Source organism: Alligator mississippiensis, chromosome 3 (genome assembly GCF_030867095.1).
Source record: "Alligator mississippiensis isolate rAllMis1 chromosome 3, rAllMis1, whole genome shotgun sequence".
Classification (NCBI taxonomy): domain Eukaryota; kingdom Metazoa; phylum Chordata; order Crocodylia; family Alligatoridae; genus Alligator; species Alligator mississippiensis.
The window spans coordinates 124,288,547-124,532,950 of NC_081826.1; the positions used below are offsets into that span (position 1 = coordinate 124,288,547).

General features: G+C 44.9%; 1 protein-coding gene and 3 long non-coding RNA genes across 7 annotated transcripts; all 4 read left to right on the forward strand.

Moving 5' to 3' along the window:
* The first annotated feature begins 38,945 nt into the window (after window positions 1-38,945).
* LOC132249374 (uncharacterized) lies at window positions 38,946-51,653 on the forward strand. Its single transcript, XR_009460844.1, has 2 exons — window positions 38,946-39,963; window positions 41,858-51,653. It is a non-coding gene; the product is annotated as an uncharacterized LOC132249374 (long non-coding RNA).
* A 37,079-nt stretch (window positions 51,654-88,732) lies between these two features.
* LOC109283889 (uncharacterized) lies at window positions 88,733-92,980 on the forward strand. The gene is made up of 3 exons (XR_009460845.1): window positions 88,733-89,772; window positions 90,509-90,544; window positions 90,648-92,980. It is a non-coding gene; the product is annotated as an uncharacterized LOC109283889 (long non-coding RNA).
* A 22,874-nt stretch (window positions 92,981-115,854) lies between these two features.
* On the forward strand, window positions 115,855-218,949 carry LOC109283888 (uncharacterized). 4 transcript variants are annotated; one of them, XR_009460846.1, is made up of 8 exons: window positions 115,855-122,634; window positions 165,151-165,353; window positions 197,411-197,464; window positions 209,126-209,273; window positions 216,787-217,092; window positions 217,716-217,825; window positions 218,477-218,535; window positions 218,739-218,949. It is a non-coding gene; the product is annotated as an uncharacterized LOC109283888 (long non-coding RNA). The 4 variants fall into 4 exon arrangements; XR_009460847.1 differs by lacking the exon at window positions 209,126-209,273 and having other exon boundaries at window positions 115,884-122,634; XR_002091204.2 differs by lacking the exons at window positions 115,855-122,634; window positions 165,151-165,353 and adding an exon at window positions 191,108-192,439.
* Window positions 134,748-140,147, forward strand: MC4R (melanocortin 4 receptor). The gene has a single exon (XM_019490602.2). It carries the CDS (start codon window positions 138,802-138,804, stop codon window positions 139,795-139,797), a length of 996 nt encoding a protein of 331 aa, XP_019346147.1. The 5' UTR covers window positions 134,748-138,801; the 3' UTR covers window positions 139,798-140,147.
* Window positions 218,950-244,404: the final 25,455 nt, after the last annotated feature.

Consider the following 244,404-nt stretch of genomic DNA (forward strand, 5'->3'; position numbering starts at 1 on the left):
CCATGGCCCGCCTCCACCACCTCTACATCGGTCAGCATCACCTGCCATTGCTGCGTGGCTGCCACATTGTTCCATCGGGCCTCTCGGACCACGCCTTGGTCTTCTGTGAGCTGAGCCTGCCTGGCAGAGCATGCACGCAGGCCCCTTACTGGTGCCTCAACGTCAGCCTACTGCAGGACACCCGCTTCAGGGACTGCTTCGCCCACCTCTGGAGGAGCTGGGAGGCGGCACGAGCAGACTACCCCTCCTGGCGCCTGTGGTGGGACGTGGGGAAGGTCCAGATCCGGGCGTTCTGCCAGCAGTACAGCCAGCTGGCGGCGAGCGAGCTCCGCTGCCGCACCCAGGAGCTGGAGGAGGACGTGGCGGAGCTCGAGGTGGCCCTGCTCAGTGCGGGCAACGATGCGGTACTCCTCGAGAGCCTCCGCTCCCGCAAGAAATGCCTGCGAGAGCTGGTGGAGGGCGCGGCCCGCGGCGTGCGGGTCCGGGCCCGCTGCCAGGAGCTGGCAGAAGCTGACGCCCTGACCGGCTTCTTCTTTGGCCTGGAGAGTTGGCGGGCCACGGCCAAGACGCCGGACCACCTCAAGACCCCGGAGGGCCGGCTGCTCACGGACCCGGGTGAAGTGCGGGGGCATGCCGTCGCCTTCTACCGGGACTTGTTTGCGGCTGATCCCGTCTGTCCGCGGGCTGCCCAGGAGCTGCATCGGGACCTGCCACGCCTGGGCGCTTCGCAGGCCAAGGCCCTGGAGCGCGAACTCTCCCTGGCGGAGCTGGAGGCCACGGTGGGGGGGCTCGCCTCGGGCAGGGGCCCGGGCCTGGATGGCCTGCCCGTGGAATTTTACAGAGCCTTCTGGCCCGTCCTTGGGCCCAGCCTCCTCTGCGTCTTCTGCGAGAGCCTCGCTGACGGGACCCTGCTGACCAGCTGCCGCCAGGCCGTGCTCACCCTGCTGCCCAAGAAGGGGGACCTTGGCTGCCTGAAGAACTGGCAGCCCGTCTCCCTCCTGTGCGCCGACTACAAGATCCTGGCCAAGGTGCTGGTGAACTGTCTCCACACCGTCATGGCCTCCGTCATCGGGCCTGAGCAGAGCTACTGCGTGGGCAGGACCATCCAGGACAACTTGTTCCTGCTGCGTGACCTGCTTATGGCCGCGGAGCTTTTTGGCCTGGACGTTGGCGTGCTCTCCCTGGACCAGGAGAAGGCCTTCGACCGCGTCGACCACCGGTACCTGCTCGGCACCCTCGAGGCCTTTGGCTCCAGGTCCTGTACCACGACGCCTCCGGCCTGCTCAAGGTGAACGGCGTGCTGTGCTCCCTGTTCCCCGTGCATCGCGGCATACACCAGGGCTGCCCCCTATCAGGCATGCTGTACGCCCTGGCTGTCGAACCGCTGCTGCACGCTCTGCAACGTCGCCTGACCGGCCTCGCCCTGCCACCAGCGCCAGGCCCCGCCACCGGCCCCCCGCTCCGGCTGACGGCGTATGTGGACGATGTGACCGTCTTCCTGGGCAGCCAGGAGGACATGCGGGCCCTGGTGGACTGCCAACGCACCTATGAGCTCCCCGCCTCGGCCCGCATCAACTGGGGCAAGAGCGATGCCTTCCTGCTGGGGACATGGGCTGGCACGCCGCCTCCGGACCTGCCGGGAGGCCTCACCTGGCGCCGGGAAGGCCTCAAAGCCCTGGGCGTGTTCCTGGGGCCGCCGGCCTTTGCGGCCTGCAACTGGGAGGACCTGGCGGAGGGAGCGGAGGCCCGCCTGCAGCGCTGGCACCTGCCCGCCCTCTCTTACCGCGGCTGGGTCCTCGTCGCCAACAACCTGGCGGCGGCCACCGTATGGCACCGCTGCGCGGTGCTGGACCCTCCGCCGGAGCTCCTGGAGAGAGTGCAGCGGCTCCTGGTCGACTTCCTGTGGGACGGACGCCACTGGCTGCCCCGAGCTGCTCTCTACCTGCCCATCGGGGAAGGGGGCCAAGGCCTGATCGACCTGGCCAGCCAGGTGGCCGCCTACTGACTGCAGGCCCTCCAGCAGCTCCTGTACGCCGATGGCCACCTCCCGTGGTGGCAGCTGGCGTGCCGGTTCCTGCAGCGAGTAGGGGGCCTCAGCTTTGACCGGGAGCTGTTTCTGCTGGACCTCACTTTCCTGAACGGGGCGGTTCTTCCCCCGTTCTACCGCAGCATGGTGCGGGCCTGGCGGACGGCCTTCCATCTCTGCCCCCAGGCCAGGTGCCTGTGGTTCCTGCACCTGCTTTGGGAGCCCCTGGTCTACAACCCGGCCCTGCAGCGTGTCGCGCCGAGCCTGGCTTCCGCCAGCCTCGTGGCAGCCTTCGTCGAGGTGCGCACCACCCACCTGGAGCACCTCCTGGACCCTGCTCGGTCAGCGTGGCTGTCCCCCGAAGCCCTGGCTGCCCGGTTGGCGCTGCGCTTTGTCCGCACCGCAGGCCGGCTTCTGCGGACCGTCAGGGGCACCCTCCCGACGGAAGCAGCGACCGCCCTGGAAGTCCATCTCCAGGCTCGCCGGACCCTCCCCGCTGTGGCCGCCATGCACGACGCCTTCCCACCACTGCCCGTCATCCCAGCGGTACCCGGCGAGCTGGCCGAGCGGCCCAACACGCTGCTCAGGCTCCCGGTGCCCCCCAGCAGCGATACGGGCACCCTGCCCCGCAAGGGCCTCTACATGTGGGTGGTGCGCACCCGGCACGCCCAGGTGCTGGCCGGCCGCCCTGACACCACGTGGCGGCAGTGCCTGGTGCGGCCCGGGACCCCAGCATGGCGCACGCTGTATAAGGCACCCACCGCCAAGAAGACCGGCGACCTGCAGTGGCGGCTTGTGCGCGGCATCCTGGCCACCGGCACCTTTGTTCGCCACCTGGACCCGGCGGCCTCGGCGGCCTGCCCCTTCTGCCCGGGGGTGCTGGACGAGGACATTTTCCACGCGTTCCTCGACTGCCCTCGGCTGCAGCTGCTCTTTGCCACCCTGGGCGCGCTGCTTCGGGTGCTGGGCCGGGACTTCTCTGAGGACGTCTACGTCCACTCCTTCCCCTACCGGGCAGCGGAGAGGGTCATGGTCAGCCTGGCCAACTTCCTGGTGGGCCAGGCCAAGATGGCCACCCTGAAGAGCTGGCGAAACCAGCTCGCCAGGACTGGGATGGTCGATGCCCTGCAGCTCTTCCACCTGCTGGTGCGGGCCCACCTCTTGCTCGAGTTTGAGCACGCGGTCCTGCGGCGGACGGTGCCCACCTTCGAGGAACACTGGGCTCTCGAGGGGGCGCTCTGCCGAGTCGAGGCGGGGCGCCTGCTTCTCGCCCTGTAACACCCACGGCTACTCAAGCTGCGGCGATACGTCCAGCGGGCCGAGGCCTTGGACTTTGCTTCACGCAGGTCGAGCCCTGAGGCCCCCCATGGGTGTCCCCGCTGGCAGAAATGTAAATATGTAAATAGACCTTTGGCTCTCTATGGTTTTTTAGTCTAGAGTGTACGGGCAGCCCTTGCAGGCCGTGAGCCCAGGACCATGTCCGTGACGCCCGGTGTTTGGGCCAACCTGTACATGTTCTTTACTGGCCCCGATTTGTCACCCTCCCTGGAATAAATGCCTCTTAAAAGTCTTTCTGGAATAAATGCCTCTTAAAAGTCAAAGTCTTTTTTTCTTTCTAACACATTAGTTTAAAATATTCTGAAAGCCAACCAAGAAATAATTTTGACTCTCCTGTTGTCCAGGAATCTTTCTCTACTTTTTGTTCCCCCTGTTGATACAGTGCCAAAATTAGACCATTGGGTTAGACTGCGTGGGCCTCCTTTGGCTCCACTTACGTTCTGTCTAATGGACTGAACAGGGCCAGGGTTCAAGTTACCTGGAGTTAGATCCAGAGGCAGAGTAAAATGTTTTGGGGCCCTGGACAAGAAGAAGATTGGAGGGGGCTTCTCCCTGCCCTGCTCCACCCCCCAGGAGCTGGGCTCTAGCAGGGAAAGGAACCTCTTCTCGTCTTGGTTGTGCTGCTGCTGTGGAGGTGTGCAACCCTCAGTTGCTAACTGCATGTTATCATGCATCCACAGATGCATTGCGAGCAGGTCCAAGGAGGTGATCCTCCCCCTCTGTGTGACATTGGTCAGGCCACAGTTGGAGTACTGCGTCTAGTTCTGGGCGCCGCACTTCAGGAGGGATGTGGACAGCACTGAGAGGGTCCAGAGGAGGGTCACTCACATGGTCGGGGGTAGCAGGGCAGGTCCTACAAGGAGAGGCTACGGGACCTGAACGTGTTCAGCCTCCACAAGAGAAGGCTGAGTGGGGATCTGGTGGCTGTTTATAAACATTCCCATTCCCTGCAGGTCCCCCCTGGTGAGTCCCTATTCCCCTGAGCACTACCAGGAGTCACTAGGAATAACGGCCACAAGTTGACTGAGAGTAGGTTCAGGGTGGACATCAGGAAGCACTACTTCACAGTCAGGGTGGCTAGGATCTGGAACCAACTTCTGAGGGGAAGTGGTGCTCACTCCTACCCTGGGGGTCTTCAAAAGGAGTCTAGATAATCACCTAGCTGGGGTCACTTGACCCCAGCATTCTTTCCCGCCATGGCAGGGGGTCAGACTTGATTATCTGCTCAGGTCCCTCCCGACGCTATGAACTATGAAACTATGAAATCTGGTTCTCACTCACTTGTTGGTGAGTTACAGTGCGCAATGTGGAGTAAGTGAAGGGAGGACTTATTTACGCATTTATTTTGTGCATTCCAAGTGTATGCAAATGGATGTTCTTGTTTGATTTGTATTGCTCACCATGGCTGGCTAGTGAGTGAATAAAAACTGGGTCAAAATTGAAGAATATAATTGTATATTTGGTAAAACCATCCCCGCCCTGGGCATCGGGGGGTGGGGGGATGACACTGGACCCAGGCCCAGCTGGCCTGTGCATTAATTCACCTATGGTTAGATCCAATTCCTCCTCAGGACATAAGTGGACTTGAGTGGGATGGAATAGAATTACATTTGTGCACCGAAGTTCCTGGAAATCCACAAATGCATCTACTTCAGTAACACACTATCTGTGACCTGGTCTTATAGGTCAGATCATAAAAAAAAACAACCCCAAAAAAACAAGAAAGAAAGAAAAAACCCAAAACACCTCAGAAAAGAAGAGGAGGACTCTTCTTCTTGAAGTGAGGAGCACTCACTTCATGAATTAATGGTTCTTCAGAGACTGGAGGTGGGTGTAATAGAATCAGACCATTGATGCTTTTATGTTCTCTATCATGACAGGGGTTCCACTCCTTTTTAAGAGCATATACCTGTTGTAACCATCTTACACTTTAAAGGGCCATACATTTCTTCAAGTATGCCTCAAGTGACAAACTCACTTTAGAGATGTCCAAAACTACTTAAATGTCAAGAATTGGAACATGTGGGTAGAGAAAAGGTCTATATCCCATCAAACATTACAGGACAGAAAGCCTGGCTCTTGAAGCTTGGAAAGGACTATGGCCCATTTTTCTGAGCCAATGAGACGTGATCCTCTATCACATTTTAAATTGGAGAACGTACATTTGAATGAGCTCATCTGCATGTTTTCCTGACCCTTCTCTCTACCATGCCATGGTCTATAGAGCTATACATTGCATTGTATTGAAAATAGAATGCCAGTCAAAAAGGTTATATTCATCAAGCCCTTTAGTGTTCTTCTCTTGCTCCAAAAAAAGTTTATGCATATGTATTAATTCTGAACTATGAATAATAAAAAAAAAAAAATCCTATTTCTATACTATCCCTTATGCATGCACTCTAAAACTAGTAGAGACCCACTTGGTATTTTATGCCTTATCCCTATTCCAATTTCCCTTTATTATATCTGTTCATGAAAATAATGTTTTTTTTTTTCTTTAGCCTTCTCTATCTTATTGAAAAACACAAACCAACCCCCACCCTCATAGAGTTTACAAGGATACATTTCCTTCCTCTGTGTTCGTTGTTCTCAATTTATTAAACCCCTACTGATTTATTACAGTAATAAGAAACATCAGAATCTAATGGTTGTTAATGGTTCAAAGGGCAAAGATTTAAAAAACTGCAGTCATTTTCCCTTCTTTTTATGTGTTTAGCTGTTTCCTGAAAAAAACACATTGTAAAAGACCAGATATTCTTGGGTATTCTCTCTCTTTTCTACAGGTTCAGAATAAGATTATTAATCAACAGGTCAAATAAATAAAACTGATGTTTAAAACACAATTTGGTAACCTTTTAAAAATAGTGCATATAGGACCAGATTCTGTTCCACCTAAGAGAGATTTTAATCTACTCCACCCTCTTCATTAATGAGTGTGCTTTGTAACACACCATCTGAATCACAAACAAGCAGAGAAGAAAAGGAAAGCATGCCCACCTCTTACATTAACTGCTTCTTCAGGGACTCAAGTAGGGTGTAAACAGAGTACACTTAGGCTGTAAACAAGCATCTCATTTGTCTTGGGGAAATGTCCTGATGCTTGACCCAGATCAGAACAGAGTAGCACTTTATCGTTGGATGCAAACAAGTATTCATCGCACTCAGTCTTACTTTAAGCCACCTACATCTAGACTGGGAGCAGGCCGGTGCACAAGTTTGTCCTTCCTGTGAGTGGCATGTATGTGCTTTCAACACTTCCAGGAGCCATGTAGGGAAACTAATACAAGTAACCTGGAGTGGTGTGGGGAACTTGGTGGGATTGGGGAGTGGTGGCAGGTCCATGGCGAGTTAAAAATAGTCCAGTCAGTGTTGAGGGGTGGGGGGTTGGGAATAGTGCAGCCCCAGGTGTGGGGTGAGTGGTTGAGCCAGAGCTGCACTGAAAATGTGTATAGGCATTTATGAGATTGGGTTAATCTTTTCCTAGACCAGATTAAATTGATCTCAGTGTAAATTAGTACGCCTACTTGGGTGAACTAATTTAGGCTGTGTATACACATTCAAATCTCTCAGAGAGAATTCTCCCAGGCATTGACGATGCATAGGGGGTGCACGTGCACCCCCTGCAATAGGCCACTGTGGGTGGTCGCTGCTCACCACTATTTCCTGCCCTACCTGCCCCTTGCTGTTGACACCGCCAGTAGCGTCTGCAGGTGGTCGTCAACTGCTGGGCAGTGCTCGCCACCTGCTCCCACCACCACCACAATGGCTGCCTGTGGGAGCTCACCGCTGCCATGCCCCCACCACCAATGCTGCTTGCGTGCGGTCACCATGCCCACCCCCCCCCAGCTTTTGGGGGCACATGCTCTCAGGTTTGTTTTCCTGGTAGGAAAATTTTACTTGGAGCCATCTATATAGACACTTGAATGCTGAGGTCCTGAAGAGTGGAGAGCTTGCAGTACTAGAGAGGGACTCTGCACATACCTTGGCATGCTTTGCAGGCTCCCTTAGTCTGTCTGGTGACAAATGGCAGCAGTGCATAGAGCAGCCTTGATAGGCTGACCCAGACGGTCCATGGTCAGCCTGCGTTTCCCTGCAGCATGAGTTTGGAGGTGTGAAGGGGACGTGTTCTGCTCCTTGCTGGAGTCGGAGTTCACTGAGTAACGCTGTCTCCCTGGAGGATGTTGGGAGGGGAGACAGCACTATGTTTAAGAGAGACCACAGCATGTACAGATATTCACTGTCCCAAGAGAAACTCTCTTGGGGGTGTTTTAACCATGGTTGATCTTGGGTTATTTTTCTTCTTGAACAGCTATTTTTACTCTAAGAAGCCTGAAAATTTTATTCTAACAGGTCTGCTCCATTGGGCTTTAAACTAAACCCGCCAGCGGATGGGGGGACTACCGCCATTGCTGGCCCACTGAGCAACCCTTGTAAAGCCAGCAGGCCAAGGCACAGGAGGGAGCCCACCACTGCCACAGCCCTGGAGTGAGCTGTAGGCAAGGCAAGATCCCCCAAAGGGGCTCTTGCCTTGCCTGTACACAAATGCCAGGAGCTTGAGGAATAAACAGAAGGAACTTGTCCTCCTACTTAACACAAATAAATATGATGTCATAGGGAGAACAGAGACCTGGTGGGACTCCACCCATGACTGGACCACAGGAATAGATGGCTATACCCTGTACAGGAGGGATTGAGTGGACAAAAGGGACGGGGGTGGAACTCTCTATGTCAAGAAAAGCTACATGTCCCTGCAAGCTGACATTGGAGCCCAGGGTGGATGGCTGGAGACCCTCTGGGTCAAAATCTATGGGGAACATGGCATAGGGGACACAATGGTGGGAGTCTACTACAGACCTCCCACCCAGGATCAAGAGCTTGACCAGGAGTTCACCAGGGAATTGGTGAGGCTGCATGCTCCTGGTGCATGGTTGTCATGGGAGACTTCAGCTACCCTGACATCTCATGAGAAGCGTGCTCAGCCAAATCTGAGTGGTCACAAAGCTTTTTCTCATGCGTGGACAAGCTCTATCTGACGCAGGAAGTCTACGGGCCAACGAGAAGTAAAGCGCTGCTCGACCTGGTTCTGGCAATGGGGAACGACCTAATAGGTGACCTAATGATAGAAGGGAAGCTGGGTGACAGTAACCACAAACTGATCACCTTTACCATCTGCTGTAAAGCTGGCAAGTCAGTCAGCAATATAGAAGTCCTCAATTTCAGGAAATCTGACTTTGACAAGCTCAGGAGGCTCGTCATTGAGGCCCTAAAGGGCCACAACCCAAAGGGGAGGGGAGTTCAGAGTGAGTGGTTGCTCCTCAAAGGAGTGATCATGGATGCACAAGTAAAGACTATTTCATCTTGGAGGAAAGGCAGCAAAAGGGCACAGCAGCCCCCTTGACTCTCCAGGGAACTAGCAGACCTCCTGTGTCAAAAAGAAAGACCTACAAAGGATGGAGGACTGGATTTACCTCCAGGGAGGAATACTTTACACTGGTCCGGATCTGCTGGGAGCAAACAAGGAAAGCCAAGGCTGCGACGGAACTCCAACTAGCTACAAATATCAAGGACAATAAAAAGTCCTTTTTTAGATATGTGGGGAGCTGGAGGAAAAGCAAGGGCAACATGGGACTCCTGCTAAATCAGATGGGACAACTGACAACCAATGCCCAGGAAAAAGCCAACTTGCTAAATGGGTACTTTTTCGTCAGCCTTTCACCATTCCCATGGGATGCCCCTGCCCATTACGGGAAAGGGAGGCCCAGGTGAGGGAGATTCCTTACCCTCCATCAATGCTGACCTCATGAAGGTATCCAGCCTGTCAAGGTGTTCCTTCAAGTCAGCCGGCCTGACAGTTTATACCCCAGGGTACTCAAGGAGCTGGCAAGCAGCATAGCTCAGCCCCCTGGCACAGATCTTTGAGAACTCCTGGTGCTCTGGTGAAGTGCCCAAAGATTGGAAGAAGGCCAATGTGGTACCTATCTTCGAGAAAGGGAGGAAAGGGAATCCAGCAAACTACAGGCCCATCAGCCTGACCTCTATCCCAGGGAAGGTCTTAGAAAAGATTATCAAAGAGGCCATTCTTAATGGACTGACTGATGGCAACATCCTGAAGGATATGCAGCACAGGTTTGTTGCGGGTAGGTCTTGCTTGACCAATCTTAGTTCCTTTTATGACCAGGTAACCTATTACCTGGACAAGGGAGAGGAGATTGATGTTGTATATCTTGACTTTGATCTGGTATTGCATGATCACCTCTTGGCAAAACTGGCCAACTGCGGCCTTGGGTCCACCACAATCCACTGGCTGGGGAACTGGCTCCATGGTTGGACCCAGAGGGTGGTAGTTGATGGAAGTTAATCATCGTGGTGCCCTGTGACCAGTGGGGCCCCTCAAGGCTCTGTCCTTGGGCCTATACTCTTCAACATCTTCATTAATGATGTGGACATTGGTATCAGAAGCAGACCAGCCAAGTTTGCCGACAACACCAAACTTTGGGTTAAGGTGTGCACACCTGAGGACAGGACGGTGATCAAGGCTGACCTGGACAGGCTCAGGAAATTGGCAGACAAGAATCTCATGGTGTTTAACACCAAAAAATGCAAGGTTCTCCACCTTGGGAAGAAAAACCCACAGCATGTTTATAGGCTTGGCAGTGCTACGCTGGCTAGTGCTATGGATGAAAGGGACTTGGGGGTCATGATTGAACATGAGCCTTCAATGTGATGCTGCAGCTCGTAAAGCAAGCAAAATGCTGGCTTGCATCCATAGATGCTTCTCAAGCAAATCCCAGGACCTCAGTTTCCCATTGTACTTGGCTTTGAGGCCACAGCTGGAGTACTGCGTCCAGTTATGGGCTCTGCAATTCAAAAAGTATGTGGAGAAGCTTGAGAGAGTCCAGAGGAGAGCCATGTGTGTGATCAAAGGTCAGGAAAACAGACCTTACGAATAGAGTCTGAGAGCCATGGGACTCTTCAGCCTGGAGAAGCACAGTCTTGGGGGTGATCTGGTGGCTGCCTGTAAGTTTTTATAAAGGGTACTCACCAGGATCTGGGGGAATGTCTGTTCACCAGAGTGCCCCAAGGGATGACAAAGTCAAACTGTCACAAACTCCTTCAGGATCATTTCAGCCTGGACATAAGGAAGAACTTCTTTACTGTCTGAGCCCCCAAGGTTTGGAATAGACTGCCGTCAGAGGTGGTTCAAGCACCTACTTTGAATGCCTTCAAGAGAAATTTGGATGTTTATCTTGGTGGGATCCTATGACCCCTGCTGGTTTGTTTGTTTGTTTGTTTGTTTTTTTCCTTCCTGTCCCTGGGACAGGTGGCTGGACTCGATTATCTTCCACGGTCCCTTCCAGTCCTAATGTCTATGAAATCTATATTTGGTATGTAGCTGGGGTGCTTAACCCTCAGCCCATGGCCTAGATCTGGTGTGCAGAGCCATGTCATCTGGCCTGGGAGGTTCCCCACAGGTGTAGTAATTTGGTAGAGAAGCAGTGGCAGCAATTGCCAAAATTTCTGACCTGTGGGGAGCCCCATGGGCCAGATAACATGGCTGTGTTGGGTGCACAGGGTCTGGCAGAGGCACTACTGGGCTTTTGATACAGTATATCATTCTGTTTTGTAAATAAACTGACAGGCTGTGATGGAGATGATTACATGGTCAGGTGGGTGGTGAATTGGCTTAGGGGTTGCACCTAGAGAGTGGTGGTGGATGGGTTAATATCGACCTGGAAAAATGTGGGCAAGGCTCGGTCCTTGGACCGATGCTATTCAAGGTATTCATCAGTGCCTTGGATGAGGGTGTGGAGAGCACCCTGTCCAAGTTTGCAGATAGTACCAAATTATGGGGCAAAGTTAACATACCAGAGGGTAGGGAATGGATCCAGGCAGATCTGGACAGGTTGGAAAAATGAACAGAATGAAATAGGATGCAGTTCAACAAAGACATGTGCAGAGTGCTGCACCTGGGCAAAAAGATCCACCAACACACTTACAGGCTGAGGGATGACCTTCTCCGCAGCAGAAAGGGATCTTGGAGTCATAGCTGACTCCAAGATGAACATGAGTCGTCAATGTGACGAAGTGATCAACAAGGCTAACTGCACTTTATCATACTACCAGATGCATGATGAACAGGTCCAGGGAGGTGATGCTTCCCCTCTGAGAGGCATTGGTCAGGCCACAGTTGGAGTACTGAATCCAGTTTTGGGTGCTGTACTTCAAGAGGGATGTGGAGAATCTTGAGAGGGTTCAGAGGAGGCCACTTGTATGGTCAGAGGCCTGCAGGCAAGGCCCTACGAGGAGAGACTGAGGGACCTAAATCTCTTCAGCCTTCACAGGAGAAGGCCGAGAGGTGATCTTGTGGCTGCCTATAAATTCATCAGGGGAGGGCAGCAAGGAATAGGAGATGCTGTATTTACTAGGGAACCCCCTGGAGTACCTAGGAACAATGGCTGCAAATTGATGGACAGCAGATTTAGGTTGGACATTGGAAAACTTCTTCACGGTAAGCATTGCCAGAATCTTGAATGGGCTTCCAATGGTGCTCTCCTCTACCTTTGGGGGTCTTCAAGAGGACATAGAGGACAAGCACCTAGTTGGGGTTGTCTGAACCCAGTGCTCTTTCCTGCCCAGGGCAGGGGGTCAGACTCAGTGACCTACTGAGGTCCCTTCTGACCCTAACATCTATGAATCTATTCAACTAAAAAGAGAGAGAGATCACTTCAAGCTTAGTGTTGTTCTCAGCTAAAAATGGAATGCTTTATTTCTGAACTTTTAAAAACATGCTATTTTTTAATTAAAAAAATAAATTTTGAACCAAAATATTTTATTATTGAAAAACTGAAACATTTTGTTTTGAAAGTGTGGAACCTAAAGGTTTTGGATTTTTGGAATTGCTTCTAATGCTTTAATTTCAACCTACTATTTATCAATGACTTGGAAGATTTATCAGTGACCAGGAAGAGGGGATAGAGTGCACCCTCAGCAAGTTTTACAGATGACACCACGCTGTGGGGGGTAGTAAATATGCAGGAGAGTAGGGTTAGGATTCAGAGAGACCTTGACGAATTGGGGGATTGGGCCAAAAGAAATCTCATGAGGTTCAATAAGACAGCTGCTAAGTCCTGCACTTATGGTGGAACAATCCCATGTACCACTCTAGGCAGAGGACTGACTAGCTAAGCAGCAGCTCTGCAGAAAAGGACCTGGAGGTTATAGTGGACAAGGAGTTGAGTGAGCCAACAGTGTACCCTTGATGCCAAGAAAGCTAACAGCATACGGGGCTGCATTGCCAGCAGATCCAGGGTCATGATTCTTCCCCTCTATTTGGCACTGGTGAGGCAACAGCTAGAGTACTGTGTCCCGTTTTGGGCTCCAAGCTACAGAAAGGGTATGAACAAACTGGAGAGAGTTCAGCAGAGGGCAAGGAAAATGGTGAGGGGGCTGGGGAACATGACTTATGAGGAGAGGCTGAGGGAACTGGCCTTATTTAGTCTGGAGAAGAGAAGACTGAGGTGGGATCTGACAGCAGCCTTCAACTACCTGAAGGGTAGTTCCAAAGAGGATGGACCTAGACTGTTCTCAGTGGTGGCAAATGACAGAACAAGGAACAATGGCCTCAAGTTGCAGAAGGGGAAGTTTAGGTTAGGTATTAGGAAAAAGCTTTCTTAGTAGGAGGGTAGTAAAGCACTGGAACAGGTTACCCAGAGAGGTGGTAGAGTCTCTGCTCTCGGAGCTTTTTGAGACCCAGCTAGATAAATCCTTGACTGCAATGATTTAGTTGGGGATGGTCCTCATTTGAGCAGGGTGTTGGATTAGATGATCTGCAGAGATCCCTTCCAATCCTAACTTTCTATGATTCTACTTTTCCTTAGAAAATAATGCATTTATTTCCTTATTTTCTCCTAAATAGAAAGACTTCAGGTATTGATTGGGCATATGGTCATCTAAACTAACTGTTCTTATAATCAGAAGAGTTAGAATGGTCTGGAACTTACTGTATTGAATAATAAAAAAACACCCCATGCTGACCTTCCTCTTGTGGCTGAGGCCTATGGCTAGGCCTAAGGATTGTTTTTATATTGAGACTTATGCTCTATTCAGTTAATTTTACAAGTCATTTGGAGGATCTCTCTCTTCCAGATTTAGTATTCATAGCACTGGTTTTTTTGGGGGGAGGGAGGAAAATGTAGACAACTTCTCTAAGATGGCCCTTTCTCCCAAAACTAGCATTTAATTTCTTAAATAACAAGGGCTTCTGGACAGGGCTGAAATTATAAGGGGGGGGGCACTGAGCCCCCCCCCCATAAGAGATGAGAGCCCCCCTGTAAGATTTGAAAATCATAACCTGAGGAGGGGGGGAGGTCTCTGATTTTTATTAGGGCATTGTGATGGGCGGCTCAGTTTTTTTGCAGACCGCCAAAAGAGTCAAAGTATAAGTCGAACCCTGCTGCTAGATCACTTGTACCTTTGTTGTGTCCCTTCATGTTCCAGCTTGAAGACCAGGTGACCCTGACTACAGTTGTTTACCAATTCAGTTTTCTTTCTTTCACAACCACTCTTTTCATTCTCATGTAAGGATGGAGGATATTGAAAATCTGTGGTTATTGAACCTACCTCAAATAGCTTTTACTGGTTGATGAGTGGAGAATTTTTGTGAAAACTACTCTTGCAGGTTATCTCCCAGGTGAGGAACTCTAGAAACTTTAGAGAAGGGAAAACCATGTACTTGCAATCCTGATTGTTGCAACATATCCTCTGTCAGATCCACTTGTTGGCTACAAATGTCCAACTTGGGATCCTTAAAATTCTGGTTTATTAGGCAGATTGAAGCACTATAATGAAGTTACATCATAAACCTTGGGGCTGGTCCACACACACGCGCGTGCGCTACAAGAGTCAGATATACCTGTCCCACAGGCACTGGAGTCTGTTGTCGAGGCTTCTTTCAGCGTGGTGTTATCTTCCAGAAGGGGGTCGCCGGCTGGTCCTTCTGGCTGGACAGGTCGGGTGCTGGTTGAGTTGGAGATCAAGAGGGCGCCACTGAGGGTCACTTTTCACTGCTTTTTATCTGGCCTTGGCAGACTTTGGTGACTCCCCAGTTTTCAGGTTTTCCCAATCCAGGGGTCATTGACCCTCATGGGACTTCCCCCCTCGGTGGCTGCTGGATGGCATCTGTCAGCCCCAGGGGTCGTCCGCATGTACGTGCAGGTTTGGGAGTCCGTTGATGAATTTTGAATAGGGCTCTGAGAGCGGTCGATTTGGAGATATTCAGCCCCAAAATTGGTCCCCGGCGATGATTAACTCAGGCCAGGGCTTCTAGCCCTTGATCGGTGATGTTTAGAGATTTCCCGGTTGTTACATTGTCTTCTATTGAGTTCTTCCATTGGTTGATCTGTGGTTTCCTTAGGTGTTAATTGCTGTCTGCTGCTACAGTGTTACACATTCAATCACTGATTCACTCGCTCTTTCAGGGGCCAGCCTGATACAGGGAAGTGGCAGTTTGACTCCTGCCCTTGTTAACATTGTTACTAAACACATTTATAGTTGAAAGGTGAGGAGTATAAAATATAAGCTACAAAAGTAATGCCATGGCACACAAATAGATAAAAATACCAACATACACAGGGAGATGCAAAATGCACACATACAAATTTTAAAACACAAGTCCTTATCTTAAAGTGAAAGAAAGAGGAAGGAAGAAAAGGTAGAAGAGGAAAAACATATTTAAAGAGGGGAGAGCAAATGCAAGCAAGAGGAAAAGGGGGCTTTCTGCTACACACTCATTCAGCTTTTCCTTTTTACAGCTGGAAAAACTGAGGGTGTTTATACACATGCTCCAGGAGGCAGGGCAGGTGAGGCTTTAATTAGAGGTGGTCCGAGAGCTGCTCTGCTTAAAGCACCTGGAGTGTAATGTGTATCAGTGTCCCCATGCTGAAAATTGGCAGGGGAGCCATTTTAACTAAAGCTAGTCGAACAAGCTTTCAAGTGTCCCCACTGTCATTTTTCAGCATGAGGACGCTGAACACGTCATGCTGTAGTTTGCTGGAGCATAGTGATTACCACACTAACAGACTCGATTAATTGAGTCTGCTCTGATGCTCTGTAATTGCAGTGCATCGGAGCAGCCTCAATGCATGTGTGTAGGTGCTCTGATAGATTGTTTTACAATCCCCTTCCTCCCCTCACCCCCAAAAATATTTTTAATGCATTTTTAAAGTAAATAAATAAAAGATATGACTAATGAATTGGAATGATATTCTTTTGGCTGGGAAAGCAACAAGAACAGTGAAGAGACAAGAAAAGCAATTCCAGATAGTACAATGAATGAGCATTTACAAACTATAATAATGGATCCCATACTTGGATCCATCTCATTGCTCCAATTTCTTCCAGTTAAAAGAAACTTTCTGAACTCCGTAACAGTGATACACAAGAATACTGACTGAATCAAACTGTAGATTCCATCTTGTTGTGAGAGCTCCATATCCTTTTGCATCTTTTTTGTGTGTGTTGACTGCCAATTTTGTATTATGGAATGGAGGGTCATGACAGCAGTGATATAGATCTGATGGCCTTTCTCAGAAAGGGTGTTGTATTTCACTGGGGAAACATTCAAGGAGAGGCATAAATAAAAAAAATGTGATCGTGTCCTAGCTAGTTCACAAGAACAATGAACTCCCCCCACACAAGCTTGGTTCAGGGAAGGTTCTGAAGTTCCTTGGCCCGTGATGGCATCAGATGATGTGTTTAGGGAGGAATTGTCCTTGAGAGAGTGAGAGGCAGGGGGTGGTCCTCTAGTTCAAGAAGTGTAGAGTGGAGGGACTGGGTTGGAGGTAAAATGACAGGAAAGCTCTACTCTGCCTGAAATCCTGATCATGCTTCAGCTTTACAGAAGGGGTGATATCAGAGGTAGGGGGGGTACCTCTCAGGTTGTCTGTTAGTTTTCAAAAATACACAAGTCCCTAGTTCCTGAAAGTGGTTGTGGCTAAAAAGTTCCTTTCCTAAGCTTGTATTTTTTGCCTTCTTGCCATGCTGCCCCTCAAAGTGTTATTTGAGAAGCTCGGAGTACTTGCAGCAAGGGAGAACTCAAAGGTAATGCATATAAGCAACTGAGGGATTGGTAGGTCTCAATGCTGATAGGGTTTGGTGGTTAAGGCAGCTGGGTGGTGGAGTTCAATGTCCTAAAGCGGGATAGGAGGCATGAGTTCTGTATCTGAGAGCATGACTTAGAGATGCAGAGTGAAAAATGGTGACTGTGCCCAGACCTCATCAGCTTAGGAGCATGGGAGGTCCAGTAGCTAGGTCAACTCGCAACAGGTTTGTGTTGATCCAGAGCTGAGGAGCTGGGTTAGGTTTTGACAATAATTAAGACATTTCTTAAATCTTGAAGCACCCTAGTTATCCCATTTTATGGGCATTCTTGGCTGCAAGTGGTTTCTGGAAGCTAATGGCCTCTAGTCCCTAGAAGAGGAGGAAGGAATATTAGAGAAAAATCCGGAAGTGATGGAGATATTGGCAATAAGTAGTGACACATCAATGACCAAACAGTGTGAATAGAGGGGTTTCTTTGTGGTGTATTGTTCCAGTAGTACACTGCAGAGTAGGATCTTAATCAAATATTTATCAGGATCAATGACTGAGTGCATCTGATTTCTGAATCAGATTCACTTTTCATGCAATGTAGCATATTAAGAATATAGCATAACTGAGAATAACTAACTGAATATGACCATATCTCTCAATTAATAAGACTCATTCTCATTACCTTTTTCTGGAGAATCTGATATATGCTGGAGGAGATGACTTGTTTTGGGGTGCATATAGATTTTATTCAAACCTGTTCCTTTTCCAGAGTTTGGGGGGGGGGCTCATTGGCTAGTCAGAAAATAGCTTGGGATAGCCTAAATATGTGGTCTGTACACATACATGATTATTCCATGCAGAATTATCAATAGTCTAAGAGAAGCAGTTTTTTCCTGTTATATCTTTCACTGAATCATCCATGTAATTGGGGGAGATGTTAGAAAAGCGTTTGGGAACTGTCACAACCCAAAGTTGTGATTTTTGTGTTTTGTGTGTGCTTCGGCACTGCTAAATTATTTTCCCGCTAAAATGCAGTTTCTTTGCACGGTGGAGTTTTCTGCTGCAGAGGAGAACCCCGGTGGAAGGGAGAATTCCCGCCAACTTGTAGCTTTCTTTGCAGGGTGCATTTCTTTTTGCATCTAGGAAATGCTCGGTGCAAAGAGTTCCCACCATTTGTATTGAAATTCGAGCCACATTATTGGTTCACATTAAATTATGCATACGTGGCGGCTAGCGATTGGCTTGCTGGCCGTATAAAGAGCTTGGGTGGTTTCCGCCCAAGTCGGAGTTCAGAGTTAGAGAGAGAGAGAGAAAACCTTCGCCTTGCGTGAAGATCTCTAAGCGCTGCGGATCCTTACGGACCCAACGCATTTCTTAAAAGGCAACAGGTGCCTGACCAGCCTCTGGCCTCTCCCCGTCGCCGATAGATTCCTAGACGTATCCCTTTCTGCGCGCAAAAGAGACGGACCCACGGAGCTTCAACAACTCTGTGGGAGAGAGCGAACTTGTCGTAGTCCTCAAACGAGGATTTAATCGGAGCTGTGCCTGGAAAACTGTCCAGCCTACACCACGACCATCTTTGGTGTAAGTAAACAATCTTTAAATCAACCATTAAGCGTCCGTAACTAATTCTAGCTCGCCACTGGTTTTCTCCGACCCCGCGTGCCTGGGCTGCTGGCCACAGCCTGTGTGCGCAAATGGGCCGCGGATCGCTCCCGGCCCGCACATGGCGACGAGGATGGGATCAGGAGAGGATACGTTAGAGCTAGAATTGGTTAAGAACTGCCCTTGGCGCGATAACCAACGCCAAGTGAAAAGCTTTGAAGAACTGGAGGCGCATATCGCTTACCACCAGGTGGGCAGAACGGGTGAGAGATTTGTCAGCGGACGCCTGTTGCTGAAGGGAGAAGAGGGAGTCTCCGAAGACGGAGCCCCGAGAGAGAGGGAAGTGTATTTGCTCCCCGCGGTGTTCGGGTGTATAATGAGGGACGAGCGGGTCCTGTTCAGGCCCCTCGATACTGTGTCCCTCGCCAGAGTCAATCCGGCGGGCGAAGCGAACCCGACCCTCACCCGGGAATGTGCCCGATGCCTACGATATGCTTGGGAGAGTGAAGAGCCGGTGCCGATCTGCCGGTTCCCTCCCCTCATGGCGTCTAGGTTAAGGGGTCGCGAGCTTCCATCCGAGCTCCGCGAAGACCTGGAAACGGAGGAACGAGCCGCAGATGAGAGGGTGGCCCCGCGGTACGACAAGGGGGGAGAATTAAGTGCAACTTTTTGTACGATTGCTAATTTAATGCACCAGAATTTAAGTTTAAAAACCCAGCTGCAGATGGCTATTCAAGCGGTCAAAGAAGCGGCTAAGAGAAGGGAGCCTGAAATGCCAGCCCAAGATGGTGCCGAGCAAGAGGGAGACCGTGTGGAAGAACCGGAAGAGAAGGGTGGAGCTTTGGAGGAACCCGCGAAAGTTTGGTCAGCGACTGCCCATCGACGCAGCGTCGTCTCTGGCAACCCCGCCTAGCGACATGGCGACGCCTCTACCGACCACGCCTTCCTGCCAACGAAAGAGAGAGTCAAGCGGAGGAGTGCATCCGCCCCTCCTGCCTGAAGCAATAACAGCAGCAGTAACTCCCGCGGCAGCAGTTCAGCCTATAACAACATCAACTCCCGAAAGAGCAGCTTGCCCTACAGCCACGGTCAACCAAGCAACTCATGAGCGAGATGTTGTCACCAGTCGCATTTGTGCTTGGACAGAATTACAACAGCTATACAAAGAATCTGAAATGGAGTCTGACAAAGCTATAGTCTCATAGCTAGAACTCATGGCCATGGAGTTTAAACATGACTAACTATAATCTCCTTCGTCAGTTGTCACGACTGCGTATCCTGATGGAGCCAAGATTATCTCTTGATTGGGACCGTCGACACCCGACCGAACTTCAAGGCACCAGACATCGTGAATCCGATCTTCCATCACTGCCACCGAGAACCCCAGAAGAGCGATACGTGTTTGGATTTCTCCTACAGCGTTCTGGACTCAATAAGCGGCAGCTACGGATTTTAGGGGACGCAGGTCAATGGCAATTGGCCTATGAGTTAGGTTTCCGTTACTTAGAGGAACCAGATGATGGCTCCTCAACGATTTCATCCAATTGAGAATATAAAGAGAAGATGGTTTAGAGAACTAGTAAAGTTCCATGAAAATTTTGTAAGTTTGTTGAAGATGCGTTAATCTATTTTTTTTTGAGAGTTTTGTTTACAGATCCGGAATTCAGAGTGCGTGGCGAAAAGAAGCCCTGAGAGGGATAACATCATCGGAAGAAGTGAGGGCTTGACGTACGACTTCGCCATAACGCCCACTGAAGCCCTGATCGTGTAGTTTTGTTATGAATCTGATTATGTGTTTGTGTTGATTATTGTTTGTTGATTATTATGTAACCCAATCCCAGGACAGCGAATTTTACATTTGTTTATTTGTTTGTTTGCTTATCTGTTCGTTTGATGACTCACGACAAAGCTCTAGATCACTAGAATGATAAGTGTATAGCATAATTTAGCTATGCCTTCAGCAAGGGGGGATGTCACAACCCAAAGTTGTGATTTTTGTGTTTTGTGTGTGCTTCGGCACTGCTAAATTATTTTCCCGCTAAATTGCAGCTTCTTTGCACGGTGGAGTTTTCTGCTGCAGAGGAGAACCCCGGTGCAAGGGAGAATTCCCGCCAACTTGTAGCTTTCTTTGCAGGGTGCATTTCTTTTTGCATCTAGGAAATGCTCGGTGCAAAGAGTTCCTGCCATTTGTATTGAAATTTGAGCCACATTATTGGTTCACATTAAATTATGTGTACGTGGCGGCTAGCGATTGGCTTGCTAGCCATATAAAGAGCTTGGGTGGTTTCCGCCCAAGTTGGAGTTCAGAGTTAGAGAGAGAGAGAGAAAACCTTCGCCTTGCGTGAAGATCTCTAAGCGCTGCGGATCCTTACGGACCCAACGCATTTCTTAAAAGGCAACAGGGGCCTGATCAGCCTCTGGCCTCTCCCCGTCGCCAATAGATTCCTAGATGTATCCCTTCCTGTGCGCAAAAGAGATGGACCCATGGAGCTTCAACAACTGGGAGAGAGCGAACTTGTCGTAGTCCTCAAACGAGGATTTAATCGGAGCTGTGCCTGGAAAACTGTCCAGCCTACACCATGACCATCTTTGGTGTAAGTAAACAATCTTTAAATCAACCATTAAGCATCCGTAACTAATTCTAGCTCGCCACTGGTTTTCTCCGACCCCGCGTGCCTGGGCTGCTGGCCACAGCCTGTGTGCGCAAATGGGCCGCGGATCGCTCCCGGCCCACACAGGAACAAACTGCTCTTCAGGGCTGGATCTAAAAGTTTAAACGTCATCATTTGAAGTAGTTTAAAATAAAAACAAAACTTTATTTTAATCAATCTAAAATTGAATTTCTCAAATTTAAGCCTTGAGAGTTTCAAAATTCTCTTTCTGTTCCAGTTTAGAAAAATCAGTTTCTTTAAAATTCCTCTTAAGCAGGATTTCCTGTCTTTGCACATTTCCTATTGGGTCACAGTGTACTGTTTTTAAATTGTTTTACTTGTTAGTAACTATTAGTTCCTTGGAAACAGCTGTATATCATCAGAAAGATCAATGATTGCATAATGAGATTAGATACAGAATTAAAAATTATAATATGTGATCATTTTTTCCAGTGAAAGATGGCTGACATTTCTCCTCTGCCCAAAAAACTATTCTATTTGTGCTACAAATTAAAATACAGGAAAAGGAAGGTACATTTTAAAGTTGTAATTTCCTGAATACTTAATATAAATATCCTTTGCATAAATATTTTTGTTAATATTCTAACCAATTGGCAATTCACCATGGCTTTCCATTGAAAGCCTGAGCTTTATTGTATAGGAAAAGCACACATTTGTGCCTTATTAGCATGGGCGACTGGTGCCTCCCGAGTCTGGGGGGGGGCAGCAGATTGCCAACGGGGGGTTCCCCAGCAGCCAATCACTGACTGGGGGGGCCGGGGTCCCCCAGCAGCTAATCGCTGAGCCAGCAGCAAAACCGGAAGTGCACTTCCACTAGCACGTCTGGTTTCTCAGCTGGTGCTTCCAGGGGGTGCATGGCTGATCTCAGGGGGTGCATGTGCACCTGCATGCACCCCCTATGCATTGCCCAAGCTTATTAGGAAGCTGCTTATTCATTCAGTATGAAGAAAATTCAGTGCCTTTTACCACACCTCAAGTATACCAGCAATGAGGGGAGGGGGGTAGAAGCCCCATGTCTTACATTTGCATACAAAGAAACTTCACTAAATACATTGTCTATCTTTGGACTGCTGCTAAAAGCAGCTTGTATGTGTTCAGTAATGGAAACCAACTATGAAGTTGATTAAATGCAGCCAATGCTGAACATGACTATAAAACACATGGCCCATATTGGCCCATGCCAATAGGAACCCTTTTGTGTGTGTACATCCCTGGGGGTGGGGGGGAAGGGTAGTTGATTCCCCCCCCCCCCGAGGGAATGAACACCAAGCATGGAGGTACTACAATACCAGGCCATCAGAGAGACCAGAGCAAGCACCAAGACCCTCCCCTGGTGCCAAAAATGCTGATGGGAACCTTTTTTTAAAAGACAAAAAAAAAAAAAATGGGTGGGCATTCCCTCCCCTGGAAATTGGCATAGGACCTGGAGGTCCTACAATACCAGGGCAGTGCCAGGAGGGCCATAGCTAGCCCTGATGCTTTCTCTTTAGTGCCAAAAATACGTTCTCATTGCCAAAAGGCCAAGATGCTGATGGGAACCTACCACAAGGATAGGTTAGTGTAGCTGATCTGAATAAGATATATAGTAGTACTGATTCCCTGCAGTCCACCTCAGCACCTGGTCTTCAAGTCCATAGTGAGCCACTACACTACATACATTTGAACTTCCTCTTCACTCCCATAGCTGAGTTATACCTTTTTTTCCCATTTCTAATGATTCTTCTTTCTTCACCACCCCTAAATGTCTGGAAAACATCAGAAAATGGGGACCCAAACAGTTCACTCAGAATCCCTCTGTTGGCCCCTCTCCCAGCTTGTCACATATGATTAGTGTGACTCTGTGCTTCATGAGGTGGAGCTGGACCAGGTTGCCCTGCCCTTCATCTACATATACATTTTTGGGGAATCCCAGGACACATGACTAGAACCCTGGGTTTCAGTCATGGGGCAGCAGGTGGTGGTGGGGTGCTAATTAGCACATGGATCCTTATGTGTATGTAATGCAGAACCACAGTTAATCTGTAGAGTCACCATGGCTTGAAATGCTGTTGACCCTGTTGGGGCCAGCCCAATGAACCAAATGGTAAATGATGAGTCTTTGGGATTTGGGCTAATATTGCTCATAGTTTGTTCTATATCAAGGTAGATGGCAAAGTGCCTTAAGATATGTGTGTTTATGCAGTACCTGTGCTAAAACTTACAGCAGTTTCAAAAAATGTAAAATGTATCAGTTCTGGATAAACTAAGTTTATGGGTTCACATGCAAATTACTACAGCTATGTTTATTTTAAGCTCAGCCTCTTTGTATTCACTCCTCACTTCTATGTGCTCAGGGGACATTTACACACGTGCTTGGTGGGAGGGAAGGGGTTTAATTAGAATGGCTCTGAGAGCTATTCTAATTAAAGTGTTCAGAGCGTCTTGTGTATCAAAGTTCCTGTGCTGAAAAATGGCGGTTGGGGGCACTTTAACTAAAGCTCATGGAACAACCTTTAGTTAAAGTGCCCCTGCCATCATTTTTCAGCACAGGGACGCTGATACATGAGATGCTGGAGTGGGTCTGCTGGAGTGCAGTAATTACAAGCTCCAGCAGACTCGATTTAATTGAGTCTGCTCTGACATGGTGTAATTACAGAGTGTTGGAGCAGCCCTGATGCTCATGTATAAGCACCCAGGGAGAATAGGGTTGGACAGTAAGCAAGGGTGAGGGAAGGAGCTGCAGGCAAAGAAATGAGGGAGGGCAGAGGACAAAGGGTCTACCTGACCTCTCAGATTTATTTTATTTTCCCTTGAGTAGTAGTGGGAGGGGGACAAATTCAAGACAGACCTGCAATAATTAGATTATATACCTTGAAAATTATATCAAATTTATAATTTTTCCATATACTGTATCTAATTATTGGGATTTCATCTTATAGTAAGGGCAATCTTTATATTTGTGTAAATATAATAACATTAAACAAGGTGAAAAAGACACTAGTTATTCAAAAACAAAATAAGCTTCTAAAGAGAATAAGACTAAAATTAACCACTATACAGTGCAGTAAAGAAAAACAAAAGAGAGCATTTTGTGCAGCTAAGCAATACACTACCGAAATATAATACTCAAATGCTGTTTGAAATTCAAAAGGACCATTCATTTCTATGGTGGCCCCACTCCTATTTTATTTTCTGTCATGAACACTTGCTTGAATGGGTTTTCATTTGTATTGATGCTTGTGGAGTTCCTAATCTTCATAAGAGAAAAGGAGAAATTTAATCATTTTCTTTTCCTTTTTTATAAATAAAAATGCTTTTTTAAAACAAGTTGAAATATTTCACTTTAGGAAAAATGTTGTGTGTGTTTATCATGTTCAAAAGAAATATTTCTGTATTTTTTTTTTCTTTAAATCTTTTGCCACCCTCCCCACCCCGCTCCATTTTGTTTAGTCCGAAGCAATGTATAGAATTTGATCTGAATTCACAAAGTTTTGGTCTGTCAAACTGCATTTTCAACAAATTTTGCTGTTTACTTAGTTGCACCCAGATTGAGTATTTAGAATTATGTCACGTCTTCTCTTCAAAGTCCAACTCCCAAGGACTGCAGTAGGAACTGTGAGGGTTCAGTTCTTGTGAATATTGGATCAGAGGCTATTAATTTAGACATCCACAAAACGAGGAAGACATGGTGAATGACAATCTGTCAGAAACTTGGTTCAAGGGACTGGCCTACAAAAATAAAAGAATACTTCAGTTCTCTGGGGAGGCATTCTGCTTCCTGAACTACAAGACACATCTTCATTTTTCTTCCTGAAATCACCTGTTCTATTCATTTCACAGATTAACTACTGTAGCAAATGAAGCATGGGAAATACAGGCAACTCCTTTCACCATGCAGATCTGCTTAGTGCTTGATCAGGTCCACTCTGCGAACTTGAATTCTGGGTTTAAGATCAAGTGTAATCACACAATTAAAATGGTACCAGGATATGAACACAAATTAAAGTCCTCTGTAACATAGGGCTGTTTCTGTGTTGTGTTGTGTTTTTGTTTTGTACATGTCTAAACAGCTTCTTTATAGTTTCAAATATAACTTTCTAAATGTGATCAGCTCCTTTTCTGGCTTGTTTACATTACAGAGCTTCTACCACTATACCTTGCTAGTATAATTATGTCCCCCCCACAACCATCCCCACTGTTTTCCCTTCTCTAAAGTTTCTAGAGTTACTCACCTGGGAGATAAACTGCAAGAGTAGTTTTTATAAAAAATCTCCAGTCATCAACCAATAAAAGCTATTTGAGGTAGGTTCAATAACCACAGATTTCCAGAATCCAGGTCCTTTTCTGCAGATCTGCTGCTTAGCTAGTCAGTCCCCAGCCTAGAGTGGTACATGGGATTGAACCTCATGAGATTTCTTTTGGCCCAATTTGTCAAGGTCTCTCTGAATCCTAACCCTACTCTTCTGCATATTTACTACTCCCCCAGTGTGGTGTCATCTGTAAAACTTGCTGAGGGTGCACTCTATCCCCTCTTCCTGGTCACTGATAAATCTTCCAAGTCATTGATAAATAGTAGGTTGAAATTAAAGCATTAGAAGCAATTCGAAAAATCCAAAACTTTTAGGTTCCTCACTTTCAAAACAAAATGTTTCAGTTTTTCAATAATAAAATATTTTGGTTCAAAATTTATTTTTTTTAATTAAAAAATAGCATGTTTTAAAAAGTTCAGAAATAAAGCATTCCATTTTGAGCTGAGTCCCCCCTGAGCCTTCTCTCTTCCAGACTGAAGAGTCCTAAATCCATTAGCCTCTCCTTGCCTGGTCTGCTCTCCAGGCCTTGGATCATACGAGTAGCTCTCCTCTGGACTCTCTCAAGCTTTTCCACATCCCTCCTGAAGTGGGGGGCCCAGAACTAGATGCAGTACTCTAGCTGCACCCTCACCAAGGCTGAGTAAAGTGGGAGGATGACATCCCTGTTTTTGCTTGCAATGCATCGGTAGGTACACAACAGAGTTTGGTTTGGTTTGCCAGCTACAGCATTGCATTGGCGATTCATATTCATTTTGTGGTCAATCAGGACCCCCAAGTCTTTCAGTCATGGTGCTAGCGAGCATAGCACTGCTGAGCTTATAAGTGTGTTTGACCGTTCTTCCTACCGAGGTGCAGCACCTTACACTTCTCAACATTTGAAGGCCATGTGGTTTTGGTCAGCCCACCTTGAGAGCGTGTCTAAGTCAGCCTGTCTTCCCAGCCTGTCCTGTGGTGTGACCGCCCTCCCCCATAGTTTGGTGTCATCTGTGAACTTTGCCAGTTTTCATCTGACTCCCAACTCCAGATAGTTAATGAAGATGTTAAACAGTACTGGCCCAAATATTGAGCCCTGTTGGACTCCACTGGTCACCCTGTGCCACGTTGATTTGCTCCTGTCAACTAGTACTCTTTGTGTCTGACCCTGTAGCTAGTTACCTAGCCATTGGACCATAAGATGATCAAGGCCACAGTTCCTCAGCTTAGCTATGAGGACATCGTGGGGAACTAAGTCAAATAATATGTCAACTAGGTCAAACAATGTTTGAATGTTTCCTGGAATATTTTTATTCCACATCTCTTGGTGGAGGAAAGCACTGATTGCACCAAGGCTAGGGACAGACATTTAAAAAGCCTGAATTTATTCAGTCTTTGCAGATTAGTCTGACTTGGCTAGGCTAAATCACTTTGTAACTGAACATCCCAGACATGAAGGCATATGCCTGCAGTGGCTCAGGCGAGAAGCCGGGGAGCGGGGAGGACACTAAAGCAGCCCTCCCTTCTCGTGCACAGTACTGAGCTGACGGGGGCATGGCCAGGCCCTGGCAAGATGCTTTGATTAGCAAGGGGTTCTTCCACTCCCCGCCCCTTCTGATAGTCCAGCAGGGAATTGATAACAGTGTTTATCACCTCATTAAGAAAACTACAAAGGGACATTACAAGCTACCTGTTGATTCTGCCTTTGTCCTGTCTGCCATAGCACAGACCGTAGCCAGCATGTGGTCTGCTACCTAATGCTGAGAGGCGTCTGTAAGGTAGAGGGGACAGGACGGGGGTGCCTGGGAGCAGAGGGGAGGTGCCAGCCATGCTGTGGACCCCTGCCCATCCCAAAGAGCATGCTAGGATGCTGGAGGTGTCTGATTAAACCGGGAAGGGGTCTGGGAGAGACATTGCATAACTTGTTTGACCCAATTCAGTTAAGTTTGATTCAACTACATTCAATCAGGTTTATCTCAAACTGTTTTCAGTCATTGTTAAACTGGTTTATGTGCACTAAACATCTATTCTGTTACAAGTTTAAACCAGTTTCTGATCACTTAAACCAGTTTGAGTGTAATGTCTGTCCCTGGCCCAAGACTCTAAATACTCTGGAGGCACCTATTTCTGCTCTCAGAATTTGAGCAAACTTCTTTGCTTCACTTTTAAAGGTTTTTAATAATTTAAATGACAGTGTCTGAGGCCTGGCCCACATGACAAAGCCCACTCATTCTGGCAGGGCAGTGTCAGCTCTTGAATAACAGGAGACTTCTGCTGCCCCAGGAAAGCCAGAGGTCTACACAATTTTTCTGCTGTTTGGCATGACCCCTTTAACAGCTGCTGACTCTGAGGGGGTGTACTATGCTTTCTGCTGGCAAAGCTGCTGTACTGGAACCATGTGGAGATGACAGAACATGAACACTTTCTAGTAGCTTCTTTGTGGTGGCTGCTATATGCTGGCAGAAGGCTTGTATTTTAGAGCTCTGGTGGTGAACCTAGTTTCTACTGGGTAAAAAAAGGGCACCTACATTATTTTTACTTTGAATATTTTAGCTGGTATATTTGCTTTAGTAATTATGAGTTTTTGTTGGCTATTGACTTTTGAAGGTTGAGGTTTCCTAATCAAATGTATTCAGGTAGAGAGCAGTATCTCTCACCAGGATCAGTCTATTGAGTCTATTCCTACTGAACTGTTTTGACTTTCACAGAGTTTAATGGAGCTGAAGTAGTCATTGAACGGTCAGGGTTAGTCAGGTGATTTGATCAAATGTTACAAGAAATACTTGCTGAATATGTTGCTTGGCAGCTCTCTTCATTGCTCACAACAGTTTTCTCTTCTAATTTATGCACTAGTGTAACATTAGTTGAATATTCTAAACATGAATTGAAACACATTAATCAACTGGTAAAGTAGCTGACCAGTTGGACAAGGTCTTTGACATTAAACAAACATCAGTTTTAAACACTGTTATTTATTTTTTAAAGTCTTAATATTCTCTGCAGCACTATGTGTAATTTTTCTTCATGAGATGTAGAATATGGGATTTTTATTTATTTATTTTAAAGCACAGCTGGCCGGTTTTAGAATTGCCAACTCTGAATACCCAAATTTCTTTAATGCATGAGTTCATACAGCATCTAGTACAACAGAGATCTGCTGCTACAGAAATTCAGAAATCAAACAAATATGAATAATGAGTTTCCCAAGGAGTATATAAATACTAGCCCAGGTCACGTAAATCTATTCAGCACATTAACCAAATAGCTTTGGTTCAGTGTGTTTACTGTTGAAACCTCACAACAACTTAGCATAGTTTGTAAGCCCCATAAACTGACTAACTGGTTCAAAAAAGTAATGATTTCTGCATCACTTCCAGGTTTGTTTTTCTCAAAGCAAGAGGTTAGTTCTTTGCTCCACAATTGTCCTCTATCTTATTTTCCATTGAGAAGTTTCATAGATGTTAGGGGTTGCAAGGGACCTCACAAGATTGTCAAGTCCAGCCCCCTGCACTCGGGCAGGAAAGACTGCTGGAGTCAGATTTATTTATAATACAGTTATGGTATTCTATCAAATGAAAGTAACGCTACAGTGTTTAGTGTTGGGGATTACTTAGAGAAGCTGGATGCTTGGAGGGTGCCTCTGCACCATGCAGAGTCCTTGGTCCCCCAGCTGCAGGCTCCCTTAGCACCTCCTACAAGCCATGCCACCCCCTGACTCCCCAGGGCAGGAAGCAGAAGCAGCAGGAGGAATGAGGTGCCTGGTGACTAGCAGCAGCATCAGGAGAGCAATCAAGGGTGCAGTGCCCAGACTGGGAGCCTATGGACCACAGTTTAACCCCTCTGGGGTGGCTGCTTCCCACAGGCGTCCGTTTGGACAGACCTGTAGTAAGACAAGCAACTGTACTTGGCCCTGTAAGGGTGAGATTATGATTTAAATGGTCACACATTAAGGTTCATTAACAAGTGCTAAGTGCCCTCTTGGCATTTTAAAGTTATGCCACTTAGACAAGGATTATCTTTGAACTGTTTTACATAGCTTGATTTAAATTAACTCCTGGACATTCACTAAATTACATTGAAAAGAAGCAGCAACTTTTTTTTTTTAAAGACATTTTGAAGATGGGGACGCTGATATACAAGATGCTCTAGGGCCTCTAGGCGCTTTAATTAGAGCAGCTCTTGGAGCCACTCTAATTAAAGCCCCCTTCTCCCCCCCACCACACACTCTTGGAGGACATGTAAAAACACCCTTTGTATTTGTTGTGGGGGAAGATTATATTTGCTGTAAAGGGAAAGAAAAAACAAATCTGTGGGCCGTATTTCCCACATGGCTTTCCCTTTGGATGTTTGCAATGGCAGAGTCCTGACCCATTGGTAATGGCAGAAGCAGATGCAAGGGGGTGCAGTAGTGCTGTCACCCCCCATTCAATTGCTCTTCTGTTCTTCTTGTCTGCAGGGACCACAGCTTAACTCGCAGGGGCCAGATGTATCCCCCAGGCCTCCATTTAGACAGGCCTGTATTAGGGTATACAACTCTACTTAACCCTGTGAGGGTGAGATTGTAGCCATTAATTGAAATACATAATCCTGCTAGAGCCAGGCTGCTCAGCCCCTCTTCCTGAGCTGGATGAGCAGCCAGCATTACCTACCGAGTCAGACGGGGTCCAATTATGCCCCTCTTCCTGAGTTTCCAGTCAGCAAGTTTATCTGATCCCACCGGAGCTGTAGAAATCCAGCCTCAGTCTGCCAACCCTGGGGGCCAAACCTGACCACACCCCTTTTCAAAATCCTATATGTGCTCTCAGGCACTGGGTGTTGGGAGGCAGCATCAAATGGAGCTGTAGCCCGTTTCTTGTAGCCGTCAAGAAATCTTGTGAAAACAGGCTCTTTGTTTCACAAGATGGTTCAGCTAATCTCATTCTTTGATGGATACTATTTCCAGCATTATGGTCTGGGTTGTAGAGGCCTATTCTTCTTAATGGGAATCATGTGAAAGAATTCAGGTAACTGCAGAACTCCCTACCTCCCAGGATTTGAACATTTATGTAGTGCTAGAAATCAGTGTTGAAATTAATATTAGCCATTGTACATACACATCTGATCTCTGATGACCTTAAAATCTAAACTGACAAGGCAGTTTGAGGGTAGAAGAAAGGAGGTAGTATTCCTGACAGTACTTTCTCTTCATGCCTCCATTTCTGGACTTAAAAGTGACTTCAAAGTTACGCAGTAAAACTGTAAAAGAGCAGGAAATGGAACCCTATTCTCCTGAGTTCAACACTGCTGCATTGACCACAACGTAGTGCATGATACACCAGAAATTTAAGTCACCTACAATCTACTTGGCTCAACACATTTCCTTGCTTAATAGCAAAAGAAAGAAAAGAACATAATCAATGAACATTTTGGAGTTCTTTGTTTAGGTGAAGTAAATGCTTTAAGAAATATGTGCCTATGCCTTAACCGATAATGACTTGATTATCAATCGGGATTGAAGGCATCCTGACAAATAGTAAGGATTTTACAACTCATTTGAAGGTAATTATCCAGTAGTGAGGAAGAAAAGCATTATTTAATGAGGTAAACGAGCAACTTCCTTATTTCTACTGACTCCCTTGGGCTTTTGCTTTTCATTATGTAATTTAAAGCTAAATTTCACTGTAGTGGATTATTACATAAGATAAAATGCATCTTTTTGGCTGAAGCAATTGTGTGGTTAGAAATTAAGGTGATATGATTTCCTGGGAATCCAGATTTGATCTGTAATTTGTACCTTACAATAATACTGAAATAATGATGAGTCCAGAGCAATCAAGAATCTGTGAAAGGCTGGTGGGGGGGGGGGGGGAGCGGGAGGGAAGGCTTAGAAGTTCATGTGAGGTCAGAAAGAATAGAAGGCTACTTTTTGTACTTGCACATTATCCATGCTGAAACCTACATCTCTGCAATTAGGCTCCCCTCTCCTCCACCTCAAGACTGCATTCTGACTCCACCACAATAAGTAAGCAATGTTACTTAGGTTCAGTATTTAGCTAGGGAAAAAATGTCAGGGACTACAGATTTTGCGGAGTAAGTAGGCAACTCTTAGATCTGATGAATAAGCTTGAATGATCATGTTATAAAGCTCAAAAATTGTTAGCTCCCTCCTAACCAAAGAGTAGGTGTCTTGGCCCACCGCTCAACATGATATTTGATAAGAGAATGGGGAAGAATCTTTACCTTGATGTATTTTATCATGTTTCCTGTTAAGTTCCCTTATGAAGGGCTTAGCCATTATTTCAGTTATGGGCTTCATGGCCTCTTTAAGAAAATCCTTCCTGATTGGATGTACTGTTACCTGCATCAGCCCCATGAGCCTGTTTGTCTTACAGGGCATGTAATCAGTGAAGAGTCCACAACTCCCCTCCATTGAGAAATGTTGTAACATTTTGGCCTACACTGTCATGAATTTACAAGCTTTTACCTCCAAACTGTATGCAGTCCCTCTGAGTGCCTTAACGATCGGGCTGAGCATATTCTATTCTTTTACAGAGTTATAACGATGTGGCCAAGATCCAGGGGGCAGCTGCCACCATTGGTGATGTGTAGGGAGTGAACACTGGTGCACGTGCACCCCCTGAGCTTGGCAGTGCATCCCCTGTAAAAAGTGCCACTGACACTGCTGGCAGTGCCTGTGGGCGGCCATTGCTCACCACCCCCTCCCTCCCCCCCCCGCTGACACTGCTGCAGTTGCCTGTAGGAGCGGCACTTGCCACTGCCGACGCCACCGTCGCTGCCTGCGGGTGGTTGCCATGCCCCACCCCAGCCTCTGGGGGCACGTGGCATTCATGGCTGCCACACATGGGCAGAAGCAACTTCTAGTTGCTATATCTGCCGGTGATGCGATTATGTGGCTTTAGCATCAACCACTTTTTTTTTTTCTGTCCTGCCCCAAATTGCAGACTGAGGCAGATGCACTGCTTTGGTTATGCTACTGGTCCTTCATCACTGAATGATAGAGAAGTAGGGCTGGAAGAGACCTCTAGAAGTCATGTAGTCCCACCACCCTGCTTGAGGGAGCAACCCCCATAAGCTCCTTCAACTTCAAGATAGCCTTTGGGGTAGAAAGAAGCATGCATCCAGAATCCTGAGGCAAATATGGACAGGGCACACTTTGAAGCAGTGTTTTATATCCATCATGCCAAGTTCCCTTGTAATCTTTATAATAATTATGATTGGATTTGTGTCGGAATGGCAGGAGGTTTTGAGTGGAGTTCTACAGGAGGCTGTCCTGGGCCCTGTGCTGCTCAATCTATTTATTAATGAGTTGGATGCTGGCATTGAGACCTTGAGCAAGCTAGCAGGTAACATGAACTGGGAAGGATGGTGAACACATAGGAGGATGGGAGTGCAGTTCAGAAGGATCTCAACAGATTGGAAAGCTGGGGTGGAGCTAACAGGGTGAAGTCCAACGATGAGAAATGTAAGGTGATACACTTCAAGAAGAAGAATCACAAATCCAAACACAAATTGGTGATGCTCAGCTGAAAGGCAGTTTCACAAAAGGCAAATGCAGTTTTGGGATGCATCAACAGCCATCATAGCTCAGCCACTGGCACAGATCTTTGAGAACTTGTGGCACTCAGGTGAAGTGCTCAAAGATTGGAAGAAGGGCAATGTGGTGCCCATCTTCAAGAAAGGGAGGAAAGTAGATCTGGGGAACTACAGGCCTATCAGCTTGACCTCTATCCTGGGGAAGATCTTGGAAAAAATTATCAGAGAGACCATTTTTGACAAACTGGCTGATGTTTTGACAAACATCCTGAGGGATAGCCAAGATGGGTTTGTTGTGGGTAGGTCTTGCCTGACCAATCTCATCTCCCTCTATGACCAGGTGACATATCACCAGGACAAGGGAGAAGAGATTGATGTCATATATCTTGATTTTAAAAAATAGCCTTCAATCTGGTGTCCCATGATCATCTCATGGAAAAATTGGCCCACTGCAGCCTCAGCTACATCACAGTCTGATGGCTGGGAAATGGGCTCTGAGGTTGGACCCAGGGAGTGGTAACAGATGGAAGTAAATCATCGTGGTGCACCGTGACCAGTGGTGTCCCCCAAGGCTCTGTCCTTGGGCCTATACTCTTTAACATCTTTATTAATGATGTGGACATTGGTATCAGAAGTGGACTGGCCACGTTCGCTGATGACACCAAATTTTGGGGTAAAGCATCCACACCTAAGGACAGGATGATGATCCAGGCTGACCTAGACAGGCTCCGAAAATGGGCGGATGAAAACCTGATGGCATTCAACACCGAAAAATGCAAGGTACTTCACCTTGGGTGAGAAAAAAATTCCGCAGCACGCTATAGGCTCAGCAGTGCTATGCTTGCTAGCACCATGGCCGAAAGGGACTTGGGGGTCATGATTGACCACAAGATGAATATGAGCCACCAATGCGATGTTGCAGCTGGTAAAGCGAGCAACACTCTGGCTGGCATCCATAGATGCTTCTCAAGCAAATCCTAAGATGACCTCCTCTTGCTGTACTCAGCCTTGGTGAGGCTGCAGCTGGAGTACTGCGTCCAATTCTGGGCTCCACAATTTGAAAAGGATGTGGAGAAGCTTGAGAAAGTCCAGAAGAGAGCCATGCCTATGATTAGAGGGCAGGAGAACAGGCCTTATAATGAGAGATTGAGAGCCGTGGGACTTCAGCCTGGAAAAGCGCAGGCTCAGGGGGGACCTCGTGGTTGCCTATAAGTATATAAGGACTGTACATCAGGATCTGGGGGAACACCTGTTGACCAGAGTGCTGCAAGGGATGACAGGGTCATATGGTCACAAACTCCTCCAAGACCATTTCAGGCTGGACATAAGGAAGAACTGCTTTACTGTCTGAGCCCCCAAGGCCTGGAACAGACTGCCTCCAGAGGTGATGCACGCACCTACTCTGGACTCCTTTAAGAGACATTTGGATATTTATCTTGCTGGGATTCTTTGACCCCAGCTGACTTCCTGCCCCTGGGGCAGGGGGCTGGACTCGCTGATCTTCCGAGGTCCCTTCCAGCCCTAATGTCTATGAAATCTATGAACAGATGCATTAAGTGCAAGACACGGGAGCTGATAGCATCTCTCTACTGGCACTAGTTAGGCCTCATCTAGAGTATTGCATGCAGTTTTGGACTTCACATTTTGAAAAGGACCTGGAGAAGTTAGACAGGATCCAGAAGTGTGTGACAAAAATGATCAAGGGCATGGAAGGCAAGTCATATGAGGAGAGGCTGAAGGAGCTAGGCATGTTTAGCTTGTGGCAAAGGTGTTTAAGAAGGGTCATGAGAGCAGTCTTCAAATATGTGCAGGACTGCCATGAAGAGGGAAAGATACTTTTTCTCTGAAGAAAGTAAGACAGGGACCAATGAATGGTTTAAAGTTGCAGCAAAGTAGATCTAGATTAGATATCAGGAAAACTTTTTCACTGTTAGAAGAGTGAAGCAGTGGAATCTACTGCCTAGGGAAATTGTGGAATCTCTGTCATTGGAGGTGTTCAAGAAGAGATTGGACACATATTGGTCAGGGATGATCTAGAGGTAACTATGCCTACATTCTACTCTGGGTATTTCCCATGCTTCTGGGCTTTGCTGGTTGCTGCATGGGGCTGGAAGGGAATTCCCTCACCTCCCTTTCTGCTATATGTTAGGTTGTGGTTGCAGCCAGGGTTGTAGATTTTGACTGGAGTGTGCCAGTGCTCCTGCCAGGACTTAAACCCAGAGGTTACTGGCTAGAGGGTTTTACCCCTCTGCTCAGGGTCAGACCAATTGCCATATTTGGGGTCAGGAAGGAATTTTACCCCATGGTCAGATTGGTAAAGACTGGGAGGAGGAGTTGCCTTCCTGTGTAGCAGGGGATGTGGCCCTCTACCAGGTATTTCTTGATCATATATTAACAACCTCTTACAGAAGCAGGATTTTGACTGCTGTAGTCCCTCTGCTTTATGTTTGGCAGGTTAGGGTGTTAGGTTTTGTGTTGCATCAGGACCCATTTATAGGCATTATGTTTTTCTAGGTTTATTCTGAACTATAGCTATCACTACATACACATGGACATCTATAGTCCAAATTAGAATTGGCTCCAGTCTGAATTACCTAATCCTCATTGAATGAGGATTAAAATTAAAGCAGACTAGGGCAGTCCGAATTAGGCAATTTAAACTGTATTAGTAAACATGTATATATGGTTGCTATATAGCCAGTGCCCCCTGCCATGTTGGTCAATGACTGTATATTAACCCTTAATTCAAACTGAAATTTGATTCAAACTGTGTGATGAGAATCAGTTAACATGGGATAGAAAATGCTGAGCACATCTACAAATGGCCAGAGTTGATGGTAATTTTATTGAGAGGTTAGATTAGATTTGTATAGGATGGTTTCTATGATTTTTACTTTGGTAGAACAAATATTAACAAACAAGAACTGTACCGCAGAGGAGAACTATATTCTGAGAATAAGAGTTAACTTCAAGAAATCTGTCATGGAACTCTCTTTTAAATATAAAAGGCTTAGCAAGGCTACCAGTCCCTTCCAATCCCTACTTCATGTTTAGCTCTAAGCACGAGGTAGAGTTGTTAGCTACTATTTACCTATACAAATTAAGCTCCTGATATGAAACTAACTCCCAGAAAAAAATATAGATAGAATTCATGTATAAATAAGCAGATAGGACAGAATGATTGACATCAGCCCTTGAATTATAGATGTATGAAGAACATCCTAGAAACACCTCAAGGGTGAAAAAGCTTAATTCCAAAGGGTGAACTGAGGACTCTATTCAAGCTTTGGACTTAAAGGCAAGGGAAGATTATGAAGCTGTTTTTGGTCACCCTCAATGAGAATTTTACCACAAGGAAGTCAGGTTTGAACCCAGGGTAGATTTTCAATAATACCTTCATAGCTCAGGAGCCAATGTTGCTATGAAATTCAATGGGACTTAGACTCTTAGGCTGCCTATACACATGCTTGTTTGTGTTCTAATTAGACTGCATCAATTAATCAAGTCTGCTCTGTGTTCTAAATGGAATGCTCCAGCATGGCCTCACCATCACATGTATAAGCCCTCACATGTTTTAAAATGGCTGCAGGGGAGCTTTATCTAAACCTTGTCAAATGAGGTTTAGATAAAGCACCCCATGGCCATTTTTAAATGTGTGGGGACTTAATGCACACAATGGTAAAGTGTTTTAATTAGATTGGCTTTCTAGGAACCGCTCCAATTAAAATGCTCCTTGCTCCCCCCCGCCCCCCGCCCCTTGATCACGTGTATAGACCGACCTTAAAGGCCAGAGTTTAAAGGCATCTAAAGATGTACATAGGTACCAATGAGATTTTCAGAAGTACTCAGTGGGAATTGGGCACATAACTGTTGGAGAAAAATGCACTATATGCTTATGTGACTTTTGAAAATTGGACTTGGGATCCTAAATCACAAAGGTGTATTTGAGTTTTACTTTAGGACTTCCTAAAAGTCCTATTGAAGGAAGCAGGTTTGAGAGATGCTAAATAATTTAGTAAATATTTAGTCCTAGACTTGCTTAACATGTTGAAGCTCTTTCCTTGGCCATTCCCTCAATCTCTATTACCAAGTATATTCACTGCTGTGAGGGTTCTGCTGGGACATAGGTGGCTGGGCCTGTGGATAGGCCCTGGGGGAACAACTAGGAAGTTAGCAGGGTGGGGGTCCAGGTTACTGGAGTTGAGAAGGGAGATCCAAGAGATGCAGTTCAAGATATAAGCCAAGGTCAGGAGCCAGGGGTCCGAGGACTGGTGCTGAGTTCCAGGGAAGATCCAATATCAGGGTCAAGGAAGCAAAGCTGAGTCAGGATACTAGGAAAACCAGAGAGAATGGAATTGGTGCCGAGTTTCAGGGAGACCAAGAACAGGTTCCAAAAAAGCCAAAGCCAGGTCAGAATTCAGAAGTAGGGAGAGCCATGAATGGGAGGCTTGCCCAAAAAGACTGAGGCTGTGTGAAGGCATGCCTGTAGCCTGAGGTTGTAGGTGCATTTAAAAGGGGTGAATGGCAATTTCAGCAGCTGATCTCATTACAGAGAACTGGGCCAGCCACATTAGCTATGGATCAAGGGCATGTGTGGTAACTGATGTGCTTGGCCAGGCAGGACTGCTTGATATGAGTCCTCAAACTGCCAGGTTTGCAATACCTTTATGCTCAAAATGAGTAGTCACATGTATCTGAGGCAGTTCCTATGTGTTTGCAATGCTTCTTGCTGGCTAAAATTTGATTAAATCCCATCTCTGTACTATCTGTAACAAGTTGGAGAGTCATTGTATAATGACTAGGCAGTGATTCTCAACCAGGATGCCTGCGATGCTGCAACATAATCCTCTGAAGGGTACTGTGAGGTGCCTCTTAATATTAGGATTGTTAGGTGTGCAGACAAAAATTTAAAATAAGAATCCATGGTGTCAAAACCACTCTGCCCTGTTGAGGTCTTTCTAAGCTCTTTGCAACAGAAGAATCACTCTATTTTCCCATATTCAAAAACTAAGCAAAAGCTAAGAGTTGGCACTTTCCAAGGGGTGTCTTGACTTTGAGGGGAGGGGTGCCTTGAGTTTAAAGAGGTTGGGAAGTGACTGAAGTAGGGTATTGTTCATTTATGAATTCAATTTCACAATAGATTTTGAACATGTAAAATTCTATTTAAGATTTAAATGTTAATATATTATCTTGCATTCTTTTTTGTCACCAAATCCTGATTCCATTGAAAGCAACAAAACACCTGTTATCTTCAGAAGGACCAAGATTTAGTCCAGATAAATGTGGAGTTTTTAAAACATTTTTTTTTTTATTTGAGACTTGGATTATAACTTGCTTGGTTTTCAAGACCTAATTGCAGCCTGGATCAACAACAAAGAAACATTTAATCATCCAAATATATTTATATATTACAGTATTATATGTTACAAACTCAAGGCTAATCAGTAAGGCAGCTAAATAAATGAGTGGAGAAATGGAAATGAATTTTATAAAAGCCAAAATTAGGAGCTGGTATGGAAATGAAAAGCTGAATTCTTCTCTCTTCCTATAACTAACCCTATGGGAAGAATAACAACAGTAAATTTCATGCAGTTAAAGACTGAGGTGTTCCACAACACCTCTTGTTAAGTATATTTCATCACTTGCATCTCACTGCTCTCTATCCTGCTGTTTAATTCAACTTTGTTTTGAAACAATCATTACCAATTTATCAGGGACCCCCGTGACTCAAAATAATGAGTTTAATAAGCTATTTTTTTTTTTAATCAACAGGCTATTTTGATCAACAGGCCTGGCTAATTGTTGTCTGGACTGGTATATTTCAGTTAAGTGGGACTCTTTAGCCTAGAAAAGCACACGCTCAGGGGTGACCTGGTGTCTCCTGTAAGTACATAAGGGGTGTGCATCAGGATCTGTGGAAATGTCTGTTCACCAGAGCACCCCGTGGGATAATGAGGACCAATGGTCATAAACTCCTCCATGACCGTTTTAGACTGGACGTAAGGAAAAACTTCTTTACTGTCCAAGCCCCCAAGGCCTGGAATAGACTCCCTCCAGAGGTGGTGCAAGCACCTACTCTGGACTCATTCAAGAAATGTTTGGATGCTTATCTTGCTGGGATCCCTTGACCCTAGCTGACTTCCTGCCCCTGGGGCAGGGGCCTGGACTTGAAGATCTCTTGAGGTCCCTTCCAGCCCTAATGTCTATGAAATCTATGAAGTGCTTGACAAAATACAATTGAGAACCTTTAGCTAATTCCTGTTGGTAAAGCCCCTTGAAGTCTTGACAGCTCTGCCAGGTTTCCAGCCTCCATTCTAACCCTGCTGTTCCTAATTAATTACAGCAGTACTTGAGGGCCAAATGAAGGGGTTCTAGGCCACTGTGCTAGGCATTGTACAAACGCAGAATAGTACAAGGCTTTGTCCCAAAGAGTTGACAATGTAAAGTATAGTCTAAGCCAATGGTTTTCAAAATGTGTTCTATAGAGCTGTTCCACAATAGATCATCAGAAGCTCTGCAAAGAAATTGAGGGCAATAACAAAGCAGGCTGGGAAGCCATGTGCAACCATTGCCAGGCTGTGTCACCTTGGCCCCATGTCAGCTTGCACAGCCGGAAGAGCCCAGGCATATGGGTTCCACAGCAGAAGTGATATTAAAGGGTTCTGTTGTTGCCCTGTGGGGTCAGGCCAACTCTCAGGATCTCAATATTGCACGGTTAGACAGGAGGGCGTGGTGTACAATTGCACATGCACACACTAAAAAATCAATTAGGTGCACACACATACTCTAGATGCATGTACCCCCACCAGATATACACACACACACACTACCAATTCAGGCACATACACATCCAAAATTACCAGCCTAGGCACATGTACACCTATCACCAAGTCAAGCACCTACACACACTATACAGACCAAAAGACATTAGACCAGGATCAATTACCAATACCTGCACATCCAGTACACATACATGGATCACTAATTTGTATATCATGCACACAATGGCATACATGTATATTGGTTCACATACATACCACTCACCTACACACATACACACACACAGGTGAGTTCCTAACTTGGGTGTTGTGGTGTATATGTATGTGTACTTGGGATACCTGGGGGAAGGTTAAAGTAAGAGAGAGAGAGTGAAAGTGTAGGGGGTGAAAGTTGCTGGGACTGGGATTAGAACTGGTAGACTAGAAAGAGACATGGGCTGACAAGCTGAGGCTTGGGGTTACTTTAGGTTACTGCTGGTGGAAACTGAGATGAAAGTTGCCAGTGCTGGGATTAGAACCAGCAGACTGGAGGGAAGTTGGGGTAACTTAAGGTTAATTGGTGTTAATTGAAAGCAGAAAGCTGGCAGAGCGAAGGAGCAATGATGGGGAGAAGCCCGGAGGCTGGAGCTGGAGCAAGGAGGCTACAGGGGAGCCAAGAGGTATGTGGGGAGAGGAAAACTGGGAGAGGGGCTGCAGGGGAGGGGAGGTAAGGGGGGAGGCTGGAGAACACAGAGAGAGAGTGAAAGAGAAGGCAGAGAGAGATAGGGATTGGGAAGAGGTGGCAAGAGGCAAAAAGTGGTGGGAGCAAGGCTGAGAGCCTGCAGAAAGCAACAGGGCTGAGAGCCTGCAGAAAAGGGACAGAGAGGAGACAAAAGGTGGTGAGAACAGGGCTGAGAGAGAGACAGAGACCAGAATTTAAGATAGGGAAGGGACTGGGACTCAGTAAAACACAACCCAACTCGGGGTTACAAATGACAGTGGTTTTATTGAACAGGGGAGATGGTGACATGATATTTTATTGGTTCCTTTGTGTATGTGCGTGCGCATGTCGTCCCTGCCCCACACACACACAGACAAAGGCAGCAGGGGTTAAAGAGGCTTGGTGCAGGGGCTGAAGTCTTGGAGCAGAGAGAGAGAGTCCAAATTGGAGGAGGAAATATGCCGGTGATATCTACCCATCCCAGGCTGAAAGTGGGTCCTTGATGGCCAGTTGGGGTCTCCTTCAGCTCGGTGTTGTCCAGAGGGGGTCGCCGGCAGGGCCTCTGGGGTGGATAAGTGGTGTGATGTGGAGCTTGTCTGGTCCAGATGGAAATGGTGTTCCCAAGGAGTCAGTCTTCACTACCCCTTTTATGGGGCAGACTACCTCTGATCTCCTATGGGGAGGGCCTGTCCAGGCAAGGTTACTCCTGTTCCAGGTGTTCATACTGAGCATGTGCAGTCTTGGCACAATGGTGGGTTGCCTCATCTTTTGTTTCTTGAATGCTGAGGGTGGTTCCAAGGGCTGGATAGTTGGTCCAGGTATTGGTGTTGATGGTTTGGTCATTCAGAGGGAGCTATTTTTAGACCTACTGCCATTGTCTCTCAAGCACCCTCATTCATCCCCATTCATTGAGAAACCAAGTTACATAGGAGGGGTAGTATAAGTCGTAGGTTACACAACTAGGCATGAGGATAAGATGGAGGCTTGACATTACAAGATGGAAACTTGACATGACTTATGCTAACTTGCACATATAGGCCTAAAACAGTAATCACACAATATAAAAGCAGTAAAAAAATCGATACAAACATAATACTTATCCCTTATAAAACAGTGGATATCTATATCAAAATAGCAGGGCACTTATTTGCAGAGGGGAGAGAAATAAAACTTACTACCTAAAATAAAATGTTAAAGCTTATCCTACACCTTAGCTTACTTATACTTGTCTCTCCCTCTCTATTCCCTATAGATAAAATCAGAAATAGTTGGGGAAGGGGAGAGAATGCATTTCAAAAGAAAAAAAAAAAGAAAAACTGGAGGTTTTGCTACACTATGACTTTAGGAAGTTTGAAAATCCCTGATTTAAGTGGAAATGGGGACCGGTGTGGAGGAAGAAATGACACAGTGCACAAGCTCAGTGAACAATATAAGGAGAATGTTCATTCCATGCTTTTCTCAGAGAAGAATTTAGTTCAGCAGCCATAAGCTAAGTGGAAAAAATAGGGAAACAAAGAATGAAAGTAACTTCTTTCATCCTCTTCCCCTCCTGTCAGTGTGGAGTGAAGCAGAGGCTAAATTGATAGGGGATGGAGCAGGCGGGAGAAGCTACTAACATGCTTGGTATGAAGCTAGCAATATAATTTAGAAAATGTTTGCCAGTATAGTTTGTGTTTGTTCAGAGAACAAAATAATCTACTCTAGCCAAAGCATTTATTTGCTTAACACTGCAACTTTTACTGACAGACAAAAGTTCCCCCCCCTCTAATGCTATACCAGATGAAATATATTGTGTAGACTTGGCTTTAGGGAAGGTTTCCATTTCAACGTTTTCCCTCTTATACTTTCCACAGGTGGTGTGATGTGGAATGATAGTCCAGCTGAGACATAAATGAGGAACCTAAAGGTGTATGGAAAGGCGGGCAAGCAAGATGGTTAATGTTTCTGCCAATGCTGTAAATTAATGACACTGTCATGGTTTTTGGACTGTGAGTTTTGTAGCATTTGAGAATCTTGTCATTTAAGAAGAAAAAGGTTCACTGCCAGTTCATAGATCAGTTGTGTTTAATTTAGACACTATATATTTTTTCTGACGCATTCTAATTAGACACATTCTAATTGGCACTCCAATTAAAGTGTTCCACAAGCCTCACTGTCTTGTGTATTCAGTGTCCCATTGCCATTTTAAAGTGCAGGACACTGAATACATGTGATGCTGCGGTGTTTTAATTAGAGCAGCTCTCCAGTGAGCTGTCAGTGGGCTGAGTGCCTCCTGAGTTGTGAGGGGGTCTTGATCCTTCCCTCTGTGGCAATGGTGCCCCCTGGGGCTTCCTGGGTGGGAAGCTAGTTTCCCAGGGTCTTCCCTAGCTTTGCAGGAATCATCTGGCCAGATCTAACACTTCCCCAAGCCCACCAGGGCCTCCAGCACCCTGTGCACTGTCTCTGCAACTTTTCTGCTGCCTGGAACCATGCAGGAACAGGCTGGCTTGCTCCTGGGGCAATGTGGGGAGGTGGCAGGAGGACAGGTGTGTGTGCTGGCAGCAGGGACAGTGCATGGGGCATTGGAAACCTGGGCAGGCTCAGAGAAACTTGGGCTTGGTGGGCTTCCAGCACCCTGTACACCATCCCTGCTGCCTCCTCCAGCCACCAGCACACCCAGCCACCCTCCTGCCACTTCCCTGTGCTGCCTCAAGGGCAAGCCAGCCCATTCCCAGGCAGTCCCAGGCAGCGGAAAGATGGCAGGGACAGTGCACAGGGCTCTGGAAGCCCTGGTAGGCTCAGGTAGGAGTTGGATCTGCTGGGTGCTGCCTCCAAGCTGCAACAGTTCCAGTCTACTAGCAGCCCCATTCAGGTGGCCCTGGGGGGTGCCACTGCCATGGAGGGAAGGACTGGGGCCTCCTGCAGCTCAGGAGCTGCTCGACCGGCCAGCAGATCTCCCCTGGACTATGGGAGAGGCAGGCAGGCTCTGCCAGGAAGAAAAGAAAAAGGATTGGGCCCCTTAGCAGTTCTATAGCGAGGGGCCTGATCCTTTTTTCTGTGGAGCCTGCCTACCTCTCCTGCAGCTGGAGGGGGGAGGGGGTGGGCATGAACTGACAGCTGCATTATTGCAATTTGCAACATTGCAAATGAAACTACATCCAGATGTAGTTTAGTTTGCAACAATGCAAAGTCATTTAAAACCACCAGAACTGGCACACTATATTGAGTGATGCCATTCAAGCCAGATAAATTATATTTTCATCATGTGCACATTGTGATGACCATCACATGTACAAGCGTCCAGAGATAATAAAAATCAGCAAACGCTTAGTAGATGCCAGCAAGAGAAGTTGGTGAATTTTGTCTTTGTTGCTATAGCAACATAGTTAACACTAAAATCAATGTGCTGAAAGAGAGCTGCATTAAATTGTTTTTCCCTTTCTCCCCTGGTTCATGCTTACAAAGCAATATACTATCTGCCAAGGTGTAAAGAAACCAATTTTTATTTCTTGTTTATTACCTCACAAGTTGAGAATTTGTTTGGAAAAGGTTGAGGCCAAAAATGTCACTTAGTAGGCAGCAACTAAAATAAATTTCAGTGTGCTACCCAAAGAGTGGCAGTGAGAATTGGAAAAGGATTGAGAGAGTTTATGTATTTAACTATCTGAATCAGGTTTTAAAGACCTAATACAAAATTGAAAAATGCTATAAGAGAATATAGTAAAAATGTATACCCAGATTTAAATGACTTTACACAAAACAGATTGGGTTTTGATTGCTGCAGGACTATTTGGTTTTATATGTTGTGTTATTTCCACTGATGCAGCTCTGTGGGTTTCTTTCACCTTGATTTATTCTATTCTCTGTTGGTTCTGTTTCTGGTGAAATAACTTGAAAACAGACTGAAAACTAGTTTTCATAAATTCAACCATTTTCATTACTAACAGCTTTCTCCAGTTAAGAATACATCTGTAGTTCTAGTACATTTGTAAGTAACCAAGTGACATCACAGATATGGCCAAAGGTGTTTGCCACTCAGAATTGTGAATTTTTATTTCTGTTTTCCACTCTAGAGATTTTTTTCCCTAGAAATGTATTTTACTTTGGCTTGAAGTTACCTTATGTAGTTTAGCCACAACATAAGAATGATAACTGAGACAAAGTACTAGGTAGGAGATGGAGAAATGGAATACAATTTAGGCATGAGTGGGGAGGGCCATTTCTGTTTATAGATTTTCAAGATGGAAAATAAGATTCTTTTTTTCTTAGCGTCCCATTAAAAAAAATACTACTGAGGAGATTTTCTCCTGAGTGTCCACAGCAGCTTCATCACCCATCTGTCAGGAGGCAAATCGCAACTGTGTGCTGCTTCTATACTCCAACATCACAAACCCAGTCAGCCTCAGGTCCTCAGGAGAAGGCGTGGGCAGGTCAATGCAATACATGCAAGCATCTTCTAGAACAATGTCACGTGGTCAGAAACCCCTTAAAATAATGCCCATGTAGCTAGGATTAGAATCCTATAAGATGGTAGCCTTGTCTACCTCCGGCTCCAGCCTTTAGGGCTGTATAAGGAGGGGGCAGAGAGGGAAGGCAGTGACAAATCTGGCCTGCAGCTTGGGGATTGCTTCCGGGCTAGGGAGACCAGTGGAACACAAGAGGTAGGTCTGCCAGAGGGGACCACATGGCATGTGAAAGCCACCACAAGCCTCAGTCAATCTAGGGAATTCAAGACCACATATGACTTCATCAGTAAAGTCATCATCAAGGATAAAGTGTGTCCAACTTGACCTGCATTTGACCCTTCATGTCATACCCTGATTATGAGTTATGTTAGCAACCAGAGAATGATGCTGCTCACCAGAAATCCCTTCCAGAGACATTAGAGGCAGCAGAGGTAAGCAGGGCAATACTGATGCCATGTTATGCTGACCACTTTTCTCTAACGGGTCTGTCATGCATGTGAAACCTTCAGCAATACACCATAGTTCATAATTGTGTGTTTGTGTACAACTTAATCTACACATTGTCAAGCATGTAAAAGAACAAGGAGTTTGGTACAACAATCCATAGCAACAACAAAATGCATTACCTTATTGTTTAAAAGAGAAAACAGAATTAAAATGTGGGCTAAAAACCCTACAATGTAGGAAGCAGCATAACTCTGATTAAATCATAATCATTCTTCTAATTATTTTGTGGGGTGTTAAGCTAAAGCTAGAGTGTTCTGTAAAATTTAAGATGCCATGCAAGTGAGCGAGAATATAAAAACCACCAGTCTCCTGTCTAACCTAGATTAATAGCATACATGATAGTAACCCTTAATTTGAATACCTGTATTGCTAACTGTGAAGTGAAAACAAACAAGCCTCTTTTACAGCACTTACTTGCCTGTTTCATACTGTATAATAGTATTACACTACATGCTATTCTAACTTATAATAATGCTATACCAAGAACAAGTATAGCAATCTACATTGAGTTATGCAGCTTTGGTTTACAATCTAAAACCTTAATTATATATGAGGGAATTTACCATAATGTAAGACTTTTAACTTTAAGACTTAAGACTTTTGATACTGTCTCACTGCAGTCTTATATTTTAAGCTAAGGCAATAGCTTCAGCTAGACTGTGTATTGAGGTAGTTGAATTATTGATGGTTTCCTGAATGTCTGTCCAAAGTTCAGTACTGTTTGATATCTACGTTCATGATGTGGGTGATAGGATGATGTGGGTGATGTGTACCTCTGGATAAATCTACGGACAGCACCAGGTTGGATGGGGTAGCAGAAACTTTAAAGGATAGGGTTAGGATTCAAAAGGACCTTATTAAAGTGGAACAGCTGTCTGAAATAGATGGGATGAAATTCAGTAAGGACAAGGGCAACATTGACACTTAAGCAAGGGATTAGCTTAGTTGAAAGGGACCTGGGGGGTTATAGTGAATCACAAGCTGAATATGAATCACCGACGTAATGCTGTTTGAGGAGAGAAGGCGGGGGAGAGGAAAAAACTGAAGAGAGTCCTAGGATATATTAACAAGAGGGTTGTATGCAAGTTGAGGGAAGTGACTCTTCCACGCTTTAGCATAGGTAAGGCCTCTCCAGGAGTATTACATTCAGTTTTGGGCACCACAGTTCAAGAAGTATGTGGGTAAATGGGAGAGTCAAGAAGAGAGCAAAACAGTGGCGTAACTGAGGTGGGAACAACTGGGGCAGCAGCCCTGGGCAAAATCTGTGGAGGGGGAGAATAGCTGCTGTGCAGCTAGTGCCCATGACACTTTTGACAGCACAACAGCTGGCGTGTCTCCTTGTGCCACTGCTGTCCGGGGTGTGGAGCTGCCTTGTCACAGCTCTGGCAATAAGAATGATTAGAAGTGTAGGAAAAATGACATATGAAGAAAAGATGAAAGAAGTGGAATTATGTAATCTACAGAAAAGACTAATGAGGATTTGAACACAGCCTTCAAAATCTAAAATAGTTTTTATAAAAAGGATGGCAATCACTTGTTCTCTGTTTCCCACAATGAACAGGGCAGGAAGTAATGGGTTTAAATTACAACAATGGAGATACAGATTAGAAATGAAGAAGAAACTTGCAACTCTGAGGAAGGATAAGCATTATTGTAACATCTCCTTGGGTAAAATCTGTCACTAGAATTTTTTAGGTACAGATTGGATGAACGTTTGTCTGGGAGTGGTGGACTAGGTGACTTTGACATCTTTTCCAGCTCAAGTTTTCAATGCCTCTGTGTTGCCAAGCATAAAGCATAAGTGTATATGTGCACATTCACCTCTGTGCTAAAGTGTGTGTGTATTTTAGGAAGTTCTAAAAAAATAATTAAAACAATTATGAAGAAAAGCTGGTAAAAATAACTCTTTTGAAACAGAGGCTTCAGCAAAGCAGAAGGCATATATGATCCTCAGTTAAAACTTTTCAGTTAAAGGGGAAATTTGCAAGTTCACAATACAATATTCCCAGGCACATCAGAAATATTTAATAGCCATGAAAAATATAGAAAAAACTCCAGAAGAATATTATTTTCAAAGTATAAAAATTCTTTGACGTGCTTCTTGACTTGTTAATCAGCTTCTGTAGTATACCGACATATTCTTCCCTGAAATCCAGATACAATCCATGTCTGTAGCTGTACCCTGATGTAACCCTTCAGTTAATTGGAAGAACTTAAGCAAAAATGTAAGGCATTCCATGTCCTTAGCCCTGTAGGAGGGAACATTTATTGTGGTTAATTTTAACACTGCAACATTTTGTCCTGTATCACAACTGCTTTGAGATGTATGTTTTAAAGCTGCTTTACTATACAGGAAGGACAGTAGGTAGAAAGAGCTTGAATGCCTACTATTCAGCTTTTGAAAAATCATCTAGGGAGTGTTCATGCTTAACTTCTTTCCTTTCTTTAGATTCCCATTCAACCTTGTGTATTTTTATTTGACTGAAATGTTGTATTCTGAGCTCAAAAGAATTACTGTTTGAGGAGCCACATGGGTACTTATAGCATTTACTAAGTGTATTGTCTCTGTTATAGTGCCTGAAAATCCATATTGCATTAACCTTTTTTACCACACCAACATCTGTCTCTTAAAACTGAAATGCAAAAAACCTGTGATTAGGAGGAAGATGACCTATAAAACTTGCATTTAGTATTTTTCAGGGAGTTGAGCATGGTGGAATTTAGATCACAACTGAGCACTTAAGTCTAGTTATGTGTCTAATAGGTGCATTAGAAACTGACCCTATATCTCTTTCATTCTCTCCTCATAAATTAATTACTTTTGTCTCTTCATTGGCTATTGTTGCTGCACTCTGGACTCCTTCCAGTTTCAAAGAAATCACAGAGAAGTAAGGGTGGAAGGGGCCTCCAGAGATCATCTGGTCAAACCTCCTGTTGGAGTCAAGATCATCCCTATCCAAATCATCCTCCGCAAATCCAAAACCTAATCTCTTAGTAAAACTATGGTCAACCTTGATACACCACAAGACATAACACCCTAACCTGCTACAGGTGAAGCAAGGGGAACCTGGCAACCAACATCTCACTTCTGGAAAAGGTTGTTAATATATGCTCAAGAGATGCCAAGTAGAGAGCCATGCCCCCCACTACAGAGGAGGGCAAAAATACCCACAGTCTATAAAAATTTGACCATGGGGTAAAATTTCTTCCTGAGCCCAAATATGGTGATTGGTCTGACCATGAATGGATGGGCAGGGAACCTCCAGCTTTAAGTCCCAGGAGGAGCATTAGCACACCTGAGTCAGAATTTGCAGCCTTGACTGCAGCCAACATCCAGTGCCTCTGAGGAAAGCTTAACTCCCCACGCCCATAAAACCTCCAAACTCCTACATACTCACCAGACGCATATAGCAGAAAAGGGGGAAAAAAAAGGGCGGGGGGGCAGGGGGATTCCTTCTCAGCCCCATGCAGCAACCAGCAAAGCCCAGAAGCATGGGAAATAATCAGAGTAGAATATTGACATAGCTATTATGGTTGGAAGGGATCTTAGGAGGTCAGATAATCTACTTCCTGCTCAAAGTAAGACTGTCCCTAACTAGATCATCCCAGCCAAGGCTTTGTCTAGCTGGGTATTAAAAATCTGCAAGGATGGAGAGTCCACTACCTCTCTGGGTAGCCTCTTCCGGTGTTTTTCTAGTGAGAATTTTTCTTAATGTCTAATCTAAACTTCCCTTGTGGCAGGGAAGATCTGCATCTGCATCAGCAGTGGCAATTTATGTCATCTCCCACCACTGAGAACAGTGTAGCTCCATCTGCATTGGAAGCCTCCTTCAGGAAGTGGAAGGCTGCTGTTAAATCCTCTCTTAGTTTCCTCTTCTCCAGACTAAATAATCCCTGTTCCCTCAGCCTCTCCTCCAGAAGTCTTTTGCCCCAGCCCCCTAATAATTCCTATTGCCCTCCCCTGGACTTGTTCCAATTTGTCTGCATCCTTTCTGTATCTGGGGGCCCAAAACTGAACACAGTACTCCAGATGTGGCCTCATCAGTGCTGAATAGAGGGGAAGGATCACTTCCCTTGATCTGCTGGCAATGTTCTTACTAATGCAGCCCAGCATGCTGTTAGCCTTCTTGGCAACAAGGGCACACTCTCTTGGCTCATATTCAGCTTATTCTCCACTGTACCCTCCAGGTCTTTCTCTTCAGAGCTGCTGCTTAGCGAGTTAGCCCCCAGCCGATACTGGTGCATGGGATTGTTTCATCCTTAGTGTAGGATTTGGAACTTGTCCTTATTGAACCTCATGCGACTTCTTTTGGTCCAATCCTCCAATTTGTCTAGGTCTCTCTGAATCCTAGCCCCACCCTACTACTTCCCCCATCTTGGTGTCATATGCAAACTTGCTGAGGGTGCCATGCCATTTTCCAGGTCACTGATGAAACCAGCCCCAGGAACGATCCCATGAGCACTCCACTTCATAACAGCTGCCAACTAGATACTGAGCCATTGACTACTACCCTTTGAGCCTGATGATCCAGTCAATTTTCTATTCACTTTACAGTCCATTCATCCAACCTAGACTTCCTTAGCTTGCTTGTAAGAAGGTTGTCAGAGACTATATCAATAGCGTTGCTAATGTCAAGGTAGATCACATCCACTGCTCTTCTTGTGTCAAATCCTCCAATTTGTTGAGATCTCTGTGAATCTTAGCCCTACCGTCCAGCTTACCTACTACCCTCACAGCTTGTTGTCATCTGCAAACTTGCTGAGTGTACACTCCATCCCATCTCCCAGATTGAAGACAATAAACAAAACTGGCCCCAGGACCAGCCATCTAACCATTGACTACTGCCCTCTGAGCCTGTAGATCCTGCCAGTCTTCTATCCCCCTTACAGGCCGTATATCCAACCCAGACTTCCTTAGGTAGTTTGCAAGAATGTTGTGGGAGACTCTATCAAAAGCCTTACTCAATTCAAGGTATATCAAGCCCATTGCTCTCTCCACGTGCACAGAGCCAGTCTTCTTGTCAAGAAGGCAATCAGGTTGGTCAGGCATGACTTGCCCTTGGTGAATCAATGCTGACTGTTCCTTATTACCTTCTTCTCCAAGTGCTTAGAAATGGATTCCTTGAGGACCTGCTCCATGCTTTTTCCAGGGACTGAGGTGAGGCGGACCAGTTTGTAGTTCCGTGGATCCTCCTCCTTCCCTGTCTTAAAGATGGGCACTTTATTTGCCCTTTTCGAGTCATCAGGGGCCTCTCCCAATCATCATGAGTTTTCACATCAGCCAGCTTCTTCAGCACCCTCAGGTGCATCCTGTCCAGCTTGATGGCCTTGTACATGCCCAGCTTTTCTAAATAGTCTCTTAACTGCTTTTTTGCCACTGTTCACTGCACACCTTCTCCCCAAATTGTTCTTGGAATTGTCCTGCCTGTGAAGACTTAAGTAAGTTGTGGGGGACTGACAGTGTCTGGGGGCAGTTGCCGACCCCTGGTTGGTGTTTGCCACTGGCCCCCCTCCCCCCGCCCCACCTCCTGCCCGCCACTGACAGCACCAGTGGTGTCTGCAGGAGCTCCTGCTTACCGCTGCTGTGCTCCCATCACCGCTGTGCCCCCCCTAGCTGCTGGAGGCATGCATCGTTCATGCCTTAGACTCCCTGTCAAAGGGAGGGGTGTGGCAAGCTGACTGATGAACTGCTTGCAAACTGCCCTATTTGCTGTCCCTTTTCTCTCGCTCCCTGTTCACTTGGGGAGTCTCCTTTTATACCCTCCTGGGCCTGGACTGACTCCATCCCCTTGTTAGGGCTTTTGTCAGGCACAGACAGCAGTCACACAGCAGTGACCCAGTTAGCATTACTCCTAGATGCTCAAAACACAGGCCTAAACACACAGCCCACCACAAAAATGCTCAGTAAGCCATGTATATAGACAGCCCTGGCTTACTTACCTTCCCAGAGCAGGATCTGATGCCTGGCACCTCTTCCATTTATTCTTCTTGCTCCCAGTGAACTGCCTTAATTTCATCCTGTTAGCTCCAGCCCACCTTTCCAATCTGTCAAGATCATTCTGAATTGTCCTGTCTTCCAGTTGTTCACCATCCTTCCCAGTTTTGTGTTGCCTGAAAACTTGCTTGAAAAGCTTTCTATGCTAGCATCCAAATAATTAATAAACAGATTGAACAGCACTGGACCCAGGACAGTCCCCATGTGGGACTCCACACAAAACATCCTGCCATTCTTGCATGGATCCATTTATAATTACCCTTTGCTTGTGGCTATTGAACCAGTTGTCTATTCACCCTATAGTACTGTCCAGCCATTTTTTCAATAACTACTTCAGTGCAAGCAGATAATGCTAACATTCAGAATTCAAATTCAGTCATATATGAGTCAAAGATAGAGCCAATTTTACACTTCTATTTATGCTTTTACATGTATGCTTTGGACTTTTTGTGCAGCCATGTTGCATTACAATGTTATGTTTGATTTGTTGTCCATGTCTTTCTCTGCCAGTATTACTGCTTTCCAAGTTTTTTTACATGGTAGATATTTGTAGCAGATAATATCTTTATACATAAATATAGATTACTGTATTTACTCAAGTGCAAGATGAGGGTTTTTTCTCCAGTGGGGAAAAAAACAACCCTTGTCTTATAATTGTATATGAGGAATCCTCATTAAATACATGGTCTATCATTAAACTGCTGCCAGAAGAAGCATTTACTTTGTAATGAAAACAGACTATGAAATTGATTAGGTGTAGCCAACACTGAGCATGACTAAAACACATGGTTCATAGGAGACAAACATTTATGGGAACTTTTTAATTAAAAAAAACAAGCAAACAAACAAAAAAAAAAAGTGTGGGTATTTCCTCCACACAGAACTAGCACTGGGCCTGGAGGTACTACAATACCAGACTAGCACCAGGAGGGCCAGAGGCAGCCCTGACAACCTCTCTTTGATGCCAAAATTGATATGCTGATGGGAACCTACCACCAGCATAAGTCAGTGAAGCCTATCTAAATAAAATATGTGGTAGTGCCCATTGCACACAGTCCCCCTCAGCACTGACTCTTTTTCAAGTCTTGGTCATCCACTACATTTAATACATTTTTACTTCCTTTTCATGCTGGCAACTGAGCTGCACCTTTCTTTCCCATTTCCAGTGATTCCTGTTTCTTCACTATCCTTAACTGTTTGGCAAACGTCATCAAACAGGGCCCCCAAAAGTTCTTCCAGAGTCCCTCCTGTCACCCACTTTCTCAGCCTGTCATATATTAGCGTGGCCCCGAGGTGGAGCTAGACCAGATTACCCTGCGTCTCATCTGCATATACAGGTTTCCCGTGATTTTATACAGGTTCTTTATATGTGAATTCGCTCTTATGTGATGAGCGTATTTAAACCCATAATTCATTATATGCAAGGTAAATTCACTCTTATGTGATCAGTATAGATGCTCCTCCCCCCCAACCAAGCAGGTGAGTCTGTGGGGAAAGGGCTGTGGCCCCACTCACCCCAGCCATGGCTGCAGCAACCCTGGGAGCGGTCAGTGCCAGCTGCCTGCAGCCACTGGACTGCACCGTGCTCTGCCTGTCCCCCCACACTTGGGCTCACCCCAATTCCTGGGCTGTGCCGTGGTGTGCTGCAGGCAGCTGGTGTTGGCTGCTCCTGGGGCTGTTCCAGCATGGGCTGGGGTGACTGTGGACAAGCAAAGCCCTGGAAGGTGCAGGGCGCAGCACTCACCCCAGCCCTGGCTGCAGCGGCCCCAGGAACAGCTGACAAGAGCTGCCTGAACCAGGGCATGGCGCAGCTCAGGAGCAGAGGTGAGTGAAGATAGGCAGAGCATGGTGCAGCCCAGCAGCTGCAGGCAGCTGATGCTGGCCACTCCCAGGGCTGCTGCAGCCAGGGCTGGGGTGAGTGCCATGCTGTTCTCTCTGCTTTGCTGCCTTGTGCAGCCCTGGGAGTGGCACCCCTCCCCCTGCTCCTTCCCTGATCCCAGCCTCACTCCCACCTTCCCTCCCTCACTGCCATGGGAACCTATCACTATTTGTTACATTGTAAAGTGGATTTGCTTTATGCAAATTCGATTTATGTGCCATTCTCTGGGAATACATGTACAGCATAAATTAAAGGAAACCTGTACATTTTCAGAATATTCCAGGACTTGATGAGTACTCGAATCCAGTCTCAAGTGGGGGTGCTAATTAGCACATTGATTGTTAGTGAGGGGTATCTGGAGTGCATACACATTCGGAGCAGTGCTGAGCTATGTTATAGCCAGGGCTTGCAATGCTGCTGACTCTAGCTCCTCCCAGTGAACAGTATGGTAAATCATGAGCCTTTTGGGTTTGGACTAATATCATGCACAGTTTGTACTATATATAAGAAAGTACAAAAGTAGTACTTAAATGTGTTTTATGAAGTACCTGTACTAAAACTTGCAGCAGTTTCAAAAAAAGGCCAACTGCATCAATTCTGGATGAACTAAGTCTATGGGTACCTGTAGTAATTTGCCTATAGGGTAAATTACATTTATTTACCCTATAGTGTTTTCAGATTTGCTCCTTGCTTCCATGTGCTCACAGAGAGCAGGGTCTGGAGGGAAGGAAGGAAGGGACTATAGGAGGAAGAAGGTGGGGGTGAGGGGCGAAAGGGAAGGAGACTATCTGGCCCCCCAGATTTATTTTCCCTGTAGTAGCAGTGGGAGGGGGACAAATTCAAGGCAAACATCCAATAATTAGATTCCATAGCTGGAAAATTATAACAAATTTATAAATTTTCCATATATAGAATCTAAATATTGGGCTGTAGTCTTATATTTGAATAAATGTGGTAATTACACTGTACATGTTTCTAATCACTTATGGTTCATTTGCTTTGTGTATTTCTCACTCTGAACTTCTTGTGCAGATAGTTAATTCAGATATCAAAAAAGACTGGAGTTTAGACATGGAGCTCAAACTCTGACTCCAAATTTGAGCCCAGGTCATAGCCAGAGTCCAAGAGTCACCTGCTCTCCCCTTCCTACCTCCACTCCACCCCTGATGTCTAATCCAAGACAAAGGGCTTTCTCCCCATGTTCAGTGGGGAAAACCCCCCCCTTCTTGGATTCAAGGCTATATGGTAATAATAATTGAATCTTATGCAAGTTATTTTGACATTAATACTTGCAACCAGACCACTTAATTTATATTTCTGAAGGCAGCTGGTGTTTGTTAGCACAAACATGTACAAACCCTTGAGCACTCAACGTGAAAACTGATCAAATTGCCAAATAAAGAGCTTTATTGATTTAACCTCTCAGTTGTCTTTCGTGGAGATGTAACTTCATTATTTAACATTGTGAAATGTCAACTTTATGCTTGGAGCATGCCTCAAGTAATTTTTTAACATTATTTGTTGAGAGAAAAAAAGAAGACATGGAAACTGACTATTTGACCTTATGAAAGAGGCAGCACTAGTGAGAAATGGAAGAGTCATCAGACAGTTACCTCATACTTTCTTTAGAATATATAGAAATGTTTTAGTGTAGAAAAAGAAAACTAAACTATTGAAAGAAAAAATACTGGAAGTGGATGATTCAGGAAATTTGAAATGTGCTGCTGGGGCTTTCAGCAATAGATCATTGGTTCTAATTCAGACCAGTACAGTATTGATTAAAAGTCATCACCTTTTGAAAACTTCTTTGGGTCACGATGACATGAATTAATGATCTCAGTCCTGAGTAACATGGAAAAGTACACATCACAAAAATTAAATTTGCTCAGTGAAAATGGAAAGCTCAGGATACCCAATAAAATCAATTATTTCAGTGGGTGAGAGAAATTCACAATGGATGTGATGTGTTTATTAGCTTTATAAGGAAATTGTGTCTCTCTCTTAGTTTCTGTTGATCAAAGGAATTCTGTTGATTAAATTTCTGATTCTGTTCCACCTATGAGATTTCTTAAGTAGACTTACGTTTCTAGCCACAATTCTATTACACCCTGTTCGAGTACTTGAATGAATCTTCTTTTGTAACACACCCTCATCTGACCCTTATGACTGAGTCACAGAAAAGCAGGTATGTTGAGAAGGATCCACCTACATTTTGCCTTAGCAGATTGTCAGGGAGTAAGCTTGTACTCAGGCACCCAAATCCACTCACACAACAAAGACATGGAATGGAGTTTGATCCTATGGTCCTAAGTGTGCTGAGACTTTAATTTTCACAGTGGGTTTTTTTTTCGGGGGGTCAATGTGGTAGGGAGTCTTGCCCACACATGGCACCATAGAGCTAACAAGCAAATTTGGAGGGTGATAATCTCATTCAATATAGCTCGGTGTTGGACTTGAGTGAGCATTTGGAGCTGAAAGGCCCTGTAGCTCTCATAGATCTTCTTTCCTAGCCCTACTTTAACCATCTAATCCCTCCTTCTTTACTTCCTTTCTGGTGTCCTTGTGACAAGGTATTTAGCAGAATTTGCAGATTCATTAGACTCTGACATGGCCGTGCTGTGAGTGCTTCTGCTATGGCCTCAAACCTTCAGCCTCTGGGCTTCCAGTCACTCACCCCAGTGTCCATATGATCAAAGTGGGGTCCTTGTTTGCTAAAATTCCATTGCTTTTTCATCAAAAACCTGCTATTCAGAAAGGCAGTCAGACTTTAACTACTAGTTTAATGACTATAGTCAATTTACATTTCACTTGCCCTCTGCTTGGCAAAGTCTTGATGACATGAGTTGATGATCTCAGTCTAGCACAAACTAGAAAAGTTAACTTTACTGATTTTTTTGTTTTTTTTGTTTTTTTTGTTTGTTTGTTTTTTTTCAGTGACCTGAGTGAAAATTTCCCTACCCCACTCTTCCACACACATCACAATAAGTCAGGGTAAAATAGGCCAATTAACAGTGCAACTGTGAGGTAACTCAGCTTCAGAAGACAATGTGTTTTGTAGGCCAGCTGATATGCATGTAATAGCTATTTTTACAAAGCAAGAAAGAAAAGGAAATAAAACTATCTTTGGACATCTCATTCGAGAAACTGACATATTTTGTGTGATGGATAACACCACCATCACATCAAACAGAAAACAGCTGGCAAAGGAATAATGATATAATCAGTCCCTTACCTGGACTATAATAACACTTTATTTCAAAAGTTAGAATTATACAGAGTTTGCTTGCTCAGTTCACACACATGTCTTCTAGCAAGACAGGGCAGATTCCTTCCTGATTAACCTGGGAGAGGCAGATACAAGTAGGCTCTTAGAGAGTCACAAAATAAGCTATTGATAGACTCTGCAACTGAAGATGCTGCAAGTTAAAAAGGATTTTGCTCCAGATTCCTGTAAAGAGTTCCCTGCCCTGCAGGTACAGATGCCCAAAACAGGATGTTTTAGGAAGTTGTTAATATGATGGTATGGAATTGGGGTTGTACTGTTTTCTGTTAAGTGACAGTGTCGGGGAAGGGGGACAAGAAATATGTTTAATTGGCTTTCTGTCCCTTTAAAAATAGACTATGGTTTGCTACAAATTTTAGGATGAACACTTCATAGAAATAAATTCTGATGTCTGTATCCAAAGTAGATGTTATGCATCCAATAAAAGGTACATTTTACTACTCTATACTTTGCTCTTTTATTGTAAGCCAGAAATGTTACAACCTGACAGCATGTCATGCTGTTTTTGTATATGTTTTTCAGTGGCATGAGACAGACCCTCAGGAGACTAAATTGAAGCCATTCATGACAAAAACATCAATTTAAAAATAAACTCTAAACCATGAGAGGTTTGTTTTGAAGCCCTGTGTCTGACCTGCTCAGTTCCCATTTGTCTTAATGGAAGCAGTACCACTTACAGCGGTGTGTATCAAGTCCTTAGTAAAGTCCTCAACATTGTAAAACCAAGCTTCCATGAGACATTATCCTGTTAATGCACTGATGTAAGTATCATTAACTTTCATTTAAACATGCCAGCCAGTGCTGTATTTCATTTCAACATTTGTGCTTTCTCCCCAGGCTTATGTTGTGTGCAGGAGTTTCGATGGTATTAAGACTTAGCCTTGAACTTTTTCTTTCCTCCCACATTCTCTTTGCCTTCAACTTCACCTCTGTAACAGTGCCAGGATCTGTTCTGCAGCTGACTATGCCCATCTTATTCAGAACTATGTTGCACAGGGCCCTAGTCTTTGATTAAAAAAAAAATAGTTGTAAACTTAGTTTTACAGCAGGCTGCCAAGCCCTCGCTTTAAGAATGCTCAATAACAGCAATTTTTGTTTGTATTCCTAGAATTTAGCAGAGGGAAATGCATGTCCTGAGATGGGACAAAGGTGGGCAAGGGGAGGTGGAACAGGTGGAAATCTTTCTATTAAATCTGCCCATTTTAGAACAAGACATTTTTATGTTTGAGTTGTCTTGAGGTGTCTGAACTGACCCCTTTCTATTCTCAGACTAGGCAGTGGTGACTTGTGAAGTCACTTATTACGCTGAGAATAGAAAGGGGTCAATTCAGACATCTGGGAAGTTTAAAAAGCTGATACTCTACCCACTGTAGTCAGTGACAAAATTTCTTTTGCTTTCCCTGAGATTGAACATTAGATCAGGGCATCTGGACTCATTTTCAGTCAAACAAATCCTACAATTTGAGCTAAAAAGTTGTCACTGGAGAGCTTGAGCAAGACTTATGAAGCTTGATGTAGTTGTTCTAAACAGGCTGTGCATACTTAGAATGTTATTTTGACTTTAAAGCAGGATGGAAATGCTTATGCTGACCCACCCACCATTTTGATCCTTAACAACTTTTTTCAAAGCTTTTTCCCCTTCTCTAGCATTCTTGGCTGCCAATACACCTGCTTGGGGGTGACGGGAAGAATGTTTTAATTAGACCAGTTCCCTGAGAGCCGCTCCAATTAAAATGTCTCATTGTGTCTGTTAAGCCCCCACATGTTTAAAAATGGCCATGGGACACTTTAAAGAACCTCTGCGCCCACTTTAAAACACATGGAAGCTTAATGGATGTGACACTCCAGTGTTGCCTCATTGTTTTTTAATTAGAGCATGGAGCAGACTCGATTAATTGGGTGTGCATCAATGCAGTTAATTAAAACATGAACAAGCACATGGATAGGTAGCCCTTGTGTTTGTTTCTGCAGCAAGGACAAAAAGAATGTTTTTGCAAGTTCTAGTTGCAACTTTGTATTAGGTGTGGTAAATTTGGACCTATTTTAGAGTCTCATTTCGGAAATTTTGACTGCCTTCTAAAAGTGAAAAGCAGACATTAGCCTGCCATTTTATTTCCTGTTTTGGGCAAAGGTGTGCTAGTTTGTTTTGTTTTTTAAAATACCATTAGGGTATAAACAGACACTTGTCCTGCAATAAACCATCTTATTCTGAGGCAAAGTGCAGTTGTTCCAACATCCATCTCCATTGTCACAGTTAAATCCTAACAAAAGTTCACAGGATAAAAAATCCCAGAACATTTTGAAGCATCTTTGAATGGCTGTTCCCAAATCACATCGTCACATCAATGGCAGAAAAGCAGCAGTGCATTCAGCCACTTAGTTGCACTCCGATTGGAAGGATGATGTTTGTACGCACTGGTCCTGGGACATTTCTATTCTGGGACAGATATAGGCACAATTTATCCCAAGACAAATGTAACATCTGTTCCTAGCCTCAGAAAGCAGTTCACTGTTTTTTCCTTGTACATTTTCCCAATGGAGGGTTTTCTCTAACAATTGCCCCATTCTGTTTAATATGAATGCAGCAGATTTTATTCCAGGGATGGTTAAAAACCAGCTCCAGGGATTTGGGATTCCATCAGCTGGCAAGCTAGAGCTATCCTGAGAACTCAGAGAATGCTAGAGCTGTCTGGAGAGCTCAGAACTATTACTGTTAGGTGTTCTTCAGAAGAGATCCACAGGGTAGCAGAAGGTGCATATCAATTGGTTGGTATAAGGCACAGTTGCTGTGACATGAGTGTTGAGGTTCTAGAATACAATATGCTCTGAATCCCATTGATTGTGATTGAATCTCATTGATGGTGATCTTTAAATAGTCTTTAAATTTGGCTCCTTACAGTTTCTTGATGCATCAGGGGAGGATGTGGGTATGTTGCTGCTTTGAAACTTTCCACTCCATCTTGAGCACTTCTTACTGTGTCTCTTTCTTCTGGTTCTTTGGTTTGTAAAACTTGCACTAACCTCGTGCTCCTGCCATATCAGTCAGCATTTGGCTACTTTGCCATCTATATCAGAAGTTCAAAAATATTATTAGTGATTAATATATGAAAGAGCTGGTTTGCAGTGACCAAATCTTAAATCTATCCCAATGGCAGAGTAACAACTGATGTGGGAGAGTTGGGAAGGGGGGAAAAATTGGCAGGTGTTGTGTCAAGGAGATATCACAGTTATTCAGCCAAGGGCAGTGTGCATCAGGGTAGACAATACAGAACAACAATAAAAATAATAAATGACTTCAGCTTGTGTAGCACAACTGCCTTCCCAAAGAAAACCATTGACTCTCCGCTAACATAGTAGGCATTCTAATGGCTCACAATAAGGCATGTTTGTATGTATTTCATGAATGTAATGGCTGCCTTAACTTCACATGCTTGATAATCTGGAATCTCAGATCTGAAGTGACAGCCCAGGTTGGCAAGGAATCATGAGCTTAATTAGGCTTACAGGAGAGAACACGTTCTGCGGCTAAATCCATGGCAACAGAATCATGGCAACTTCAGGGCCCTGCTACTTACTAGCAGTGATAGGGTAGTTCTGTATAATGTACTCTCAAGCAAAAGCTGACCTGACCTTGCCCTCATTAGGTAAACCTTCTTGACTACATGAAGTCCTGCTGTTAGTACCTCCTTACATCAACATTGGAAATAAGCATTGAAAGAGTTATCTGAAGTCTGTAAGTGAAATACAGGCTATTTTCTTTCAAAGACAACCTAGTGAAACTTGCCAACAAGTTATACATCTTTGTTTCCACCACAATTCACAAGACAATAGCTTAAAAACTAGAATCTAAGAAGCAAAAGCCAGCTGGAAAATAGGCCTTAAGCTTCATTAAGAAAATGGCAAGATTCACATTTATTTTGAAAGATGCATTGCTTTCCATAGAAGCGGGGGGAAGAGTTATTTTCTTTATTGTTCAAAAAATATCAGCATCTTGTCCTGGTTGTTGTAAAGGCTGTCACAAACAATACAGAGTTAATAAATGTATTACAGAAATGATGCAGTCCTTAGAGAGCTTTGTGAAACTGCCGTTTCTTTAAAAAAAAGAAAAATCAACTTATGTTGCTTTACCAGCCAGTATAACTCTGCAGAATCATGAGTGACATCCTGCCAGACAAGTCTGAAGATGAAACATTTGAACTCTAACACAGGGGTCATTTATTATCACAGAGACCACCTGTAAGCAACAGGGCTGTGCAAAGCTTTAGTTGCTGATTTGATTCGGTAGAGATTCAGCCTGATTCGGCGGCCAAATCTGCATCAAATCAGGAGACCCTTTAATCTCTTTGAATCGAATCGGAACCCTCTGAATCGATTAAGAGAGATTTGATGATTCAGACGTAGACACAGCTTTAAATGTTTTTTCTACATACCTCAAGGTACCAGGAGGCTCGTGAATGCTGAGATGATGAGACAGATGGAGCATCCTATGGGAGTGCAGGGGGCTCCCCAGTGCACTCAGCAATGGACCTGGAAGTGGACCAGAAGCATTTCCGGTTTTTGGGGTCTGCTGGGGAGTGTGTGGGGGACCGCCCTCTGGGTCAGTGACTTGTGCCTCCTAGGTCTGGAGGGGGGGACACTTGGGGTCTCTCCACGGCTGATTGCAGAGCTGGCTTGTGTGTGTGTGTGGGGGGGGGGGGGAGGTCCCTCGCATGCTCAGTGGCAGACCTGGAAGTGGACCAGAAGTACTTCTGGTCCACTTCCAGGTTCACCGCCGAGCATGTGGGGGGCCCCCCTGCCCTACACTCCTGTGGGACACTCCATCTGCCCTACCATTGCAGTGGTCATGAGTCATGCCAGGTACCTCTAGGTATATAGAAAAAAACATTTAAAGCTGTGTCTATGGCCAAACTGCTGATTCTCTGGATCAGCATTGAATATTCAGATTTGGATTCAGCTGAATTGAATCGGATCACTGTCCCCGATTCAGGCCAAATCTGAATTGAATACAGCCTGTTTTGCACACTCCTAGTAAACAATCTTGTCTGTCTGTGTCCTGGCTTTGGATGCAGTGGGATCAGGATGTGTGGACACTCGTCCCCTAGTTGGCGAATAGGACAGAGCTATGAGGGTCTTGGCTTTGAACTGGAGACCAAGAGACAGATTCTATTCTGCCTATTCGGTGCCTTGGTCCACTTCCACATCTAAGGATGTTTCTATTCCACCCTGCTTCAGTCCTTGGAAACCAGTTAATACACGAATTTGAAGAGGGCAGAGGGGGAGGAGGGGGTTATCATCAGTCTTTGTCTTCTTCCTCCTTTTCTATGCTTTTTTGTGATTCCATATTAAGGATCAGATAATTAAGTAATACAAAAGTAGATGCAGAATTTGCATTTTCAGGACAGGAGGAATAAAATAGAATCACATTTAGGCACCCAAGTCCAATTAGTTACCTATGAGTTGGAATAGAATCTGCCCTGAGTACAGCAGTGACAGGTTCTAGGACTGATTTCCAGGCCTACTTTGGCAAAGTCATGACATGCAACTGTTCAGGTAAAAGGGAAAGCTGAATGCTGAAATGCGTTCTATCTGTAGAATCTATAATGATATTTTTAGCTGGAACTTACCATCTGTTCAATATTTACCCATACTTCTCAGCACAAAAAATTCCTTTAAAATCATGGAAGTTGTGCGATTTGAATTCTATTTAGATCTGGATTTATTCTTAGTGGTGAATTTAGACTGTTGTGACCTGCTCCTGTTCCTATTGAAGTTACTGAGAAAACTACCAATTGCTTCACAGGCAGCAGTATTATGCCCTTAAAAACAAGTTGCAGCTAGTTATAATAAAGTTTTCAATTAGTAGCTACAAAAATATAGAACAGGCAGTGTGTCATTCTTATTTAAATTACTTTCTTAGAGGGCAACCTTGTTCTCTAGCATATTTGAGTAATGATTTTTAAAGTAACCTGAATTAGAACTCAGACACAGCAGTGCAAGATCACCATGTAAGCGTGAAGTGATTTCTCCTCATAACGCCTTTGGAAGATAGGGTAAGCACTGTAAGCGACATTTTACTGTTAGGGAAATGGAGTCATAGAATCATAGAAAATTAGGGTGAAAGGGACCTCAGAAAGTCATCTAGTTTAATCCCCTGCTCAAAGCAGGACCATCCCCAACTAATTCCTTCCAGCCAAGGCTTTGTCTAGCTAGGTCTTAACCTCCAAGATGGAGAGTCCATTACCTCTCTGGGTAACCTGTTTCAGAATTTTTCTACCCTCCTAGTGAGAAAGTTCTTTCTAATATCTAACCTAAGTTTCCTTTGCTACAACTTAAGACCATTGCTTTTTGGTCTGTCACCTGCTACCACTAAGAACAGTCTAGCTCCATCCTCTTTGTAACCACCCTTCAGGTAGTTAAAAGCTGCTATTAAATTCTCCCTCAGTCTTCTCTTTTGCAAACAAAATAATCCAAATTCCCTCAGCCTTTTCTCAGGAGCCATGTGCACCAGCCCTTTAACCATTTTTGTTGCTCCCCTTTCTGTAGTGGGGGGCCCATAACTGGACACAGTGCTCCAGATGTGGCCTCAACAGTGAAGAAGAGAGGAAAAGAATCACTGCCCTCAATCTGCCGGCAATGCTCCTACTAATGCAGCCCAGTATGCTGTTAGCCTTCTTGGTGTCAAGGACACACTGTTGGCTCCTATTCAGCTTATTGTAGAAAGGTAGGAAGGGTTTATTGACTTAACAAAAACATGACTATGCATAGTATACTAAGACAGATAATGACAGACGATAATAATTTGCGTTGGCAATTTATCGGCAGTCCCCTCTGATGCCTGATGTATGACAAGTTTCTCTTTCCACAAAGCTCAGAGAATCTAGGTGTCCCTGATAAACACTGTCCAAGAGGTACCAGGAAGGACCCTGGTATTTAGTCTTTGGGCTTCTTGAGATCCACGGGCCCACTGAATCCAGGCCAGCAGCTAATCTGTAATTCCTTTCACAGAGCTGTATCTTCCTTCTAAATGATTTCTGGATGTGCCAGCCTATTTATAACTTCTGAGCTATGCTGATAACCTACAGCCATTCAGATTCTCTTTACTTCAACTGTCCTTAGACTGACCAATAGCAGTAAAAGCCTTGAATTCTTCTGATAAGGTTAATTTTAACTGTGCCACAGGGCCTACCATTTCTTCTATAAGGCTTTGCTAAATTTACTATGCTTTACTTCATACAAGGCCTTACTACATCTTAGACTTTAATTAGGCTCTTAGCATCAACATATAGTTTAATATCTGAACAAATGACAGAAAAACACTTGGTCTAATCTGCATAGAGCCTTCAGCAAGCACCTTTATTACACAGACATAATTTTCAGCTGTCACACCTATCAAGAACCTTCCTGAAGTCAAGGTGCATCATATCCACTTTTCTTCCTCTATCCACAGAACCAGTCATCTCATTACAGGAGGCAATCAGGTTGGCAAAGCATGACTTGCCCTTGGTGAATCCATGCTGACTTCCTTATCACCACCTTCTCCTCCAAGTGCTTAGAAATTAATTTCTTGAGGACCTGGCGCCATGAGTTTTCCAGGGACTTAGTTGAGGTTGACTGCTCTGTAGTTCCTTGTATCCTCCTCCTTCCCCATCTTAAAGATGGATACTTTATTTGCCCTTTTCCAATCATCCAGGACCTTTCCTGATCACTACGAGTTTTCAAAGATGGTGGCCAGTGGCTCTTCAGTAACACTGGCCAATTCCCTCAGCGCCCTCAGGTGCACCGTGTCCAGCCTGATGGACTTGTACATGCCCAGCTTTTCTAAATAGTCCCTAACCTTTTACCTCCTCCCCAAATATGCTGCCAGGTACAGTAGTCTGGGATCTGAACTTGCCTGTGAAGACTGAGATAAAAAAGGCATTGAGTACTTCAGCCTTTTCTGCATCCTCTCTCATTCGGTTCCCTCCCGCATTTAGTAAAGGACCCACACTTTCCCTGATTTTTATCTTGTTGCTGACATGCTTGTAGAAACCCTTCTTGTTTTCCTTCATGTTCCTTGCTAGCTGCAACTCCAGTTGTGCTTTGGCCTTCCTGATTTCAGCCCTGCATGCCTGAGCAATGTTCTTATACTCCTCTTTAGTTTTTTGCCCAAGTTGCCATGTTTTAGCTTCCATTTTGTGTTTTTGGTCACTGAGGAGTTCCCTGGTAAGCCAAGCTGGTCTTCTGCCGTAGTAGCTAGTCTTCCTGCATATCAGGATATTTTGCTCTTACACCCTCAGTAAAGTTCCTTTAAAGTACAAGCTCTCCTGGACTCCCTTCCCCTCTCAGACTGACTTCCCAGGGGATCCTACCTATTAGTTCCCTGAGTGAGTTGAAGTCTGCTTTTCTGAAGTCCAGGCTCTGTATTCTGCTGCTCTTCTGCCTTCCTTTCCTCAGGATCCTGAACTCAGTCATCTCATGGTTGCTGCTGCCCAAGTTGTCATCCACTACTACATTCCCTACCAATTCTTCCCTGTTTTTGAGCAGGAAGGTCAAAAAAGTAAAGCAAGTTCTTTGAGGCCCCATTGTCATACCAGGTCATGGGCAGCCAGGTCTGAGAGTCATTCCTTTTCTGAAGGAGAAACCAGGGTCAGAAGGAGAGTGCAGAATCTGAGTGTTGGGGAAGTCAGAAAGCCAGAAGGTCAATTTGAAGAGTTACGTCAGAGAGCCAGAGTCAGGCAGAGCACAGACTTGGAAGGCGAGCTGAGTTGGGTATCCAGGAGATCAAGCTCAGAGTTGGGTTAGGCAGAACATGGAGTCTGAGGGCAAACTGTGTTGGATAGCTGAGGGATCAGTCAGAGAGCCAGTAGAGGCACGAGCCAAGAACAAACCAGCCTGGGTATGGGTTGAACCTTCCTGCCCAGACACTTCATGTTCCTGTACAGGGGTTTAGGTGGAGGTCAGTGCTGACCCCAACTGACCACTTGGGTGGCAGGGAGTGGGTGGATGGCAAGGCTCTGATGGACGCTCCTGGCCACCCGTGTCCAGCCTGACTGGTTAGCTGAGGAGGTGGCAGACTGGCATGACTGATCAGTCCAGAAAGGGCAAGGTCCTGGTTTTAAGACCATTGCCTAACATGCATTGAGAATCAATGGCAGATCTAAGACTAGAGTTCAGGAGCTCTCTCCTGCAATTTGTCTAGAGCACATAGCCTTACGAGGACTGTGGCATGTTCAGGGTTAATTAACTCACTTGCTCAGTTTTTTGCTGTTTGTTTACACCCTTTTCACCATCTTTATTCTTCTGGGGCACATAATCTCCCAGCATGGCATAATAAAAATAAGCACTTCACTGTAAATAACTAGTCAGTTCACTCCCATAATATCCACAGTCTCTTGACACTCAGTCTCTCCATGTTCCATGATTGCCTTCACAATCACAGGCTGACTCTTGGGATAACAGCACTCCAGGTGTGGTCCCTGGACTTCACCATGAGCTGACCCACCAGTGCTCTTGCTCATCAGGGTTTCCACTGTCTGACTGCTTCTAGCTCCTCACCATAGGAGCTTAGCCCTCCTCCTCTGAGTTCTCTGTGGAAGTTTCTCTCCTTGGCTTTACTTCCTGTGAACCTTTTAGTTTCCTGCCAGCTAATTATCTCTCTTCACTGGCCCCATTCTCTAGTCTGTTCACAGTCACCCCTTACATCCACCTGCTAGGCTGTAACCCTTGCAAGCCTGTAGACTATCCCCAGGCTCCTTGAGCTCCCACACTGCTACAAGGACACTGATGGAGCAGAGTCTCATTAAGAGTTGCATCTTCTAATTGAGGTTCTTTTATTTAGCACCAATTAAAAATAAATGAATTATAGACTAAATATTGTTTCTGCTTCTCTGATCAGAGCTACTCAAATAATAACAATGGCAATGAAATGTAAATCATTTATTTAATGGTAGTGTTTTTCCTTAATTGGGAAATTAATACTTAATTTGTTTTCAGTGCATAATTTGACTAGTTCTTGATATGATTTCTTCCCTTGTGGCTGCTGTAATCCTTGATTAGTCTGTTGAATTAAATCGATCTAAAAGATTTTTGGAGATTTTAAGGGAATAAAACTTTCTCTGCAAATGTGAGCAAGAAGCAAGAAAAAAAAGTCTGTTTTGTGAGGTACTGTTTTGTCAAGGGAAGGCAAGATATGGAAAGCCAAGATTCCCTGTGAGTTTCCTCTATAATTGCAAGCTTGTGCTATCAAAGGAGGGATGGCTTATTAGAAAGAAATGTGTTCATATCAGAAATAATTGGTTGCCTTATAGAAGGAAGAATATGAGGGTTTTTATTTTTATTCTTTCCTCTTAATTCAGGCAGAGAAAACAAAAAAATAGATAGGGAGCTTTATAGCCTACAAAGAACTTGGAGGACTGAAAGGTAAGAATCCCGGCCCTCCCACCTCCCATTCCAGGGTCCCCCTCTCTGCCCCTGCCTACTTGTAGTTACCTGGTTCTCTATCCCAGGGAAGCAGGCAGGTAAGAATTAACCTGCCTGCCCAGTCACCGCTGCCAGGCTGCTGCTCTTCTCTGAGCTGAACCTGCCCAGAGAACAGCAGTGGTGGGCAGGCAGACAGGTTAACCTTTCCCCACCTGCTCCCACAGGATAGTCTATGTGGACAGCTACAAGCAGGTGGGGGGGAGGAGGGAGAACAGGGGAGTGGAAAGAGTCAGTGAATGGAGATCTGGAGGTCAGGGGGACAATGAGCCTGATCTAGGCCAGCAGGGGATGGGAGTCGGGTGGAGTATTTACACTAAGGCTAAACACTAAGGCTAGAGTGGCTAAACTATTTCTCAAAATCAACCCTGGTCCAATTAATGAAAAATAGAAGTAAAAGAATGAGTGTTTGGCTTTATTTGTCAGTTGTAAGATCTGAGATGACTTGGAAGGATTACTGAGACTCATCTGGTCCTCTGACTACTACCCCATGCTGCTCATTCATGTGGGCACAAATGATACTGCCAGGGAAGACCCGGAGCAGATCAAAAATGACTATAGGGCTCTGGGTTCAAGGGTGAGGGGGCTGGGGGCTCAGGTGTTGTTGTCACTGAGTACTCTCATTATTGATTGTGTAGCTGGCCAGTGACTGTGATCCTTCCCTGAGGTCTCTTCCAATCCCAGTACTCTGGGGGTGGGATGGAAAAACTGCACAAAAGGCAGTATTGTTTGAACTGCCCTGCTTTCTGCCTTGGGGTCAGTTACTGAGCTGTATGTTCCAGTGTTGCCTGTCAGCAACTAGAGGTGCAGGGCCCCAGAACCCCTGCATCTATCTGCTTGACAGCTGGCAGGCTCTGTGGCTGCACCAGGGCCTAGGAGGCCTGCAGTTTTCACCTCCCTGTGCCCTAAGTCGGACACAGTCAGTTGCACAAGCACCTATGTCATGAGTTTTGCCTATCAACAGCCAGAGGTGCAGGGCCCCAGAACCCAGAAGCCCCTGCACCTATCTCCTTGACAGCTGGCATGCTTCATGACCTCAGCAGGGGCTACCATCTCTGCATTTTTCACCCTGCTGTGCCTTAACACACACATAATGTCACCCATGTCACGAGTTTTGCTTGTCTGCAGCTTGAGGTGGAGTTTCCCTGAAACCCCTACACGTATCTCCTTGAAACTTGGCAGGCTTCATGCCCTTAGAAGGGGCTATCATTTCTGCAAGTTTCAGCCAAATCAGCCTAGAAATGACAAAGTTATAGAGTGTTTCAAGCTTCCCCCATTATAGCCTATGGGCGAAACATCGAAACAGCGTGAAAACAGTGAAACTATCGACGAAATGAAACGGAACAGCGGTTTCAAATCAAAATGAAATGCTGGTCCATCAAAACACAATTCAAAATGGAACGGTGCCATTTTGCATAGCCTTGCTAGTGAGTATGGCAGAAGACCAGCTTGGTTTAGCAGGGAACTCCTCAGTGATCTATAACACAGAATGAAAGCTTATAAAAATGGGAAACTTGGATAAACAACTAGGGAGGAGTATAAGAATATTGCTTAGGTATGCAGGGATGAAATCAGGAAGACCAAAGCACAACTGGAGTTGTAGCTAGTAAAGGACATGAAGAGTAACATGAAGTGTTTCTACAAGTATGTCAGCAACCAGATGAAAATCAAGGGAAGTGTGGGTCCTTTATTAAACAGGGGAGGGAACCGAGTGAGAGTGGATGCAGAAAAGGCTGAAGTATTCAATGCCTTTTTCACCTCAGTCTTCACAGGCAAGTTCAGATCCCAGACTACTGCACCTGGCAGCTTAGTTTGCAGAGGAGGTGAGCAGCCAATAGTGATGAAAGAACAGGTGAGGTATTATTTACAAGTCCCTTGGGCTGGACAGGATGATTCCGGGTGTTGAGTGAGTTGGTCAATGTGGCTGTCGAGCTGCTGGCCATCGTTGAAAACTCCTGGTGATTGGGAGAGGCCCCAAATTATTGGAAAAGGGCAAATAAAGTGTCTATCCTTAAGAAAGGGAACAAGGAGGATCCAGGGAACTACAAAACAGTCAGCCTCAACTAAGTCCCTAGAAAACTTATGGAGCTGGACCTTAAGGAATTGATTTCTAAGCACTTGGAAGACAAGGTGATAAGGAACAATCAGCATGGATTCACCAACGACAAGTCATGCTTAACCAACCTGATTGTTTACTGTGACGAGATGACTGACTCTGTGGATGCAAGGAGAACAGTGAATGTGATATACCTTGACTTTAGCTAGGGTATTGATATGGTCTCTGACAACCTTCTCGCAAGCAAGCTAAGGTAGTCTGGATTGGATGAATGGATTGTAAGGTGGATAGAAAACTGGCTGGATCATTGGACTTTGAGTGTAATAGTCAATGGCTCAATATGTAGTTGGCAACTGGTATCAAGTGGAGTGTCCAAGGGGTCACTTCTGGGCTGGTTTTGTTCAATATTTTCATCAATGACCTGGAAGATGGCAAGGAGTGCACCCTCAGCAAGTGTGCAGATGACACCAAGATGAGGGAAGTAGTAGGGTGGGGCTAGGATTCAGAGAGACCTAGACAAATTGGAGGATTGGACCAAAAGAAATCATATGAGGTTCAATAAAGACAAGTGCTAAGTCCTGCACTAAAAGTTGGAACAATCCCATGCACTGGTACAGGCTTGGGGCTGACTGGCTAAGCAGCAGCTCTGCAGAGAAGGACTTGGGGGTTACAGTAGAGAATAAGCTGAATGTGAGCCAAGAGAGTGTGCCCTTGTTGTCAAGAAGACTATCAGCATGCCGGGCTGCATTAGTAGGAGTGTTGTCAGCAGATCGAAGGAAGTGATCCTTCTCTTCTATTTGGCACTGGTGAGGCTGCATCTGGAGTGCTGTGTCCAGGTTTGGGCCCCCAGCTACAGAAAGGATGTGGACAAATTGGAAAGAGTTCAGGGAAGGGCAATGAAAACTGGTAGGGGGCTGGGGCAAAAGACTTCTGGAGGAGAGGCTGAGGGAACTGGTATTATTCAGTCTGGAGAAGAGGAGACTAAGAGGGGATTTAACAACAGCCTTCAACTACCTGAAGTGGGGTTCCAAAGAGGGTGGTGCTAGACTGTTCTTAGTGGTGGCAGATGACAGAACAAGGAGCAATGGACTGAAGTTGTAACTAGGGAAGTTTAGGTTAGATATTTGAAAGAGGGAATTTTCTCACTAGGAAGGTGGTAAAACACTAGAACAGGTTACCCAGAGGGGTGGTGGAATCTTCATCCTTGGACGTTTTTAAGACCTGGCTAGACAAGGCATTGGCTGTGATGATCTGGTTGGAGGTGGTCTTGCTTTTAGTGAGGTGTTGGACTAGCTGACCTCTTGAGGTCCCTTCCAGCTCTCATTTTCTATGATTGTATGGTTTGGAAAACAGACAGCTGGTAGTCCATGAGGTTCAAGCACAAACAGAAATATGCCTTTCTGTTTTGTTTGTTTCTCCAGGTACCCAAAAGGGATTGCTCCTTTTTTAGTAGATATTGTACCAAAAAGATGAGAAGAGAAATTTGAGTGCAGTACAACTGTTAGATCTTACCAATTTGCCTTGTAAGGATGGCTCCACAGTACATGGAAAAGTCCTGCAGTGATACCCAATCTAATTGAATGAGCTACTGGGAGCAATATACTTACAGTAGTTCTGCTCTACACTGGGCTAGTGTACTTAGTTGATTTTGTTTAGAGCTAACTCTGGTGTCTCTGCATGATACTCCATTTTTTCACATGACTAGGGCTGCTTGTACATGTGACGGGGGTTTAGTTCTGTCTAATGGTGGATTTGTAATTGTTGGGATTTTAATTGTGTTGATTAAAAACCCATTTTAATTTAGGGACTTCTGTCACTGTGATGGAACAGTGACAGCCCACTGACAGCTTGCCCCCACTTCCCCCACAGTCATGGGCAGGCTCTGCCATAAAAAAAAAAAAAAAAAAAAAAGGTGTGTGTGTGGGGGGATTTAGGGGCCTGATTTTTTTTTCTTTTTTTTTTTTCCTTCTCCCCCTGGAGCCTTCCAATCTCTCCCACAGCTGGGGGGTGAGCTGCTGGCAGACCCTGAGCTGCGGGGTGGGGCCCTGGTACTTCCCTTTATGGCAGCGGTGCCCCACAGGTGGCACGTTTCTGCTAGCACCCTGCCTGGGCAGTGCCAGGGGGCACCACTGCTGCAGAGGGAAGGACCAGGCCTCCCTGCAGCTCAGGGGATGTGTGACCCATCAGCAGCTTGCACAGTCAGGCTCCACTGAGGGGGGGAGGGAACCCAAAAAACCCAGTGAGGGGTCTGATCCTTTTTTTCCCTCTCTCTTGGAGCCTGCCTTAGTCTCCCACAGCTCAGGGGCAAGCTGCCAGCAGGCCGAGTGGTCCCTGAGCTGCAGGGAACCATGATGCTTTCCTCTGTGGTGGCAGTGCCCCTTGGGAACACCTGGGATGGCTGCTAGTGGGTGGGTGCTGCCCGTGGGGTGCCACCATGGTGGAGGGAAGCTCAGGCACTTTTTTTCAGCCACTGGCAGCTCACCCACTGGGCACAGGAGAGGTGGGCAGGCTCTGTTGGAAAAAGTGCTAGTGGGCAAGTGCCGCCCCAGCTCGCAGACAGCACCTGGCCGGATCCAATGGTGCATGGGGCACTGGAAACCAGGGGAGCTTGGGCTTGGTGGGCTTCCAACACCCTTTGCATCATTTCTACCACCTGGGACCACCCAGGAATAGGCTGGCTTGCCCAGGGCAGTGCGGGAAGACATCGGGAGGGTAGTTGGTTGTGCTGGAGAAGGTGGTAGGGACAATGCACGGGGTGCTGGAAGCTCACCAAGCCTGAGGTTCCCTGAGCATGCCTGGGCTTCCAGTGCCCCATGCACTGTCCCTGCTGCCTTTTCTGTATGTATCACTGCAATTTGTTATGCAGCAAATTAAAATACATCAAGTGTGTTTTACTTCGCTATGTAACGAAGTCATTTAAAGCGAAATATGCTGCTGCATGTGTACAGTGTTATGAAATTAAAATGAAATACGTCACTGCAGGTGTAAACAGTGATGCCATTAAAGCAATGCAAAAGGGCAATTAAGGCACTTTAAAGACCAATTTCATCATGTCTGTAAGCGCCCTAGGATTTTATGTTTTTATGCTTCAAATGCTTAGTTGGGAGGAAGTATCAAATGGGGTTCCCCAGTATCATTTTATATCTTCATAATAATTTGGATGATGGGACTGAGTTCACACTTAGCAAATTTGTGGATGACACCAAGTTGGGTGGGATGGCAGATACTCCGGGGGGCAGGGCTATGATCCAGAATGACCTGGATAGACTGGAGAAATGGTCCACAATCCATGAGATGAAAGTCCTGCACTTGGGACAGAATAACTGCATACACAAATACAGTTTGGGGAATGACTGCCTAAGCTGCAGTACTACAAAGAAGGATCATGGGGTTATGGTGGACCATAAGCTAAATATGGGCCAACAGTGTGCGCTTGTTGCAAAAAATGCCAATAGCATCCTGAGTTGTATTAATTTTCAAATCCAGAGAAGTGATTTTACCAGTCTGTTCAGCACTGGTGAGGCCTCCCCACTGGAGTACTGTGTTCAGTTTTGGGCCCCACACTTCAAGATGGATATGGACAGTTTGGAAATAGTCCGGCACAGAGCAACAAAAATGATCACAGACCTGGGAGACTAGACTTAGGAGGAACGGCTGAAAGAACTAGGGTTATTTAGCTGGAAGAAGAGAAGACTAAGGGGAATTTGGTACGTCTTCAAATACCTGAAGGGTGATTATGAAAAGGATAGTGATGGATTTTTTCTCTCTGGCTGTTGGGGACAGAATTAGGAGCAGTGGCTTCAAGCTGCAGGAGAAAATTTAGGTTGGAGATTTGGCAGAAATCTCTGCCAATGAAGGATGGTCAAGCAGAACAGGCTACCTAGAGACGTTGTGGAATCTCTATCTTTGGAAACTTTCAGAAGCAGGTTAGACAGACACTTGGTTGAGTTGGTTTAGTCAGGGATGATCCTGCCTTGAGCAGGGGGCTGCACTAGATGACCTTGAGAGGTCCTTTCCAGCTCTACTTTCCTATGATCTTAACTACGTTTCCTGCCTTCATAAATTTCAACTTGGCATGAAACCTTTCCTCTCTAGAAACATACTTTTTTAATTTCACCTTTGAAAGTACCTGTTGTTAAAGGGCTCTATCACATGCAGGTCAGGTTTCTTTCTTTCTTTCTGTTTTTTTTTTTAACATTGCTATATGTAGCTTTGGGTTATTTAGATACTATGTAACACAGTTCCACAGATTTTTTTTAACTGATCACTTTTATGTATTTCTGTTTATCTAAGTGAGCAATCACAGAAAGTTCAGGAGACTCATTTTGATCCTTAACTTTCTCTTGAAATTCAGAACTAGGACTCCAGTCCTCTTACTCATATGGCATGCAATGTATGTACAATGTGCTACTGTTGGTCATTGCCTCTGGAGGGCCAGCAGTCATTGACTGTCTTCATTTAAGAATCTTAAAAGGAATAGAAGGGATATTTTATTTTCTGGCTACAATCTTTCTTTCATTGTCTTTCTGTTAACTTGACAAAATGTCTGTGTGTGAAGTTTATATGGTTTATATCACCATGAAAACATTGGTACTATCTACATAACTTAAAGATGTGGCCAAATTGTGTCAAATGGGTAAATGAACTTCAGCCCAGGAAAGCTTGTGCTGTCTCTAAATGTCTTTAATTAGTAAGTCTATAAAGGTACGTATTTACCTTACCTTTAACATGGTTAACTAGCTGTCTCTGCAAATTGATAAATAGCTAGTGTAAATTTGTGACAGGAAATATGTAGGGGCCTAAAAAATTAAGGTACAACTTGAAATCTTTAAAAGCAGTTGTGTTTAAATAGATTTATCCACCACACTTTATGAAAAATCAGCCTCCTTTGAGATGCCTCAGGATGGGTACCCAAACTTACTAATCATTTTGGAAAATGGAGTTTAACTCTCTTCTCAGACCAGCTCTTTAGCCAATTTATATAGCTAATTAGCCACTGCCTGGCACTTTGTGTAGATGATTCTGCTTTTGCAAGTAGATGTAAAATGCTGTAGTAAACAACAGCAGGGAGTTTCATTTTCCAAAACAAGATTAATTTTGTAGTTCAAACTGCACAAGAGGTGCAGCAGCACAGAGAACATTTCCAGACAGTCAATGAATAATGGATAAGCTTGCTCCCTCTTCAAATTATTTTTGTTTAATATTGCATTGCACTAACTCTTTGGGCTCTTCACCACTGCCCAAAAAGAAATAAGACACTTATTAAAGCCATTGCTCAGTATTTATTAAAGAAACTATGATGCATAGAAGTTAGGGGAATAAAAACACTCTATATTAAGAAAAATTACTCTTCCCAGCTAAATCCAAGAGTTGAAATAAAGAATCATGAAGTGAGAAAGGGATGTAATGCACTGGTTAGACAAAAGACATTTAAAAGATCTATGGTTTGGACATTAAACCCTAGTCGTGTAATTGGGATCCTACCAGTGGATCCTTTGCCTGTAAGGAATCTTACTAGTTTCCAAGGAATTTAGCGTACACTTAAGGGTCCCACTAGCAGATCTTGTTGCGTGATTATGGCTTTAATGCTCATGTTTTCCCCTCCTTTGAGGTGTATAACATTCTTCATGCGTGGCCCTTGGGCTCTCTTGAAACAAAACCTGAAAGAAGTGATTGGGCACATACTTAGGACAGTCCCAAACCACACTCGTGGCTTGGTTTGGGCATGTGGGACAGAAGTGATCGCAAGAGGGGGTGGGGAACTTATTTCATCCACTAGGCAGTGAAGCTGTATAGATCAGGACTTTAAATGTTTGGATGTATCAGTGGCTTATGGAACAGGACACCTACTGAGCAGCCCAGAAAAGCCCTTCCCAGCTTGCCTACCTGGGTTTCAAACTGGAAAGACAGTGAGGTCAGGCTAGGCATAGCTGGGCAGCACAGCATGCAGCAACCATGAGACAGTCATGAGGGATAGGTGGAACTCCTGGGTTGGCAGGGCCGGACACAGCACATTTGAAGCTGCTGGAGGCAGTGCGCAGGCAGGGAAATACCGGTAAGCTCAAGAGGATTGGAGCCATGATGGAAATCTCCTTCCTCGCCGGACAGCAGATGCAGCAGATGGCAGGCAGCAAGTAGCTGGGTCTTAGGGGTGTGAGTAGCTGGGCTAGCCCAGTTGGGCAGCACCTAGGGAATGGAAGAGGGACTGAGAGTGGGGCTAGAGGATCCAGGAGCCTGGAGAGGGGCTGAAAGTAGGACCAGAGGCTCTGTGAACCCCAAGACTAGTCCATCAGTGGGACTGACTCACCAAGTGGGCAAGACAAGCCCAGGTTTTATTTATCTGTTTGGAGTGGTGATCCTGAAAGGGGCAACACCTCGGAATGGGGTTTGGCACTCCTTAAAGGTACAGCACTAGAAGAAAGTCTCTTTGGTTCTTCTTCTATTTTGAAAGAGAAGCTGTCAACATCCACAGTGGAACACCTCATTTGGAGAGGTGTGGGAGGGGTGTAGTGGAGAAGGACACCCACAAAGACATCTGGCAGGACTCCTTAAAACTTGTGACAAACTATCGTGAAGACCTGGAACATCCCATTCTATCACTTAAGACTAAAGCATGGTGGACAAACCTAGGGGTGATGGGAATGGAGAGCAGGGCCATCAGTTAATATCTTTGCCACCAGAGGGCTCTAGCCTTCACCCCTGCCACACTGGGAAACTGACAGAACACAACTGTGGGGGACAACAAATATTGGACTGTGTAAAAACAGGCTTTCAAGCAGTGCCAGGTGAATTAGAACTGGCTGGAACTCTAAGCCTTGAGAAATTTGCAATTAAAAGGGAATAATTAAGATGTGGTTGATGAGGCTGTGGTCCAAAATAGCTTCCAGCAAAATAAAACAGCAATGGAAATCAGTGTGTTCCAATGGGAGGATAATGAGCAAAATCAGAGAAAACGTCAGGCTTTTAAATAAGGGGCAGCCTTTTTTCTACCTTGTATTCTATCACTGTAATGTCTCCCGTTAGCCTTTTTCCCCCTGCTTTCTTCCCCCTCCCCACTCCACTTTACCTTTTGTCTGTTTTATTTCTACCTATTTACATTCTCACTGACATCCTGCCACACTTTTAGCTTCTCTCATTCCTTGGAATCTCAGAACAGCAGAGACTCCCTATGCCTGAAGAAGGGTGACTGCTCCTGAAGCTTGCCAAGAACTTTTTCCCAACTACTCAGTTGGTCAAATAAAAGACATCACGTCTACTCAAAGAACCTTGCCAGTTTTCAAGTAAGGCACAGGGACATGCCCTCAAAATTGTCTAATGAATCCTTGCCCTGCAGGTATCAGTTCCTTAAGTTTCTGCAAAAAAGACACTTGTTCTTACAGGACTGTTTGTAATCAAGTAAAGCGCTGAGACTGGAGCCTCCTCAATTTAGGCTCTGTATATACATCTAAACAGACTTAGCTTTTGCCCCCAAAAATGTGCAACTTATACAAAGGTATGATGAGGGAGTGGTACTATACATATAAGGGAACATGAGGCCTGGGCAGAGTAAGCAATTTAGCTGGGGTCACACAGGAAAAGCATAGCAGAGTTGGGAGCTAAGAACTATATTATAAGCTGCCTATTAGGTGCATAAGAAGACACAGATGCCTTGAATGCGGTTCTATTCCACCCTGCTTGAGTCCCTGAAAAACCCAAACAGTCAATGGGTCTTCCATCTCCTTACAGACTTTGTGTGGCTTAGTCTTCAGGGTGAGCTGATGGTGTGTTACAAAAGTAGATGCATTAATGGATTTTTAGGGACTGGAACAGGATGAAATAGAACCATACTTAGGTACCCAAGTTCACTTAGATGGCCAATAGATGGAACAGAATTTGGCCCTAAGTTGACTTCCACCTGGTATGAGTTTGATACTTTTGTCACAACAATTTTCTCTCTGTTTGATCATTTTGTTCACTTTCCTGTCAGTAATGCTTGACTACAGTAATTGCCCAGCACAGGATGAACTTTACTTACATTCTGTGGCCTGTGGGTTGAAATTCTTGATTGCAGATCAAATGCTATTGTGTTTCCCCCTCCCCGCCAAGTTGGATGAATGTCACTCCTACAACGAGGTTTCAAGTTTTCGTGCTCATAGAAAATCCATTTAAAACTTGCGTTCTGTATGGGGAAGCATTTATGCTTTCAAAACTCATTACTACATGTATGGAAGAGAAGAAGACAAGTAGAGAATGAACACTACCAACACAAACTTGATTTTTAAAAATGTGACTATGGCAGTAGGGGGGAGGGTGAGCGGAAGGGTGACTGGCTTCATTGTTACCTTTGCAGCTTTGGTGTGTATGAGGTGTGAGCAGGTGGGTTGAGTATACTTTAGAACAGCAGTTCTCAACCTTTTTTCTACCAGAACCTGTTTGCAAAGGTTCATGGCTTGTCCTGACCCGCACCCCCCTGATCCTGCTGGTGCGTGATCCATGGGCCCTGGCCCCTGCTTGGGCCATGCTGGTGTCCCTCACTCCTGACCTGCAGCCCCTGCCCCCCCATCCCCCCCCAGCTTTGTTGGAGGGGCACCCAGCTGCCACCCTCCTGCTCGGGCTGGAGTGCGGTGGCTGCAGCAGCTCTGGCTCGTGGGCGGCAGTGGAGCAAGTCCAGTCTCAGCATAGGCTGGAGGGCAGACGAGGGGAGGCCTGTGGCAGCCCTCGCCCTGGGCTGAGGCTGCTGTGTTATGCCAGGCAGCCTGAGCACAGCTCCTTCCACCCCCAGAGCAGCAACTCCCTCTATCCCACCCCCGCAAGCCCCAGCCCAACCTCGCATCTCTCCCTTGCTCCCTTCCCCCACTGGAAGGGGCAGGTGCTTCCCGCTACCACTCTGCTCTGCTGCAGTCTAGGTGCTTTCCCGGGAACAGCATTTCTCCAACCTGTGGCTCGCAACCCTCTGAAATTTTCTTGCAACCCACTTTACAGTCGCAAGCCATGGGTTGAGAAACACTGCTTTAGAACACCCTTCCCAGAAATGTGGGGATGTAGCATAGTTATTCAAAATGCCAAGAAGTGTTTTCCTGTAGTTCAATTGATTACTAAGAGAGACTCATTGCTTCATTTAATGTATCACCACCTATTCAATAGATTAATTAAGAAAGTAGCCATTAAACTTTTGTAATGAAGTTAAAAAAACACAAAATTTTGCGTTCAAGGAAACTCAATAGGTAAAAATTTATTGCAGGAGGTGCAAGACTGTGTCATATATGTTACACAGCAAAATAATGTTTCCAGTTACTTTCCAACAGCGGTGATGCATTTCTGTGCTCATGCTTAGGTAATTAGAGTAACAACATCACATTTCGTGAAGTCTTCTGTCTTCCCGTTGCTTTTTTCCCCCGCTAAAAACCACGTAAATCACCAAGTGCAGCCTTTCTCTGATACAAGTGAATGCCATCCTATTTTTCCTTTTCTGATTTAACTTTCTGCTCTCTCTTTTGTGGAAGATATTTGATCTCTTCTTGGCATTTGTGTTTCCTCATCTATCACAGTTTTGGCTTTCCTTATTAATGGATCAAGGCATCTTTTGTATAAATGATTCATCTTTGCTGTGCATCACCAGGAGAAGAAAAGGAGATGTACCACATGCCATACTTGTGTGAGGGAAAAAAAGTTGTGAACATATTTTATGGCCCCTAAAGCTTTAAAACTCAGTTTACTTAGGGTGAAAAAGCATTTGTTTAACTTCATTCTAGGATTTCTGTGAAATGGAGATCCAGTAAATTGGTCTTAGTATGTTTATTTCAGTGTTAACAGTGTTAATGAGTTTTCTAACTAATAATGTTTATCTAAACTAGAAATATAGATAGTATGTTCCTAATACATATGTAAAACACCTGTAACACTCTCTGTAGATGAAAGCAGTCATGTTTAAAATCATGACAGCTGTTTATGTTGGACCCTCATGTTAATCATGCTGGCTGACAAGATTTTTTACATGAACATCTTATGTACAGAGTCCTGAAACCAGATTTGATCTCGTGCTAGTCAACTCTTAACACAGTTTCCCAGGACAGACAAGCATGTGGTACTTTATAAAATTTTACGTAACAATAGCCAGTATAATGAATATGTAATGCTAACTTAATCTATTGAAATAATCCATTCTGCAAAGCTCCATCTGAGAGACTGTCCTAAATCCAACCACTTAACCCATGCCTTTTTTTTGAATACCAGTTCGAGTGTCTTGTACACGTGCTCAAATTATATATGTATATGTATGTATGTATGTGTGTGTGTATACGTATGTGTGTGTGTGCATGTATAGCATACATAGAATAAAATATATTATAAAAGGTGTTAAGAATACCTTCTCTCACGTTAGCCAGCAATGGGCTGACAAAAAAATCTAACCTTTCCCAGCTCAATATATAAAAGGCCCCTTCTACTCCAACTGCATAATGCAATGCCATTTGCATTCACAGGATATAGGATGCTTGACAGATGGAGTATAATGCAGAAGACAGTTGCATCAGAAGACTGATGCCCTAACTTACTTGGAAAAAGGGGCAGGAGTGGCTTTAGATGATGGTATAAGGAAAAGTCTTACAAACACTTGGCAGAAAAGGAATTGTGCTGGAGAAAGGTTGGTTAGCAGTGCAGAAAACACAGGAGCCCTCAAGGAGCGTATAAGTCATGGACAGAGCTTAAGCTACAGACCTGATTTTATTGTGTTTTCCCCTCACATAAAAACTCCACCAGAACTCAAGAGGATAGAATGCTGTGGGCGACTCAAAGAAGCCGAGAGAGCTTTAGAGGTTTATTCATTTAGAAGAATACAATAGATCCTCGCACAATGATAGCTGGTGTGTAGTACATCTATAAAATATACATAGCAATATGAGAATGTTTTAAAAAGACATCTAAGAACAACATCCATATATTTCTCTGAAGCATTATTGTAATTTTCATAATAGCATATTCGAGTTAAGAAAGGAACTTTGGCTATGCATTAGAAAAAACTCCTCCGTCGGATATGATGTACTGTCCCAAAGTTTTCCTGGAAAATCTGTCTCTTCCTCTGTCCCTTTTTCAACTCCCCTCCTCACCCATTGCTATTTCAAGACTGGTTCTTCATTTTTCTTTGATCCAATGGCAGATAAATTGGCATGTCTCCATGCTGCCTCCTGCTTGTGAAAATCAAAGCTATTTATGCACCATTGCAATTTGAATGTATCCATGATGTAAATATCTAAGTAAAGTGAACTTCATCTGGAATTATAGTGATGGGAATTTAGACCCGCAATGCTATCATAACCTGTTGAAAGTTAGCTACATCTTCAATGAGTTTCTTTTACAATTTTTAACTATGTTACCTTTTGAAAGTGTTGAGGACCCAAGAGCAGAAGTTTAAGTGACCTGATCAAGGGCACAAAGGGAGTCTGGTAGAATGAGGGATAGAATTTCTACCCTGTAGCTGAGACCTGTCCTTCAGATTTTTTAAATAATTAATCTCCCTATTTTTAATAAACGCTAACTATGGTGGGTAGTGGGAAGGTAGCCAGGTGATGCCTTCTTTCTAAGTGTGAATCTGATTACCATGGTAATCAGATGCCACCACTAAAAACAGATGTATGGGTTGACTTCATTTTATCCTAATTACCTTTCTGAGTTTTCTTTGAACCTGTCATCCAATCTTACCCTTTCCCTGACATCAGCACCAATGGAGAATGTTGTTTTTTCTGACACCCCTTAAATGTACAAACACAGGGAATGTGCAGTCACATGTCTGGCTTTTCAGGTAATTGATCTTTATTCAATGGCTGTACCATGGAGACCAGCAGTAAATGGCTACCTGGTTATGCAGTCTGGGGGAGTCAAAAGCAGCCCGTCCAGTGTAAGCCGAGAAGAGGCATCATGTTACTTTGACCTGGCTCATCCAATGTCTCTATAGATTGGGTGCTTCAGTGGGGCTTTCTTGGTGCTTTTATCTAGTAGCCAATTGAATAAGTTTTTAGGTAAAGCAACAAAAAGCCCAGCTGAAGCACCTGATCTATACAGACACTATGGAGCCAGGCCAAACTAATGTGCTGCCTCTTCTGTTAAAGTGCTTTTTTTTAATGTCTATCAGCAGTGATCCAGGTTAACTTTAAACTACCATATTTACTCAAATGCAAGATGAGGTTTTTCACCCATATTGGAATGGGGGGGGGGGGGGAAGCCCCTTTGTCTTATAATCGTGTACAAAGAAACCTCATTAAAAGCATTCATAGATTCATAGATGTTAGGGTCAGAAGGGACCTCAGTAGATCATCGAGTCCGACCCCCTGCATAGGCAGGAAAGAGTGCTGGGTCTAGATGACCCCAGCTAGATACTCATCTAACCTCCTCTTGAAGACCCCCAGGGTAGGGGAGAGCACCACCTCCCTTGGGAGCCCGTTCCAGACCTTGGCCACTCTAACTGTGAAGAAGTTCTCCCTAATGTCCAGTCTAAACCTGCTCTCTGCTAGCTTGTGGCCATTATTTCTTGTAACCCCCGGGGGTGCCTTGGTGAATAAAAACTCACCAATTCCCTTCTGTGACCCCGTGATGAACTTATAGGCAGCCACAAGGTCGCCTCTCAACCTTCTCTTGCGGAGGCTGAAAAGGTCCAGGTTCTCTAGTTTCTCCTCGTAGGGCTTGGACATGCTGCTTTCCCTTCCCCCTCTGTAACTGCTTTACACAAAACGATTGGTAGTAGCACCACCTTAACTGATGCCACTTTTCCAGCAAAGGATGGTGTCCTTCCTGTCTACAACCATAATACTTGTCATACCCTTGCTGTCACATTTTCTCACACTTTATTTCTTTCCCTTTTGTCTTGCTTGGGATGCCTAAAACTTTGATCTCTCCCTCCACTATGTGTAGTCTAGCCTTCTCTAGGTCCCTCTAGTTTCTCTCCCATTATAGTGCATTTCATTTTGTTTAATTTAGCCCCATTTGCTTCACCATACTCCACTGTATGCTTTAGTACCCTTTCAATTGATAATTTGTCTCTAATTACTACACTGATATTGTCCATAAAGAGTGCATGTTACCTCTCCCTCTCCTGGTATCATTACCCCATTTATGATTGTATCTTTCCTTATTATTTCTGCCAGTCGCTCCATTGCACATATGAACAATATTGATGACAATGGGCATCCTTGTCTTACCCCTGTTTGGATTTTAAATGCTCTGCTCAGATGTCCATCTATTAGCACTTGGCTTTCCACTTCTCTATAGAACAGTCTTATCCATCCTATCAATTTCTCTGGGAAATTTGTTTTTCTTAACACTTCATGATCCACTCCATCATATGCATTCTCCAGAACCAAATTTGCTACTTCCTCTTCTGGAAGTGTCTGAGGCACAGTGTATGCCTTATCAGCCCAATTGAGTCAGAAATCCTCCTGCCTGGGACTGCGCAGGTTTGATCCTCACACACTACTTTTTTCTGATTTTTCTGTATTTTCAAAGCCACCATCTTTGCCAAAAACTTGTAGTCTGTATTTAGCAGGGTAATTGGTCATGAGGTCTTCAGAAGCTTTTTCTCCCCTTTCTTGAATTATAAAATTACTATTTTGCTTGTAAAGTCCTTTCCTGCCTTTCCTTTTTCCACTATTTTTTGAAAACCTCTGCTATTTCCCTCCATGCCCATAGCCAGAATTTCTCATAAAATTCAATGAGCAGTTCATCTGCTCCTGGAGATTTTGCCTTTTTTACAAGTTTTTAAGCAGTCCTCCACTTCCTTTAAACTTATCTTTTCTTCCATCTTCTGTATCTCCTCTCCTCTACTTTTTCTTTAATCTCTTCCAGAAAATTCTTCATTTTCTTTCTATTTCTTTCTTCTGGAATAGTTCTTCATAGACTCTCCTCATTGCTTCCAGCACCACCTCCTGCTTTTCTATTCAGGCCCTCCTTCTGTCTGTACTACTTTTAGCTCTCTTTTCTCCTTCTTCACTATGGTTGAAAAGTATCGGGACCATTCTTCCACCTACAATGTTTGTGTTAAAAATATTTATCTTTTGTCTTGCTGGAAAGATGGTTTAATGGCTCATGTTTTGTCTATTCCAGTTCCTCTCCTACCTGTTTTCCTTTGGCAGCTCCTGCATCTTTCTTTGCAGCTGTCAGTTCTTCAGTTCTTCTCCCTGTGTTTCTTTGGCCTGCTTTCTTAAAAAAATTCTCTTGTTCTCTTCTTTACTATCATCCACCATTCTTTGGTACTCTTAAAATATTTCTTCAGTGTTATCCAGCCCTCATACTGTTTTGTGTATGCTTGACACACCTCTGCATCTTGTAATAGTTGTACATTTAACTTCCCCACTCCCTTGCCTTTTACAGGCTCTTACCAAGATTCATTTCTGCCTTTAGCATCCAGAGATCACTAAATGCCATGCTTAAGGTTTCTTTTTTTCTTATCTCTATTTCATTGGATACCAACACAAAGTCAGTTCTTGATTGCTCCTTTCCACTTAGGTTTGCTCTAGTGAAGGCTTTCTCCTCTGCCCACGTGTCTATTAGCGCCTTTTTTATTATTTGTGTTAACAACCTGGATGAACTGCCTCCTCCTTCATTTTTCTGTCACCTGCTTCTGTTATACAACTGAAATTCCCTGCTGTTATCTGCGGTCTCCCTTTGACTGTGTATACTGCTAGTTTTCTGAGCAAAGCCTCCCTCCTCTCTCGTTCTGGTGGTGGGTATACATTGAAAATTTCTAATTCTGTTCTCCCAAGTGACAATATAATTCACTGTAGTCTGCCACTGATGATATCTTTCATCTGCTTCCCTCTCAGCTCTGAGTTTTTGCCAAGTATTTCTACACCTGCTGTTTCGTTATCATTTGTCACTGACCACCAAGACGTTCCCTATCTCCACCTTTTCTCATAGCATGTATACTTCCTCTCACCTGGTATACCACATTCTTCTAGGCAAATTGTTTGCCTTTACTTGCTTTAACACTGGTTCAATTTTTTTCCATTTTTTCTTTATTAAGACACTCCTGATATTAATCAATACTATTATCACTGCTATTATGCTTGAGTGTGCCTGTCCCTTTAAGGCTCATCAGTGCTGCTGCTCCCCATAGTCAACTCTGCCCCCTTCCCCACTGGCATGCTGGTTGCTTTTGCAAGCCACTTAATTGCTTTTGCATTCAGGAAGCCTTCCACTTTCCTAACTCGCTGGCATTTCCCATCTCCCACTTTCTACTCTGGGCTGGAGCCCAGGGGCTTTAATAGCAGGAAACTGCTCTCTGGCTCTGACTTCAGCTCTCCTCCTTCTTTATTGAGTGTCTTTTTCCAAATTTTCAACCACTGCTTTTTCTTCTTCCTCACCCTGGCCCCCGGGCTTTTTACTTGCTCCACCTCCATTTCTTCTGCTTGTTTGGTTTCTTCTTTCTCCCCACTCCCCCACCTCCATGTTTGGACTATCTGTGGTTCTCCCCTCCCCTTCTCCTGTTTCTTCTTGTGTTGTCTCTCTCCCCTCCTTCTCCACTTCTCCCTCCTGCAGGGTCTCTTTCACAATTTCTATCCCACTTTCACCCTCCTCTACTTTCCTGCTGTCTTTTTCTGATTGTTCCTCAGGTATCTGACTGTACTTGCACAGGCATTGGGACACCTGTGATATCAGTGACCCGTCCTACCACAGTTAGTGCATTTTAGGGACTTCTGGCACTCTGCTGCTCTACGCCCCTTCCCTTCATACCTGAAGCACACTATGTGGGGGCAGTGTGCAGACAGGTGCCCCTGTTTTCCTAACTTGTTGCACTGTTTCAGTTGTTCATGGTACATTATAAATCCTCAATGTGTCCCTAGCTGGATCACAGGTGGGAGGTACTGCACCCCACCTGGGCTCCACTCATTCACTTTTAACACGACTTGTACCTGCCATGCCCCTGTCCAGATACCATATTTATCCTGCACTTTTTCTACCCATGTTACTCTTTGAACGTACCATTCCATCCACCTTTCTATGTCTTCTGCCTCTAATAAATTTGTATATATTCATACTACAATCACTCTCTCACTTGAGTTTTCTCTTGCTATGAATTTTAGCTTTTTTAAGTCTTCCCTCCCACTTTCCTTTGGATAGCTCTTCCAGAAATTTTCATACCCTTCTGTATTCCAGTAGGTGAACTTCCAGGTCACTTGGTTTTGGAACACAATCAAGCTGGTTAGGTGCTCCACCTGCACCTCCAATATCTCAAATAGCATCTCTTTCAAAAGAGATTCATTATCATTCCTGTCTCCATCCCAGCACCAACTAATATTGCCTTTATCTGCAGTCTCTGATCCTCTCTGCCATCTCTCATTTCATTTCATTTCATTTTACTTGCCTTCTTGCTGTGTCACTTCTGGTGGGCCAGCATGTCATTGTGCCTCTGCCATTCTCTGCTGCTTGCCTGACATCCCTTTTCCTGCTGCCTCTGCTCTGTCTCCCACTCTCCTCTGCTCCTGTCTTCCTTCTTTTGTTGTCACTCCTGTGGCTGCTCTGGTTATCACTGCTTCCACTGTCACTCTTGCTTTCCCTTTCACCAATGTCTGTCCGCATTTCTCTATATTTGTCCACTCTCCATCTGTCTCTGGCTCTTCTTTCCAGCTTTTCATTTCTCTTTCCACCTCATACTTACACTTACTTGCCACCACTGCCATTGTTTTGAGCTTCAGGTCTCCCTTCTCCACTCCTTACATCCCAATGCTCTGTTGATCTGTTTTGACTTCCTTTTCTCCCACAGCTGAGCTGTACCTTTTTTCCATATTCAGTGATTCTTGCTTCTTTACCAGTCTGAAATGCCTGGCAAACTTCACAAAATGGGGCCCCCAAAAATTCACCCATAATCCCTCTGTTGCCACCTCATGATTAGTGTGGCCCTGCCTTCCATGAGGTGGAGCCGAGCAGGTTGCACTGTGCGTCATCCATCTGCAGATACATTTTTGGGAGGATCCAAGGACTCGTGACATGAAAATTTAGTTCCAGTCATGAGTAGGGGGCTAATTTGCACATGGATCCTTTGTGTTGGGGGTGGGGTGAGGGAATCAGGAGTACACATATGTACTAAGCTGTGCTGAATGGTGGAGTCACTGTTGGCTCCGTTGGTGTTCAGCCCAGTGAACTATATAGTAAACTAGCAAATTGCTGGTCATGAATGACGGGGTGTGGGGCATGGTGCCACTGCTCCGCCTCCAGCTCTGTGCACCACACAGCGCCCCCCCCGCATCTGGCCCCATGCGCCCCCCCCCCCAGGTGTTTATGGAGTACCTGTGCTAACATTTGTAGCAATTTCACAAAAAAGTAATATACATCAATTCTAAATGAACTAAGTGTAGGGTACTGTATCCAAATTGCTAGCGCCAATTTCAAGTTCATTTGTTTTTAAATTTGCTCTTCACTTTGGTGTGCTCAGGGAAAGCAGGATCTGAGCGTAAGGGAAGGGCGAAGCGGCTGCCAGGGGAAAAAGTTGGGGGAAACAGAGAGCAAAGTGGATACCTGGCACTCCCAGATTTTATTTTCCCTGCTGTATAAGTGGGGGGAGGACAAATTCAAAGCAAACCTCCAATAATTAGATTCTATATCTGGAAAATTATAACACATTTTATACATTTTCCTGATATAAAATCTAATTATTGGGTGGGGAGGAGGGGTTCGTCTCAATCAGGGTCATCTTCTATTCAAGTAAGTATGGTAGATATATTGGATATGACTAGCAATCTAGCTAAGGAGGCCTGGAATTCAACAAAGGCTAAAACATGCCCCCACCAATATATGGGTATAGATGAGAACAGGTAGCATGGATTGAGCTCTGTGCTACTGCAGCCATTCTGCTCATTGCACTGAATTTGGTTCAGGTATATAAGCACCCACATGCCATTAGCCCCATTAGAAAAAATAACAGTGTAACTTAGGCTCATAGGCAGAGGCATAACTAAGTAGTACCATACCTTGGGTGGTGGCAATACATGCTGCATGAGCAGCCTTCCAGCTGCTGGGGGAGATATGACCTCCTTTTTTGGTGCTGACATGCATGTTGAGGGGCCAAAAAACTACTGGGGTTTGGTAGCAAAAGAAGGGGCAACATAGTCCCCATTCCTTCATCCCCAGAGCAGTGAACCACCAACTGCTGCTCATATACTAATCCACCACCACTTCTCTGTTCTCCCTGTTGCCAGAACCACTACAAGGAAGGTGCAAAGTATCAGTGGGGACAGGGGGCTGGGAATGGGAGGGTGAAATACCCTCCTAGCTCCATTCTGGCACCCCTTCCACCAGGCAAGTCCAGGGCTTGTGCCCCAGTCACACCCCCATTGTTATGCTACCGCTGTTGGGCGTAGTTATACTGTGTACTGAGCATGTCTGGGAAGGGGGGGCTCTCCAGAACACCCCTGCAGTCACTCTCACAGCCTCTTTCTCTCTGGAACACCAGAGTGGGGCCATTGTGATGCCCTGAAGGGAGCTTGACTGTCACATTTCTGGGTTTGCTGGGCGCACTGGAAAGCTTGAGAGCATCCCTCCCCAGGGACAGGGTGCAGACATACCTGAAATCACCCGAGTACTTTTGAAAATCTTGTCTCTGCTCTGTCTGCCTCTGTGCTTTGGCTTGGATTGGTTTATCTTGAAGCTCGCTGCATCACATCTTATATTATGGTTCAGCAACATGCTTCAGATAGAGCTGTCTAACTTCACAAGTGCTTATTTTAAGAAGTGAAAGCTTAACAGCTCATTAAAATCTTTCCCTGCTGCCATTCACTGGGCTGTCTTTCAGGATCTGAAGTGCAAATGACCTGGGCTCGTTTCTTCTTATCACTCTGCTCAGCTTGCAGTGACTTGAGCAGGAATCCAGGACTGGAACCTTGGAGAAACAGCCATTAAATTAACACTGGAGGTTTTGTATGGCTCTTCCCTTCCCATTTCTGCCCTTCATTTGCCCTCATTATAGTAGGTCCACATGAGTTTGGGAGGCCCTCAGCACTAGGGATGTTTTTTTAAGGGCTGTTTCTATGCAGAACACAGCATAAAGGAGATAATATGCCAATTTTCCTGAGACTTTTAGGTTGTGACTGCCTCTGTGCAGGGACTGCTTAGTAGCATCTTTAAATGTTATAAAGGCAACTTGTCCATCTTCAGAGATCTTGTGACTGGAAGAAAAAAAATAGTATTAGCTATTTGTGTGCCTAAATTTACTTGTGTGTAAGTGTGTGCAGGGTCAAGCCTGTGCATTTTACATAAAGTTTGCAGTCTGAGTTAATTTCCATCTCACCAAACTGTTTGTAGAAGTTCTGTTTGACATGAACAGGTACGTTATTAGAGTGTATAGATCCTGAGCCACAGCCCACTGACACCAGGGGACCTCTTCCATGAACTATAACAGGCTGCAATTTAGGGTCCAAACTCTCGCAAGAAACATTGAAAGTAAAGAAACTCAGTGACAAGAACAAAAATAGAAGAGACAAAACTTTTTTTCTTCTTGTTTTGTTCGATCTTTGATCTTTAATAAACAACTCATTTTACCATTCTGAAACCTACTTAATGATGCATTTCTGAAAGTGATTTAAATAATGAAGACAGATTTTACTAATTCACACCTTGCAGTTTTGATTAGTCTCCTGTTAAATTGCTAGTCAAAGCTGATTCCTACATGTGTGAAATACAGCACAAGAGCGCACACTCTCTCTCAAACAAAATGTCCAACACCATCTCCTGTTTAATCCTTAGGTAATTTGGCAACTATTGATCCTTCTGGATCATGGTGTATGCACGAGAGGTCACCCAGACCTTCGATACATATGCCTAGGCAGGAGTTTTTTGGAGGCTGCCAAACCTTCCATCCCCCTTTTAGACCACTGAAACAGAATAAAAGGCCAGACAGGCTGTATTTGTATAAGCATCTGAGAACTGAATGCAGGTTTCCTGTGTGGCAGACCAGGATTCTAGCACTTAACCACAGGGGACTCCTCCCTTTTAATCCACCCATGAAAAAACACACTACAGTGGGCTGGGGGAGCCCGCTGGTCACAGTCTTGTTAAAACATCACCTGTAAAATTGTACAAAAGGTTCTTTTTGCACTGTCTTCGGCAGAATCTCCTCCCTGGATGCTGTTGCATCGTCCCTACCACAAATGACTTACCCTTGCATATACAAGTCTCCTGAAGAGCAAAGACTTTGAATTGCACTAGATGGGATAATTTTAAAAGATTTAATGAAAGAATATAGCTGCATGTTGCCTCGCAGTACAAATGCACACATGCATACACACAGAGGAATGCACACATTTAAAAAAAAAAGAAAAATTGAACCGAGTGAGTGCTATGTTAGCATACACTGTGTGCTTATTGGGAAATATAAATACACCCAGCAGCACAAGGTATTTCAGGCTAGAGGCATAGCATGGAAAAAATTAACCCTGGGCAGCCTTTTCTCACACTTCCCTTCACTCCCTGTCCTCCTACCAGGGAGTCTCATAGAGCGAAAGACATTTTGAGAATCATAGTTTTCTAGACTGGCAGTGCACCTTACTGCTGCTGGGGAGAAACCTTCACCCTGTTTTTTTGCTGCCAAAGCTTTTGTCCAGAGGGCAAAAAGACATGCTGAGTTGGGACACCTTTGACTTGTAAGTGTATTCACATACTTTTGATTGATCATAGTCATCTTCCACGGATCCCTTGGACATAGTCTGTGGACCCCAGATTGAAAACCACTGCCTTAGACAGTGCCCAGGGTATGTACCTCACTCATCCACCCTACATTATGCTATTGTTTCAGTCAATATTTAATTGTACTTAACTATACATGAGAATACACTTTCATTGACTTCAGCAGTTGTGTCAGTGGCTCCAGGATCAGAGCCTAAATTACTTGGTCATATGCTAGAGACCATTGTTGTTAAAATGAGGGGAGAGAAATTCTGCAGTCCCTCGTTCTGAGTTTATGACTTTTGTTTGGCAGGTGGTCTCAGAGTACAGAGTCCTTCTTTTCTTTTCTTTTCTTTTTAAGGATCCCTTCACCTGACTAAGGGTTGGCAGACCTGGACTTTTGACTTCTATGTTAATTTGCAGAAGGGGAAGTAAAAGCAAAAGGGTCACAGCTTCCAAATGTAGATGAATAAAAATGTGATGAGTACAGCCACATTAAAGGCCCATATTCTTCACTCACCATCAGGTAAGTAGTCCTCATTTATGGAGAATGATTGCTAGCAAGACAGGTCAGTTTGCTAGCTGAGAAGCAATGCATAGCCTTTCCCCCTCTCCAGGTTATTCTTCTGCAAGTTGCTTGTTCTATGCAGGATACTGTGCTTGCAAGGAAGCTATAGTGTATAATATGTTCAGTAGGGCACAGAGGCAAGTGCCTTGGGGACAGAGTGAGTGTGCATCTCAGTTCATAAACAAGTATCTTGGGGAACGCCTCCACTATGTCAGACCATGCTCTGAGACACTGTCCCAAGAATCTGTCCCGTCCTACTGCTTCAAATCCTCGTGAGTCAGCTGCTGAAAAAAGTCATGTAGCTGTTTTTTGGCACATTCTTAAAGCCTACCTGTTACCACAGGGGTGGTGGTACGTTTTTTCCACATTTGGTATATATAAAGGAGGAGTCAGTAGATAAGCTGTGTTTTCATAGCAGCTCTCTTGACTAGTGCTGTGCAGAAAGTGCCCTCAGTTTTATCCAGTCTTTGAATTTAACCATTCCAAACTATTGTCTGACCATGCTGGGGGAATTGTACAACAGAAGCGTGGGAAGTTCAGGCTTTCTGCTCTGGTGTCTGTTGTGTTCCTGATATCCCATATTTAAGAAGAACCCCATTTCCCTCAAGGAAAGAAAGGACATTATGAATATATTTGAAAAGTGTCCCTGGTCTAAAAATGTATTGTGAGCTATTAAAATTCTGTTGTTCTGCAGGGACAGACCTGGAGCTTCTTTGGAGCACCATGCTAGGTAAATTATAAAGCTCCCAGAGTCATGTCAAAAATGGTGGTTATGTTTATAATGTCATTATAATGTGTGTGTTTCATTTCTTGTTTGCTTGTTTTTAATGTAGATACATGGAGAACTGACCTGGAAGATACAGAAAAACCCCTAACATACATGCACAGAGAACAGAACTTTTTGTTTTTAAGAAGTTATTTTCAGAATAGTTTGTCTGGTTCTCTTAGAAATGAATGCGACTTAGCCATGATTCTCAGTTGCTTTCAGAAGTGGCAGCAGCCATTCTCTAGTAGATTATAGAAAACAAAAAAGGCTATTTGTTGATTGCTTTCCATCTGCATGCATATGGCCCTTGAAAATCTTATTTTTAGGCTGGAATGGCTTGAATGATCCAGCTGTGCGACTGATTTGTCTCTGATTCACTCTCACTTCCTGATGATGAAACTTGAGCTGACCTAGAATACAACCCTGAAACTAGCAGTTGCATAATGGCTAGCCATCAGCCCAAATACCTTGGTTTAACTGGGGACAATGGGACAGTTGGAATTCTGGGTACTTCTGTGTACACCACACATGAAAGACATCCACATCCAAGCATGTCTCTTTCCTGAATGAGAAGGTAGGAGGGTTGCTCATATCCCTTCACTTCCTATAGATTTTTTTCTGAACCCTGGGAGAGGATGTGGGTTAGGAGGGGAGTGGATAGGATGGGTCAGGTGATCAGACTTCAGCCTTGTTCTCTTTCTTTGACTCTAGTGTGATGTATGATATAATTAGGTATTACTGCACCCCATAACTAATGCTAATGCTTCAGAGTCCTTTCATTGTCTCAGGATTATTGGAGATAATCACTTTGACACATTTTGTCATCAATTATCTTAACTCTGTGGGGGAGACTTGCAGATTATGAAGGAGACTTTCATCCTTTTGTCACATGGCAAAAAACTGGGAATGCTATAACTAGGGATCTGCCTAACTTGAGGAGGTGGCTGGCCAATTTTGCAGGGAGATTGCAGGGCTGGCTGTCATATTCACAAGCTGATCGTGGTGGTACCCTCCTTCCCCCATGCTGCTGATTAGCTATGAGGGCTGTCTGCCATGCAGCTCCATCTCTCACCACTGATTGGTGGAGGGGTGGGGCCACATGATGGGAAGCCCTCTCAGCCAATCAGTGGTGAGGGGTGGGGCTGGCATTCATCTTGGGCTGCCTTTTGTGCAGGCAGTAGGGCTGTGCAAAATTTCGCCAGGTATTTTGTTTCGCAGTTGTCTTAACGCGTTTCAAGCTTGAAACAGTGATGTCAAAATGAAACAAAAGCCTTTGAAACAGCTTTGAAATGAAATGAGGGCACTCAAAACATTTCGAAAGTTTCAAAATGTTTCGAGTTTACAAGCCAGGCTTACTTGGCTTCAGCAACAGTCCCAGCTGGCAGTAGCAGCCTGCTGTCATCCCTCATGCAGCTCCAGGGGCCGTGCCCCCAGGAGGAGTCTGGCACAGTCCCACAGTCCTCCCAAGGGTGCGGGCCCCTGGATCTGTGCTGGATGATGGGAGTCTGTCACTGCCACCTGGGACCGGTGCCGGCTGCACCCTGTGCCCAACACCAGGAAGATCGCTGCTGCTGCTGTGCTCCAAGCAGCTCCACCACTGGCTCTCTACTGCCTCCTGTTGCCAGACTTGGCTCCGTGGGACTGCAGAGCCTCCAGCTGTCATGCTGTGCTCACCAGGGCTGCGCTCCAAGCTGCTCCTCCAGGCCCATGGAGCTCAGCCGGCGGCGGGAGATGACAGAGACAGTGGCAGAGCCACTTCAAGTACAGCCCTTGGTCTGAGTGCAGTCCTGGTCAGTGGCTTTCCCCCACCTCCTGCTGCTGGGCTCAGCTCTGGGCTGTGGAGCCACTAGGAGCGCAGCCCTGGTGGGAACTGTCTGATGGCTAGAGGCTCCGCAGCCCCATGGAGTTGAGTTTGGTGGTGGAAGGTGGCAGAGAGCCAGTGGCAGAGTTGTTTGGAGCACAGCCCTGGCTCCGAGCACAGCCCTGGCCAGTGGCTCTCTCCCACCTCCCACTACTGGGCTCAGCTCTGTGGGGCTGGCAGAGCTGCTTGGAGTGCAGCTCAGTGGCAGGAGAGCTAGGGCTGTGCTCCGAGAAGCTCTGCTAGCTCCATGGAGCTCAGTCGAGTGGCGAGAGATGGGGGAGCGCCATTGGCCAGGACTGCACTCAGAGTCAGGGCTGCGCATGGAGCAGCTCCACCACTGGCTCTCCCCCATCTCCCGCTGCTGGGCTGAGCTCCGTTGTGCTGGCAGAGCACAGCCCTGGCTCTCCCCTGCCTCCCGCCACCAGGCTGTACTCCGAGCATCTCCGCCAACCTCACAGAGATCAGCCCCACAGCCCTCCCAGGAGTGCAGGCCCCTAGATCTGCACTCAGGATGACAGGAGGCTGCTGCTGCTGCCTGCAACCAGGGGCAGAAGCTGTCTTCCCAGTGCTGGGTGCAGGCTGAGCCCAGTGCTGGTCCCAGGCAGCAGCGGCAGCCTCCTGTCATCCTGAGTGCAGATCCGGGGGCCCGCACCCTGGAGGGAGTCTGGCACAGTCCCACAAGCCTCCTGGAGCTGAGGGCCCCCAGATCTGTGCATGGGATGACAGGAAGCTGCCACTGCTGGCAAGTGACACGAGTTTAGCTTGCCAGCAGCTTGAGGTACAGGTTCCCAGAAACCGCTGCACCTATCTCCCTGAAACTTGGCAACCTTTGTGCCCTCAGAAGGGGCTACCACCCATGCTATTTTCATCTGAGTCAGGCAAGAAATGACAACATTATAGGCATTTTTATGATTCCCCAGTATAGCCTATGGTCGAAACAGTGTTTGAAACAGTGAAACAGTTTCAGTGAAATGAAACGGAACAGTTTTTTGAAATAAAACAAAATGATGAAACAAAACACTGTCCCTTCGAAATGCTGAAACAGAAGTTGAAATGAAATGGTGCCATTTCACACAGCCCTTGCAGGCAGCCCCTCTTCTTCGCTCCCCCCTGGTGGGCTGTGCAGCCAGGCCATAGCACCATGTGGACTGCTGGCTCCCTCTGGGGAGCCAGCATTTTAATTTCAGTAAGTTTTCTGGGGGTTTTGTTGTGGGTAATGCTGGATTTCATTATTTCCACAAAATCTGTGAAATCACAATTTCAGTAGGTCACTAGTAATAACCAAAGTCTGTCCTCAGAATAGTGTACTGTCATGCACCACTGCTATATACTTTTGGTTCTGTAAACTGCTTTTTCAAGAATCGCTGTGTGCCCAACCATGCTTATTTCTCAATGATTTGAGTCTACTCAGTTATTAATTTTTTTCCTAATTTACATTCCTATACCCTCATCCCAGGATTTGGGTGTTAAATTGGATTATTCTCTCTTATATAGCATCCTGAAAATAGAGTTTAGTCTGCATCTTAAGTACAGAACAGGAGCTGATCTGCTCAATATAAGGTGGCATTTTTTCGAAGCACCTCTTCCAAGTAGATCTGCATTTCAAGGGGGAGAACAAAAGGAAGAGAAGCTGTAAAATATTTTTGATGGCATTGCTTAATAGCATCCTTAGTACAAAGCTGGAATGGAAAGAACTTGCTCAGAAATAATAATACATTGCCCATCATCAGCACACAATCTTAGAAAAGCTAGCCTAGTAGAATCAGTGAGGTACTTATCTTCTTTCATGTCTAATAATCTGAACTTTACAAAAAGGAAGGGTTCATCTTTTAAAATTCATATCTGTTTTAAATGGATGCGTCTCTGACCTTTCTACTGGTTATTTGTTTTCTACTTTCAGTGTTGTGTGATTCATCGTAGGAGTCTGTCAGAACTAAAACCTAAGCACTGCCAAATGCTCTGTGACGGTGGGGGGGGGGAGGGGTGGAGGAAGAAGGCGGGGGAAGGTACAATCTGAACCACAGCATCGTGGACAATATAACTCTTCAGCTACCTTCTGCTTGCATCAGTCCTTCCCTCAAATTGTATGGTCATTTGATCAAAGCCAATTATTTGCTACTATCATGAGTTATATCAAGGTGTTTAATAGAGCCATTGGCATCTGCATCAGAGAAAGTTGATTCAGGATCTTGCTTGTCAATGCCTTTTACTTCCAATCCTGATGAAATGGATTAGTTCATGAGTGAAATTAGGAGCACTCGATGTTTGCTTGTAGGAATTCATGATGTAACCTGGGTAAATTAATCCTTACAACAATAGGAAGGAGCCAGGTATGAATGAAGAGAGAGGGCGCAGGTGTGTGTGGTCATTTAAAACTCACTCCAGCTGGTACCTTGGAGGCCTAACCACAAATGCCATCATACTTTTCCCGGGATGCCTGGTGGAAGTCCTCCCCACAAAGTTTATAAATACTCCAAGTAATCCCCTTAAGTCTGTTAAAAGATTACAATAAAATCTGAGAGTCATGCTAAGCTGAGGTTTATTCACAACAAGTAAAATACAAAACGCTGATGCTGACTTCACAGTGCAAGCATAGCTAGGACATCTGAGAAGATCGCTTCCAGTATATTCATAATAATTTCAAGCTGGCTCCTAGATGTCTGGTTACTCCTTAAAACTTAACATTTTTCCTGGTTGTTAATGAGTTTCTTGAGATGTTCCAAACCAAATAGCTCCTTGTCACTGAAAAAGGTAATTCATTTAAATTGAAACTGTTTATATAACAGGATTTTCTCTGTCAATTATGGCTTGGGACCCTTTTGATTTACACAATTAAAAGAATGCTTTGAAGAGGCTAAACTAAGGGTATAAGAAAGCTGTAAAGCAGCAAACAGTGTGCCTCAAGAGAGAAATTTCTTTGACACCATCCACTGTTGTTTTCAAAAAGCTGGGATTGTGTTGGGAACTTTGCTTGTCAATAAACCACCTGAGTGCCTTGGAACGGTGAGATCCCAGCTCTCACTCTCTCTCTTTCTCTCTCTTTTTCTCTCTAGGCATAGCTTTCCAAACCTAAATTGTATTACTTAACCTTGAATTAGGTTTCCCCAAATACTCAGTTAAACCAAGGTAATATTGTAATTGTTTTGTCTATTTCCTTGCATGTCTATTATTACTAGTACCATTATACATTTCATATACTTAGCAATAAATAACTTTTATAGTCAAACCGGTGGTAACTGGATGTACTTTTCCTTCTCTACTTCTCCTTCCCCACTTGCCCTGCAGCAACGCTTCTTTTACCTAAGCCAAAGATGCCTGTGGAGTCCAGAAATACTATGGGGCCTGCTCATCAGGACGCTACCACTACTAAGACAGTTAGAGCAAAAGATTGGGATGTGCTGAGTTTGAGACTCATAAGGGGATCAGCTTGTATAGGCTGATAGACCCAGTTTGCCTCAGATGTACCCTAATGAACTGAATGCTGGCCCATGAGGGTGTCAGCTGGACACCCAGCCGGATTCAGGGGCATTCTGTTCACCTGTGTGCATTTTATTGTTACCTTAATAAACTGATTCCTGGCATATGGGATGTCAGCCTGTACATGCTGATCAATCCAGCCAGGTCAAGTGTGTCACATTAATCTGTGTGTGTTATCTGACTGATTTGGTGGCTGGTGGAAACCAGCCCCGCTGAAACTGAGTCCTGCAAGATAGCTCCATTGGGAGTGAGGACTTGCAGAAGGGAGAGAGACAGCTCCATATAGAAACACAAGTAGCACAAGCAGCATATTGATAGAATTACAAAGACCCTAGAAACGTATCCCTAATAAATGAGCACACCCCAACGTGATGGGCAAATCTAGCAACACTGTCTGTTAAATGATTTTAGCGTTTTGTGGGCAGGGGCCACATTTTTTTCCAATTGGCTGTGGAGTCCACCACAATGGGATACTTTCTCTGACTGGGTCCTTTGGGATCTGCAGGATTGTTGACTTTTGAATGCCCATCAGGCTCATGTAGTTAGGTGGCAGCAGCTGAATGCCCACCCAGGCTAGTGTCATTGGCCAACAGCACACAAGGGAGTGGTGCAATTAGCATCACATCCATCGGCCCCCCTTGACTCCTCCGTGTGAATGACATGATGTCCATTTACAGCTGGATCACAAGAGAGCAGCCTCCATCACGAGTGCAGAGTGAGACTCAAACTCATCCCTTTGGAGTCCTGACTACAGGCTTTAATCACTCTGCTACCTCATTCCAGCCTCTGAGTAACTGTGAAGTCCAAATATAGAAGTAGCAGGAACTCTGTATGAAAATATTTCCCTCTGAGATTTTTTCAAAGCAAGTCTGTTGATTTCATTAAAAGTCACTTTTTGCAATTGACTTACATATACATTGCTCACCCCCCAAAAGAGAAGCATGTTCAAGCCAAGAGACAACATGGTTTGTAGTAGCTGTTTACAATCAAAATGAATGCTGGAAAAAAACAGTTATGACCCTGAAGGAAGTCTGACTGAATCTTGTGCTTTGCTTATTCTAGTTTTCCCTAAGAGACTGGATTCTTTTAACATATTTCAAACGTTTCAAGGGAGAGAACACTTCGCTGCCTTGTCTTCATTAATAATGTTTATAGGTTAAATCTTTGTCAGGGTACAGAAGAGCCTTAATTCAGGTGAGATACAAAATAAAGCTGCTTTGTAATCAGGATGGGTATTATGAACAGATGTATCCTTGGTGTGTTTTCGCTTGCTTGTTTGTTTTTAAGATTGCAAGCCATTGCAAGGCATGCCGAGTAGTTAATTATTTGTATGTATTTACGGTATGTGTTGGCGTGCATGTATAATATACATGCATAAATAATCCTAAATATTTTAATACAGGGAACTGTATTCAGCATGGCCAGCCAGGTCTTTAATATTTGTGCCCTTCTAAATTATAAAGTTAAGATATTGTGTGCAAGTCATATGAGTGTTCCAAGTCTGTATTATCATAAATAGAGAAAAGGTCAACAGTATTTAAAGAAACCCAGGATTTCACCCTGGGGGCACAGAGAGGATTTTAACTTGCAAATCAATAGTCCTGTTTTATACAGACTTATATTTTTCCAATAGTCCATTTAGTGTTTGAAATGGAAATGGAGGACATGCACTATCTATTTTTCCTACACCAGCAGGTATACCCAACTTCAGTATGGCTACGTTAACCAGTTATTTCTGTGTCACTGCAGTGGCAGGGCCTTCGTCTCCTCTGCATCTGCTGATGATATACTGTAGGGTGTTTTGGTGTTTTTAGTTTTGTACCTTGTAGCAACATGTGAGAGGTTGATGTGTTGATTTCAGGTTAATACTGATAGTTGCCTGTCAACCAGGAAACTGGATTTGTTGGCCTAAAAAGTTTTTTTTTTTTCCTGTCCTATTTCTATGAAACTAGAGTGAGGTGGTCTGAGTGAATGATTTCTAGGAGGGGAAATTACTCTGCCCCAACTCTGGAGTGGTAGTTTGCTGCCTCCTTTCCAGTACTGGCACATGTAAGTGGGAGCTGGTGCTTGAGAGCTGTATTTCCCAGGAGCCACTAGGGAAACACTGTAGACCACTGGCGCGCAACCTCCAGCCCACAGGCCAAATCCAGCTTGTGGGGTCATGTCATTTGGCCTCTGGGACTCCCAATAGGCCTGAAAATTTGGCAGTGGGGGATCCATGGCAGCATTAATTGCTGCAGCTTTCAGAGCCCTGTGTGCCGCATTGGTCCAGTATGCAGGGTTGCTCTGCAGCCAGATCCGGCACATGGGGTGGTCTGCGTCCAGGTCTGGTGCATGGGACTGGGCCAGTGCAGGTCTTACTCTAATTGGTTCATCTGGGTCTGGCATTGGCCCTCTTGGCGTTAAGCCCCTCTCTGGCTCAGGCATCCACTCTCTCGGCCTCAGCACCCTTTTTTGGCTCTGCCCTCTGGGCCCCTGGCCCATGCAGGGCTCAAACAAATATTGCTCCTCAGGCACCTTTCTGTGGCCTCCACACCACCCGTACAGCCACAACCGGTCCTCCAGTTACTTAAACACAAATGCAATATACAGACCTAAACCCTTCTATATGTAATGCACACTTGCACCCTCACCTCAGATCTCTGTGCTGCACACTCCTGACTATACTGCAAGCTTCCCTCCATGCAGGAGCTCTTCTGCGTCTGAGGAGTAGCACCTAATAGCCTGCCCTGGCTCAGGGATGAGCTTTTATCCCCTTGAGCTCCTACCCTTTCTGGTCACATGGTCCTCTTAGCTTCTTTATTGAGCTTTCACAGTCTTCCCCTTGGTTCAATGAGCTGCCTGCTCCTCTCTGCTGCAGTTTTACAGAGCAGAGCTGCTTACTCACTAGCTGACCCAAATGCAGCTGTCCTCATCCTAGTGCAGCTCTAGCCTGCTCCTCTCCCCTCTTAAAGTAGCGGGGGCCTTGGCTACCTGTTACACTTATCATGTACTCAAGTGATTGGCCCTGACATTTGTCTTTAAAAAGGTTTGAAGATATGAGCAGACTTTCTCTGTTTTTATTCCATGTTCTTCTTGTGAGCTGCTGTTCAGTAAGGTCACCCACTGGCTAAAATAGTAACAAATTTAAGTGTCTGGTTCCCTTTCCAACTTCTACATTACTCCTGAAAATACCTTACATGGAGTTCAAGGCTTTAAACCTATTTTGACTGGTTTAAATTAAAAACCAACCCAAACCAAACCAGATTTTGTATCTGAAGAAATATTCTCAAGAGGAAAAGAAACTCGTTTAGAGCAGAATAAGTACTGTTGAGATGCCTCCTAAAATCTAGAATGCTACAAGAAATTAAAATTAATAGAAAACATCTCTAAGATTAACAGTACGTGAGAGGCTTGGTTATTATGTCAGAGGGGATCTTTAGCATGATTACAAATATATTTAATTCTCCATTTTTGCAATGTAAACAAGTAGTGTAGTGTTCCTTTATATAGTTTGAGATGTCTGGTGATGCTCACTGAATTCTGTATTTTAGAACCCAGTAAAAGATTGTTTAGATCGGCAGTATGTGTTGTATTACAACTCTGGCATATTTGTATATAGTTAGAAAATGTGAGTCTTAATTTGACCTAATTTGACTGATACAATTTTTTCAAGTGTCAGTGATCTTACTGCAACAGAAGTCAAACAGAGTCAAAATGCAACAGAAACACTAAACTTTTTTTGTGAAATACCAAAAGGTGATTCTTGTTCAGGTTGTTTTGTCTGCTTCCATGGTGAAGCCTATTATACTACTTTACATTTCTATACTCTTTTCAGAAAGTGGGTATTAACAAAGTGTTTTTTTCATGAATTATGTCTCTAAGAAATGCAAGTGGTAGCTTCATAGAGCTGAATGCTTGATTCAGAGCATTAATCTTGCACTTAGCTAAGATGATACATATTCAAGATAGCCAAAATTATTTTTCAAGTGTGATGAAGCTAAAACCCTCCTCCCATGCAGATGGTTTCTAAAATAAAGATGGAACAGGCACTGAAGATTTATCTCTTCAGTTTCCATCTTAATGATTGCTTGGTATTTTTAACATTCTTTATAATTCATAGTAATTGTATAGGCTATAATCAAGCAGCATGATTTTCTGACTAGTTTCAAGTATTTTTCTTTAATACATTTTTTACTTTGTTATTAATATCATGTGGCTTGTTTTATCCAGCAAGGTTATTTTGTAGTCTTCTATCTTCAAAGGTTCTGGATTTCTTTTTTTTTAAGCGTGATGGTTTTGCTTATGGTGTTTGGACCTTAGTAACATTATCCAGCTATTTAGTTGGATTTATTTTGAAACTGTAATGAAATTTAAGAATAAATCTTTCTGAGGATATTGCTATTTTTTACCTCATTTCACTTTTAAAATTCCTGGATCCCAACGAGGGTTCTGCAGATAAATATATATTTTTCCAAATGCTAATTTTAGATGCAAAATTCCTACCTTTTGCTGATATTAGAGAACATGATTAAAAAGTTGTCCTGGTGCACAGGATACACACACACATTTTTAAGGCATAGGAAGATCAAGGATTGAACTATCATCAAGTGTTTATTGCCAGTTAAGTTTCTTCATACTGCAAGTAAGGTGTAAGGAGTAACTTCACTTTCTAGAGGTGTAGCAGAAAGCCCCCTTTGTACATTTCCCTTCTGGACACTGATATAACAGAAGCCCCTTCTTGCCTGCACCCCTGCCCCATTTTGTGCATTTCTTTTCCTTCTAAGTATTGGCAGAGACCTAATACGCTCATTACATTGGTGTGGCAAGACTCAGAGCCAGCCAGAAAGCTGAAGTGGCTTTCTGTAGGAGAAACCTAGGAACTACATCTACATATCAGTTAAGCTCAGTGTCGCTAAAGAAAACAAAAGAACTAAAATATCCACTGCAAAGACTGTAAATATATCCTGTGCTAACCTAACTCACTCACTGTCCCCAGTAGCCTTTGATCCTCACTACTTCACATTGCATTTTTATATATTTCTCACAGTGCATTTTCATATTTCATCTGTCTCATCTTTACCATGGCATTTTGCATTTTATATTTTATACTCTTAAGGAATGCACTCCCTGTAGAATGAAGTAACACCCTGGACCATTGTTAAAACTGCATTGAAACTGTAACTGTAAAGTGATAAAATCTGTTGAGTGAATGTGAGTGAATGATGATCATAAGTAGACAGTAGCCTAACCAAAGGAACTCCATTTTAAGCTAATCAAGCTAAAGAACTGATTCTTGGTGTGCGGGCCGAGAGCGATCCGGGCCCTTTTGCGCACGTGGGCCGTAGCCAGCAGCCCGGGCACGCGGGGTCGGAGAAGACCGGGGGCGAGCTAGAATTAGTCACGGACGCGTAGTGGTTGATTTAAAGATCGTTTACTTACACCAAAGGTGGTCGTGGTGTAGGCTGGAAAGTTTTCCAGGCACAGCTCCACTTAAATCCTTGTTTGAGGATTACGACAAGTTCACTCTCTCCCACGGAGTTGTTGAAGCTCTGTGGGTCCGTCTCTTTTGTGCGTAGGAAGGGATACGTCTAGGAATTTATCGGCGACGGGGAGAGGCCAGAGGCTGGTCAGGCCCCTGTTGCCTTTTAAGAAATGCGTTGGGTCTGTAAGGATCCGCAGCACTTAGAGATCTTCACACAGCATGAAGTCTCCTCCTCCTGGTGTTCATGGAGTCCTGCCTTGCGGGGGTCTCCTCGGAGTTCTCCAACTTGGGCGGAAACCACTCAAGCTTTTTATACGGCTAGCAAGCCAATTGCTAGCCGCCACGTGTGCATAATTTCATGTGAACCAATAATGTGGCTCGAATTTCAATACAAATGGCGGGAACTCTTTGCACCGAGCATTTCTGAGATGCAAAAAGAAATGCACCATGCAAAGAAAGCTACAAATTGGCGGGAAAGTCTCTGTTGCACCGGGGTTCTCTTCTGCAGCAGAAAACTCCACCATGCAAAGAAGCTGCAATTTAGCGGGAAAAATAATTTAGCAGTGCCAAAGCACACACAAAACAAAAAATCACAATTTTGGGTTGTGACACTTGGAACTGAGCACTTACCCTTTGCACAATTCCTGTAACCCATGACAATACAACCATTAAGTCAATAAGTCAAAACTCCTAAAACTTCAGGTACGAGCAGGCAGATACCCCTGTGACTAACAGCTATTGGGTACTACTCAAGACCCACATAGAACAGCAACTGCTGGATTGGGTAGCCAAGATGATGCTGGGAGACCACACAAGTTTGCCAAAAAGGGATATATGGCACTGAAGCGTGACCCTCAGTGGTGCCATCTCATCCAGCACCTGATCTACCGAGAGAGAAGGACAAGCAGGCGACCCCCTTCTGGTGAAGACATTACCTTAAAGGAAGCTGACCACTGATAGCAGACTCCAGGGCCTTGGCTGGGTAGGTATACTGACACCAATGCTCTCACAATCATTACAGCAGCTACTAGACACTATACTATGTGGGTTTGAATGAGTCAGTGCATGTGTGTGTGCGTGTATGTGCTAAGGTGACCAGTACCACCCATAACTCAAAGTTTGCGTTTATGATTTTATTGGTAACTTCACATCCTGTCCAATAAACTAGAATTTATTATGATCCCATGAGCTGGTCCTTTGTAGCCAACAGAGGCATTCTGGTACTATACATAATCATGTATGAAAGTGTAACAACCTTCATTTGTGTGGTTGCTTATTGCAAGTAAGAAAAGCAGAAACTGGCCCCGTAGTCAAGGTGTTCATACAGCAAAGTTAGGATGAAGTTACATGTTAGACTTACACCATATTAAGGACACTTAAAATGCGAGCACCCACATTTTAAAACTCGTTAACTTGTGTTAAGAGTCATCTGAGCATCTCTGAGTTATGACACTTGAGGCAAAGGTTAAATCTGGGCTGTCCTACCTAGGTTGCATGTGGGTAGCTTGCAGTCCTCCAGCCATGAGTGACTGGTGCCTCCTGAATCTTGGGGGGACACCCACAGAAGCTGACACCAGCCACGGCCCTGTCGGGGGGGCACCAGCCCTGCCAACAGTGTCAGCTGTCGGGGGGCACCAGCCCCATCAGGGGGGGCATGTGCATCCCCTACCAGTCACCTATGCCTCCAGCATGCCAGAATGCACTGCTTCTAGCCCTTCTGCCCCACCTAGAGTAGGAACAGAGTTCAGGTGTCCTAGCTACAACCCTGCTTGCACAGAGATGTGCAAGGAAGAAACTGTATTAACCCTTAACAGGCAACTGCTCACAGATGATGTTTCACACAGCAAGTTGGCTACATAGGCCTGCCCCATAGGTTCTTAATGAGGGGAATTGCCACTGAAGATCCTCTGTATTACACAAATACATTAATGTTTTTGTTGGTTGAGAATTTCAAAGATGTCCAGTGGGTTTAGCCATACAGCTCTCCATTAAATTTGATAAGGCCTGTGATGCTAAAGTGCATATTGGGCTTGAAAATTGCAGCCATAGATCTTGAAACTAGACAAAAATATGTTCTTCATCTAATCTGATCTTCTGTATAATACTGGTCAAAGAATTTCACCCAGGAATTCCTCCGAGTACAATAACTGGTATATCAACTTGAGCATTTAAAGACATCCAAAACTGACATAAAGATACTGAAATGTAGAGAATTTACCACATCCTTTGGTAAATTATCCTAACAAGAAATTATCCTTAGGGGCAACACACTGCTCCTATAGATATCAAGGGCAACTATACACATGCCAGACGTCTGCTCCAATGTGTACTAATTACTACGTATTGAAGCAGACGTGATTATTGAGTCTGAGCATGCTAATTAGCGCGCGCCAGCAGCCTCTGTGTCGCATCTATTCAGTATCTTCTTACTTTAACTGAAGCTCACTCAACGAGCTTTAGGTAAAGTGCCCCTGCCACCATTTTGAAGTGTGGGATGCTGAATACATTTGATGCTATGGATGCCTTTTATGGATGCTATGGCTCTTGGAGCTACTCTAATTAAAATGCTCCCCTCCACCCCAGAGCATGTATGCAGATACCCATGAGCCCAATCCTATTTCAGCTTATGCACTCAAGTGAAGGATGGACAGAGAGCAGAGGGGGAAGTTTCTGACCCATTAGGAAGATAAGGCCTAGATCAGAACCCAAGGGCCCATCCCTTCTAGAGCAGCATCTGTCTTACTGAGCCACACACCCTCTGGCTTATTCTCTTTCTCTTGGCCCCACATAAATCCCTCTCTTGACTGTGAGGAGGCCAGCTTTAAGAGGAGGTCCGGAGATAAATAATCTGTGGCCTGGTTTGGAGCAGTGCTGGGAAGCAGGAGACTTAGGTTCAAATCAAATACCCCATTAGGCAAAGGATTCCTAGAGCCTGGGTCTCCTGCTTCTTGGGCAGGTGCCATAATCACTCTGCTATTGGGCTAAAATTGGGGGGGAGGGAGAGGCACCTTCTTTTTCCTCCTCCGTCTGCTACTCATGGGTATTTGCCTGGCTACAATTTTGGGGTTATGCTCACTCAGCTACAAGTGTATAGAGCCGAGTACTTCCTGGCCAGTGCATAGTTTGCTGAGGTTTGTCAGGGACTGCATGGAATCTTGCACATCCACACTGCTTGCTGAATAAGATAACAAACTGTGCTAAATGCCAAAACCATCAGTTCTGCAGCTGGGTACATGCCATTTGAGTGTGTAAAGTAAAATTGTATTCTGCCCTAAGTTGCATTGTCACCTTTCCTGATATAGGGCAAATAATTTAAGGTCCTTTAGGCTATGTCTTTATGACATGGGTCAGTTGAGACATCCAAGTGCCATGTGGAGGGAGACATGCCTAACCTGCTTCACTCACACTAGCTCCCAAAATACAAGTAGAACAGCCATGTTAGTGAGGTGCTGCATAGGCCAGTGAGCTCCTCAGGACTCTATTTGTACTTCTACTCTACTTCTGGCTTCACAGCTACTGCACGTGGCTTTTTCTCAGTATGGGGCTGCTGTGTAATGTATGAACATACTCTGTGCATCTCATGGCAAGGCATGTTTTCCAGACCTTGAATCATACTTGTAGTTCTAGTCTGTTCCCCTACAATTTTTCAACATTTTATCAAGCATCAGCATTAGAACTGGCTGTTGCATTCTGATTGCCCCTGCAGAATGCAAAGTTAATGTTGTTCCTTGTTCCTACTGTCACAGAGACACTAATGTCAGCCTATGCTGTAATGAACCAGGAATAAGAGAATAGCACCTTCTGCACATTTCATGGGGTACATTGTGTGTGTATTCAGAAGTGCTTTCCGCACTTTAATTAGTGCTTCTGGGTGAACAATACAATGTCCTTGAAGAGGAAACCCAAATTTAGTATGATACGTGCTGTGAAATGTATGAATATTGAAGATGCACGTTTTCAATTCCTTTTTTATTCCCAAAGAACGATCATGGAGAAATGTAATGAGAACATGCATACAGTATTTCTGCTTTACACGATTTAAATTAGACTGAGATTAGAACACAAGAAAGAGGTTTGCTTAAAAGCAGCCCAGGGGCTTGATACAAAGAAGCACGACAGCATTTTGCATATATTTCATTTGGTGAACAGCTAGAATTTCCAACATGGAAACACTTAGTCTGAAATTTCCAATATGCACTTCGAGGAAAAAGTCATAATCACTTAGTTCCAAATTAAAAAACAGACTTAGCAGCCAAATCCAATACTGTAACCCTTGTGTCTCCAATTCAGCTGCTGTCTAATGCTGGAGGCAGCTGAACATCTTGATCATTTCATTTTTTGACCTTAAATTTCTCCAGGTGCCTAGATTTGTCTTTTTGGGAATGTGCAGAAACCCATCAGTCATGACAGGGTGAAGTTTCTCATAACTACACTGCAATGCATGCCATGAGCTAACATGTCTGTTTTTTTCTGAAGGTCTCACTCTCATGGACCTTCTTTAAAGCATGCATAAGAGGTAAAGCTCCTTGCAAACTGTCAAGGAAACTGTAGCTATCTCCTGACTACTACCTAGTAAATCAGTGGTTAGAGCACTCGGGTACGGAGACCTGAGTTTTAGTTTTACCTCAGTCTTGGGAGAGGGGAAGGAGAGGGGGATGGAAATGGGTTAGTTAACCTCACCTTCCCAGGAGTGTCTTTACCACATGGTCATACACAAGGGATTCTCAACCAGGGTCTATTGAATTCTTTAAGGGTGTCTTAGTGTGCCACATAATATTACCATTGTTAGATATGCAGACACCTACCTACAAATGATTCACAAGATAAACCCAGACATTTCGAATAGGAATCCATAGTGTCAAAAACATTCTGACCTGCTGTGATTTTTGTTGTGGTCTTTTGAGTTTTTTGCAACAGAAAAATTGCTCCATTAGTTTCTGTTCCTAGAAAAACCTAACCAAAACAAAACAAAAAACAAGTGAAAGCTAAGAGCTGGCATTGTCTGAGGGGTAGTTTGTCTAACAAGGGGCGCTTTTAGTCTAATGAGGTTGAGAATCACTGCTCTCCACCTTGGCAAGGGTGATTCAGAGGCCTTTCAGTCTCTTTTGTTGGAACTTTTCCACTTCGTATAACAGAATTAAAGATACATTGGGGCAGAGAGAACTCATGCATGACCTCACAGCTTAATAGTTAGGGTGTTCATCTGGAGGAGGGAAATCCTGTGCTCTACTTTTGTTCCAATAACATGAAGCAGTCATTGGATAATATGCATAAATAATCTTAGAAGGTGGGAGTGAAAGCTGGCATTTCCCTCTCCTAGGTGAGTGCCCAGATTACTATCTTACTGAGTCATTTTTTCTCTCTCTTACTCATTCACACTCTATCTAAGCCCATGAATCCATAATTCAGATATATTCAACCTAAGCTGGTGAATTTGCAGGAATAGAATATGGAGAGAAATAGGAGAGTATACTCTTTTAACGGACATCTTGGCTAAATACAGTCAAAAAGTCTGAGGCTGAATCAATTTAGTCTTTGCAAGTTTCTCTAAACTGTGTAGATTGAACTGATAATGAAGTGAACTGATGTTCACTTTTGAATCTGGCAAGGCAGCCAGATGCCTGCAGTGGCCCAGACCAGAAGCTGAAGGATACTAAAGTACGCTTCCCAGCGTGCTGGCCACTGCTGAGGGCACCTGAATGCAGCCAAACAGGGACCATCCCTGACGGGCTGCTCATGATATGACCCCCAAGCCCCTGCTGTCCCCCCACATGGGGGGGGGGAGGGGAAACTGTCCCTCAAACCTGGGGCCCAACCAGCATCTGGCATCAGCCGACATGAGGAGATCCCTGCACCTCAGTAGGGGTTCCTCTGCCCCAGTAAGGGTCCCCTGAGCCCTGCCACCAATGCAGAGGGAGAATTCCCCCCCCTCCCATCCCTCACTGCGGTTTGGTGCTGGGTTGGCCCTGAGCTGGAGGGACTGTTTCCTCTTCCTGCCCCTTCATCTGTGGGGGCAGAGCTAAGCTGGTGCTGGACCATGCTGAAGGGTAGAAGGGGTAATTCCTCTTCTGCATTGGTGGCATGGCTTGGGGGCCCCTGCCCAGCATGGTAGAACCCACGCTGAGGCACAGGGATCTGGGTTGGCGCTGGACTGGAGATACTGCTCACCTCCTCCTGCTTGCATGTCAGTGACTCGTGCAGGCCTGGGGGGAGAAACCTCGCACACTAGGGATCAGGGCTGGGGTTGGGGAGGGGGGCTCTGCTCTCCCACCTACCCCCCTGCTGCACCCCACTGGGTTGACAGATGCAGGCAGGACCAGGGCTGCAGCACAGAGGCTTTGCTGTCTCAGCTCTGTGACAGCCTGGGGGTGGTGCTGGTCCTGCTCAGCTGGAGCAGACTGCATGGGCCAAGACTAGCCCACCCTATGGTGGGTGACGGAAGGGGTGGGGGAGGTGCAAAGCATCCTGGGTTGGTGTAGGGCTGTGAGCTAATTTGACTTGGGAGGGGATCTGGGACAGAAGTTCAGTAGACCAGTTTAACCTAAATCCATTAAGTATGATACTACATTCATCTAGGTCTATCTTAAAACAGTTTTGGCCATTTTGAAACCAGTTTATGTGCACTGAACTTCTGTTCTGTTACATGTTTAAACTGGTTTCCAGTCACTTAAACCCACTTATATGTAATGTCTGTCCCTAGTCCTCTGGACTAATAATGCTTTATTGCAGTGATTCCCGACCAAGGTGCCATGAGATCCTTTTAAGGATGCTGTGGGGTACCACACAGTATTAACAGTGTTAGGTATGCAAAAACTGTTGTATGATTCACATGATAAACTCCACACTATGAATATCTGTTTGAAATCTCTGAGTCAAAAAAATTCTGACCTGTTGTGGTCTTTGAGTTCTGTGCAACAGATTAATTCCTCTATTATTTTTCTGCAGTGATGAAATGGGCATGTAATGGAGCCAGAGGCTCCTGTTACTTTCTGGGAAAAGTGCAGCAGCCCAACTTTGCTGTGTGCAGTGAACAAAAACTACCTGTACTGCAATAAGCTTGCTGGGTGGGGCAGATTTCCAGGCAGCCTGAGAATAAAGGCTGCAAGCTGCTGAGTTAAACTGCAACAGGGAAGGGCAGGTTGGCCATTAAGCAAAAGGGAAAACCCTTGTGTGTGGTTAGGGCACCATATCTGACTGGAAAGGGCAGTGCTTCAGGGTATATAAGCCCAGTGACTAAAACAAAGCAGGCAGTACATTATAGGAAGAGGAGCTCCTGGGATAACAGAGAAGAGGCTGGGACTGAGGAGCCAGGCCAGAGAAAGCGAGCCTAGTCTTAAGAGTCCATAGCTATGGTAACCAGTGGGCCAAAGCCAAGAGGGCTGAGGCCTGTATAGACTGGTGTATGGCTCAAGAGTAATATCTGTGAGCCACAAGGGATAGGGGAGGATGGAGGCCATGCATGCAGCCTGCAAGGCAACTGAGACTCACTTTGGGACCCTAGAGGCAGCCTCCCTATATATCATAGGTTGGGACCCACTGAAAACGGGGTGGCTGCCTCCTGATTTTGTGGTCTGTGTGTCACCATTTTCATTGCAGAGCATGGCGGGTGCCCCCATGCCTCTGAATGAAGGACCCTGGAAGTCCTGTTCCTCCCCGGAGATTGGCAGCTGTCAGTTCCCGGGGAGGGGCAGGACTTCTGGGGGCCCTTGGCCAATCAAAGGCATGGGGGGAGACACTATGTTCCACCATGAAAATCTTCCTCCTCTCCCCCTTCTTCCTACCTCTGTGCTTCAGGGTGCCAGACTTTCCTGGTGTTTTCTGTTTGCAGCTCCCTTCCCCAACCCTCCTTTGCTAGCTGATGATTTAACACTTTTTCACAGTCCCTGTACTTTTTTGCAATCACTGTGCTTTTTCATAGGGGGCCTACCAATTTGGCAGTTTCCATGAAAATTGTGAAATCATGATTTTGGTGGTCCCTAATCATAGGGAACATCAAGGCATGGCAGACAAGGTAAAAAGGGAGGGTACCCTGAGGAGCTGGAGTCAGGCAGGAGGCGCATGGCTACCAGGGGGCATTGTGGCCACCCCTGGAGGCCATGTCCTGCAACAGAGTGATGAAAGTTGGCATTCTCTGAGGGGTGTCTTGAGTCTAAAAAAGTTAAGAAATACTGTTTTAATGCTTTTGGAATACTTACCCCAGATTTTCTATCCATGTAAGTATTGCTGATCCACTGTGCATTAATTGTTTACTAGCTTTTTTTTATCATCAGAGTGGCTTATCATTACTCATTTCAGGTAGAGCAAAATCAGAAGATATAACTATTTTTTCAGTGGCTAGCATAAGGAGAGAGGAGAAGAGGGACTTCTGGTACACATCTGAGGTACCTAGCAGCTACAGTTACACAAATAATAAATTAAAGTGCCCTGGAAAAATACCTCATTTCTTTTCGTTCTTTCTCCTTTTGACAGAACAGCTTTGTAACTTTGAATTACCAAACAAATAAAAGGAAAGAAAGGATTTGCACAGCTTGGCTCAGGTCTGATATTACTACTTCTCTGCACAAAAAGGCATTCACAGGAAAAGCAAAATTTTTACTACTGTGGTGTGCTCTTACACATCAATGGATCTAATTTGGCTCCTTTGGGGTAATCATCTTTCAAAAAGATTAAACCATTCGACTAAGACACCAGCTTTCACTTGCTGATGCTCTCTAAGTCATTATACTGGTCATAAAATCTCAGAAAGTATCTAAGCATAACATTAGACTGGAAAAAATAATCATGGACTTACAAAGCAGAGACAGAAGTTGATCACCCATGTTGTATTGGTCTGATACTGAATGACAAGATGATTGAGGTGAACATACTGCAGTAATGTAAACTGATTTTTATTTCAGACTCCTGAAAAATAGCATGAGGTACACAGTTGCTTGCAGTGTGACCCATTTGATCGTATACTAGGCTGGGAGCACATCCTCACTGCAATAAGGATCAAATGTAACTCATGTGGGCATAATCCAAGCTACCTGCAGACTGGCGAGTGTGGGTTCTTTTAGCATCGTGGAGCTCAACGTGGGCTAACATGCCGGCTTTTACCTAGCTTCGTAGGTGTTCTTGTAGCTGTACTGAACTCCGTGGTACACAACTGCAGGGGTTGCTGGGTAGATGTACCTGGAGAGTGGGGGACTTGGATTTTGTTGCTAGCTGCCACTGAGCTGCAGCATGTGAGCTTCGAGGAGCCACTTCAGTGTTCTGTGCCTCTGTTTCCCCTCTTGCCTTCTTATCTACTTGGCTATTAATTTTTTTTTTTTTTTTTTTTTGGTGTAGGGGCTCACTCCAGCTATTGTGTAGTGCATAGGAGAATGTGGTACTGATTTCAGCCAAGACTCTACGATACTGAGATACAAGCCCTAACAAAATGGCTTTAAGAATTTATGACATCTAGGTACTCCTAGAACAAAACTGTGCTCTTGCTGGCACTGTAAATCTGGAGTGACTCTATTCTCGTTGCTGTGAGTGGGTGATGGGATTTGTTAGCCTAGTGACTTGTGGCTAGCTCATTGCATTTGTTAGCCCAGTGACTTGTGGCTGCTAAGTCAAGCCCGCAGAATATCTGTTGGATAGACACACAGCAGTGATTTAACTTGGATGCTATTGGATACCAAGTATGGGGAACATATATCTTTAACAACACTCACTTCTCATTTTCCCTGGTTTGATCATAAAGAATTTTTAAAATCGGCATTTTTATTCCCTCTTTGATGTGCATAGGTTCCCCCCACCCCTTGCCTTCTCTTCTAGAAATGCTCTTGAAATGCATGGAAAAAAATAAGCCATTTTAATTCATGGAGGGCACTGAACAGGTCTAATTAATTCGGTTTCAGTGGACCTGAATATTGCTTTAAGTAAGAATGAACTTCAGCATTCAATACAGTTCTACTTGGTTTCAAGTCAAGAACCTGGGTAATTGCTTGTAGGTGTGGTGCCATTTGAACATATAAATCAGACCCCCAACTTGTGGGGTAGGAGGTAGTTCATCTTGTTTTCTTGGACCTAAGCCCAAATGTGTGGAAGCTACTTTGCAGTGATCACAAACTTTGGCAAACCTTTCAGTGAGCCAGGGCAAAGCATGAAATCAAGTAAGTGTAAGGTGGTATCTGTCCAGTTAGGTTAAATTGGATGGATTAGAGATAAAGCAAATTGCATTTATTAGCTGTGTGAACATTTATTTTCCTGCCTATTCAGGTGTCTGGAAACATCTGATTCTTACTGAGCATGCTTAGAGATTTCCCAAAGGGGAAAACTGTCACTCCAAGGCTTACATTTATTTCAAATATAACAGCATAAGAATTAGGCAACTAATTACTTCATATTTATAATCTGAGTAGATTAAGGCTGCATGTCACCACCAAGTCATGTTATGAATGATGGAGATTACAGTACAAGAGGTTGTTAACAACAGTCACAATAACCCTTGGAAACTTTGACTTAAAAAAAAAAAAGATTAATTGTGGAATCGTATGCTTCTGTGTGCTATAGAAATACTCCAGGCATATATAACATGATTATTCAAACAATGATAAAGAATATTATTCTGTGTGGAAAAATAATACCCATACACACATCCTCCCCAAGTCAAAGGATTAATCCTGCTTCCACTACCAAAATTGCTATTCACTTTGCTTGCAAGAGAACAATGCTCACAATTATTTTCACCTAGAACACTTCTACATATGCTTTTCTGTGTAATTATCACATCATACATGAGCTGTCCATGTATTTGTAACCCAGATGGCACACAGAAGGCACCCCCCCTCCACTTGAAGGGAGTGTGGCTGCCTAGATGCAGGACAGTTCACCTTCTTTTCCTACAGAGCTGTTCAGGGGCCAAGGACTTCCAGTGATATTTCACTATTTACAGGTTTAATGATACAACATGATATCAAATGTACAACCATGAACTAATTTAATTCATCTAGCTATCTAGCTATCTTTGTGTGTGTATACACACAAATGTTATTTACAGCTTTAGGTTTACATAGCCAATAATCCTTTGTTTTTAACCTCAAACTCAAGCACAGGCCTAATTCTCTATGGACTTCTGATTTAGTCTACAGCCTTGCGCCCTTAACAGGGCCCTCCCAGCAGCAGGTGGAGGAGCACTTGGTGATAAAGCATGGGTTAGTCTACAAGTCAATGACAGGAATCTCTGGCAGTGATGGGACAATAATTAAACATACACTGTAAGGTTACACCAGATGAAATACACATATATACAGAGAACTCATACAATGAGTTCAGATATGAAAACAGCTTACAGTCCTTTACAATACACAATAAGAACTCAGGGTTACAACACAAATCCCAAGAGCATAAGGAACCAGACCACCACAATGGCACAGCAGCTGTGCCCAAAGAAGAAATGGCAACCCAGGGAAAGATCCCGTTACCTAGTAAAACATCATTACCCTCTCCCAGGTCACTCAACTTGGAGGGGCCCATAACCATGACACCACACTTAACAAGCAGGGGCCCTAGACTCCCCTCTGTCCCCGGGGGCAAATCGTCCCCTCTCCTCAGGGGCTTCTCCTTAATCACCTGCAGTGAGGAAGGCCTCTCCTCCCCTGTGGGAATCCCCTCTCCCTGGGTAACTCATGACTCCTAGCGTCCTCCCTTGCAGGGGTGGTCGACCTGTCCGGTTGCTGCTCATGGCAGGAAAGCCCCAGCTGCCTTGTGCAGCCACCAGGGCCTATTAGCCCTCTCTCAGCCCATTGTGCACCACCCTGTGCTACCTCGAGCAGCTGTAGTGTCCTGTCAGCTCTATGGCCCTGTGCACCGATCTGTGCACCGATGGCCTATCTCCTGCTTCATGCAACACTGGGGACCCGTACTGCCTCGTGCAGCTGCTGCAGTCCATTTCAGCTTGCCACCAGCCCTGTGCACCATCCTATGCACTGAGGAGGCTGGGCTCCTGCCTCATGCAGGGTTGGGAACCTGTGCTGCCTTGTGAAGCCACCATGAGAGCTGGGTGATGTTGACCCAGAGTAGGGGCAGACTTTTAGTTTGGAAGTGGATCAATTGGAGTGGACCAATTGGGAAGCTTGAGGGGTTAGTTCCCTTTCAGGCCCTTCTTTTCCTCTCTGTCCCTGGATCAGGGCGGGGCAAGGTTGCTCCTGCTTTCCCCTGATTGGTGGGGAAGGAAAACTGTCTCTGCCAATGGAGCTCAAGCCCTTTGCGCTCAAGCTAACAGTTTGGGGCTGCTGGTGAGCCCACTGGCCAGCCTGCCACATACTAAATATAAATGTTATAAGAATTCTGCTAAAAAAGTCTCTCTCTTCCCTGCAGCACATCAACAATCAGGAAAGCAAAAAGCAGTGTGGCATAATTCCCCTTAATAAACTAGTTTCTTTCTCAAATTCTTTAAGCAAACTGAGTCAGGGATACAAAGAAAACAGAGTAGAAAGTTATGGCCCTGCGCTTACTGGGGTAGAGCACATGACCACTGGGTGTCAATCAGCCTGGGGCTGCCCTGTGTGCAGGCTAATCACGTAAATATTTCCTGAACAATAAAAAAGAGCAGAAGATCTTAGAATTCCTCAACCTAGTCAAAGGACTTCTGTGTTCACCACTTGTAGGAAATTATTAGCAAAGTATACACAGATTTCTCAACCACCAAGTTGTGTGAGTACTGGTTGATGGTTGAGTCATGTCCAAAAGAAGATGTATACCTTCTTTTTCCACCCCTCTCCTAACAATAGCAAGTAGAAGCTGCCCCCAGGACCTGACAGGAGGTTGACTTTTCTCTCCCCATCCCTGTTTCCTTTTGTTGCTCATTATTTTTTCCCCTGCCTTTATTTTCATTGCACTGAACTTTGGGGAAGCATTGCTTCCCCAGGCTTGTGGCCTGTTGGCAGTCAGATTAAATGAGATTGCTCTGTAGTGCTGTCTATAGTGTAAGCAGAGGAGAGGCAAAAGAAGCCACAGCATTGATTCCCTCATCCAACAGAAGCCCAGTGGTACTCTCACTCTGCAGCACTGTCCTTCTTCTCTTTCGGAGCTGCGTTCCTAAAGCGCATGTTTATACCTCATCCATAGTGCTCTTTGGAAGGAATGCTCTCAGACATACTGCTCCCACCTGCTCCTGCTTACGTGTCCCAAACCTGGAAAGGCAGCAGCAAAGCAGTAGCCTCACCTCATTTCTAGGCTTGGGGCTTGCCAGCAGAAGCAGGAAGGGGAGGGGTGATTAAAAACATTCCAGATAGACAATGCCAGGGGCATGGTGTGAGCATACCCACATCTATACATCCAGTATCAAAAAGAAACCATCATGCCTATGTGGCAGGAAGGTAAATTCATGTTGGAAGCAGGACCACCCCCAACAATATCATCCCAGCCAAGGCTTTGTCTAGCTGGGTGTTAAAAAAATCTCGGATGGAGATTCCACAACTTCTTTGACTCACCTGTTCCAGTGCTTTACTACCCTCCTAGTGAGAGAGTTTTTCTCAATATCTAACCTGAGCTTCCCTTATTGAAACTTGAGACTATTCCTCTTGTTCTGTCATCTGCCACCATTAAGAACAGTCTAGCTCCATCCTCTTTGGAGCCACCTTCAGGTAGTTAAAGGCTGCTATTAAATCCCCTCTCAGTCTTCTCTTCTCCAGACTAAATAAGCCCAGTTCCCTCAGCCTCTCCTCCAGAAGCCTTTTGCCCCAGCCACCTAACCATTTTCATTGTACTCCCTGTAACTCTTTCCAATTTGTCCACATCCTTTCTGTAGCTGGGGGTCCCAAACTGGACACAGGACTCCAGATATGGCCTCACCAGTGCCGAATAGAGGGGAAGAATCACTTCTCTTGATCTATTGTCAATGCTTCTACTAATGCAGCCCAGAATGCTGTTAACATTCTTTGCAACAAAGGCACACTGCTGGCTCATATTCAGCTTATTGTCCAATGCAACCCTGAGATCCTTTTCCGCAGAGCTGCTGCTTAGCCAGTTGGTCCCTAATCTATACCAGTGTATGGGATTGTTCCATCCTAAGTGCAGGACTTTGCACTTGTCCTTATTGAACCTCATGAGATTTCTTTTGGTCCAATCCTCCAATTTGTCTATGTCCTTCTGAATCCTAATCCTATGCTCCAGCATATCTGCTATGCCCCCTATCTTGGTGTCAGCTTCAAACTTGCCAAGTGTGTGCTCCATCCCATTTTCAGTTTGTTGATAAAGATATTGAACAAAACTGGACTGATCCCTGGGGCACTCCACTTGGTACTGGCTGCCAGCTAGATATTGAGCCATTGACTACTACCCTTTGAGGCCAGTTTTCTTTTCACCTTACAGTCCATTCATTCATCCCATACTTCCTTGGCTTGCTTGTGAGACTGTTCTGGGAGATCATATCAAAAGCTTTGCTAAACTCAAGGTACATCACATCCATTGCTCTTCCCACATCCATAGAGCCAGTCATCTCATCAGAGAAGGCAATCAGGTTGGTCAGGCATGACGTGCCCTTGGTGAATACATGCTGACTGTTCCTAATCACCTTCTTCTCCTCCAAGTGCTCAGAAATGGATTCCTTGAGGACCTGCCACATGATCTTGCCAGGGACTGAGGTGAGGCTGACTAGACTGTAGTTCTCTGGATCCTTCTTCTTCCCCTTCTTAAAGATGGGCACTATATTTGGCCTTTTCCAGTCCTTCAGGACCTCTCCCAATCATCATGCATTTTCAAACATGGTGGCCAGAGGCTGTGCAACACATCAGCTGACTCACTCCACACACTTGGGTGCATCCCATCCAGCCCCATGGACATGGTTCAGCTTTTCTAAATGGTCCCTAACCTATTCTTTTGCTACTGACTGCCTCACTTGCTCCCCAAACTATGCTGCCAGGTGCAGTAGTCTGGGAGCTGACCTTGCCTGTGAAGACTGAGATGAAAAAGGCACTGAGCATGTCAGCCTTTTCCTCATCATCTGCCACTAGGTTGCCTCCCCTATTTAGTAAGGGGAGAATGTGAGCAGTTTTCCTGATCGTCCTCTTGTTTCTGACACTTGTAGAACCCCTTTTTGTTACCTTTCATGTCCCTTGCTAGTTGCAACTTCAGTTGTGGTTTGACCTTTCTGATTTCATCCCGGCATTCCTGAACAATACTCTTCTATGCTTCCCTAGTCATTTGTCCAGTTTCCACTTCTTGTAAGCTTCCTTTTTATATTTTAGCTCACTGAACAGTTTCCTGCCAAGCCAAGGGGGTCTTCTACCATGCTTGCTAATCTTCACCATTACAAGGGGCATGGCCATTATGGGCTAGTCCAATATGTAGTAGCACCACTCTACACAAGACCCTTATCCTTACTAGCCACCTTCCTACCACATATACTACCTATACTTCAAGAAATACATCTGCATTACCGTGTTTATCATTCCTTGTTCTAATTTTATAAATTAAAAGCATTGTGGGTAGCAAGGACTGTGAGCTGTAAAGAATGTGGGAGACAACAACAGATCACTACTGGAGATGCAACATAAATCAAGAAATCATAATGGCATTGAATAATTTCAGAAGTTAGATCAGTTTCAAACTAAGAAAATATCAGGGCTTGCTCCTATACTCAGGGGAAATCTTGCTTCTGTAAAAAGTCTCTACCCTGGTCTGTATCCAATAAAATAACCAGCTATGCATTTTTTGTATGACTCAGCCATAGCAGAGGCATATTTGGTCCCAAAGCATAGAATACAGTTGTAACAATATCAAATTTTAATTTCCCAACATAAAAGAACTTGGCCTGCCAAATGGATTGGACTTGACTGCACACAAGTTACTCCTTTCCTGAGGTTAAAATTAACTGCTGTGCCTTTGAAAAATTCTCGCAACATTGCTCTCCTGTGCTATCAATCATTGCTCTTGTGAGACTTGGTAAGAAAGGTCACAGATGATATGAAGATAGGTATTTTGTTCCTTTCTGCATACAAGAATAAATTATGCATTAACAGAACTAAGTGAGAAAAAGGTGGAGTTGAGGAAAGTTCCAACTTGCCTGTGTTTCTCAAACAAAAGTGCAGAAGGCAAATAATTATCTGTTTTTGCAAATTAGTGAGTGTTGCAGATGGAAAAAGGGCCATGTAACTGCTGTTTCTTGATTAGTTGTCTGCTTATTGATTGAGTGTTGATGAGTAACAGCATCTTATGAAAACTGTAGAAGATATTCAGTTCATGATACTGGAAATTTATCATTAAAAAAAGAACAGAGGATGGTGTGGCTAAATGTCCTGTACTGCCTGGAATAACTCATCTGTAGTGTTCAAGTATTAGTGAAATGGGGCCTTGAGAATGAGGCTGGTGTAAATCCATGGTAATTACATTAACCATATTGACTTCAGTAGACAGACTCTCCATACACACTGCTAATCTCAAGGAGAGTTTGGGCCACAGCTTGTCATCACATTTTACATTAGACTTTCAAAATGTACATATACTATGAAATAAGCAAAGCAAAGCCAAAGCTGCTAGCTATGCAACACTACCAAGAACTTTGAAAGTGCAGCTTCCCTCTCCTCCAAAAAACTAGCTGTAGGAGTTATTTCAAGGGAAGGTAATACAGTTCTTATCTCTTTGAACATAAGAAGGCAACATCACACCTGCTCCATCCATCCAGCCCCAATACTAAAATGTATATTTTTGTTGTATAACGATGGAAACCTGGGTCATCCTGTACTTTTCAGGCAGTACATACTGTTAAAACAGAAGACTATTCACCCTGAAACAGGTAAAAATCATTTACTTGGCTATTATCAGAAAGCACTCATTTCCCTGCCCCCCTATCCCCCCAAGCTTTGTTGAGCTCCTTGTCCTTGCTCACTGGAATGTGTTTTTCATCTTTGGTCATCTCCATGGAGACCAGAAAGTAGATTTTATAGTTCCAGTAAATTATGAATTCATACATAGTTCTACCAATTAAGCCTTTGTACACTGTCATGGTCATCAGGCTAGCATGAACAGTTTATAGTGTTTAACAACCTAGCCCTCAATCTTCTAAGGCACAAATTGGTGACCAGCGTTCTCATAACCTAAGTTTCAGTTAAGCACTGCTTGTTAGCTGGCATGCAGGCCAAGTCCTGTATAGCTGAAACTGAAATAGTAGGTCAGCGGAGAAGAAAAGATCTTCACTGACTCCAAACACAGCTGAATTGCTATGTGGCCTGAGCCATGATTGTGCTTACACCAGAGATGCACCAAAGGGAGAGGCAGTGTTTTTGAAATTAGAGTCTGATGCGGTAAAAAAACCCAAAACAAAGCATCAAGCCCATTCTTTTGGGGTTTATACAATCCATTCAAATAGACTAGATGAGTCTCTTAAGGCTGCAAGAGAATGGTAAAGCCTGGAACTGGTCTGAATTTATAATGTGGTGTTAAATCCTTTCACTGAAAAATGGCTCTCAGTGGAAGTTGGCAGGGAAAGAGAAAATCTCCTTTTATTTCAAATCATTAAGTCAAGTAGTGGGGGAGAGAGAGGAAAGATTCTAGACTGAATCATACAAAAATGGGGCTGGAAGGGACCTCAGTAGGTCTAGCCCAGCCCTAGGCTCAAGGCAGAATCATCCTTGTCTAAGACATCCTATACAAGTGTTTGTCTAACTTATTCTTAAAACTATAAAAGCAACCCTGTCACATAGCCACCAGGCCTATTAACCCAAAACACCAAGAACACTCTAATCTGCCACAGAGAAAGCAGGGGGTAAGGGTGCTGTCCAATATGTCCTGCCACTGCAAGGGCGGGAAACTTTACCATAAAGAGAAGGAGAAGCATAAAGGGTAATGTAGTAGTACAGTGGAACAACTGTGCTGGATCAGAACACCAAATCCATCCAGTCCTGAATCTTTCCACTGACAACCACCAGGTATTTCAGAGGAAGGTATCAGAAGCACTGCATTTGTTCCATGATGCAATACTTTGCCTACTGATTAGAACAGTAGAAAAAAAATCTTCCTTATCAAGCCTCAATTTTTTAACTTTATTTATTAATGAATCCAAGTTATGAAATAACAGATCCAACATTCAATGACACATCCAGTCCCGCAAAAACAGATACATACAACATATACACACACAGAATGATACCAATCACTTACCAACAGTGCTAGTATAACACAAAGCAATACCCACAGAAGTCTTGTGCTCCTTTCCCTTCCCACTCAGTCCCTGACAGCTCCCCAACACCTCCATCAATGTTAAACTTTTGTATTGCTTAATCTCTCTATAATAATTCACCCACTCCTCCCCGCCAGAACTCCACACAATGCAAATCCCACTACCTTCCACTCATCTCTACTCTCGAATCTCAGATTCATTCCCAAGTGTTAGCTTGTAGCACTTGCACTTCAATATTCATAAAAGTTTCTCAAATTTTTTGGCTTGGAGGCAGGAAAAAGATTTTTTTTTTTAAAGCAACTGTCAAAAATATTCACCAGATTTCCAAGTGAGCATCTTTTTGCCTTCTCCCCTGTAGTACACTCACTTGACAGGACAACACTTCCATTACTAAAACTTCCCAAACATTTTTAAGCCAGTCAGTGACTGTAGAGGGTCACTTCTCTTTAAGGCTTTTGTGGCTGTAATTCTTGCAGTTACTGTAAGTAATCAATTCCCTATGGCACTTATTTAAGAGTTCTCATGAAGATTTGATAGGAACAGTAATGGGTTATCTGGTAGTTGGCACCCTCTTATTTCCCTTACCGTATCTCCAACCCTCTACCAGGACAGTTTAATTCTGGGACACATCTACCAAATCCTCCCAACTGACTGCATTCCTTCTAACATTTGCCTGTTCTGATATCATACATGCATTTAAGTAGGCAAGATACCATTGATATAGGGTTTTAAAATAATCTTATTATCATGCAGATGGATGGACGAAGACTATTGTTGCCGATGATCTCCCATTCTTCAGCACCAATTTCTGACCCAACGTCATTAGCCCACTTTATCATAAATGGTGTTTTGTCCTTTATATCGATATTTATTGCTTTATATAATATAGGTAACAAGCCTGTGCGCTTCCTAGCTGTGACCAATATTTTCTCATATTCTGTCAGTTTTCTACTGAGGTTTACATTTCTTTGGGGATGTTGAAAAGTATCTCAATCTCAGGTACTGGAAACATGAGATTTTAACGTCACCTGAGGTATGTTGCAATTTGTTCAAAAGATCTAAATATATTTTCTTTGAATAATTGCCTAAAGTGATGAAGTTTTAAATTTGGCGGTACAAAAAAATGGAAAGACTCCCCTGGTCCTGGATGATATCAACCTTCAAGTAGCTTTAGTTGGAAAGTAGTTGCTTTCCAACTAAAGCTAAGCAAAAGATGATTCTTCTGTCCCCTCCTCACCTCCCCCCCCAATATCTACAGCAGATGACAGTTAAATATCCTGAATAACTAGTAAGTAGATTAAGCTACATTTTAAAAAATATATTATTAATATTAATATTATTATATTATTGTCAGTCTAGGCCTCTCTTGGCCTGGTATCTAGTACCATGTAAACCAGTATAGCCTGTTCCATGATCAGATTGTTGGCGACTAAACTGGTGCCCCCATTTGGGCTACCCTGGGTGAGGAGGTGTGTGGACACCCAGCAGGACTAAAAACAAGACCTGTCAAAAGGCAGATGAGCTCTCTGGGAGCCAATGACCATGCATACCTGAAGAGGAGATGGGTGCTGCCAGGTCACACTGGCTAAAGAATCACCAATGATGCAAAGCAACTCAACTACTCGGAGGGTTGTTACAGCATCTAAAAGACCCCTGCAGTTGCAGGGGCCATGGGACTAACTTGACTAGATTCTTATATGTGTATTACTTTTGTGAAAGAAACAGGCTTCACTTTATTGTTTGGTTATGAAGTTGTCAGAGACTTTTATTATACAAGCAGCTGCAGGGGAGAGCACTGAACAGACAGAGCTTTTTCTTATTAGTGTTGCATGCCCCCCCAACAGACAATTGAAGCAAGCTTCTTATGTGTTTCAATTCAGGTCACATGACACAAGATATAACAAGTCAAAGAAAAACTGGTTTGAACCAGAAAGTTGCAAGAGGGCATAGACTGTGGTTTGACCTATTGACCTCATAGGCCTACTCAGCTCAACAAGGGAAAAGGGTGGGAGAAAGAGCTGATTCCAAAATAGATGGGGGAAAAAGCAATCATTAGCAAATAGTGCACTAACTCAAAGAAGTCAGCAGAAATTAAGGCCTGGGGTTTTCTTCTTCCACACTTTCATGACATTATAATTAAAAACTAAGAGACCAGTGTGCTTCTTTTATTTAAACTCATTTGAACGGGTTTTTTGAGACCTCTGAAATAGTGTGGATTTGAATTGATGCTGTAACAGAGAATCAGGAGTTTTCCAGCAAGTTTCATAGTAGGGGAGAACTGAGTTTAAAAAATATAAATGGAGGCTAAGGATAAGGGTTGGATAAACTAGATATAACCAGACAAAATATTTTTTGGAGGATTTGAGCCTTCAAAAGGCAGCGTAACTGGCCAGTACTGTACCCTGTGCGGTGGCAGTGCACAGTGCAGGGGCAGTGGCCAGAGGTTCACTGTAATGGAAGAGGATGTCACTTTCTTTTTTGACCAACAGCATGTGTTGAGCACCCAAAAAACCCACCAATTTTCAGCAGCAAAAAAGGAGTTTGTTTCCTTCCACAGCAGCAAGCTTCTGGCTACTGCTCCTGCATCATTCACCATCACTTCTGATCTGCCCTCCATGCTGCCAGAGCCAGAGCTGAGGCCTCTTTAGGGAAGGTGCAGAGTGCTTGGGTGGGATGGGATAGGGACCGGGGCAGGTGTCATTCTAGCTCCATTCCAGTACCCATGTCACTCATTCTTACACTATTGTGATTCATTATCATTAAAGAATCATTATTGTAGACTGTATAGCAGGAACTGTTCCTCCATCTTACTGAGCTATTCAAAATATTCAGATCAAGTATGTTACACAAGCTATTTCTTTTATTTTAAGCCAATTGTCTTTTACATATCTTCAATCTTGTGTATTAACAAACATCTTTTGTGGGGATTTCAGGCAGTATATTCAGAGGAGAGTAAAATACTTCAGCTTCTGAGGAGACATCCAGAAACTAAAAAAGGATGCCAAGAGCCTAAACCATGCTCACAGCCTGTCTTCTTCAGTTGAGGTGCTGCAGAAAGCTATGGCAGATACCTGCAGGTAGAAGAGTCAAAGAACCAAGAAGCAAATGTGAGTTGATTTTGAGGAAAAGAGGGTAACAGATGCTCTCTGTGATTCTTTACCACTGCCACTACGGTAACAGGGACATTGCTTCAACAACAGCCAGTTCTGCTTGATGGAGAAGAGGGGATACTGTGCCTCTTTTGGGACACTAGTTGTGCCCAGCTTTTACACAGAGGAAGAAAAGTCCATGTGTCCTCCTCACTTTTTGACATAGCATCTGACATGTAGATTACAATCTGGCCCGTAAAAATTGTGCTCTGTGTCATAACCCAGTGGTTTTGGTGCCTCGGCACGGTGGAATTTTCCCGCCACATGAGAGCCTCTTGCAAAAGTAAAGGCTTTCTGTTGCAGAAAACCCCCGGTGCAAGAGAGTTCCCGCTATTCGGATGTAAATTTGTGTCCCGCTATTGGCCAGTTCTAAATTATGCACACGTGGCAGCTAGTAATTGGCTTGCCGGCCGTTTAAAAATTAGCGCGACTTCCGCCCAAGTCGGAGAACTTTGAGCACGCTGCAGAGTGCTTCTGAAGAGATCTGACTTGTGGCTGAGCTAATCGATAGCCTGATCACCTATCGATTCGTCTCCCTGTCGCTGAGCGCAATCCCAGACGTATCCCTTTCCCTGCCGGCCCGATTTGTAGACGGACGTGCTGGCCTGAGCCCTGCCAGCTGGAACAACTAACGTAGTTGTTCAGACGACCAGACCGTTTTCCGTTGCCACAGTGAGCGACGTAAGTAAAGTTTTACAACCATAAAGCTTTCTCGGCCTCTCTATTCAACAGCCCGCCCCGACGAACGAGTAATTATTGAATCACCTCGAGTCAGCTTTGGCCGTCCGAGACGCTCTGTTTTTATTCAATATCACCGTGTGATCAGGTTATTTATTAGACTTTCACATAGTGTGTATGTGAGCATTGCTATTGCAGGTGACGGTATCTACCAGAAAGGTGAGATGCATGCACCCTGATATAACTTGATTGACTTCACTGCATTCATGCTATGCATTAATTTTTTCATTGTGTTGAGTTGCAGGTTTTTCCTTAATCTGTCCTTGCAGTTCAATACAAGACTTGTGAATTTAGAAAAAGAAACTCAGATCTGGAAACACATTAAATGTGTGGATTTATACCTTGAGCTTTGTGTGGTATCGGCTGGTTGCTGCCTGCACTTCTCCTTGACAAGCTCAGTGCAACTGATGATTTAAGTCCTCCTTGATTAAAGCCTGCTGTCATTGACTGGTGAAGTGCGGACTGTCACAGATTAGTTTCCATCTTTTCCAAAATGCAATTCGGTCATAGCTTGCATAAGCTACTAGAAATACTTCTGCATAGCCAAGGTACCTCTGGATAGATGAGTTTTATCTGTTCTCCTCAGGGAAGGATTTGGGCTGCGCATTTCGTACTCTTTCTGTTAAAGAAAAAATCCAAGACCATGCCTGGCCTTACCATATCATAAATATATTGCTAGCAAACAGATGATCAAATATGAGTAACAGACATGTGCTCTGGTCTCTTACCCAGTTCAGATGCCATTGAAGTCTATAGAAAGACTCCTATTGTCCCAGATGAGAGTTGTACCAGGCCTCCAGTAGTAAACTCTGCTTCCCAAATAAAGCTGAGCAAGATATTCTTCTTCCCCTCCTCCATGATATTTTCTGGGAGGGCAAAACAGCAGTCGACATTTAAGCATTCTGAATAACAAGTAAGCAGGTGAAGTTACATTTTTAAAGAATATATTATTATGTAATACACTTATGTGTATTAAGTACATTTATTACATTTCAATGTACTATAAATAGTTGGAAATGAAGAGGCTATTGTACTCTCTTATTTAAGCACATTGGAAAAGGCTTTTCAACACTTCTGAAACATGGTGGAATTGAAATGATATTTCAAAATATGAATGGAGTCCAATGCATTTTTACTTGCAAAACTTCGGAGAGGTTGGAAGAGCCATCTCTATCAGACAAGAAGACCATAAGTTAATGTTGACAAGAGTTGGATTCCTTCCGTGTGAGTGTATCTACACAAGACACTATGTCGTTGTAGCAATGCGCTACCATGACATAGTGTTGGTGGGCACAAACCATGATGCCATAGCTATGTTGCCATAGCGATGTGCTCCCTCACTATAGTGCATCACTACAGTAGTGCACTGGCTAAAAATAACTGTGCGTTGCCAGCATGGCACAGTAATGGCTGTTACTGCTCTGCCATTTTGTACTTTCTAAAGGAAGTACTAAGTGACAGTGCAGTAACAATGGCACTATGGAGGCATGTGTAGATGCTCCCACTAGGTATTAACTTTAGAAGTGAATGAGAAAGTCTTTACATAGATGAGTCAATGGAAGAATGAGAAACACTGACACCTGAATTCAACCATAACCTAAGAGGCTTGCTTTCTGCAATCAATTAATTCTGAGATAGGTAATGGATGCATTTTGGGAGAGGGAGGGGCTGGGGGGCACAGCAGGGCAAAGACAAAGTGTGCTTTCTGTTTGGCACCAAATGACAGGTCTATAAACCTTCACTGTAATTCAGGAAGCTTGGAACACATTACCAAAAAACAGGCACACTCTTGAGACCAGACAGCCCAAATGAAGGATTAACACAACACTCACAGCAATTCCTTCCGCTATTCAGCAGTGCTCTACAGAAGGTCACTAGGAGACTTTAAAGTCTTGTATTACCATTGTCAAGACTGATGTTATTCCATTTCTGGCTTATTTTGTGCTAGTTCTATTAAACTCTGGTTGAACTGGAAAGCCTATTTCTGAAGAGGTAATGTAACGCATCTGAGATCAAAAGAGATTGTATGGGGTTTAATTTTCATGTAAGACTGCACTTTCTTTAATTGGTCTGCCTCAAACAACATTTTAGCAGCTTGCTCATGTAGGCCTGCTTCAGCAAAGCACTTAGGTATGTATTTAATTTAAAGAATAGGAATATTTCTGTTAATTCAAAGTGCTCCCTTGGAGTAAGGCCCAAGTGAATTTTTCATTGAGAAGAAAATGAGAGGTTAAAGAGACCGCTTGCTGTGTAGCTGCTTAAGTAAGAAAGAATTAAAATCTTCCTTTAATTACCAGATGGTCCTCAGGCAGGGACTGATAAACACTCTGGGACCATGCCTGGAAGAACTGGGCTATATTCTTGGTCATCCCAGAGGAATTATCATTATAAATAGGATTAATAAAACCATTGCTCATGGCAAAATCACTTTGTCTTTTCATAAACTGCTTATGGATTGTTTGCCATAAATTAAGTAGAACTCTCATTCACAGACAATGAAATCCCCTCTGCTACTAATAAGCTTTAAAGATACTCTATAATCATTAGAAAATATTCAGTGTATTGCTTTGGGTATGATCAACTTCTGTTTCATATTACTTACTGAAAAGGGAGAGAAATGAATGGAAAATAGAATCTCTCTGCAACAAGAAAATAAGCTGTAATTACTGAACAATTGCTATGAAACTAAACTGAAATATTGGAAGGTGTCAATTATCAAACTTTTTTTTCCCTTAGAATTAATGGTTACTTTTTTACATTATTTCTTTCATTTTAGGCACTGAGGAAATTTGTATATGACAAAGCATGGGATCACAGCATTATTTATTATATTTTACTATGAGAAACAAATTTGCTATTCACCTGTATGATATATATATATTTATCCTTTGAATGATTTGGAATAAAATCACAATATCACTCAATACTCCAGTTCCTGAGTAAATCATCACTTTTTTGCCCATAGTTTCCTAAACCACACTTACAGAAAAACAGTTTTATTGGCTTTTGACGACTTCCTTGTTGCCAGTTTAGCAAACCTTTCACTAGATAAGGCATAGAAAAAGTTAATGCCTTTCAGGGGCAGCTATGTATACCTCAATCCAGAGAATCCTACTCGGCCTACCTTTTATACACATGAACCAGAACCTTATCAGGACAGGTATTTAACTAGGTAATAGAAGTGTCCTGGGATTTCTCAGAGGATAATAGGAAGCATTTTTGTCTATCTGAGTTTAGAGAGACAGCTCAGTATCTCAGCTCCCATTCTGGATACAAGGACTGAAGGTTCTAAGACTCAAACATTCTTCTTCATGTTAAAGAGTGGTGTGTACTTCTCTTAGGCTAAGTACAGATGGTTAAAAATCCCAAGACTGAACTGGTTCAATCTTTGCAGGTTAGCCTAAGCTATGTAGATTGAACCGATAAACAAGCGAACAGATGTTCACTTTTGATTCCAGCACAGTAGCAACATGCCTGCAGTGGCCCAGGCCAGAAGCCAGGGGGTGCTAGATCATACCTACCTGTTCCATTGGAGCAGACAGCTTAGGTCAAAGCTAGCCCACCCACCCTGTGAGGGGGTGTTTGTGGGGGAGGTACAAAGCATCCTGGGATGCTGGGGGAATGTAAGTTAACTTGAATCTGAAGGGGATCTGGGCCAGATGTTCAATAAACCAATTTAACCTAAATCAGTTAAATCTGATACTCCATTCATCCAGGTTTATCTTAAATCAGTTTCAGCCATTTTGGAAGTGGTTTATGTACACTGAACTTCTGTTGTGTTACAGATGTGAACTGGTTTCCAATCACTTATACTGGTTTATATATAATTTCTGTCCCTAACTCATTTCCAAGAACACTATACAGACAGAACATGTGGAGAACCTGAGGGAAGACAGCCCTATACTTGCTGGAGACTAGATTTTCCTTTCCTTTCTAAAATATCCCCTAGTCAGTTTGCTGGGGTTTTTAATTTGATATTTTGTTAACCCTCAAGAATGCATCATGTTGTCAGAATGAGCACTCGGTGGGATACTGAAATAAGGTAGTCCATGCATATTCCTTGTTTTTTTTCCCCCCAGAGGTAAGAAAATAGCAGCAATTTAAATTGGCTTCTTTTCCCTGGCAGGCTAATTTTACAGTCTTCTAGCTTTTCCACTCATCAACATGCAAAGGTTTGAACATTCAAAAAAATCTCATCTCCATTGTTTGTCTGGCATTTCATTTTTTTATTTTGTATTTCTTCCTCTCTTTTTGGGATGAAAGTCGTTTTTGTACAGAAGGAACAGCATTCAATTCATTCATTTTTTTCTGATAGATACAGCTTTTGCAGTCTCTCTGCACAAGTCATCCTAAATGCACAAGTGTGTATGTGTAGTGTATGTGCCAACAGGAAGAATTTCATGATCAAACTTTAATATAGTAAGAGGATGTATGAATTAGTGTTATGGTTTTCTAGGGATAGAAATCATCTCAGACCAGCCCCACTTTGAAACCCAACTTAAGCCCAGAACTATAGTCAAACTAGCTGTAGTTTGAATTTGTCTTTTTCAGTCCCGGTCCCAAATATGACACTTCAGTCATTGTAGCAGCCTGAATTTTGGTCTCATAGAATGTGTCCATTCCAGCCTTGGCATAACACCCCATTGCTTGGCAGCAGCCCTCACTAGGTTGTGCTGTTAATACTTCCATGCCATTACGCACAATCTTTTTCTTTGTATGTAACTGTTTGGTCTGGGGATGACATTCTGTGCTATTGTTTTTTTTTATTTTATTCACAATCTGGTAAAGGAGAAGGAGCTGTGTAAATAGCAGAAGAATTTCCTCTCTGGTTCAGGCTCTGTTTGTATTCATTCCTAAAGGTTGAGTTGCTCCCTGGAACGCTGTTTAATAAACCCTGAACCAAATAGGAAGGGGTTAAAGGTCAACTATGGACTCAAGAAGGCATGTCAAACCGGAAGATGGGCATTAGAAAGCAGCGAGTCCAGCTCAGTTAGGTTAGGTTTTGGAGGAAAACATTGTTTGCAGCTTCATCTCCTAGACAGGAGAACAGTTGAGGCTAGACTGGGGCTATGCCTCCTGATTGGAAAAATGTGTTAGACTCTGACCACTAAGGGTCAGACCAATTACCATATTTGGGGTCAGGAAGGAATTTTACCCCATGGTCAAATAGGTATAGACTGTGGGGGTTTTTGCCTTCCTCTTTAGCAGGGACATAGCCTTCTACCTAGGATCTTTTGTGCATATATTAACAACATTTCATAGAAGCAGGATGTTGGGTGCTGTGGTCCCAATTCTTTACCTGTGGCAGGTTAGGGTATATTGCTTTTATGTTGCATCAAGGTTTATGGTAGTTGTACTGAGAGGTTAGATTATGGATTTGTATAGGATGGTGTGGATAGGGATGATCCTGCCTCAGGCAGGGGGTTGGACTAGATGACCTTTGGAATACTATTTCTCTGTGATTCTATCTGATTTAGAACTCCTAGGAATGACCAGGGATGATGAATACCTAGGTGATGAGGACAGGAGGTTGTGAAACTGCAGGGCCTTGCATGCCACATGCACCCAAGCAGGTGTCCTGGGAGACAATGCCCCTGAAATTTGGGCTTTGGCTCTAGGCTGAGATTTCTGAAAGTTTTCTTTTGAAAGTCATTGAGAGTAGGGAGCATTGGTGCTTTTGAAAACCTTATCCATCCTGCTTTTGGATACTATCTGCAGTCCTAGGGAAGAACATTTTCAGAATGGCCAGCATGCTGTTTGACCACCAGTATTCCAGTACAGCTGTCAACTTGTATAGAAAACAAGCTAATACTTAATATACCTAGAATCTGTATCGCTCTAGAACAGTGGTTGGCATCATTTTACTGCAATAGACCAGTCTTAGGTCCTGGGCCAGCTGGCACTAGGACTCAGCTACCACTGCTGTTGCTTCTCCTTGTCACCTGTCTGCAATGTGGCATGGGAAAGCTCCCCATTGCCCAGCTGCCTTGCTGTAGTGTGTTGCAGTGAGATGCTAAACGTTGCTGAAGCCACAGCTGTATGGGCTAGATCGGGGTGGGTAAAGGCCATCCTGTGGGTCAGATCCGGCTGGCAGCCAGAGTCCATTTCCCAGCAGCCCCTGCCTGCACAGCTGGGGCCAGTCTCCATGGAGACTCCAGCTGCTATGCCATGATAGCTGAAGGATGGGGTTGCCATAGAGACCAGCCTCAGCCATGCTGGCAGGGCAGGGGGCTGCTCTGGAGCTGCTAGGAACTTGCGGTGGGGGCAGCTTAGTCCAGGGTCAGGGGAGAGCTGTGATTTGCTGCCTGTACACTCTGAGCAGGGACGCACAGGCAGTGGATTGTGGCTCTGCCCTGGCTCAGGACCAGGCTGTCACTGCTGCAAGGATGAAGATTGCAGCTTTGCCCTGGTCCTGGACCAAACTGTCCCTGTCGCAAGACCCCAGCGGTTCCAGAGCAGCCCCTTGCTCTGCCCTGCCATGTGCCCTGTCAGTGCAGCTGGGGCCTGTCTCCATGGCAACCCCAGCCTTGTGCTATCCCATCGCAGCTATGGCTAGGGTCTCCAAGGAGACTGGCCCTAACCATGTGGGCAGGGGCTGCTGGGAAATGAAGTCCGGCTGTTGGCTGGATTTGCCATTGTGCCCACCCCTGGGCTAGATCCGGTGGCTCTGCAGATAAGATCTGGCCTATAGGCCATAGGTTGCCAACCCCTGCTCTAGAAGGTAACCAAAGCTATTAGCTCAAGGGGCCTGGGATAGTATAATCCCCAGGACCTGTTACTAATTCAAAGAGAAGCTCTGGCTAATAGTTTGGATTTTGTTTACACTACCAAGATGGTTATTCTTACAGTGTGACTGAGAAATATCTTACAAGGGAGGCAGGAAGGTCATCTAGGGATTGAGAAACCACAAGGAAAGGTGAGAGGTGTTTTATATTGGTTTCAAATAAATGAATGGTGACACTGAGGAAGCTGTTAAGCTTGTCACACACCCCAAACATTATGGGGCAAGCTGAGCAAAGGAGTTCATATTGGTGGCATGGAGGATATCTGGTCCAAAAAATACAGTAGGCATCACTTTAAGGTGGCTTGTAAAAATAATGGGCAGTTGTAGAAGATTTGTGTCTTTTTGCATGGAGGAAGGGTGCTTTGCTCCTCTAAACTATAAATGGCCTAAGGCACATACTATCTTCTGCATTAGGTTTGCATGCTCCTCAGCTAGTCTTATGGGGTTGGAGTACTGATGTAGGCTTCTGGTGCTGTCTTATAGGGCTGCATGAAATTCTGCTGGCTGTTTTGTTTCAACACTGTTTCAACTTGTTTTGAGCTTGAAGCAGTGAAATCAAAACAAAACTAAAGGCTTTGAAACAGCTTCAAAACAAAAGGAGGGCAGTTGAAATATTTTGAGTTTCAGAACATTTCAAGTTTTGAAGCTGAAGATGGGCTTGCCTGCAGAGAAACAGAAAGTAAGGAGAGGGAGGGGGAACAGGGGGGGAAGGACTGCTCTCATATTGACTGTGTAGCTGGCCAATGACTGTGATCCTTCCCCGAGGTCCCTTCCAATCCCAGTGCTCTGGGGGAGGGATGGAAAAACAGCATAAAAAGCAGAATTGTTTTGTTTCAACTTCCATTTCACTGTTTCAATGGGACAGTATTTTGTTTTGGGTTTTGTTCCATTTCAAAGCACTGTTTTGTTTCATTTTGTTGAAACTGTTTCAATGTTTCACCCACAAGCTATAATGGAGAAGCACGAAACTGTTTATAACTTCATCTTTTTTTTGGCAGATTTGGATGAAAACAGGAGGCATGGTAGCCCCTTCTGAGAGCATGAAGCCTGCCAAGTTTCAACGAGATCGGTGCAGGGTTTTCTGGGAAACTGCACCTTAAGCTGCTGACAAGCAAAACTCATGTCACATGTGTGTGTTAAGGCACAGCAGGGTGAAAACTGCAGGCATGGTAGCCCCTTCTGAGGCCATGAAGCCTACCAGCTTTCAAAGAGATAGGTGAAGGGGTTTCCAGGAACCTGTACTTCAAGCTACCATGGTAGTGTGCCCCAAAGATGTCTCCTCCTCCCCTATAGCCTCATCCTGGTCCACCACTTTAAATGACAATAGGTAATAACTTACTAAGCAGCACAGTAGCACCAGCAGCATCTCAGGCAGCCAAACTGTCACAGAGCCTTTCTTTCCTTTCCTGCAGGCACTTCTTCTCCAGCAGCTGCCAGAGAACTCTCCCTGCCAGCCCCAGCCCTGGGGCTTAGATGTGCCCAGGGCCCTGTGTCCTTCTGATCAACTGACCAGGGACAGGTGCTAGGGGTGTTGGTCTAAGGATGTGTCACTGTCAGACAAGGTTCTTTGGGTCAATCTAATCTGGTATCTTTTAGTAGACCAACTGAATAGTTAGAGAAATATATCTCAGCAAGGTTTTGGGTTGAAAAACCCTTTGTCAGGCAAAGGAAGCACCTGCAGCTGGTGTGTGTGCTGTTCCTGGATGGAAGCAATAGTAAAGAAGCCAGAGTCTAGCATACAATGCAGGCAAGAAAGCCAGTTAGTGAAAATGGAAATGAAGGCATCGGGGGTGAGGACAAGGCTGGGGTGGGAGGGGTGGGGGAAGGGGGATGTAGCAGCACAGGTAAAAGTGGAGAGGTACCTGGGGGGGCAAATGTTCAGCAAGTTGTAGTGTGTATTGTCTTAGTCTTGACCTAAGGGTGCCTTCCCTAGCAGTTTTTGTCCATTTCAACTCTATCTGTGCATATCCCTCCTGATTACTGGTTTAGAGCGATGCACATTCTGGGTGTACTGAGTCTAAACTTATTTTCTATACAGGTAACACTTCAGTCCTAGAATACTAACAAATGGGGATTGCAAATAATGCCCAGTAATAGGATCCTTAGTACATTTATGATGTGTTTTTAGCAATTGGTTGTACAGTTCTTTGAGCCAAAAAGGTAGTCACTAGAAACAAAGCAAAGAAGCAGAAATCAAACTGTTTATTGACCCTTCACTTGGCATTATCTGCACACTGCCCCCTCACAGAAAAATGAGTGACATGAACTAGGGTATGGAGCTATCACAATGCAGCTGGGCACCCGTAGCTGCAGACTAGGGGGGCAGCAGGAACTTCCAGCGGGTTTTTCTGGCCCTTCTTCCCCAATGTGTTACCTGGGGTGGCTACCCTCCTTGCCCTATGCTAATTTTGTTACTGCTAGGGTAGCATGTAGCATAATCCAAATCTTGTTTTCTTTGTGCCAAAAAGCAGCCTTGGGCTGTATATAACTTTTCCTACTTTGTTCATTAGCTCTTGTTGGACTAAAAGAAAATGTGCCATTGTTCAAGCTGTATTGTTTGACAGACAACTAGATCAGAACTTTCATTAGCTAGAGCCGCAGTTGCATTTTACTCTGACATAGTGGAAATCCATAATGTCAGTGTATTATGCTAGAATAAACAAAAATAAAAGCAAAGTCATTCTGAAAATCAGAAGTAAAAAGTCTTAATAAACTGGTGGGAAAGAAAGAAAGAACAACAAGCACAGTATTCAGGTATGTGGTGACGGAAGACTGTATATACTTGCATGCTGAAAAGTATTTTCTATTGATTATTTTTTATATGAATAAGACAAAAGGTGAAATTAATAGCTCTGGGCATGTTCCCAGAGACACAGATTCAAGGCTTTTGCTTTTTAGCTGGCAGACCTGGAAAAATCTGCAGCCCCCTGCAACACTGAATATTTTTTGTGGGGTGTCTCCCATTCAAATCAAAGGCATTTCTGGACTCTCTGGCATTAAATGTTTCAGAACTTTTTGTTAATAGTTCAGCATATGACTCTACTGATGATTTGATAAAAACAGACCTTATTTTTTTTTTAAACTGCTGATGGTTTGGTTGTTCAGAAACTCTAAAAATTGAGCCGCATATTTACTTGCCTTAGGAATCAATGGGCACATCTACACATGCGTTAAAGTGCTTTTCCTAACGCACATTAAATTTAGTACCTCCAATGTGAGGTACTAAACAAATGTGCATTAGGCTGTGAATGTCCATGGTTTTTAAGTGACGCTTAATGAGCAGTAGCCTATTTTACTGCACAGTAGCGTAATTGCACAGGTTTTTTATGTGAGGTTTTAATGGGCAGTAAAATAGGCTACTGTACATTAAAGCACATATGTGGATATATGCCCAGTGACACCTAAACAAGTGGCCTGCATTTTATAGATGCTGAGCAGCTACAATAGCAATTCCCTCCAGAGAAAATCAGAAACATGCTTGAAGTTTGAGAATGCTGCCTTTTCATGCTTTTTTTTTTTCTTTTGAAGACAGAGCAATCAATACATGCTGGTAGCAACTCCATGTAGCTGCAAAATGTATCCTGCATTCAGAGACTGTGGGTGTTTGTGCCTTTCTCCTGGCTTGTCTAACAAAGACATTAATGTATCTGCTGTTGCTCTGAGCTAACTGACTAGATGCTTTTCATCAGGTGATAGAAGCCTATGTTCCTACCATGGAAAATCCTGGTTTGAAATCTTGCTGTTAGCAAAAATCTCAGGGTTATAAGGAAACAGCCTGAAAAGAACAGCTGGATGGAAATATTGTGACCTTACAGACATCTGTCTTGCCACATGATCAGTGGTCCTCAGAATTGTGAGGTTGTGAAAGGTGTATGTGATCTTGTCTGATGCGAGAAGCTAAATTGGAAAGGATTTTGTAGTTTGACCTACATCATTTGAAGAATGTAGGCCTGCAGTTTATCACCAACAGGTTGATTCTCAATTGTTTTTAAGCAGCCTGTTTATTGCATTACCATCTCTGAACAAGAAATTGCTGCCTCCTTGTAGTTACATAAACAGGCCCCCATTGAGAAATAATGCAAAAAATCATTTTATGTGCTGAATGAAAAGCAAAGAGCAATTAACAACACCCTAGAGACTTTTACAACAGAAGAAGGAATAGCTTATACCTGTGTGGAATGATTTCATGATTTTAAAGATGTGTGGTTTTTACTTGATCCAAAGATAAAATACTACTAGTTCTCTTCTGTATTCTTATGTTGCTTTTGCTGTTGGCATGAGACAGTTTTGCAGTAATAAAGTCCCAATTGAAGGCATTGTTAGGGCCTTGTTATACCTTATGCTGTGTGCACAAAGGCTAAGTAGAGATGTTCAAAAAGCCAGAGGAGGAATCAATTTAAGTTACATGGGTTTCTGTAAGTGACCTAGGTTATATTAGTAGCAAACAGACCACATATTGCTCTTTGCTGGGGGGGGGGGGGGGGGGTGGGGGGCATGCAGGCTGCCTGCACTGGCCAAGGCCAGCAGGTTGGGAGTGCTCAGGCACACCTCCAGCAGGCTCTTTGGGCTCCTTGAGCTTCTGGAGACACCTGAGTACAGCCAAGCACCTAGGCCACCCAAGATTGGCTGCTGGGCATGAGCAAGCACATGCCCAAACCCCTGCCACATGAGCCCATGCTCCACCTGCTCCTGAAGTTTCCAGGGGCATCCGCCTGCTTGCCCTGGCTTGGATGGTCATTTCCTTTCTCCCCTACCCCCACCACTAGTACTCCAGGACCCAGTAACTGTGGGACAAAAAGGCCTTGCAGCACCCCAGATGCTCCTGGTCTGGGTACCTGTGTGTAATGGCTGAACCACGGAGGTCACAGAGTTGCCTCTGTGCAGGCACAGCCCCAGTGCTCTGCCCCCTGCCCCTGGAAACAGAAGAGATGAGCTGCAGTGAGCAGGGGGTGCTGGGAAGGATAGAGGGGGCAATGGGCCCAATCTGGGTCATCAGGGGAGGGAGTGGATGGAGTGTTTACACTAGGTATAGCCTAGAGTGGCCAAACCTTGGTAAGCTGGATAACACAAATCAGAGATAATTCTGCCCTGGAGTGGTATAACTTTGAGCCACTTAAGTGCTTAAAACCAGTTTCAGGTGTTAATGTGCAGACAATTCAGGTGTTAAAAGCTCCAGGAGCTGCCCAAAATTACCATGTAACAAGGCCGTTAGGCAGTTTACACACATGTTCTTCTAACAAATCTAATGACGATCTTAAACATACACACATATCCACCATGATGAACCTCGTATATTAATTTACTGGGGATAAAATTCATAAGAAAAAATGCTTGGGATGATTCTGTTTTGAGGACCTTTATTTTCAGAACTGTAAATGCCATTTGGAGTTTACCCAGGCTGCATTAACCTATTGTAGGAGACATTCAGCAGACTACAATATTGGAGACCTTTCCAAACTCTCTAGCTTTTCTTGTCTCCTAAAAACATTTTTAATTGTACTAAAGGCTTTTTATTTCAGGAATGTCTTTTTCAGTACATTGATAAACTTACTTTGCACAGATTTAAATGATGTCTTTTTTCAATGATACGTAGACTTCTGTGTTCTTTGTAAAGTATCAGCACACATTATTTACAAGCTGCTAGGACTACTGACTAATAATAGAATATTTAGCCTTTTTCTGTAACATGCATTTTAGCTCCATTCACAACCACTGGAACTGTGTGGGTGCTTAAGTCTGCCTCTTACTGCCACAGTTATGGCATGGACAGATGACACATTTATACTAGTGTGATTTACACCTGTTTATTGCTGCAATATAAATTAATTTGGAATTCAAAGCGGACAGGTGAACAGCTATCCTTGGCTACCTGCAGGCAGGAGCTGGCTACTATATAACCTCACCACTAGATGGCAGGGGACCATATAATATCTTGCCTTCAGCAAATGGGTTATGTGGAATTAGCCATGGACAGATGACATCTATGCTTATGAAACTTGTACTGTTGTAACTTTTCCCCTTTTTTTCAGCAGAAAAGTCTACAATGGATTGGGAAAATTACCTTGGCGTAAGGGTCTATTTCATCTGTCTGCTTCTCTTTTATATTGATGCCACGGCTGATCACACTAGTGTAATGTGTCTTCTCCTCATGTCCTGACTTTAAAGGATGAACATGTGGATCAACTAAATCTCCTGGCACTAAAATTTTCTCATTTCTTCCATAGCACTCATGTGCTTCCCATTCCCTGCCTCACATTTTTCTTCAGGCCACTTCACTTCACTTCTTATTTTAAAATGGGAATTGTTTAGATGTCATCAGACTCTTAAGGAACTGTGTGGAGAGTTTTCTTCTATTTTTCAAAGAGGAGTATTGAGGCATATGATTCAGCTTTCCAAAATGTAGGAAACAAAACATCAGATATGGCTAGTTTCAGTTTGGTTCAGTGTTTTGGGAAGAAGCTTGTGAAGGAAGCCCAATGAGATTTTTCACCAGTCAAAAAGAAAAAAACCCACATTTTTGTAATTCATCGCTATGTCCGAGGGATAGGCTGTTATTGCATCTTTGTCATTTCATTTCTCTTATGGACTCCATTAATGATAACTTGGGTTCTGTGTTCTTCTTGGTTTTAGAGTTGCTAAAAGGTCTGTCAGTTTTAATTTACTAGAAATCATGGGTATGCCACTTGTCAAAACTTCAAAGTTAGAGTATATTATTTCTATTCTCCAGCTTGTCATCATACTAAAATGATAGCATATTCAGAGCTAGGCTCTTTCAAACTATTGTTAAAAGCCCATGAAAGAGATTTTGAGAAGTGAAAATGGAAGTCTGTCTTGAAGCTAAAGATGCAAACCCTGTATTTGTAGAGTGGCCAGCATAAAGGGCTTTGGGAAAGAACTCTAATAACCATGTCTAAAAATCTAAACAACTAAAACCGGGAGAGGAAAGAGAGAAAAAGATTATAGTTTTTGTCTTGCCACATACACACTCACAAAAGGGTCTTAGAAAAGACCCAAAGACTTAAAAACATGTAAATACACAATATTATCCCTAATTTCTCTTACTTACTAGTTTATTGCCTGCTGATTTTGCATTTTTCTAGGTTCTTCATATTATAATGTCCTAAGACCAATAGCTGCTTCATTGTTTCTTCCTTTCATTTGAAAAGCAGTTAAATTTTTTCCTAGTATTTTTTTTGGCAGAACTGACTCAAGCCCTGTGATGAATCTTATGAGGGGTGTTGATAGGCACTAATTAAGGATTGATTGCTCTTTGCCAGCGTGTATTTATTGCCTGCCTCTGAGACATCCTTTTCTCAAGCCGTAACTTTGTTTCCCATCTGCACTGAACTTTGGACAGCTGCCTTTTGATGACATTTTCTGTCTCTTCCTAACACCTGGCTGTTATAGGGCTGTTGCACTGCATACTGCCAACTCCTATTTTCTGGCAGTGACCAGATTATCTAAAAAATTGTTTTCATGATTACAGCGGACCCTGAAGGGTCCCTCATTACTTCCAGGGCAGTTATGGGAGCCTCTTGTGATTTCATTTTGTTGCTCCATTTTGGTGCTTATGCGGCTCCCATTAACACAAGGGTTGAACCTTTCTCATCTATATATCCATGCAACAGCTATAAAGAATCTTTGTCACCTGTGAAAGCGTATGCCTCTCTGAACTAGTCTCTCAGGTGCTACGAGTTTTCCTTCTTTTAAACATGGAGAAGCAAGGCACAGAGATTAAATGACTTTGTCCATGTTCCACAGGCCAATTGTGGCAGATCTGGAAGGAAATCTGAGTTGAATTTTTCTGTAGTCCAGTGTCCATTTGCCTGTATAGAATACAGCAACTTCTGTAAGGCAGTTACAGACTTTGTAAGGCTGTTAAAGAAATGTTGATGATGCAGAAAATCCATGGAAGGGAGATTAAAGAAAAAACAAACTCTCTCTAAAAGTTAGAGAAGGAAAACAAATCCCTTAGATGCTAGTACATTTCCTGTTGGGAGCTGTGCTGCATCTAAATCCATGTTGCCCTGCGAGGTGAAGTTCTGAAATGTAATCAGCATCTTCTTTCTCAGTGCTGTAGCCTGATTGGCCAAGAGGCAAAGCAGAGGCGGATTATGCTTCTGACTGCTCGTCCCCTCTACACACCATAAAGCAGACAGCCGGCATGCACTACTGTCAGTGAAAGCAGAGCTTGTAATTTGAAAGTAGCTTCCATTCAGAAGCAGCCACTTGAACATTTTACTCTTCTCCCTTTTAATGGAAGACAAGGAAAAAAACCTGATTGCATCAGTGTAAAACAGTCTCATTAGGGAAGAAACACCCTGAACAGTTATAGCTTGCAGCTGAGACTGGATATCATGGAAGTTGATACCCAAGCTAACAGCAAGGATTACCAGAAACTGCATCTGAGCGAGGCTGAAATCCGGGTGTGTGATATCACGCTGGTGTTTTGAACTGCTTTCTCCCCAGGGGGTCTTTGTACTGTCTTTTTGTAATTGAGAAGCCAAAGGAGGATCAGAAGGGGAGCAAAAGAAAGGGGCTTGAAATTTAACAGGCAGTGAGCTGGAACAATCCCACGTCTGACTGGATCGGCATTTCATAAGATGAACTTCACACGCCACCGGGGGGTGTCTCAGCCACTACACTTCTGGAACCACAGCTATGGATTGCAAGGTGGTGCCAACGAGACGAGCAGAAAGGGTTACTCTTCAGGAGGCTGTTATGAGCAACTTTTTGTCTCTCCTGAGGTGTTTGTGACTCTGGGCATTGTAAGCTTATTGGAGAATGTTTTGGTCATTGTGGCAATAGCTAAGAACAAGAACCTGCATTCACCTATGTATTTTTTCATCTGTAGCTTGGCGGTGGCTGATATGCTAGTGAGCTTATCTAATGGATCAGAAACGATCGTAATCACACTGTTAAACAACACGGACACGGATGCCCAAAGCTTCACCATAAATATTGACAACGTCATTGACTCAGTGATTTGCAGTTCTTTGCTTGCTTCCATTTGCAGCTTACTTTCAATAGCCGTGGACAGGTATTTTACCATCTTTTATGCTCTCCAGTACCACAACATCATGACAGTGAAACGAGTAGGGGTCATCATAACATGCATCTGGGCAGCTTGCACAGTTTCAGGCATTTTGTTCATCATTTATTCAGATAGCAGTGTGGTCATCATCTGCCTTATCAGCATGTTCTTCACCATGCTTGTTCTCATGGCTTCCCTCTATGTGCACATGTTCATGCTGGCCCGACTTCATATCAAAAAGATTGCTGTTCTTCCAGGCACTGGAGCTATTCGTCAAGGTGCCAACATGAAAGGGGCCATTACTTTGACCATCTTAATTGGGGTGTTTGTTGTATGCTGGGCCCCATTTTTCCTCCATTTGATCTTCTATATCTCCTGCCCCTACAACCCATATTGCGTGTGTTTCATGTCCCACTTTAACTTTTACCTCATCCTCATCATGTGCAATTCCATCATTGATCCACTTATTTATGCGTTCCGAAGTCAAGAGCTTAGGAAAACTTTCAAGGAGATCATATGCTGCTACACACTGAGAGGGCTCTGTGATTTGTCTGGCAAGTATTAAATGGACACAGCTAAGTTACTGTGCACACGCACCAGAGCCTTTAAACCTTTAAGTACTTTCTCAGCAGGACCTGGGCTGCATCTTTAATAACAACCATCTCTCTGCTATAGTTATAAGCCTAATTTATGTATAATTTATATTGCTGTACTGTAGCTGTACAAGCTACAGCTGTGCCTATTTAGCTGTGTGTTTGTGTAGGGGAAATCACCTTACTAGTCTGTAAGTAAAAGAAGATGTAATGATGCTTTCCAGACTGTGAAATGCTAATAAACATCATCATTTATAGGTTCTGAAGGCTGGAAAAAATTATTGCCACACTTAAAAGATACACATTGATCAACATTTGTGCCTAATCCTACTGAAATGAGAGAAGCAGGTAGTTAATTCCATTCATGTATTAAAAGTATGCACAAGAAATGGGGCCAGTGATTAGCATTTATATATTATTGGTTTGAATTACAAAAGGACGTTTTCCCTAAAGATATTACAATCCAGTAACCAGCTTCATCATAAAAAAATCAGTCACGTGGAGCTCCTTGTCTTCCGTTTATGCAAGAGCAAAGTTTCTGGCCTTTGGCTACAAGTATTGGAAACAGAAAGATTTTTCACACACGTGTCACACGGAAATATTTTACAATGCAGCAAGTATTACAAGACTGAGGTTGACTTTAGGAAATCATTTCCTAAAGTGATGTCCAGCTCTGGATAAAATTCCCCAGACTGGTATCACTGAAGGCTAGCTTCATCTACTTGCCACAGAGCAGATGTAATATGGATGCTGACATGGTAAGCTGAAACACACAAGCTCACCTTTGTATCTGTGTATCTTTAGGTTTCAGAAGGTACTTTTGGCTGGGCAGTTCCTGTTCTTTCCCTTTTTAAGACTTCCACTTAACAGCACTGTTGCCTGATCCTCTGGTCTCTTCTTGCTGCCCTGTCTGTTCTCTTGTGCCATGCATGCCATGGATTGGACATCCCTACTCTAAGTACTTGGCTACTGTATTTTTGGATGGCATCTCTCTGTGTTCTTTAAAACACAAAACAAAACTGAAAAAAACCCTAGATGTTATCTGAATGTGGAACAGGCAACCCGTTTCCATCCTCATTTTACTTTGTTCCTACATTTCTGGAGAATTTCAGATGAAGCCAGCTGCTTCTAACATGGGATGTATTTGGAAGGTGGCAGACTCTGTGACACCTTGCCAGATCCTGAGCCTGTTGGCCACCCTATGTATTGTTCAAAGTTTTATTCAGTTACTGGTTGTAATTTTTATCATAAGAAGCACCTCTTCCTGTCTTTGATTGCTAACTAATTCCAGGCACATGATACACTAAAATGTATTATCCAAGTCTCAGAATGCACATTGGTAACTGGGGATGAAAAACATTTAATGAGGGGTGGTATCATTATTCCAGAACCAAGCATTCTAAATTCAGAGGGCAGGCTAATCTTAATGACAGACAAATGTGGCAGGGGCAGATGCAGGGGGCATGTGGAGGTGCAGTTGTACCTTTCTTCCTGCTGAACCTGGCAACCCACACAGACTCTGTCTACAACAGGAGCCCCCTGGACAGTGAGGGACACCAGGGGGCTGGGCAAGGAGCAGGCACAGGAAGCCCATTTCTGCTACTCCCCCTGGCATCAGGGAAGGCCCAGAGCCACTCCTGCCTTGCTCCAGCTATGGGCTGAGGTTGCACAGGGTGCCAGCTTCTGCCAGGGACAGAAGCAGCAGTGGGTAGGTTTTTTTTTCCTGCACCTTCTCCCTGCCCTCCCTGGCTCCCACTGCCTGGGAGCAGGGACAGGAAGAGGAAACCCTTCCATCATTACCATTGCTGTTCATGGCTGATGCAGGCATGGTGGGAGCCCTACAGTCACTCCTGTCCTGCTCCACTCATGGCCTGCAGAATGTAGCTACCTTGTGTGCTAGGCTCAGCTGAGGACAGTGGTAGTGGTGGGAAGGACGGGGTGGGGGAGGGAACAGGTTCCTCCTTTGGTACTTGGTGCCAGCCAGGAGGGGACTCTGGGGTGGGGCAGTGGGGAGGAGAGGAAGGAAGGAGAGCAGTAAGGAAAAACTTGCCCTTTGCTGTTGCTGTCCCTGGCTGAGCCTGGCACCCTGCACAGCTGCTACTTGCAGTGATCCTTGTTGCCCTTGAGGTCAAAAAAGGTAAGAGGAGCTTCTGTGGGGCTATCCTACATGCCCATGTCAACTGGGGGCAGGTCCCTCCTTCCTGCACCTTTTCCCTGTCCTGCCCCCTGTCCTGTCCCCTAGCGTTCCCCACTTGCCTCCAACGGCACCTTGCCTCCATCCCTCACCCTGGCTTGTGTGGTGGTGTGCTGCACCCCATCTTTACCGTGTTTTAGGGGCTGGTGTAGGATTTAGTAAAGTAAGAAAAGGAGCAGTCAAGACGCCCAAATATTGACTCTGTTGTGCACTTACATCTGGCAAAAAATACCTATATATGATTGAATAAGTATGTTAGAGAATGTCCCTAGATTAGATTAAACTGATTTATAGTCATGTTCAATGCTTTTTCCCAAATGGGGTAGATGCATGTGAGAAGTACTTTCCCTGAGTGAGAAGTTGGCAAGGACAAAAAAGGAAATCACATAGTCACAAGTCCTTGATGAAGTGATTTTTATGCTGACTTAACATTTTGGGCAATTAAAGTATGAAAATTCTAGTTACCATTAAAAAAAATGATGAATCTACACCAGGTTAAAAATCACATAGTCGAAAGTGCTTTTTCAAAATAACTTTTCACTCTAGGGTAAAGCAATTAATATTAAACAGACATTTGGTAATTATCATGCTATTACCTTATAAAGGCAAAGCAATGTTTCTGTATTACGAAGAGCAACTATTCTGCATTATCTTAATTTTTTTCTGAGCTCCCAAAGATTATAAAATAGTACTTTGCAAAACCATAATGTATAGTGTAAAAAGGTAATAAAAACAATTACTTATTACTTGAATCCAAGATAAGGTTTTTCCCTCCATTGAACGTGGGGGGAAAAGCCCCTCATCTTGGATCAGAGTATGAGGCAGTGTGAATCAGGCAGCTGCTGCAGCTTTAGCTCCAGCTCTGGCCCTGACCATCTCTGTCTTCTCTCCTCTCCCTACTTCAGCCTCTACTTTCTCCCTACTTGCAGCCTTGGAGCCAGGGCTGGAGCTGCCATGCTGCTGTTGCGGCTGCCAGACTGGGCTGGGGCCTTGCTCCATGTCCTAGGCGGGAGTGAGGCTAGAGCCAGCTGGAGCAGAGCAAGTATAAGCAGCAAGGGAGGGCAGAAATGAGGGGGGAAGGTATAGGAGTGGGCAAGAGGCAGAGGCCAAACTGATTGACTCGCCCCACTGCCTACCCCCACTTCTCCCCATATGGCTTCCCTTGCTACCTGCCCCCTTTCACTGCTTTTCCTGATGCAGCAATGTATGTGTGTGTGTGGGGGGGGGAATATAAGATGACCCTCCAATAATTAGATTCTATATATGTAAAAGTGTAATGAATTTATACATGTTCCATGTATAGAATGTAATTCTTGGAGTGATTGTCTTAAATTTGGGGTTATCTTGGATTCAGGCAAATACGATATCTGCCTGTCATGGTATCTCCAACTCCAAGGTGAGTTTCATAAGCCTAAATGTTTTCAAATGGCTTTGTTTTTTATGCTGTACCTAAGAGACTTTTAAGTGGTCTGGATTTTCCACTTAGCTCTTCTGAAAATTGTAGACCTAATACTTTTGGGGTTGTTATGCATGTGGCATATTGCAGAATAATTTCGATTTAAATGTTCCTTAGCAGGGAACTATTTTAAAATAATAAGTTTAAAATTATTTATGTGCTAAGAGTTTCCATGCTTTGGCTGTTTTAGACAGTCCAGTACACATTGCTCCTGAAAAATTACATATCTTGCGTTGATAGTATCAGTCTGCACAGTATCTAAGGCAACAACATTTTGGTTGTTCAGTATTTTGTTTGTTTATCCTCAGTAAGTAAAGAAAATCTGTCAGTAAATGATAAAAGAGGCAGAAAGATAGTGTGATTTAAGGCATCAAAATGCAAGTATGAAAGGGAATTTTAGCTCCAGCACTTGCTTAACTTCAATATCATCTGTAGTCCATTGATTTTCATGTAGATACTTCAGGAAGTTAGGCTGAGCACTTAAGCACTGTCTGCAGGTTCCAGACCTTCAAATGTTTGCTAATTGCCATACGTTAAAAGCTCAATGCTTCCTGCCCCAGGAAACCACAGTAAGAAGCTCCTTTTTCAGTGGTAGTTGAGGATTCCCAGAACCTTACAGGCTTGGACCCAGTCTGTCAATGATAATTGAGGCTGATCCGCCTCAATTACAATAACTAGCTCTTGTCATCAGTAGACTTCAGAGCAGTTTACAAAGGAGGTCAATATTGCTAACTAAGGCACAGAGAAACTAGGGTTATTCAGTGGCTAAGTAGCAAAGCAGGAAAATGGGTCAGGTCTCTTGATTACATGACCCAGTGCCGTAATCGCTCTAGTACTAATGTTGTAACCCTCTTATTTTCCTGTAATTTCAGTGAAAGGCACTGGGGTATTGGGTATCACACTGACTGCTGAGGGGCAAATGTTGAAACTTTATTATTGACTTTATCAACTGTGTTACCAATAACCTTTGTCTTTTCTTTTAAAAGAAACCAGGAAGGATGAAAATGATATAACCATGTCTGACTTGCTCTAAGTAGGAAATGTAATGAATTTACACATGCTCTAAAGAGAAAGGATTAAAATGTAGAAAACAAATTAATAGGACACATTTTGCAGTCCTCCAAAATAGCCTCAGAAATCTATTTCATTTGGGCAAAGCCTTTTTCATCTTCAAGATGTCATGAGTGAATACAAATGCTAGATAGGCAGACTCATGCTGCAAAGTTTGGTGATTTTTTTCAGGTAGGTATATTATGCTTGAGAAAAATCCCACTTGAACATTCTTTAAATTACTTCATGAACTAACCATTTGGGTCTCAGAGTTAGTACTTTAGCTTATATTTTACAGCCTAGGCTGAAATGAAATAGATACTTAATTTTCACAGTGTGTTGGTTACCTCATGCGTAAATTTTTTTCTCAGTAATATTCTTGTAGCTTGTAGAGATGTACATCTTTTCTGGCCTTACCATGAAAGGCTAACCAAGTGGGTCACAATACTATTAAGTTTAACATAAATCTCCTTTCAAAAACTTGTTTATTCTGGAGTTTCATTAGCTTTAACTTTTTAGAGGCTATTCTGAATGAACCTCTGGGAGGTTTGTCAGATATTAATTTTGGATGGTCTTACATGGGTTTTCTTTTTATTAAAATTATCCTTTTATGGTATTGTCTTTTGAATAATATAATCCATCATAATCGCTATCAAATTTCCTAGGTCCGTTTTTGTGCGCATCCCTAATTATCCTCTTCATTCTGGGTAGCTGATTCAGCTTTGAATCACCCCGTGTTTCATAGTTTGCCAGTAGAAAATCATGGAAGTTAGAAATGGACGTGTTTTATAAGTTTGTCTAGTGTCTAAACATAAAAACATGCCAGAGACTGAGGTATTGACAGTGGCCATTGGAGGACACCCTTAGGCAGCCTCATGGATGTATTTCCATGTTTGGAGCATCCTGTGGAGCGTTGGGGCGTGGATGGGCAGGATTGTAGGTGGATCCAGGATTTTGAAAAGGGGATGCAGGAGCAGTGACCAGTGTTGCAGTGGTGAGTGCACACTTCCACTTCTACCTGTTTCTCTCTCCCCTCCAACTGGGGTGGTCAGACTTTACCACGTGAGCAGCAGCTGGGGACTTCTTTTAAGTCCCTGAATCAGGTAAGAATTTCTTGCCATGGATAGGTCTAGAATTTTGTAAATGGGGTGCAGAATCAGTGACCAGCACTGCAGGGGTGGCTGCACCCCTGCTCCCAACTTTTCCCCACCCTGACTAAGAAGGGGAGGCTATACCACAGAAGCAGCAGCCAGGGACTTTTTAAAGTCCCTAAATCAAGTAAGAATCCAGCCTCCCTGCTCTTGATTCCCTCCTCCTTCCCCTCTGTGCCGAGTCACATCTTTCATTCTCCCCTCCCCAACCTGCTGCTCCCACTGTCCACACTCCAAAGGTTGGGGGAGCTCCAGAGCCACCCCAGCCCTGCTCCTGCTGGACTGCATAGGGGTGGGCTCAGGCAAGGACACTGGCAGCAGCAGTGGTGGGCAGGTTTTCCCTCCCTGACCCAGCTGCCCAGGCTGGCAGGGAATACCCCAGGGGACCAGACAGGTAGGGGAAACCCACCGGCTTCCACCATCACTGCTGCTGTCCATAAGTGGGTCCCACTGACACTCCACCATGCCCCTACTGCCCTTTATTGTCTTACTGCACCTGCCATCTCAAATGCTTCCTGGCTTCACTCTGTTGTCCTACATATCTCTATAGTCTTTCAGGATATTTAAATGGGTTGAAATTCTTGTTTCATTAAATGTGATGGAAAAAAATGATAGATTTCTATGGAGCCAAGATTTCACCTGGCTCTTTAAATGGCTAACGGAAGAGTTAAAGTCTTGAGATGGCTAAAGGAGGAGTTAAAACCTAATTGATATTTGCATGTAAATTAGAAAAGAGTTATATACCTCATCACTGGATGATTATTATATAGCTAGACACTTCAAGGTAAATTTTTAATAACAATGTTCTGAATAGATTTTTAATTTTGCCTGTCTGAATATTTGGGTATCACACTTGAAATACCAAGGGCAGAATCCTATTTCACTTTATGAACCCAAATGACACTTAATTGGCCACATAGCTGCCATTTTTGGCACTTATGATCAGCTAGCCACCCTGTTCCATATACAGTGTTGATGTACAAGTGTCCATACCACCAAAAATGCTCTCAAGCACTTGAAAATTCCTTCCATTTAAGCTCTGCATGCTTGAAAAAAATGGGTCGACTGACTGCTTAGGATTGGAATTTTCTAGCTGCTTTAAATCCCCTGACTTTATTGTATGTGGGTGCATAAAATCAATTTTATGGATACTAACAAGAGGATTAAAGTATTTTAGTTGCCTAGAATAATTACTGTAACAACTTGACTTATCTGTGGGTGTGAAATTGCTGAAGTGATATGGATTCTGCCTTATTAAATTAATTTTAATGGATATATTTTTTAAACAAATGAACTCCATACTGACTTCTGAAAAATGTCTTGTTCCTCCAGCAGAAAATGATTAGTAGTGGCTGGCTAGGGGGCTGGGGTGGCATGGGCATGAAAGCACATGGTTGGTAGCCCAGAGGTTGATAAGTTAGAAGCACTTATGGTGCAGCCCTGTCAGATTCCAATGAGTCTGTGAATTCTGCTAAATACCTTGTCACAAGGACAGGAAAAAGGGAAGGAAGTGGTGGAATGGCAACAATATGTGTGTATACCCTTGTTGTATATTCTTTGGGTTGAGTATCTGCTGGAGATTAATATTTAAATCTATGGCATAAATACCACATCCTCTCTTAACTTTCCCTTGAGATGATGAGAATGGTGAATTGAGCCTTATCGCTTAACGCTTCCATCAGTTAATTATAGCATTGCCACCCTTGTAATTGATGTTGAATTTTGAATATTACCTTTGGTTTAATTTTTTTCCCTAACCTTCATGGACATGGATAAGACTGTGAAATGTCTACTTCAAGGGCTGAATTCTCTATGCACTCATGGCCAGGCATGCCACAAGTAAAGCCCTGACCCTCCCAAAGTGCCACTCTGATCTGTACCTCCAGAGGTGTGCTTGCTAGGGCTTGCCCCTGAAGTGCCAGAATGGAGGGAGGGAGGCTCAAACCTCTGGTCACCTGGAGAAGAGTAGAGACAAGCGACTGTTACAAGAAGTATCACTGACAAGAACCAGCTAAACACTTCTCTGGCCCTGCAGCCACCTCAGTTTTACGTGGAGAGTGAGGTTCAGTGGTGGCTGCAGAGCCAGGGAAGGGTTAACCTGACTCCTGGAGGTAGCATCTGCCACCTCCTGAGAGCAGTGTCTTCTACTCCAGTCCACACAGTTGGAGGGTTGAGTCCCCAAGCCTCCATTTTGGCACCTCTTTTTACTGAGTGCCTGAGGCTCACATGCCACACTCAGCAGCTGCCCATGCAACTTGAGACACGTGTTCCATGATTTGGTCAGCCCTGAACTAGTGGAGGATTGACTGCAGACATGACATAGGGGATTCTCTTTCACATTATTTGCCCAAATAACTGTTTTCTAGCCATGTACATGGCATTTTTTGCTGCTTTCACTCAGTTTGTGACTACCACCTGTGCTGTGTGGACACACCTGGCAAAAATCTATGGCTAGTGGATATTAGAAGCCAAGCTCGAACACTAAATCATTCCCAGTGGCACTGTGAAGTATGATAAGGCATTGACCATTTCAGGCAAACTCGCCTCACTGCAGAGACACAAAGGTGAGAGAGACAAAAGGAAATTGCTGTGATCCAAAATCACCAGGATCTGCTTTGCCCTTCTGTTATGTCTGCAGTTGAACATGAAGATCTCAGATTGGCTTGTTCAGTCATCTCTGGACTCAGACATGGCTGCCCTATCTACTGGAAGATTTTCATCTGTGTATTGAGGGACTGCCACTGCTGCTGATGTCAGGGGAGAAGAGGAGGACTCTCTCATCTCTTAACCCCAAGGAGCGGACTGGTTAGGGCACTTGCTTGGAAGTAGGCAACCCAAGTTCTGGGCTTTCCTTAACCAGAGAGGCTGCAGCAAATGTCAGTTTTGAACCTTTAGTGTTGATAACATTGTACCTAGTAGAATATAACCTGCTGACATCAAAGAACTACCCCAGGCCTTAGCAAGTTTATAAAATCTATGCCAGAATTACAGAGAAATATAAGACAATGAAAAACAGTGATTGTATTCATTGCAAATAACCACTTACGAGGCATAACTGGTAGTTTACATATCGCTTCTCTGCAGAAAATTCAAGTAGTTCAGCTATTGTCTGGAAAAGAGCGGTGTGGGAGCAGTGGCTAGTATATGTTCTGCATGGCTGTGTATTACAACGTAAAGTGCATGGGGCAAAGAGTGCATGTGAGGGAGGGAAAGGTTGTGATAAATCTCTATGCTTTTCCTGTAGGGAGCTGTTGATAACAGCAGTTTGTGCAAACTACAACTACACACTATTTTACAGAAAATTTACAAGAAGAAGGAATATAGACAAGTTTTGATTTATAGGGCTGCATTTCCTGGCTTTCTGCCACTGGGTTTCTTATGCTAGAGTTTTGGGAAGAGTGGGAGGAGATTGGGTGTTAATTGCATTTGTATTAAGAATAAATTAGTAAGTATGTCTACTTTCTAAAACAAAGTGAAAAAGGCAGGTGGAAAATCTGAATTATCTTTATCATTTCTCATGCTACTGCAGGTCCTTATGATGAGATACACTATAGAATTAAATCTCTTTTTTTTTTTTAATGAGGAGGAGGAAGAGGAAAGAGGTAGCAGTACTACCAGAGGTGATGAGTTTTATATGGTTTCCCCAAATTTTCTTGCTTGTATGTGTCTTACATCTTGTAGCTTCAGTTCTCAAATTTTCCTTCACAGTCTAGTTTTTAACCAAGACCAGCCTTGCAAAATCTAGACACGTTAAGAGAAAAATTACCCAAAGAAAAGTCATCCAGACAATTCCATGTGTCCAAGAGTGATGGTTTCTCAGGGTTGAAATGACTTGGCAGTTATACCAGTCCCTAACGTAGCTGAGCACTGGAGACACACTTTGTATGTGACAGTTTTGAGGACAATGTGGGATCTTGATTATGGCTAAAAGTTAATGGCTCTGTGTGAAGAAAAAAAACCAGAAGGAGAAATGAGAGAGGCTTTGTCTGGTGAATGTTTTTATGCTAGGACAGAAGAATGCAGGGTTGGCATCTACTTTCGCTACCTCAGATTTATACACATTCTGAAGTTTTCTATGTAGAAAGGTGAAAGCAAATTTCTTTTTGAAGTATTTTGCAGCCCAGATGGCTCTCAGAACTCTTCTAACAACACACACAAACTTTTATGTATGAGTATTCTACCTGTTTGATAAAGATATTTCCCCCCCCGCTGTTTATAATTGGCATTCTGGGTTTTAACCCAGAGCGACTCCAGTATCAAAAGGAAGCCGTGACTCACAAGAGCTATATAGTTTGTGTGCTAGTTGCCAGTTACATCATAGACACGACAGATGCCCCTGTGAAGTGACTGGGTATGAAGTGCCATGGTTACAATAAGGTAGTTCGTTGCCTTACAATTACTGAGGCATGATAAGTAATTGTAAGGAATGATAAGTTGCTAGACCCCTATCTTCAGTAGGCAAAAGCATATAGTGAGAAATGTATTTGTGAAGGGGTAAAGAATTGTAGTTCTATCCTCTGCCACTTTTCCCAGGAACTACCATCTGTACTCCATTTCTTCCTTCTCCAGTGGCCAGTACCAAGCTGCAGAAGGGGTGGAGGGTACTCCATTTTGGAAAGAAATATATCTGTACAGTGTTTCATGTCAATGGTTTGATGATGTGATGGACATATCTTTGTCAATGTGCTTGTTTCATGGTTATGTATTATAACCAATAACTAGTAGGCTTGCACAAGTAGGCAGCTATTCAATCTGGCTTCAGATATGGCTGTTTTGGATTCCAGGGATCTGATCCAGAGCTCCAGATCGGTTTCCCACTTTGATTCAGCCAAAGCAGCTCCAACTGCAGGCCTGGCTGCTAAGCTACTGTGTTCCCAGTTACCAATTAATCATGATTCACTCAGGGACCAGCTCAATACACAGTACCTAGCTACTACATAACGAGTTAATGAGCAATGATTAACACCTACAAAACCACAGACTAAGGGGAGGAAATAATCAGTGCAGACAGTCAGCTGCCCCAAGACAGACAGTTGCACAAGCACCCATGTCACGAGTTTTGTCTGTCAGCAGCTAGAGGTGCAGGGCCCCAGAACCCCCCTACAGCTATTTGCTTGACAGCTGACAGGTTTCATGGCCTCAGCAGGGGCTAGCAGGCCTGCAGCTTTCACCCTGCTGCTCCCTTAACATACACAGGGTCACCCATGTCATGAGTTTTGCCTGTCAGCAGCTTGAGGTGCAGTTCCCCTCAAACCCCTGCACTGATCTTCTTGAAACTTGGCAGGCTTTGTGGCTTCAGCAGGGGCTACGACCCCTGAGGCTACCACCCCTGCAGTTTTCACCTCCTGTGGTGTAACACAGATATGACATGAGTTTTGCTTTCAAGAATTTGGGGTGCAGTTACCCCTGAACCCCTGCGCCAATTTTCTTGAAGCTTGGCAGGCTTCATGCTCTCAGCAGAGGCTACCACTCCTGCAAGTTTCATCCAAATCAGATAGCAAACAACAAAGTTATAGATATTTCATTGATTCCCCATTATAGCCTATGGCTGGATCTCTGAAGCGGCTCCAAAACTTTTCCAAAGTGGTTTGGAAGCTCTGAACTGCTTCGGAAAACCTAAAGAAGCCAGTGCTTCGATCCAGACATGCTGGTTTGGATGCCAAAGCGTCTGAAGCTTCTCTGGGTCCGAAGCATGGTCCGAAGACTCGCACAGCCCTAATAACTAGTTCATGCTGTAAGTTTTTGTCTGTCTATTTTCTTTCCCTTTTGAGAGAAACCGCTTATATGAATCATATACCTTGGATGACGACAACTATTCTCCCTTCAAAAGCATCAAAGATGTACCCGACTTACGTTTTCCCCCCACTTATAAGTATTATGTAAATGCATGTTTCAGGCTTCCTTTTCAAAATATTTAGGCTAGCTGCTTATCAGTGTCCTGTTTCATTTTCCCCATGCCTTTGTCTGCTTTTAGAACTTCATGGCAGAATTTCAGTTTTTCAGAATCAAGAGAGTTGATTTTGCCACCCTTTTAGAAGAAAAATAAGGCCACCAAGGTAAACAAACAGGTGAGATGATTGTTGAGGATCCTAACATAGCCAGTGCGTGACTTGAAGACTCATGGTTACCTTGCTTGGGCTGGTGTTATATTGTTATGCAAATGTGCTTGAAGGCTCTCTTTTGCATACCTATCAGGAATTACTCTGGATAGGAAAACATACAAGTACAGATGTGTACACTTTTCATAGTATACCCTCACCCACCCTCAAACTGGACACCTGTCCCTTACCTTCTGTGACTCTCCACTTTCCACTCTTATCAAATCTACTGGTTTTGTCCTCTATATAGGCAATGACACCACTGTGCAGCTGAAGAACTATCCCCCTAACTGATGCATTTTTATCTGAATCTTTGCCCTGCCTCAATCTATTTTCTGATCACTGTGCACACCTACACATGCCATTAATGCTGTGTAGGCTTACCATGCAGTAAGCCTATACAGCTTAAATACTGCTCCTAATTACTTCACTTGATTAGTAAATACTAGCCTAATTACTAAGCCTAAATACTGTGCAGTATGTCTTCCCTAGAAGCATGTCTACATGTGCACTGTTGGGAGCAAATACTTTCCCAATGGGAGCAGCCCAGTACAGGGGTTGAGCTCCCGGCTCCCCTGGGGTGCTAGCCTGGGGGACGGGGGCCAGTCCTGATGTGCATCGGGCCAGGAGAGCTCTGCCATCTGCAGTGGCTGATGTTTCCAAGACCCTTCCCTATGTGCATTGGGACAGGAGACAGCTCAGCAGCTCTCCCAGCCTTGTGCACATCAGGACACACAGCTGCCAGCAAGCCTGGTGCCCAGCAGGGCTTCTCCACTCAGCAGGGGGCTCACTGGGAGCTGTCCCACTTCTGGGGCAGCTGCCAGTGAGCCCCTGGCTGAGCAGGAAAGCAGAGAGCTCCCCCATTCCTACACTGCTCCACTCGCAGTTCTTGTGGGGAGTCGAGAGCTGCACAGCACCAGGACGGGGACAGTTGGGGAGGGTGGGGGGGAGGGTTATTGTGTGACCCTGTCCTGGTGCTGATTGGCTCCTGGGGTTGCTAGGAGCAGAACAGTGCCAGAACCAGGGACAGAGAACTGCCCCATCCTGTGGCCCCGTACACGTTTTCTCCCAGGCAGTGTCTATACAATTGGTAGAGCTCAGTAGCTAATGTGCAGTTAATCTACTACCTGTATTTATAGGTAATAAAAAACCATGCACTAGCCAGTAGCTGCTGTGCACAGTCACATGGTGAGGCCTTACTGGGCGCATCTACATGAGACACTATTGTGCAGTAGCAATGAGCAGCACTAATGTACAGTAGTACTGCCAGGCACTCACTGTGATGCGATGCTATTACACAGTAGTAATAAGCTACTGCACAGTATCTTGTTGCTATTGTGAAGTAGCAGAGGGAAGAAAACCCTAAACAAACAAAAAGAAAAAAAAAAGATGCGCAGCAACAGTACTGTACAGTAACAACTGTTACTGAACAGTCATTTAATACTTGTATAAGCACAGTCATTACTAAATCATTACCAGTGATCCTGGTTTCCTCTGTTTAAAAATCACAAATTCTCTGATAAAAGTAGCAAATTCTCTGATAAAACCCCCCAAATCTGTGATTCAAATGAAAGGCCACTATATATAATCAATAAAACACTGTGTTCAACTGATACCTATATATGTATATATAGATATATGGGTATCAGTTGAACACAGTGCTTTATTGATATGTTTATAGTTTTAGAGCAATTTGGAAGCTTACCAGTGCTTCAACCACTATAATAAAATACATTCTAAATACCTACATGTTTTGGCATTTGATTTTGGGTTTTTCATCATGGAAAAAAAGCAGAGGTCCTGCTGAGACCACTCTGTACACTCCAGGGAATTATGCACAGAAAAATTCAAAATTATGTGCAGAAAAACTCAAAATTATGCAAAATTAATTACTTACTCCCCCTACCCTTGGCAATTATCCACACCCACTCCACAGTGCCCCCTTCCTGATCCACAGCCCCCCAGCCCAGCCAGAAGGGGCCCCCAGCTGGTGTCCAGCCCCCTGCAAACCCCACTTATCTCAAAGTCTCCAGGAAGGAAAGTGAGCCTGAGCCAAGCCCTGGCTGACAGTTTCAGGCCCCACCCTTTCCCCCTCGGGACAGGGCTTAAAGTTTGCCACCCTTTTTGCAAGAAGTTCTTGCAGGCTGGAACTCTGCCATCTTGCAGAGAGCTCTTTGCAAAAGAGTGGAAAATTTGCAGGCATCTCTGTTAAAATGAAAAATCCGCTTTTTTTCTCTGTTAAAAGAGAAAATCCATTTTTTTTTCCTACTTTCCATGGGAAATGGAAAACTCAGATCCCTGGTCATTAGTAAATGTCTGCAGTAACAACTGTGCAGCCCACCACTCATGTAGACGCGGCCTGAGTGCAGTAGGTTAGTCTACTGTGCAGTAAAGTAACTCATGTAGACGTGCCCACAGAGAGGTAACCAAGCTGGAAGAAGAAAGGCATTTCATGAACCATATGCCAGGTAACATCGCAAAAGGAATCCATGCTTGTAAAAACTGAACAGACTTTACTAATAGAATGAATTACACCAATATTGCAACTTCAGCTAGTATTCTAGCCAGGTGCTCACTAAGTTCTTGGTGCCTCCCCCAAGCTCTTCAAATTCTGTCAGTCCCTTCAAATTCCACTGCAGTTGCTATGTACAGGAGAACATTCTTTTACCACAAGGATAACAGTGAAAAGAGGAAATACTGTTGGAACATTTACCAGGGCGGCCATGATGGCCCCTGGTAGCTCCGCAACCATTCCCTGCTCTACCCCTAAGGTGCCCCTCCCCCATCTGCCATACCTTGAAGTATTATAAGTTAATAGGGAGGCTGCCCCCCAACCTTTGCTAGGGCTCGGTCCCACTGATCGTAGGCTCCCTGGCTGGGCCTCTGATTCAGCTGTGCCCAGCAGAGCACCCAAACCTATATGAGCTAATTGTGTGGCTCCAAACTGCTCTTTTACCATGCTCCATGCCTCACAGGTGTTACTAGTACATTGTCCCTCTTTGGGGGCTTTGACCTTCACCCCTTTAAATCTAGCTAGGCTTTCAAACGTAGGTCCACTGGGTTGGACTTAGCTTCAAGGCACTAGCTTCACTTGTCCCTTTGGCTGCACCCACACTGGCACCAGGCTCTCCAGCCCCTCTGTGGCTGTGCCTACACTAATGAAGCCTCCTAAATGCCCCTTATAGCCTCATCCTGATCCACCAGGGAAAACTGTAACATAACATAAAATAAGCCCCTTGGCTATAACATAAGCAAAACTGTAAGTGGCCCTCTTCCCCTTTTAGAAGGCAAACATTTCATTCTAGGGCCTGCATAGCTCCTTTGGAGCTCCTTGGGCCCAAGTCTTCCTGCAGGCAGCAAAGCAGTCTGATCAGTACCCCTGGGTGCTGCTCCTGGGCAGAAGCTCCTAACCCTGTAGCAAGCAGGACTAGACTGCTTGCCTAGTCAAGCCCCAGGTTTATATGCATCCAGGGCCCTGCCTGCATCTGGTTATCTGACTGCCTGTAGGTGCTGACTAATTATCCCCTTAGCCAATTGCCCTGGCTACTTGCAGCTGCTGTCCCCCTGCCTGCCTGCAGAGCTCCCTTTCTGGGCTGCTGCTTTTCTTTAAGTAACAGACAGCCCTGGACTCTATCTTACAAACATGCATTTTTTCTAAGTGGGGAAACCTTTAGGTATGACTACTGATTTTTCAGGCAATTTTGATCTTATTGCTGCAGCTCTGAAGTTTTGCCTATCTGGCTGTGGACACCAAATTATTTTACAGTTTAAGTCTGAGGGTCAAAAATTTTCCTCTGTTATGTGCAACTCCAGTGAAATAATGAGTACTGTAGGAATTTTATGGTCTGGGTAAGGGTCCATAGTGCCCACTTAAAAATAGTTTGGGGAGATGGAAAAGTTGTAAATGTTCCTTTTGTTCAGATATAGTGCTGTAGTTAAGAGGAGACTAGCATTATAGCAATCACACTCAGGGAAGATACTATACATCATTTGGGAAAATGCAGACCTCATTGCAATCTCAGTAGGTTATTTTTTTTTTTTAAGATTGTACTAAACTGCAGTGAGGTGATTTAGATGAACAATTTTCACAGCTTCATATTTCAAGAAATATAATCCATTGAGGATCAGTCTATAAAATAAGGAGGGGATGGGGAAATGGGGAAAACTTCCTAGGTGACCTTTCAGTAGTTTACCTACAATATTATTATATTCCAAATGTCACATACAGTACATTGTCATTGCCAGTTCAAATAGCTTAATGGGAAATTTGATTTCACTTTATTGTTTCGCTATAATAGGAAATAGATAAAATTCAGACCCTAACCAAATTCTGAGGCTGAGTTGCCTGGGGTAGTTAGCAAGAATTTCAACTCACCACCTTTATGAAGTGGATGAAATACAAATGTGTCAAAAATAACGCTAATGTGAGCAGGGAGGCACTACATTTTCAGTCTGGCAACAGAAAATTCAATTTAACTTTGAGCTTATAGTTAAGACTGTCCTGATACTTAAAAGGTCCTAGACAGGTTAGGTGATAAAGAAATTGGAAATAAGTCACAAAGCTAGTAGCATTTTTACTTGCAGGTACTTTGAAATGGGTAGCTGCACAACTCTAATCATGCACATGTACATATGTGCCTCACTGAAACCTGCCATGCAAAATACATTCACCTGTATTATAGCAGTGGCCACTTTCATTACTTTCATAACCCATTCCTTGTTTATGGGATATACAAAACTGCTATGCATATTAAAAGCATCTTCAAATTTAATAGATCTGACTCAGAAAAGCCAAACCTGGGTAACAGATGTGTCATTCAAAGGAAACAAACTTTCAGTTTTGAAATGTACTGCCAATAATTAGTAGCTTTCTTCTGAGAAAAGTTCCCATTCAGACCTATGAAATATCATGCCATGGTTCAAGTCAGGAAATCAAGAAGTGCTGCCTTTGTCAAAGGCAGGCAAGGTTCTTTGGGTAGATGTGATATCTTTTATTAAACCAACTGAGTAGTTGGAAAAAAGTTTTTTGCAAGCTTTCATACAAGAGGTAGAGCAGAGAAGGGATAGCAAAAAGAATGGGGAGGGGGTGGCAGAAAAGCCAAAGGTGAGTAAGTAAGATGTCTATAGGCATTGGATTTATGACACATTATAACCTGCCTGACATGATTCACTAGGTACCTGCCAGACCTGACCTCTTACACTTTTCTTTTCCCCTCTTCCTCCCCACCTTTTTCTGTGCTTTCTGAAAAAGTAAATAGCTGGAAATTAGGAAGACAGACAGCCTCTTTTTTCTACCTTGAATATCTACTACTGTAGTCTCTCTTACTTACCTTTGTCTTTTTACCCCTTCTTTCCCCACCTCCCTTCCCTGCTCTATCTTTTGTTTTCCTAATTTCCACCTATTTACATTCTTACTGACATCCTCCCACACTTTCAGCTTTCATTCCTTGGAGTCTCAGAACAGCAGAGACTTCCTATGCCTGAAGAAGGGTGATTGCATCCCAAAGCTTGCAAAATACTTTTTTCTAACTACTCAGTTGGTCTAATAAAAGATATCACATTTACCCAAAGAACCTTGCCTGCTTATGTCCTTAGACCAACACGGCAACAACCAAAAACCCAGCAACATGGACAATACCACCTTTGTCAAAAGCATTTGCACTGATTATTTCAACCAAGATTATTCATTTATCATGAATTATTTTCTATTATTAACTCAGAGCATTGGGGAACAGGGACCTTGTATGCCTATTTTAGTGAAAAAGTAAAAAGAATACTGGTTAGATGCTGTAAAAACAGAATAAGAATTGAACTAACAGACTCAGGATTGCTAAGATGGTAAAACAGGAAAGAATATATGACCCTTGCTTTGTGCCTTTTTTCTTTTCTTAGAGTCTTAGGCAGAGAAGCAATATTTGTGATGTGAGGTGATATATTATATTGGACCAACTTAACTTGTCTTTCTCTCCCAACGATTTCAGGCACAAAATGCCTTTCTTCAGGTCTGGGAATGCACGTTGTCAGTTCTGGCAGACACCACCCATGCCAGAGGTAGTTGATTAACTGCAAGTGTGCCACAAGTGGCATGGGCAGCTTGTGTGTGGGGCACACAGCAGATTGGGGAGGGAGCAGGGAACACAACGAGAGATAGGGCAGAGAGCAGACAATGGATCAGGCAGGAAGCACAGAGCAGGGAGCAAAAAGCAAAGCAACAATTTGGATAGAGGAAGAGGATTAGATTATCACTCGGGGGTGGGGGAAGAGAGCATAAGGTTTTATTTGTGGCATGCTTATGAAAAAGGGTGGCCCTTACTGGCCTAAAATAAGCACCAGCTAGAACAATTATTTTGTTTAATCCCATTATGTTAATAGGTGTGATCCCTTAAAATAGGAAGGAGGCAGTAAACCTGTGGAGCAAAGACAAGTTAGCAGAAATATTAAAAGACCAAGTGAAGAAGAGTTGATATAATTAAAACCTAGTTATGTAAAAGAATAAGACCATTAAGTAGAAAAAAGTGTCCTTGTCACCTGAAAACCAAAGAGGTTAGCAGAAACAGTAGGTGAATTGTGATGATCCATAAAACCCCTGTCTGTGTTAGGACAGAGAAGATTTATTAATGTTTGTTCCCAGGCCGGTCCTCTGAAGCTATTGCATAGGTTTCCTTTGAGGACAAGGATTGTGAGGTCAAAGATAGAGTAGCTATTCTACAAAATACGCTTTTCTTTTGATGATATCCTTTGTCATCTTTCTGTATGAGTTCATTCTGGAATGCTGTCGTTGCTTAGTTTTACCTGCATAGTTTCCATAAGGGTATTGGGTGCATTGGATGATACATGTCACATTCTGTAAGAGGCATGCATAGGATCCATGAAGTCTGATGGTTTTGTTGTTGGATGGAGTGAAGGGACTTAATCATGACAGTGGAGATGTGTCAACAGGTTTTACTTTTGGTGCCTAAGCAACATCTGCTTCCATTTGGTGGGCTGGTCAGAATTGGCTTCTGGTGACAAGTTTGCTGACTTCAGGGTGTTGCTTGAAAGCCAGGAGAGGTGTGGTTGGGAACAATGTTGTTTCAGTCAGGACATTTTAGGCTAGGGAAAGCTCTCAAAGATACTGAGATCTTTGTTTGATAGGTCTGGCATAAACGCAAAGTATGGCAGCTGCTGAAGTCAACTGGAATCCTTGTAGATAATATATATCACTGCAACCAGTTCCAAGGAAAATAGTACAAGCTCTTTGAAATGTGAAGATGTCTTTCTCTCTCTATTCCAGAAGCTCCTCAGACATTACTATTATTATTTTCAAACATTGGTATAACAGTTAAAGAGACTTAACATTTATTGGTGCTGGGGTATTTTTATTGTAACTTTCATCCTTGTATGTCAATGCATTGAGGAATCTGACTAGAAAACTAGTATGTAACCATTTTAGCTTTTGAAGGTTATTTTATACAATATTAACATAGTAGCAGGAATATATGGGCGCTTGTACAAGTGATGAAAATTGCCCATTTTTGTGGTTTAATCATGCTGTACATGTGTGAGTTTTTTTTTACGATTTAAATGAGTTTGTTACATAGCAAACTAAACCTCATCTGCATGTAATTTAGTTTGCAAAGTAGCTGTTTGTAACATTGCAGCCTTTTGACCGCGTGTCCCCCCTCATGGGAGAGGTGGCCTGAAGGCAGAAGTGGGTGACGGCCCTGATCCTTTTTTTTCTTTTCATGGAGCCTGCCCTTGTCTCCTGTGGCTGGGGAGGTGGGGGTGAGCTGCTGGTGGCCTGAGCAGCCTCTGAGCTGCGGGGGGACCTGGTCCTTCTGTCCATGGTGGCGGAGCCCCCCAGGGCCACTCAGGTGGGGTGCTAGTGAGCTAGGGGATGCCCCAGATTGTAGCCAGTGCCCACTAGATCCACCTCTTTCCTGATCCCACCTGCTGAATGCTGTTCCCTGGGCGGACTTGAGGAAGGGTTGGATCTGGTGGCTGCTGCCTCCGAGCTGGGACAGCACCCTTCTGCTAGCAACCCTCCTGGGCAGCTCTGGGAAGCTCTTTTGCTGCAGAGGGAAGGACCATGCCCCCCCGCAGGTCAAGGACTGAGTGTTCTGGGGGCAGCTCACGCAGGCAGGCGCCACCATTAAAAAACAAACAAACAAGTGGTGAGGGGCCCAATCCTTTTTTTTTTCCATGGATTCTGCCCGCCTCTCCCACAGCTAGAGGGAGAGCTGCTGGCAGGCCCTGAGCTGCAGGGGCCCCCAGTCCTTCCTTCCATGGCAGTGGCACCCCTCAGGGCCACCCAGGCAGGCAGTTAGTGGGCAGGTGACTGTTACCAAATTTGCCCATTACTTTGGGGTGTGCTCATTTATTAAAGGATAGTTTCTAGGGTCTTGGTGATTTTGTCAATGTGCTGCTTGTGTTACTATACGGAGCTGTATTTCTCCCTTCTGCAAGCCCTCACCCCCAGTGGAGCTATCTTGCAGGACTCAGTCTCAATGGGACTGTGTTCCTCCAGTCACCTAATCAGTCATACACACAAACACACGCAAATTAACGTGACACGCCTGACCTGGCCGGGCTGATCAGTGTGGACAGGCTGACACCCTCATATACCAAGAATCAGTTCATAAGAGCAAAAATAAAATGCAGTCAGACACAAGCACACAGGTGAACAGAATCCTTCTGAATCCGGCTGGGTGTCCAGCTGACACCCTCATGGGCCAGCATTCAGTTCATAAGGGCACGTCTGAGTCAAACTGGGTCAATCAGCCTGTACAAGCTGATCCCCTTATGTGTTTCAAACTCAGCACGTCCCAATCTTTGGCCTCTTGATGAGCAGACCTCACAATATTTTTGGGCTTCACAGGGATCTTTAGCTTAGGTAAAAGAAGTGTTGCTGCAGAGCCCGGGAGGAAAAAGAAGCAGAGAAGGAAAAATATACCCAATTACTACCAGTTTGACTATAAAAGTTATTTATTGCTAAGCATATGAAATATATAATAGTACTAGTAGTAATAGACATGCAAAAGAAAAAAAAACACAAACAATGACAATACTACCCTGGTTTCACTAAGTATTTGGGGAAACTTAGTTCAAGCTTAACTGATACAGTTCAGGTTCAGAAGTTTATGCCTAGAGAGGAGAGAGAGAGTGAGCGAGCGCTGGAATCTCACCTAGTCCATGGTACCCAGGCTGCAAAGCTGACAGGCACAGTCCGTAGCACAATCCTTGAAGAGAGAGATGATCTGTTCTTCCAGCGTCCCAAGAATGACAGGGGATGGTGTCAGCACAGGAGTTTTCTTCTTCTTTCCTTTTCCTTCTTTCCTCCTGCTTCTTCTTCTTCTTCTTTAAGCACACACACTTACAGATTTTTATACCCTCAGTTCAGCTGCTTTGAAGCACCCTCAGTAGTGTAAATCATTGTCTTTTCTATTGACAAGGGGTTATCTGGTTTGGACCATCTCAGGAAACTGATTGATAATCAGGAAACTCTTAAGATTAGGGAGTAACCCAAATACTTGGGAGCCAGCTTGAGATTCCTATGGATGGCAGATGTACTGATGGGATATCTCATGGTTTCTTCAGGAACAATAAATAGCTTGCAGCATCAGGACTTTGGATTTTTACTTGTTGTGCACAAGCCTCATCTTAGCATGACTTTTCCAGATCTTACTATAGTCTTTTAACAGACTTAAGACAATTATTGGGGTGCTCATAACCTTTTGTGGAGAGGACTCCCACCAGTCGTCTCGGGAAACGTATGACAACACCTGTAATTAGGGCTCCAGCAGGCTGGATGCTGTGATGAACCCTTAATCATTGTTCAAATGTTGCCCATACCCCCTCAGACTCGGTCTCTTGCCTCAACATTCCCTAACCCGGCAACCGAGTTTTAGTCAATCAAGTTTAAATAGGCCTCCCATAGTGGGACCGGGGAATGTACGGCCCAAGATGCCTATTAAACATAGAGCTGTGTGTGTGTGTCTGGGGAGGGGGGGAAAGTCCTTAGCAAATCCAGATTAGAACTGGTCTGATAAATGCTGAGCTGGGTGTGTGTGAACATGGGTTGATTAACATTGGAAGCACAGATTCCCCATCATGCAGTGCTCTCCTGCTTCTCTGGTCCCAGAATTCACTGCAGTCTCTACTTCAGGCTTTCTGTTCTCCATCTCCCATGTAAATGAATGGTCATCTGGTTCCATCTCGGATGTAAATGAGACCTAGGGCAGTTGATTCACTCTTGTCACCCTTATCTAGAGGGTCTTAGGTGCGTCTCTCACTGCATCTTAATCAGTTTCATTTAGGTAGAGGAGGGGAGGGAGGGGGGGGTGAGTCCTTTGTGAGTCAGACAGACTGCATCCTGTGCCAGGGTTGCCCAAGAATACAGAGCTGAGGCGTAACAGTGACCCAGCTTGATTCAACTGTTCCCCAAGCCCGAGCTGGGGCAGTACCTGTGCAGCTAGCAGCCCGCCCAGGGGGTACCACCACTGCAGAGGGGAGGACCGGGGTCTTCTGCCACTCAAGGGCTGCTTGGCCTGCCGACAGCTCACCCCCCCCCCCCCCCCCCGCAGCTGTGGGAGATGCAGGCAGGCTCCATCGGGGGGGGGGGGGAGGGGGAGGATAGGATCCCTTGCCATAACAGTGATGGAAGCCTCTAAATTGAAACGGTGGGTTTTTAGTCATTGCAATTAAAAAACACACCATTTCAATTTAGGGGCCTAAACCCTCATTACGTGTACAAGTGTCCTCTATTTTCAATTAAAAAAAATTTGCATGTAACGTGCAGAAAAACTTTTTTTTAGAACCAAGGCAATGAAGTCTCGATCCTATGTAAAGTCAACAGCAAAATTTCTTTTCATTTATGGAATTTATATACCATCTTGTATTCAAATAAGAATTACTGGGACTATCGAATCAGCACTACAAAATGAAAACGTTCTTTATAAAAAGTCTCATTTACCCCAACTGGCAATATCTTCTGATAACAACCTATTTTTTTCTTAATACAAAAGCATAAAAATACATTTTTAACATCAGTGACCACACAGGAAAGCCCCAAAAGTCGAGGTAATATTTAAACAAGTGCTTACAGAGCAGTCAATGTGTTCATGCCTCATAAAAGTCACATACTCATCGCAGACCACATATTTGCTTTCTTTTATTTTGTGTTTGATTGTTTATTTTTCCCCATATAACAAAAACCATGAATGTGCTTTCTCTGAATTCCAAACCATTTTCATGTGCGTCACCCAAAACAACCCCTCTCCTTTCTTGGTGTTTACCTTCTTCTATTGCTATTAGACAGTTAACTATGTGTATACCTTAAGGTTCCAAATTGATTCACTCTTAAGGACTTCAATGACTACAGTCATAGAAGTCCACGGAGTACCACAGAGGTGCAGGAGTCCAGTTGTACAGAAGCGCTTGATTTATCAGGGTCTTTCCAAATACATTTTATTATAGAATCCTACATTACAGTGTCCCTATATTGGCTTGACACATGATGAAAAATATCCTTCTTTCTAAGATAAGTTCACCCCAGTGTAACTCCACTGATGTCAGCAGAGTTACACCTCAGGTTAATTTTACCTAGCAACTATCCTCAACTACATGGGAAAAAAGTACTCTATACTAATAATGTTTTTGAGATAATGAAAAACAGATACTGTAACAGAAGAAATATGTGCGTCAAAAGCCAAATTGGCCTTGATAATTACTAAAACATTGCTAATGTGGGAGGTATTTGAAAGCGGTGTTCCAGCTAGATCAAATCAATTCAGAAATAATTAACTTGCTATTTAAGTTCAACTAGATCATTTCAATTTCAGATAGTTTATGGTCTTCTGCAATCACATCTCACCAAGAAGAAAAGAAACAGCAGTGATGTGATTGAAAAGATTATTATACAATTAATTTCTATGATGTAAATAGTAAATATTATTCAAATATGTAGTAAGAGGGAGACAAAAATAATATGTAGTAAGAGGGAGACAAAAATTCTCCTGTTACCCCTGCCTCTTAGCACGTGCTGGAAACCTCCTGAGAATTGCATCTTAATTAATAAGGTACATTTCCTGCTAGATGATTTGAGAGTTAACTCTACCATAAAAAGGAGAAGATGGAAGTAGTTTTTGAGGCAGGCAGGTTCTGAACACAGAAGCTACTTTTAGTTTTGAATACTGCGGTAAAGGAAACTTGGGGGAGTCACAGATGAGGACTGCTGTAGTGTTGTTTTAGAATTTAGCTTCTTGTTATAGAAAAGCCTAGGAGCAGTGGCCTTTGAAAAAAAACCAAAAAACTATTCCATGAGTGCATTGCTTTTTCTACACAGCTGGCTGGAGACTCTACCAGCAAAAAATTCATAACTGGGACCAGAGTTTTATAGCACCTAGCACATTAGACCCATGTAAAAACATGGTTAATGCTTGAGTTTATATATAACTGAGTGAAAAAAAATCCCCATCTCTGCACATAACAGTGAAAGAGACTCCCCCCCCCCACCTAATAACTCTTATCAACAAGAAAAATACAAACTGATACCAGAAAACCATGGTGGTCCATATCACAGTTTAATGTAGGTAGCATGACGGTTGATATGACTATAGAACCACAATTGCCTCCATTAAGATATGTATGCTGAGTTCCAAAATAAGAGGGAGGTTCCAAAATAGTGACAGACAAATCCAGGAGAAAGTCCTGAAATAGATTATAAGAGCTACTGTGTCAAAAAATGTAGCTCTATAGATATTATGAAATATAACACTGACTAAACCAGCCGCTTCCATAGACAACAGATCATTTTAAAGATCGATGGAGGGAAGCAGCCTCTGAACTCTGTATTTAGACTGATGTTTGTTTTATGTGAATTATCATCTAATAGTAATTTGTAATGGCTGAAGATCTTAATATAAAAGAGGAAAAAAAAGGCAATAGGTGTGAGATGAATGTGACATCTGAGGCACTGAGAATGTAACTTCAAAATTGACATGACTTCAGTCAAACAAAACTGAGCACAAAAGCTGGCTTTTGTATATTAGGTAAGTTGATTTAGTGTGATTGCATTTGAAAGTCAAGTGTTCCCCCAATACTTAGAAATGCATGACAGAATTTCTTTTCACATGTCTGGGATGTTGAAGTGTGGTTTGCCTACTGCTTATACTATTAGTTTTGTAGTTCATTACTGCCTCATAACTGTACATCCTCCTGATTTGGCAGTTGTTTTATATCTAAATTCAGTATTCACAAGTCTTAGTTCAGAAATTCTATATAGCATGTTGTCTGCATGAATTTAGTCTCCATATCCATAAAGAGTATGACCGTGGCATTTCGGTGTATAGACCACATCCTTAGTTTTTACTCTCTTTTGCTTGGCACTTTCATTGTAGATGTTGGCATCCTGGATAATGTTCTCCAGAAACATTAAAAAAACCCCCACAAGTCTCTTTGAAGATCAGGTGGAAGATGTGCTTCATAGATTGTAAAGCTGGAAGGGACCTTCGTCTAGCCCCCTGCACCAAGCAGGAAAGATAACTGGGGTCAGGTGATCTCAGCAAGGTGACTGTCTAGTCTCCTCTTGAAGATTTCCATGGTAAGTGATTGCACCACCCCTGGAGGGAGCTTATTCAAGTCTGGACACCCTGACTGTGAAGAAGTTTTTCCTAATGTTGAGCCTGAATCAATCTTCCAGGAGTTTGTGGCCATTACTCCTGGTTTTCTCCTCAGGTGCCCTGGTGAACAGTTGCTCACCAAGCCCTTAATGTACTCCCCTAGTGTAGCGGGAAGCTGCTACCAGGTCCCCCCCAGCCTTCTTTTCCTTCATACCCTCAGAATAAGCTGTAAAGTGGATATCTGTCTTGGTGATACATGGGATGTTGACTCATAAACTTCCTGTAGTGCTTACCTTTCCCGAGCCCTTTTTCCTCCCTTGTTGCAGCTAGACACATTAAGTACTCACTCTAACCTCTGACCTACCTGTATTGTATGTGTGTAGAGGAGGTAATTAGAAGGGAACAGTAAAAATCTATTGGCAAACCTCAACTGTGATAGATTAACTGGCCTGCATCTACCAAAGCATTTCAAGCAAGGCTAAGGATGTCATCTGCCTTCTTTACTCAGCCTTGCTGAGACTGCAGCTGGAGTTCTGCATCCAGTTCTGGGTGCTGGACTTCAGGAAGGATGTGGAGAAGCTCAAGAGAGTCCAAAGGAGGGCCGTATGCATGATTAGAGGCCTAGAGACCAGGTCATATGCAGAGAGGCTGAAAGATTTGGGATTGTTCAGCCTACAGAAGAGAAGACTTAGAGGGGATTTGATGGCAGCCCATGATTGAATGGGTGTCTATATCACACAAACCATGCAAGTAACCCACTGACTGCTGAACAGACTGCCATCTAGTCAGATCCATTATGAACATCTGGCTTGCTCTGAAACACTGAAAAGAGCCAAAAGCAATGTGAAGGACTTTTAATACTAGATCTCTTCGAGATCTGAAGGCCTGTAAGGCTCTCAAACTGCGTCTCCATGAAAATCTCCCCACCTTGTCCACCAATGAAGACAACATAGAGGAACCCCAGAAAGGGTTTAAAGCCACCATCCCTACAGCCTGTGCTGAATCCATTGGCTATGCCAGCCACTGATGCCCTAGATGAAAGCAATGCCAAGATCGAAGCCCTTCTTTACTGGAAGAGAAGGGCTCATTCCGTTTGGCAAGATAATTAGGGTTACCATACTTCCAAGTCCAAAAAAGAGGACACCTGGTGGCAGGGGGGATAGGATGGGGGGGGGGGAGAATAGGGGGGCAGTGACATGCTGATGCTCTGCCCCTGCCCGTTCTGTGCCCTACACTGACAAGCCACTGTCCCCTCCAGCCCTGCTGCTTCCCCTCACTCCTGACCCAGTGACCTCAGCCCTGCCAATGCACTTCACTCCCAAAAAGAAGTACCCTGCCCCTGCTCTCTGCTGGTGCCCCTCACTCCTAGCCCTCAGCCCCCTGGCACTGCCAGTTCCCCACACATCCTACCTATAGTCACCTGCCCCCCTCACAGCCCTGCCTGTGTCTGCCACTCCTGGCCTGCAGCTTCTGCCCCTCCCAGCCCTGCCAGTGCCCCTTATTCCTGACTCACAGCCTCCTACACCCCTGACCCTACTGGTGCCATTCATTCTGGCCCACAGCCCCTGCCCCCTGCCCCTCAGCCCTGCTGGTGCCCCTCATTCCCAACCCTCTGTGCTCTGCTCCCTGCTGCTTCTGATTGCCCTCTCCCTGCTCCCACCAGTGGAGCAAAGCAAAATCGCAAACTCAGCTCCTGATTGTGCAGGTGCCACACTAGGTATTCTGGGAACTGTAGTTCTATCTAGCAGTGGCCATATTTGAAACAGACCAGGGGAGGGAATCCCAGACATTTGGCTTGCATTTAAGAAACCTGCCTGGATGCAGCACAGGGGGCCAAAAAAGAGGACAAATCCAGGAAAACCTGGATTTATGGTAACTCTAAAGATGATACCTCATTTCAGCCAAGATCCAAGTCCTCCTTGACTAGAAGAGAAAGGCTCATTCTGCTTGGTAAGATGATACCTCATCTCAGCAGAAGAAGGGGATGTATCAGCTCCTCAAAGTTGAATCATAAAGGAGGACCTAGGAAATCAAAAATCAGTATTGGCAAGATAAAGCCAATGTGATCCAGGTCCAAGCTGACAAACATGACATATATAGCTTTTTTTAAGGCAACAGAAGCCACCTACAGCTCAACTTCCCATGCTCCTATTTCCTGTAACTGCAGGATGGCTTGATGTTCCTTGACACTCATCTATCATGCTAGATGAAAAGAGCACTTTGAGGCATTCCTGAACCATGAGTTGACCATGGTGGATACCACCATCAAATCCATCTCCCAACACTCTGAAAGGGGGTCTCTCACCAACCCTCTTATCTTAGAAGAAGTCCGTCATACCATCAAGGAAACCAAGAACAACAAGGCCACTGGACCAGATGGCATACCTGCTGAAATGTACAAGGCTGACAGTGAGGGACTTGTTCTGAGACTCCACTAATTTACTCCCTGCATTTGGAACAATGAATAGATCCCTGAGGACCTGAGGAAAGCCAACATCATAACTACCTTCAAGAAAGATGATAAGTTTGTGTGTGGGAACAAACAAGGTATCACCCTCCTTTCCACAGCAGGGAAATTCCAACGTATCCTCCTGGACTGTCTTCCACCTCTTGCTGAGAGAGTCCTGCCAGAATCTCAGTGCATTTTCAGATCATCCTGTGGAGCAATTGACATGAGATTTGTTGCCTGCCAGATCCAAGAAGAGTGTCAGGAACAACATCAGGGCCTGTATATGGCCTTCATTGAACCTACTAAGGCCATTGATTATATCAATTGCAAAGCCTTGTGGAGAATACTGGCCAGACTTGGATGTCCTGAAAAGTGTATCAAGGTCCTGAGGCTTCTTCATAACCAGATGACTTTGACGATTCTTTATGGTGTATGGGAGACAGATTTATTTGTCATCGAAACTGGGGTCAAGCAAGGATGCATCATTGCCCCAACTCTGTTCTCCATTTTTTGACAGTCATTCTGGTTCTTATTAAAGATGGCATTCTTTCTGGAATTTACATGGAATACTAAATTGAATGGAGGGCTCTTCAAACGTGGGATATTTTTGCTCAAAGAACAAAATACTCAAAACACCCATCTTTGACCTTCAATAGGCTGTTGACTGCACACACTGAGGAAAACCTCCAGACCATGCTGGATCTCTTCAGAGAAGCCTACCAAAGTTTGGGCCTCTTTCTCAACATCAAGAAGTTCTCTATTAGCCTGCCCTGGGTCATGAATACCACCCTCTGTAACGTGGCCTGCACCACTACGCTCAAATCAGATTTTGAACTCTTTTATCCTGCTCCTTAGTCTGGTCCCTGGGTTCTTTTGCTCCACAAGATTCAACTGAAAGCATAAGCAGTCACATAATAGCATAATACGTATGCTTTTAACTGGGTCCCAGCAACACAAACCTTGGGTTAATCTGCAATACGGAGCTCAGCAGAAAGCATAAAACAATGCAAATGACCATTCACAAGCCTGGGTTAGTTCTCACTAGGCCTGTGCGAGTTGGCAGCAATCTGATCCGGCTTTGGATCTGGCTGCTTCAGATGGCAGCGATCCAATCCAGAGCTCTGGATCAGTTTCTGCTTCAATCTGGCTGAAGCTGCTCCGAAGCTTCGGAGCTGGTTCGGAGATCTGGCTATAGGCTATAATGGGGGAAATCAATGAAATATCTATAACTTTGTTGTTTTATCTCTGATTTGGGTGCAACATGCAGGGGTGGTAGCCTCTGCTGAGAGTATGAAGCCTGCCAAGTTTCAAGGAGATAGGTGCATGGGTTTGGGGAGAACTGCACCCCAACTTCTTGAAAGCAAAACTTCTGTCACATCTATATGTTACACCATAGAGGGATGAAAACTACAGGGGTGGTAGCCCCTGCTAAGGCCACAAAGCATGCCAAGTTTCAAGATGATCGGTATAGGAGTTTGGGGAAAACTGCACCACAAGCTGCTGCCAGGCAAAACTCATGACACAAATGACCCTGTGTGTGTTAAGGTGCAGCGGGCTGAAAACTGCAGGGGTGGTGGCCCCTGTTCAGGCCCTAAGCTGCTGACAGGCAAAACTCGTGATGTGGGTGGGTCTGTCTTGGGGCATAGGGGGGTGAAATCTAGTGCAGGCTTGGGTGCTGGGCCCTGCCAGGCCATGAAGCCTGCCAGCTGTGTGTGTGTCTCACTGGGGGAGTAGGTCATCCGGGGCCCTGCACCCCAAGCTGCTGACAGGCAAAACTCATGATGTGGGTGGGTGACACTGTGTGTGTGTTATGGTGTGCCCTTCCTGGCACTGGGGCCTCTGCGCAACATGGCAGTGTGCCCCAGTGAGGTCTCCTCCTCCCCTACAGCCTCACGCCTGGTCCTCCACTTTACGTGACAGCAGGTAAAATAACTTAGCTGGCTCAACACCAGTAGTATCAGCAGCAGCAGCAAAGATACCCAAACGGAACTGTCACAGAGCCTTTCTTTTTATAAAGGAATTGACAGCAACAAGTAAAGATGTTGTGTTGTGTTGTGTTGTGTTGTGTTGGACATATGATGTTATTCATGGTGTGTGATGGCTTATCTTATGTTTTTATGTCTATATGTGTAATATGAAAAAAAAGGACTACTTAAAAAAATGTATCTTTGGAAGCTTGAGGGTTGAAAACCCCTTTATCAGGCTGAGGAAGTACCTGCAGTTAGTCCTGGATGGAAGGAATAGTAAAGAAGCCAGAGGCTGGCCTGGCCCACGATGCAGGCAAGAAAGCCAGTCAGTGAAAATGGAAATGGAGGTGTCAGGGTGTGAGGGACAGACTGGGGTGGGGGGTAAGAGGGACAGGGGGATGTAGTAGTGCAAGTAAAAGTGCAGAGGTCCCTGGGGTGTCAGATGCCCCCCAAAACCAACCAAACAACTGGCGTGCAAATTGCTATTGCACTAGGCCTGCATGTCAGTTAGACATGCCAAGGTGGGGCTTGAGCTCAGTCTGGCTTCAACAATCAAGGACAATAAAAAGTCCTTCTTCAGGTATACAGTGGGCAAAAGGAAAGCTCAGAGCAACATAGGGCCCCTGCAGGACAAATCAGGACAGTTGGTGGTTGACATGGGGAAAAAAAGCAGAGCTCTTCAATGAGTTCTTCGCTTCAGTATTTCTATGTACCGACCAAGCCAATTCCCCCACCTCGATCATTGACAGATGTCCACGTGGCACCAGTCCGCCTACGGACTGAAATAGTTAAGGAGCTCCTGGAGGAGCTGGATGGGTACAAGTCAGCAGGCCCAGATGACCTCCATCCATGGCTGCTGAAAGAATTGGCCAGTGTCATAGCTGAGCCACTGGCACAGCTGTTCGAGCACTCGTGGTGCTCTGGCCAGGTCCCTGAGGACTGGAGAAGGGCCAATGTGGTGCCCATTTTCAAGAAAGGGAGAAGGGATGAGCCGGGTAACTTTAGACCAGTCAGTCTTACCTCTTTTCCTTGGAAAATGCTAGAGAAAATAATCAAAGAACACATTTATGCAGGCCCAGCAGGGGAAATGATGCTGAGGGGAAACCAGCACGGGTTTGTCACAGGTAGATCCTGCCTGACAAACCTTGTAGCCTTCTATGACCAGGTCACACGCTGCCTGGATGCGGGAGCCGAGGCTGATGTCATCTTCCTGGACTTTAGGAAGGCCTTCGACACAGTTTCGCACCCTATGCTCACTGGGAAACTAGCAGACTGGAGTGGACGCCTACGTGGTCAGGTGGGTGGCCAACTGGCTTAGGGACTGCACCCAGAGAATGGTGGTGGATGGTTCTTTCTCGGCCTGGAGGGAGGTGGGCAGTGGGGTCCCGCAGGGTTCGGTCCTCGGACTGATATTATTCAATATCTTCATCAGTGATTTGGATGAGGGCGTGGAGAGCAAGTAATGGGGCAAAGTTAGTACACCCAAGGGCAGGGAGCAGATTCAGGCTAACCTGGACAGGTTGGATCAATGGGCAGAGAGAAATAGGATGCAATTTAATAAAGATAAATGTAAGGTACTCCACCTGGGAAGGAGGAACCCCCAGCACACCTAGAGGTTGGGGAGTGTCCTTCTCAGCAGCTTGGAGGCAGAGAGGGATCTTGGAGTCATAATTGCCTCCAAGATGAACATGAGCCGGCAGTGTAACGAGGCCATCAACAAGGCCTATCACACCTTGTCATGCATTAGCAAGTGCATGACTAATAGAACAATGGAGGCAATGCTCCCCCTCTATGCATCACTGGTCAGGCTGCAGTTGGAGTATTGTGTCCAGTTTTGGGCACCGCACTTCAAGAGGGACGTGGGGACTCTCGAGAGGGTCCAGAGGAGGGCCATTCGCATGATTAGTGGCCTTCGTGATAGACCCTATGGGGGGAGGTTGAGAGAGCTGAACCTCTTCAGCCTTCACAAGAGATGGCTGAGGGGAGATGTTGTGGCCGCCTATAAATTTATTAGGGGAGGTCAGTGGGGAATAGGGGAAGCACTGTTTACTAAGGCGCCCCAGGGAGTGACTAGGAATAACGGTTGTAAACTACTTGAGAGTGGATTTAGGTTAGATATTAGGAAGAAATTTTTCACAGTAAGGGTGGCCAGGATCTGGAACGGGCTTCCAAGAGAGGTGGTGCTATCACCTAGCTTGGAGGTCTTCAAGAGAAGGCTAGATAGTCACCTGGCTGGGGTCATCTGACCTTGGTCCTCTTTCCTGCCAGGGGCAGGGGGTCGGACATGATGATCCATTGTGGTCCCTTCCGACTCTACAATCTATGAATCTATGAACTGGATGGGACTGGCTGTTTCTCTTAATGTATTATTCTGCCCTCCAAGCCCTCAAGTAGGATCAGTTCTCCTAATAGTGCAGGTTCATATTTTTCCTGGGAGAGGAGTGAATGCATACAGACTTGCAAAATATATCCTGGTCTAATTTAATTTATACTTTGCATGCAGCTTCTGTTAATATTTTGAACATGAGTGGGGAAAATAGCAAAGGCAGCAGCAGCAAAATGTGGTATTCACAGAAGTATAGTACATCTAAAGATGTATTGTAAAGCAGCACAGTCTGCCAATTTGAAGGGGGTGGTTCTATTTACCCAAAGTCAGTGTCAAAAGTACCCAGCTGAAACTGAACTCTGGCATGACTGAAATGATGCTGATGTAAAGAGGAAAGCCCTGAAAGGTCTTGTACTGTTGAGGTGCAACTACCCTTAGTACACTAAATTGTCTGCAGCCGTCACCTCCTTTCAAACTCCTCAAATATTATGTATGCCCAAAAAGCCAGGATGACAAAACACGCCCTTGAGCAAAGAAAGGTTAGCCTGAAGTCAGGCAGAAAGCAAGGGGTAGCACCTTATAAACTGAGTCAGAGATACATAAGCTTTCATGAGTAAGAACTCACTTCATCAGATGGCATATCTGACGGTAGAGAAGCATGTAATTTAACCTGAGATGTTATTATCCATGTTATTTGGTCCAGTGATGATGTGTTGACGAAGGGGCACAGCTTGCATCTGGGTCCATTGGCAAGGCCTAGTACTCTGGTGAGAAGAGGAGTCACATAGCCTGTTACTTGAGAGGTTTTCTTCTGAGGTTGGGGAGCTGTCTGAAAGCCAAAAGTAGTTTCTCCCCTATTCTGTTTGCAGCTACACAGAAGATCCATCCCATACTGGTTTCAGATATGCCTATTGTGACCCAGACATTTATGATCACTGGGCTTCACATACTCATTTTTATAGAAAGGGAGCCACATATCCTGACTGCTTCACTTAGTACAAAATATAGCAGTCTGTTGGTAACCATTAACTTAGATTTCTTGTCTTCATTCCCTCTGCTTTTACACACACACAAATCATCAGGCTAAACAAGCTGTCTCTTACAGGTTAGAAAACAGGTCAAACATGCAAAGTATTTTTATTATGATTTCTATTTTAAAACAGTTCTGAAATGCTTTAAGATTAGAATGAGACAGACCCATGTAAACTCTGCAGGAATCATGAAGAGAATTTATGGGTAAAGGTGGAAAGTGCTTTAGGGAGACTGGGATGGAGATAAGGCAACTGTAGATATTGTGGAGTTTAATTATTTTCTTGTTATATTTCATGGTAAAATTTTAGACCGGGCTACCCATATAGCCTACAAACAGTAGCTAAGCACTTTTCTAAGAGACAATCTAGTTGATATTTAGTAGAATTTGCATTCATTTTTCTCCTGTTTCATTGACACATTTGTTTCCCCAGAAAAATACTATTAGGACATGTCATCAAGGAATATTTTTATAAACAACTCAAGGCTAATAAAGTTAATAGATACAATTAACATGAATTTATCAAAAGCAAATCATTCTCAATCCACCAGATTTCCTTCTGGTGGTAGGTGTTTTTTCTGAGTGGGGGGAGAACAGTTGATGTGATATACCTTCTCTTTAGCAAGGCTTTTCACAACATCCCCTATAATATTCTCATTAGTCACCTAAGGAAATACAGTCTAGACAAATCAATGCAAGATGCATCCATAACTGATTTGGATTGTTTTGCTCAAAGAGTAGTAATCAGTAGCTGAATGTCTAATTAGGAGGAAGAATCAAGTGAATTTCCCAGGGGTCTCTCCTGAGTCCAGAATTGTTTAATATCTTCATTAATAATTTGGAGGATGGGATTGAGTCTGCAGTTAGCAAATTTGCAGACGACACCAAGCTGGGTGGAATTGTACCTACTTTAGAGTAGCATTTCTCAACCTGTGGGTCCTGACCCAAAAGTGTGTCACAAGAATATATAAAAGGGTAGTGGTGCAAACTTTAAAAATGGATTCTCCTTTAAAGGAGAAAAATGGGAAACTGTGGATCTTCCCTTGCAGGCTGGCAGAGTTCCAGTCTGCAAGGGGCTCCTTAGTTCCCCCCATACCCACCCTCACCCCCTGCCCCACACTGGGGTGGCTGAGGCTTGGGGACGGGGGGCAGCAGATCTGAAGTGAGGGGCACTAGATTGGGACTGGCCATTGATGTTTACAAATGGGTCCTGGTACAAAAAAGGTTGAGAACCACTGGTTTAGAGCAGGGGCTTTCAACTTTTTTTAACAAGTGTACCCCTTGTGTCTCAAAGTTTCAGCTCATGCATGTACTCCTTTGTATTTTTTTTCCCTGTTTTTAAGAGGGGAGGCAAATCAAGGCCCCCACGGTGAGGGAGGGAGTGAGGCTGGGGGGGGGGCTTGATCCCCCGCCACTATGGGGTCCTATGGGAGGGGCTGCAGCCACTCCAGAATTTTCTGTAGCCCCCCGCCCCCAACCTCCCTCCTGGTGCCACTGCTGCCTGCTCCGAGCACAGCATGGCCCAAACCCCCAGCTGAGAGCAGCCCAGTGTAGCTCTGGCCCCAACCCACAGCAGCAGCCTGCCCTGCCCTGTGCACAGATCCAGGGACATGTGCCCTGCCATGCCCTCCCAGGGTGTGCGTACCAATGGGAGCTGCCCTGCCTCAGCTGAGTTCCACGCTCTGCCCTGGCTGTGCAGTGCCTGCCCCAGCCCCAGTCCCACTCCCACTCCCGCCCTCACCATGGGGGCCTATGGGAAGGGCTGTAACCACGCCAGAATTTGCCATAGCCACTCCAACCCCCCCTCCTAGTGCTGCTGCTGCCTGCCCAGAGCACAGTGTGGCCCAACCCCACCTCTGGGAAAAGCCCAATGCTGCCCCAGCCCGCAGCGGCAACCCATCCTGCCCTGCACACAGATCCAGACGCACACCCCTCCATGCCCTCCTGGGGTGCGTGCAGCAGCAGCACTTGGAAGGGGGCCAACCGGGGGTGGGGGGTCTCAAATGCGGCAGCCACTGTTGCCACCATGCCCCATGCCAATTTCCTATGGCTAGTTGCTCGTGCAGCTCTGTGGGCTGCTGATGGGCCTCACACCTGGCCAATTGTGCACCGCCGGGGGAGGGCACAGAACACACTTCATCCCACTGCCATTCAGACCCTCACAGCTCTGTGAGAAGAGAGTGGCTGCAGCAGCTCCTTGCAGTCAGATATTGTCTGAAGGTGGTGGTTTGGCAGCCAATCAGGAGAGTGAGCTGTGGTTGGGGTGGGGAGGTGCTGCAATGTGCTGTGTGGGGCTGGTTGTGCTTGGCGCGCCCCTCTCCCCCCAGGTAAGAGACAAAGTGTGGAAATGCTTTGGGAGAGATGCCGTCGCTGTGCCTGGAAGCACACTCCATCCCCACCCACCTGCTTACACATACCCGCTATGACCTTACTAAGTACCCCTAGGGGTATGTGTACCCCCAGTTGACAGCCCCTGCTTTAGAGGATAAGATTTAGATTCAGAATGACCTTGACAACCTGGAAAAATGGTTTGAAACTAATTGCCTAACGTTTAATAGGAATAAATAAAAGGTTCTCTATTTAGGATGGACAAATCATATAATAAAATACAAATTGGGTAGCAATTGACTATATTTTAGTCCTGCAGAAAAGGACCTGGGACTTATAGTAGACCATAAAGTGAATATGAGCCAACAATGTGCTCTTTTTGGGTTTGTTTTTTTTTAAAATGCCAATAGCATAGTGGGCTGTATTAATAAGAGTGTCACTTGCAAGTTAAGGGAAATAATTCTTCCACTGTACTCTGTCCTAGTGAGGCTTCACCTGGAGTACTGCATCTCATTTGGGGCATAGTACTTCAAGTAAGATGTAGACAAATATGGAATGCTCATAGCTAAGCAAATCTAAAGATAGAATCCCAAAGACCAGCAGAGCAGAAATCCCATGAGTTGTATTACATAGCTTGGGCCAATATTTTCCTACAGCTAAAGGGAGTGGAGAAATTGGACTTCATTATGTAAGAACGAGTTGGACCCCTGATGCTCTGGATGTAGTATTGCCCATCCCTAATGCCTTGTCAGGGAGCAGATATGAAAGGTTTATACACAGGTTTTGGAGCTATGATTTTTAGTGGTTAACTCTGAGCATTGCTCTATAGCAATAATATACAAGGATCCAAGTGTACTTAGGGACTTAACTGATATCAGTGATAAAATGTCACAGTTAAGATAGGACTGTCAATCATGGGAAAATAACTAAAACCAATAAATGAAAAGAAATAAATGGTAAGTTAGGTGTCAAAGGGCATGGATTGACTAGCATTCATATCTCTTTAAAAGGGCTGGGGGGGAGGGAAGATTTATAGTAGTTTAGTGGTTTTACCCCATGGTCTGACTGGTACGGACTGGAAGGGTTTTTGCCTTCCTCTGCAGCAGGGGGCATGGCATGCTCCCTGGGATCTCATATATTAACAACCCTTTATAGAAGTAGGTCATTGGCAGATGTAGTTACTCTGATTTACTCGTGGCAGGTTAGATTGTTACATCTTGTGTTGTGTCAGAGTTGATGGTGATCTTATGAAGAGTTTAGATTAGGGATTGTATGGGATGGTTAGGAGAGGGATGATCCTGCCTCAGGCAGGGGGTTGGACTACATGGCCCCTAGAGAGCCCTTCCAGCCCTACTTCTCTATGATTTCATCTCTTCACACTGTTCAACAACAATAAGTGGAAGCTAAAGTTCAGTAATTTAGTCTCTGTTTCATTCAAAAGTAAAGAAATACAGGCTAGCTGCATTCACTGTAGGATGGGACTGGGTAGAAGAGAACATTATAATTAGGCTGACTAGAGCGCAGCATGGCCCAACAACACCCCTGCCTCCACCACTGCCGCTGGGAAGAGCCCAGCACTGCCTCAGCCCTGCGAAACTTCTTTACTGTCTGAGCCCCCAGGGCCTAAATCAGACTCTTCCCAGAGGTGGTGCAAAGCCCCTTGAGATCCATAACATGTTGGTGCTACAGCAGCTCAAATGCTGTTTTAAGATGCAGTGTGCCCGGACAGAAAAAGTGTGGATAACCACAGATACTCACTCAAGGCACTCTTGAGTCGAGCAGATCTGACATAGCCAATAATTTTAGGCCACTGGGATTTTTCTTTTCTTTTTTTTTAATCTACTATCATTTCTACTGACTTTTTCTGGAGCCCATAAAAGCCAGAAATAATTATAACTGAGGAGGCAAAACTTCACAGTTAGGATAACTGTGTAAATAATGCAAGGCTATTTAAAGATTTATGAATGAATACATATTACAGTAACAATATCTCACACCACTACAGTAATAATATCTCGCAGCACTATCTCTTCCCAGCTTCCCAAATCTCACTGCCTGCCTTAGCTCAGGGGTGACATGTAGGGGGTGCATGTGGGTGCACGTGCACCCCCGAGCATGGCGGTGCATCCCATGCAAAAAGGTATCATGGACAGTGTTGGCAGTGCCTGTGGGCAGTTGCTGCTTGCCACCCCATTACCCGCACCACCAACAGCGTCTTGGGCGGTCTGCGATCCCCGCTGGTCACCGTTGATGCTGCCAGTGGTGGCTGTGAGGGGTTGCTGACCCTTGGTCAGTGCTGGCCACCCCCACTCCCCCCCACCAACAGCGCCAGCAGCGTCTGCGGGAGCTCCCTGCTACCGCACTCCTGCCACACTCCTGCTGCGGCTGTGTCCCCCCCCCTCCCCAGCTGCCGGGGGCACACACTGTTCATGCTTCAGCTTGCTGATAATCTTGAAAGTAGCAGTGCATTTCCTGTTTATATGTTTTGGTAACTACTGCTAATGAATATATACAAAGATGTTTCTTTAAATATGGCTGCATTTGTTTAAAAGCTCATGAATCATTTCATAGAATTATTTGAATAAACAGGATCAAGGGCACACTCTCTTAATGTCTGCTTTTTAACCTCAATACAGTAAATGCCTTTTTCTTCATAGTATAAGTCTTGTGGATCAATTTCCCCGATAGGTCCTTGAAGAATTAAAGCCCTTAACTACAGGCTTACCTTTTGTCACACAAGTTATCCCACTCAAAACAATCTGCTCAAAGCTAAGTGAATGCAATAAAATTGTGGCCTACAAGCTGAATCACTATTTGTTAGTGAACAGTTGTCATTGGGCACCTGTGAAGCTATAAAGCTAACTGACAAGATTTTGGTCTTGCAGAAAAGGACCAGGGGGTTACAGTGGACCATAAACTGGATATGAGCCAACAGTATGCTCTTTTTGGCTTTTAAAAATGCTAATAACATATGGGCTGTATTAACAGGAGTGTCATTTATTAACAAGAGTTTCAGATAAAGCTGAACCTATGAAGTTGAGTTCTACTTGACTGAAACAAAAGCACCATAAAGGAAAAATTGTCTCAGGGCCTACTATTGTGTAACTGGGACAAAATGATTTCTATGGATGTTTTTTCCACTTAAATAAATTTATTTTGAGATTTTAATTTTTACTTTTAATCAAATTTAATTTAATTTGCTATTTGTCGGACAAATAAAGTCATAGCTGTGTTTCAGACTTAGGGGGTTTGTTGGATTCTTCTTTCTTTGCCCTTCCCTCCCTGACTGCCTCTTTCACTGGGAATGTGGTGTTGAAGAAATGAGACATGGAGCAGAGAGAGAAAGGGGGGAAAAAGTGCACCAAAAAAGAACTAAAGGAGCATTTTCAGATGAGCCCGTACATGCATCTTGCCATGTCTCAAAGCAGTTTGAGATGCAGCAAGAAGCACGCTGGGAACAAAAAAATATTCCCTGCCTCCATGGAACTGGCTTGGCCTGATGATGCACGGGGCCTGTGCACGCAGGACCTGCCATGACACGCGGGCCCCATGACAAGCCCTAGGCCTTGGGTGACAGCCTGAGTGGCCTGGAGCTGCCTGAAGGCGCATGGTGCCATGCTGAGCTGGGCTGGGCCTGCCCAATGTGGCACAGACCATGTGCCAGGCAGCTGGGGCCAAGCTGTGTTGCCCTGTTCCATGGGGGGGCTGTGCCAGGAGGGTCCTGAGCACCCTGATGATTGCTGCTGCTGGGGGGGGGGGCATGTGGGCCCTGTGGGGGGAGGCTGTGGGCCTTGTTGGGGGGCAGTCTATGTGCTGTGAAGGGGGCTGCACCCTGTGGGGGGTGCAGGGGATACACCCCTCCTGAGCAGATCTCCCCCACACAGCCCCACCACACCCACAGTATCCCTACATTCCCCTCACACCAGTCCCCTCACCCAATCTACCCACAACACCCGCAGTCCCCCCACAATCCACCCACAACACCCACATCCTCAAGCCACCCCCACAACCCCCTCACCCACATACCCAGCCACATACCCCCCAAACCCTACATACACCCACAAACTCCCCCAACCTCCCCTCCAAATTGCTTTACACTTGTAAAAATATCAATAAAACATTGCTCTACTGATCTCTCTGTATATAGTGGTGTTTCATTTTAATAGCAGAAGAACACTATTTTGGGTATTTTAATGAGAGAATTTGGATTTATTATTAGAGTATTTCCAGTTTTTAAATAAGGAACACCTGGATTTCTGCTGGTGAGACAAGTGACGAGACCTGGGAAGAGGAGCTTATCCAGGGCGAACACTTTGGACCCAGCTGGAGGGCAGACGAGGTGGCTGACCTGTTGGCCATTTGGGGCCAAGAGGACATGCTTTGACAGTTCAAAGCGGGCCACTGCAGGGAGCACATCTTCTGGGCAATAGGTGGCAGAGCAGGGGAGCAGCCATGGGGCCACAGGTCCAAGGGTGTGGATGCTGTTGCCGGTGGCAGTAGGTCACAGCCAGGCAGCAGCGCCCACTAATAGACTCCTGCAGTGGGTAGAGGGTGCAGGAGCCACTCCAGGGTAGGGCTGCTTCAGCAGTCCAGGTGGCACAAGGGGTAGTGTCCCCAGATACCAAGTGGATGGGCCTCAGAAGCTCCTGAGGGCAAGCAGCCCTGAGCTGCTCACCAGGTCAGGTTTTTATACCGCTGGAGCAAGCACAGGTGCTGCCCCTAGCCTTTAGCTCCCCCTGGCTGCAGATCTGGGAGGAGCTAGATGGGCTTTTTTTTGCCCTAAGTGGCACAACTTGCCCCACACCAAAGTGCATGTCTAGACACATGCACTGAGGCAAAAATCTCTGGCACAAATTTGTGCTGCTCCTATTTGAGCTGCTGTGAGTGCACGTGCCTGCATGGGTAGACAAGCCTAAGGGGGGAAAAAAACCCTTTTAAAAACCTTTTTTAAAATGGAAGTCTCAAATTTCATTAGAAGTTTTTGGAAAATTGGATCCTTTTTTAAGGAGGAAACCACCACTGTTGAATATTTTCCTTAATTTGTGGCCTTCTGTATTGATTATTTTTCCTCACTAATTCCATTCAATACAAACTCAATCCTGTGAGTTGCTGAGCATTGACTAAATTGATGACTTAGTAGTGCATATTTGTTTTTGGCTACAAATGTTCTCAGAGTATTGATCCCATTCTAGATTATGTAAAATGGAATTAGCATGTATTAGCTAAGACAGTATAGTCTGATTTCTATATTCTCATTCAGAGAGGACACTCAAATCAGCTTCAGAGGCAGTTTTAAAAATAACTTTGGTATTAACCATTCAAAGCCAATATCACATGCTGATTTAAACTAATCTGGACAGATGATTGAAATGAGAAAGTCTCATGTACTGTTTGAAATATACGGAAGTAGAGAGGTGATTAAGGGGTCGATGCTTTCTCACTCCATTCAAAAGGCCACTTTCTGCTGTACGTCTTTCACTTACAAGGTTTGTGCAGACCGGACAGTTACCTCACATGCACAAGCAGTTGTCATGCTCCATGCAAGCTGCTCTTGCTTTTCAATGCGAGGACATGCAGTACACTGATATAGCTCTTACACTCCCAGAAAATTGAGCTTTTTCATGTTGTCACATCTAATCATTTTAGTTGTCTGGCTTGTTTTAGTTTAGGTTTATAATTGCATACAATCTGCCCAGATTTCTCCCAGGGGAAAGTCATATTCTAACTGAGTTCCTGAAAAAATGTTTTTACCTATGCTTCTAGTAGCAATGTCTGTCTCTGTTCCTATTTATTCTAAATTAATATGAATTTTGTGCTAATTCATTGGAGTCCTTCCATATGGTTCTACTGATTCCTGAGGCTTTTGATTTCCCTGATACAAAATTGATTTCTCACTGATTGGATTCTATTTTAGAGGTAAAATTATTTATCAAGTGTTTTGTTGCTATTTCATTGTACCTTTATTTCATTTTGACCTTTAAAGAGGCAGAATTAAAATGTTGTTTTCTTTCCTTAACTATGAACATACACATAAAAATGATAATCAAAGCCTCTTAACTGTATCTTTCATACTCCCTGTTTCTTGTGCATGCTCATGGCATGTCAACAAGGATTGTGTGTCTGCTGTTTGGGGCTCTATCTCTTGCAACAGATCCCCGTAGTCACTCTCCCTGTTGTGATTTGAGCACAAACTTGCCTTATTCAGGAGAAGCAAAAAAACAGACTGCTTAATGACACACATCCATCACTTCGTTGTGAGCTTATTTTCACTGTACTTGTCCCTCCTGCCCTGTAAGCTGTGTGTTGCTGGCATTCATGTCCAGAGGTGCTCTGAAGAGGTCTGCTGCCTGAGTCTGAAGACTAAGAATTTAAGTCTCAAAAAACCCGAACAAAAACCCATATAGTGCCAATGGGAGACGAATTCAGCTGTACAAAGTACTCAGTACTTGGAAAGATGGGAAAAACTTTTGATGTTGTTTTTCTTTAAGGTCATATAAATATCTTTTATTTTTTTTACCCCAGCAGGGACTTTGTGAAATTTGCTCTGTGAAATTTACAACACAGTAGAAGGGAAATAAAACCAGAGCAGGACCCAGCTATCAAAGAAAAAATTCCACTTGCTGTGAGAAAACCTTGATCCAGTCTCTCTCTCCCTCCATGGGAGCTTGGCTGTGGAGGGACCCTTAAGGTGGAATTTTTTGCTTTGCTGCTTACTCATAATGGGGAGCCTGCTGGTGAGAAGATGAACAGGCTATCTGTAAAACCTGTAAGAAATAACTAGAACAGCCTGAACAAGTAAGAACAAGCAGTATATTTTTTCTTTGTGGGAATCACATTTTTTGTTTGTTTCATGGAGGAGCTGGTGTTCCATGAGAGGAAAAGAGAAATGACTCAATTTAAGTTATAAGTTTCAATTCTGCCCCCCCCCCCCCCCCCCCCCCCCCCGCACACACTTTTAAGGACAGTTTTAGCATTTCAAAAATTAAGTTGTCATTGGCAAAGCAAGGCTGGGAGAGACCACTGTTGTATCACCAGTTTAAATGAAAGATGCAGGAAAACTACAAATGAAGCCACTTGCCACCTGAATCCTCTCTTTAAATGAACCAGAGGAAACTTATACCCATGGTACAAAACAGAGGCTGCCTCTGAAATTCCTTCTTAAGTCTGAACTCATTACTCAGGAGAAATCTGACTTGATTGGGAGTTACCTAAATACTGTGGCGCTCAATAATCTCTGAGAGCCAAGGGACCAAATAGAAGCCCACTCCATTGAGTGTATAGGTTTGAACTCATCAATATTGTATAACATGGACCTCTGCCCAACACACCAACCTTTGTAAATGTCTTAAAGATACAGTTAACCATGGGAGGTGGCAGATGTGCAGGCCCCTACTCTAACTCATGGCGGTTTATGTAAAGTGCCATGAGTTAGTACAGCCCCTGTGACCCAAAAGACATTCACCTGTTGGGTTGGGAGTGGGTGGGGGGGAGGGGGATTGAGCTCCACTTTGGAACTGATTGAGCAGAGAAGTCTGCCTGAAGTCTTTTTCCCCTACCCCGCCCCACCCGCCCTCCCAGCTTGGGTACTGTCTGCAGGAAGGGAGGAGGGAGAAAGGTAGGGGAGAGAGCTGTGGGCTGGGATTTGCCTGGCCTAAGCTAGAGGGAGGGAGGGGGATTGTGGGGCAGGGAGGCTCCAATCCATGCAGCACCCCTTCAACTCAGGTTGGGCAAAACTCAGCCCACAGCTCGCTCCCCCTCCCTTGTCCCCCCTCCCTTCCTGCAGAGAGCACCGGGGGCAGCCCAGCCCTGTTCACATAATGGATTGACCCTAGGGAACCAAAGTTCCCTAAGGTGATCCAAAGTAGAGCACCTTCATTTGATCCCTCATTTGATGAGGGTTAATTTGTCATGCAATCGGCTACTTATAAAAAGTGCTCTGTACTGTGAATGTGTCACAGCACAGCTGCAGAGCACATACAGGGGGCCAATTGCATGATAAATGTAACTTTGGTCTGCACCCTATATCTTCCTTTACCTGAAAAACATAACACTAACATTTAACAATCAAGATTAATATAACATCATATTTAAATAAATGTAAAAAAAATCTACTAAATAAAAAAAAATATCTAAAGTGCTATTTCACAGCCCTTGATGATCTCCCCTGAGACATCAATACATATTAGGCAGCTCTATGTCCATTAATTCTAGTTTTGCAATATTCAGAAATCTCAGCCTATTTAGGTGTTACCGTTTTGTTGCCTTTAAACAAGATCCTTTCTAGTACTGTGAATGCTCTTACTTAATTTGATGATGGGATGAGAACAGTTCTTATGATTGCTCTACTTAATTTGATGACAGGATGGGAATAATTGTGGACATTATGTAATAATAGCCATGAATGCTTTTTTTGGTGTCTCATCCTAAGCAGCAGCTCAGGAAATTCTAGTCCATTTCTTCTCTTAGTTTGACTGTAGATTTTTGCTCCACTGCACTTTTATCAAAACCTGTAGAAAACAAATTTAAAATCACCAAACCCCAGGTTTGAATCCTTGCAAATTATACATTTACTGAATAATAACCTTTGTATTCTGAGGTGTGGGGGCCCCTTTTGGCTATGAAATTAAGTAGGTTATAGTCATTTTTAGCTAATGTTGATATGACTTTTTTAAACCCATGGACAAAGAAGCTAGACCATTTTCAGTTGTAGCAGATGACAGAACAAGGAGCAATGGTTTCAAGTTGCAGCAAGGGAAGCTTAAGTTAGATGTTAGGAAAAGCTTTCTCACTAGGAGAATAGTTCCTCACTGGGACAGGCTACCCAGAGAGGTGGTGGAATCTCCATCCTTGGAGGTTTTTAAGACCGGTTGGATAAAGCCTTGGCTGGGATGATATAGTTGGGGATGGTCCTGCTTTGAGCAGGTGGTTGGACTAGATGACTTCCTAAGATCCCTTCCAACCGGAATTTTTTGTGATTTTAAAGCAAGGGCTTCATTCTTTCTCTCATTGACCTTATTGACATTCATTATTTGTTAAAGATCATGATGTATAAGGCACTAGTTTCTAATTTTGATCATACTGTTGAAAGAGGTATGCCAATATCCTTGAATGAGGGGCACAGCGAGAGTAAGAGGGGCAAGGCTGGAAGGCTAAAGTGCAACATTTTAAGCTTTGAGGTACGAAGTGCCACATTGGCTCCCTCCAAATAGATGTTGATTGACACCTGCAAGGCATGGGCATGGATATGGGGGAGACTGGAGGCCACAGTTATTGCCCTGCAGGCAGTTTAGTGCCTGAGGACACAATTGGTACCAGTCAGGCACACAGAGCACAAGATAGTTGTGGGACTGAGGCACACTGGCACACTGGGGCAGCTTCACATAATATTTTCAATTCCATCAAGGTGTGGCAGATGAGTTAGAAAAGGGAGGGTACCCTGAGCAGGAGTTGCTTGGCCTTGGGGGCATGTTACAATAACACTGTCATAATTAAACACCTCTGCCTGAGTTAGCTGAAAAAGTATTAGAAACATTGAGTGTTTTTTAAATGATATTTGGTCACAAATAAAGCTATTTTCTGAATCTCTTCATTTTGGCTGGTACCCATTGCCTCTATATGCAGTGTGATGTACTGTTTAAACCATCGCTGTTTGGATAGCACATTTACAGGACTTCATAGTTTCATAGTAGTTAGGGTCAGGAGGGACCTGAACAGATCATCTAGCCTGACCCCCTGCCACAGGCAGGAATGAATGCTGGGTTCACAAGACCCCAGACAGGTGATCATCCAACCTCCTCTTGAATTTGCCCAAGGTAGGGGCAAGGACCACTTCCCCGGGAAGTTGGTTCCAGATTTTGGCCACCCTAACTGTAAAATATTGCCTTCTGATCTCCAACCTAAACCTATTCTTCATCAGCTTATGACCATTGTTCCCCGTCACCCCAGGTAGTGCTGGGGAGAAAAGAGCTCTGCCTATTTGCTGTTGATACCCCTTGATGAACTTGTAGGCAGCCACCAGGTCCCCCCTCAGCCTCCTCTTGCTGAGGCTGAACAGGTTTAGGTCCTTCAGTCTCTCCTCGTCTCTTCTGTCCTGCTGTCCTCTCACCAAGCACGTGACCCTCCTCTGAACCCTCTCCAGGCTGGCCACATCCCTTTTGAAGTGCAGTTCCCAGTACTGGACGCAGTACTCCAACTGTGGTCTGACCAAAGTCGCATAGAGGGGGGAGTATCACCTCTCTGGACCGGCTTAAGATGCACCTTTGGATGCATGACAAGGTATGGCTGGCCTTGCTGGCTGTGGTCTCACATTGGCGGCTCATGTTCATCTTGGAGTCAATAATGACTCCAAGATCCTTTTCTGCCTCTGTGCTTTCAAGAAGGGAACTCCCCAGCCTGTATATATGCTGTGGATTCCTTCTCCTGATGTGCAGCACCTTGCATTTGTCTATGCTGAACCCCATCCTATTCTCATCTGCCCACTTTTGTAGTCTGTCTAAATCTAGTTGCAGCCTCTCTCTCCCTTCAAGTGTGTCCACGTCGTCCCACATCTTAGTGTCATCAGCAAACTTGGACAGCGTGCTTTCCACCCCCTTGTCCAAGTCGCTGATGAAGATGTTAAACAGTGCGGGCCCGAGGACCAAGCCCTGGGGTACCCCACTGCTCACATCTCTCCAGGTTGAGTACAACCCGTCCACCACTACTCTCTGGGTGCGCCCCATCAGCCAACTTTTTATCCATCCAACTGTGCAGGCATCAACGCCGCAGTCACTTAATTTATTGATGAGGATGGGGTGAGAGACAGTGTTAAAGGCCTTCTTAAAGTCTAGAAAGATTATGTCCACAACGACACCATCATCCAAGGATTTAGTTACTTGGTCGTAAAAGGCAATCAGGTTGGTCTGGCAGGACCTGCCTTTAGTGAACCCATGCTGATTGTCCCTGAGCATGATCTTCCCTGCAGGCCCCCCACAGATATGCTCCTTGATGATCCTCTCCAAGAGCTTCCTGACCACCGAGGTGAGGCTTACAGGCCTATAATTACTTGGGTCCTCCTTCCTCCCCTTCTTAAAAATAGGGACCACATTAGCCAGTTTCCAATCCCCAGCACCTGGCCAGATGACCACGAATGCTCATACAGCTGGGCCAAGGGCTCTGCGATGACCCCTGCCAGCTCCCTCAGCACCATTGGGTGGAGGGCATCTGGACTTTCTTGTCTTCTGGGGCTTTCAGCTCTCTCATCCATCCACTCAGTGTATTTTCATAGTTAGTTTTACTCCTGGTACCATGTGGCGTTCAGGAGTCGCGCACAGCTAAGTCTGACTACGGTCTGCTTCATTTCATTTGTGAGTTCTAACTGATTCACTCTGGGTAACAAGAGCATCTGTTTAACATAGCTAGTTCAAACTGACCCTTTCAAAAGTCAGTGAAAGGGTCTATTTCACCTCTCACAGGATACAGAACTAGCTATACAATCAGCTGGAGAGTAGGGGCAAGAATCCTGGGTAGGTTGCACACTGCTAATCCTTCCAGAGTAGAGGGAGGGGATCCCTTGTGTCTGTCTTTGCAGTGCATGAACAGCACACTGTGGGCGCATCTGGACAAATGCAGTCATGCAGTGTTCTCTGTGCTGCAAGGGCATGCTGCCTATGTGTGCGCTGTGCTGGGTTTTTTTTCCATTGTTTTTTTTGACCCCTGGATATCCAGGGGTCAAAAAAAAAACTATGGAAAAAAACAAAACAAAACGGAGAAATGCATGCTTGGCCAGCATGCGCTGCTGAAAAGCAGATCCCGGCTACCTGGAGCCCTACTCTGCTGCCAGCCAGGCTCTGCTCAGCAGACTTGCCATGGCTGCAGCCCCGGGAGACCCCCAGGTCTCCAGGTAAGGCTGCTGGGGCCAGCACAGTGCTGGCCCCAACCTCCCCTACCTGACCTGGGGCAACTTGCCAAGCGCCAGAGCTCACGTGGCATAGTCTTTCCCCGGGGACACTGCGCCACCGCTACTTGTCTTTTGGGAACCAAACATCCACGCATGTCTGGATGCACTCTGTGTGGCTGTGATCATGTTGAACTCACACAACCCTGAGTTATGTGATTTTGCTTTGAAAATTTGCAATAGCAGCTTAGCCTGCAAATTTGGACCATAGATAAGTGATATCAGGGTTGGGGAGGTGGGGCAGATATACTATAGATGCCCTGAAGGAGGATCTTTATGGCAGCCTTTCTTCCAGGTCTGCTTTAGATTGTGCAGTTTTTGGCAGTTTTAGCAAGAGATGATGTAAAAAGTGAACTGCCAGAGAGGATTTTACTTAATTAGATTATCCCCCACAGCTGTAATCTTCAAATAAGATTATCTGGCTTAAAGAAAGAAAGCTAAGCAAGTGTAAATACCTATCAGATAGCCAGGCAATGTTTGGTGCAAGGAACAAATATAACAGCTGCTAACTGAGCATCACTGTCTTTTCTGCAGAGACCAAAAAGCAGAAGCTTCAGCAGCCACCCAAATTTACAGCTGCAGCGATAAAGCTGTATGTTTAGAGCTGTCCAGCTGGTTCTGCATCAAATCAAAGATGTGAACATGCCCTCAGCTTTGAGGAAAATTACAGCGTTACCCATATCTGTGCTGTTCGGCACAGGATAACTTTAATTTTATTCTCAGTAGTTCAACAGAAACAATCTTCAATCATATTTTGTATTGGTATTGACAACTAGGTCACAGAGGGCCGGGAGCTCAGTTAGCTTATGTTGTAGCACAAAGTCACAAAGAGAGTCTTATACTGAAGATAACCAAATTAGTTTTTAGCAGTACAAAGAAAACAAACACTAAGCAATTCATGTTGCTACTTGGTAACAAATGACAAACGCGGGAAACCTTGTTTTGTTTTTTTCTCTTAGCATTTGTGAGGAACTACTCAAGCTGATTGTCATGACACAACTAAGATTCTGGTCTGCAGCTGTAAGATGCACAGTAGAAAACATTGAGTTCATGGGGAGACAGGCCAAGTCAAAATGCATCCCGGCCTGCATCCTAGATAGCTTGAGGCATCCTAGCCAAGCTAGACCCCCAGTACTACTTGTTTTATGGTCACCAGCCCTGTATGCTGCTCTTCCACCGTGAGGTATCCCTTCCCCAGCATGCCTTTTGCACTGGGGTTCATAAGGCAGCCCTCTGCTAATAGCTTTCCAAGCTGTCTTCCACAACAGATGTGCTGTCAGACTCTTCCCTTAGCTGGACCTGAGGGTTTAGAAATCCTCTCTGCTACTCCAGCCATTCCATGTAGCATAAAGGGGCCAGAGCTGGTCTGTCAGGATTGGCTAAATGAGTGACTGCCTGGTCCTTTCCTGAGATGCAATAAGTTCTTAACCCATAATTGTAAATTGACTCTTTTTTACCCATCCTCTTTTACTGTTTCACTTTCAAGTGCTAACAGCCTCTTGCCAGAACTGCCCTCTCAGTTTTTGCTTCAGAAACAAAAGGTTTACATTCATTTTCAGAAGTGGCAGAATATGTACAGAACAGTTTTCATTAGGGGGGAAGAATTATTGCCTGTTCTCATATATAAGTCCCACACTGACTTATTTTGGGGAAAATTGACTTGTGAGTGAGCTTTTCTTAACATACGTCATTTAGGTTGAGCCTCTAAGGTTCCTTTCCGTATGTGGAAGAGAGTTAAAACATCACTATAAAAACATGCTTTATAGTTAATGCATATTAAGACAGGCCAATGCACAGTTTCCTAGTACCTCACAATGGAGGTACTAAATTTAATACACATTAATGAAAGCATGTTAATGCACACGTAGAAGCGCCCTAAGTATGCTTACATTGCTGATTATAATGGATAAGCCAGCTTAGACTCCAGCAGTCTAGGTGCATCAGCATGGAGCTCAGTGTGGCTAACCTATCCTAGAATAGGCAGATGAAAGGGCAGGGTTCAAGTTAAATCATAGTCTCCCAGCATCCCAGCATGCTTTCCAGCCCTGGGCTGGGCTGGGCTGTGCTATCTGCTTCAGCAGAGAAGGGTTTGTGGGAGGAGGGGAGAAGCAGGGACTGCCCCCTTCAGGCAAGTCCTGGCTGGGGGCTGGGGCCAGGGAGGGGGTTTAAACCCCCCTTCCTCCAAGTAAAGATCTGTCCTGCCCTGCTAAATTTACTGAAAGTTACTGCTGGCTATGACTGTGGACTACAAATCCCAGAGGCATCTGGAAGCAGGAAGAGGAAGTGGAGAGTCCTGCTGCTGTGATGCTGGGCTGCAAATCGCAGAGACCTTGGGGGAAGTAGGAAGAAGTGCCAGAGAGCAGTGCTGTAGTGCCCCCTGGCTTCTGGCTTGAGCCACTGCAGGCATGTGGCTGTATTTCCTGAATCAAATGCGTGTCCAGTTCATTGGCAACGAATAGCAGGTGCACATGCACCCCTTGATATTGGCGGTGCACCCCCTGAAAGACGCACTGCTGACACTGCCAGTGGTGCCTGTGGGCACTTGTGGCTTACCGCACTGCCCCCGCCCCCCCCCCCCCCCCCCCAGCTGACACTGCCAGTGGTTTCAGCAGGCCATCGCCGATTGCTGCTGGCTGACGCTGCCGGCAGCATCTGCGGGTGGTCGCCAACCTCTGTTCAGTACTTGCCACCTCCTGCCCCCAGCTGCTGACACGGCCATGGCCGCCTGTGGGAGCTCCCCACTGCCACACTCCTGCCGCTACCACCGTGTGCCCCCCCCCCCAGCCTCTGGGGGCATGTATTGTTCATGGTCCAGTTGTTTCTCAGTTTAATTTTTTCAGCTTAGACTAACCTGCAGAGACCCAATCAATTCAGCCTCAGGCTTTTTGACTGTCTGCACTTAGCCAGAATGACTGGCCATTAACTTGAATGAACCATAATTCACTAACTGACTAACAGGCATCTGATGAGGTAAGTTGCAGCCCATGAAGGCTTGTGCTCTCTCTCTCACTATATATATCTTATTTAGGTAGCCTATAAAGGTACATATCTACCCTGCCTTCTGGCTAACCAGGGTTAGGTTGATCTAAATGCCTGATCAGGCATACAGAGCGCTTAAATTGCCCCCAGAATGGTGTTCCTGTCTAAGTTGTTGTATTTACCTGATTCCAAGATGATGTATTTTCCACAATGAGAGGCAAAAAGAATCAAGTATGAGGGCAGTGGGCATGGGGGAGGAGGAGGCAGGAGGCTGCTATGGCTCAGACTTCAGCCCCTACTCCAATTGCTGCCTGCCCCATCCCTTCCCACTGCCTCTGCACCCTGCCATCTCCCCACTGTGGTCTCTTCCCCTCTCATCTCTCCTGCATTCGGCCTCTGCTCTCCTGCCTTCCTCTCTTCCCCCCACCTGCCCCTTGCCCTCGGTCCACACCTGCAGGCTCTGTCCATGCTGAAGCCTGGGTCGCTGAGAAAAGCCCCAGCCTGGCCTCATAACAGTGGCCACAACCTGCATGTCTGCTGCAGGGGCTGGGCTAGGTCCATGGTCCCTGCTCCAAGCTAGAACAGGGATGGAGCCTGCTGGCATGGAGCAAGGATAAGGAGAGAGGGAGCAGAGGCTGGGGTGAAGGGACAGGAGGGGGATCAGGCAGGGGGCAGTGGTGGCAGGGCGCAGGCAAAAATAGGGGTTTAAGCTGCTTGACCTCCCCACACCACCTGCCCCCATCTCTGCTTTCCCCCTGCAGCAATAGGAGGGATGAATTCAATATGACCCTCCAATAATTTCAATTCTATACATGGAAAATTTTAACAAATTTATAAATTTTCCATGTATAGAATTGAATTATTGAGGGAGTCATCTTAGATTTGAGCATGACTCGTGGGAACAGCAACTGTCTGCACTTGCTGCTCCTGACAGTGGCAAACTCCTGCACACCCCACTCCAACCTTACCCTCACACAGCTTATTTTAAGTCATGTGAAGGTAGACCAGGTACTGTGAATGACTGTACACACCCATAAATGTGCACTGCTTTGTTCTGAGAAAGTGTTATCACTTCCCTACATCTATCTTATTGTACAATGGACAGATGTGTGTACACACAGCCACACTCCTAAATTAAAAATATATGTGACTTACATTGCTGAAAACCTTAACACAGCTTCAGGTTGATTGATACATTTCCCCTCTTGCTTTAATTGGTTCCAGGAGTCTTTTGTCTTCTGAAAGTTGTAAGATCTCCCAATCATTGTTGCTACAGGAAGATACCTTCCTTACTGTTGCTGAAACTGGAGCAGTACATGAAACTGAGGGCAGTAGTTTTGTTCTACTCAAGTTTCAATTTATTGTCTGTTTTAGCAGTCTTTATTCAGAATGAGAAGCACTTACTTGGTCCACTAGTTTCAGTTGAACTACTAATGTGATTAAGTGCTGCTTAACATAGGTAAACATTCTAGAATGTGGGACCTAAGCAGACAGAGCATTGCTTGGCAATGAATCATTAGATAAAATAATAATTTTCCTCTCAATAATTTAATCAGGAGCACTTCAGTACTAATTTTCTTAAACCTACACATGATTATATCAGCTAGTAAAGTTCACAAAACAATTTTTCAATATGGGTTTAAGACTTAGCTGTTTGCTTGAGAAAATGGAAATTTAATAATGCATTATGGTTCTAAAGAATGTGTAGAAGTACTGTGGTGTATCTGGCTTTTTGAGAAACTGGATTTAATTCTCTTTCTAACTTATCTTTATTATTCCTGCATGTTAGGAAATAGGCCACGTAAGAAAATAAGACAAACAAGTGCACACACATTAAAAATAAAGGGGCGTATTTAATCATGCAGTAAATAATTTGCCTTTAGTGGTGTTTATATCAGAAATAAATATCAGTCACAACGTATCCATTTCTCATAGTAATAATGATTCTATTTGAATCCAGTTTTTGTGGAGTTAAAGAACCAAACGTGCCAGGGTGAACAGGTGAAGTCAATGGAACAATTTCTGATTGCACCAAGAGATGATTTGGTTCCAAAGGGTAAGTGAAAAAAGGGGAGCTTTTAAACAACCAACCAACCTCCACTCCTCGCAGCATTGAAGTAATTCTGATTCTGTCTTAAATTAAACTACCTTTGGCTTCAGTAAGTGCAATTAGACCAACAATGGACACTTCCAAAAATCCTGCCCAGGGTAAATTCACTTTCTTTTTTTTAAGCATGAATGAATCCTGATGAAAAATAAGAAAATGTCTTTGATTACCCTTTCACTATTTATTATATAAATATTTTATTTTTTATGCGAGATTATTTATGTTAAAAGGTGGAAGAACATCCTTTGCCTGATTTGTAGGGCTGTGCGAGGCTTCGGACCCTGCTTTGGATCCGAAGAAGCTTCAGACACTTTGGCGTCTGAAGCAGTATGTCCAGATTGAAGCACTGGCTTTGTTAGGCTTTCTGAAGTGGTTCGGAGCTTCTGAAGCTCTTCGGAAAAGCTTTGGAGCCGCTTCAGAGATCTGGCCATAGGGTTATAATGGGGAATCAATGAAATATCTATAACTTTGTTGTTTTTTGTCTGATTTGGATGAAATTTGCAGGGATGGTAGCCTCTGCTGAGAGCATAAAGCCTGCCAAGCTTCAAGAAGATCGGTGCAGGGGTTCGGGGGAACTGTACCCTAAATTCTTGAAAGGAAAACTCATGTCACGTGTATGTGTTACACCACAGGAGGGTGAAAACTGCAGGGGTGGCAAAACTCGTGACATAGATGACCCTGTGTGTGTTAAGGTGCAGCAGGCTGAAAACTGCAGGGGCAGTGGCCCCTGCTCAGGCCACAAAGCCTGCCAAGTTTCAAGGAGATAAATGCAGGGGTTTGGGGGAAACTGCACCTCAAGCTGCAGACAAGCAAAACTCATGACATGGGTGACACTGTGTGTTAAGGTGCTACAGGGATGGTAACCCCTGCTGTGGCCACGAAGCCTGCCAGCTGTTGAGGAGATAGGTGCAGGGGATTCTGGGGCCCTGCACCTCTAGCTGCTGACAGGCAAAACTCGTGACATGGGTGCTTGTGCAACTGTGTCTGTCTTGGGGTGGTGGGGGTGGGTGGGGGAACTACTGAGGCCTGGCTGCTAAGCTACTGTGTTACTGGTTACCAATCAATCATGATTCACTCAGGGACCAACTCAATACACACTTGCTAGCTAATGTAACCAGTTAATTAGCATCCATTAAAACCTACAAAACAACAGACAGACTGAGGAGAGGAAATAATCAACACAGACAATCAACTGCCCCAGGATGGACACAGTTACACAAGCACCCATGTCATGAGTTTTGCCTGTCAGCAGCTAGGGGTACAGGGCCCCAGAACCCTGAACCCTAGCACCTATCTCCTTGACGGCTGGCAGGCGTCATGGCTGTAGCAGGGGCTACCATCCCTGCAGCTTTCACCCTGCTGCGCCTTAACTCACACAGGGTCACCCATGTCATGAGTTTTGCTTGTCCACAGCTTGAGGTGAAGTTTCCCCCAAGCCCCTGGACCTATCTCCTTGAAACCTGGCAGGCTTCGTGGCCTGAGCAAGGGGCCACCACCTCTGCAGTTTTCAGCCTGCTGCACCTTAACACACACACGGTCATCTATGTCATGAGTTTTGCCTGTCAGCAGCCTGAGGTGCAGTTCCCCCCAAACCCCTCTACCAATCTTTTTGAAACTTGGCAGGCTTTGTGGCCTCACCAGGGTCTACTACCCCTGCAAGTTTCATCCAAATCAGATAAAAAAATCCGAAGTTATAGATATTTAATTTATTCCCCATTATACCCTATGGCCGGATCTCCAAGGTGGCTCTGAAGCTTCGGAGCTTCTTTGGCCAGATCGAAGCAGTAACTTGGTCCTGAGTTCTGTATCAGATCCCTGGCATCTGAAGCAGCCAGATCAAATAGCTGCCTATTCACACAGGCCTTCTGGTTTGTATATCCCTAAGAGAAGGGTGGATTGAGCAACAGCATCCCAGAAGGGTTCCTTATCATTTTGTTGTTATCTTTGTTGTTATCCTTCTTTATTTTTCCTATTTTTGATAAAGACTGGACATTGTACTTACCTGAGGATGAAGAAGCTGTGTGTTAGTATTTGGAGATGTATATCTGTTAATCTAGACAGGGAGAGATCCGAGATACCTAGAGAGCAAAAGAAAAATAATTTAATCAATAAAAGATAATTAATGAAAAGAGCGAGCACTGTGAGTTTTAATAATAAAAACTGCAGAATTTTCAGCATCACTGAGTTGTCACAAGAGTTCAGAGCCATAAAGAGAATCTACCAGAGGTCCTGTTATCTAGTGGTATTTAAAATTCAACCCTCCTGATGGAAATCCTTTTACATCAAGAGGTGGCAGGCGAGAGTGGGGAACACCACTAAAATAACCCTGTAATTGAAGTGTGATGGATTATGTTTAGTCTCTTGGTGTATGTAAATCACAGTTGGCCAGATTAGGTCTCAAACTACCAGCTTGTTCCCCATTTTGTTTTCTCAGTGATGACCAGGGATCTGGGTTTTCCGTTTCCCATGGAAAAATGGAGAAAACCATGGATTCCCTGTTGTTATCAGAGAAAACGCAGATTTCTCTTTTTAGCAGAGAAATCCATCGATTCTCCGCTTTTGCAAAGAGCTCTTGCAGGCTGGCACAGCTCCAGCCTGCAAAAGCCAATTGCAAAAAGGGTGGGAAACCCCCAGCCCTTCCTGGAGGGGGAGGGAGAGGGAGGAGGGTGGGGCCTGAGCCTCTGAGGTAGCCAAGGCTGGGATCAGGCTCACACTCGCCCTTCGCCCCTGAAGCATGGGGATAAGTGGGGCTTGGGGTAGGGGTGGGGAAGGTGGTTGGGGGCTGAGGGAGTGGGGGGTGCTGCTGGCCCGAGGTGGCACGCAGCAGCTGGGAGAAGGGCCGGGGGTGAGGACAGGGGTGCCCCTCAGCAGGGGGCTTTGCAGGCAAGTGAAGCTGGGGTGCAGTGTGGTGGTGCCCACCAAGTGCGGGCCTCACACATGCCGCCTGCCCACCTGCCCAAGGGAGGGGGAAAGGGAGGCTGGCATTCGGCTGGAGCTCAGCTTTGTGGCTGGTTCTGCAGCCACGGTGAGGGATGGGGGCGTGGGGTGGGGGGGGAGTAGGGGCTTGGGCTCGCATGTGGCGCTGCCACTTACCTGGAGGCCTGTGATGGCGGTGACGGCCACTGTGTACAAAACTTCCCACTGCCTCCATGGGGCCATGCCTGGAGATGTACGGCTGACCATCAGGTGGCAGCAACAGCAGCAGCATGGTGGTGGCGGGGCAGCACGTAGCCATTCCCACCACCATCCTGCACTGTGCCACTGCCGCTGGCTGCACAGGTCTGAGCACGGCTCTGCGGCAGCAGCGGGAGGTTTTGTATGGAGCAGCAGTCACTGCTGGCATGGGTGGCAACTGTTGCTAACCTGCACCTGTGCCAGCAGTGACTGCCGCTGCATATAAAACCTCCCACTGCCGCCGTGGAGCCATGCTCAGAGCTGTGTGGCCGGCGGCAGCAGCGTAGCACGGGATGGTGGTGAGGATGGCTCCATGCCGCCTGGCCACCACCACGCTGCTGCTGCCACCCAGTGGCTGGCTGCACAGCTTTGGGCATGGCTCCGTGGCAGCAGTGGGAGGTTTTGTAGGCAGTAGCTGTCACTGCCGTCATGGGCTTCCAGATAAGTGGCAGCGCTGTGTGCAAGCCCAAGACCCCCCCTGCCCCCTTGGTGCTCCCATCCCTCACTGTGGCTGCAGAGCCGGCCATGGAGCTGTGCTCCAGCCGCATACCAGCCTCCCTCTTCCCCCTCCCCTGGGCAGGCACCAGGGTGGCATGTGTGTGGCCCGCACATGGCAGGCACCACCACACAGTGCCCCACATTGCTTGTCCGCAAAGCACCCCACAGAGGGGCACCCCTGCCCTCACCCCCTGGCCCTGCTCCCAGCTGTGGTGTGTTGCCTGGGGCTGGCAGCACCCCCCACTCCCTCAGCCCCCAACCATCATCCCCAGCCCTGCCTCACAGCCCCCAAGCCCCACTTACCTCTAGGATCCAGGGGTGAAGGGCATGGCTCCATGGTGGCAGCACTTGCCTGCAAAGCCCCTCTACCCTGCATGCAGCCACCACTACCCTGCACCGCCACGGAGCCATGCAGCTGGTTGCAGGGCATGCCGCTACATGCAAGCCCCCTCTTTCAGCCCCCAGCCAGGTGGCACGTATGTGGCCTGCACATTGTGGTTGCCACTGCACTACTGCTGCCACACCCTGTGCCTCACAAAGCCATGAAGGTGGCCGTAGGATGGTTGTTCAGGGTGCAGTGGCAGAGTTGCGGTGGTGGCCTCCATGTGCGAAACTCCTATCAGGTCGGCCGGCATGTGTGTGGCCCACAGAGTGGCACCCCTGCCCTCACCCCCTGGTGCTGTTCCTGGGAGTGGGCACAGGGGCACACTCTCCCTCTTCTTGATCTACCCCCCAGCACTTTCCCTTTCCCCTGCCCTGCCCTGCCCTTTCCCCCCACACACACTTACCTGTTGGGGTGGGTGTCAGTGTCTGTGTCTGCATGTCTGGGGGGCTGTTGTGAGGGGCATCAAGAGGCTGTTGAGACTGTGGGGAGGGGGAGTGAGGGGCACTAGCAGCAGTGGTGGGCCTTTAATTTTTTCACGGATTTTGGGTTTTTAACCAGAGAATTAGTAATTTTTCATCAGAGAAAACCAGGATCCCTGATGATGACCATGTCTTGTTGTTAAAGGGTTTTTTTACCAGGAGGATGCAATTTAAACACCACTGGACAATGAGGGTCTGATCTATCTCCTTAAGGTTTTGAACTCTCTCACAAAATGATCTGGTTGACTAAAAAAAAAAAAAAAAGATAAAATCCTCAGTGTGTTCTTTATGATAAGGTTCTTTTATTATTTATCTATCTCACTTTTTTTTTTTTTAACCTATTTTCCTGTTGTTTCTTGGGTATCTCTGTATCTCGGGTTGAAGGAAAAGACAGAAGCTGGTTTCCCAGTCCACTGAACAACATTCTCTCCAGTGGAGGTAAGTGCTCTGTTCATGACTGTAACCTCACGTGTCTTTCTACTGGATGCTGGGCATGTGACTTCCGCTTGAGCCTGGCCATGAGTTCTTTGGGACGAGTGGGCCAGTCGCTGGGCAACTTTAGGGTGATGCGCCAGGAGCCTTTCCTGCCACGTCTTTGATGATCGGTTTATTTCAATCGGGAGGATGATCTTTTGGTCCTGCTTCCCCTGGTGCTTCCCCTTGGGTTGCTTCCTTTGTGGCTCTTTTGTGGGGCTCCACGTCCCCTACCCCCCACCTACCGCCAACCGTGATGGAATCATTTGTCGTCTAGAATGGTGTTCTGGGTTCTCTCCATGCTCGAGTCTACCAGGTTTGGTGACCATAGCGATGCCGCTCTTCCTTGTGGGCATCTCTGGTGGCCCTCTTTCTTTGCCTATGTCACATCTGCACTTGACACTGCTCTGCTCTTGTGTGCCTTGCCCCTCTTCTGGGGTCGTATTTGGTTATCTGTCAGCTGTGGCTGATCTGCCATTCTGCTGGGTCCTACCAGGCTCCAGTCTTCATTGGAGATCTCAGCTGTCCACAGTGGCACTGTGGACGGTGCCTCTGATCAAGGCTGCCTATATAGCCTTGGGGCGACTCCTTCCTAGGGTGCCCACCAGGGCTTCCCTGGAGGAACTTCCATGGGCTGTCTCTCTTCCTGCTGCGGTAGGGACTCCATTTCCAGTCCACCTTGTTGGAGTCCTGCCGGACTTTTTAGCCTGGCTCTAGGCACCTGGCCAGCCAATCAGACCCAGCATACCTGTATAAAGTGGGTTCAAGTTGATGTGGAAGCCATTCCTGGCTCCCAGCTTGTCCACTTTTTTTCTCTTTGATGTGTAGCCATGGCCGCTGCAGTTTCACTTTCACTGACTCCGCTCCTCCGGGCAGCGTCCTGCCACCTCCCAGCTTCACCAGGTAAGTTTTTTTCTCAATGACGCTCTCTAAGCAAAACAATAAACTCAGGTAGTATAAACAGAGATGAGTTCCTGTCTTGTTTTCTTCAAGGGTATAAGAAAAAAAAAACCTGGGTGCCTTCCCTTTTAAATCCTCCAAACGGTGTCATGCTTATTGTATTTATGTTATTTTTTTCCTTACAATGTTGCTCTGGCCCGATCTGACCATGTATTAATAAAATAAAAAAGATTTTACTTGTTACTGTAGGGCTCAGCCATCTCTTCTTGGCTGTCCCTCTGTTTTCTGAAGTAGCACTGGCTCCCGGATTGCACTCCTGGCAATGAAATTTCAGTTGATAACTTCTGACTCAACGCAGTTCTCTGTCTTCCCCAGCCAGCTGACATCTGACTCCTCTCCTCTCTTGCCCCCCCTTCCCTATTGGCTGTCTCCTCATTTGAGTGTTCCACATCACTCCTCTTGTTTTCATCCAGGGTTTTTTTTCCCCTTCCTTCCCTCTGGGGCCACTCTAGTTTCATTGAGCAGCTGCTCTAGAAACATGGTTCTTGCCGGTGTTCTGTTTGTGCCCTTGCCAGCTCTCACACATCATGACATGAAGTTTTTTTTGTTTTGTTGCTTGAGACCTAATCTTGAAGGCTGTGGCTAGCTATACCTTTGAAAAATTAATCTGACAACCTCACATGGCTATTAAATCTAGACCTCAGCACCAGTAGCGGCCTTAGGGGAGGGCAAACCAGGCAACTGCCTAGGGCCCCATACTTTAGGGGACCCAAAGTTTTTGGGGGGTGAAGTTTTTGCAAGGAAGTGGTTTTATTTGCATTTTAGCACTCAACTATTTATCTAATTCCCCCAAATAATATTAAAATGATCCACGATACAACTGTGGTGGGTTAATATTTACCTGAGTGCATACCTCTAAGGGGCCCCAAATGACTGTCTTGCCCAGGGCCCCAACAACCTGCCACTATCAGAACCCTCTCACATACACCCAGAAATCCACAGGGGAAAAATTAATCTTAATGGTACAACCTTCATTCACATTGTCCAGCACTTGCACAAGTCCTCCAGCTTCTTACAGTAGTAATATGAGTAAAAGTGCTGAATGGGATGAATAAGGATTGCAATAGAAGTTTCAAAGTTTCTGAGTCATTTGGGCTGACTGAGGCCGAGGGAAGGTGGGTCTGTGGGAAACTCATTAATTCTTCTATGTTCTCTATTTTGTTATCTAAGAACCCCAAGGAAGTAGGTTGTCCTTACAAAGCTGCTTACTTGTTTTAATGTGGTTTCTTCAAGTTCCTGAATTCTTGGTGAGCCCCATCGTCTTATGTGTTCCTTCAGTTAAAATGCCCAAATGCAGTATTTTATACGTAATTTAGTATGGACGTATATTTATGCAGTTATATAATCATAACTTCACACTGAAAAAATCAAAAAGTATAATCAACTGATTATTATTAAAATAGTGTTAACTACATGACCACTCTTGCTACATTTTTAATGAATTTAATTTAGTGCAACACTGAATATTATTTTCAGAAATGTAAGCACTAGCTTTTTTTAAAGGAGAGTCTTAAATTCTGTATAAAATGTTGTGGTGGTCCAAATAATACAGATTTTTTTTAATCCTATATAACTTCTTATACTACTCTCATTAGAGTAGGTCAGATCAGAGCATCTTGCACTAGTGCATCTGTTGTGTGACTCATTCTTCTTCACCCTCTCACTTGTGGGAGACTTATGTTCAGTGGGATGTTTTGTCTTTAGTCAATTTATTTTATGACTCACAGTTGAAATTCCAGTTGCAAATCAGTGATTTCTTCTTCCTCCTCTGTTGTGACAGGGTTGATTGATTTTTTTTTTTTTTTTTAAGTATTCCTCATCTATTGTTGGAAGTCTGGTTCATTGTAAAAGATGTTTGATTAATGCAATTCCTTTCTTTTGACAGCACCTTTTCTTTAGAGTGAGAAAATGTCTCTCTTATATGAATTTAATATCTCCTGTGATGGCTTATTGCCATGGCTTTGTTCTGATTTTACTGACTAATTGTAATAGCTGTAAATTGTATATAACATTTTTTAATTTATTGTAACAATATCAGGGCTTCCCTTTCTATAGACTGAATATTCCCTGTTTTATTAGTGTTGGAGTGATGTTGTAGCCATCTTGGCCCAGGAAATATGAAGAGGTAAAGATGTTGTGGGTGCTCTTTTATTGAATGAACTGCATGGTTGGGATAGGCCCTATTCTATCAGCCATTTTTAACTTTCATTTCTTTGCATTTTTCTTTAATTTGTATGCACACATCATTTCAGAATTAATGCATTATTCAATTACAAATATTATATATTATCTTGCAGTGTGGAATATTGCAATCGTTGTTATTGCTGCTGCTGTTGCTGACAATAATTACATCTTGAACATTTCCGTCCTTGTAGATATTTTCAATATTTGAAAAACTGAAATAGCAAGAAGTTTCATAGAATGGAAAGTTCAAATAAAGACATTCCTGAAAGGGTTTTAACATGTCTGGATCAAAACAAAAATCAATTTTGGTTTACTGAACTGAATTGAAATGCTTTATTTTGCTTGGGTTTGACATTAAATTTGTGCCTTCTGAACTGCCAAGATGTTGCATGGGAGTTGTAATTCAAGTGCCCTGTGTCTCTTTCTCCTCTGTGGTCTGTCACTCTTCTCCCACTAGCTAGACTACATCATTAAAAACTGTTTTTCCTATATATGAAAAATGTCAGAGAAAGAAGTCAAGCTATAACTGTACCTGCCCCAAACTCGCTGCTAGGAGGATCCACCACAGTGGAAGTGAACACATTCTCAATTAGTTTTTTAGGTGCCCTAGATGGCCTGCCCTAGGCATACCTGGTAGGGGTTTGCTGGAGCAGAGACAGGGAGACTCTAGGCTCTAGTAGCTTTGGGATCCACTGATGCAGAGGGGGAACAAATGTCTAGGACCTAGTAGCCAGGAGATGCAGGCAAGGCATTTGAGGTGCTGCTGAGAGCCATACTGAGCAATGATATAAAACCCCAAATTTGGTGGCTAGATTAATTCCCTTGGCTACAGGGTCCCTTCCACCCCTCTACTCCCTCCCCCAGCTCCAGAGCCTTGAGCTCCCCTGCTTCTTGCCCATTTCTCCTGCTCCATGAGGATGGAGGCTATAGTTGCTTAAGTCTTGAATATCTCTCTCCCACCTCCAGCCCAGTGTTGCCTGTCCCCCCACCCCCCGCCTCAACTTAACCAGTGTCCCAGGGCTCATGTCCCTTTCCCAACCACTATTTATACTCCTGATACCCTCAGCTCACAGACTTCATGCCAGAAAAAGCATACTTTCTGCTTTCTTTCTGACTGACTCAAAAGTGCGACTCTCGTCTAGTTTCCTTGGGGTTCTCTCCTCCCCCCCCCCCCCCCCCCCGGCCTAAACATAATGTTTTCCAATAATTAGTACTTTTTATTTTTACCCTTCACATTTTTTCAGGCACATAGTTCTCAAAGGGGTGAAGTCAGTTGTAAAAATGCTAATCCAAAGGCAGAAAGTTTCTTGAGTTATTACCATCTTGTTGGGATTGCTATAGCAATGAATATAGAAAATGACAGGTCTTTCATATGCTGGTAGAGCACATAATACAAAACAATTGGATAAACAACATTGTCTGATTTATGAGGTGAATTTCCAGATATTTTTCCTATGCCTTGACAAAAAAAAGCCTTACAAAAGTATCTTGATTACTGTTAGTATGCCTATTAAAGAAGAAGAAAAGATCTGGAAAAGATCTGTATGAGTCTAACAGCACATTGGGCTATCATGGTTAAAGGAAGACAGTTACCACAGCTGATGTTGTACAAGGGAGGGATTTGATCTAGTAAAATTTTATTCTCTTCAATTTTTGATGATATGCAATCATGTATGCATTTTAGATGAGTGTGCTGAAAGCTGAATGATAAAATAATAGCATGTCCATTTTTTTAAATCTAAAACAAGTAGGTATTTGGATACATTAGGGAAAATAATTTAATCCTAAAGAAATATTATTTGTTGATATTTCATTGTTTATGATGTAGCATTGTTACAAAATGTTGCAAAGTCGAGACCACATTCTCGGAGGCCTCAAAATTATAGAAGCTTTTGAAAAATCTCTAAAGGAAGAAAAATGGACACCCTCATACACATGATAGGATGTGGGATCTGCTTAATGTCCAGTCCAAGTAATGAAATGTGATAGATCAACGTGAATACAGTCCACAGGACGCCTTCATACAACTGGAGGAAAAAGTAAAAAGTTAGTGATTTTGAACACACTGTATTCATCAATTTAATTTCATTCCTCTTCTAAAGAAAGCAAGGAGCCAGAGTTTGGGAGGGCCCCTGGCCAAAATTAAAATAATGGAGCAAATGGTATTGGAGGAGTTGTATGTCCTATTCCAAACACTGTGTATCCTACTATGCCAGAAGTGCATGACTAGACACACAATGTTTGGGATGGAGCATAAAATTCCTCTGATTCCAGTTGGATCACTGTGGACTTTCTCCCTGCCTAATCCTGTAGATTGGGCAGAAGGTGTCTCCATCTTGGATCCTGGACCTACCCCATACCTCATCCCAGCTCTCAGCCCTGGACCCAGGGCTATCTGATGCCAGTGCTGACAACCACTGTTGACACTGGCCCCAAGTTTGGTTCCAGACCTGTGGTTGGTGTTGACAATCAGGTGATGGTCAGCAATGGCCCTGGAACAGCCCCAGGTCCAGTTTGAGACCCAGGGCTGTCTGGGGCTAGGGCTGACAATAGCCTCTTTGAAGTACCAGATCCTGGTAAGCCTTGGAGGCTTTATTGGACTCAGCACCTTTAAAAGCCTTGTTCTGCAGTCCTGCAGGGGTCTGCAGGGCAAGGCAGCAAACCTGCCTTCTGGAGATCTTGCATCTCATTGCCTACAATCAGCAATTGTCAGCATCAAGACTAGGGCATCCGTCAGCTGGGTTCCAGATCAGGGTTTGCCCAGGGCCTGATGCTGACAATCAGCTGATTATCAATCTCAGAAATGGTAGGTCATGCCAAACGTGTGTGGAATATCTTTGTGGCTGGTTTGCCACTTTATGGAACCATACATTCAACAAATGTGTAGCACACTATTATTCATGATGCACTTAACATGCTAGTCATATTCTAACTGGAATGTGTGCCGGGTCTTTTCTTGACAAAACGCACCTTTCACAGAAGGTCCAAATATAAAATATAAATCTGGCTTTACAGCAGCCCAGGGCATAGAAAACATCTTGGAGTGGGAGGGGTGAAGTGGGCTTAGGAAATGGAAGGTCCATATCATTAACATAATGAAAGCAGACTTTATTACCCAGCAATTCTGTGCTCTGACAGGGGGCTCACGGGAGCTTTTGCAACAAAGGAGACTCTTAGAATAGCACTGAGGACCGCCCTGGTCTGTGCTGGGAGACAAGTCATTCCCTAGCAACCCATGAATAGGAGAGGTATAAACTACATTCCCTTTTTGTTGGTGATAGTCCCTCCACTTGCATAGAAGTGAATTGCTGTCAGTTTCTTGAGGTGGATTTCACTGAACTTTGTTAGTAATGGACTTCTCTGTATCTTGTTCCTTTGGCTAAGATCAAGCAAGAAACCTCTTCATGTGTGGTGGGAACTTTGCATGTTTTGTGATTCATTCAGTGCATCTGATTCAACTGCCTGTCACTCAGTGGTGCTGTCTGGTATGGGAACTGCAACAAGAGGTAGTAAATATGTGGCTATGGATCAGAGGCCCTCCCCCATGTGCCATGTGCCTGCAAGCCCCATGCTAGATCATGGCAGCTCTGCCATCACACCATCCAAGACCAGCTGGTGATGGCCATCCTGGCCTTAGCTGGGACTGTGTCTTTCAACATAACTGTTCTAGGCTGCAAGAGTCAGCTGCACCTGGCATCATCATGGCTGATTAGGAGAACAGGTACATCATGATGGCCAATGTTACCATCCAGTTCAAGAACTGGTGGCAAGCCTTTGTCAAAGCCTGTGAATGGAAGCTGACACAGTACCAGCTGCTGACTGACACCCTGAGGAGCTGGGGATTCAAGGTGGTAGTTGAGGTGCTGATTGTTGGGGCTTTTGGAGCGTGGAACTCCAGAAATGAGAGTGTCCTACACGCCTGTTGAGTATCACCACTACATGAAATTGATGAGGTGCCTTGTGGTGTCTGACACAATCAGATGATTCAGAGACATCTATGTTGAGCACATCATGGGCTAGCACCAGTACATGGACTCCAACAGAACACCAGCCAGAAATGACTCAGAGAGTATTGCCTGACCTGCTCCTCCAATGAATCATGACTGAGAATACTTAAACCTGGACTGTCCCTCAGTCCTACAATTGTACTCTGCATACTGTTACTTGTATCTGTGCATACCCTTTAAAACTCACAACTCTATAATGATGTAGATGCTTTGTGCAGTATGGCTGTGTGAAGCTTTGGTTACTGATTTGATTTGGCGGAGATTTGGCCTGATTCAGTGGCCCAATCTCTGAATCCGAATTGAATCAGGAGACCCTTTAATCTCTCCGAATTGAATTGGAACCCTCCAAATCAACTTGGAGAGATTCAGAGAGATTAGATGATTTGGACATAGACAAAGCTTTAAACGCTTTTTCTACATAACTCAAGGTACCAGGTGGTTCGTGAATGCTGAGATACTGGGGCAGATGGAGCATCCCATAGGAGCGCAGGGTAGGGGGGTCCACAGTGTGCTTGGCGGTGGAGCCAGAAGTGGACCAGAAGTATTTCTGGTCCACTTCTGGGTCTGGCATGGAGAGTGCAGGGGATCCTCCCACCACCCCCTGGCTCAGCAACTGGTGCCCCTAGTCCGGGGGGGGAGGGGCACTTAGGGTCCCCGCATGGCCAATCACTGAGCTGCAGGGATGTGTGTGGGGGGTCCCTCACGCACTTGGCGGAGGACCCAGAAGTGGACCAGAAATACTTCCAGTCCACTTCTGGGTCTGCCACCAAGCACTGGGGGGGGGGGCCTCCCCGCACTCCTGTGGGACACTCCATCTGCCCCACCATCTCAGCATTCACAAACCGTGCCTGGTACCTCAAGGTATGTAGAAAAAACATTTAAAGCTGTGTCTATGGCCAAATTGCTGATTCACTGAATCAGCATTGAATCTTCAGATTTGGATTCAGCTGAATTGAATCGAGACAGCGATCTGAATCAACAGATCAAATCACTGTCCCCCAATTCAGGCCGAATCCAAATTCAAATTGAATATGGCCCATTTCACACACCCGTATTGCGCAGGGCCTTTTATATTTCCTCTTCTTTGAAAGTATTATGCCCTTAGCACTCTTGTTGCACCCCCTCAACTCCCTTCCCCACCAGACTAAGTAGGCTACGTTCTTATTATGTAACTTAGTTGCATCCCCTCACCCTCACCTACCCTGTACTATGTAGCCACCTTTGTCTAGGCCTCTGGATCACCTTCTACTTCTTTAACTTTGTAACTTACATTTAACATTAATTAATAAAGTTCAATATGTTCTTATCAGTTTAATCACTATATCAAATAGTTCATAAACTGTACTTCCTTGCCACTAATAATGTTAGCTAGCTGTTGCAAACAGTACTATTCCATAATGGGGAAATTGTTGCTAATATTTGCAAGATATTTCTGAATCAATCTAGTAAATGAAGTACTGGCCAATTACTTGAAGTGCCTTCTGTAGAATAGCGAGTGGTAGCCATCAGACCCTGCTGGGGTCTGCCTACTGTTATAATCAGACACATCCCTCCTATTTGGAAAGGAGGGTAGTATTTTGCTAGCTGGCATGTTGTGCAACTGAAAATCTAATTATGCTCAGACTATATCTTTCCAGAGCTGACAGCAGGTTGAAGCACTTGGCAGAGTTTTCATTTCCACAATTGAGTGTATGTGGCAGTGTTTTCCTGCTGAGCATACACAGCGTGTGCTTTTCTGATGAATAGTTAGGCTGCCCAACTGAGATGCTCCAGCTGCTTTTTTTGAGGTGGCTTTTGATAAACTTACACAGAAAATATTGTAAAACTGGGGAGATCTCATTCCTTAGGTGCATTTCGACCAAATAAACTTATCATTGGACTGAATCAGATGAGATGGGTCAATTATTAGGTTTTCTAAGAAATTAGGGAGACAGAAAGCCAGAATGGAATGAATGAATGCTTCTGTGACATGAGATGTTATTGCTTCTACTAATTCACCCTATCATAATTGGGATAAGAAACCAAGCAGTACTTTGAGTCACATTGGGCATGTCTACATGAGATGCATTACTGCGCAATTGCCTAATTTACTGTGCAGTAAGCACACACATCTACACAAGAACCTGCTTACTGTGCAGTAAAAACTCTTAATTGCTTTTAAATTTGCTACCTGCAAGTGCACACACACCAGGGAGCCTGAGGGCACTGCAGGCCCTGTTTGACTCCCTGGGTACACCACAGCCCTGCTGTACCTGCCTGGCAGCATCCCAGTGGTGCTGCTGTGCTGTGTGGTAGCCAGAGGCCAGTAGCCTGGTGAAGGGGCCAGTAGCCTGCAGCCTCTGCCTAGACCTGTCTGCTTCCTAGGTCTGCCTGCAGGCTGCTTCTGGCAGCAAAGCCAGCACCTCCTGTCTGTTGCCTGCCCCCAGCAGCCTGCCTTATGCCTGCAGGTACTGCAGGGCAGCCTCTGCCGCATGTGGCTTCTTTGCTGTGACCCTGCGCTGGGCGCTGCTGGCAACCACAGGACAGGTGCGCGGAGCCCCAGAAAGTGCATTACTACAGTGACATAGCTGCAGCGCCACAGTTAGTGACTGCTGATGCTACGTCATTGTAGCGTCAAGTGTAGATGCGCCCAGTATGAAATTATTATATCTATCAGATTTAACCTATTATCCCATTCATGAACTGGGAAGAACAAACTTGAATATATTTTTATTCTTTGTTCTCCGGTAATTGTCTTATGCTAAACATATTTCACTATTGGACTGTAAATAACGAACAACAAGTTACGTATTCTGTGTTCTTGTTCCGCTATGCTAAGTGAGAACTTTTGTGATTGTTCAAAAACTGGATGACAGTAACCTTTTCTAAACAAAGTGCTTGAAAAAATCCACTGTGGCTTTAATTCTCCTAGCATCTCCTGAAGCACTTCAGGGAAAATAAGTAGGCAATTTAGGAAATATTAAACCTTTTCTCTTTCCCATGAGAGAACATGAACTTTCTGGCTGTGCCGGCAGACTCCAGGTTTAAGAAAGCATTGAAGATTCTTCACGGCTAAGAGACAAAGAAACAAAAAGGGCTGGAAATGCTCTTTGCAGAGCAAAAAAAGCTTTTTAAAAAGTCATTTGTATTCTGCTATAATTTTAATCTGTACCTTTTTTATTGAGAATATTTGCTTTATTTTCCAGTGCAAATCATATGATATAAAGTTGAACATTTACGGCAGCCAGATTGGCTTGCACTCAGAATTACTTCCATGTTCATCTCCTGAGCAATCTTTTAAATAAAGGAAATAAAATCTCATTTCTACAGTGGCAAAAAAGACACATGTCCCATAGATGAATGTGTTGCTGTAGCATGCAAGTATTAGGAAAACATGTGACATTAGGAAAAGCAATAGAAGAATTGGCAATCCGTACCAAAAGATGCATTGCTTGCTTTGGGCTAGGTTGTATTCTTCCACCTAGATCCCGCAGGGAGAATGTTGACTCAGCAAAGTACATTTTTTCCCCCTCAGACCTTACTCACTGAATATAACATATGCCACTTCACATGGGCAAGTGAAAAAGAAGAGCAGGGCAGTGACCCCAGCTTTCATGTCTTGGGTTGCTAGGACCTGGGGCTCCGGTGGGATGGGGTTCTGGCATCATGCAATCTCTGTGTGCTGCCCTGTAATGAAGTAGTTGGTGAAACAGAGAGGAGAGATGTTTTTTCCAAGCCATTAAGATATAAAGTGGAAAAATAAAAATGGATGAATACTGCTGTATACTATTGAATATTTTAAATTATTGGATGTCAAGGCTTGTATTGTGCTCTCTGAATTCTGGCTGAGCTGAAACATTGAAAGGCACCCAATTTTAAGGTAAAGATTTCAAGTGATGGAAAACATATCCCATCCCATCCAATTCTAATCAGTCCCAGTGCTTAGTCACCATCCTGGTTTAAAATAACAAAAACAAAATAAAAACAAAACACCAAAACCCTGCGTATTTCTAGTAGTAACACTTTTCACTTCAGCTTCCAGCCTCTGGCTGTTGATGTTTCTTTGCTGAATGGAAAACTCTCTAGTATTGGACACCTCCCTGTAGATTCATTTGATGTCTAATTCTTCAGGAATGCTTTATGCACTAAGTGAGGTTCCAATGATGAAAAATCAGCTCCCTATTTCAACTAATGTACTGTAGTAATTTGAAGATCTCTTTAGGTAGCTGTGAGATGCTATAACGCATTCTCAGGGCAGGAGAGTCTGACTCAAAAAGATATATAAAGTGTTGGTAACTGGGGTAGAGCAGAAGGGCACAATTTGCCATATGTCTTGACATAAGCATTCTGGACTATGTATTTAAGGTATAACTAGCTTATTTTTTAAGCTTTTGTGCATAGAAGTGAATGATGATTTTATATGTGAGTGTGTGTGTGCATGCACACGCTTATGTGCACTTACAAACTTGCATTTAATTTAATTTTTTTATTAAAGGTAAAAGGAAAAATGAGGATAAGAAGATGTGGAGAACTGGGAATTAGCTAGATGCGTGAATATCATGCATGCCTCTATGTGCTTGTTTATGATGGATTTCTAGATGTGGACTTATGTCAAAAGGCATTAATGGAACCAGGCCAGAAAGGTAAGACAATGCCTCAGATAAGGTTCATTTCCTTGAATGAGGCAGCAAGGATCATAGCCATGCTGGTGCTATTGGCAGGGCTGTTACCAAACCCTGATAACAAAAGATCAGTCCTACAAATAATAGGAGGGCAGGAAACAGTGGTAATGCATAGGGAGTGCATGGGGGTGCATGTGCACCCCCTGAGAGCGCCAGTGAACCCCCTGACTGGCTGCAGTCACCACTTAGGTGATGGGCAGGGGGGTAGGCAGGAGTGCTGGTGCCCCCCCCCCCCCTGCAAGCGCCAGTCAGGGAGTGGAGTGCTGTTGCGCTCCCAGAAGCGGCCGCAGCCATTCCTGGAGGGATCAGCTGTGGGCGCCCCCCCCGGTTGCTGACTGGTCACTGACTGGTTGCCCCCCCCCAACTAAGGCAGCACCAGTTGCCCATGGCATAAGAGTCATTTGGGAGATGATGGGAGGCTGAAATGACTCCATCAGAGTGAGAGAGGGCTGCAAACAGTGCTGGCTGTTTATCCTCAGACTACAAACAGATGTCACCAATGAAGTGAATCAGCAGTGCCAGGACACAGCTGATCTGCTTCACTGGGTGAAAGAGGCCCCACTTGAACTGCAGAGTCAGGTCCCTGCAACTCCCGGGGCTTCAGAGATCCTGTAGAACAACACTCAGGGTGTGCCTCTGCAGACAGGAAACACTGGGTCTTCCTGCTTGCACAGGTGCACCCCACCTTGGAATCGCTGGGCATAGGGGTGCTGATTTGGAGTGCACCCTTGCAAATGGGAGAACCCCGGAAGGCACTCCTAGGACTTCAGAGAGGGAATTACTGTAGGGGAATTCCCAGAGTATGCAGAATTGGGCCCTGAAGCCCCAAGAGTGCCAGCTCAGGGTGGCTGGATAGCGTGGGCAGCTCCAGGCTGCCTGCGTTCTTCCACCTTAAACAAAGAGGTGTTTGCTGCAAAATAGCAGTACAAATTTATGCTACCCTTTGTCATGGCCACAAATTTGGGTATTTTTGCACAATAAAGGGTGTGGACCTCTCTTTGCTTTCTCTTTGTGCTGTCATACACATTTTTATGATGGTACAAAGGTGACATCTGTTTGCAGGCTTAATGAGAGATGGAGTAATTTGAGTTGAAAGATAAAGAGGTTGAGCTTAGATAACTTACATGTAGGCCTTCTGTTTTGTATGTTGACCCTGACTGTTCTGTATCTTTGTGAGAGAGAATAAATGATGGCTTGTTTTGAAGAATTTATTTTGATTTGCTATATTGATCTTCTGTTAGGGGCTCCTAGGAGGACACCTTTCAGGGGGCCAGTCCCAGCTGCACCTATGGAAGTACTTCTGGTTTGCACTCCAGGGGGGTTGAACTTGGGAAAAGGTATAGGAATAGCCAAACTGGAAACTTCCCCTCACGAGAGATAAAGGCCCCAAGGCCTGACACCAGTAGAGGTGCATTTGGTGAGACCTGCCTGAGGGGACAGTGATGCAGCGAGCCTAATAACCATGACTAACAGCCAGGTGAGGTGCAAGGTTGGAAAGAATAATGGCAGTCTATTGGCTTGATTCTGATCACACATGCTGTGGTGTAACTCCAAAAAGCCTCTGAGATTGTATTGGTAGAAATAACTCCAACCCCAAAGGAGAATTGCCTTTGTTGAAGTTGTGAGTCAGAAGCTGCCTGCTAGCTAGCTCTAACATTTAGATTGCCAAGGACTGTAATACAGTTTCCCCCAAATGCTCCCAACTATGCCAGCACTTCAGAGCATCCCATAATGATCTGCTTTCACTTCTCCAATTTGTTTGATATGAAAACTTGTTGCTGCCAGGTCGTTCTATCATTATGTGAATTCAAGTTAACATTGTTTTGGGAAAAACCTACAAATGCTTTTTAACATACTTGTCACTGTTACTCTAATAAAGTATTGCCAGTCTTCCAGATGGCTTGATGGCAAGTGTACAGAAGGGACAAGTATTGTTTGTCTTTCGGCACAGTTTATTTCAAATTTCAATTTTCCACACTCCTTCCATTATGGCTCATCATTTCAGCTTTCCTCCCAATGTAAGCTGCTGCCCAACCAGTTCTTAAGACCTGAGCCATCTTTCACCATTCCCCCATTACCAGCCAATATTTCTAAAAAGCTTGATTTCCCTCAGAAATGTGCTGCTTGAGAACTTCCACGTTATTTCTGACTGAACATTGAACTACAAGGGCAGTCTTCATTTCATATAAAAGTATCACACTGAACACATTGTTGGGTTGTTTTTTACTAGTTAAAAAGATAAATTCATGAATTGTCCAGTGATTGTGTGAGCCTAAGTTTTTGTACTTCTGTTGACTGCAGTAAAACTCATGTAAGATCATACTCCACCTGAAAAGTGCCTTGATGGTAATATTTTACTTATTTGGATTGTGATAGTGCAAAGGAGCTTCAGTTATAGACTAGGTGTTGGACAAACAAAACAGAAAACAAAGTTCCCACCCTAAAGAATTAAAATCCAAATTTAGGACAACAGGTGGATACAAACAGGTGAGAGGAAGAACATAGTATGTAACACAGTGGTTCTCACCATTTTAGGCTTGAGTATTCCTTGATAGATTTAAGGCACCCCTCAAAAAATGCCAGCTTTTGCTTTTTTCACTTTTTTTTACTACAGAAAATTCATAGAATAATTTTTATGTTGCAAAGATGTCAGAACAACCACAAGGCAGAATGTTTTTAACATTATGGATTCCTATTTAAAAACTCTGGGTTGATTTTGTGAATCATGTTTGCACTTTTAATAGTGTTAACATTGGGTGGCACCCTTCATAAGATGACCCCCTTGTTGAGAATCACTGGCTTAACCTTTCAAACTTGAGTTTATTGAAGAATGTGCTGAACACTTTCTAGAAGTTGCTGTCAGGTCAGATCAGGTGTCCTACATGCAATACTTTGTGTCAGAAAGGCATTAAAATGGTTGTTAAATTGTCCAAGCATCTGGTGAAACATTACTTTTGCAGGGTTGTTTAGGAATCAGAGCTATTTGTTGCCACTGTTACCTTTTAATCTACTTGGGTAGAAGGGAGGAAGTAGAACTGCCACTTAGAAGTAAATCAAGCAGCTTGAATATCTGATTTTTTTTCCTGACAAAAATATAGTATGCCTTTTAAAACAAATGGCTTTATCCAGCAGGGATCTTAATGCAGTAACCTTTCATAACGGATACAGAGCTTGCTGGCTGCTTGCTGACATTTTCAGCTGACAAGTTATCAGAATGGAAAATTGCAGTCTGTCTGTCTGTCTCTCTTTTCCCCACTGCATTAACTCATAAAGGAATGTCTAGGAGCAATTCTGCACACAGTTAATCTTTATCTAGTACCATCTGAATTCATGGAACTAGCCATTGTTCTGCATCAATCGTAACTGGAATTGGAACGGTAGAAGTGCTGAGCAATGTAACTCTGGTTTTCTTGTGCGCGTTCTATTAGTATAGAAATAGTGAAGTACTAAACTCACAAAGTGCTACTTCTGTGGATGAAGATCTGTTGGCCAAACTGTATTTTGTACCCACAGAGTGAAGCCACTTCCCATGGTTGAAGCAAAATAAAAGGGCAGTACATTCATTCACATGTTGATTTTCTTTACATCCTTTCCTAAAATATTTGGAGGAAACCTTGGTTTGTCAGCATAATTATATCTAAGTACAACAATTCTCCCCTTCCTCAGAGATCTCCTGGAGCTGACATTTGCCTCCACATTCGCAAAGAACTTTAGATATATGAGTAGGTTTGGTTATTTCAGTGTGGCTACCCATGTTCTAGACTTTGCAGTTTAGTGCCTCATTGCTCTGCAGCGTTTGCCTCTAGTCAGAGCTGTTTAAATCTTACAAAATGGGAAGAAAGAACAAATGCTAACCATGGTGGGATTAATGGGAGGATGATGAATTTATGTTAAACCTTGAACAGGCCTGGCTGGCTGGTTATCGAATGCATGGGGATGTCCCTGATTGACAGCTTTTTGTTCATGCACAGGTAGTCTGAGGCTTTTACCTCAAGGCCTTGCAGAAACTCTGTAAGCACAACCACGGCCTTAGATTCTTTGAAAAGCCCAGCCTCTGTTTTGTCAATAATATATGAGTGATAATAACATCTCTCCCTCTCCTTCACTCGCCCTCTCTCTGTTTTGCTGCCTGTGTAGGGTTCAAATGCAGTATAAATTAACAAAAGCTTAATTTTTGCCAGCTAGCCTTATTTACTGTATTCCAATTACATTTTGCATTAAATAATCATTGGATGAAATTCATGAAAAGCATTGGGAGCTAGAGACAAAACCGAGGGCTCCATCTTCTGCAAATGACTACCCACCTCAGTAGGCTACAGAGTCATCTTCCCTTTTGATTCCTCCCTCTCTGGCCTCATGAATTATTCATTCTTGTGTCTTGTGGAGGACACCCTCAGTCCTACCCTACATATCCCAGTGGTTAGAGCACCATGGAAAGAGAGGAAAATGAGTTCACACCTCCTCAGGGGCCTAAATCCAAGTCTCTCACTTCTTGGCAAGTGTGGCAGGGCACTGTTGGTACCTGCCACTTTAAGAGCAGAGCCAAGCAGCCAGCAGGTGCTTGATTGCGGTGGCCATTTTAGATCTCTGACTGCCCATATAAACAGGGCAGTTCACTGCTAGCAGGCCAGGCAGTAACTTTGCCTGGCTTCAAGGCTCCATAATATTCTGGAGGTAAGGGCAGGAACTGTAGGGGATAGTCTGGAGACTCCTGGTCCTGGTCATGACCTAAAACTGCACCCAGCTGGGAGTGGGTGGCCTAGTGGGGCTCTCAGTGGTGCGAGAGCCCCCTGGAAATGCCAGGCCAGTTATCACCCCAATGAAAGGCAGGTAGGGGCGCCTTAACCTGAGCCCCCACCTTTGGGTGGGTTTATGTAACACCGGAGGTAGTTGGAGCCAGGCATGACTATGGCCACCTGAGCCCTGTGGGGTGCAAGACCCCGAGAAATGAGACCTGGGGCCAGGCACAGCTGCAGCTGCCTGAGCACTGTGGGGTGCAAGACTCTGAGGAGGGAGAGTAGGGGCCAGGCACAGCTGTGGCCACCTAAGCCCTGTGGGGTGTAAGACTCCAAGGAAAGTTAGTTGGGGCCAGGCATGGCTATAGCCACCTGAGCCCACCAGAGAGGGAAGCCCATGGTCCTGAGTGAAGGGGCAGTGTGGAGCCCCAGTGAGGGGGGCAGAGATGAGTAGCCCCAATGAGGGGTGGCCCCAGTGAGGGGGTGGTGTGGAGCCCCAGTGAGGGGGTGGAAATTAGGACCCCAGTGAGGGGGTGGAAATGAGGACCCCAGTGAGGGGATGGCCCCAGTGAGGGGGTGGAGATGTGGAGCTCCGGTGAAGGGGGTCAGTGGCAGATGTAGAGTCCAAATGAGGGGGTAGCCCCAGTGAGGGGGTGGAGATGAGAAGCCCCAGTGAAGTGGGTGGGGGGAACCAGAGGGCTGAGAGCCCAGTATGTTTATATATGGAGTTGCCCTCAGAAGGGGCCAGAGCAAGCTTAGACCCGATTGGGTAATTGGCTGGCCACTACCCCGGTGAGGGTCATGGGAGAGGCCCAAAAGATGGTACGTCTGCCACCCAAGGTATGAACTAGGCAAAACCTATGGCCTAAGGGGCCTGCTTCAAGAGGGAGCAAGGCAGTATAAGTTGTCGATGTGTGAAAGAGACCCTGTGAGAGGGGGTGGAGAATGAGAGGCCCTCGTGACAGAAGGGTTGTATGAATGTGGGTGTGTCTGAGGCCTGACAATGAGGCCTAAGCTAGGTCTGGCTGTAGTCTGGGAGCATTGTGTCATCTGGATGCCATCTGCAAGGCTTGGGCTGTGGTGTAGGGGAGGAACAGAGCCGCAGATAATGCCCCTGGCACTGGGGCAAGAATGGGCAGCCTCCCACCTTAATTAACATCATGATTAATTAAGAACAAGGCATGGCAGATGAGTCAGGTGGGTGGTGTGCCCAAAGGTAAGGGGGGAAACTAACACTGTGGCTAGTCGGGGAGCCCACTTCGCCACAGCAAGGGACCTAACCACTGGACTATGAGGCAGAAAGTGGTGTGTCTTCCTTCCCTCTCTGATCAACACTAAAATCAATGTTGCTGTCTGTGAGTTAGGCACACTTGTTCACCTCTTTTCAGAGAGCTCTGAATCCCCACAGGACATCTCCCCTCCAAGCAAGTTGGATTAAGCTGGATTCTAATATGACTGAAGTACATAACTCTGGCCTTTGAGAGAACAGGAAAAATATGCAACTCCGGGGGGGGGGGGGGGGTGGCGGGGGCAGGGATAGGTATGCAATCCTAAAGCAAGATGTTTATTTTTGGGGGAGAAAAGACATAGGTATATTTGAGGTAGAATAGGACCTGCAGCTATAATGCACAGTAAGTTAGGGTGTGAATTAATATTAGACTAGCTATTTGGCATGGACTAGGTGTGTGTGTGGACCCAGCACAAGGTAGCTTATACTCCTGTGAAAATGGAGTAAACTGGCTTACGCAAATGTACTCTGAGGTGATGTACTCTGATTATGCAGTATGTTCTTCAAGTTTATAACAAAACTTTTTGCCAGCAATACTTCAGTCTTTTCTTGAGACTCTCAATGTGTTTTGCAAATTAATGTAAACTCAATTCATTTTATAAATGAGAAAACTAAGCCACAGACTTCCAGTCCAAGGTCCCAGAAATTACTCTTTTCTGTTTTCATTATCCTAGTCAGATTAATCCTGAGGTTCGTATTTCTCTTTAAAAAAAAAAAATCCATTTCTTTGGAACATTAAGTTAGTAATTGGAATTCATTTAACTGTTAGCACAATTAATTAAAGCAGAAATCCTGAAAGTTTTGGGGAGAAGTCTTTGTATAATAACTGTTCGTTTCTTTAAAAGAACATAAAATATTTCTGCTCTGGCTTGAAGACTCATTATATAGCTCAAAAACAAAGTAACATGAGGAAACCTACCCTGTGTTCAAAGTCATCCAGGGCCATTGTGTATGAATACATTCCCATGGACTCTTTGAGTCATGGATGATAAAAATTATCAGATTTTTTTTTCCTCAGATCAAATGCTTGCACAGCTCTTCCTTCTAAAATGAAAAAAGGGAAGAATGTTAAAATTACAGTTGGTTAAGATTTTCAGCCAAAAAATTTTATCCAAAATGAGATTTCTTTGGCAGGGTGAAGGTTAATTTTCATTATAGAATTTCCAAAATTAAACTTTTTGTTTGAACTGTAAAAATGACTTTACATTTTTTCAGTTTTCAGATGTTTCAAAATATTAAATTTGTAGTTCCTCCTTTTTCACATTTTTCCCTTTAATGAATACAATCAGAGGAATAGCTTACAGTTCAGTAGATTCCTCTTTTTTTTTCCTTTTCTACTTTTTAACTTCTTAAACTTCTTTCATATTTCAAGAGTTACAGAAAGGCTAATGTAAAAAAATAAAATGTTGTTCTATAACATGATCATGTTTATCATTCTATACTGTAACAGGGTTCCCGACCAGAGCCCTGTTACTTGGGGAAATCCCCGCAGCTGGCGGTCATGATGCCCAGGAAAGGGCGGGGGGAGGTTCCCCACGCCACCGGTGAGCCAATGGGACCCGGCTTCCGGGAATATAGGAAGGACGAGGCCCTGAGAAAGATGCCTTCAGGCACTGAGAGAGCAAGAGGGAGAGATTGCCCAAGACCCCAGGGAAAGACTACCCCAAACACGGAGTTGAGACGCAAAGAAGGGACCGTACTGCTGCCAGGTCCATAAAGGTGTCTGATACCTGCAACGGGACTGCAGTCACTGACGGTGAGTTAAAAAGGGGGAAGAAGTTGTAGGTCTGGGCAGCAACCAGACTAGACATCCCCCAATAGAGAGTCAGTTCCCAGTTGGGATCCGGAAGGGAAGCAGGCAACGGCTCCAGAGCAAAGGGGTAGACAGCCGAGACCCTCCGTGCTGGCGCGAGCAGCAAGGGAGCTCCCAGAGACGAGCCAACACAAATCGCTGGGAGGCGGAGAAAAGACCTGGCAAGCCTCTGTCACTAACAAGGCAATTGTTGGCCAATAAGCCGGCCCAAGCTGGGGTGGCTCATACCCAGGGTAGCTGATTCGGGACTTTAAGATTTTATTATCCTCAGAAGAGGGACAGATGAGACTACTTTTTTGCGGTAATTGGTGCAAGATACAAGGCACCATCTGCATGAGCTGCTAGAGAGGCAATTAGCACTGTGGGACTCCGGCCAGTACTTACCCCTAGAACTGCAAAGCCGGTGATCCTCTCGGGAACATAAGTAGGGCGGGCTGCTGCCTGTGTTCTGGGCTGCTGTAAAAGAAAAAATGAAAGAATAAAAGCACCTGGAATCATGTGACGGGTTAAGTGTTGTTACTCCATGGGTACCTACTAATTGTCATCTCTTTCCTCCCTTTAATAAGATAAAAGTTGTGGCAGGCGAGAACCAAAGGAACAGGCGGTACCCCACAGACCCGGTAACATATACTTTTTCCAAAGCGGGAGAAGGTTTGAAAAATTACAATGAAGAAAGGTGTGTGGGGGGGCCAAACAGGAAAACATTTATCACACTTTTGTATATTCATTTCATGGCCAAAAGAAAAGGAGGGGAGGGTGAGGGAGTAAGGAAAAAAACAAAACTATGAAATTTCAAATATTTAAATACTTTCTATTTTTGAAAAAATCAATAAAAACACATTTCAAATACAATCCAAGCAATGTTAAATGTTTCATTTAACAATTTTTGGAGGGGAAGGAGGGAAGTCTTTTGTGCATTTTTTAAACCAGTTCTCATTAAAATGTTGAGACTGGAAAGCTAATTACACATTGGAATAATTTGTTCTTTAGGCATTCTCAGGAGATTTAGACATAGACCAGACTAAACATATGCAAAGTTATTCCTCATTTTACATAAATTGGAAGAAATCAGATTTAAAATATGCTGCAGGTAGGTAAAAAATAATATTAAGAAAGTTTCTCTCCATTTCTGGGATAGTCCAGAAAGTATTAGCTTTTTAGAAACATAAACCTCTATTCTGCATTATCTTGGGCCATCTAAAGTTATGTGAAACTTCAGTAGCTCTTAGATGAGCCAGTGGCCCCTACCAGTATAAAGACCATGTGCATTGTGTATACATAATAAATAATAAAATCCCACATGTAACAAATCAGCTCTTTCTCTTAGATGTACCAATCAGTGAATGATCCAATTGGCTGCTCTGGCTGCTAATGACAGCAAACATGGTAAGTGTTTCTTTAAAAAGTAAAATATGCTTCTTAATTTTAAACAAGAAATAATGATAAACTATGTAATAATATTTGTCAGATTACAAAAGTAATTCAGAATTTGAAGATAATAACTTGCTTCTTGCAAGTCAAAATTTCTTTCCATGCCCTACTCAATATTTATAGTATTTAATTAATCCAACCTTTGCTTTCTTTTTTAGAGATAAACCAAGACGTAACTAATATCCAGTATGCAAAGAACCAGGCAAAAATTAACTGAATGGCTAAAATGCTTGTGTCCTACAGAAAAGTATGCAAATAATCAATACACAGTGAAGTCGACTCTACTGTACAGCACCTGTTTCACTTCTTTTGAACATTATATCAAACATGAAATCATTAGTGCCTTTAATAAAACAACGAATCAAAGCAGTGAATTTATCAACAGATTTTTCATACTTTGAACACATGTAAATGACAATGCAAGCAGCAAAGCAATGGAGAATCAGTTTCAAGTTGTATGGAGAGTAGAGCTCGCCCAGTAGAATTGCCAACCTTTTCATGAATGTCTGATACTTTCCCAAATATACTCCAATAGTTACCTGTTTTGACCTGAGCACCCAGATCAAATTGTCTCAGGTTATTCTAGTTAAGAGGAGATACTGATGAGGGAGTAAGTTTTCTTTGATGCGTTCTTTTTGCTTTCACAGGAAAGTTCAAAGACATACTTTATTGAGGCTCACAGCCCAGATTTCTTCTGTATTATGTTGTGTAGATTGCCCCAGGCTTCCTTGTCCATTTATATATGTCTACTTTTTATCTATCTGCATACGCACCATCCCAATACAATACCCAATTGAAGCTGCACTGCCCAAAGCATTCAGACACCTAAGGTACTTTGCATTTGCTTTTGTCTTGAGTGGAAATATGTTTAGCTATCTTCTGGAGACTAGAGTTTAGTGCAGGGCACTGGGAGTGTGAGGCATCTGAGAAGGGAGATCCAAAACACTTATACACTATACTCTGAACATAGAGCTGCTATTAGGAAACATTGAGCATAGGTGTATCTTGGAAATGTGATATCACCTGAGCTGAGGCTGTAGGGACACCTTTAAGTATTCCTTGGTAGAAAGAAGGGCTTGCTCCATTATAGTGTGGTGAGGGTGTTGCTCTGTCCCCCCTCTCTCCCTGCCCCCCAACAATGGAAACAAGTGGTTAGAGCACTCACCAGGAAAGTGGGATACCTGTAGTCTAGGCCTGTGGTTGTCAACCTTTTTTGTACCAGGACCCATTTGAAAACATCAGTGTCTAGTCCTAACCCAGTAAATAGTTTAAGGAGAAAACAGCCCCTGGCCCCTCCCTCCCAAGCCCTGCTGGTGCCCCTCACTCTCAACCCACTGCCCCCCACCCACAAGCCCCAGCCCCCACAGTGTGTGAGGCAGGGGGCGGGTTTGTGGGGAAGGGGGGGGTGTGGGACATGGGGGGAGCACATGCCTCCCCAGATTTGTGTACCCACAGCAGGCACAGGGCTGCAGCCTGGCTGGACCAGCATGGGCATGAGTTGGAGTGGTGTGGTGGACTTGTTGCTGCTGCCACCACAACTAAGCCCCCCATATCAGCCATGCAGCTAGCAGCATGAGGTAAGTAATGGATGGGAGGGAGGCCATGCTGCCATGGCCTCCTCTCACCTGCCACTTCCCTCAGGCCATGGCTCTACCCTGGAGGGGAGGTGGAGAGGTGGTCAGTGTAGGTAGCCTGAGGGAAGCAGTGGCAGCCAGGTCATGGTGGAGCCACAGCCCCGCACACAAGTGGCTGATAGTGGGAGGAGGTGATGGCAGCATGGGCACTCCCACCATTACTCCGTGCACTGCTAGGGTTCCAATGGCAGTGGCTGCAGCAATGAATCTCACTGTCCCCCTCTGCCCTCCCATGCCAGGTCCTGCCCATTGGGCTGCGGAGGCGGCTCCTGCCTGTGCCTGTCTGCAGTCCCATGCCCGCTCTGGGCACACAAATCTGTGGGCGGCATGTGCTCCCTGTCATGCTCCTCAACACATCACCTGTGACCCCCCAGCCCTCCATCATGTTGTCTATTCCCTTCCCTCCACCCCATAGACTTGCCTGCAGGGAGCAGTGGGAGCTGCTGTCTGCACTGCTTGGCTGCTACATGCATGTGTGCGTACACCCTCCTCCTGTTTCCCCCAGCCCCAAGCCACTCCTTGCAGACTGGAACTCTGCCAATCTGCAAGGGTAAACCTGCTGTTTTCCAGTTTTTCTCCATTAAAGGAGAAAATCCACATTTTTCTGTGGCAAACGGAAAACCCAGATCCCTGTTTATTAGCATGAACGACTGGTGCCTCCCAAGACTGGGGGGTACCATGGCAGTGAGCGGGGACCACCTACAGATGCTGGCAGCGGTGTTGACGGTGGTAATTGGCGAGTGGGGACTTCCTGCAGATGCCAGTGTCAGTGGTGGGGGTGTGGCAAGTGGTGAGTGGAGATGGCCCACAGACGCCAGTGACCGCATCAGTGGCAAGGGGCGGGGTGGTGGTGATTAGCAACTGCCCTCAGAAACCAGCGGCTACTTCAGTGGCGGCCAATCTCAGGTGGGGCATGTGCTCCCCTGTGTGCATTACCCATGTTTATTAGTATGCACATTGTTCACATATGGTGAAGCACAAGCAGCATTTATTTTTAAAAAAATGTATGCAAAATATGATTCATCTTTGAAGTTTCTTCATGACCCTTTCATATATTCTTGCGACCCGTTTTGTGTCATAACCCACAGGTTGAGAAATGTTGGCCTAGCCCTTCCTGAGCCTGAGAAGCTACAAACCAATCTCTCTCTCTCTCTCTCCCCCTAAAAAATCTTTTGAGGTTACAAAATCCGCTTGTGACATTGACAGAGCAAAGGACAGTCAATTCATTTGCATAACCTGGAAGTTTTATTTCTAGAAGTGGAGATTCTCAAACTTTTCCACCTCTTAACTGCTTACTTCCACTGCTTTCATAACTCGCAGCTGAGCCCCTAAGTATAATGTGGAATGCATTTCAATCAAGGCAGACTGTTCCTGTCTTGCTTATCCACTCACAACCATGCAAAGCACCTGCTCTCCCATTCTGACAATTTTTAATTGTTTCATTGTTAAGCTCTTTCAGGGGTGGAGGTGGAGGAGGGTGTGTAGTTTTGCACAAAATACAAGACTGATCATGCTACAGGCTACAACCGTCTTGGGAAATGGAAAGGATAAAATAATTTAATATCTGGCTTTCATTTCTTTCCTCTGCCACTCTGCCCAGGATTAAATATTTACTTGATATCAGTGGTTAACCTGCCAATAAAGCTCTTTCAGAGCCATTTCCTTTTCTTAGTATAACTACTGCAAATCCACTTGGTTCTGCAGCTGCAAAAGAAAAATGGTAAACAAATACATGTTTATTTCAGTTAGTAAAAATCTGTATGTACTAAAATCTTCATGCCAGGTTTCCCTGGTATTTTTACTAGTCACTGGGTGCATCTACATGTGATGCTATGTCACTATAGCATGTTGCTATGGTGACATAGTGGCTAAAAAACCCGTGCACCACCATTTAGTACTTCCTAAAGCAAATACTAAATGACAGCATGGTAACAACTGCACCATGGGGGCCACATCTAGATGCACCCATTCTGTAACATGATTTTTTATAGAAGGACACAAGTTGGCTGCTGACGAAGGCATGTGCATTTTCCCATTCACTTTTAGTTGTGATTGGGTGCATCTATATGTGAGCTTTACTGTGGAGTTGACTAATTAGCTCCACAATAAAGCATCACCTTCCATGTGTGTGCCATAGGCAGCAGTACATTAATTAACTCTGCCATAAGATACTACTGTCAGGGACAGTGCTATTTTACAACAGAGTAATTAACTGAGATCAAACCCTCATGTGGATGGTGACTGCCTGACAAAAATTGCACCTAGTCAGCCCAGCCAGCTGAGGGCCAGTCCCCTGAGATCCTGCCAGCCCCTTTGCCACCCAGAGCCTGGGGCTGACCCCCCTCCTTCCCCCGCCCCGGTGCTCTCTTCAAGCCCTGGGCTGTTCTGCCCCAGTTCTAATTCCTGCTGTCTTGGGCGCATATGTAGACTCTGTGCCTGGGAGTACTTAACTCCGGTGCGAACTACTCCAGTTTATTGTATCACCTGAATAGTGTGTGCAGATGAACCTACTATACAGTAGTTGGATCCTCAGCTCCTTGCCATATCAGTTTTTTTTCTTTTATTAAAAGTTCATTTCCTTTTTTTTTTTTTTTTGCCAAGGCTCATTTTTTATTTTTCCCTAAAATACAGGGCCCAACAGTTCTTTGAAACAGCTGGCAGTGCATTAAGGATTGAGAGTCATGAAGATGAACATAACTGGAATTCCTCTTCATGTCAGAATATTTATGAATATTACTACAAATGTATAGATTAGTTGTGTCAAAAATACGGCATGCAGGGAGCCACATCATCCAGTCCCCAGTGTTTGCCCTGGGTCTCAAGTGGATCCACAGACCGCATGTGATGTATACAAGACCAGGCCCACGCACAGGGCCCACTTTGGGACTTGTATTGCATGGGGCACCTGCACAGAGTCAGTCTGGGACCTCTGCCCCTGCCTGCTGGATTCGGTGCCTGCAGCACCTGCTCTGTCCAGTCGGAGACATGAGCTGCACATGGCACCCACTCTAGTCCGTCTTGGGCAGGCACCATGTGCAGCACAGTCCTGGACCAGCCAGAGCAGGTGCTGGATCCAGTATGCAGGGGACAGGGGTCTATGGGTTCCCTGCTTGACAGATCTAGTGCCTGCTCTGGCTGGCCTGTGACTACACTGGAGGCAGAACCCGCTCCAGCCAGTCTGGGACCCATGTTGTGTGTCACCAGCTGGAGCAGGCATTGAAAGCACTGGATCTAGCCTTTAGGGGAGATGAGGTGTCTGTGAGCCCAATCCAGTCTTCAGGGCAGCCCTGTGCTGTTCATTTGGCCTGAGGTTTGGTCCCATGTCGTTCATCTGACCTGCGGGCCACGTGAGTTTGACCTTAGGTATTAGATATCTAATATTTGATATTAGAGACCATGCACTCTTGCATCCTTGCAGCATCCTGGACTTCTCTTCCCCAGATTTTTTTGGCTTTTTCTTTTTGCCCTAAAAATATGTCACAGTTCCCAGATTTCTTGCCTGTTTGTTTGGCACTGATGAATTATGAAATATTGCCTCCCTTTTGTCCCCCAGACTTTGGAGCATGGTCTGTTATTTACTCATACTCACATTACTCCGAAGAGTTAATATGGGCTGGTTGTAGTGGGAAGTCCAGCAGGGAAATATTTCCACAGCTTGTAGGCGTCATCAGTCATAAGGCAGGGTGTACCAGAGTAAGATACTCAGGAATGCAGTAGACCACGATGTGGGTGGGCAGGCTTCCCCTTTGGCAGTTCATTTATCATTTCTTGCAAGAAAATAGGTGAGATGGGGGCTTAGTCCCCCATCAGAAGCCCAGGAGGCAGAGGCACTAGGAACAAGCAAGCAGGGTAGTTTGAATAGGAGTTTGCAGAGGGAGTTTGCCACAGCTAATTTTTGCTGCATGCCACCCTTCCTTCACTGTAAGATTTTTGAGCAAAAGCAGGCAAAGGAGACAGAAGGAATTTCTAGGAGGTTGCAATGGCAGCAGAAGGAGGGGATAAAAGAATCAATAAGATGGCTAGAAGACACCACAATGTCAACCCACAGCCACTGACAGCTCTTCCTTTACCTCTACCTGTGCATTTTCTGTTTGGGAGGGGTGCAATTACAACTGAGGCATCCACCCTGGTCTGGGTCTGGCTTTGCAAGGCCTGCAGCCAACACGTCTTTGCCAAAGACAGCCAGATGGGGGAGTGTTTGAGGCGAGAGAGATGCACAGAGCAGGAGGAGACATCCAGGACAAGGGAAGAGTGTAAGCCAGAGATGGTGTTAGGGGATAAAGAAGACGTGGACTCTCAGGAATGTGTAAGTTGGTAGTTTGTCACTTCTGGTAGCAGGCACCAGTCCTTTTCTAAATCTGTAGCTGTATGGCTGCAGAAGTCATAACAAGTCCTGGCATCAAAAGAGAAGGAAACTGCTCCATTGGTGGCAGAGGCCAAACTGTGTATCCCCAAGTGGGGTGGGGAGTGGTAAATTGAGACCACTGCCACCAAGAAGAAGTGGTGGGTGGTGACTCCCTTCTGTAACTTGGTGTCATCTGCTAAGTGTTACCCATGTGACACCAAGGGTACAGAAGCATCCATCTGCTAGCCTTACCTGCTGGCTTAGGAGGTCTGCTGCCTGCCAGGACCTAACATCCAAGATGTTATGGAAAGGTTGCCCTTTATTACCTGATGCTGCTCATCCGTGTGGGCACCAGTGATATTGCCAGGGGTGACCCTGAACAGATCAAGTGGCTACAAGGTGCTGGACACAAAGTGAAGGGAACAGCGACTTGGCTGATGTTCTCATCAAACCTTCTATTCAAAAGGTAAAGGCCAAGGGCAAGGGCAGACATTCTGAAGTTCAACACATGGCTGCATAGATAATATTGTTAGCAGGGCTTTGACTATTTTGAGCATAATGTGTTCCAGGAAGAAGGTAGGAAAGGATGGGGTTCACCTGATAAAGAGGGATAAGAGCATCTTTGCATGCAGGCTTGTTAAGCCAGTGAGGAGGGCTTTAAACTAAGTTAACTGGGGGTTGAAAACAAAAGTCCAGAGGTAAATAAAGTGCCCAGTGACCTGGATAAAGTCCAAGTAAAAAGAAACAATAGGGGAAGCCTTAACAGTGTTCTCAGAGAGAAATTAGGGAATTCAGTTAATTAACTAAAATGTTTGTGTACTGATGCACAAATGGGGAATGAAATGGAACAGTTCAAGGTCTAGTACAATCACAGAATTATTATGTAAGTGGGATAATAGAGACTTAATAGGATAATTCAAACAAGTGGAGTACTGTTATGTATGTGATTAACTTGATCAAGAAGGAAAGGGAAGGGAAGGAAAAAAGGAGAAAGTATTTCTCTACACATTAAAAAGATGTTTGCTTGTTCTGAACTGCAGTACACAGCTGGAGGTAGGCCTGTTGAAAGCCTCTGGGTAAAAGTTAGAGGGGAAGGTAGCAGGGGTGATATCACACGGCATTTCTGTTAATAGACCAGCAAGCCAGGAGGAAGAGGGGGATGATATTCTTTAAACAGCTAATCAACGTTTCCAAGTTGCAGGACTTGGTTGTCATGGGGAACTTCAATTACTGTGACATCTGCTGGGATATGGCAATTGTACCAAATGTCTATCAAGTTCTCGGATTGTGTTGGGGATAACTTTTCGGTACAGGTGGTGGAAATGCTAATTATAGAGGAAGCTCTTTTTGCTCTGCAGCTCAAAAAACAGGTAGGAAATGGTTGAGACTGTGAAGGTGGAAGGTATCTTGGTTGACAATGATTACAGCATTACAGAGTTCAAGATCCTAAGGTAAGGAAGAAAGGAGAGCAGCAGAATAAAACCTGGATTTCAGAAAAACACTCTTTATCAAACTTGGGGAAGTCATTGCCAGGATCCCCTGCAAGGCAAGTCCAAAGACAAAAACTGTCCAGGAAAGCCGGCTGTACCTTAAGGATACTTTACTAAGGGCACAGATGCAAACTATTCCAATGTGAAGAGAGGAAGTGCAGTAGGAGGAGTTTTTAAACAGTGGGAGTGTTTAAACAGTGAACTCTTCAAGGAACTGAAGAGTGGAAAAGTGGAAGAGTGAAGAAATAGAATCCTTCAAAAATGAAAACTTGGCCATAGTACTAGGGAAGAATACAAAAATATTGCATAGACATGCAGGGAAAAAATCAGGAAGACCAAGGCACAGTTTGAAATGCAGATAGCAAGGAAAAAGAAAGGTAATAAAAAAGATTCTATAAGTATGTCAGAAATAAGAGGAAAACCAAGAAAATGTAGGTTACTTACTGAATGGGGAAGAAAATCTAGTAACTGATGATTTGGAGAAGACTTAAGATTTTAATGCTTTTTTCACTTCATTCTTCATGAATATGGTTAATACCAGCTGACAAGTACAGCTGGCAGCAAGCATAGGGGAGGAGATAAGCAGCCTACAGTAGTGGAAGAACAGATTACAAATTACTTAGAGGAGCTAGATATTTTCAAGTCATCAGGGCCAGGTTGGATATTCCTTAGAATACTGCAGGAATTGGCTGAGATAATTTTCATAGATTTCATAGACATTAGGGCTGGAAGGGACCTCGGAAGATCATCGAGTCCAGCCCCCCGCCCAAAGGGCAGGACGTCAGCTGGGGTCATAGGATCCCAGCAAGATAAGCATCCAGTTTCATCTTGAAGGTGTTCAATGAAGGCGCTTGAACAACCTCCGGTGGCAGGCTGTTCCAGACCTTGGGGGCTCGGACAGTAAAGAAATTCTTCCTTATGTCCAGCCTGAAACGATCTTGTAGTAGTTTGTGACCATTCGTCCTCGTCATCCCTTGGGGCGCTCTGGTGAACAAACATTCCCCTAGATACTGGTGGTCACCCCTGATAAACTTGTAGGTGGCCATCAGATCACCCCTGAGCCTGCGCTTTTCCAGGCTAAAGAGCCCCAGGGCTCTCAGCCTGTCATCGTAGGGTCTGCTTCCCTGACCTCTGATCATGCGCGTGGCTCTTCTCTGGACTCTCTCAAGCTTCTCCACATCCTTTTTGAATTGTGGGGCCCAAAACTGGACGCAGTACTCCAGCTGCGGCCTCACTAAGGCCGAGTACAGGGGGAGAATGACGTCCCGGGATTTGCTTGAGAAGCATCTATGGATGCAAGCCAGCGTTTTGGTCGCTTTACTAGCCGCAGCATTGCATTGCAGGCTCATGTTCATCTTGTGGTCAATGATGACCCCCAAGTCTCTTTCTTCCATAGTGCTAACCAACATAGCACTGCCGAGCCTATAAGGATGCTGCGGGTTTTTTTTCCCAAGGTGGAGAACCTTGCATTTATCGGCGTTGAACACCATCAGATTCTCATCCGCCCACTTGCTGAGCCTGTCCAGGTCAGCCTGGATCATCCGCCTGTCTTCTGGTGTGGATGCTTTGCCCCAAAGTTTGGTGTCATCAGCAAACTTGGCCAGTCCGCTTCTGACTCCAGTGTCCACATCATTAATGAAGATGTTGAACAGTATGGGTCCAAGGACAGAGCCTTGGGGGACCCCACTGGTCACAGGACACCACGATGAGTGACTTCCATCAATTACTACCCTCTGGGTCCGACCCCGGAGCCAATTTTCCAGCCAGTGGATCGTGGAGGACCCAAGGCGACAATTGGCCAGTTTCTCCAAGAGACGATCATGGGACACCAGATCGAAGGCTTTTTTGAAGTCAAGATATATGACATCAATCTCTTCTCCCTTGTCCAGGTGATAGGTCACCTGGTCGTAGAAGGAAATGAGATTGGTCAAGCAAGACCTACCCGCAACAAACCCATGCTGGCTATCCCTTAAGATGTTGGCGTCCGCCAGTCCATTAAGGATGGCCTCCTTAACAAACTTTTCTAAGATCTTCCCCGGGATAGAAGTCAGGCTGATGGGCCTATAGTTAGCCGGATCCACTTTCCTCCCTTTCCTGAAGATAGGCACCACGTTGGCCTTCTTCCAGTCTTCGGGCACTACACCAGAGCGCCAAGAGTTTTCAAAGATCCGCGCTAGAGGCTGGGCTATGATGCTCGCCAGCTCCTTGAGTACCCTGGGGTGAAGATTGTCAGGGCCGGCTGACTTGAAGGTATCCAGCTTCTCAAGATGTTCCTTCACAAAGTCAGCATTAATGGAGGGCAGGGGATCACCCTCACCTGGACTTCCCGGCCCTGTAGCGGGCATGGGCGTCCCATGGGGCTGATGAAAGACCGACGCATTTTGGAGCCATTAGATGTCCTCTTTGCAAACTGATGAAGGTTAGGTGAGGTCCTGAATGGTAAATAGAAAATGTAGCGTTGCGTCCCTCTTTAAGACTTTTCAGATAACTGGCACCCCCCTTGCCCCACTCATGCTGGATAAGAAACTTACTTTCCTCCAAGTATAGTAAAAGCTAATTGGGAACAGCCAGCATGGATTTACTAAGAGCAAGTCATACCTGACCAACTTGATTTCCTTCTATGGCAAGGTGATGGGCTCTGTTGATAGGGGAAGAGCAGTGGATGTGATATACCTTGAGTTTAACAAAGCTTATGACTCTGTTGCCTATGGCATTTTCCCATGGAATAGTAAGACAAGGAAATAGAATAGATACAAATATTGTAAGATGGATACATAACTGGATGGATCATTGTGCTCAGTGAATAGTCATCAGCTCTTTGATGTCCAGTTTGGAGGAGGGATTGAGTAGGTTTCCCTAGGGGTCTGTCCTGTATCTGGTATTGTTTAATAGTTTCATTAATGATTTGGAGGATGGGTTTGAGTGGGCACTTGGAAGATTTGCATATGACACCAAGTTGTGGGGAGTTGCAAACATTCTGAAGAATAGGGTTGGGATTCAGAATTAACTTGATACCCTGGAGGAATGGTCTGAAATCTATCAAATTAAATTCAACAGGGACAAGTGCCAAGTCCTGCACTTAGAATAGAACAATCACATCACAAATACAGAATGGGAAAAGACCGAATATGAGCCAACTGTGTGCTCTGATTGCAGAAAAAGACCAATAGCATCTGCACTGTATTAATAGGAACAACACTTGCAAATCAAGGGAAGTGATTTTCCTACCTTATTCAGCCCTGTTGAAGAGTACCATGTCCAGTTTTGGGACCCTCAATTCAAGAAAGATGTGGAAAAATTAGAGGCTGGTGGGGAGTAACAGAAATTATAAGAAACTTGGGAAACATGATTAATAAGGAAAGGCTAAAAGAAATGGGATTATTTAATTTTTAAAAGAGAAGGCTGAGGAAGGATTTGGATAACAGTCCTCAAATATCTGAAGAGTAGTTATAAAGAGGTTCGAGATGAACTATTTTCTGTGTTCTTGGGGGATGGAACTGGCAGCAGTGGTCTTAAATTGTTGCAAGAGACATTTAAATTAGATATTAAAAAGAATTTTTTCACTATGACGGTGGCTGAGCATTGGAACAGGCTACCCAGAGAAGTTGTGGAATCTCCATCCCTGGAAGTTTTTAAGAATAGGTTAAATAGGCACTTGATTGGGATGGTTTAGTCAGGGATCCTTCCTTGAGCAGGAGGTTGTACTAGATGACTTTCTAAGGTTTCTGCCAGTCCTATTTTTCTATGAGTCTATGCAGAGCCATCCCTAGGGGGCGTGCAGGGCCTGGGACAAATCAGCTTGTGCAGGGCCCCCTTAACACCGTGTGGGGCCCATGGGACCCCTGCAAAGGCAGGGCATGGGCTGGAGCAGCATTTCCCAACCTTTCCTGTCTCACGGCACACTTACATGGGTACATGAACATCGTGACACACCGGACGTGGGGGGAGTGGGGGCGGCTGGAAATTCTGACCAGAACACACTTAAAGAAATTCTCATCAAACAGGGTCAGGGGGTGGGAAAAACACCAAACACCAGAGGGGCTGCGGCCTCTCTGCCCGGCTCTACAGGGCTCCCCAAAGTGCAGGGCCCAGGGCAATCACCTCGATTCGCCTCCCCCCTCCCCGAAGGGATGGCTTTGAGTCTATGAATAGATCAGCTTCTCTGCCCCTTCAGCCTTCATGATTCTTCTACCAGTTTTACCTGCTCCCCATGCTCCAACCCTGAAGAGGAAGCTCTACAAAACCCCATTTTTTGCCATTCCTGGCTTGTCCCGGCAGGAAGCAGCCCCCTCTACCTCATTGCCCACTACCCCACACAGTGTGGATCCAGCCCCTGCCCATGTTGGAGCCTCAGACCTCTCACTTGCAGTGACCCAGTGAACAAGCTCCCTGTTCAGGATCTCGCTCTAGGGCATGCTGGCTGGGGTCAGGCACATAACTGGCCAAAGCAGTAATGGTCAGGTGGAAGTAGACTTTTTCATGCTAAATCTGATCAGCACAGAGGGACTCCTTGGCAGCCTTTTATCCTTGGGATAGCTATTGGTGACTCACTCTCCCAGAACACTCTTCATACATCTCTTTTTGGGGTCACTGTTTAAGGTGTCCAGGAGACTGCTCAACTTTCATCTCTTCTTACAGGGTAACTGAGTGCAACTCTTCGGCTTTTCAGGATCTCCAGTTCCAACTTCCTTTGGGGGTGTTCTTTTGCTACTCTCTGACTCAGTGGAGCTCTGGATCCCTGTCTCCACTGTCTATGGCTAGGTGGAGTTCTCTGTGGTGGGTGCTGCTTGCTAAGCTTCCTCACTTCTGCTTTTCATGAGAAGCTCCATCATGTAGGAGCTGGGAGATGATACCATGAGTGCAAGATCAGGCCTAAGTAGGTCTGTCTTGGAGCAGGTGGGTAAAACCCACTGGGTGCATCTACATGTGATGCTACATCACCGCAGGGATGAGCTACAGCAACATAGCATTGGCAGGTAGGAACCATGACGCTGATGCTACTGCGCAGTATTAACAAGCTACTGCACAGTAGCTCATTGCTACTGCACAGTAGGGGTGTGTGAAATGGGCCATATTCAATTTGGATTTGGATTCGGCCCAAATCAGGGACAGTGATTTAATTAGTTGATTCAGATCACAGTCTGGTCAGCCAAACCTGAATCTGAAGCTTTGATGCTGACTTGGGGAATCGGTGGTTTGGCCATAGACACAGCTTTAAATGTTTTTTGTACACACCTTGAGGTACCAGGTGTGGCTTGTGAATGCTGCGATGCTGGGGTGGATGGAGTGTCCCACAGGAGCATGGGGAGCCCCTCTGCATGCTCAGTGGCGAACCTGAAAGTGAACCAAAAGTACTTCCAGTCCATGTCTGGGTCTGCTGCCCCCCCAACTTGGTGATCGGCCATGGGGGGACCCCGGGTGCCCCCCCAGACCCAGGAGGCACCAGTCACTAAGCCAGAAGGGCGTAGAGGGACCCCCCTGCGCACTCCCTGGCAAACCCGGAAGTGGACCGGAAGTGCTTCTGGTCCACTTCCGGGTCTGCTGCCAAGTGTGCTGGGGAGCCCCCCGTGCTCCTGTGGGATGCTCCATCCACCCCACCATCTCAGCGTTCACGAGCCACCTGGTACCTTGAGGTATGTAGAAAAAACATTTGAAGCTGTGTCTATATCTGAATCATTGAATCTTTCAGAATCTCTCTGAATCAATTCGGAGGGTTCTGATTTGATTTCGAGAGGTTAAAGGGTCTCCTGATTCAATTCGGATTCGGAGATTCGGCCACCGAATCTCCGCTGAATTGAATCAGGGACCGAAGCTTCGCACAGCCCAACTGCACAGTAGGGTTGAAATGACTCATGTGATGCCAGGACTGCTCAATAATGGTGGTTACTGTGCAGTCATTTAGTACTTGTAAGTACTAAATGACTGTGCAGTAACAATTGTGCAGTCAGGGGCACATGTAGATGTACCCACTGAGACAGAAGAAGTGTTCCTTTGTTTTAACTGCTCATTCCTACTCACCTCCTATAGTTACTGGAGACACCCATGGTCCTTTCTGAAAATAGGCACAGTGCTAGAATCTGTTCAGTCTTTTGAACGATCTGTTCTGTTGCAATCTAAATTAACATTACCAGGTGAGAGCGCTTTTAGGACTTCAGGAAGCAAGATAAACAGGGGGTGGAATGTGGGATCTATTGAAGGGCAAGTGTGTGGATCAGTCATCCTTGACGGTGGGGCAAAATTTGTCCCAGGCCTCTCGTTACAGGAGCTTGGGCCAGGTGATTATTTTAATGGCTCCCAAATGGCTTTTACACATAATGTCACACCACTTTTTTTTCTCTGTTAAAGATGCAATGGGATGATAGAGACAAAACTGGGAACAGCCACTGACTCAAGAAAAATATGGGCTAAGAAAGACGCATGCTTCCTCCAATGGTCCGTATTTCCTATGGCTATCTTATCACTGTCCGGAGCTGTGTTCTTGAAACAGCTATAGAAACCAAGACCTTGACGCATAAAAGTCTGATCAGGGCCTGTGGTTTACCCTGCAGACTTATGTCAGCTCTCTCTGAGGTTACTGCCCCCATCCTCTCTGCTCACAAGGTCAAGGGTCTCTCTAGGCCTCTCTGTGAAATCTGTCCATCCCACCCTGATCCTATAGGGCTTAGCCAGCCATTTGCAGTATGCAAATCCATACACACTGCTTGGTTGTGCCTCCTTATTTGAATATATCTTATTGCTTTAGTTTGCCAATAATTGCATACTTGCCAAATCACCACGTTCTCATGGGTGAGTTGTCTATTCTTGACCAAAGGGAGGCAAGCTTGACATTTGTCATCCCGATCCTCCCTGGGGATGTGCAAATCTCTTCATTCTGATTGTTTACTAGGGAGCTCTCTCCCCATTACCAGCATTTCCCCCAGCTTCTTATCCATGAGCAGTTTGCTCCTGTGACTCTAACAGAGATTCTCCCTTGGTCTTGTTGTGGCTGGGGTAGAGAAGAGAGCTCTTGCAGAAAAAAGGCCCTGACTCTGGGAACCTCAGTGACAGGTAGTGAAAAAATATCTGGTACTGTCTGTTCTCCTGCCCCACCCCCTGCTTCTCTTGTATCACAGTAGGGGGAAACCAAGCATTTTGTCCTGTGCCTGGCAAATAGGCTGGGGTCCTTCTTAGGCCTCTCTGTAAGGTCACAGTCTGCTTCTCCCCCACCACTCCCTACAGGACCCATGCCCTGCCCTAAATGAGCCCTTAGGGTGTATTTGCTGGTCCTGCCCCCTGCTGCTCTGGTTCACAGGCTCAGTGTTAAGGGGAGTGGGCTTCTGGGGAGGTCTTTCCCCTGGTTTCACAATTCGATGCCCCATCCGGTAAGGGGGAAGCTCTTGGGCCCTGCATTGAGGTCTGATCCATGCAAGAACAAACCAATGTCCTGTTAGGTAGTAAACAGTGAGTACCACTTGAGGGCTTATATTCGCACACAATTTAAAGTAATAGATTGGTAGTTGGGATTGGCTTCACCCTTAGCTCTCATGAGTCTGTTGCCTTTCCTAGTAAAGGTGTAGGTAGTTGTCCTGGTACCAACCCTGCAGTGGTCTGATACCTCTCACTGTGCATGTGCACTGCAGATAACTGAAATACATACCTGGCTTTGGGAAGGGGAAATCACACAGGCTGAGCCCTGAGGAGAGCACTAGTTACACTGTAAGCTTCAGGGAACTTCTTAGGAAAGCTGCAGGGTTTGTAGACTCTGTCTGTGGTGGTGTTCATAAGAGACTGAGAGTTAATGAAATGAACCCAGGGCAGGATATTAGACAAGCCTGTCTCTGCACAGCGTAGTGGTTGTGCAGCCTTTACACCAGCGCATGGAGGTATAACATGTTTCCACCAGGGTCCAGTTGGCCCCAGTTGTACAAGGCAGCAGAAATCCAACCCCAGGCTGACAAGCAAGCATTTGCAGGAGGGGTTCCCTGGGTAGCAGGCTGCTGGGGCAAGAGCAGGCAGGCCCAGCCTAGTAGTTCCAAGCTCCCCTGCAGCAGAGAAGCATTAAGTACCACCATGGGCCCCCTCCACTCCCCCGCCCAGCGCATCAGGCCCTGTATCAGCCCCACCACAGTCCTTCATTTCTCAAGAGCTTGTGGTGATAAAGGTGAAGGAAATGCACGAAGGCCACATGAATGCAGGGACAGGCTATGGTTGGTGTAGAGCAAAGGGGCTGAATTGTGTCCCCCATGCAGCACATGTCACCACAGCTAGTTTCCAGATGGACTGTAAACCCCGCTCTTCAAACCGGGGAGAAGGGGTCAGAGCCAGTGGTAGACTCGGACAAAAGCAGGCTCTATTGCAACTAGTGCAGGTACACTCTCCTCAGAACTACTCCTATGTTGTTTCTCCTTCCCAAAGCCAAGTGTATTTTAGTAACCTGGGAATACATGTGAACACTGAGAGCTATTTGTCCCACTGCTGTCACCTAGGGCTGTGGCTGCAGTTTGTCATTCATCCATCCCCCACCAATAGGCCTGGAGGACATACCCTAGAGCTCAATATGGGGCTGGAGGTTCCTCCTTGCCCCAGATTCCTGCTCACTCCATCCTCAATTGGCCTGAAGCCCATACAAGCCTCAGCCCATAGGAAAGACTTGCAGCCTGATCCCCAGTTGCACAGGTACCCATTTATGCTGCAGTACCAAAGCAAATAGTCTCTATTAAACAGGGATAATGAGCAAAATGTTTTTGGGTCAGGTGCCTATTGGCTTAATCTGAAACATTCTGGCACTGTTCTGGTTCAGTGATATTATGCATCTCCTTTGCTTGGGGTAGAGGACCTTCCAAGGGGTAGCAAAAACTGGGCTTCTCATTGCTATGTCACATCCTGTTTCCCAAGACTTTAGATGTTCAGCACAGACCATCTTGCCCCTTGCATCTTTTTAGTCACATTCATTACTTTCATACTGCTGTTGTCTTTCCCTCTTTTCATTAAGGGATTTTGAGGTGATGCCCTTCAATGAGCCAGAAGTAGCTGCATGGCAGCCTCAGACTGGTAAGTGCAAAGAAGCAAATAGTCAGCAGGGGTGCAAACAAAGTGGACCAAATTAATATTGGACATAAAGTACAAAAGTAAAGGGTGCATCTGGATGTGCATGGAATTTTGGTTCACCGGGGACAAGTTAAGGCGGTGCACCTGGCGCGACTGCTACTTGTCCCTGAGGAACACCTGTGCCATGCACGCTTTGATATGGGGCAAGTTGCCTCAGGTGGGGTAGGGGAGGCTGGCCCCAGAACCATTATCTGGGGTCCTGGGGGCCTCCCAGGGCTGCAGCTGCGGTGAGTCTGGCTGGCAGCGAAGTCCAGCTCTGGATGGCCCGGCTCCACTTTTCAGCAGCATGCATTGGCTGAGCTCCGTGGTTTTTTTCCTGTGGGTTGTTTTTTTTATTTTTTGACCCCTGGGTATCCAGGAGTCAAAAAAACCTGTGAGGAAAAAACGGCACAGCACATGTTCAGCCAGCATGCCCTTGCAGCATGGAGAACACTGGACTGTGTGGTACGTGGCACTGCAAATGTGTTTGCAGCACCACATATCGCACGTCCATGCTTGTCTGGATGTGCCCAAAATGGCTTAGAAGGATAAATTTGAAGTGAGAGACATGAATGACTTTAACATTAGGGAGAAGTCAAGGTAGATTTTCACCCTTAGACTAACTAAATCAGAGATGCATAACATATAGATGAAACAGGGGCTCGAAATTGAAGTGGTGGGTTTTAAAAAACACCGCTTCAATTTAGGGTTGATTAAACCCCCGTGTCATGCACACACCCTGCTGACTTACCTGCCTCTCCGGTGGGGAGGGGAGGAGGAACTTCCAGTGGGTGGAGTGGTCCCTGGGCTGGGTGGGGGGTGCTGGTGCTTCTCTCCATGGCAGTAGCGGCTACCCTCCAGGTGGCACCCGCCTGGAGGCACCTGGCTCGGGTGGTCCTGCAGGGCACCGCAGCCATGGAGGGAAGCACCAGGCCCCTGTGTAGCTCAGGCAGGTAGGCTTCAGGGGGGAAATAAAAAAAAAAGATCAGGCTTGCCACTTATCTTGGGTGGAGCCTGCTTTCCCGGGCTGCTGCCAGGCTGCCGGGAGGGCTTCCTGCAGAGCCGCGGATCTGCACAGAGCCTGGTGCTTCGCTTCATGGCTGTAGGGCCAGCACACTAAAACTCCTTGAAGGAGTTTTAGTTTGCTATGCCCCGAGTCATTTAAGGTGCATTATGCTGCCCAATTTCCTGTAGCGGCTGAAATTAATGCGCAATATGCCTCCAGGGCATGCTAACACTGACACCATTAAAGTGGTGCAAAAGCATTTAGCCTGCTTTAAAGTGTTGTGCACGCACACCTCCCATTTCATCTACACACGGCCATAAGCTTTTGTTAGCCTGGCTTCACTTCATCACATTAGGGGACACTGAAGTACCTGGTATCAAAGGACTCCAAGACACGTGTGTGGAGCCTGCTCTGATGCGCTGGAAACCTAGTGCATCACAGCAGACTCAATTAATTGGAAACTGGACATTGATGCGCTCTGGCAGCCTTCCCCATCATGCATATCAGTGTTGCCATGCATCTCCATGCTGAAAAGGTGGTGGTGTTGCACTTTGAAACAAAACATATTTGATGAGCTTTAGCTCAAAGTGCCCCGCTGCCATTTTTTCAGTGCGGGGACATGCGGCAACACTGATACATGTGACACACAGGCACTTTTAACTAGCGTGGCTTGCTAATTAAAACACCCGGCACCATGTCCCACAACATATGTAAAAATGTCCAAAGTCCTTGGGGAGCTGGACTTAACACACACAGGGTGAGATGACACATTACAAATAGCTCTTGTTAAGAGTAGTTAAAACTTGAAAGATTGCACATTCAGGCTTGTTAACTAGTGCTAAGTGTGTTTAGATGTTTTAAAGTTAAGCCATTCCAGGGGAGGATTATCATTGTTTGGTGTTAACTAGATAATGTTAAGGGAACTTCTGAGCCTTCCACTGATATGAAATGACCAATTTGGAATCCTCCAGCACTCCAGGATGCACCGTTCACCACAGTCTTTTTCACTGTCCTGCTCAAGGACAAACTTTCCACCTTCCTGAACTCTACAGCAGCTGGCAAGCCCCTGGAGGGAACTATGTAAGGCTGGGGGGTGGGGGTCCCCAGTGCCGATCATCCCTGGCAGGTTGCATTGCATTCCCCCTCCCCACGCCCTTAAAAATTTGAAGCCGCCCACCTGCTGCAAGGAAGACACTGCCACTTTAAACTTGAAGCAGCAGCTGGGAAGATCACAGGAGGGGAGGTGCTGCTAGTTCCAGCCAAGGCTTGAGCCCAATTTCCTGGTGAGAGGGGAGTGGGGAAGGGAGAGGGCTGTCATCTAGCAAGCAAGGCAGGCCTTCTCTTCAGCCCTCCTTTGCAGCTCATTAGCACGAGCTGCTCCTGACTTCCCCAGAGGGAAGTGCTTATGCATTATCAGGGGCTCAGGGCACCAGACCGCCCCCCCAGCTACCAGGATGGAACCAGAGGCAAGCTCCTGAGCTCCACCTTGCAGCCCCCTCCACCAGACCTGGGCAAACCCTCCTGCCAGACTGTTCTCCTTGCAGCCTATTCTGGGCTTCCCCAGCCTCAAGCCAAAGGGGTTGGCTGCTCTAGGGGCTTCGGTAGGGGAGCCCCTCAGGGTCCAGCCATCTCCCACCCCTCAAAATTTATTGAAACAAGTGAGAGTTTACAGTCTTTATTTTCCCCCTCTTTTATTTAATTGCAATTTAAAAAGCTTTCTAATAAACCTTTATATAAAACCCCCATGACCATGTGTTTATACCTCCTGGAATGCAGCTCCAGGCACTCTGCTTCCCCTCCTGCCCAGAGCAGGGAGTGCCCAGGTGTCTGGGCTCAGACATGCCCCTGGTCACCAGCCTTCTAATGGTGAGTTTGAGCAGTGCGCATTAGAGAGGGTATTTATCCTTAACGTGCCACTAATCATTAGCTCATGATAACCTTGACACCAATTAATATTCCTTACACTTAGCACTTGCAAACTTGACCATGTAATCTTGCATCAGATTTGGATCATATTCTCCAGACACTGGATTATGAGAGGATTCTCAGACTAGGAGCCCTGCCCATAGGCTCCAGCCTACTTGCTCCAAACCTATAAAGGCACCTGTGAAGCTTCTCCAGGATGTACCTTCATGGTTGCTCCTTAGATGCTGGGATTTTGTGAGCTCAAGAGCAGCGGTTGGAGATAGACCCAGTGTGAGCTATGTGAATATGGTGAATCTGGATTTGTGAATCTGAAGTCATTTTCTGTTGAATCTGTTAATGCCAATGCATATATAGTTTTACTTTTATGTTCACAATATATTCTGTACTTGCCAGTCTGACAGCACTTTTTCCTACACTTGTGGCTGGAGTCATTTTTTTTATGAAGGCCCTGGGAAAAATATAACACTCTGGGAAGCTTTGCTACCACATTTCAGAATTTACATTATATGAGTGGAAGCAGGTAGGTGTGGACACTTGGGAGCATCTCTGTTGGGGTATGCTGCTGCTGCTGTGTAGATCTGTTTACTGCAATTTTGAAGAAGCCTTACATAAAACCTTACTGTCTTGTCCCAGGTCATTAGCTGGAAGGTCTGGGGCCATGTCCAGATAAGCATGCATGTTTGGTTCCCTGGGGACAACTAGCAGGGTCACACCTTGTGCTGCTGCCAGCTGTCCCTGGGGAATGCCCATGTGTGTGCCCTCTGATGCACAGCGGCTTGCCCTGGGTGGGGTAGGGGACGATGAGGCCAGCAACTCTGCTGGACCCATCAGCCTTACCTGGGGGCTGGGGAAGCTGCAGCCATGTTGCTCCTGCAGCAGAGAGCTTGGCTGGCAGCAGAGTGTAGCTTTGGCTAGCCAGGCTCCGGTTTTGGGTGGTGCATGCTGCTTCTACGTGCACTGCCCTGTTTTTTTTCTGTGCAGGTTTTTTGACCCTGGGATTTCCTGGGGTCACCTCCTCCCTCTCCCCCCCCCACCCCCATGCTTCAAGGTAGCAGCAGGGGAAACGCCTTGGATGTGCAGATGGGTCTGTGTCACCACATACCGCACAGCCAAACTCATCTGAGCATGGTCTAGGTGTGTCTACACTATACATTCAGTCTGAAAGTAGGCAATTTTGGATTATTCATCTGGTTAATTCTACTTTCGGGGATAGAAATGGAAAGCAGAGAGGTTTTCTGTGCCGTGGGGCACTCTCTGCCAGTGGGGACACAGCTCTCATCTGCCCTCTTTCTCTCACTGATTTCTGGAGATGGGAGGGATGAGTTGAGTGCAGGCAAGCTTGGAATGAAAGAGTGACTTGTTTGTCTGTGAATGAGGCTGGAAGTTGGTTCATAAACATGCCCAAGAATAACATCTCCATTAATGGAAAAAGAATTGAAAATTGCTTCTTTCTTTCATTGATCTCAAACTTTTAGTGGTTCTCAAACTTTTTAGACTCAAGGCATCCCTCATCACCCTTCAGGAACCCTTCCTTAACTTTTGTGACCTGAGCAGCCCATTTCAAAACTATTTATTACAGTGCTTATTTCATTACAGAATGGGGGTTGGAGAATAGCCAGACAGGAACAGCTTGTGCCTGCCCTTATCTGCTTTTGTCCTAAAATCTCACTTATCTCCTCACAATTCCTCTGGCACCCTTCAAAAGATCTTGTGGCACCCCAGGGTGCCTCAGCACGATGGTTGAAAATCACTGTTCTAGAGGATGCCAGGTTTCCCCTGCATGAATTCTCTGCTCTGCAAAAGGTATCAGTAATTCCATCATCTGCAGAAGGAACAGAGCTTTGTTCTATACCCCTTCAGAATAAAAGAAATGTGAGGGGAAAAAAATCTCTTTGCCAGTTTATGCATAATCTAAAGAGCTGATGTAATAATTCACTGTGCATCATGCTTAAAACTTACCAATGCTATTCAAGAGTGAAATTAATGTTCCATCTAAGGGCCTAAGTATACATCATACTGCTGCTATCATCATTCATAAGCTTACTTTTAGCTCCTCATTACTTTTATGAGGGAGAAAGTAAGTTTGAATTAAAAAGACCCCTTGGAGTTGGGCAAGTAATAATAATGAAATCAATCACAAATATCAAATAAACATAAATATCGGATAAAAATCAGCCATAATATCAAACAAAAATAAATGGATAATAGTTGAGTTTTAGACTTCAAATCCAACAGCATGTAGAATTAGTAAGTGCAGCAGTGCCCTCTGCATTCTGTCTGTTCAAATACACCTTGTGTATTTCTAAATACGGAGTGAACCTGAACTGGGATATTTAGACAGGTGGCAAAGTTTGCTGATGCATCTGGGCAACTTGTTAGTCTGCCCTCATTAGCATATAAGGTTCCTGATCAAATTTTAAAGGCAGGATTATGAAACACTTATGGAGGTAAGTGGAAAAGTGGGATAAAATGTAGCATAGGTTGCCAAAAATAGATGGTGCCAAACTGTTATTTTTTTTTATAATAACAGATTTTCTACACTGAGGGTCCGTCTATATGAGAAGCTTTACTGCACAGTGGCATAGTTTACTGTGCAGTAAGTGTGTGTGTCAACACATAAACACACTTACTGAGCAGTAAACTTAACTAATTGTGAGTAAATTTGTTCTCTACAAATGCAATCTCAGAGCAGGGGGCTTGAAGCTTCCTGCTGCCGAGGTAGGGTGACACAGCCTCAGCCCGGGTCCTGGTAGTGGAGCCCACCCCCATGGCAGACAACTCCCGGGGGTGGGCTTCCACTAGGGGGCAGGGAGCAATGTCCCAACCCCATGCCCCCTGCCAGCCCATGGGCTAGCAGCTGGGACCCTTCAATGGGCCCCTTTCACCACCAGGAGGATTCTAGAGCTCCCCCTGGTGGCAGCAGGGGCCCATTGTAGGGTCCCAAGAAGTGGGAGCAGTTATCGGCCATTAGCAGCAAATCTTCTCCCACTTCCCTGCACATGTAGACACCTACCCAGGAGTGTTTACTTGTGAGTAGTTTACTTGTGAGATTTCTAGTGGAGTTCCTCAAGGATAGATCTCATTCAACATTTACCTGAATTACCTTGGCTCAAAAAGTAGGAAGTGCTAATGACATTTTCTGGGCTATTGTATGAAATGGCATGAAATTTAAGAGTAAGTATGAAGTGCAAGGGGACTATTAGCAAGAATTTGTACTATAAGCTGCAAACTCCTCAGATAGAATTCCCAGAAAGATCTGGGTGTAATGGCAATCATGGAGTGACTGTAAGCCATTATGGGTAGGACCAATGTGATCCTAGCATGTATCAGGTGAGATATTTCCAGCAGAGGGCAGTAAAGTATTAATGGCTGCCTATACAGATGCTTGGATGTGAAGGGGAGAGTGTTTTAACTAGAGCAGCACCCAGACAGCCTCTAATTAAAACCCTGCAGTGTCATGTGTATTAAGCCCCCTGTGTGTTTAAAAATGGCCGCAGGATGCCTTATCTAAACCTAATTCGAGAAAGTTTAGTTAAAATGGCCCATGGCCATTTTTAAATGTGGTGGGGCTTAATACATGTGACACTGTGGCGATGCTGCAGTATTCTAATTAGAGCACCAATGAGTGCTTGTATAGCCAGCCAATGTTAATTTACAAGGCACAGGAGGGACATCACCTAGTGTACCATGTACAAGTCCTAGTCAGCCATAGTCAAGAAATATGAACTCAAATTGGAACAGTTGCAGAGGAGGACTGTAGGTGAACAGAGATTCTGTCATGTGAGACAAGGCTTGTTTATACTAGCAAAATGAAAGGTGCAATAGAGTATATTGTATTCACAGGAAGTAAATAGAAGAGAAAACATGAGGGAGGGAGAAATTGCTGTCAACTTAAAACAGCTTATCACAAGAACAAGAAGGTATAAACTAGCAATAAATAAGTTCAGACTAGAATTTAAAAGGTTCTTAAACATCAAAGGAGTGAGGTTCCAGAGCAACTTCCTAGTGGAAGTAGTGAACGGTATGACTAGAGTTAAATGGCATAGGGATTATATCATGTGATTGCCTGTGATGAGAGAAGACTGATCTCTGAACCAGGAGATTCCTTACAATTCAATGTTCCTGTTATTCAAAGTACAGACGAACTAGAGATTGTTTCTTGTCCACTTCAATTAAAGTATATTATTCAGTTTGAAGCTTCATATTGAAGATTATTATACTTACAATGAATGAATTGAGTGCCTAATCTTCAATCTCTCCTTTTTACTAAGGCAAATTTTTTTCTGACTTCATTAGGAGTTTGCCCACCAAGGAGTGAGTTAAAAAAATAAGGGCCTCCATAAGTGATGCTATGGCTGACATGTAAAAACTCAAAAGGACATATATGCCAGACTGTAAGTTTTCCATTTTTCATAATTTAATCATAATAATCTATGTATATGTTGGCAAATCTACACAAGTCATTTACTGCACAGTAGACTAATTAGCTGTGCAGTAAGACCATGCGTAGACAAAGCGAGGGGCATGTGTGCATGACACTTGAAAGAGGATTAAATGTTTTTGCACCACTTTAATGGTGTTGGTGTTTGCACACGTTGGTGGCATATTGTGCAATAATTCCAGCTGCTGTAGCAAATTCGACAGCGTAACGCGCCATAAATGACTTGGGGTGCAGCAAATTAAAACTCCTCCTACAGCTGCGGAGCGAAGCACCGGGCTCCATGCAGCTCAGGGGCTCTGCAAGAAGCCCGTGCAGGCGGCCTGGCAGCAGCCCAGGAAAGCAGGCTCTGCCTAAGATTTTTTTTTCACCCTGGAGCTTGCCTGCCTGCTTGCCTGAGCTGTGCAAGGGCCTGGTGCTTCCCTCTGCAGCTGCAGTGCCCCCTGGGACTGCCTGAGCTGAGTGCTACCTGGGGGGGGGGCGCTGCTGCCACAGAGGGAAGCACCAGTTCCTCCCACAGCCCAGGGACTGCTCCACCTACCAGCAGCTTGCCCTCCTCTCCCCGCTGCCGGACAGGCAGGTAAGTTTGGGTGTGTGCATGACACCGGGGTTTAAAGGGCCCTAAGTTGAAGTGCTGTTTTTAAAAATCCACTGCTTCAATTTAGGGCCCCCGTTTCGTCTACACGCCACGCCTGCAATGTCTCAGAATCTACACATGTGCCCCCATTAGGCTGGAGTAAACTAAATTACTCCGCAGCAGGGTACATGTAGATGTAAATACAAGTACTATCCTGCTGCAGAGTAAAAAAATTCTGCAGCTGTGCACATTTAGATACTGGAGGGGCTGGCTGGGACACAAGGGTGCTTCAGTGTGTAGTGCGCAGGTTTGTTACTACCCTGAAATAGAATAGTCTTCTGAAAGCATACTGTTAGGTTTACAATAATTTGGATTATTAAGAAGTATTAGCTTTACAGCTGAATACAAGGCATGACCTGTGGCCTAGTAATGCAGCTGACCACAAGGCAGAATGATAGCTAGGCCTTTGCTTGTGTCAAGTAATCATTGTAACTGCAACAAGCATTTTCTGAGTTAAAAAGTGAATCTGTGTCTGTCTGCTAAAAAAAATCAGCTACAGCTAGAAGTAAGATAAGACAGAGAAACCATTGTTTGAGCTTACTGGTTGTGTCCTTGAGAAGTATCTTCTACTATGTAAGGTTTTGCTAACATAATGTTACTGTTACTTAACTTTTAGCTTTTAAAAAGTGCTAGTTCAGCTTAATAGAAATATGCTGTTACAAAGATTTGTAGAGCACCGCCCCAAGTATTGCTTTTTGTTAACCATATAGTCTTGCTTTGTTGTAAGAAGTATAAAAGATCGCCTCACCCTTGAGGGGGGGCCATTTTTGCCTTTTGCTGGCTTTATGGTCTTTGCTCGAGCAAATAAACAGCTGTCTTTCTTTACCTGCGTTGTCTGTCAATCAAATTACAGCTAGACAACGGACCTTAGGGAGGTTTCTCCCACCACAAGTGTGAGGGCTGCCTGCTGGCTAGCCCTCACACTGAAGCACTCTCATGCTCCAGGCGCCACCAGCCAGCTGAGGATGCTCAGCCCCAGCTCAATGTGCGGCACCTGGCAGCAATAAACTCCAGAGGGGCTTATCGCTGTGAATCAATAGGGACATGTAGATGGGCCCCGTGCATGGAAGTTTCTTCTATTTGCAGCTGATTCAAACTTACTTCTTTTAGTTGTGTGCTTTTAATCAGTTCTTTGGAGCCTCTACTATCCTTGCCAGTTATGTGGTGTTTGAATCTGACCACAAAGCCCCAACCGGCCTCCTCCCAGATATAACAGTAATGATTTTTAATTAAAAAAAAGAAGTCATGGGTCAATGTTAGTCAGTAGTTGAGCCTGGCTTTC

Bases quoted from the DNA above. Each gene is read 5' to 3' on its own strand.
- MC4R (XM_019490602.2), top strand. From the start codon at position 138,802: ATGAACTTCACACGCCACCGGGGGGTGTCTCAGCCACTACACTTCTGG.